At 39.3% G+C, this 220,090-nt stretch overlaps 2 protein-coding genes across 4 annotated transcripts; both read right to left on the reverse strand.

The window, feature by feature from the left end:
• Positions 1 to 2,970: 2,970 nt before the first annotated feature.
• vps33a (VPS33A core subunit of CORVET and HOPS complexes) lies at positions 2,971 to 28,727 on the reverse strand. 2 transcript variants are annotated; one of them, XM_060844001.1, is made up of 13 exons: positions 28,612 to 28,727; positions 24,452 to 24,517; positions 23,799 to 23,926; positions 22,727 to 22,916; positions 18,263 to 18,379; positions 17,654 to 17,828; positions 14,034 to 14,227; positions 11,942 to 12,068; positions 11,531 to 11,598; positions 10,463 to 10,600; positions 6,399 to 6,536; positions 5,160 to 5,328; positions 2,971 to 3,979 (listed from the first exon to the last, which is right to left on the reverse strand). In XM_060844001.1, the coding sequence occupies exons 1-13, from the start codon at positions 28,711 to 28,713 to the stop codon at positions 3,786 to 3,788; spliced, it is 1,806 nt and encodes a 601-aa protein (XP_060699984.1). In that variant the 5' UTR covers positions 28,714 to 28,727; the 3' UTR covers positions 2,971 to 3,785. The 2 variants fall into 2 exon arrangements, with proteins under 2 accessions (XP_060699984.1, XP_060699985.1); XM_060844002.1 differs by lacking the exons at positions 2,971 to 3,979; positions 5,160 to 5,328 and adding an exon at positions 6,861 to 6,950 and having other exon boundaries at positions 6,446 to 6,536.
• Positions 28,728 to 36,902: 8,175 nt separating this feature from the next.
• On the reverse strand, positions 36,903 to 203,392 carry clip1a (CAP-GLY domain containing linker protein 1a). Of its 2 annotated transcripts, XM_060843647.1 has the most exons (26): positions 203,303 to 203,392; positions 167,635 to 167,827; positions 162,830 to 163,386; positions 143,815 to 143,939; positions 138,899 to 139,115; positions 137,612 to 137,809; positions 137,243 to 137,346; positions 136,843 to 136,903; positions 124,677 to 124,781; positions 113,995 to 114,939; positions 111,783 to 111,899; positions 111,069 to 111,126; positions 104,111 to 104,194; positions 101,754 to 101,910; positions 101,267 to 101,432; positions 99,893 to 100,108; positions 95,979 to 98,264; positions 93,784 to 93,921; positions 85,479 to 85,585; positions 66,601 to 66,721; positions 54,458 to 54,510; positions 46,318 to 46,435; positions 44,717 to 44,876; positions 42,068 to 42,120; positions 38,440 to 38,567; positions 36,903 to 37,677 (listed from the first exon to the last, which is right to left on the reverse strand). In XM_060843647.1, exons 2-26 carry the CDS (start codon positions 167,729 to 167,731, stop codon positions 37,449 to 37,451), a joined length of 6,600 nt encoding a protein of 2,199 aa, XP_060699630.1. In that variant the 5' UTR covers positions 167,732 to 167,827; positions 203,303 to 203,392; the 3' UTR covers positions 36,903 to 37,448. The 2 variants fall into 2 exon arrangements, with proteins under 2 accessions (XP_060699630.1, XP_060699628.1); XM_060843645.1 differs by lacking the exons at positions 95,979 to 98,264; positions 124,677 to 124,781.
• Between the last annotated feature and the right edge of the window lie 16,698 nt (positions 203,393 to 220,090).

Here is a 220,090-nt window from a genome sequence, read left to right on the forward strand (position 1 = left end):
TCAGGCAGGACAGTGATAGGTGTTTGGTGCTGGCAACATTAGGGAACTGATAGAAATTGAGGCTGGCTTGGTGGAAGATGAGGACTAGGAAGAAAAATGAGAAAGGGTTAGGAGCAGAAATGCAGGCAGGGCTGCAGACAATGTCAACTACGGGGTTGGGGAGATCCTCAGCTGGTAGAAAAAGGACATCTTTGGAACACTGTTGTGGAAACTTTAGTATTCAACAAGCAGAGAAAGGGTACTGAGAAAAGCATTAGAACTATAAATGTGTCAAATCCCCCGGATCATAGTCTTCCTTTGTGTTGTAAACCTTTTCAGCTCACCAGGTCTGTGTCGGTCAAGAGCAATTAGCTGATGGACTTTTCCCTAGGGTAATTAAAAAAAAGGTGACTACTGACATATATACATTGGTTTTAATTTTCCAAAATTTCCTAAATTCTGGGGAGTCCAAGAAAATGAACTATAAGCCTATTAGCCTAACATAAGGAAAGTACGTGAATTTATCACAGTTATAATAAGGCACTTTCCCTGATTTGTTTTGAGATTTGCTAAGACAAACTGGTTTTGTGAAAGGGAAATAATATTGGACCAGTTTATTGGAGCTCTTAGAGCAAGTAACAAATGGAGATGAAGGGAAATTGGAAGATGTACTGTACTGAGATTTTCAGAAAGCATTTGACAAAGTGTCACATCAAAGATTACAAAGTAAAAGCTCATAGTGGAAATGGCAACGATTTAAGCAGAGAGGGAGGATCGGCTGGTTACTGGGAAGCAGCAGATATGCAAAAAAGGCCATTTTAAGGTTGGCAGGGCATGATGAGTAGTGTGCCATAAGGCCCAGTTTTGGGGCCTCAACAGTTTACAATTTTTATTAATGACTGGATACAAGAATGAAACAAAGATAGGTTGGAAAACAAATCATGAAGAGGATATAACCTACCTACCGCAGTTTGCAAAATGTTAAGTGAATGAATGCAATCTGCTCTGCTCCAACAAGACAGCCTTCTTCAATCTCCTCCAGAAGCTCACTTTCTTCCCATGCAAACACAGGAAAAGTATCACCACTTAGTTTTGCTTCCTTTCTATTTAGTTCCGAAACGCCAATACTTCTTCCAGATGAAGCAGCTTTAAATGTACTTCTTTCAATTTAGTACGCTGTGTCCAATTCTCACAATATGGTCTCCTCTCCTTTGGGAAGTCCAAAAGCACATAGGGCAACTTCATTACAGAATAATTCTGTTTAGTTCACCAGTGTAACCTATCATTTTAATTCTCCATCCTGGGCTCTCACTGATCTCAGTCCTTGGCCTGCTGCATTTTTCCAGTGAAGTTCAAAATAAACCTGAGAAACAGCACCTCTGAACTCAACACTGAGTTGTAAACCTTTAGACTGTAAACTCCCTCTGCTCTATTGTCATTTTCCCCCTAGCCCCTGTTTTCTTTCCCCCCACCCCACCTCCTTTCAGACAGCAGCATATCTTGCAGTTTGTTATTTTACTCCATTCCTTTTGGCCCAGGAAGGCTAAGTCTTGTCATTCATCACTTTTGCTGTCACATTATCCCAGGACTTCTATTATCCATGTTCTACTGCTCCTTGCTCAAAAGCTATTACATCTAACTTTTCCCAGTTCTCATTAAAGATCATTGGTTTTTTTTCCTCTCCATAGATGCTGTCTAACCAAAGTATTTCCAGCATTTGGTTTCAATTCAATTTCTGTCTCTCCACTCATAACCAGAGAATCACTGGTTATGGCTTCTTTCTCCCCTCCTGCGGTATTAGCACTTCAATCTCCCTCTATTTTTCAACTACCCCTCACAGATAACGTTCAAAAACACCAAGTTCTACATGTAGGTTGCTATCCACTGTAGCTCTACCTCACTGTCACTCATGGCAAGATATAATAATTTTTATTACGGTTGCAATATAAATCTAAAAAGGAAATTTGTTGTGAGAAGTGCACCCCAAATACACATTTTAAACTTGTAGGGCTAAACCAGAGTTTAGAAAAAAGGTCCAAACCAAAAAATAATTAGCAATAGTCTGTGAATGAGTGAAGCAAACTTCAATGAATAACAGAGACACTAAATAAGTGTTGTTCAATTTTCAGAGGTGGTGTACTTCAGAACTATTGAACTGTTAACTATTATTCAAAGAGAAACAGTACAAAAAAAAACTTATTTAAAAAGGTGACACATTACCAGGACCCAATTATTTACACATCCATAAGTGGTTCACAATGGGTGGGATCAAGTTCCCACAAAACTGGGAGTTTTTGTTTTAGATCCGAAGCAGTGATTTCTGGGGTTTGAAGCTGGATGTGGAAGCTCTTTGTCCCCTCTCTGTTACAGCTAAAAGCTGGGGTTCTTTTCCTGCTGCTAGAATTACATATGAGACAATGCATTTTACTGAATTTGTCTTTCTTAACAAAGTGTGTATATGGAATTTTACTATCTTGGAACAGTGAATTATAAGTAGTTAATATATTATTATTTTAAGTATTTCTATAATTACATATAAGCCATCTTATTTTTATTTTGTCTATTTTAACTGTAGTATAAAATTAAGTGAGTTTTGCTTAAAATAAAGCAAGTAGTTTAACCAACCAAATTGCATCTGGAACCACAACACGTTTTTAAAAAAGAGTTGGGGTCTGGGCTATCTTCTTAATATATTTTGAGGGGGCTTCATCTGATCTATCACACATACCAGCCCATAATGTAAGTTACTTCATTCATATTACTCAAAATATTATTGTTCAATCCTCCTTATTGAGGAACAGTATTTGAATGGGAGAAGTCACTGCATGTATTTTGCTGACTGTTCTCTGAACAAAGAAACATATTTCACATGGGATTTAAACTTCCCAAACAATTGTTTTTTTTCTGTCGTATAGACAAAATGTTCTGAATTGATTTACAGCAACATAAGAGTATAAAGCCCAATGATTGTATTTAAATAAAAATGGTACAGTTTTGACACATTTCACATATATAGAATATGGAATATTGATATGATACAATTTTTCCTGAAACTACGCAAACCATTCAATAAACAGACCAGCATATCCCAAGTAAAATTGAAAAGGCCAGAGTTTTCAGATTTAGTTTTGCCCTCACAGGATAACAAAGCTTTAATATTCTTTTAGATGTGGCAACAGAGATCAGAACAGGAGATTAATGAAATTTCAATCATGAACTTTACCAGTATAACAAAGCTTCAAAGCATAATATTTTGTAAGCAAGCACAAATAATGCACATTTGTTGACACTTCCTCTCTTGTTCTAAGTTCCTACACTGTTGCACTAAGCACTTGAGTTCTTCATAGGATATATTATGCACATTGACTTTGCATGTACTATAACCATACATTACATATGCTAGTGTTAAGAAATCACTTCAGATTTCAGAGTGCACCAAAATGCAGTTTTGTGCAAAGTCTGTATGCAAGTTAAATCCATTCAGTGGCACAAATGATCAAATTCTTCCAACATAGAAACTTGTTTTAGGCAGTTGTCATGTAACTTCTAAAATACAATGAATACCTAAGCGTTCTGGTTTCATGTACTACTCCAACTAAGGAATGAAAACATGGCTCAGAAGCGCCAATGCAGCTGAATATTGACCAATATCACATTTGAAGTTTGTTTCGTGCCCCATGCTGTGCTCAATTTAGTTTCTCAACTGAAACATGTTACAGCAGTGTCATATTTTCCAAACACACTTGGGGTCAATAAACATTTTCAAAATCCTCATCTTGACGAATACTGTCCATCACATTGTCTTTTCAGAATAGAGATGGCTCTAACTTGTCCATCATAGATTTAATCCAGCTTTTTCCATTTATCAGTTTTGTAGTCGCTATAATATATTCTGTACCTCCTTCTTCCATCTGAGATAAGAATCTAAGCGCAGCAATTTCAGCATAAGTGACACCTCCAAGAAAGAACACCAGAGTAACTCTGTTCTCTCCCTGTTGACCTAAAGATCAGGAGAGAAAAGACACAGATTAGAAGCTCAGCAGCTTTTTGAACAATATATATTTCATTCTTCATTAGTTTCTGATCCTAGTCCTCCAAGCAGATTTCAGATAATGACTTCCCACTTGCTTTTGCACCCACAAAAGGAATTATTCAAAATTAAAAGGAAAATGTACTTCCGAAGAACAAAACCACATGGTAGAACATACTATTTTTGAAATTCTTTCCTTTGTATACTTAGTGAATGTTTTCACAAGAAAGTAATGAGTTGCTGCAATAAATCTATTATTGTAGTTTATTTCTAGAACCATCGTTTGTGCACAGTGTTGGAAGATACAGTGAACAGAGAAAGGGACAACTGCATATTTTGACTGTTCTAGATAACTGTTTTAGTACTTTCACTTCCCTGAATTGGACTGGGTATTCCTGAAATGTGAAAGGAGAAGTGTTTGTGTATTTATGTTGCGATTATAGATTGGTATGATAAATCTATTTCTGAAACAGCCTTCTGGCAGCTGCAGCACCAGAAAATCTCATTATTTCTGTGGCACTATCGACCACTACACATAGCTTAATGTGAAATTTAAAAAAAAAACTTCTCAGCAGTGAAGTTTAAGCACACCCCAAAAATATTTGAATCATAATAGTAATAAACTATTTCAAAATTTCCTCCCCTTCTTCAATACCTTAGTTACCTCTAGACTTAACTATTCTGATGCATTCCTGCTGGCCTACTAGTTTCTCCTCTCTGTAAACTGGGAGGTCATTCAATGTTTTGCTAGCCACATCCTTACTCACACCGAGTCCTCTGCCCCCATCAAAACCTGTTTATCAATGTAATTTGGTAAAGCAACACATTAGTTTTGAAAGTCCTAAAACAGTTATCTAGAAAAGTCATAATATGCAGTTGTCCCTTGTTTACAAATTCTTCCACCCGATCTCTAATCTGCTTCAATCACCTGATTCTGTTAGATATCTTTAATGCTCCATTTTCAGCTTCCTGAGCATCACTTATTTTAGCTTTATGATTGATGGCTTATCTTCAGTTTTCAAAGCCCTGTCTTTTTGCTTAAACTTTGCCTGGGTGACTCAGTGATATACTTTGTTCGATAGTTCTTAATTGTCTTGGGGAACACTTGGGTTAGAGAAGTTATTGAAACAAGAACTTATTGCAAGCTTACGTTTTTTGTGCAATCCAGAAGGCAGTTGCTGTCTTTCTTCAAAATGAGGTCCTGGCAACATCTTTAAGACTTCTTCAATGCTCCTCCACCCAGGACGAGCTAGCAACTGTGTTAACCGCACACTTAGAGGGGCATAACCACTGTACACGTAAGATATATCATTGGGATTCTGGAATATTAAAATTTAAAATTACATCATACCTTTTAATGAGCATTTTAAGGAACTTTAAACTCAGGCATGAAAATATATTTGATTTTCTACTGCCAGACAATGTTCAAATGATGTAACTGTATTGTTACATTATATTAAATGATTTCAATTGAACATAACCATTATTGTTTGATCAAACACTTAGCCAACAAGGAAACTGGAAAACAAAAACACTTGTAAAAACTTGACTCTTCTTGGGTTATCAGTTGAAAACAATGTATTCCAATTGAAGAAGCCAGCTCAAGTCTATTAACCTTTGTTGCAATAATCAAAAGCAAAACTAAGATGAAGGAGCTGGCAATAAGAATAGATCCAACATATGTCAGAAACCTCAACTTCCAGTAAATATTTGCAGGCTTTATTGAATTTATTGAATATTATTGTCATATTGCTTAATATGACAATTAAGCAATAACCATCACTACTTCCAGAAACACCAGTTCTCAGACCATTACATAAACCAACCAGTCATTCACTGATACCACTACAGAACTTTATACCATGAAAGATACACAATCCTCTATTTCCATTCTGATGCATCTGATCAGCTTAAGCAATTCAAGAGAAGTCTGGAGTAAAAAGGTGGAGAGAAACCAACAATGGGAAGTAGTATTATAACTCACCAAGCATCTACTGCCTACAGGAAGTATGTTGCAAATGTACACCAATAATTCTGCTAGTACAGATGCATTTATTTGATAAAGACAGGCCTCTTTATTAAAAATGAAACAAAAAGATGTTGAAAGTTTCACATGATAGCGCAGCATGTCAGAATTTTACATGTTGATTTGTCTAATGAAGTAATCTCATTTCCATGCATATGATCTGGGGAGTTTCCTCTATAGACTCATTCAGATACTAAGAATGTTGTGAAAAATAAAAGGACATATCCTTCATCAATATTATAGCAGGAGTAATTTCAATTTATTCAAAACAAAAGCAGTATATTAATGTTAAAATTCTTATTTTCAAACCAATTTGAAGTTAACATTTGTTATTCACATCAAAGGAGGATTCAAACAACGAACCTGTTCATTGATGTCATCCATCCAAAGGCGCAGAGTTTTTCTTATGGTTGGATAATTATTCCTGGTGCTAGTCTGAGGTTTCAGTAAACCAGCCTTTTCTAGGTTATTCAGGGTTAAAATGTGCTCATAACCATATGTCTAAAATAGAAAACACAACACATTAGTAATGGAAAGAAACCAAGAGAAAATTAATGTCCTTTTGTTTGAATCAAAACTACAAACTCCCAAATGTTTATATCCCAAAACTCTCCTTGCTACATATCAATGATTTCTCTTGCAGTGTCTTGTGTCACTGTCAGGTTAGTGGAAAGTGATGCGCATTCAATGGTGGCATAAACAGTGCTGTCTGCTGGGGTACATGAAAATTTGACTACAGCCTATTATTAAAGAAATTCTGGCTGAAAGAATGCAGCAGCAGAATGACAGATAAATTAAATAGCGGTGCTTGGATCACTCACTGACCTGTGGTTATTTTCACTCTGTGTTATATTTTTCATTAACGTCTGCAGGAGAAACCATTGGGCCTAACACACAAATAAGACACACGGTGGCCTGGAATACAGGGACAGAGAAATCATGAACACTTTTAGAGACTCCAATCTTTGAAGATTGCCAGGAGGAAACAAAACCACAGAAATAATAAACTGCCAGAAATAACATTTATGACATCTGCATGAGCACAGCACTGATATGCATTGGTAAACCCCCTTAAGTGTACTGTAAGGGCTACAGATCAGAAAACCAGATTCAATGATTTCATCAACTGGCAAGTAACATTCAACAGTCACTGCTTTTTTTTTAAGTGTACTGGTATACACTGTTAAAAAGACAAACAAATCCAGCTAATGCTTTACAATTCAGTACTGCTTTGGCAATGTCAGGCTCAGGGTGCAGGGAGTGTGTCTTTTATCATCTTCAAAGGAATGTGGGCACCACCTACCTGACCAGCATTTATTGCCCATAAGTACCTTTGACACTTGGTGTCTTACATTACAATCAGACAGCTCCTTTAATACAAATTAAAAGTAAGCAGGATCCTAAAACTCCTTCCTCCACTTTAAAATTGTCACAATTCTTACTTTAATTCTCCTATACTATCTCTCTCTCTCTAATTCAAATTCTAGCTTTCCTCCCATTCTTATAGGAAACATTATGCTACACAGTGCGCCCACAACAGGATAAAGTCGCCATAGTTTCAGAGGACCATACTGCTGTCCTCTCATTGGAAACATATGATCAGTGGGGAGCTTAACCCGAGGTGAGTGCTGGTGAGGTTGAGAAGGCTGGATCTTCATGGTAACCTTAGCCAGTGCAGGAATTGAACCCGCACTATTGGTATCACGCAACACCACAAAGTTGACTAAGCGAACCAAATCCCCACCCCCCTATCCACAACTGACCAGCTAGTGGAGTTATTTAAAAGCAACTCTTATCCTTTGAGAAGAAAGGCAAGGAGTTTACTGAAGCATTATCAGTCTCTTATTATTAGAAATAAGATGACTGTATTGTAGCCTGGTTCATTCATCTAACATTGAACAAATCATTAAAAAAAGCAGAATTTAAAACTTCATTGCCAAAGAGGAGCCCCTTTGGAGTGCAGTTGTATACATTTTCTTAGTCAGATCCTCTTTGGATTTGTACATTTCATCATCATGGTGTGGGTGGGGAGAAGTGGGAGGAGGAAAAAAAGGAAGTGATAGTATACTATGTACTACATCCTCTTTAAATGTGATCTCGCTGTCCTTTGTTGCAGCTAGTGCTGCTCCTGTTACTCAGCAATGGCATATTAAGGTGAAGGTCAAGCCTAATCATGGAAACCCCAGAGGAAGGTCTTAAAGATTGTTTTTGGCCAGATCTTGGTGGAAGCAAGGTGTTTGTCAGCAGAAAATGAGTGGACCTTGAGAATCATTCCTATCACAGCTAATTTTGGCAACGTCACCAGGCAAGTCTCAGACTTGCTATGTTCATTTTAAGTGCAAAATCAGGAACAGTGCTGCTGAGTCATTGGCTGTCATTATCATATTTAAAGGAGAGCATGAAAGGCTGAAAAACATGGGTGAATTTGAGAAGGTAATTATCATCACTAAACCAGCCAGACAGACTGTACACAAAAACATATTTGTGCAAATTATGCATGGGAAATGTGAAGAAGGTGGTTGAGAAATGTAACTACATTCTTTCAAATTAAGATTATGTTTTTCTCTCTTGCTTTATGGAGTACTGCTGATATCCACCTGACTGGATGATTTTAGATCATTCAGCTTTTGACAACAAAATCCAAAAGTTGATACATTATAGTGAACACAAATAATATGGAATCAGTCATCATTTCAAAGAAAGGGGTGATATCTATGGCTGACTTAATTAGTTTGTGCAATGTTTCCACATCTAGAATAATTTGGAGCAACCCAAGGACTCAACTTCAGAAAATCAGATATTATCTACCGAAAATGCCAGAGTAGCCTCAGTTTCTTCACTGATACAATATATTTTAATTAAAATAATTTATAAAAGCACTAGTGAAAGAGAAAAAGAATTTTTAAAAAGTGTGGCACCCAACTGAGAAGTTATAACTCAAGCTCTTTCTTTTAGGGGAAAAAAGACCATTGATCAAAGGTATAGTTATAATGTTTAAAAGACTTTTATGCAAATATATGAATACAAACTATTTGGAGGGATATGCGCCAAGATAGTTGGGACTAGTTTAGTTTGGGATTATGGTCTGCATGGACAAGTTGGACCAACAGGTCTGTTTCCACACTGTATGACTCCATGTGGAGAGAATGCTTTGAAATTTGTATTCTTCCACAAATGGAACACCATAGGTAAAAGTCAGTTACTAATAAAACCAAGACAGCAAAAGAGACAAATGTCTTTGCCCAGGGACCCATTAGATGATGAGTAATTGGATTGATTGCTCTATTTCTCTGCATTTTTAGAAACAAAAATAATTCTAGATTTATCCCCTACTCCTTCTATAAACTAAGTGACAATCTACAATCCATCTGTAATTCCTATGGCATTAATCAACAACACAGAAATTTTTTAGCCTGCAAGATATCCTGTGGCTTTTTGATGCATAAATGTTTTGCAAAGAGTGTAGACTTCTCAGACCAAAAAAATTGCATAGACTGTATCTTCAAGGTAATGTAGTTAAGTCAAGTTGATTTTCATCCCCAATCTAACTGTGGTGACAGAAATAATTAATAGAGATTACTGAGCTGTTGAAGATGCTTATGTATCTTGAAATATCTGTCTTTATTCTGAAGGTCTCTGGATCAGAAACTTTTCATACATATTTGGTTTACTTGTTTCATTATTTAGTTTCACAGCACAGTGGAGAGACAGCATTTGTTGAAGACAAAGAACTGATGTAATAACATTGCAAGACTAATTAAAAGACTTATATAATTCCAGATGTGTTGTAATTTTGGTTACAGCAAATTGTTTTCCAGTTTAAGTGCTGTAATTGCAACTTTATGCTGAAGCAAAATAAATACATTTTACAGTACTTAAATTAAGCACAGCCTGAAAGTTTTGACTCATCAATATATGGTTTTGTTCCAACCAAGAGAATGATCAGAATAGCATGGTATCCTATTGATTGTCCCAATCTGAAACTCTCAATTTGTCCTGTAACACACCAAACCAACAGGTTAACAAATGAGTTTTCCAAGTTTTGGACCTTGGAAGCATGGGTCAACAAAATAAACTGCCTTGTTGTCGTGAACCTAAAAAGCTGTGAGTTTTCAAAGAATCCCATAATTTTAATGATCGAATACACTGGCGAATTTAGCAACTTACTAAGCATTGTAATTGTTACTGTACTAGCATCCATTTATGGCAAATCAAATTAAACTTATTTATAACTTGAGAACTTTTACTTTCAGTCCAACATGCAATTTTGATTTGCAAAACATTCGAGTTATCACATGTGCCTTAAATAAATTTAAAAATAAATTTTTAAAATTCAATTAGACTGTGAATAAAATCAAGTGGCTCTGAAATTTCAGCAGACTTTACCTAAACAAACTACAATTGTAAATTAATTACTTTTGTCCAACCTGCAAAATCTCTCTCTTGTAATAGTCTAGGACTTTCTGTTTCAGGCCATTATTACACACTGACTGCATACAAACAAGTCGCAGAATATTTATCAGAGGTTCTTTTTGAGCAATGGAATCTTCAATGTAACTGTTAACCTGTGGACAGAAAAGCAACACGTATGTGAGGCAGTTCCACTTATGTAAACTCAAGTCAACTCTGATTATCAGATTAGTTGATTGTCAGTTGGCTAGAAAGTAAAGAAATGTAATTAGTTTCACTTTTTCTAAACAAATACTCACTGAAGTCTCACAATTTAACAGCATTACAGTATCAGAGTCCATATGTATTTAAAAAAAATAAATACCTTGCTGGCTACCTACAAATCAAAAATGAAACAGTAAATTTTACCCACCCAACATATAACTCAAAAATAATTCAGATAAATCTCTGCAAGCTTTATTAATGTATTTAAATTAATTCAGTGCAAAAAATCTCAAAACGTCAAAAACCTTTACTGTGTTTTAAATAAAATAGAATGTCTTCTAGTAGATACTTGAACTAAAAGCATGAACGGTTAAGGACGTTTTCTTAATTCATTCCCAGGATGAGGGAATCCCAGGATCCCAATTAGGGATTTTTGCCAATCCCTAATTGCCCAAAGGTCACTTGAGTCAACCACATAGCTGTGGGTCTGGAGTCACATGTATGCCAGACAGGAAAGACCAGCATCCTTCCCAAAAAGACCATGAGTGGACCAGATGAGTTTTTCCAACAATCAACAATGATTTCATGGTCACCATTAGACTCTTAATTCCAGATCTTTATTGAGTTCAAATTCTGTCTGCCATGGTGGGATTTGAACCATAATGGGATTGGAACCTAGGTCCCCAGAACATTGCTTGGGTCACTGGATTAACAGTTCGACGATAATACCACTAGGCCATCACCTTCTCTTCATTATAATTAGGTATAGATTTAAATTTTAAAAATAAACGTAATGGCAACTGGCTAATGCAGCTATTTGATACAAATTTTAAAAAAGTGTAAATCATTTCAAAAACAACAAACTACGGTTTTGTTATTACCTTGTCAGTATCAATCCCAGACATAAATTCTTGTTCCACAGTCAGCTTGTCAAAGAATGTTTCTGATGCTGAACATAAACAATTACAGCAATTAAAAGACACCGACTTGCAGCTCTGCAGATTTATAATTTAGTTTATTTGTTTGATTTTTCAAAACTGTTATACTTAAGAATGAAATTGATAAGTTCAAGGATCTAAGGAAATCAGGGGAGAAAAGGGATTGTTTGGGAATAAGTGGTTGAAGTTGAAAACCAACCACGATCCCACTGAATGGCAAAACAGAACTGAGTGGCTGCAGAGCCTATTCCTGTTCCCATTTTTCATACTCTCAAACCATTGCTATCTAGAAGCAAAGCAGATGAGGAATTGGAATATTATATATTTATATAATCAAATATTTCAGAGCTTTACCTGTAATGTCTTTGATGAGTTCAGCAATAGATGTATGATTAGCTAGTGAGGTTCTTGCTGCTTGCATGTGTGGAAGCTGGGACACAAACTGTTTGATTTCACCTACAGTTTTTGCATTATGTCTTTCCTGCAAGAAATGATTCTGGTTTTAACAATTATGAACCAATTTTGAGACAACTATTTCAAATGAAAACACATATCTCTACTTATTCTAAATAGACTTCCTCTATTCCTGTATTTATCGTTTTCCTCAGACCACACCATTCCTTCCAAAAAAGCCACCTCTTCCTTGTGTGTGCCTCTATCACTAATGTAATAATCATTTAAGATCACCTATCTATCTTGGGTGACTTTGCCTGTCCAGGTTTACCACCTTAAAAGCAGGTATTAGATCAAAAGTTACTGTATTAGAAAATAATTGAGTTTCTGGATGACATTTGGCTCTGTCCCAGTAATGAAGGTATTGACAAAACTTTACCAATTAACAATAGCAACAATTTCTACAAGGCTTTGAACAGAAAATCTGTCCACAGCTCACAGATTTGTCCTGATTTCTGATTTGTAGCAGAGTCAAATCAGAGAGGTATTGGTAGCCTTCGTAATAGCTCCTGGCTGTATCTCATGATTCCTGATATTGTACAAACGAGGCATAATACTTCTAAATCTACTTAAGTGATCAATTGCAGACTAAAAATTATACCATGTTCTTGTTTTTAAAATCAATTGCAATATTAGCTCCTTTATGAATTTTAAGTCTTATGCATCTTGTGGACTGTTTTCACAATGGAAACACTGGTAGATTGAAGAGATTGGGCAAGTCTGAACATGGAGGTGTTAATGAACACTTAGAAAATGTGGAGGTGTAACTTCTGGTGTTAGAAATGTAATGATTTTTTTTCAGTTCCTGGTGCTACATTCAATATTCATTTAAAATCAGATATAATGGTACTTAATTGAAATATACATAAAATAGGAGTACATTCTTTCCATACACATGCACCAACAGTATGTAACCTATATAATTCATCGCCAATTAACAAACCAAAGTTCTTGAAAAGCTTGTGAATGAATCAATTTTTGTCCAGGTAAGTTTCAAAATTTTAACTATAAAAAAGGGTCAGCTGAATTGTCATATTCTTTTCCAGTTTTAGAGTCAGACTGCATGGAAACAGACTCTTCAGTCCAACCATTCCATGCCAATATGTTCCCAAATGGAACTAGTCCCACTTGCCTATGCTTGGCCCATATACCCTCCAAATATTTCTAATTCATGTACTTCTCCAAAATGTCTTTTAAAATGTGAAAAGGTAAAAATCACACAACACCAGGTTATAGTACAACAGGTTTACTTGGAAGTACAAAGCTGTTGGAGCACTTCTCCTTCATAGGTAGCTGTGAGACAGTGGTAGTTATACCTGGATCAACCATTCCCTCTGGCAGTCCATTCCACACATGAACTACTGTGTATTTCCCCTCATGTCCTTTTTAAATCTTTCTCCGCTCACCTTAAAAATATGCCCCTAGTTTTGAACTCTCCCACCTCAGGGAAAAGGCCTTTGTTCATCACCTTATCTATGTCCCTCATGAATTTTAAACCTCTATAAATATCACCCCTCAACATCCTGTGTTGCAGTGGAAAAAAGTCCCAGCCTATTTTTATAACTTCAACCCTCCATTTCAGCAACACCCTGGTAAATCTTTTTTGAATATTCTCCAGTTTAATGATATCCTTCCAACAAAAGGGCAACCAGAACTGTACCAGAAAAGACCTCATTGATTAGAAAAGATAAAAACACCATAGTCTTAACAGGCCTTAGGCTGCTCTCTTATCACAGAGAGGGTTGACCAGCCATGGTTTAATCGGAGGGTCACCGCTTGGGGAGAGGCTGAGAAGGAGTGTCCTTCGTGACAACTTCAGCTAGTGTGTGGATTTAACACACACACTGTCAGCATCACTCTACATCGCAAATCAGCTTTGTAGCCATCAAGCTAACTGTTTTGACCTGCAGAGATATATGTTTCACCTAAATGTTGTGAAACACAATCTATACCCCTGAATAGACAGTCAATGTCAGATTGAAGAAAGAATTACCTCAAATGCAGCAGATATGAACTTGGCCTTTTTGCTCAGAACTGAACCAACTGCATTGAAGTTTTTGTCCCTGATTTCTGCATAGAGTTCTTCAGCAGAGTTTAACTGTAGCTTCTTAGGTTCATTGGAAAGATCTCGGCCACTTTCATTTTGCTTCTTAGGTGCAAATTTCTCAGGAGGCAGCTTTACATGTGCTGGAAAACAGAATGATTACAAACACAAACCTAAATGGCATGAAAATGACACAGCTCTGTCAAGTGCAATTCCACCGCATTTCTAAAAGACAACTAAGTTGGGTTAAAGTAAGGATGGGAAGAGTGCAAAGCAAGGACTCTCAAACTACTCAAGAAGCAGTAGATAGGAAGGACTGCAGTAGGAGATGCTGAACCAGACTACTTGTGCCTCTTGTCAAATCGAATGATTGGATGAGCTTTCAACAATAACATCATTTCCATCTCCCAACATTTTCTGACACTGCTTTGATCAATATTCTATGCTGGGACATTGATCAATGCCTTTTCAAACTCTAATGATGACTATTCCAATACTTGCTTAACCAGCCTATTTTCCACTCTACATTAACTGGAGCTCAACTCTTCACTATGCATCTCCTACTTCGCACCAAGATCAATCACATATCATCTCACATGCTTGTTAATCCAATGTAAATACCAGTCTGGGACAATTTTAAAATTCTCATCCATGTTTGAGATGAATATAAGAACATTAAAAGTCTATGGCCTCACTCTTTACACTTTGCGTAGTCCCCTCCAATCCTATAAGCCTCCAAGATCTTTGCACTCCTCTACTTCTGGCATCTTGCACATGCCCATAATCACTTTGCCAACAGCAGATGTCCCTTCAGTTTCTAGGTCCTAAGATCTAGATTTCCCATTTTAAACTTCTCTACGAATTTCCTTAAAACCTTCTCTTCTGACCACCGCTTTAATCAATTGTCCTCATATGTGCTTATGTAGTCTGTTGTGAAATGTTTTACAACAGCAAAAATGTTATACAAAATGCAAGTTGCTGTTGTACATATCTATGAAGTTATATCCATTTTAACCAATAAATCTTTTTTAAAAAGCATTAATTATATTTTGATAAAACAGATTTACACATAATAATATTATATATAAAAAAAGGACCAGATCATGTCACATTGATTCAACCATTTCTGTTTTTAATAGGTTAGCTTTTGCATTTGAAAACCAAATCTAGATATTTTCCATCAGGCAAGACAAAGTGGGCAATAATTACATAACTGGATATTTTCATTTGAGCAGAATTTATCAGTGCTATCCTGCATTTCCATCCCTGAGATCATTCAAGGACATAGTTAAGGGTAAAAGTGTTGATGGGAGTTAATAATTTGTTTAATTGCTTGTCGAGAACAGGCTTTTGCCTCATTGACTAAACATGTCATCTTGCACCTAACACAGCAAACAAGCTACTGGAAAATGTGCCATCTTTGAACAGTCGTAGCTATTCACAATCAATAGTTGAATTTATTGCGCTTTACTGGAGACACGATGCACTTAAGTGATTATCTTCTTTAAATAGCTTACTTTCATCCATGGATCAGAATGGTCACAGAAACTCGAGAAGCTCCAAATCTCACTACTTTCTCTTCGGAGGTTTCTTAATTTGAATTATACACAGCACTTGGAGAGGCAAAGTATTCTACTGGAAGCATTTTTTAAAATGTATTTATTTCAGGAATAAATTAAAAGAACTAAGTGTGCTGGAGATCTGAAATAAAATCAAAATGCTGGAGAAACACATCTGCTCTGACAAAATCTGTGGAGAGTGTTTGAATGCATGGATTTCTGATTTCTTGAAGCCCAAAGCCTTACTGAGTATCAGTAATTGCCAAGGCTGATTGAGAGTGGTTGCGGTGGTGTTCAAAAGCTGATAAATCTTCAGGGCTGGATACGTGGAGTAAGGCAAGGGAGGAAGTAGTGGGGGTGCTTGTAAAAATTATCAATTCCTGGACCTTGACTGTGGTCATTCATTATGAGAGTTTAAACAGTGAGCATCAGCAGGCTATTCATTTACGGGAGGAAATATTGCAGTTGAAACTGATACTGTCATCCATACGCCACTTGCAATATTGCTCAACTCACTGGAATGAGCAGGAACCCTTGTTGATCTGGAGATGCGAAGGTTCGTTGTATCTTTGCTGCCACTAGATGTGACAAGCTAACTCAGTACCAATAACTGAATCTGGGACATTGCTGGTCTGTATGGTTCAGCAACACTATAGTGAATTTATCCCAGAATCAACAGGAGATCTTCAACCAGAATATCGACTTGCAAAATTCTAGAGGTTCAATGAAGTTTAATTAAATAGTGACAATGAAATTAAATAACTTGCACCCCTATGGCTAAAATTTGTTATGATCTCAGACCAGATTGCTAAATTTAAGTTATGACTTAGTGGGGACTAGTAATTTATTTTTAAATTCACAGATTCAGGGGACTTACGAAAGCCACAAAATTCCATGGTTTTGAAAAGAAATAAAAAATGTTGCTGTTAGAACAGTAGTACAATCTTTACACATGGATAACTTTCTTCTAACATCCAGAATTAGCATATGGTAACGACAGGGAACAGATTGAACACCCGATAGCACACATCAAATAACTAATACAATCAGAACGATCCCTACAGATTTCTTAGCAATTCCCTAAAATGGTCAATGATGTGGTTGGTCATCAACTCTCATGAAACTTCAAAAGCTCACAACTCTTCACTTTTGCCAGTATGGCTTTGAAATCTCTTCTCAAGGGCTGCTCTGTTACAGACTGCCTGCAACAGTTTCTATTCTGGTCATTCACCCTCCTTCAATTGGACACAAACGGTCACCACTATACATTCACAAACATAACTCCAGCTCTTCACGCTCAAGCTCCAATCTTGATCAGTGGCATACAGCAAATACTGTCTGTGGGCATTTTAGCAGCCCTCTCCTCAGCTGTAATGCTCATCGACTTCTTCCAACTCCCCCACTGCTTCTTCTGTACCACAGCCAGTGACCTTCCTACTTCTCAGCTCCTCAGGACTGGAGTCCTGACTTGGACACACAGCTACATACCAGTTTGTCAGATCCCTTCCTGAGTAACAGCGCAGAACCAGCCAACTATTCTAACTCCTCACAGAGTCTCCTCCACAAACAAGTGTAATTCAGTTTTCCCAGCAGCATTTCTCTTTTTCTATAACTGTATCTTTTGAACCACTCTTCAGTGATTCCCCCAAACTGTTTGAAGTGATGCATTGAAAACTTTGCAATAAGATCCTTCTCCAGTGTTAAGCAAAACTGAAAGGTGCCATCAAGCAACTCTTGGAATTTTATGCTCTATAAATTCCAATTACCAGTTATACATTTCCAAATTGCTCAGTACAAAAAGGATACAAACAGCGAATTTCAACACAATCTTCTGAAATTTAGTGTCTATGAAGGATACAAGATGCATGCAAGAATTCTTAAACACTTAAGAGTCCAAATACTTTACATTCTATTTTCTGTTAAATCTCTTGCAACACCTGAGGAATGAAATGTTTAATTGGCCGTGAACAATAAGTGGAGGAGCATTTGCAGTTTTATTTAAGAACTTACTATTTTGAATTTCATATATTTCATCAATAAGTCCTTCATAAGTCAGTTGTGTTGCCAGGGGCGTTAACAAGTCAACGTTTCGATCAAGTAACAAGAGTTTATCGAAGACAGGTAAAATCTGGTTCTGAGTCCCAGCAAATTCTCTCTTCATTCTTAGCATCATATTTGCTACAAGCTGTGGAGAAACAATCAGGGTTTCAAAACTTCAAATTACACCTTCATTCCTCAATAGACACCTCAACATACTGCCATCCATTTGTACCATATTTATCTCCAAAATGACAACAAAGAGAAATTTCAAAAGAGAGCCAATGGCAGCAGATTTCAAATCAGCAACAGTAATAGGTATGGAAAAAGGACTTGATTAAACACCAATTCCAAGAGATTGGGCAAGCTTCAAATAACAGACCACCTCCAGTTTAGGAAGGTTTGTGTGTGGTGGTTGGGGGGGGGGGGGATATTTTTGAAAGTAGATAAATCACTCATCTATGACAGGTGTTTGGTGCCATGATTGGATGACTTCATGCTTTTTTTGCTATCGTCCTGAAATTGTATTCTCAGCATTGAAGAACATAATTCATAAGCAATGTGGAGTAAGTTTGAACATACCCGTGCACATTCACCTTTCCCAAATATCTGTGGGATGGTTCCATACAAAGCTTGCAGAGTCATCAGTCCTTTGGCAACACTGAATAAGATGGTCTGGTCATTTTCTAGGTAACACTCCTATTTGCAAATACAACAAAACTTTATTTTTTTTGTAAAACAAGGCTCTTATTAATAAATCAGATCAGTTATTTGTTTATGAGCCCACCTGTTTCATTGGGCTCCTGGAAGTACTATAAACTTAGTTTTTAAATATTAAAATAAGTGGCCCTACAGTATTTGTAAATGTACCAATATACCAAACATGGTACAATAGTGTAGTATGCATTGCAAATGATCAAAATGCATATTATCAGATATCTAAGATGGTGTGAGAACATTAGGCTCGTAAGGAAAGCTAGGAATCCACCTATGGTAGATTTTGAACCAGAACACCATAACTGTCAACACAGCTCAAAAATAGATGTAGTACATATTCCTGTTTATTAATGGATCATAGCAGATCTTAGAATACCGTCAGAAGTAGTGGTCCAGGAGCAATACATACCAACTCTAGCTAGTGTCTAGTCTTATGGACTAGGCCAGACTGCTCAAAACATCCTTGAGCAGGCAACCCAAATCATAACTTTGCAATTTGTTTTGGTAAGTGCACAGTGAGAATTACCCGGAGTAAGTTCGCGAGGTTGACTACTAGGTTTTAAAACAGCAGTAATTTATTCACAAATTTACACAATGATACAAAGAACAGAATAAAGAACGCCTACAGAACTCAGTCTATCCAAACTAAACCTAATTATGCTGTTACAAATATACACAACAGTCCCAATATGCAAACCCCTTTAAACACAGTTTAAAAAAATGAAACGGATGCTTACAGGTTGAAGTTAGAAGTGCAGAAAGACAGAGAGCCTGTTCATACAGTCCACTGCTGAACTCCAACTAGTTCTGGACTGAACTGCTCAGCTAGAGAGCTGACCACCCCCCTTTCATTATACAGGTCACTTCTAAAACATGACCACTTGGTTTGAAGTCTCATATAAACAAAAAGGCCTCTCAATATCCTTTAAACTCTGTACCAAACTAGACTAATCGGAACAGAGAGTGGTTATGACCCCTATGAAAAAAAAACAAGGATACAATATCCTTGAGAAGAGGAACAGCTTTTATATAAAAAAAGAACCAGCTTTGTGACCCTAGATTTCTCCACTTTGCCCCCCACCTCACCCCAAAAAAAAGCCAAAATAATAGTATAGCTTTTCCCTTTCCACTTCCCCCTAAAGTAGTGGTGCCTTGTGCAAATAATCATGCAAGGACGATAGGTCTTCTGACGCAAAAGCAGAAGTTGCTGGAAAAGCTTAGCAGGTCTGGCAGCATCGATGACAAGAAATCAAAGTTAACATTTCAGATCCAATGATCCTTCTTCAGAACTTCTGACAACTCACCCCAACTATTTATTCATGGATTTGTGAACAGAGTCAGCAGGTTATTCAACCAGGTATGTTACCTTTAGTTTTAACAAAGGGATAATATTCTAGATATTAGAAATTCCATCGACTCTCAAGAGGCAACTTTAAAAAAGCACAGGAGTGGTAGAGTCCCTACCCATAAATCAGAAAGTCTGAGTTCAAATCCCACCTGCTCCTGTGACATGTAATAACATCTCTGAATAGCTTGATGAGAAAAAAATTGGACAAAAGGCAGCTAAACCTAATTGCAACTTTATCACACTTCAGCAAGAGTAGTTATTATAACAGCTGGCCCTCAGCACTGTTAAGAAGTGCTGGCAATAAAGCTCCAGTTAGTTACAAATTACAATCCAATCATCCAGTTGCTGTTTAAAAAAAACTGACAACTGAAGAAGAAAATACTACAAAGACACAATAAATTATAAAAATGGAAGCCTTGGATAGATTATGAGAGAATTCAAAGAACAAATTACAAAATTCATTGCTACAAGAGAAATCCAGTGCAAACTCTGAAAGCGAGAAGGATCTGCAATTTTCACCAGATCCTCAAATACTGATAGAAACAAAAATTTTGGATTTATAATTCTTATTGTACCACTAAGATACAGCGCTTTCAGAAAACAAGTACACCATTTGTAATCCTTCTATTTGAGATCTGCCAGAGAGCTTTCCCTACGAGCCTAATGTTCTCACACTGTCTCAGATATCTGATAGTGTGCATTTTGATCATTTGCAATGCATACTACACTATTGTACCATGTTTGGTATATTGTATGCCTTGATCTCAAATAGAAGTGAGTAATGTGACCATTCAGGTTCAGCAAACGCAAATTCTTCAGATTATATATATAGCTCTTTGAATTATTCTTCATAATTATTTGTTAAACTGAGTAGAAAGTTTCCATAGTTGTATATCTAAAGCAGCACGAACCAATATTTTCTTTTGGGGAACTGAAAACGCAAAATGGCTTCTGAGAAACCAGCTGTCCTGTTTTAAACAGAACTTCACAGCTAATGTGGCAATGATTAGTTTGATATCTGAATTTTTAAACTTTTTGATGTTTAAATATGCTTCAATGCTTTAAAAGTATACTGTTCTTTAAGAATGGTTTTATTTTTGTCTGACTGCTAGTTAAGAATGACAAATATACTGAATATCAATACTTTATTTGCCTGTAGTTTTGAAGTTTGTATTTCATGCAAATAACTTGGCAATCATGATTTGAATTCACATTTGAAACCAACATGGTTGAGTATGGTGTAAAAATTATGCTAATTTCCGTACTTTTTTGATATGAATTCAAAGAACATATATTTATCCCATTTTCTGATTATTCCTACAAAGTATTTATAGTCACTCAAAAAGTGGCAGCTTTACTGACAAGTTACAATTTGCATGTATTTCTCAAAGCTAGACACTTTCTCCCGTTAAGTTCAGAAAGGCATGGTACATGAGGAGAAGAATCAGTTAAGCAGGGAAGAGAGCTCAAAGTAATGAGCACCTAGCAAACAGTGTCAGCAGAATGCCATAAGTTAGTGCATGCATTCAGCATTTTATTGTTTCTTTAGAATTGTTAATGCAACCTAAACTAAACATTTAAATACTGGGGAATTGATAGCATGGCAGGGTACTGTCCTCTTGCCAGAAGCAGCTTTTGCTGGGAGAAACGGGGAAGATAGTTTGCAGAAATTTATTTCACAGAATTAAAAACGGAAATTGTTGGAGGAACAGGAGGTGTGGCAACATTTGTGGAAAGAAAACAAACTTTGCACTTTGGGTCCACTGACCCTTCTTCAGAACTGAATTTCTGTTTATGTTTCTGATTTCCAGCATTTGCAGTTGTATGTGTGTGTTTTTTTTAAAACAAAAATACTGTTCATTCTTTCCTTTCATTGTTCTATGTATTTCTAGTTACAGGATTCAACGAGGATCCAGAACTATTATTCAAGAGCAAAGCAATATCTCAAAGATGATCCCAGAGGCACTGAAAGTTTGATGAAGTATTTAAAAGTTTGAAACAGTTTAAAATTATTTAAAATCATAATATGCTCTTGCTCTGAGCTGAAGAATGACCTGAAGGGGACGTTTTTCAACTCAAAGTCATTCGAGGGCACAGCTTTACCGCAGAACATACCTTGCTGGTTGTCTCAACTGGGGGGAACCTTGTTGCAGCAAGAAGTTGAAATCACATTGCATTCAACAGACTATTTGTCAGAATACAGCCAGTGGCAAATAACCCGGTTTCAGCACTAACTGCAAAATCTGGATCTTTAGCTTCTGATTTGTACATAAGGTTCAAGTGCTAAATTTTATCCTGATGGGCATCACAACTGAACACATTAGCAATGACCACTGTACAGACTGCACATATTACTGCATGTAATAGGATGTTGCCAAGATTGGAGGATTTGAGCTATAGAGAGGGGCTTAACAGGCTGGGGCTATTTTCCCTGGAGCGTCAGAGGCTGAGGGGTGACCTTATAGAGGTTTACAAAATTGAGGGGCATGGATAGGGTAAATAGGCAAAGTCGTTTCCATGGGGTCGGAGAGTCCAGAACTAGAGGACATAGGTTTAGGGTGAGAGGGGAAAAATATAAAAGGGCAACCTTTTCACACAGAGGGTGGTACGTGTTTGGAATGAGCTGCCAGAGGAAGCGGTGGAAGCTGGTTCAATTGCAACATTTAAGAGGCATTTGGATGGCTATATGAATAGGAAGAGTTTGGAGGGATATGGGCCAGGTGTTAGCAGGTGGGACTAGATTGGGTTGGGATATCTGATCGGCATGGACGGGTTGGATCGTGCTGTACATCTCTATAACTCTATAATGCAATCAGAAGCCATTCAGAATACACTGTGGAAAATATAACTGGTTTATCCAGTCAAGTAAACAATATAAAAAGTCTAAATTGCAACAAGCTCACTTCGAGAGAGATAAGTTTATGCAATACTTAAAGCAAAATCTGAGAGACTGCAATGGAAATATGATGATAATCAATTACCCTAAATGCACTTTCAGCTTCCATGGACATTAGATCACTGTCAAATGGAATTAAATCCAGGCTGTACTCCTCTATATGGGTGAAGTGGACCAATAATCCTTGTTCTTTTAATCTCTGTTCACAAAGGAGACTTCGACGTGGCAGGAACAGAATATGGAAATCTCTGGGAGGACCATGATGTTTGTGCTCACTAAAATAAAAGAAATTAAGAATGAATGCATCCGGTAATAATTCACACCATACAGAGCCAAACTACACTGAATTTCAAGCCCCACTTCTACAATTCTGGTTTCATATTCTTATTTTCCTGTGGCAAGTGATTATGCTTTGCTAGTTATCTTAAAAAATGATTAATTAAACCTAGAGGTGTTTTACCCAGTCTCAAATCAAAATGGCTGGGGAAATACAGTATTTGTATCATTGGGTTTACAGAGTCAAACAATCTAATATTATCTCAAAACATATGTGCAAATATCTTTGAGAACAAAGCAAATGAGTTCAGCTCTTACTCGCTAGTTTTCATTCCTTATAATCATTGAGAGAGTGACTACCCTAAAACTTTGCATATTCAGTTAGAAATTAAGAGATGGTCATTCAGTTACAGCAGCATTAGTAACAACAATTTAATTATTTTTATATCAGTATTTAAACCAGACAGGGAGGTTATTTTTCCAATAATGGAAGAAGTTCATAGGCCAGCAGTTCCAACAACTGACTGAAGTATTCAATTTGATGAAGAACAGAAACATATTTTTTCTTTTAGATGCAGTATCTTTTTAACAGGTGCACAATTCATCGACTGAAAAGCAGCCAGGATGCATGCTGCCTGGTGTCTGTTGATATCTTTATGTAACCAAACACTTTGACTGAAATGACTGGCTTGTAGAGTTAATTGTTAACCCATCTGACAGGAAACAATCAAAACAGTTTAAACATGTGTCTGTGGCTACATAGAGATCAGACTACCAATCTGGAGCAGTGTATTCATTGTAACATCTTACATCAACTGACAGAAAAACAAAATGAAAAATTCTAAATTTAAAAAATCAGCTTAAAGGTGAAAATCACATACCAACGAATATTATCAGCAATAATGTCCATTAGTTCCAGTCTAGGCCTCACAAAGAAAATTATGTTTTTGACTTCAGCTGGAGGTATATGCCCTTCCTTCAGGGTAAACATTTTATCAACTTCATGTTCCTGAAAGATTGTTAAACATTACTATTACTGTAAGTATCATTATCCTCAAGATTGAAGAGAAAAAGCTACATAAATTAACTTAGGGAAACCAGGCTAATTCGTAAAAACCTGCAAATAAATTTGTTCAGAGATGGATATTATTCTTTAAAAATTCAAGATTTTTATTAAAGAGGAAATATTGCACACCCAAACAAACAGATTCTCGGAATTACTCAAACATTTAGTTGCACTGTTGTCTTCATAGCAAAACAACCTGCTGAAATTCTTGTTTCAAAATAAGTTCCTGCAATGCTGAATATTCCTAAATTGTCCATTTTACAGAAATGTTACCTATGTAAAAACTTACATTATAGAGTGAAGAGGGGTTAATTTCCAATCTCAACAGCTACCTCTATTATGAATATTCTTTTTTCGGGAAGATAAGTCAAGAAAAATGTAAAGAAATTTTATTTCTTAGAATAAAACATATCAATACTGGTCATTCAAATTGTCCAAAACTTAGCAAACAAACAAGCAGTCATTTACCTTTAATAGTGAATACTGTGCAATCAGTCCAAATGGTCCAGTAAGATACTCATCCCAAACTATTGCCTATGAGAAAAGCAGACAGCAAATCATGTGCCAGAAAGTTACAAAGTCCAGGAATCTCAACAGGGTGTTGTACCTGCACGTGGAGCATAGAGATCATCCGCGTCCAATAATATCCAGCTATCAGTAACTCAGGAAGTAGAGAAAACAGGCATTTAAAACTTAAACTTCATTTTTATTTTTAAAAGTGTAACTTTCACAATATGGACTCTGACAGCAAGATTGACATATATTGCCCATACACAGTGGTTTGAAAAATAAAACCAAGTGCCTTTCTCGATTATTTTGAAAGAACATTGAAAAGTTAACCATAATGGTGTGGTACTAGCCTGAGATATAGGCCAGATCAGGTTAAGACAGCAGGATTCTTTCCTTAAAAGGACATTGGTGAATTAGCCTCAGTTTAAAATTATGAAGTACCAAAAATATTTTTAACAGTACACCTCTCAAATCAGGAGAAAAATGTTGAGTTCTTGTACTTCTTTGCACAGTAGAGCATCTGATACAATTCAAAATACAAAGAACAGCTTTTCAGTCTAAGTAAAGACAGCAAAAAAAGGAAACTCTAAAGTTTACACATAATTTTCACAAAAACTATTTCTATCACTATTTCTAGTTAAAAGATGATTAGCATGAGGAAACAAGTGTATTTTCAGATTACTAGGAGAAAGTGAGGACTGCAGATGCTGGAAATCAGAGCTGAAAATGTGTTGCTGGAAAAGCGCAGCAGGTCAGGCAGCATCCAAGGAGCAGGAGAATCGACGTTTCGGGCATGATTCTGGAGAAGGGCTCATGCCCGAAACGTCGATTCTCCTGCTCCTTAGATGCTGCCTGACCTGCTGTGCTTTTCCAGCAACGCATTTTCAGATTACCACAAAATTCCATATTGTACCATGTTCCAATATACTTCATTATCAAGCTTTTTTTTGGAATCTTGCAGCAAGAAATATTATAATTTTTGTTTTTAAAAGTATTGCTAGACAATCCAACAAACAGAAAGGCAAAGACACATATTAAGGAGTTGGCATGTCATTCATTATTTTAGCTCCTTTATGTTCCGAACTATTTAAAAGCATTCTAACTTGCAGTTATAGAAAAATAATTACTGTCTGAGCAAATAGAGGCATCATATCATTTGTTGAAAGTAATATTAAATCAGACAGAAAGTATTATTACATTAGATTTTTAAGTACCAAAAAGGACAAAGTGAACATGGAGTTCTGATATTCAATAAAGATTGATTATGACAGGAAATAAACAAAATTTTAAGTATGTGTCACAATGGAAGAGAGAAATTTTGCAAGACTAAGTATTGAACCATGTTACTTTGCTCACATTTTTGAACTAAAAATGTAAGGAATCGTCAGGCTTAGAAAGCTTAAGTGTTATATTCAGCGAACCAGACAACACATTAGGTGAGTATTTTATTAAAATTTCACAAACATATCCATGATTTGGAGATGCCGGTGTTGGACTAGGGTGTACAGGCGATGAAGGAGCGATGCTCCAAAAGCTAGCGTGCTTCCAATTAAACCTGTTGGACTATAACCTGGTGTTGTGAGAGTTTTAACTTTGTACAAACATATCCAGCATCTTTATAGGTGTAAGGATATCAATTAAGGTAGAATCATTGACAAAAATTATTTCTACTCTGAAGTGATGTGAGCATGATTAATTGAATAACACAAGTGCTAGTAACATAAGTGGCACACTGGCTCAGAGGTTAGCACTGCGGCTCACAGCACCAGAGACCTCTATTCCAGCCTCGGGTAATTGTCTGTGTGGAGTTTGCACCTGGTAGTAAAAAGTGAGGTCTGCATATGCTGGAGATCAGAGCTGAAAATGTTAAATTAGATTAGACTTACAGTGTGGAAACAGGCCCTTCGGCCCAACAAGTCCACACCGACCCGCCGAAGCGAAACCCACCCAAACCCCTACATTACCCCTTACCTAACACTACGGGCAATTTAGCATGGCCAATTCACCTGACCCGCACATCTTTGGACTGTGGGAGGAAACCGGAGCACCCGGAGGAAACCCACGCAGACACGGGGAGAACGTGCAAACTCCACACAGTCAGTCGCCTGAGTCGGGAATTGAACCCGGGTCTTCAGGCGCTGTGAGGCAGCAGTGCTAACCACTGTGCCACCGTGCCGCCCACTCACCACCGTGCCGCCCAATGTGTTGCTGGTTAAAGTGCAGCAGGTCAGGCAGCATCCAAGGAACAGGAAATTCGACGTTTCGGGCAAAAGCCCTTCATCAGGAATGAGGAAAGTAGTGTCTGTGTCAGTTTCCTCCCACAATCCAAAGATGTGCAGGTTAGGTGAATTGGCCATGCTAAATTGCTCAAAGTGTTCAAGGACGTGTAGGCTAGGCGCATTAGTCATGGCAAATGTAGAGTAATAGGGGAGAAGGATGGGGCTGGGTGGGATACTCTTTGGCGGGTCGCCGTGGACTTGGGCTGAATGGCCTGTTTCCACACTGCAAGGATTCAATGATAAGTAATATTCTGTAATATTATAACACAATAATTACAGTGATAAATCAATCTACAATGGGAACTTTAGCATTGTAGAAATTGCATGGCACTTCACAGTAGTAAAAATCAAACACGAAGAGATGACTTTGCCAATTATTTCCATTCAATCCACAAACCTAACCAGAAGCTTCCAGTCATTTGCCATTTTAAGTCTTCCACTCTGACCTTTCAATTCTTGACCACCAACATTGTCCAATAAAGTTCACATGCTTGTCATCTTTTAATTAAACATTTTACAATTTTCCAAATTCAACATTAGAGTTCAATGAGTTCAAATCATAAGCACAATTCAATTTCTTTTTAAAGACAGCAGATGCTGCTATTGGTTTTGCTGTTGTCATTTACATCTATTACATCATATGGTATTTATTTACTTGTCCCATTAACACTCACTTTTGCTTTGCATCATTATTATCTGTCATTTAATCTGTCTTGCAAGTCAGTCTAACACAGATCTCCCCATGCTACTGATCTACTTTTAACATCCAAACTGGGGCAAAAACTTTACAAATTACTTTACAGTTTTTGTAGATTATATTTGTGGTTGAAGAAAGATCATGAATGCGATTGCTTAACACCACTACAAACTAATTTCCTTAAGATGAAACCACAAAAGGAGTGTTGGGACCCTGACAAATCAATAGCTCTTCATAAAAACAATTGAATCTTTAAAAATATTAGGAAAAATTAATAACACCACAAATAGTATTGCTCATCATGAACATCACATACCCATCATCCTAAAAGCTGAGCAATTGTTTAGTTCAGTATTCTCATAATAATGCAGACCATTAGCAGATTTCTGAGGATTAATTGGTACAGGACAACGTGCAATGCCCTGATGTCTCTGATGTTACATAGAAAGGTTCAGTGCCCCTCAGGTGATGGCAGAGTTTAAAACAGAAAGGTTCACCCTTCAATATGGAAGGGATCATCCAGGTCCTGAGGTTTTAAGGTTAATATGAAAGAGTCACACTTTGCTCTCACTCCCCTCCACTTGGGTTTTTGAGGTCAACACTGGAAATAGTCTCCTCTGCCTCTGGCCTTTAAGGGGTTGATGCGGAAAGGGTCATCTGCCTTCAAGACTCATAGAAACAAGGTCACCCTCCTGCAAACGTTTGGGGTTAAAACACCTTCTCTCCCCCTACGCTTTTAGGTAGCAATACTGGAACAAGTCCCCCTGCCACTGGGCAGTGTGGTTAATACGAGCAGGATCGAGATTTGAATATTGCAACAGGTCCACCTGCCCCAGAGATTTTAGGGGCCGAGGTGGGGGGGGGGGGGGAGGGGGGTAAGTATTCTCTCCCCCAAGGTTTGGGGGGATTAATTTCGGGAAGGGCCACCTTGCCCTACAGCAGTTAATACTGGGACGAGTGCTTCTGCCCCCCCGGGGGGTTGAGATGGACCTGGGGAGATACTCTCCTGCTGGAGGTTTAATTTGGAAAGGGTCGCCCTGTCCCCCGGAAGTGGAGGGTGGGTCAGGAGCACCGACTTTTCAGGACTCGGGCCGTTCTCACAACCACCCCGCCCTCTTAAATCCACCATCCCCGCCGCGGACCTTGCTGCCTTCACATTTATCCAGAAATTCGCGCAGCTCCTTGCGCGCCGCCTCCCGCAGGTTGTTGAGAACCACTCTGCCGTAACTGAGGTGCGCCGCCATCTTGAGCCGGGTCATGTGACGCGGCGTGCACCGCCCCACGTGACCTGAGCTGTCCATCATCAGTCCCTGGGAGTGAGGTCACGTCCATGGTTTGCTGCAGCTCTTATACTGGGGTCTCATTGCTTTTCATTCAGTTCACCAATAATTGAATAACGGTCTCTTGCTGTTTAACACACAGGGAATGCGCATAAAATATCAAATCAACAGCCTTGCTTTTTGCGGAAACACTATTTGAAATTGAGGACTAGTTCAGGTTCCAATCCAGAGTTATCTGAGTCACAAATGACCCCTTCCCAAAAGCAAGCACAATTCAGTAAGCCAAGAGAAGCTTAAAAGTAAATTGCTGTAAGCATCAGTACCACTATCACCAAACAAATCCAAGTTTTATGTTTTGATTATACACAATAACACAAACACACCGAAGTTCCCCTGTCCAGTGAAGACCCAGCAGATGGTAATTAGAGTCAAGGCAGTTACCTGCCTTGGATTTTCCTGCCTTCCTGACATTATCCTTCTCTTTCGAGTAGATAAGTGATATTCGTACAAGGCAGCAGTGAAAAAACAGTAAATTTAATAAGATAGCCCTAGGTTTTTCACAGGAGCACAAGACGAAATTTGATGCCATCAGAACTCAATCTGCAATTACACTTGGAGGGCTGAGTGGCAGAGCAGTGACAGCTTTCAGTTTACCTTTTTCTGACAAGTGTGCTATATGCTAAATGAAACTAGGTAGGTAAATAATTAAACAGCATTATTGTAAATCAGGAGGAGTGGGAATAATTCTCACCAAAACCCAGAAACAAACTTTAAATGTCTGTTGACCCAAGATCCACCTCTACACCCGAGTGAGACCAAGGCTTCTGTTGTCATTTTGCTGGGTCCACTCTCTCAGAAAGTTATAAGTCTTCCCAATTTTCATTTTCTGTTGATGCAGCACAGAAATGTAAACTTATGTTTAAATGAAAACTGTTACATTGCTTTAAAAGGGCAGCATGGTGGTTCAGTGCATTGCTGCCTCACGGCACTGGGAACCTGGGTTTGACTCCAGCCTCAGACGACTGTGTGTGGAGTTTGCACAATCTCCCTGTGTCTGCGTGGGTTTCTTCTAGGTGCTCTGGTTTCCTCCCACAATCCAAAGATGTGCAGGCCATGCTAAATTGCCCATAGTGTGTTAGTCGGGGGTAAATGTAGGAGAATGGGTCTGGGTGGATTACTCTTTGGAGGGTCGGTGTGGATTTGTTGGGCCAAACGGCCTGTTTCCATACTGTAAGGAATCTAATCAAAATTGGAAGAAACCTTCTGTAGTTGAAATGTATATAATGAGGTTAACATCAGAATCATACATGGTGTGATATAGTGCACATCAACGTCACATTAATAGATACACAATCTGGAAAGAGTAGATGGTGTAATCCCATATGAAGAGAATGGAAGATCTTGCTGAAAATAATAAGTTATTGTAGGCCACGAACCCAAGCAGCATACTTTTGGGAGACCAAACCTAGAATGCACAAGATGATATTAGATTTTATAAAAACAATTCTGTGAAAACAATTGTGGAAATATTTTGAAATCATTAATCTAAGGCCAGCTCCTTACAGTAATATTAGAAACGGGTGTGCATGTTCCTAAAAGCTGTAAGCATCTACCTTGGATATTTGTGATTCAGTGGTAGGATTCTTATAACTGGGTTCGCATTCTGTGGGTTCAGGTTGCACTCCAGAAACTTAAAACACAAAATGTAGACTGATATTTCAGTGCATTACTGAAGTCGTACTGCAAAATTGTAGTGGCATCCAGATACGTTAAACAAAGGGCACTAACTGCCTTCTCAAGTGGATGTAGAAGCTTTCAACATACTATTTGAAGAAAAGGAAGAGTATAACTCACCCATATCAAGATTGTCTGCTCGTTAGCTTTTGTTCTTTTTGATTTTTCTGTTCACAGATTGACAGCTACATCTCCTACAGTACAACTGTGACTGTGCTTCAAAAATATTGTTTTGTCTATCAAGCATCTTAAAGTGTCTTGAGTCCATGAAAGGCAGAATATAAAATGCCTTCAATCTATTGGTATTGGAAACCAAAACTGAGTGTTGATGAGAAGGCTATTGGTGGGTTGGCATTAGCTGATGACACCACTGATGACACTGTCCATCACTTTTGATTAGAAGTAAATGGATAAAGTAGTTGCTAGTCAGATTTGACCTTTGTTTGTAAAAAGAGCATGCCTAGACAACATTTCTGGATAAAGTCCGGTGACATAGCCATAATGAAGTGATTTGTCTGAAAGTTTTGGTATATGTCTTTTGGGCGGCACGGTGGCTGTGGTTAGAACGATACCTTGCAGCGCCAAGGACCCAGGTCGATTCCAGCCTTGGGTGACTGTCTGTGTGGAGTTTGCACATTCTCCCCGTGTCTGCGTGGGTTTCCTCCTGGTGCTCCGGTTTCCTCCCACAGTTCAAAGATGTGCAGGTTAGGTAAATTGGCTATGCTAAATTGCCCGTAGTGATAGGTGCATTAGTAGGGAGTAGGGAAATGGGTCTGGTGGGTTACTCTTCGGAGGGTCGGTGTGGACTTGTTGGGCTGAAGGGCCTGTTTCCCCACTGTAGGGAATCTAATCTATCTTTAGCACAAAAACCAAAGTGGACTCAACACTGAGTTGTCCAATTTCAAATAACCTCCCTTTTCAGCCCCTCCCCCTTTCTTCCAGCTACCAACTGGATTGTACCCTCTACCTGTGTTCACCTATTACTACCTCATCACTTAGCCCTTCTCTTTTATCTGATGTTTCCCTTACACCCGCCCCAGCTCTGAAGAAAGGTTACACCCAAAACATTGACTTCTCCACCTTCTGATGCTGCCTGGTTTGCTGCATTCTTACTGCCTCCTGCTTGAATACCAACATTGTGTCATATTCAGCGGCTTCATGGTATAATAGCACTCAAAATTTGTACTCAAATCTTCAATTGAAACAGAAAAAGAAATCAATCTCACTTAGTTGCACAGTGACTTCCTCTGCATCAGTGTCTAAAATTATTATGAGATAACCTAGCTTCCACGTAATGTTCTTGGATGAGAGGGATTGGAATCTTCCTGCTGGAAATCAAGTCTCACTATTCCTGGACTCATTACAAATATGAAAAAATTCAGTTAAACAATTCAAAGTCCCTAAATTACTCAACTGATGAACATAGGTTAAAAGAAAGCCTCACCTGGTTTATGTAACTAACAAAAGAAATCTTTATTATTAACAAATTGGCTTTAAACAATGGCAATTAGAAATAATGAATTTCTAACTTATAACATTTTAGTGTAAACTCTAGCCCTTTTACATTCGCCATCCCTTTCACAAACAAACATACATATAAAGACAGTAAACATGGATTTTAAGGCTGGGAAAAGAAAAATATCAGGGAAACACAGTTCAATAGCAGATGTCTAGATCACAGAAGTGGAGTTGTTTCTTCCAAATCCTTTTACATTTTTGCTGATAAAACACTTGCTTTCACACTGATGCCTTTTTCCATTTGCTGGCTGTATATCTATTCTTTCACTTTTTAATGGTGTTTTATTCCACCTTCAACAGAAGATTTGCATAGGGAGACAGCAAACTGTTACTGAAGATTTTCTAGTGCTTCCAGAACGAGAAAGAGAGATTTTTTTCACATCTCTTTGCAGGCCAGAGGGTTTTCTGCTGCTCTGTCCCCACATAAGCCATGGTCACCTCATTACCAACCAATCAAAACATTGTCAAGCAGTTGTTGCCCTGGTTCAGAACCCATCCAGTCTGTGGTGCCTGCTTTCTCCATTTCAGGGGAAGAGGGGGAAGCAATATTGTAAACAACTCAGTGTGCTCCAGTAAACATAATTTTTAAAACCACAGCCATTGCTTCACACAGTCTTTGTAGTTTAGAATAGTATTTTTAAAAGTGCAAAACTAGAGTAACTAAAAATGTGGTACTTACAAATGAAGATAGAATCACATGGGTTACTCCATCCTGTTGAAACCTACATTTATGTAGGTAGCAGTGTTCCATAAAGTTCCACACTATAGGAAGATTATTGACACTTTAAAGAATTCACTGTAGATTAGTGTTTACATAACCCCATTGGCAGGTTTGAATGCCACTCCAGGGCTTTATCCTGTTGCATCTAGTATGTTGGTTTGAAAAGTGTCACACTGGAAAGGCACAGCAGGTCAGGCAGCATCCAAGGAGCAGGAGAATTGACATTTTGGACATTGCTGATAAAGGGCTTAAGCCCAAAACATCGATTCCCCTGCTCTTCGGATGCTGCCTGATCTCCTGTGCTTTTCCAGTGCCACACTTTTAGACTTTGACCTCCAGCATCTGCAGCCTTTTTCCTTGCATCTAGTATTTTACCTACAGAAGGGTAAATTCATGTATGCAGGAAGCCAAATGACTCTAGCCTAGGGAAGATCACATGCAGATTCAGTGGGCCCATCGGATAACCACACCAAGGATATCTCCTAATTTCATCCTCCTGAATCTTGACTTGACTTTCCAAATCCATCCTCACTCCCTCACCCAGGGTAGGTTGACAGTCCCCTACAAAAGGCCTTCAACTCAATTTGGGGCTCCTCAGCATTGGTGAGTGGCTGACTTACCCATAGGACACAACATTGTCTTAACAGTAGCCTACTGCTACCATTGATTAAGTTCTGCTGAGCAAACTGCAGGGATAGAGTTTTGGTTGAAAGAATTAATGCTGCTTTCATCATTTAACTGCTGCATGTCAATTGTTTGGATCATGGGCATTCTCCCTCTCACTGACTTCAACCTGGGGTGTTATAGAATAAATGCAAGCTACTTAGAGTGAATGATTTTTCTAAAATAGGGTCCATAGGTATAAGGATAAGTGTAAGAGACTTAGAAGAAAAAAATAAATTTAGTCACAAAGCATTGAAACTAGGAATTTACTTAATATCTGGTGAAATGCCCATAGTCAAGATTAGATGTATCGCTGGATACAAAATAAAAATGAATGATGGGAACAAGATATTATGCCCAGATTATTTACTTGCGTGCTTGATTAAAAAAATCAACAAAATGACCTGTTTCCACATTATAACTTCTATGTTTGTGTCCTCAACACTTGAGATAGGGTTAAATTTGGAAGCTCCTCACTCAACTTGATTAGTAAGTGTTCCAAGGAGTCATTGTTTTTCTGGTTGACAATGAAGCTCTCATTTAGAAGTGTCTTCGTTACCTCCAGAGTTTTCTCCATAATGGTGATGAGCATGATCAAGAACTAAGTTGCTAGAGGAGGTGAAGCAATAGGGCAGATCAAGGAGATTTCCATGAATTTAACTAATCTGAAGATATCAATCTTCATGGTATCTAGAATGTTCATCACTCCCTGCATGCCCCAATACTGAACTCTGAGAACTGAATTGCCCATGAGATATAACATATACAGGGATATTAATGGCAGAGTAATGCCCACACTCTGTTGATTCATAATAAATGTCAAAGAAATGATTTATTTTCCTCTCAATCTGTCCACCGTCTTGCCCATTCATCTGTGTAACCTCCCCCTACAGCTCATAATCCTATTTGCATCTAATTATGGCCTCATACATTTTAAAAATGTGATTTACAGGATGAAGGTGTCACATACGAGGCCAACATTTATTGCCCATCCCTAATTGTCACCCAGAGGCCAGTTAAGACTAAACCACATTGCTGTGGGTCTGGAATAAATAGCAGACCAGGTAACAATGGCCGTTTCCTTCCTATTCACTATTGTCCTTTAGGGAAGGAAACAGCCATTGTTACCTGGACTGCTATTTATTCCAGACCCACAGCAATGTGGTTGAGTCTTAACTGTCAGGAAAAACCCAATTGGTTACCAAGGACATCAGTGAATGTCCTTGGAAACCAGTTAGGTTTTGCCTGATAGTCAACAATGATTCCATGATCATCATTAGACATTGTTCTCGCCCACTACCACCACCGCCCCCCCCCCCCCCCCCCCCCCCCCCCCCTCCCCGCCCCCCAGATTATTATTGAATTCATATTCCACAATCTGCCATTGTGGGACTTAAACCCAGTCCCCAAAGCATAACTGGGATTTTCGGAAGTAACAATCTGGTTATAATAATTATACCATCACCTCACCTTTTCTCACTTTCCTCACTGACAGCCATACAGTACAAGAACAGACCTTTCAGTCCAACTCGTCTGTGCCAAGTTTCCCAAACTAACCTAGCCCCATTTGCCTGCGTTTGGCCCATAGCCCTCAAAACCTTCCCTATTCACGTACATATCCATATCTTTTAAATATTGTAACTGTACCTGCAGCTACCACTTCTGGCAGTTTATTCCACATACAAACCAGCTATAGTGAAAAAAAATTGCTTGTCAGGTTCCTTTTAAATCTTCCTTCTCCCCAACGTAAAATTATGCCCTCCAGTTTTGAACTCCTCTATCCCAGGGAAAACACCTTTGCTTTACATCTGATTTATGCTCATTACTTTATAAACCTCTATAAAGTCACCCCCTCAACTTCCTACAGTCCACTGAAAAATGTCCCAGTCTATCCAGCCTCTCCTTATTAACTCCAGTCCCAGTATCATCCATATAAATTTTTTTTGCACCCTTTGCAATTTATTAATATCCTTCCTATAACATGGTGACCAGAATTGTACAGTACTCAGAAAATGGCCTCACCAAAGTCCTATATAGCCACAACATGTCCCAACTTTTATACTCAATGTTCTGACTAATGAAGGCAAGTATGCCAAACATTTCTTGACAAACTGTCTACCGGTGATGCCACTTTGAAGGAACTATGCAGCACAACCCTAGGTCTCTTTGTTCAATAACACTTCCCAGGGCCCTACCATTAAGTGTGTCAGATTTAGGCTGGTTTGCCTTACCAAAGTGCAGCACCTTGCGTTTGTATAAATTTAAACTACACCTGGTTCATTGGCTCAACTGATCAAGATCGCCTTTGTACTCTTTAGATAATCTTCACTGTCCATCACATCATCAATTTTGGTGTCAGCCACAAACTTACAAAGCTTTCTTGGTTCATCTGCCTAATGTCACTCAGTGTGATAAAGTTATAACACTCTTTTGAAGCACTTAGAGATGTTATATTTCTATAGCATCTTTAATGTAATTGTTACTTTAGTTGTTTATAAATATTAGCTGAAACAATTGCTTTGGATATTAACAAACAATTTTACTGGTCATTAGAGGAGATGTAAGAAATGGAATGTGCATTTTGATGGAAGATGTGAGATTTATACATTGATCACATTTTTAGAATTTGGATTTTAAATTAGTAGCATAATGGTTTTAATATTAAATCAATTTTTAAAAAAATTATGAGATCAGGTTTTCAAAATAATGATTTAAGTTAGTCTATGCAAATGTGTTTAAAAAGGCAGGAGAGAAAACATTTAAGCCATTAGTTTATCATAGTCAAGGATGGGCATGTGTTCTTTTTCTTAAAAACAAAGTTCTTGAATTCAGTTCAAAAAAGACCTGACCAAAGTCAGATGCAAGAATAGTTTCTCCCAGAAAAAGAAGTTTGATCATAACAGTTAAGGGAATAAGTTAATTCTGTGTAAGTGTTTTGGTTTGTGACCAGGGATATTTGGTTAGAAGTTTGCATTGCTTATTCAAAAGCTGAGAAAATCTAAGATCTCGGGTAAGTGTATCAAAGCAGAAATGTTGTGCAGTTTATCTGACCAGAACCAACCTGAAGCAGTTAAATACAACTGTAGATTTGATAGGGAAGGAACACTTCTCTGGATTTTGCTTAATGGTTTTGAGAAGTAGATAGGACTTCTTTTGAAATTGCACTATATGCAGCTAACTTTGTCTGCTCTATTTCATTTTTCTTTTGTGCAACAAACATTTATTACTAAAGCCAAATCTGCAGTCTGGTGTGCTTATGTTTCAGTGAAAGACTGTCACATTTTTAAAAAAATGAACTATCAAGTCAGAATTCATTCTGGGATGTGACTTGTCCAGAACAAACATCAGAGCAGCACTTAGAAGTCAATTACTAAAGAACATCTTATCCTGATACTGGTTTGGCTACATGAACATAAAGTTCTTAAAATGGTGAAGGAAACAATAATCAGACAATCTAAAACATTTCAGAATTAAAATGACAAGATGAATTAAACACGCCACATCATGTACAGATCAGTGAAGGCAACCAAAACAAAGATAATAATTTATTAAACTTGACACACTGTTTGATTAACACTGTCTTTACATATGCTTTCTCCCTGCAACAATTGTAATACTATACATTAATTTCAAAACCCAAAGTTAGAAATAAAGAAAAATATTCAACATATCCGTATGCTGATTTCTGAGTAAGTTACTGTTGGGACAAAATAAATCAAGATATGTACATGTTTATAAGCCTAATTTCCCACATATATTTTACATATAATATGTAAAATAATATAATTTCCACACTTTCTTTATACATAGACTAAAGTCTGACATTCAGAAGCAGATAGTTTAAAATGCTACAAGATTTTAATACATTGAATTTTAAACCAAATGTAATAATTGTTCTGTATAAGTTAATTTTTCAAGTTAGTTGATACTGAAACTGTAATAAATGTATATATATATGAACGTGCAGTAATGACAAGAGAAAAATGGTTAAGCAGAAAAGAGCATAAAAAACTGCAGAAAATTACACAAAAAATGCAGACCATGTCTGTACTCTGGTATTGCATTAGAAGGTTTCATCATCATTACAGTTGTTTGTCCAGTGCCCAAAAACTTCACAGATGTCACAATAGGGCCGCTCTTCATTTCTATTGCCATGATAAGTCGTATGTTGTGGAAATTCAGACATCTGTGCTTGTGTGGGACAATCCTCTGTATCATGGAGGTCAAAGCAATCGCAGATATCACAGAAGAGACGAGGTGGTGGTTTTTTCTTTGTTTGTGTCTCATTTAAGCTGTAAAAGCAGATTGCATGGCAATATCATTAGTGTTTAGTCTGAAAGCTACATTTTATGACCTTTCCTGAAGGTCACAACACTAAACAGTTGAAGAAAGTGTGAAAGGCTCTGATAGTCTTGTGTTTTAGAAGACTTGACACTTATTATATCTTTCTCTCTCAACTTTCTTGTGCTACATACAAACTGACAACTATCTGTTCAACAGGAGGGGATGCTAGGGATCGGCAGAAATTGTTTCCCCATGTGGTTGAGTCTAAGACCAGAGGGCATAACGACAGAGTAAGTGGTTACCCATGTAGAACAAGATAAGATTTTTCCCTTTCAGAAGACAGCGCACCAGTGGAATTCTTTACTGCAGAGGGTGATCAAAGCTCATGGGGATAAAGCAGCAAAATGGAGTTTAAGCTGATTAGTTCAGTAATGATTTTATTGTAAGATAGAGTCACCCCCTATCTTATGGTAATGGGTGAGGTAGCAAAATCCTGAAGGGGGTCTACTTATTTCTCTGCACAGTACCTCTCACAACAGTACAATTAAATCTACAAATTGAACTTTTGGGAAGCAAGCAACTTCTTTAAAGCATTACAGGTATTGGATAGTTTGAGAGTTGCACACCTGCACCCTAATTTCCCATCTCTTGAATCTTTCAGTGACAAATATCAAGGGCTCAAGATGTGAAGAATTCTCAGATTTCTCAGTACAGACTATGAATTTCATGTTGCATTCAGAAAATTCACTACGTTTATTATTTCAATTTACCTGCCAAAATTGTTTTCATCAGTAGCATCATTGCCATTAAGGGACGCTTCAGCAATTTGTGCTAGCTTCGCCTTCAGTTCTTCATTCTTCCTTTGTAAATCCACTATCACAGAGTTCAGGAAATCAATCTAGGATTCAAAATGATTAAAATACAATCAGTTATCTTCAACACTTCATCACTTTTGAAATCCTTAAAAGGGAGTGCACACTGATCTCAATGAAAATTGAATACAAATATTAGTTTTCGGAAATAAAAAGGCCCAGGCAAATTGAGAATATTCTGGACACTCACACAATATATTCTGAGCATGTTTGGTCTTTGTAAGTCAAGCCATAATAAGAGAGATTTCACACTCTTTTTGACTCACTAAATTCACAGGACACAACTGTTTTGCTGATTGTATAGAGTCAAAAACTGTAATGGATGAATAGAAAATTATCAATGTTGGTTTTTCCCTTAGTGTAACATTCTTGTAGATTGTCCTGGAGAATGCAACTTCAGCAAAATGTAGATTAATTCATGTTTAATATAGGACTTTGGGAAAGGCTCCATTTCTCCCACCCACCAAAAATGGAGGCATTAAAAGACAATTTACTTAGTCGAATTATTAATGATGTTTGTTTGTATTCTGCAATTTTTCAATATTGGTTGATTGACTTGTCACATTTCCCTATCATTTGTATTGGTGGTTTCTCTCAATTGGTTATTTGGGATTAGCTTTCATAGATTAGGAGAAGTTTTTTTTGGCTGTTTTCAAATTTTCTTGTTTTTGAATCACACTTTGTCATTATTTGATATTTTGCCTTGATTCAGCGTCAAGGGAAAGTGCATTCACGAAAATATAACAAATAGGAAATAAGTGCGAAATGTAATACTTTTACTATATTATGGGCACTTTTAACTAATAAAAGTATTTCAATTTTGAGCTCATACCAGTAATGGACAAATATCATCCGATATACATATTCAATATTTGATTCTTTTCCCCCTTCTTTCAACATTAACTCCAGCCTGACAATAATTACTGTTGATAAGATTCAGGTAACAGGGTGATCTTAGGTTTTTTTTTAACCAATGATACAAATGTAGAACAAACAGATAAGAAAAGAAAGGCAAGCAAAAACAAACCATTTGCTGTTTGGAGAGAAGCATCCGCAGTGTCAAGAGGGGAAGAAATGAAGAAACGAGTTAGTACATTACTTAACTAAAAGCTTTTGCAAAAATAGGAAATAAGCAGAATGAGCAGACACAGAATTGCAATTTATTGCTTTTCAGCATTTTTTTCATAAAAAAATTGAAAGACAATCTAATAAACCTGACAAGATAAAAATATTTTCAAATAAACTCTCTTCATTTACAGGTGATATTTTCCAAACAGCTGTCCAGGTAATGATCACAAACAGCAGAATAATCCAGATTTTGGAAAAGTGGCTTAACACTCCGTTAGTTTCCCTACTAGTTTTTCTGTGCAATAAAATGTTTTATAATTGTTCATGTCCAATTCCTAAACTTAAGCACAAAAATGAAAGAGGTTGACACGGCAGTGCAGTACTACACGATTAAAGATGCCACTTTCCAAATTATGTTAAACTGAGACCAGCCCTGTTGCCTATTTGCATGGATGTAAAATATCCCATGGCATTCCCTATCCCTGGTTATAATTGCTTTTAAAAAGTATCGGGAAAGGTACTTGCTGTATTGAAAACTGTTGGTATGTGCAAGTTTGTAAACGGCACCAAATTGATGGGATAATGGAGAGAGAAGGTACAGAGATCTTAATCAGAAGAGCAGATAGGAGTTTAATTTAGATGTATGTGAGGTGATGCATTTTGGTAAGGCAAACCAGGGCAGGACTTACAAAGTTAATGGTAGGGCCCTGGGGAGTATTTGTGAACAGGGTGACCTAGAGGGTGCAGGTTCATATTTCCTTGAAAGTAATGTCACATGCACACAGAGTGGTGAAGGCATATCTGCTTTCATTGGTCAGAGCATTGAGTACAGGAGTTGGGACGTCATGTTGCGGCTGCAAAAGACACTGGTGAGATCACTTTGGAATACTATGTACAATTCTGGTCTCCCTGCTGATAGGAAGGATACTGATAAACTAGAATGGGTACAGAAAAATTTACAAGAATGTTGCCAGATCTGAAAGGTTGGATTATAAGGAGAGGCTGAATAGACTGGATGTTCTTTTCTCCTTGGAGCATTGGAGGCTGAGGATTGACCTTATACAGGTTTATAAAATCATGTGGGGCATAAATACCTCATTCTTGCCGATCAAGTTCCCAAACTAAACTAATCGCATTTGCCTGCATTTGGCTCAGATCCTTCTAAATCTTTTCTATTCATGTACCTGTCCAAATATCTTGTAGGTGTTGTAACCTATACCTGCATCTACCACTTCCACTGGCAGCTCATTCTATATACAAACCACCCAGTGAAAAACTTGCCCCTCAGATCCCTTTTAAAGCTTTCTCCTCTCACCTTAAATGGCCTTCTTCCATACTGTAGAGATTCTATGATTCTAAGATCACCCTCATCCTGCTATAGTCCAGGATAGGAAAGGTCCCAGCTAGTCCAGTCTCTCCTTATAAGGTAAATCTGCCAGTAGTGCATGTGTTATGTATACATGTGCACGTGTGTAAGCAATGCTGAACTCTCTCTCCCTTTCCAAAGACTAATGGTCAAAAGAAACCTTAATGACGGAGACAGAACGGATTGTTTCAGACTCAGGATATTGGGGACTGCAGAACTGAAGGTCCGATTTATACGTGATTGCTTATTCTTGGATGGTTTTCGCCAGTCCAATGTCTGGTCTAATTAATTTCATAAAAATCTACATAGAATTGAATCCCAAGATCTTTTTCTCGAGGGTAGGGAGTCCAAATCTATAGGTTTAAGGTTAAATAGGATCTGAGGAGGCAACGTTTTCAAACAGAGGGTGGTGCATGTATAGAACGAGCTTCTAGAGGAAGTGGTAGAGGCAGATACAATTCCAACATTTAGAAAGGCACCTGGACGGGTACATGAATAGAAAATGTTTAGACGGATATAGACCAAATGCAAGCAAATGGGACATTAAATTTGGGCTAACTGATCTGCATGGATGAGTTGGACTGAAGGGTCTGTTTCCATGTTGTATGACTTGATGTTTTAATTTTGTTTTCAATCATTTTAAGAAGAGAACTTTGTCTGTTCTCAAGCAACCATCAACTTCTCCCACTCCTTGGATGAAAAATATGAGTAGCCATTACTACAGTAAACTCTTCTCAGATATAGAAGCACTTAAAACAGAAACTAGCCTTTGGAGAATTTCTTAATCTTTTATGTATATGCAAAAAAAGACTTTTGAGTCTGAAGTTTAAAGACTACATTTAGCCCTCAGTCAAATATTGCATACAGTTGAGCTGATTTAAAAATTTATAGAGAAATAATAAGTACAAATTATAACCCATCCTCTATTTGTTGTACTTAATTCAGCTTGTTCATTACAAATTTTCCATGATGCTTGGTTACAGTTTATCACCAGTGCTTCAATACACATCTGTCTCTTGTACATTTGAGTATTTTTCTTCATTTTGACAATATCAATTCAGTGTTGAGCAAATGATAAAATGACAAGTTTACCTGGCTCTCAGCTGAATCATTTCCTTCACTTTGTTTTTCAATGACTGGTTCACCTTGAAATAAATAACATAGCTTAAACCCTAATTATGCATTAAAGTACAAAGAGTTTACAAGCTCAGGAGAACATTACAAGAATACATCCTATGTACTTTTACGAAATATTGTGCCAACTTTTCATTTCTAAAACATTAGCTGAGATTTTGGAGTCAATTATCATGATTTGTATCTCATCACCAGATACCAGGTATTACTTCATACTTTTGTTGACTGACTGAACCGAAGGAGGTTACAGTACAATCGTAGAGCCAGTCAGGTCCATGAAATCTTTGCTAGTTTTCATACTACTCTATATGCTTGAGGAATTTTATGGTTACTCTTTTTTTATTCCATTCGGCATCAGCCACAGAGGAGAGGGCTTGTGGTGCTGTATCTTGTATCCCTGCCTCTGAACCAGGAGCTCTGGGGCCTGGTTCAGAGGCAGGGGGGAAAATTGGGGATGGGGAGTCAGTGGTAGCTCCGTCACACCACTTCGACATACAATGTCAGAAGGCTGTGGAATCACCCCTCCTTTAATGCTTTGAACTCACAGCTAGATGCACTTTGGTGATATACAAAGTGCCACATGGTCAGATCAGATCAGATGTTAAACCTTGTCTGTCCTCTCAAGTGAATGCAAATGATGCTCTCAAAATATTTAAAGGAGGGCAGGGACAATCTCATTGCACTGACAATCATTAGAACAAAACTCATTATGGTTTGTTGAAATTTGTGGGGTGCAGATTTTCTACTGTATTTTTCAACAGTCTAAGTGAGTACACGAGTTCTAGATGGGTGCTAAAATACTTGGAAAGGGCTGGAAGTCAATACAAGGTGTATTCTAAGTGATTTTTTTCTTTTCTTCACGCTTCTGAGAAATTGAGTGTCATGAGAGCTCAACTTCCATCAGTTTTCATATAAAGCATTTGCCTACATCTCATCTGATGTAGGTACAACTAAAGTGAGGAAAGCCACGATCTTTGGCACCTTGAACCCTTTTGTCATTCAATATATTTTACAATATGTGATGAGAAATTCAAACAAATCCAATGAATGAACAGTACACAGTTAAAATGCCTTGTGTTACTCACCTTCCATCTTGGGTATTAATGGGTGGTCTGAACAGCAGGTAAATTGCCGATCCAAAGCTGGCACGCCCTCAATTTGTACATGCTAATGACATAATCAGGCCCTGATATAACACCTCACAGGGCAGTGAGCTGCAAATCAAGCTCTTATACTTCCAGAGTTGTCACAAAAGTCAAAGACTTTAAAATATTGCCCAAGGTACCTGCTTTTCAGGCCCAAGTTCACAGAAAGCAAGGCCCAAATTTTCAGACTTAACAAGAATTACTATTCATTATAAGTTAAACTCTAGCTACAGGTTAATAGTTATATAACATCACCATATAACCTTATACATTAAAACTAATCCCCTTTTATATTTAAACCTAGACAGAAAAGAAATATGGATGGAGGGAAAAAGAACATTCAACAACTTTCAGTAGTCTGTGTGTCGATTCCTGCCCATCAGGCTTCCTCTCAATTCTCCTTATCCGTATGCTTCCACTAATTTAGAACAGCAGAGCTGGTTCCTTAATAAAATGTCACTGACTTATCAATTCAAAAGTCACAGCTTACATCAACAACTGAAGGGAAGATAAATTGGTTTGCTATGCATTTAAATGATGCATGCCATGAATGTCAGGTTATTTGCTTTTCAAAACACGCAGCAATGCATGCAAAACAATGGTTTTGCAACATTTCTTTCTCATTTCAGTCTACAATTTTATAAAGCATAAACACAAAAAGACACTGTCTTTACACTGACGATATTTTTCAATAGCCTGAGAGATAAAACTGCCACAGCTTTCTAACCAAGTTTAGGAACAGAGTGAAAATGATTATATAGTTGGAGGCTCTATGGATTCTCTAGATTTTCTTTGGAGGAGGGTGTCCAAGATGAAAGTGTTCCTCTCAGCTACAGAAGAAAAATGTAGGTCAGCCTGGCCACACAGTATCCACTGCTCCCACCCCAAATCACTCCAGAAGTTCTATTCCCATACTTGCCTAACTGAGGATTTTCTAGAGGCCAATTGTCACTTCCTGTGGTCAAAATTGTCAGTGTCTCATATCATGAGGGGATATGAACTAATGCTGTCTATTGGAAGCCTATTTGCAGTTAAAATCACAGCACTGCCAGCTTACCATCATGACACAAAAGCTGTGTGCGCGCGTGCGTCCGCACGCCTACAAATCACATGACCAAATGGATTGAGGGGGGTTTTGCATCTCTCATATCACGCAAATGATTTTTTTTTGTTTTACAAACTTTAAAGCTACAATGGGAAATCAGGGAATGAAAACCACTCAATGGTTCTGTAACAGTAACAGCAAAAATCTGGGTAAATATCAACTGGTACACAATTCATAGATAATAATTAGAATTGATTATTTCATAAGAATTTCTCTATGAAAATAAGTACCTTAATCTTACAGTGAAAAGTGGAACACGAAAGCAGTCTGTAAGCTGACAATCATCCAAAGTAGTACTGATTAATAGTAAATATATTAATTTGCTGTACTAATTCAAAAGTTTGTTGTTCTATTTACCTGAAGAGGATGAAACATTGTCAAGCTGCCTCTTGTTATCATTGATTTTCTTCTCCAAATTCTGCACCTTTTGTTCAAGTTTTGATTTATCAGATTCCAATGATTGGACTACTGACTGCAATTGTTTTGCCATGGCATTTTCATTTCGTAGCACTGTGATCTATACACCAAACAAAGTTAACCATCACTGATGGTGGTAGAAATTGCATGCGTTTTACAAGCTGACAAGTTATTTATTTTAAGCTTTAGAAAATATTTTACATTACAAGAAAGTAGAATGCACAAGGAATCGAGTGTGTGGTGCTGGAAAAGCACAAGAGGTCAGGCAGCATCTGAGGAGCAGGAGAATCGAAGTTTTGGGTATAAGCCCTTCCTCAGGAATGCCCTCATTACATAAGCCCTCATTCCTGAGGAAGGGCTTATGCCCGAAACATCGATTCTCCTGCTCCCCGGATGCTGCCTGAGCTGCTGTGCTTTTCCAGCACCACACATGTGACTCTGATCTCCAGCATCCACAGTCCTCACTTTTTTCTAATGTACATGGAATGCCTTTAATGAAGTAGGAGTGACTCAGAATTAATTAGATTGACTTCACCTTGAATTTATTAGATTGATAACACCTTACTCTTAAATATTCATACTGAACAAACAGTTCATGGCTGTCTTTTGTATTGACTCTTTCATTAAACAGTAAAAAGCTTTCTCAGATTTTGAACTGGGACAATATCAGTACATACCAATTTTCAACTGGGTTAGTGAGTCACAAAAATTAGTTATAAAGTATTCTTTGATGGAAGCATACATTGTTGGCAGATTCATTCAAGCTTTAACTACTTAGTCCATCATGTTATGAAAGGCACTATAGAAACATAATCCCTTTTGCAAAGAGATAAAATTAGTAACCTAAACTGCAAGTGTTGATGATGCATCATCACCAACTTGAAATCAGCTCCCTCACGTGGTGAGGATGAGGAGCTCTTACAAGCCACATATTGTAATAAAGCTTACTTCTAGGGCTGTCTTATTGTAAACAAGGTGATCCTACTTATTTTAGTGTGCTCCCATCAATGTTACAAATCAGAAAATGCAGGGTTTCAGTGTCTGTCTTCAACAGTGTCCTTTAAATACAGGTATAGAAATAAAAAGAGTAATTCTTTTAAAATAAAAGGGACTTTTTTCTCCAAAATGTCCACCACATCTATCCAAAATCCACTGAAGTTTCTTTTTGAACCAACTGAGGTGCGGAATAGATTTACAGTGCAAAGTTAGTGAATGGATTCTACTCACCTGCACAAAACCTAAAACTCATGCGAGGCTGAATAAACTTTACCACATTTATCATTGGTAAAGATAACAACACTCTTACTCAGTTACAGTAAATTAGCAAAATTAATTTGGCTTCCCACTATCAACCCAGGCAATCCATCCCCACCCTCCAAACACCAGCACCACCAATCCTGTTTAGTCCATGAGTGATGTCACTCAATGATCACCTTCATCATTAATTGTTAAGGCAAAAGACATTCAATGAATTTCAAAAATCTTTCACAGTACTATTTGTATTTCCAAATTTTTGTCATCTGTTTAGACAAATAACTTACCTCATTCCTGAGTTTCTCGAGTTCTTTGTCTCTATCTGTGATCAAGGCACTAGTAGTAGTGATGGATTTCTGCAAGGACTTTTTGTCTTCATCAAACTCTTTCTTTAATAAAGATTCTCTGCAGACAAATGAAATCTCTCAGAAAGCTATCAAATCAAGATGCTTCAAAAAGAATAAATTTTAGTTTCACATTCACTGGTATACAGCAGCATAGAGCTGTCCAAAATTAACCAAATTTGAGCTACTATCAAAATTCAATGTGCATTAAATACTCTTTAAAATACTTTTTGCACTTCTTTTGAGAAATAGAAAATCTGATACTTACATTTTCACTGATTCTTGTGTCAACATTGTGACATTTTAGAACTGCAGTAAGACACAAAAACTATTCCAAAGTAGATTGGGCCACACTGACACCAAATTGCACTTTCGGTCATCTGAACATGCATTGTTTTGCATACCAATGACTGTATCCATGTTACTAGTACAGTTTAACAACATTGTATATTTTACTGTTAAAATAATTTAACAGAAAAAAACACAAAATTCACTTAGAATTTACATCCATAAAAGGCACATGATGCCAAGCAACAGTTACATGCATAGCTTTACTACCATTACTAGTGCCATGCAAATATATATCTGTTGTGATTCCTGCTGAGATCTGCATGATTCCTCTCTGAAATTGGTACTGGCCTGAACTTTCAAACAGACTATAATTACAATGACACACATTTCAGCACAGATGAGGAAGCATTCACATCCAGCAGGCAAAGAGCAGGCTCATTAAGACACAAATAGCATGCTGAACGAAATGAAACCAATTCTTTGAGCGGAGAAGGCAATATAAATTGCTAAATTGATTTCCATGCTATCAGTCATAAACAGGAATGAGAAAACTAAGTGGAGAATCTGGGTTTTAAAGCAATAGAACTTAATATTCATAATGAGTTACCCTGGCCACCTGACAGCTATTTGAACTTATTGCCCAGTGCAAAAGTGTTCAAAATATCAGATAAACAGAACAAAATTAGCAACTGAAACATTAAATTTGGCCTGCCCCAATGTTTGCAATATTTTGTGTCAAAGTGAAGAAAACTGTTTCCAAAACACTTCAAAGATCACTCATTTCATTATGGCAAATATGTTTCAGAATTCATATATCACTTAAGTTTCAATTGTTTTCCTGCAATACCTTGGAATTCTGAACTCAGTATCTATCTAAATAATGCTTTTTAAAAAAATTCTTCCTACTAAAATAAGCCATTTCACATTTTTTCATATAGAATCTCTACAGTGTGGAAAGAGGCCATTTGGCCGATTAAATCTGCACTGAGCCTCCAAACAGCAACCCACCCATATCCCCATCCCATCAACCTATCCCTGTAAATCCACATTTACCTTCACTGATGCACCTAGCTTGCACCATACTGGCCACTAAAAGGCAATTTAGCATTGGCAATTCAATTTTTGGACTGTGGGAGGAAACCCAAACTGACATGAGGAAAATGTGCGAACTCCAGAGTCACCCAAGGATGGAATCAAATCCAGGTCCCTGGCGATGTGAGGCAGTAATACTAACCACTGAACTCACTGTGCCACATCTTGCACTATCTGCCATATTTTTACCCACTTCCTCAACCCGACTATATTTCCTCTGCAACCTCCTTATGCCTTTCTCAACATATTTTCCTACTGTTACAAAGTTGAAAGCATGTGTAGTCACTTTAAGATAGAAAATGCTTTTCTGAACTTAAAGTACAGCCACAGCTGCCAGCTAAAGTCAGGCTGTTCCAAATGTAACAACTGGCTGTAAAATGGATACCTGTGTTTTGGTTGTTGTTTTGACAACAATTTGAATTTAAACAATGCCCAGGATACCAGAAGCCAATGGAATTTGAATTTTATTGTTTTGATACCTGGAAACCAATCAAATTATAAGAATTTAATATGTCAAGGAGCATATATAACCCAGTAATTTGAAAATTAGAGGGAGAGCAACTGCCATCAAACAGCGAGCAACCGCCGTAGAGCCAGACAGCCAACTGCCCATTGAACATCTTGCTCTTAAAGAAATTAGAAACCACTCTCTATCAAAAGGTACCTCTTTCATACAAACCATACTCGCAGTAAAAAGGAAAAAAAAATGACCCGGGGAGATCAGAGGGAAGATTGAAGACAGTGGAGAAGACAGGTGGTCTTGAGATTAAGTTAATGTTATGGTCATAAGTGTGTTATTGGATTAGCACATTTTTATAGAGTTGGAGTAAAATAGTAAGTAGTGAATAGCTTTTGTTTAATGTTTACTATTAGGAGTTAGGAAAATAAATTGTTTTTTTAAAACAGTGGAATTTAGGAGTTCTGTCACTCATTTTAACAGATTATGGGTGTTTGGCTTCATTATCAGAGGAGTTAGAAGTCCATGTTGTACCAGTTTGGTGCCGGGATTTGGGGTACCACAAGGATCGGTGCTGGATCCACTACTTTTCATCATTTATATAAATGATCTACATGTGAGCTTAAGAGGTATAGTGAGTAAGTTTGCTGATGACACCAAAATTGGAGGTGAAGTGGACAGCGAAGAAGGTTACCTCAGATTACAACGGCATCTTAATCAGATGGGCCAATGGGCTTAGGAGTGGCAGATGGAGTTTAATTTAGATAATTGTGAGGTGCTGAATTTTGGGAAAGCAAATCTTAGCAGGACTTATACACTTAATGGTAAGGTCTTGGAGAGTGTGGCTGAACAAAGAGACCTTGGAGTGCAGGTTCATAGCTCCTTGAAAGTGGAGTCGCAGGTAGATAGGATAGTGAAGGTGGCGTTTGGTATGCTTTCCTTTATTGGTCAAAGTATTGAGTACAGGAGTTGGGAGGTTATATTGCAGCTGTACAGGACATTGGTTAGGCCATTGTTAGAATACTGCGTGCAATTCTGGTCTCCTTCCTATCGCAAAGATGTTGTGAAACTTGAAAAGGTTCAGAAAAGATTTACAAGGATTGCCAGAATTGGAGGATTTAAGCTATAGAGAGAGGTTGAATAGGCTGGGGCTGTTTTCCCTGGAGCGTCGGAAGCTGAGGCGTGATCCTACAGATGTTTTTAAAATCATGAGGAGCATGGATAGGAAAAATAGACAAACTCTTTGGTCGGCATGACGAATTGGATCAAAGGGCCTGTTTCCGTGCTGTACATTTCTATGACTCTACAACATAAGACCATAAGACATAGGAGTGGAAGGAAGGCCATTCGGCCCATCGAGTCCACTCCGCCATTTAATCATGGCTGATGGACATTTCAACTCCACTTACCCGCATTCGCCCCGTAGCCCTTAATTCCTTGTCACATCAAGAATTTATCAATCTCTGCCTTGAAGACATTTAGCGTCCCGGCCTCCACAGCAATGAATTCCACAGACCCACCACTCTCTGGCAGAAGAAATGTCTCCGCATTTCTGTTCTGAATTGACCCCCTCTAATTTGAAGGCTGAGCGCACGGGTCCCAGTCTCCTCGCCAAACGGAAACAATTGCTTAGCGTCCACCCTTTCCAAGCCATGTATTATCTTGTAAGTTTCTATTAGATCTCCCCTTAACCTTCTAAACTCCAATGAGTACAATCCCAGGATCCTCAGCTGTTCCTCGTATGTTAGACCTATCATTCCAGGGATCATTCGTATGAATCTCCGCTGGACATGCTCCAGTGCCAGTATGTCCTTCCTGAGGTGTGGAGCCCAAAACTGAACACAGTACTCCAAATGGGGCCTAACCAGAGCTTATAAAGTCTCAGAAGCACATCGCTGCTTTTATATTCCAACCCTCTTGAGATAAATATGAAGAAGATGAAGGGAGAAAGTACTGATGTATACAAATATTGCCACATTTTGATGAGAAGGATGTCGAAGCCATCGTTATTTCATTTTACAAATTTGCTAGGCCGATGGAATGGTCAGAGAACTTGTGGATAATGCTAGTTCAGACTGTTAGGTACTACTAGTGAGGTATTTGTAGCGCTGTTAGATGAAAAATCAGGAGACTATGAAGATATAAAAAAGGCTATTTTGAATGCCTATTAATTGGTATGAGAAGCGTAAGCAACCAGGTTAGACTTATGTTGAGATTGAAAGAACTAATCATAGCAAATTTGATAGATGGGTGCAGGCCTTCAAAATAGGTAAGACATGTAAAGCTCTAAGATAGATTATTCTGCTGGAAGAGTTTAAAAACTCACTTCCAGAGAAATAAGAATTTGTGGAATAACAAAAAGTTCAAGAAGTGAGAACAGCACTCCGAAAGGTTTAATGCTCTCAAAGCTGCACAGGTCCAGAATGAAGCGGATTTGATGCTCAACAAAGACATCATCGAACTGAGTCAGAGTGAGTTGGAGTGACTATTGACCTCATGATTTTATAAACATCGATAAAGTCACCGCTCAATTTCATACTCCCCAGTGAAAAGAGTCCCAGCCGATCCAGCCGCTCTCTATAACTTAAACCCTCCAGTCCCACCAACTTCCTGGTAAATCTTTTCTGAACCCTCAATTTCATAATATCCTTCCAGAATTGTGCACTGTACTCCAAAAGTGGCCTCACCAACCTCCTGCATAACTTCAACATGACGTCCCAACTCCTACACTCAATAGTCTGCAGAATTTCATCAGGATGCACATGCATTCTATCGTAGGGAACAATGATCTCGCAGAGGGAAATATATTTTAGAAAAATCCTCAAATATTAAGTATTTCTAACAATTATACACTATATTAACTTAAATAGGTGGCCACCATAATGGCTTTGTAAATCTGATGATCAAATTAGAAAATTAGACTGGTGTATCTAACAGCTCTGATGAAGATCTTATGCTCAAAACATCGATTCTCTTGCTCCTTGGATGCTGCCTGACCAGCTGTGCTTTTCCAGCACCACACTCTTCGACCGGTGTATCTAACAATGCATTCTGAACCTAAAGCTCTCAATTATCTGGTTGGAAATTTGAAATTTAAAGACTAGATCCTGAAAATACCAGCATTATCTACAACTAATAGGAATCCAACAAGTATTCAAGTTAGTGAGACAAACTATTAACATTTCTCTAAAACAAATTTAGTAGTGCTTTTTGTTTTTTTAAATTTGTATCAAAGGTTCCTTGCATCACCCAGATTCTCCTCTTACTATGAAAGTAAGAAAAAAGTCTAGTCATGAAGCAAATACCTTGAAGTGTTATTGGGCAAGCTTTAAAAATGCAAGATAACAAGAAGCACAAGTTAGAAACATGGAGGAAAAATGCAAATTACAATCCAGGAAGTTACAGAATTCCGCATTAAATGGTTTATTTCGTTAAAAAGCTGCTTGAAATAATTCACACAGAAGCAAGACACAGTAAAGGAAGGTTGCAGCCAAAGTATGTACAAAAAATATATTTTGATTGGTTTTGGCTACTTATTGTAACGTGGATAGACTTTTTTCAGTCTTACCATCAAAGACAGACAGATTTAGCAAGGACAGCAAAATTAGGAAAAGGAGAGAGAAAGGAGTGAGATGAGGTTTTATAAGTAGTGCAAAGACACAATGACACTTTGCAAGCCACAGTGACTTGTTTGACAAGCTTGCGTTAGCACAGAAACACAAGTTAATGTTTATTGAAATAGATATCCATTTACAACATTTACAGCACAGGTTCACTCGACATTTGGAAAATCAGAGACGATCAGGTTTCTGCTTACAACATCTGCAAATTTAATGGCTTCCTGATTTTTATTCCTGAAATAATTTGAGAGCTACCAGGTTATTTTCCCATTAGATATAAGGTAGAATTTGCCATTTTAATCAGGCAATGCTAATAACATACATAGTCTTAGTTTTCTTAATGCATTTAAGTTTAGTTGGACTGAAAGAGGTCATATTTTAAAAAGTGATTTTAAAAAAATTTAGGAATGGAAAATACTTTGAGCTCTCAAAGGATTTACATAGATTTTCAACAGTGACCCAAATAACTGATGAAGCATTTTAGTGACCTCAAATTTAAACACAAAAAGACTAGAAAAAGTAATGACCTAATTTTAAAAACGATAGAATCTAGTATGCTGAATTGGAAGATACAGTTTTAACAGGCACATTGCTGCATGTGAAATGGAATTATGCTCATAACAATGCATTTTTCCATGTAAGAATGCTAAATGTTTCTCCTTCGGGACATGCATTCTAGACAAGATTGCACAAAATTAACAAGATCATTTTACTTTTCTATGCTATACATAACTTGCACACAATTCAATTCAGATCTAGTCTGGTTTGCCTGCATCCACAAATTCTGAGGACATTATACAGGACATCCATAGATGACATTCCTGCTATGTTCCTTTTTTCTACTCAACATGCTTAAACATGAAGCAGAAACAACAGCATTTCTTCTTTGGTAAGATGTAATGTTCTGGGCTTGACTGATCTCAACTAATCAAGATCTGGATCACAGCACAAGCTCAACTTATTCCTTATCATTTGAAACTTGATACATTTTCTTTAAACAAACAAATTTATACATTGAAATTAAGTGCAAAAAAGTTTTATGTATAAATGTCTCTTTTATCTTAAATAATTCTGTCACAGACAAATGACTACAGGTTATTAAATAATATTGACATAACTCTACTTTCATAGGCATTATTTTATTGTATTAACTGGAAAAAGTTTGAAAATTTCACTTTTTATTATAGTTTAATCCTGAATAATCTATTTACATACAGAAAATATGCAGCAAACCAGGTAGCATCTATGGAACAAGAAACATTTCTAACATTTCACAACACACTTTCATCACAATAACTCTTCATAGGTCACTAAACTATTTCTCTCAGCTTTGGATGCTGCCAGACCTGCTGCAATTTTTAGTCGTTCTTACTTCAGATTTCCTACATGTGGAGTAATTACCTCCGGTAACATTTTTTAGGTCTCTTCACCATTTTAGCAGTAAAGTTTGAATACTAAATAAGCTTACAAATGTCTTGCTGTAATGACTGGCACTTCAAAAATAAAACAAAGAATCTTATGAATATTACAATGCTAAAGTTACTTTTCTTTTGTTAAATCTGCTTCCTTTCTTTTACAGGAAGCCAGCCACAAAAATTTCCCAAACATTAAAATTTTCAACTTGGGGAGTTTAATGGCAATGTAGCAAAGGTAAATTGCTGAAGAGAAAAACTACTATTTCACAATCAGTAATTCTTAAGAGGCCAAGTATCAAAATGGTCTAAAGTACTACTGAATTGTACATTCTGGAAGTGGAAGTTGTGCATTCGATTTAAAATTGGGATCAATCTCTGCTTTCCAGCACATATAACTATTTTCACAGTGCTCCCACTTTTGGGCATCTCCAAGAAAATAGTCAGATTGTGACCATCATAAGAACAACTATTCCTACAGTAAAGTTTGTCTAAATATCTACAAGGAAAGAGTTATCAAATTTTGATTTTTGTTTTGGTGGTTGCTAATGAAACAGTAAAATTGTCCTTCGCCAAAGCCTGGAATGCATTAACTGAACAACTCCAGTCCATTACTCAGACCAGGAATTGGACAAGCAAAATTTATCCATGAAAATGGAAATTGTATCATTTAAAAGCAATGTTGAATTGACTAATAATATTTAACGTAAAAATAATATACTGTGACTGTGAAATACTGTGAAAATCTTTATTCTCCATTGAAAATTACAATGGTGAAATTATAGAATTATAGGAATCCCTGCAGTGTAAAAGCAGGCCATTCGGCCCATTGATGATTATGATTTAATTTTAATTATTGTAATTGATTAAGAATTTATAAATCAATTTGGAAAGTACCAGGAAAAATGGTTACACACAAAGTGTATGTGCTTGTCCATCAACATAGTATATTATGATGGGCCAACTTAATAGTGCCATTACTGCAAAGCAAGTGGCCATCAATTCCTGTTGGTTCTCTATACAGCAACCCAATCACTCCATATAATTATATTTTTCTCTAATTGATAGGCATTTATATTTAACAGATAAGTTACGTCTGCATTATTTAAAAGCTGATTTGGTTAAATACTGTGCTTAAGTATCCCCCTGACATACATGGATATTTTGACGTGTATACACAGGCATCATATGTCATAATGTGGAGGGCTTACCTTTTTTTCATTTCTAGCAGCTGATTATTGAGTGCAGATCGCTCCTCTTCGAGCTGAAAAGTATAAAGCAAAACCTTTTAGTTTGCAAAGTCTTTTAAGGACAGGCATCTACATTTATTGCCCAAATACTCAAACTCCAATGAGCTATATAAAAATATTATTCCCAAACCAGTATTGAAATATGGATGCCATTAATAGTATCCAATATCTACATCTTTATCATAAAAACCACAATAAATGATTCGTGAATATTTAATTGCTAGCTTAATGAGATGAATGTTACACTTCGTGGGAAGCAGCACAGGAGAAGGCACACCAATATTTGCTATTTATTTCTGCAAAATCTTTCCCAGCTTGTAAGGAAAATCATGCTTCAGAGACAAGGTCAACTGATGCTTTCAAAAGAGAATTGGATCATTACCAGAAAATTAAAGGTTTGCAACACTCAAAGTGTCTATGAGGGCCAGCATAGACGCTATGTGCAGAATGGCCTCCTGTATTGCTGCAAATGATTCTATGATTCTAATGCAGATTGAATAAATGAGAGAAAAATGAGGATAACTTTCATTAAGGAAGCCCCTTTAATACCTTGGAATGTTTCAAGTCACTGCACAAATGCATTTTCAAATAATGTGACACTGAGCTAACTATATACTTGGTCAAACAGTTAGATTTTAGAGAGCACCTTAAAATAGTAGGACAATGACCAAAGAACAATACAGCTTAGGAACAGGGCATTGGGCCCTCCAAGCCTTTGCTGACACATTTCCCCCTTCCATACTAAAACTGTGTAAACTTACAAGATCCATATCTGTCTATTCCCTTCCCATTCATGTATTCAGACAGGTGCTTCTTGAATGCTGGTATTGGGTCTGCTTCCACGACCTCCTCTGGCAGCACATTCCAGGCACTCGCCACCCTTTGTGCAGAAAAACCTACCTTGCATATCACTGTTAAACTCCCTCATCACTGGCACCTTGAACCCGTGTCCCAAGTAATTCAGCCCTCCACCATAGTGAAAAAAAAACCTCACACTTTCCACTCCATGCCCTTCACAAACTTATAAACTTCTGTCAGGTTGCCCCTCAACCTCTTGCATTTCAGTGAAAACAAACCCAGTCTATCCAACCTTTCTTCCTCGCTAAAATCCTCCATACCAGGCAACATTCTGGTAAAACTTCTGTGTACCCTATCCAAAGCATCCATATCCTTCTGGTAGAGGTGATTTTAGAGATTAGGGAGAGGCAGCTGCAAGTGTGGCTGCCAACAGCACGGTATAGTTTATAACAATCAGAGTTACACAAGAGGCCTGAATTAGAAGATTCCAGGTATCTTGGAGGGATGTAGGTCTGGAGGAGAAATTGGAAGAAAAGACGTCATGAAGGAATTCGATCATAAATATTGGATAATTAAAATTGAGACATTATTTAATTAGACATTAATTAGTTAATGTAGACCAATGAAAATTTATGGGTTAACAAGGTCTTGTGTGCAATGGACAATGACAGTAGAGATTTGGATGCCCTCAAATTCACAGAGGGTAGAAAATGGGAAGAAAGCCCATCCCATAATAGTCAGGTTTAGAACTAACTAACTGGAAGGCTTGGAAAAGGGTCTCAGCAAATTGTTAGGATCTATAATGTATTGTGTGGGAGTATAAATGAAGCAACTTCAACTATGGGTTTCAAAGGGGATATAAACAAGCAACTGAAGGAAAAAAAGGATTTCATGGAAAAAGCCAGGAATAAGACTAGCAGGTTTGCTTTTGCAGAGAAGCAGCAAATACATGTTAAGTGGAACAGCTCCTTCTATGTTATGAAATGATGCATTTGCTCAATAAAATATATGCATTTCCACAAGAGATTTAACATGCCCCTAATTCGAAGGATTAAACCTGTAGACATTAAGACTGCAAAGTGTAAAAAAAAATCTGATTTTTAAAAAATTATGAAACTCAATAATATTAATTTTGTTCAAATGGTTTTCCTTAGAAAATGAATGCAGTACACTTGGGTAGAAATTTGAAAGGCACCATTTTTCAAAAATACTTAGGACTTAATTTTATTTTTATTTCTTATTTCTTTCAGCCAGAGATAAAGAACATTGCATTTGTGTTGAAATGTTGGCTCTCCTAAAACATTTATAGCCAATTAAATATCTTTGATGTGCAGTCATTATTGCAATGTAATAAAATATGGGAAGCCAGGTTACACACAACAGTGAAATAAATGACAACATTCAGCTAGACGAAGGGACCTGACGAGGTACGTTTCACACACAGGCTGGTGTGTATATGCAATGCGTTGCCAGAGGAAGGGTACAACATTTAAAAGACATTTGGATGGAAAAGGTTTAGAGGGATATGGGCCAAACGCAAGCAAATGGGACGAGTTGAGTTTAAGAATCCTGGTTGGTATGTAAGAGTTGCATTAAAGGGTCTTTTCCACTCTAACTCTTCCTTACTTTCTTCAAATAGCGACACAGATCTTTTACATTCATCTGGTCAAGTTGAAAGACCTTGATTTTACATTGAACCTCCAGTGTAGCACTTCAACACAAATTATAAGGAATCCTTGATTACTTGCTCAAACATTTTAGAATGGGCTTTGGATACACAACATTTTGTCTGAGGTATGAAAGTGCTACCACTAAGCCAAGACACTCAGAGTCATAGAGAGGTACAGTACGGAAACAGACCCCTGCTAACCAAATACCCCTACCCAATCTAGTATCACCTGCCAGCACCCGGCCCATATCCCTGCAAACCCTTCCTATTCATATAACCATCCAGATGCCTTTTAAATGCTGCAGTCATTCTAGCCTCCACCATTTCCTCTGGCAGCTCATTCCATACACGTACCACCCTCTGCATGAAAAAGTTGCCCCTTAGGTCTCTTTTACATCTTTTCCCTCTTACCCTAAACCTATGCCCCCTCGTTCTGGACTTCCCCACCCCAGAGAAAAGACTTTGCCGACTTATCCTATCCATGCCCCTCATGATTTTATAAACCTCTATAAGGTCACCCCTCACCTCCAACACTGCAGGGAAAATAGCCCCAGCCTATTCAACCTCTCCCTATAGCTCAAATCCTCCAACCCTGGCAACATCCTTGTAAATCTTTTCTGAGCCCTTTCAAGTTTCACAACATCTTTCCGATAAGAAGGGAACCAGATTTGCACGCAATATTCCACAAGTGGCCTAACCAATGTCCTGTACAGCCACAACATGACCTCCCAATTCCTGTACTCAATACTTTGTCCAATAAAGGAAAGCATACCCAACGCCTTCTTCACTATCCTATCCACCTGCGATCCACTTTCAAGGAGCTATGAACTTGCACTGCAAGGTCTCTTTTGTTCAGCAACAGTATCCAAGACCTTATCATTACATGTACAAGTCCTGCTAATATTTGCTTTCCCAAAATACAGCACCTCACATTTATGTGAATTAAACACCACCTGCCACTCCTCAGCCCATGGGTCCATCTGATCAAGATCCCATTGTAATCTGAAGTAACCTTCTTCGCTGTCCACTACATCTCCAATTTTGGTGACATTAGCAAACTTACTAACTATACCTCTTACGCTCACATCCAAATCAGTTATATAACTGATGAAAAGTAGAGGACCCAGCACTGATCCTTGTGGCACTCCACTGGTCACAGACCTCCAGTCTGAAAAACAACCCGCCACCCTCTGTCTTCCACCTTTGAGCCAGTTCTGTATCCAAATGGCTAGTTCTCCCTGAAGTTCATGAGATCTAACCTTGCTAACCAGTCTCCCATGGGGAACCTTGTCGAATGCCTTACTGAAGTCCATATACATTATATCCACCGCTCGCCCTCATCAATCCTCTTTGTCACTTTCAAAAAACTCAATCAAGTTTGTGAGATATCATTTCCCACGCACAAAGCCATGTTGACTATCCCTAATCAGTCCTTGCCTTTCCAAATACATGGACGTCCTGTCCCCTCAGAATTCCCTCCAAAAACTTGCCCACCACCAATGTCAGGCCCACTGGCCTGTAGTTCCCTAGCTTGTCCTTACCATCCTTAAACAGTAGCACCATGTTAGCCAAGCTTCAGTCTTCCAGCACCTCATCTGTGACTATTGATGATACAAATATCTCAGTAAGGGGCCCAGCAATCACTTCCATAGCTTCCCACAAAGTTTTAGGGTACGCCTGATCAGATCCTGGGGATTTATCCACTTTTATGCGTTTCAAGACATCCTGCATTTCCTCCGCTGTACTATGGACATTTTTAAGATATCATCATCTATTTCCCTACATTCTATACCTTCCATGTCCTTTTCCATAGTAAACACGGAGGCAAAATACTTGTTTAGTATCTCCCCCATCTCCTGCTGTTCCACACAAAGGCCGCCTTGCTGATATTTGAGAGGCTTTATTTTCTCCCTAGTTACTGTTTTGTCCTTAATGTATTTGTAAAAACCCTTTGGATTTTCTTTAACTTGACTTGCCAAAGCTATCTCATGTCCCCTTTGTGTCCTCCTGATTTCCCTCTTATGTATACTCCTACTGCCTTGAAACACTCTTAAGGATTCATTTGATCGATCTTGTCTATACCTTACATATGCTTCCTTCTTTTTCTTAATCAAACCTTCAATTTCTTTAGTCATCCAGCATCCTACTAGCCTTTCCTTTCACTCTAACAGGAATATATTGTCTCTGGATTCTCATTGCCTTCAGAAATGAAACACTCATTTTTAATTTGTGCAGCTAATAATGTTAATAATCACCTGCTTTTCAATGATTTAAGGGCATTAATGGTTATTCTGTGTGTCATTGCAACCATTTACTGTGAAGGTTTACTGAAAGATAGATTCAGTTGTTCTGCTCCCCTAATTATAAAATTAATGGCACTGAAATGGACAGCGGGGAAATCTGCTATTAAGGCACAAACGTTCTCTCCCTCCACCACTGACAATACAGCTGGTGTGCACAACCTACAAAATTCAGAGCAGAAACTCTCAGACTACTTAAACAACAGCTTCCAAATCCAAGACCAGTACTATCCATAAGGATGAGGACTGCAGATTAATGGGAACATCAACTGCAAATTTCCCTCCCAACCTGGGAGAGCATCCCTCCACCCTCAAGCTGTTCGTTCATTGTCACTGAATCAAAAATCCTTCAACACCCTTACAGCATTGTAGGTACACCTAACCATATGGATTGCATATGGTTCAAACAGGTTGCTCACCACCACTTTCTCCTGGGCAATCAGGGATGGGCATGGCAGTAAATGCTGGCCCAATCCAATGATGCTCAAATTCCCTGGACAAATTAAAAATAGATAATGTACAACTCAACTATAATTGGCCTTATTTTGTTTTCCTGATGAGTCACTGTCAGTTAAATAGAAAAACTACCAAAGTATAAAAATACCAAGAAAACAGGGAGGATCTATTATTCTCATCTATTCATAATCTGCAATGTTTGCCTTAAATTCTGAGTAATTTTATATTTGCCCCTTCACCCCTTTCCATTTCTCCATTCAAGTGTTACCAACAATGGGTGCAATACATAGCACCCACTGGCTTTATTGCAGCACCATTGCTGTCTTTCAGCACAAGGCAATTTTTTTCCTACTAAACTTCATTTTTAAGTAACAAATTAATACTTTGTATGTAAAAAGAAGTTTAGAAATCCTATCACATCAGCAATATTCAAGAATCCCACTGAACGAGGAGTCATAATCTTGATATAGTGTATTGATTCATTTCTAAAACTTTTGCATTAGACTAACAATTGTGCAATATCCTACGTATAAATGGTAGTTTCGTGAATTCACTTACTATTAAGGACCAGAAGAAACAAAAATAGAAATCAAGTACTTTTATCAAACTGAATGCCTTTACTTATCAATTATTAACCAATTATTATGGATTAGATAGAACGTACAGAGAAGCCAACCTCACTGCAAGCATCCAATGCCTCCCTTTTGCTTTAACTTCCAGGTTTTTAATGACAATTAAATGATTAAAATGATGATTCAATACTGGTATGATACTGATGAGTTTTATAAATGTATTTAACAGGAAATAGAAATAAGTGTATATAAACATCAGTAGTCTGGGAAGATACTATAGATATGTCTATTTAGCTAAATTTTTCAGCTTTTTTGTTCAGTAAGTGACAATAACCTAACAACGTGAACAAACCATGTCATAGTAGCATGAAATCAAAACTTCTGAAACTATTTTCATTTTCTGGACTGTACAGACCATTGTTAAATAGGTAAGTGAAGCTGCAGAATCCCTCAAATTGCACTGCCTGAACAATTAGATAATTGGTGTAGGTGGCTCAGATGGAAGGAAGAATATTGGCCAAGAGTTTTTTTTAAAAATCAGACCATATTTAATTGAACAAATGAAACAGGATGAGTAGGCCACTTAGGCCCTCAAATCCATATGTAGTTCAATAAGACAATGCCTGATTTGGTTGTGTCCTTAATACCACAACCTGGTTGGTCAAATACAAACAGATGGCTGGAGAAATTCAGCAGGTCTGGCAGCATCTGTGTAGAGAGATAGAGATAATGTTTTTAGTCCAATATAGGAGTTCTGTTCTAAATCTGCTCACATTCTCCAGCATTCTGTGTCAGTTTCAGAATCTGAAGTCTTTGACTATATCATTTGCAGTCTCCTGGTGCACTTATTGCAAACTATTTTCCTATTTTTGTGTTATCAGTGAGTATGACCAACAAGATTCAATGAAATAACTCAATAAGGTTTCTTAGACAGTAACTTCTAAACCTGTAACCTCTACCATCTGATTGCAGTAGGTGCATGGAATCAATGCTACTTGCAAGTTTCCCTCCAAGCCGTGCACCATTCTAACATGTAATTACATCACTACTTTCATTGCCAATGGATCAAAATCCTTCCATACACCTGCATCATATGGAGTCCAGTGGTTCACCACTGGATCAAGTTCACCACCACTCTCTCCCTGGCAATTCAGGGGTGGACAATAAATCCAGATGAGCAGATCCAATGACATCCACATCCCATGAATGACTAAGAGAAAAACAGCAAATCTAGCAATCATATGCTTGACTCCTTTATCCAAGTTATTGATAGAGATTATAAGCAGTTGTGGCCTGAACATTGATTTCTGTTAAACATTACCCATTATGTCTTGCCAATCCAACATATTCTTTCTCGTGTCAGTACAATATTAGATCTATTGAATTAAAAGAACTTTCACGTTTCTAGGTTCAAGGTAACTGATATAGACGTGGAGTACTTTTCATTCAATATTCAGCCAATGTGTACAGAATGTCCTTACATAGGGATATTATAGACATAACAAAAATTTACATTGCATTAAAATGTATCTCTTCAGTGCTTTGCAAGTTTATTTTGTGCTGTCCTACTTTACACAAATGTATCTTGCATACCAGAGGTTTGTCTCTCTCGGCCAAGTTGTCTATGAAAAAGAAAATGTTACATATTTCCCAAATTACAACAGTAAAAGTAATTTGAAAGTACTTCAATGCTTGGAAATGGCTTTGAGATGTCCTGAGCTTACAAAATGCAAGTCTGCCATTAATTCATATAATGAACCTGATTTTACAAGGTATTTTGTTACAGGCTCACAGATGCCTTGGCTTCTGTTCAACTTAAACACTATTGACCTTGAAAGTTGATATTTGTTTGACAGCCAGAAGGAGACAAATCGGTTTACTGAAATTTAACTACTGTAAGATGCGTAAATGATGTTTATAAAACAGGAAACAATTTGATCAATGAAAATTCAGTAAATTAGAACACATTTTTAAAAATAGACTAGTATTTAACAAATGTAAAACCTGCGACAACTGTGAAAGGAATGCTATCCTATTGGAATGACTGAAGATTTCTCTTTGCACAATCATAACTGGAAAGAATCAAACCAGCTAGATCGCATAATGGGTCAAAATGCAAGCATTTCAACTTTCCAGAACCTTGACACTTTTGCCAATTATGTAAAAGTCTTCTTTCCTCACTTGCTACTCGGGTTTTAAACTAGCTCTTGGATAGCCTCGATTCAGTTCAGTGCAAACTTAGCTTGACAGTACAAAGCTACCTATAGTCAAAAATTAAGTGGAGCAGCAAAAGCCAGGACACAAGATGTTTGAGATAAAAGAATTACAAAACTATTCATACTTGGAAAATAGGGGAAGTCAAATAACTATGAACTGGTATAAATATGAAAAATTTACTGTCCAATATTCTTAGCTGAAAATATGTTGCTGGAAAAGCACAGCAGGTCAGGCAGCATCCAAGGAACAGGAGATTTGACGTTTCGGGCATAAGCCCTTCTTCAGTAATGAGGAAAGTGTGTCCAGCAGGCTAAGATAAAAGGTAGGGAGGAGGGATATCGGGGAGGGGCGTTGGAGATGTGATAGGTGGAAGGAGGTCAAGGTGAGGGTGATAGGCCGGAGTGGGGTGGGGACGGAGAGGTCAGGAAGAAGATTGCAGGTTAGGAAGGCGGTGCTGAGTTCGAGGGATTTGACTGAGACAAGGTGGGGAGAGGGGAAATGAGGAAACTGGAGAAATCTGAGTTCATCCCTTGTGGTTGGAGGGATCCTAGGTGGAAGATGAGGCGCTCTTCCTCCAACCGTCGTGTTGTTATGGTATGGCGATGGAGGAGTCCAAGGACCTGCATGTCCTTGGTGGAGTGGGAGGGGGAGTTAAAGTGTTGAGCCACGGTGTGGTTGGTTCAGGTGTCCCAGAGGTGTTCTCTGAAACGTTCCGCAAGTAGGCGGCCTGTCTCCCCAATATAGAGGAGGCCACATCGGGTGCAGTGGATGCAATAGATGATGTGTGTGGAGGTGCAGGTGAATTTGTAGCGGATATGGAAGGATCCCTTGGGGCCTTGGAGAGAAGTAAGGGAGGAGGTGTGGGCGCAAGTTTTGCATTTCTTGCGGTTGTAGGGGAAGGTGCCGGGAGTGGAGGTTGGGTTGGTGGGGGGTGTGGACCTGACGAGGGAGTCACGGAGGGAGTGGGGTCTTTTCGGAACGCTGATAGGGGAGGGGAGGGAAATATATCCCTGGTGGTGGGGTCCGTTTGGAGGTGGCGGAAATGACGGCAGATGACACGATGTATATGGAGGTTGGTAGGTGAGAATCAGTGGGGTCCTGTCCTGGTGGCGGTTGGAGGGGCGGGGCTCAAGGGCGGAGGAGCGGGAAGTGGAGGAGATCCGGTGGAGGGCATCGTCGATCACGTCTGGGGGGAAATTGCGGTCCTTGAAGGAGGAGGCCATCTGGGCTGTACAGTATTGGAACTGGTCCTCCTGGGAGCAGATGCGGCGGAGACGAAGGAAGTGGGAATATGGGATGGCGTTTTTACTGGGGGCAGGGTGGGAGGAGGTGTAGTCTAGGTATCTGTGGGAGTCACTCGGTTTATAGTAAATGTCTGTGTTGATTCGGTCGCCTGAGATAGAAATGGAAAGGTCTAGGAAGGGGAGGGAGGAGTCTGAGACGGTCCAGGTGAATTTAAGGTCGGGGTGGAAGGTGTTGGTAAAGTGGATGAACTGTTCAACCTCCTCGTGGGAGCACAAGGCAGCGCCGATACAGTCATCAATGTAGCAGAGGAAAAAGGTGGGGGGGTGGTGCCAATATAGTGCGGAACGCCGTCCTAACCTGCAATCTTCTTCCTGACCTCTCCGCACCCACCCCACTCCGGCCTATCACCCTCACCTTGACCTCCTTCCGCCTATCGCATCTCCAACGCCCCTCTCCCAAGTCCCTCCTCCCTATCTTTTATCTTAGCCTGCTGGACACACTTTCCTCATTCCTGAAGAAGGGCTTATGCCCGAAACATCGAATCTCCTGTTCCTTGGATGCTGCCTGACCTGCTGCGCTTTTCCATCAACACATTTTCAGCTCTGATCTCCAGCATCTGCAGACCTCAGATGTCTCCTTGTCCAATATTCTTAATAAAGTAACTTTTAAAAATTCACATGGCCACCTGTCTTTTCATCAGAACTGTTGATCCAGCATTTGAGGCTAGATAATGTAAACATTTTGTCACTTAACATAGATTTAGAACAAGGAACAAAATTACAGCACAGGAATGGTCCCTTCAGCCCTTCAAGCCAGCGCTGATCCAGATCCGCTTCTAAACCTGTTGCCTATTTCCTAAGGATTTGTATCCCTCTGCTCCCTGCCCATTCATGTATCTCTCGAGATACATCTTAAATGACACTAGCGTGGCTGCCTCTACCACCTCTGCTAGCAACACGTTCCAGGCACCAACCACCCTCCGTGTAAAGAACTTTCCATGCATATCTCCCTTAAACTTTTTCCCTCTCACTTTGAACTTGTGACTCCTAGTAATTGAGATCCCGACTCTGGGAAAAAGTATCTTGCTCTCCACCCTGTCTATTCTATACCTCTCATGACTTTGTAGACCTCAATCAGGTTCCCCTCTACCTCTGTCTTTCCAATGAAAATAATCCAAATCTACCCAACGTCTCTTGATAGTAGTGCCTTCCATACCAGGCAAAATCCTGGTGAATCTACTCTGCGCCCTCTCCAAAGCATCCATATCCTTTTGGTAATATGGCGACCAGAACTATACGCACTACCCCAAACGTGGCCGAACCAAAGTCTTATACAACTGTAACATGACTTGCCAAATTTGTACTCAATACCCTGTCCGATGAAGGAAAGCATGCCAAATGCCTTCTTGACCACTCTCCTGACCTGCATTGCCACCTTCAGGGTAACAATGGATCTGAACACCCAACTCTCTCTCTACATCAATTTTCTCCAGGGCTTTTTCATTTACCATATAGCTCGCTCTTGAATTGGATCTTCCAAAATGCATCACCTCGCATTTGCCTGGATTGAACGTCATCTGCCATTTCTCCGTCCAACTCTCCAATCTATCTATATCCTGCTGCATTCTCTGACAGTCCCCTTCACTAGTTGCCACTCCACCTATCTTAGTAGGATCTGCAACCCTGCTAATCAGATCACCTTACCTTCCTCCAGATCATTTATGTATATTTACTACTGTTTGCTACCTACAATGGCCTGGTTAAGTCCAAATATTTTAAGTACATTGCAATATTTCAGGACTTAAACTCGCATACTGAAGCTAAACACAGTATTTGGGATGCACAATTTTTTTGGGGCAAGTTTTTGAGTTGGAAAACACTTAAGATATTAGCTTAGCCTTACACACTATAAAGATTAGGTTAATTCAGTCCTCATCAGCATCCAATCTCAGTTATAAACTAATTTTATTTGAGAAAAATGAGTAATGAATGATTGTATAAAATATCGAGGAGACGTGTTAATACTATTTAAGATGAATTCTGATTATGTTGTAGTTTGTTACTTAATATTCAAGATAACTCACTTAGGTATGAACTGGAACCCTTTTAGAGAAAACATAAATAGTTCTACAGTATGCAAACAAATAATTCAATTACATAAGTAGTACAAAATTAAGTCATACAAAACAGAAATAAACTGCATTTTGGTGAATTCTGAAAATGTTAAGTTAGTGTTGACTGCAGGCTATTGCTTCCAAATGCCTACACAAGCTAACCATACCTCCACAAGTCAACATAAATAGACAAGGATTCCAGCAGTCAAAATTCAGCCTCAATTTATGGGAAAAAAACTAAGTAAATCACAAACAAATTTAATTCATCTGAGCAGTTAATATCACGAAGTTAGATTGTAAGCATATGCCTACCATACACCAAAACAAAACATTGAATTATGCAAATAGAGGGTTTTGAATGCGTGTTACCAGGGGTAACATACTACGTAGGGATCGTGATTATAGAGATTTCAATTCTAAGCTTTAAAACGATCAAAAGAAACACTATGTTCAAGATTTTTGCCATGAATCATTCATCAATGTAGCTAACAGACGATTAGATAATTAGCAAAAACATTTCTCTTTATTAAATATTAAATGGAAGCATGGCTTGTGGAATAAAATTATACCAAATAGGAAAGATTACTGGATAAATAAAGTGTTTAAAAATGATGTTAGATTATTCTGATAATGGAATTAACAAGTATTGATGTTATATAGCTTGAAATTTTAAAAGTGTCAGCATTGAATTGTTTTGGTGTGAAAAGATCCAAACATCTTTCCTCAGCACATACCTTCTGATGACTGCTGACTTCGTCCTTGCTTTTGTCCAGCTCGCTTGCAAGTTTGCCGTTTTCTTCATGTAGTGCTGCCAGCTGCTGGGATTTCTGGGCTGCTGCCAGCTTCAGCTCCTCTCTGCAAAGGCAAAGTGAGTGCACAGTTACTATAGTAACCACTGATGAGAGTCAAGTGAAGAAGCAGTGGGAGAGAATCAGTATATCTCTAAAATGTTTCTAGGTCACACATGCTAATCTGATGTGAAACGTGCAAAGCAATCTTTTACGACTACAAATATAAACCTTGCACTTCAAAAATAAACCATGAGCTTCTGAGCTGTAAAACTTCTGTCCAGGGAGCTATCACAAGATCTTAAACAATAACAGGAGGAGAAATATTTTTAGAATTATTTAGTGAGCTTTCCCAAATTCATTGCCACTAACAGACAAGTCCACGTATTACACTGCAACTGCAACTAAAATCAAAGCCTAAGTGTAATTAATTTCATTGTTGACAACAGTAAAATGCACACATTTATTATGCTTCACATCTATTTTAAAATTAATTGCTTTGAAAAGCAGTATTACTTCATTAGGTTCAGAGTTGCCTTCCATTCAATGACCAAATGCATAAAATCTATGTTTTAAAATGGACTAGCTCGTGACCTAATCAATTTTTTAAAAGATTTGAAGTGGTGCACTCAGATTCATACACTGAGATAACACGCTTTGACTCATAAGTCCTCGTGGTAAATTTCTAACATGAGACAGAGCTATTGGAAAAGTGAATAAAGTGTTTCTTGTAGAGGATGGTGGAAGAGAGCGCAAAAAGAAACAGAATAAGTAGGCACAGATCACCTCCCAATCAAATGAAAACTGCATTGGCAGAAATTGGAATCCTGTACACAGTAACGGTTAAAGTGCAAGTTGAAGATTACAGGGGAAAAAAGATCAGGTGGTGTGTCACATTTCTCATGCTGAAGTACACTGAAAACGGTACAGCATTAAAAGGAAAAACTCAGATTTGAAGTTGGAAATGAAACAAGCAACAGGTCTGGTAGTGTCTGTACAGAAAATCAAAACCCATTTCTCACAGATTGTCTTCATTAGGTTAGGAAAGAAAATCAATAAACCAAATACTGATGTTATTAATGTAGTAGCCTGCAACCTGTTCAACAGATATTGATGATACATTGGATTTATAAGAAGCGTCAGAAATGTGTTAACAAAAGAATATGCAAACAGCCAGAGTAAAGAGACAAAATGGTTTCATGCAAATGAAAACCCACGAAAAATACGGAAAAATAGATAGAAACAACAAGCCATACATTAAACACATTTGAAATCAAAGTAAAGTTTATACAGGCAACTCTATGGCAATGTCTTTGATTAAGCGTCTCAGATTCAAATAATACTAAGGAAGAAAGGGATGACTTTGAATGCTTTTGTATGGAAAACAGATTGAAACAATGTACAATTGTTCCATTTGCTATTAGATGCAAAGGTAGATATACCCTTCACGAACAAGGAAGTCAAGATGTATTGAATGTAGACCAACAGTCACAACAGCCATTATGCTTTTGAAGGGCAAAGCTGGCTAAAATGTCTACTCCAGCTCATTATTTGCATGTTTGTATGTAAAGGAAATGAAACAGAACTGGGAGAAACCAGGATAAATAAATCTAGTCCTTAGATAAGTGAGATGGAAAGAAGCCTAGTTTGGATAGTTGTGGGAGTTAATGAGTATCCATGGAAAATACATAACCAGAAATGGAAGAATGTAATTCCAAGAAGGACAAGGAAGAGATAGATGATATGAAGGCTCAAGGATCAGCGAAAAATCAGAAAAATGAATTATAAATGAAATTCCATTGAAGCAAAATATTTTGCTGTACTTTTCTAAAAAAGGTGAATTATTAAAAAGATGCAGAATTAACATCTTAGTTTTGAAAGAACTGAAATATCTAGTTGTTTAGTCACAAAATTGAGTTTATTTGCATTTTTGGTTTTTTCAATTGGATAGTTTTCAATGGGAAAATGATAAGGCCCAGGGATGCAATCGTGTGGGATATTGGATTTTATAAAACGTTTGGGAGAAACAGATGGTTTTGCAGGTTGCCACGGAGGCAGACATGATGTACCTCAGGGGAAGAGGAAAACACGCTAGCAGGTCAGTTTGCCTAAAATGCCAGCATGAAGTAGATTACAGCATAATCACAAGTTTTAGAGATTGCTATGGGATTGTGCGCAACAGAATCTCAAAACAAAGATACCATTTTGTGGAATAATGTGACTCAACAATTTTAAGTTTGCATACAATCAACTTAGATCGATAAGTCACAAATGCAGTGAAGGGCTCCAAAGTACTTCAGAGGTGCAAGAAAATAAATTATGCTGAGCCATAAGACATTATGGGATGGGACCAAAAGCTTATTGACAGAAATGGGGGGGGAGGGGGGGGGGTGGTTTAGGAAAGAGCTTAAAATGATAAAAGAGAATTTGAAAGTTTTTGAACTTGGTTGGTACAGGACCTTGAAGCTGATGTAATCTCAATTCACAAAATCCCATCAATGGAATAGCCTATGGGCAGGACTTGGATAACGTTAAGGCTGACAAGTAGAAAGCCACATCGAGCCAAGAAAAACTCATTCTCTGGTATTAAATGATACCATGAGCACAGAATTGCCATCAGCAACATCTGGGTTTCTTTAATTAACAGCAGCATCTCTACTGTATCACTATAGATTGCAATACTTCAAAATGAGACTGCATACTACCTTCTCAGGGCAATAAGGAAGGTTCAATGAATGCAGAATTATAAAAATCTTGAAAATAATTAAAAATAAATTGTTTCCTTTGTAGTAGCTGGCTTCTTGTAGTTTTACCTTTGGAGTCTTTGAAATTGGTAAAAAAAAAGTGTGACTACAATAGCATTATATAATCCATATAAATAAAGGCATTTAAGGGCTAGATGATCAGGGGACCATTGCATATCAATTATGAAACAGTCACCTGTTCACAGAGATCAATGAATAAGAGTAGATGAGATCTTTCAGTCATGTCACTTTGACAAACCAGTCAAAGCATTTAAATGTAAATTACCTAATCATAACACATCTAAGCAAAGTTAAAATATCAAATGATATGGGATCCATGATAAAAAGAGTTCCTCACTGATCATTTCAGGGACTCTCACATGTATACATGTCACACACAGATAGACAACAATAAGTTTCACATATGACATCAGCATCGCATTCAATTTGTGATGTTCTTTTCAGACAGCAGACATTTACACTGTGTTATGCTCAAATAAAGAGATCCAAAATATTTAAGCAAGCATTTTATCTAGGGCATTTGTTCTGTATCAGACTGTTGCTGCAACATTCAAAACAGAAAGTAAAACCCTATTGGTGATCAGTAATATAACAATGTAAAAACACCTCCACTATAAAATGTGTAAAAAGAACCATGTAATTTTACTGCAGATAGTGAATGACATTTTCAAACCGTCAAACAAAAAGAAAAACCACCTTGATGTACTCACTAGTTTTTAAATTTCAGACAGATTTTAGAGGCTTGTATCTCAAAATAAAAGAAAACAAAATGCCTATTAGACATTACATTGACAAACCTTCCAGAGTGTGTTGATCAATAAAATGTGAAAAAAAAAACAAGTAATCTCGACACCCCCACCAGACACCCACAGAGTGGAAATTGGACAGAGTGTACTTTATCAAGGAACTTTTATCAATTGATCTCACTTTTTTTTTGGTGATGGAAAAATACAACAAACTGGAAAAGTACAATATACTGGAGGTACAGCTTACACAAACCCTTTTTTTCCCTGGTGGCAATCTATATTAGAAAAGTCAATCTAACACCATGTAATTACAGCACTGGCAAATCATTGGGAAAAAATCTCAATTGCCTGACTTGGCTAAAGTTACATCTGAACAGCATATAAATGTACAACAGTAAAATTATTTTCCAAACATTAGACACAAAGAAATAGAAATATTTATTTAACAATTATTGGAAACCTTATATGCATATCAAGGAGGTTGGCAGCTACTTATGAAAAACCTGCAGTTTAAAATATTTGGAAAGTTATGGAAAGCTTTAATGCTATCAAATGCTGAAAACTTGTTGATGTCCGTAGGTTCAACCATTCCAGCAGAAGGCTTTCCATACTATAACCTTGAGTTCATCCAAAACTCTGTGCCCTTATCCTACTACACCACCACCAACTGATTTATGTCAAACCCAAATGCCTGCAATTTAACACAGTCTCCGGCATTCCAAAATGTCTTCTCGGCTCACCATCTACAGTTCATTGAAATTGTGTTCCTCTGACCAATTTGAATTCCACCCCACATTTTATATTTGTTGCATACAACATGACCTCAACAAGCTTGGCCCAAGCTCTTAAATTCTCAGCTGAAGTCTCTTTTTTTTCTCCTCAAAGAACACCTTAAAAATTTCTTTAAGCTTTCAATCATTTCCTTTTGTTCATCTACTTTTAAATATGTCTTTCTGAATCATGTTACTACACTAAATGCATTCGATAACATGAATAATTTAAATGCATATTAATAAACTTTTAATACAATTAAATGGCCCCAAGGTGCTTCACAAGAGCATTTAAAACAAAACATGCCCCACAGCTACATATGAAGCCAGATGACCCAAAACTTAGTCAAAATTGTTTGTAAGAAGTATGTTAAAGATGGGAAATTGACAGAGGTGTAGGGAAGAACTTCCATACTTTACAGCTGAGTCACTGAAAATGTGGGCACCAAAAATGAAGCAATTAAAATCAAAAGGAGCTCAAGAGCACAGAATTAGGTTAGCTATTTTTCCGAGACCTAGGGAGCAGATGCATAGCTCATTGAAAGTGGAGTCATAGATAGGATGGTGAAAAAGGCGTTTCGCAGGCTGGCCTTCATTGGCCAGTGCACTGAATATAAGAGTTGGGATATCATGCTGTACAGGACATTGGTTATACCACTTTTAGAATTGTCTATTCTGTTCTGGTCTCCCTGCTATAGGAAAGATGTTGTTAAACTTGAAAGGATTCAGACAAGATTTAGAAGGATGCTACCGAAACTGGAGGGTTTGAATAAAAAGGCTGAATAGGATGGGGCTTTTTTCCCTGGAGCATCGGAGGCTGAGGAGCGAACTTATAGAGATTTATGACATCATGAGGGGCATAGTTAAGGCGAATAGCCAAGATCTTTTCCCCGGGGTAGAGGAGTTCAAAACTACAGGGCAAAGGTTTAAGGTGAGGGGGGGAAAGCATTTAAAAGGGACCGAATGAGTAACCTTTTCACACAGAGGTGGTGTGTATATGGAACGAGGTGCCAGACATGGTGGCAGAGGTGGGTACAATAACATTTAAAAGGCATTTGGGGTGGGCACATGGACCAAATGCTGTCTTTCCTCCTTCTCTGATATTGCCAACTTCTACAAGGCAGCCTCCGAAATGTCCCCCTTCTTCGTCAACCAAGGATTCCCCAACACCATAATTGACAGGGCTCTCAGCCAGGTCCGACCCATCTCCGGATCTTCAGCCCGCACCACCTCCTCCCCTCTTACAGTAAGTGATAGGGTCCTCTGTGTCCTCATCTACCATCCAGAGGATCATTATCCACCATTTCTAGCACCTCCAGAGGATGGTACTGCCAGACCAATATTGCCCTGCCCTTCCCTGTCAGCCATCCACAAGGATCGTTCCCTCAAGGCCATCCTGATCCACTTCTTTCTCTCTCAACATCCACCCCAACCCCCACCACCACCACCACAGTCTCAAAGCATCTTTCCCTGCAACCAAAGAAAATGTAACACCTGACCATTTATTTCCTCCCTTCTCAGTATCCAAGGGCCCAAACACACCTGGACTTCACTCAATCTAGTCTATTGCATTCGCCACTCACAATGTGGTCTTCTCTACACTGGGAAATGAAGCTAGATTAGGTGATCACTTCACAGAACTGCCAGGAAGGGTAAGTTTTCCCACTTAAAAAAGGGACTTACCTTGGGAGTCGGGCCTCAGTTTTTAACAGCGCGGCGAGGAGTGAAGTGGGGGCTGCCGGAAAGGTAAGTGATTAATTTATATTTGGGCAGTGGCTAAACCAGAGATATTACATGTGTGGTATCTCCCTCACAGCCCCTTCCCCTAAGCCGAAGAGAAAGACTAAGTAAGGCTTTTATCTTTTGTTTATCTTTCTTTATCATATATTTAAGTGCATTGTTTGGATGGGTTGGACCAAAGGGTCTGTTTCCATGCTGTACATCTCTATGACTCAGTTCATATAAAGCTAAGCTTACAATGGCAGGGGACCTCAGACCCCCGTGGCATGTGCTTCTTGCTTGATGTGGGAGCTCAGGAACATGTCTGATGTTACTGACTTACACTTGCAAGAAGTGTGTCCAGTTGCAGCTCGTTTGACCCCATGACAAGTCTGGAGCTGCAGATGGACTCACTGTGGAGCACATTTAGTGAGATGGTCATACCACAGGTTAGAATTGCAGAGGGAGACAGTGAATGGGTGACCAAAAGACAGAAAAAGAGTAGGAAGGCAGTGCAGGGGTCCCCTGTGGTCATCACTCTCCAAAACAGGTATACCGTTTTGGATACTGTTGGGGGAGATGGCTCACCAGGGGACGGCAGCAGTTGCCAGGATCATGGCACTGTGGCGGGCACTGCTGTTCAGAAAGGTGGGAAAAAGACTCGTAGGGTCATAGTCATCGGAGATTCTATTGTGAGGGGAGTAGATAGATGGTTCTGTGGATGAAAACGGGACTCCTGGATGGCATGTTGCCTCCCAGGTGCTCGGGTCAGGGATGTCACCAATCGGCTGCAGAGCATTCTAAAAGGGGAGGGTGAACAGCCAGTTGTCTTGATGCATATAGGCACCAACAATATAAGTAGAAAGCGAGGTGAGGTCCTGAAAGAAGAATTCAGGGAGCTAGGAGAGAAGTTAAAGAGGAAGACCTCAAAAGGTAGTGATCTCGGGATGTCTACCAGTGCCACGTGCTAGCCAGCGTAGAAATGAAAAAATAGGCAGGATGAACACATGGTTTGAGAGATGATGTAGAAGGGAGGAGTTCAGATTTGTTGGACATTGGGACCGGTTCTGGGAAGGTGGGACCATTACAAAATGGATGGTCTACCTCTGAACCAGACTGGAACCAATGTCCTTCAGGGAGTTTTTCGCTACTGCTGTTGGGGAAGTTTTAAACTGATGTGGCAGGAGACTGGGAACCAGAAGAGAAAACAAGCAGGCACTGAGGTGGAGACTGAAGACTGTAAGAATTATGAAGATAGCATTAATAAAGGGATGAGTAGGCAGAGAGATGTGCGTAAAAAAATTGGTGGCCTGAAATGCATCTATTTTAATGCAAGGGGTATGGCATGTAAGGCAGATGAACTTAGAGCATGGATTGGTGCCTGGGAGTATGATGTTATTGCAATCACAGAGACTTGGTTGAAAGAAGGGCATGATGATTGGCAACTAAATGCTCCAGGATATAGACGCTTCGTACAGGACAGGGAAGGATGTAAGGGGGAGGGTGGGGGGTGGAGTTTCATTGCTGGTCAGGGACGAATCACGGTTCTGCTAAAGGAGGACACTATGGAGGTCCTGGGTAGTGAGGCATTATGGGTGGAGCTGAGAAAGAAGAACAAATAGGTAAACAGATTATGGAAAGATGTAGAGGCAATAAGGTAGTGGTGATGGGAGATTTTAATTTTCCCAACATTGACTGGGCTACACTTAGCTTCAGAGGCCTGGATGGAGTAGAATTTGTAAGAAATATCCAAGCGAGTGTACTAGAGCAGTATGTCAATAATCCGACGAAAGAAGGGGCTATATTGGACCTGGTACTGGGGAACGAGCCAGGATAGGTGGTAGAGGTTGCGGTGGGGTCTTTCTTTGGGAACAGTGACCACCATTCTGTAAGTTTTAGAATATTCGCGGATAAAGAAGAGTGTGATCCTAAGGGAAGAGTACTAAACAGGGTCAAGGCCAATTATATCAAAATTAGGCAGGAGCTCCGAAATGTGGATTGGACACTTGAGTGTCCACATTTGAGATGTGGGAGGCTTTCAAGAATTTGCATGTCCCGTTGAAGGCAAAGGATAGGAAGGGCTAGATTCATGTACCGTGGATGACAGGAGAAATTATACAACTAGACAAGAGGAAAAGGGAAGCGTACATGAGGTCGAGGCAGCTAAGAACAGAACGGGCTCTGGAGGAATATTGGAAGAATAGGACAAGTCTGAAACGAGGAATCAAGTGGGCTAAAAAGGGGTCATGAAATAGCTTTAGCGAGCAGAATTAAGGAGAATCCCAAAGCATTTTATTCTTATCTAAGAAGCAAGCGGGTAACTAAAGAAAGGATTGGTCCACTGAAGGATAACAAAGGAAGGCTGTATGTCGAACCTGAGAGAATGGGTGAGATTCTGCATCAGTGTTCACTGTGGAGAGGAACATGATGAATGCTGAGATTTGAGCTAAAAGTTTGATTAGTCTGGATCACATTGACCTAAGTAGGAAAGCTGTGTTGGCTCAAGGTTATTAAGGTAGACAAATCCCCAGTACGCTGAGGAAGGCGAGAGAGGAAATAGCTGGGGCCCAGACAGAGATCTTTGCGGCATCCTTAAATACAGGTGAGGTGCCGGAGGACTGGAGTGTTGCTCATGTTGTCCCCCTGTACAGGAAGGGTAGTAGGGATATATCGGATAACTACAGACCAGTGAGCCTGACGTCAGTGGTGGGAAAGTTGCTGGAGAAGATACTGAGGGATAGGATCTACTTATATTTAGAAAAGAATGGGCTTATCAGTGATAGGCAACATGATTTTGTGCGGGGGAGATCATGCCACACCAACTTAATAGAGTTCTTCGAGGAAGTGACCAAGTTGATAGATGAAAGAAGAGCTGTTAGACATGGACTTTAGTAAGGCGTTTGATAAGGTTCTCCATGGTAGACTAATGGAGAAAGTTAAGTCACATGGTGTGCAGGGTGTTCTAGCTAGATGGTTAAAGAACTGGTTGATTAACAGGAGACAGAGAGTAGTAGTTGAAGGGAGTTTCTCGAAACAGAGAAAGGTGACCAGTGGTGTTCCACAGGGGTCAGTGTTGGGGCCACTGTTGTTTGTAATATACATAAATGATCTGGAAGAGGACACTGTTGGTATGATCAGCAAGTCTGCAGAAGACACGAAGATTGGTGGAGTAGCAGAAAGCATAAAGCGACTGTTCGAGAATACATGAGAACATAGATAGACTGGAGAGTTGGGCGAAAAAGTGGCAGACAGTTTTCAAACCAGACAAATGTGAGGTGATGCATTTAGGCAAGTCTAATTCGAGAGTGAATTATACATTGAACGGAAGACCCTTGGGAAACGTCGATGGGCAGAGAAATCCAGGAGTGCAGGTCCATTGTACCCTGAAGGTTGCTGCACAGGTGGATAGAATGGTGAAGACGACCTTACCTTCATTGGATGGGGTATTGACTACAAAAGTTGGCAAGTCATGTTAAAATTGTACAAGACACTGGCTCGGCCACATTTAGAATACAGTGTACAGTTCTGGTCGCCACATTACCAAAAGGATGTGGATGCTTTGGAGAGGATGCAGAGAAGGTTTACAAGGATATTGCCTGGCATGGAAGGTGCTAGCTATGTAGAGAGGTTGAGTAGGTTAGGTTTATTTTCATTAGAAAAAAGGAGATTGAGGGGGGATGTGCTGAGGTTTACAAAATCATGAAGTCGAGGTGGACAGGCACAAGCTTTTTCTCAGGGTGAAGGATTTATTAACGAGAGGTCACATTTTCAAGGTGAGAGGTGGAAAGTTTAAGGGGGATACACGCGGCAAGTACTTCACACAGAGGGTGGTGGGCGTTTGGAACGCGTTGCCAGCAGAGGTGGTAGAGGCAGGCACCATAGATTCATTTAAGATTCCTCTGGACAGATGCATGAGTAGGTGGGGAGCAGAGGGATACAGATGCTTAGGCATTGACTGACTTGTTTAGATAGTACAGTTGGATCGTCTCAGGTTTGGAGGGCCAAAGGGCCTGTTCTAGGGCTGCAAATTTTCTTTGGTCTTTAGAATACCTACATTCTATCCACAAAAAAAGACCCTGAACGTCCCACTGCCTGCCACTTCAACGTGCTGTCTTGTTTTTTGATAAACACCGATCTCAGGCTTGCTGCAGTGCTCTGGTGAAGCTCAGCGCAAACTGGAAGAAGAGCACCTCATTTTTGCTTGAGAACTCTATAGCGCTCAGGACACACTAATCAAGTTCAACAATTTTAGGGCTTGAGCATCTTCCCCATACTTTCCCTCATCCCACAGACTGTTAGCTACTACGAGTCCCTATTAGCGGCTATCCACTCCTTTATCCACTCAACTGCTTTTCTCCCTCTTTGGGTTCCAGCTCCACCCATTGTTTCCACTTTACCCCCACCCCCAACCCTATGTTCTGCATAAAAACTTTTTCTTAGCGACCACTAGTAATGGAGGGGTGGTCACTGGACTCCAACCTCTAACTCTGCTCTCTTCACAGATGCTGCCAGAACTACTGAGTTTTTCCAGCAATTTCTGTTTTTGTTTCTGATTTCCAGCATGCTCAGTTCATTCATTTTTTTTTAATTCAAGACTACTTGAGATGATAAGACAAAGGAGCAGAAGTAGACCATTTGGCCCATCAAGTCCATTCTGTCATTCAATGAGACCATGACTGATCTGATCACCCTCATTCCACTTTTCGTTCTGATCCTCAAAACCCTGATTAAAAGTCTGCCAATCTCAGCCTTGAAGATATTTAATAACCTAGCATCTTTAGCCCTCTTTGGCAAAGAATTCCACAGATTCACAATCCTCAAAAAAGAATTCCTCATCTCTGTTCTAACTGGATGACCTCTTACTTTGATATTATGCCTCTTTGTCCTAGACTCTCCCACAAGTGGAAACAATCAATCAATCTGTATCCATCCTGTCAAGTCACTAATGTATCCTGTACATTTCAATAAGATTGCCTTCTCATTCTCCTAAAATCTACTAAGTACAGGGCTACTCTTATTAGAAATTCCTCCATATCCAAAATCAACCTAGTGAGCTTTCTCTGGGATTCAATGAGAGTCCATCTCTCCTTAGATAAGGGGACCAAAACTGTTCACAGTATTCTAGTTATGGTCTAACTACTGTCCTATACAGTTTTAGCAGTACATGCTCACTTTTCTAGTCCATTCTGAGAAAAAATAACCTTCTCAACTGTCTGAACCAATATGCTTACTTTGTGATTTATGTAGGACTTAGAAATCGCTCAGTGCTCAATTTTCTGCAGTCTTTCTCCATTTAATATTCAGTTTCTTTATTTTCCTTGCCTAAGCACATAACCTCACATTTTTCACATTATATTCCATCTGTCAAGGTTCTGACTACTCACTTAAACTGTGTCTCCCTCCACAGACTCATTTAGTCATCCTCAACAACTGTCCTCCCACTTATTTGTGCGACATATGCAAAGTTGGCTGCAGAACACTCATTTCCTTATTCAAATCGTCAATATATATTGCAAATAAATGAGGCCCCAATACTAATCCCTGTGGCACTCCCATAGATCTAGGTTGCCATTTTGAAAAATTATTATCCCAACTTTATCATCTTCTATCAGTTAACCCATCCTCTATCCACACTAATATTCTTTCTCCAACACTGTGGGGTCTCATCTAAAAGTAGTCTAAATACTTTTGGAAATCCAAATTATATTAATTGGTTTCCTCCTTTATCTATGCTGCTTGTTACTTCCTCAAAAGAATTTTGATAAATTTATCAGGAATGATTTGCCCTTCATGAAAATATGCTAACTCTGCTTGAATATATGATCAATTTCTAAATGTTATGCTATTACATTCTTGACAATTGACTCAATTTTCCCAATAATAGGTGTTAAGCTAACTGGAGTATATAGGTAAGAACAGTTAACTGTTGTCGTGTTTGCTTTCCGATTAAGGGTGTCACATTGACAATTTTCTAATCCTTCAGATTTTTGGAAATTACTTAATACGGGTGAATTCAAGACAATGTGGTAGGGGTGGAAATGGGTGGACTTAGCAATAATCTAAATGTCCAGTTGCAAGCTCATTATGGTCAAATATGAAGGCATTTGTGAACAGATTACATGAATCTCAAGCTTTTTCCAGGAGAGGAATGGAGTTAGTCGCTTGGGAATGAAGTTTGATGCAGAGATTGAAACAAAATTCAGCTTATATGCAATATCGTTCTACACGTTAAGCTCCAGATCTTGTATAAGTAATCTGATAATTTCAGAACAGTGAGTAAGCTGAGAGAGGTTGTCCTAAGATACAGTGATGTGAAGTCAGAAGTGAAAACAAATGCTATACTTTTGGATGCTTACTGAGGGGAAACATTTGATGAGAAACAGAACAGGGCCAAGGATATCCATGGGCTAATACAGAGGTAATACTGTGGGAAGAGGAAACCAGCCATTCTAAGTGACAGCTATCTAACTGTATTCAGCTTAAGAATGAAGCCATGTGACAGTAGCCCCACCCAGCTTAACAACAGGAGAGAGACATTGGAGAAAAATGGCATGATCAATCATGTTAAAGAATTCAGTCTGGTTCGGATTACAAAATACAGTTCTAATAATAGATAAATTAATCACTAAACTTCATGCAATTACATAAAGGAATCACAAGTCTTTATAAATTTACTTTCACAAACTTATGAAATACCATAACTGGTTTGATCAAAAGGAATTTGGTTGAATACCTGGTATATATTAACATGTAATTTCATCCAATAGTACGTTCTACTATAAGTAAAGAGAAAAAGCTTAATATAGTTTGAAAAATTGCTTATCTAATATAATCAGTCTAAAAGCATAAAGATAAACAATAAATAATTCTAGCCTTCTGCAGTATCTGCTGTTAAATCCATCCACCTGAAACAAGACTATATTGTAAACATGGAGGATTTTGTTTTAGTGTGTGAAAAATGTAATTCAGTGATGCAGACATTTAAAAAAAAAGACACTGCACCAACATATTGCACACAGATTTTGTCATAGAACAAAATAAGATGGAGCTTGAAAGTTAATGATTATAAATATTTAGTATTTGTAATAGATTAATACAATATCTTTTCACATTACTTAAACTGTAATAGCATGTTATAAATTACATTTAAATTTATAATTGAGAAACTGTAGTTGAGTTTATGTGTACACAATACACAAACTTTGATTTAAACTAACAACTGTTAATAAATTCAAAGGGGAATGTAAATACTCCTCCGATCACACTTCCCAATTCACTCAGTAACAATGCTTCATATTTAAAAAGCACAGAACAATTACATTTGTGAATGCAACTTGATGCCTAAAAAGTTAAGAAACTTTGGGCACAATATAATGAAATATTTCCAATGTGTGAAGTTAGTTAGCTGGTGATAATTTACATACGTGAAAGCTCATGTGCACACAAATTTTTGTGGTATTTCTATTTGAGAGGCTGCATTGGGTTTGATTTTAACTCTGTGCAAGTGGATGATATTGAATGAGTTAAAGTCTTGCCCTTTATGCCTGATGACTAAAATTACTTGCAAAACTCCGCATTGTAATAGCTGAAGTTCTACATTGGTGCTCATGGACACAAACGTGCGTGTACGTGCACATGCACATGTAGGTGCCAACATGCCCACTGCTCAAAGAAACTCAAGTGCTTGATGCAAAGTCATCATTCATGATGCATGGCTACAATCTGATAAAGCATTTTAAACTTATTCTGAAAAGCAGCAATTGTCCACTGATGGAGAGCGGACAAAACCATACCAGAATCACCCCACATCTGCAGCGTGGGGGAAAATTTTTTAAGAAGTGTCAGCTACAGTAATTGATATCCAACTGTAATCAAATTTCAGGAAATATCATGCTAAGGTACTTAGTGGATGGTTATAAAATATGTTCAGTACTCAATTCAAATTGACAAATCCAGTCTCTGATCTAAACACATAACATCTAAAACAAGGTTTATAAAATAAATTCAATATATTCGCCTGGGTTTCACAATTCATGACAGAGGAAGAATAACTCCTGGAAGGATGCATAATACCACTTCATGTTTTACTGTTGTTGATAATTTCTGTTCAAGGCATTTTACATTCATATGCACATCTGCTCATATGTTTTCTTTTCTCCTTTCCAGTATAAAAGCACTCTAAAATAGCATAAGTAAATAATTGAGAATTTACTGCATCTAGGACCCCAAAAGAAATCAGCCCACAAGAAGATTCCACTCTTTCAAATTACACTATCAGGCATCACTGTGCTGTCCCAGTATTAATATTTTATTTTCATTTATCCTCATACGCTTGGAAATACTCTGATCAAAAGGTCAAAACTACCATGAAAATCTTGGATTAAACCCTAGATGTAACGATAGCTTTTCACAGTATGATTTAACAGAGGTTGCATTCATAAGAATATATTCTACTCACTAAATGATCATCTTCAGCTGTGCAAAATACCAACACCATTCTGAAGTATGGTCTACCCATGACGATAATTTTTATTAACGTATCAGTGACCCAAGGCTAGAATTGAACGTGGGTTTCAATGGATCAAAATCGCTGCCAAAGCATTTTCTTGATTTAAATTGAATACACTTTTGTAAAACATATCTGTGGTTACATAATGTGAACAAATGAAGTAAAAACATGCAGATGTATCTGGATGTAGGTTTGCTTGCTGAGCTGGAATGTTCGGTTTCAACCGAGTTTAGCGAGCAACCTACATCCAGAACCTCAACTTGAGCTACAAATCTTCCCAAAACTTGCTAACATGCAGATGTATCTTGGACCATTATGATATAGTCTAGTTGAACATATAATTTCTTTTACACAATTAAAGTGCTTGCATCTTTTAATTATTTCTACACCAGCATTTAAAAAGACGAGTGTAATATTGGATTTGAGCAACTGCAACAATGAAATAAAGACTCTGATTATAACTTTATTTAAAATGTTCTACTGCATCATCTCTAGATGTATCTAATGCATAGCTCTGTTCTTCAAAAATTCAAGAAGGAAACACAAATAATCTTTAACAGGGCCCAGAAAGAATCATGTGTCTGCAAGAACGACAAGCGTATGTCGTGATTGTATTAATAAAGGAATCCCTCAGAACATGTTTATTTCTAGCATCGTTGTTTGTTCAGAGACCAGGGATATCCTTTTGAAAACAACTTAGTCTCTGCCCACCCCACCAGCTGCCTTTCTCTCAAGCTATGTCCAGAGGTCTCAGAGAGCAGTTCGAGCAGAAAACTGGAAACTCTCTTTGAAAATATCATTAGGCATACAAAGAAATACGGGAGTAAATAATTAACATTCACATCATTTAATTTCTGGAGGTATTTCAAAAACAAAAGGTAAGACAAAAATACTATTTGCCAATAAATATCTGACTGTATGAGTTTAACTGCCGATAGCAAGCTCAAACATAATTTTTCCCAAAAATAGCTCATGTAACTGTGAACTTTGAACATTTTTTAGACTGTAAATTCTAGCAATTCTCTAATAATTTTGTTATTAGAGGCTTGACAGTGCTGCAAAATTATGCAAAAAAGTTACCTTTACTGTTTTTGGTTAATAGAAAGATTTTGTTTTATAAATAGACTATTTTTAATTTCCACCACCTAATTCAGCCACTTTGGGGCAGCATAGTGGTTACTGTCTCTCACTGCCAGGGACCCTGATTCAATTCTGGCCTTGGGTGGCTGCCTGTGTGGTGTTTGCACATTCCCCTCAGTGGGTTTCCACTGAGTGCACTAGTTTCCTGCCCAAGTCCATAGGTGAATTGGCCATGCTAAATTGCCCGTAGTGTCCAGGAATGTGAAGGCTAAATGGCAAATGCAGAGTTATGGGGACAAAAGTGGGGGGGAAAGCAGGGTAGGATGCTCTTTGGAGGGTTGGTGCAGACTCAGTGGACTGAATGGCCTCTTTCTACACTGTAGGATTCTATGATTCGCTGTCAGGAACAAGTAACCCCAGATACAATATAGGCTGCAGAAAAACGTTCTTCTAATCTGTCAAATTAATGTATTTATATAGCACCTTTGAAATAAAAATGACAGAAATATTTGCCTACATACAATGCATTTTATGACTACCAGGCATTTCAAAATACTTTACAGCGAGTACTTCTTGATACACAGTCACTGTTGTCAGGTCTGGAAACACTGAGGCCAATTTATCATTAACAGACCCTTATGAACAGCCGAATTTTAAAGTTAATACTAGAATTTTAAACAAAAACAGAAATTGTTGGAGAATCTCAGATTATTTGGGAATGGTCCAAGTTCTGGAGGAGATTTATTGGATCTGAAATGTTTTTCTCCACAGATGATTCCAGATATGCTGAAGTTCTTCAGCAATTTCAGCTTACGTTTAAGATTTCCACCATCCGCAGTTCTTTGTTTAATGAGAATTTTAAAATTGTGCTGTCTCTCAAATAAGAGAAGAAAAGTAATCTATGAATGGGATTTAGTGCAAATTAGAAAATATGCAGGATGACTTCAAATTTGTAGAGGGGTAGAATGTAGGAGATTTTCCCGGAAAAATCAAGTCTTGAAGCAATAAAGGTTTCAGCAAATGAACTGAGACACAGCAGAGTGAAACAATGTTAGAAGTGGAATAAGTGGCCTCAGTCTACAACTTTTCCACCTCACATTAACTACTTTTAAGTAACTTGATATTCAGCTGCCTTAGCAATACGTGGTTTTACTAGCCTAAATCCAGTAGCAATGTCCAAAACCACTTTAAAAAGGACTTTTGTATGGAGACATAATTTTCATAATCATCTTAAACTAGGTTTAGACCCCAATTCCATTTGTGAAATTTCATCCACTGCTCAACTTTGGAGATGACACCTAAATTGGTGGTGCAGTGGGCAGTGAAGAAGATTACCTCAGATTACAACGGGATCTTGATCAGATGAGCCAATGGGCTAAGAAGTTGCAGTTGGAGATTGATATAGATAAATTTTGGAAAGGCAAATCAGGGCAAGACTTATACACTTAATGGAAAGGTCATGGGGATTGTTGCTGAACAAAGAGACCTTGGAGTGCAGGTTCATAGTTCCTTGAAAGTGGAGTCATAGGTAGACAGGATAGTGACGGCGGTGTTTGGTATGCTTGTCTTTATCCATCAGTGCATTGAGTATAGGAGTTGGGACATCATGCTACACCTGTACAGGACATTGGTGAGGCAAATTTTAGAACACTGCATTTAATTCTGGTGTCCCTGCTATAGAAAAGATGCTGTTAAACTTGAAAAGGTTCAGAAAAGATTTGTAAGGGTGTTACTGAGATCGGAGTGTTTGAGCTTTCAGGAGAGGCTGAATAGGCTAGGGTCATTTTCCCTGGAGCTTCGGAGGCTGAGGGGTAACCTTAGAGGTTTATAAAATAATGGAATAATGGAATGAATGAATATCGAAGATTTTTTTCTGTGGGGTCGGGTGAGTCCAAAACTACAGGGTATAGGTTTAAGATGAGAGGGATAAGATTTAAAATGGACTGCATGGGTAATCTACTCATGCAGAGGTGGAATGAGCTGCCAGAGGTGGCGGTGGAGGCTAGTAAAATGACAACATTTAAAAGGTAGCTGGATGGATACATGAATAGGAAGGGTTTAGAGGGATATGGGCCAAATTCTGGCAAATGGGACTAGATTAATTTAGGTGGTTTGGTTGGCATGGATGAATTGAATGGAAGGGTCTGTTTCTGTGCTGTACCTCTCTATGACTAAGAAATAAGACATGTTTATATTTCTCCCTTTCTCTAATTTTCCCCAGTCTGATCTCTAAACTCCTCCAATTTTATCATGTATTCATCTCTGATTTTAGTTGCTCCATGACTGGTAATCTATTATTTCTACTGCTGTGTCAGGAGGTCTGGGTTTAAGTTCTTCATGACGCAGAAGTATGTAATAACATTTCTGAACAGGTGCATAAAAACTTTCATCTTGTTTGCTGCCTAGTTGGTCAAACTCTGGAATTTCTTCCCTTAACATCTATGCTTCTTTGCATTCCTGTAACATATTCCTTAAGATCTGCCGCTTTGACCAAGCTTTCATCACCTCTTTCCATGTCTCATTCTATTGCTCAGTGTTGGAAATATTTTTAAATTGATACATGTCCTCATCAATTACTTTCCATTTTTGCTATTGGAAGGTGCTATGCAAGTGCAAAGTATTTAGGTTTCTGACATTAGTAATTTTCTTAGATAAAGTCTGATATAAAAGAAACATAAGGAATTACCCTTAACATATTTAAGGTCATTCAACTACTTTGATTTGCAAAATGAAACGTTGCTGGTGTAGAAAATACATAAACTCACTTTAAAAAATTCTTTCCAGGGGACAGAACTGATGAGAGGGCAAAGCAGATTTGTGGGAGAGGAGGAAGGGAAGTTAAGTCAGCTTCTGGCTGATCAATATTGCAACTTATTTCAATGCACATAAATGTACTGGTGATTTTCCAATAGTAACCTGGAAATGAAGGTACCACCCAAAAACCAAGCATCCTTCATGGAGGGAAAAAGATGTGAATTGAGAGTGTACCCCTCCTGGTGGCAATCAAAAATCACTGCGTTTTAATATGATTAACAGAAGCTTTCTATGAACTAGCATTTTAAATAAATCAATTCTAGTTCTCCAATATTGCATAGTGTGAAAATAGACAAGATAAAAGATTAGTGAAATCTTTGAAGTTTGTGTACTCAAGTTTCAGAAAAAGGCAACATTATTCCTTAAAGAATCTACTCATACTATATCAGGGTTATTCTGAATATTAAACACAGTTACTCACATTTCTTTGCAAAGGCTTCCTATTCTTTTATTTTCAGAGCTGAGCTGCTGTTTTGATTGGTTCAAATCTTCTTGGCATTTACTGTTTTGTTCCTTAAGAGCTTCCAGCTGACAAAAGGGAAAAAAAAGTCTTCTGTTTTTCACTTTCAAAAATGCTTCAGAATCTTATATAGCAGAATAAAAATAAGACACCTGAGTGTACTCTAATTTCAAAGGTATCTTTTGTTTCAATACATTAGCAAAAAGAAAATGGCTATTATAAAATGTGAATATATCATGCTGTGTCTCAAGCACTTCAGAAGGTTGCCTCTTTAAAAAAAAACAGAACTGCTCTTATCACCATGCATTCTATAAACATTAAAACTTGCCCATTACACATTCCATTACTGCTTTCTGATTTACTATCAAAACCACAGTTTTCCAATGTTCCTCCATCTCAGAATCAAATCACAGCTGCTGCCTACATTAGCAAACATTGCAAATCATTCAAATAGAAGAAACCCCCTAAAAAATTCTAAGGAACAGACAAGATTACATCTTAATTGATGTGAAAGCATTCACTGTACAACACAATACTGATTACCAGAATACACCATTATTGACCACTGGGAAATGTATAAAGAAAACCGAACATCACCTGTTCCTAAAAATCATACCTTCAGCTGCACTGAGAAATAACGAGAATAATTATCCTGTAAAGCTTTGATATCCATTACTGATCTTAAGAAATTTTCTTCTTTGAAAAATTACTCTGAACGTATGATCCAATTATGCACGTTAGATAATGAACACGAATGCTCAGTGCCATAATCTGTCATGAGCACCAGTGCTGAGTTGCATAACATAAGAATCTGATGTACTGCCTCCAACCAGCTGTCCTACTACTACAGGCTCCTGAATCTTTAGCTATAGCAGTACCAACAAATCAGCTCTTATGCAGAAGTGACATCATCTAAAGCTCTATGGTCACACAGTTTCTCATCTTTATTTTGAAACAACAAATTTCTGAAAATATTACAAAAAGAGTTAATTGAGAAATTATCAAATGATGTCTCTCACCAAATCTCTTACCCATTGCAAGAAAGGACAACAAACCCAGTCAATCTACCTTGCACAGCATTCTGCACACTAGGTAATATATCACTGATACCATACACTTCATTGTTAAAACACCAGAAAATCTGATGATTCTGTCAGTTTTGGCAGGTATGAAGCCATGAACTACTGAAACATAAGTAAATTACATTACTAATCTGTATTCAAGAACAATGCACAATTTAGATCTGAAAATCCCAGCAAGCCAGATTGCATAACATAAGCAAGCAAATATCTGGACAGATTCTAACAAGACATTACGTAATTAATAAAACATATTACCATTAAACATGTTAGTTTTCTCTCATTTACACTGTTTTAATCATTACTTAACATTAGTTCATTTTAACCAGTATTTTACTTAGCGATTTATTTTCATTATAATTGTAAATGACACACTATTCTAAGAACATCATAGATTATTCCAAAATATATATATTGGGTCTTGAAGTTTTCTTTATGAAATCAAGGCAAGAAAAAACATACAGGACGTGGAATTTACCAGCAGCATGTTCAACTTTGTTTCTGGGCTTACACATTGTAAGACAACTCATGAATTCTCTCAATCGCCTGTAGGTCACATGATAAAACTTGCTTTGTGAGACTTGTAAGTATCACAGATGGACAATTAGAGAGAAAAACACTCACTTTCACTCCAGGAGAACAGGAGTCAGCATACAAACACCAAGTATTTCAAGCTTTAGTATGTATTCAACTGCTTAATTATGGCATGTAACAGATTAAATTTTAAAGAAGGTTGTTAACTGTTTATAAACAGTTGAAATTTTGACTAATAGTGGCCCAGATTTTTAGATGGTAATCATGTTGAACATTCAGAGTCATACGGCAAGGAAACATAATCCCAAACTAAACTAGTCCCACCTTCCTGCTCCTGGCCCATTTCCCTCCAAACCTTTACTATTCATGAACTTATCCAAATGTCTTTTAAATGTTGTAACTGTGCCCACATCCACCACTTCCACAGGAAGGTCATTCCACACACAAGCCATCTTCTGTAAAAAAAAAAATTGGCCCTCATGTCTTTTTTAAATCTCTCTCCTCTCACCTTAAAATTGTGCCCCTAGTTTTGAAATCCCTCTTCCTAGGGAAAAGATCCCTAACATTAACCCTATCTATACCCCTCATAATTTTATAAACTTCTATAAAGTCACCTTGCAACCGGCTACGCTCCAATGAAAAAGGTTCCAGCCTTTCTTTATAATTCAAACCTGCCATACCTGGCAACATCCTGGTAAATCTCTTCTAAATCCTCTCCAACTTAATGATATACTCCCTGTAACTTGGTGACCAGAACTGGATACAGTCTTTCAGAAGATGACTCTCTAATGTCCTGTACAACCTGAACATGACTTCCCAACTCCAATACTCAAAAGGACTGAACAACGAAGGCAAGCATGCTAAATGCCTCGTTAACCACCCTGACTATGTGATGCAAACTTCAAAGAATTACGTACTTGAACCCCTAAGTCTTGGGTCTACGACATTACCCAATATCCTACCATTAATTATATAAGTCCTATCCCTGCTTGTTGTACCAAAATGCAATATCTTGCATTTATCCAGATTGAACTTGAAATGGTTCAGCATGGCAGGCTAATTCGTGAAGTGAGGTCACATGGGATTCAGGGTGAACTTGTCAACCGCATACATAATTGGCTTTATAGCAGGAGACAAAGTGGAGGTGGGAGTTGTTTCCTGACTGGAGGCGTGTCACCAACAGTCTTCCGCACAGCCTTCTTTTGTTTGTGATTTATATAAAATGATTGGAGGAGAATGTAGAAAGTGTGGTGAGTAAGTTTGTGGATGACATCAAAATCGATGGCATAGAAAACCTCCTTCACTGTTCACTAAGATTACAAATTACATTGATCAAATGAGTCAATGGGCATCATAACTATTCCTCTGAAACTAACATAATTTCTGGAGTCTGCAAGCTTATAGCTAACTGCAAAAGTCCAGAAACTGCTGTCAGGGATTCTACTCAACTTGACTGAAGTATCCCTTATTCCAATTATTTAGAATAACTGAATTGACAAGACGACTTTTCTTCTATTAACCTTGCAAACATTACATTCCCTTGAATAGGGTTTAATGCTTTTTTAAGCAGGATATCAAATTCATAATTATTGCTTTCTGGCCTGAAAGGCCAAGTTTAAATCCAAGCAATGTAAAATTTCTACATGATGACAGTCCTCAAACAGCCCAAATAACCAATGACTAAAAAAGATTTGTCCCAAAAAACCAGCTGCCAACAAAACAAATTCACTTCCTCACGTTAAACACAAATAGATATGTCTTAAAACTGCTGAATCAAAAACAATTTGCTCTGAACTGAAAATACTCTCATTACAACTGCACCATTCCACTTTTACCAACAGATCTTAAACAGAATGTTATACACACAGGGAGTGATGGAGAATATAGATGGATATATAACAGATTCCATTCTAAATTTTGTTCACATGGTCCCTTCCAAGGTAACAGAAATAGATTCACATCTTGTCAGTTGGTTGCCCATTCCACCCAGGTTTTCGGCATCACTCATGTTCAAAATCCAAACCCCAGTAGAGTCACTATTAAACCCTGTGTTTCGATGAAAAGAAAACTTGAAATATTCAAGCAGGACTATTTCTAGGGCTGACTTAGGAAGCCATAGTATAATTCAGGCAAAGAGTAGGAAAAAGAGAGAGACAGGAAATCAAGGAGCAACTGCTAGAGAGGTAACAAAAGACACAGCATCCCACCAAAGGAGAGCAGAGAGATCATGGTGGTAGCCTCAAGGACAAAAATACAACATCAAGTTTTACACTTATGTTGCAACACCCAAATTTACCTCACTACCATCCCTTTTGACCTGCTTCTGTGTTTTAAACTGCTTGTCTTATATTCCGTCCCAGAAAAGTCAAAATTTTCTCTAATTAAAGGCAGCGAAGACTAGAGCAAAACTCTACAACACACAATTCTATATAGAGTAATAGAGATGTACAGCAGGGAAACAGACCCTTCAGTCCAACTCGTCCATGCTGATCAGATACCCTGAATTAAGCTAGTCCCATTTGCCAGCATTTGGTTCACATCTCTCTAAACCCTCCCCATTCATATATTTATCCATATGCCTGTCATTGCACCAGGTGCCTCCACTTCCTCTCACAGCTCGTCCCCTATGTGCACTACCCTCTGTGTGGAAAAAGCTAACCCTTAGGACCTTTTTAAATCTGTGTCCTCTCACTCCGAACCTATGTCCTCTAGTTTTGGACTCCCCGCCCCCACTTAAGGAAAAAGACCTTCACTATTCACCCTATCCTTGCCCGTCATGATTTTATAAACCTCTATAACATAACTCCTCAGTCTCCAACACTCCAGGGAAAACAACCCCAGCCTGTTCAGCCTCTCCCTGCAGCTCAAAACCTCCAACCCGGCAATATCCTTGTAAACATTTTCTGAACCCTTTCCAACATCCTTCTAAAGCAGGGAGACCAATAGCCAACCGTAGACTTTAGTCCATCCCTAACTTCTTTTGCTTGACCATTCATGACATCTTCAGCTTTCTACAGACTATACACTGGAGTTCCACCCTTAAACCTTCTTGCCTCACATGTCAAGATAGTCCCCAAAACCTAAGTCTTCGACCAAGCTTTTGGCTGTCTAGGCAAATATTTTATCCTTAAGTTCTATGTCAACTTTCGTTAGATTATAACAAGGAACTGCAGATGCTAGAAATCTGAAATAGAAATAAACTGCTGGAGAAACTCAGTAGGTCTGGCAGCATCTGGAAGATAAAAACAGCTAATGTTCTGAGTCCAGTGACCCTTCATCAGAACTAAAAATTGCTGGGAAAGAATGCTATTATGTTGATGACAGGGTGGAGGAGCAAATCAAGTATTTGGAGACAGTGCCTAGAGACAGAAAGAGAAAAAAAGCAACAAGAACACAGATCACTGATGGCAGACTGGGAGAAAGAGACATAAATGCTGTGTTGGGTACTAACAAGAAGTGTAAATGGTTGAAAATGGGTTGTCTGCACTGCAGACAAAGCAGGAATTAGGAGTGTGAGGGAGAATGTTGGAGGGTGTTAATGTTCTGAAATATTAAACTCAAAGTTGAGTTCTGAAGGCTGTAAGGTACCTAAGCAAATGATGAGTCGTTGTTTCTCTAGCTTGTGTTAAGCCTCACTGGAGGACTGCAGCAAGCCTGAGACAGAAATATAGGCAAGGGAGCACAAGAGATAGATCAGATAAAGGCGAGAGCAGGGTGGAAATGGGAAGCAAAATTGATAAATTTTTCCTGTTCTAGATGAGGAGGGGGAGAAAACAGCAATGATGATGTCATCATCGTACTGGGAAAAGAGTTGTGGGGAGGGACCCAAGAAAGACTGGAACAAGGAATATTTCTCATAACCCACAAAGTGACGTGCAAAATTGGACTCGTACAGGCACCCATGGCGACAACTTTGATCTGAAGATCCCATGGCACATTCCCACGCAATTGCAGAAGTTGCAATATTCGCCTGTTCATCTCCCCTCTCCTCACAAAGGCCCTAAGAGACACCTTCCAGGCAAAGCAATAATGTACGTGCACTCCATTCAATCTAATTTACCGTATTTGCTGCTCACAACGTGGCCTCTTCTACTCTGGGGGAGCGAAATGCGTACCAGATGATTGCTTTGCTAAACACCTATATTCTGTAAAAATGAACCTGAGCTTTCCGTTGCCTGACACTTCAACACACCATTATGTTCCCACGGCAACATTTCTGTCTCAGGCTTGCTGCAATCTCGGTTTGTCTATCCCTTTTTTGCTCTCTCTCTCTCTAGGCACTACATGTACGCACTTTATTCTGTTCACACTCTTCCCTTCTTCTCATAACCCCCATACCCTGACATAGATGTCATCTTTCCCAGCTATTTTCAGTTCTGAGGAGGGGTCACTGGACTCAAAACATTTCCTCTGGTTGTCCTCTCTTCAGATGCTGCTAGACTGGCTAAATTTCTCCAGCACTTTGTGTTGTTTAGATTACTTTACTTAGTGCGGAAACAGACCCTTTGGCCCAACAAGTCCACACCGAACTGCTGAAGCACAACCCACCGACACCCATTCCCCTACATTTACACCTTCACCTAACACTACAGGCAGTTTAGCATGTCAAAGTCACCTAACCTGCACATTTTTGTTTGGACTGTGGGAGGAAACCGGCACCCACGCAGACACAGGGAGAATGTGCAAATTCCACACAGTCTGTTGCCTGAGGCGGGAATTGAACCTGGGTCTCTGGCGCTGTGAGGCAGCAGTGCTAACCACCGTGCTACCCCTGTTTGTTGGATTTCACTCCAGTGTAGCCCCTTTGCATCACTGGAGCAAAGCTGCTTATATGAATGCAAAATGTGGCTGCTGTGTACATGAAATTATCAAAAGAAGGTGGTGTTAGCAATTCTGGAAAATGTGAAAATAGATAAGTCCCCTAGGACAGATGGAATTTATCCTAGGATTCTCTGGGAAGACAGGGAGGAGATTGCAGAGCCTTTGGCTTTGATCTTTATATCATCGTCTACAGGAATAACGCCAGAAGACTGGAGGATAGCAAATGCTGTCCCCTTGCTCAAGAAAGGGAGCAGACAAACCCTGGTAATTATAGACCAGCGAGCCTTACTTCAGTTGTGGGTAGTGTTGGAAAGATTCTAAAAGATAGGATTTATAGTCAGCTAGACAGGAATAATTTGATTAGGGACAGTCAACATGGTTTTGTGAAGGTATGTCATGCCTCTCAAACCTTACTCAGTTCTTTGAGAAGGTGACCAAACGGGCGGATGTGGGTAAAGCGGTTGATGTAGTGTACATGAATTTGAGCAAAGTATTTGATAAGGTTCCCCACAGTAGGCTATTACAGAAAACACAGAAGCATGGGATTGAGGGTGATTTAGCGGTTCGGATCAGAAATTGGCTAGCTGAAAGAAGAGGGTGGCGGTTGATGGAAATATTCACCCTGGAGTCCAGTTACTAGTGGTGTACCACAAGGATCTGTTTTGGGTCCACTACTCTCTGCCATTTTTATAAATTACCTGGATGAGGGCGTAGATGGATGGGTTAGTAAGTTTGCAGATGACACTAAGGTTGATGGAGTTGTGGACAGTGCCAAAGGATGTTGCAGGTTACAGAGGGACATAGATCAGCTGCAGAGCTGGACTCAGAAGTGGCAAATGGAGTTTAATGTGGAAAAGTATGAGGTGGTTCACTGTGGAAGGAATAACAGGAATACAGAGTACTGGACAAAATGGTAAGATTCTTCGTAGTGTGGATGAGCAGAAATTTCAGTGTCTGTAAAGTTGTCACCCAGGTTGATAGGGTTGTTAAGGTGGATGGTGTGTTAGCTTTTATTGGTAGAGGGTTTGAGTTTCAGAGACATGAGGTCATGTTGCAGCTGTACAAAACTCTGGTGTGGCTTCACTTGGAGTACTGCGTATACTCTGGTTGCCGCGTTATAGGAAGGGCGTGGAAGCATTGGAAAGGGTGCAGAGGAGATTTACCAGGATGTTGCCTGATATGGAGGGAAGGTTTATGAGGAAAGGTTGAGGGACTTGAGGCTGTTTTCATTAAAGAGGAGGTGGTTAAGAGGTGACTTAACAGAGGCATACAAGATGATCAGAGGATTAAATAGGGTAGACAATGAGAGCCTTTTTCCTCAGTTGGTGATGGCTAGCAGGAGGGGATGTAGCTTTAAACTGAGAGGTGATAGAGGTCAGACAAATGTCTTTACTTGGAATAGTAGTATGGGTGTGGGATGCTCTGCCTACAACATTAGTAGACTAGCCAACTTTCATGGCATTGGACAAATATATGGATGATAATCGTTTAGTGTCTGTTAAATGGGCTTCAGATCGGTTTCACAGGTCAACGCAACATTGAGGACGAAGGGCCTGTACAGCTCTATATGTTCTATATAGCAAGCATTTTAAAAAGAATGAGTTGCCAAGCAAAGGTGAGAAGAAGGAAAAAACACAAACACTGCATCTTATACTCAGCAGACCCTCCTAAAGAAACACTAAGTACAGCAAACAGCTCCATTCCATTTTTAAGCTACCTTCGTATGTAACTTAACATCAATTGTTTGCAACCCTAAGTCAGTATTTCACTAAAGTTTTGTATACACTGTGCTTTTCAGCCTATGTGGAACAAACCTTTAGGCCAGTTTTTACCTCATTTTGAAGCTTCTGATTTTTCAGCGTGTATTCTTCTAATTCTATCAACATTTCCGCTTTCTGTTGATCCAGCATATTTTTTTCCTTCATCGCCTTATCTAATAAATGTCCAGTCTCTTCAACTTTTTTGGAAGCCTAAACATACAAGCATATCCTAATTTAAAATAATTGTTTAAAAATTCACTAAAACACGTGACGTGAAAATTCTAAAATTCATGTAAACCAATCAAGTCTTGCACATAATGGAAGTCTGATTTGAAAAAGCAGAAGCTTTGCGAAACATTAAGTATTTACTTTTAGAAACTTTAACCACTTTTTTGTCCTGACATTCCATAAAGTCAGGTGGAATGTCAATCACAATTCTACTAAATGCGCTTTTCAAAATTCTGCAGAAAATATTTGCAACAAATTTAAAAATTTCAATGTGTCAAACCCAGTTTGATGGCAAACATGCAATTAATTTAAGCTGTTAACAAGGAGAAAAGCATAGTTAAAATTTTTAGAACATCAGAAACTGCCAACAGGGACTAGATATTTGCTTTGAAATTAATTACATAATGATTTACCACATTACTTTGGCACCTCTGATTATTTATTTAGCTTGCATAAATTTAGCTTAAATAAATAAACTGGTATCCCTTCACTCATCACCTACCTTTCAAACAAACGGAACCCACACTAAACTATGCTTTCAATGGGTACTGGCATCTCTAGTGTTTTATCAAGTGACAATTTGCCATGACTTAACTGCACTCTTGAGCATTCACACAGATGTAGCACAGAAACCACAATCTTTGATCTTGCTCTAATCTCTCTCTCACAGGCATCTACTGTCTGATTAGTGAACAGGAGGGGAAACTCTGGGTAATAAGTGTTCTGTAACAACTACCATTTAACAACACGTAATTACAAAGCACCTCGGATATTGAAAACAATCCCGAGGTGTTTGTTTCACTGAGTAAAGGAATATCAAATTAGAACTTTGAAGAACAGTAGTTCTTTGAGAAGGAAACATTGAGACATTTCTTTAGCATTATGAAAATGTCGTCTTTCCTTTTGTTTCACTGATCCAGAGCACACTACTGGCCCCAATCTACAATCAGCAAACTCAAAGACCTATCACAATCAAACCTGGGAGTTTTCTGAACTGTGTGCTTGAGTTCATCTTTTGTATTTATTCACAAGATGACAGTGTTGCTGGTATAGCCAGCATTTACTATCACCCACAGAAAGCAACTGGAGAAGGTTGGTGATAAGATATCAACTTGCTTACAACTGAGTAGTTTGTTAAGCATTTTCATCAATTAAGACTCGAGCACATTATTGCAGCCTGGAGTCACAAAGCAAACCAGGCAAAATGGCAGATGACCTTGACACAGAGACATTAGTCAACTGAACGTGTCTGATTAAAATTTGGTGGTTGCAAGCTTATCATTAGTAATATGAACTTTTTTTTAAAAAAAAAGTTCTTTATATTTCTCAGATGCTATGGTGGGATTTGAATTCAAGCCTCCAATATACAAAAAATACACGTTTGGATTATGAGCCCAACAACATTCATATTGGATGCATAAGCTCAATAGCTTGACACACACACATTTCTACTTAATTGCATCAAATTGTCCTTGCTTTGGTTGAAATTAGCTGTTGGCAGTTAACACTGATTTCACTGTGGATACTTGAGAAGTTTTAAGATTAAAAAGAAGTGCATCCTGTGTAGAACAAAATTCTGCGAAGAAAATCAGGACTTTTTGTTAAAAAACAAGAAATCCTATTGTTGAGGATGGTCTGTTAAGGTTGAGAATAGTTATTTTGATAACTTAAACAGGACAAAAATTAACTTAGTTCAGTTAATGAACAAAAAAAAAGCTAATTATGTTTCATTTTCATGTATATTCAGGCTTAAAGCTTCATTTTATCCACAATCTTGAATAATTTTGTACATATTGCAAATTAATTCAGGAAGAGAGATTCTGGATTTAGAGTGAATATAAATCACCTGTGCAAATTACCCACACCATTTGTGGAGTGAGAAGCCACAAAAAATCATTTCCCAGAATTAAATGCAAGCTAAACATTTTACAAGTAATGTTAATGATGATCAAAAAGTACAAAATCAAACCTGTTAGTGCACTCATTAGTAAAGAAAAGTGCTCACAACTTTGACTTATCTGAATATTTATATTTGGTACCTCAATTTTCTCTGATAAAGTAATATTTTGATGAACCTGAAGATCTTTTAGTTTGGAAGCAAGATTTTCTTTATGTTCCAGCAATATTGCCTTTTCGCATAGCAGCTGTTGCAGTTTCGATACAGCTTCTTTGTGGTCCTGAGCAGAAACAGCAGCCTTTTCATGTACCTTACAGAGAGATTCAGCTAACTCATCTTTCATTCTAAGAAGCTCTTCTTTTTCTGCATGTAATTTTTGTATCGTAGCCAGTAAATTCTCTTTCTCCTCCTGCAGCTTTAACCTTTCCAAGTCAGATACCTCCTGGCTATTGCGGAATTCATCCAGAAGTCTTGAAAAATTACATTGTGAAGCCTCGATCTCTATTTTCTCTTTTGTTATTATATCAAGTTCTTTCTTCAGCTGCTCAACATCAGACATCAATCTATTTTTCTCAACTATTAGGTCTTCTTTCTCACAAGCAGATGTCTTTTGTTCAATATCACTGATCTCTTTTGCTTTTACTAGCATGTCTTGTTGTGAAAGTAGTTCAACATTTTTCGCTTTAAGGGCATCTATTTCTGTCTGCAATAGCTGAAAATTATTTTGAAGTTTTGAATGAGCCATAATGAGAGACTCTTTTTCCATTTTTGCTGCATTTCTGTTTTGTATTAGTTGGCTCTCAAATATTCTCATCTGTTCGCACAATTTATTGTATTTTTCCTCTAATTCCACCCTTTGGGCCATAAGATTTTCGTTTTCAGAACGCTGCTCCTGAAGCTCAGCTACCAGCGTCTGCTTCTCCTGCAACAAGCAAAATCTCTCTGAATCCACTATTTTTTTGCTGTTCTGAACCTCATCCAAAAGTGTCAACAAATTTGATTTTGAGACCTGGAGCTCTCCATTTTCTTTGTTTAATTTGTCAATTTCTTTCTTTAAGGACTCAATGTTACTGAGGAGCTGATCCCATTCCGTGGCTCTGGCTGTATTTTCAGAGATGAGCTGTTGTTGTTCTGATTTAATTTGGGCTATCTCGCCCAAGAGAGCTTCATTTTCTGACAATTGCACATTGTTTTTTGTTTCTAAGATTTCCTTCTCTCTTTGTAAAGATTCACAAAGAGTATCAAGATGTGTCTGTTTCAGCCGAAGTGAATCTCTCTCAGTTTTCACTGCATCATTTTCTTCACTGAGCTTTTTCTCAATGTTGGTTGCCTCTTCAAGGGATTTCTGCAGCTTTGCAATCAACTCATTTTTTTCTTTAGCAAGTTCATCCCTTTCCGCTGTCAGTTTTCTTTGAGATGTTGTCAGCACTTCCTTCTCTTGTAGTAGTTGGATACGTTCAGAGTCTGTTACCTCCCTGCTATTCTTAATCTCGTCCAAGAGTTTTGACAGGCTGGAGATTGAGGCCTTGTGCTCTGCACTTTCCTTCATATATTTTTCTACTTCTTCCTTTGAAAGATCATTATAATTCTGTAGCTGGTCCCTTTGATTAATTAAGGTTTGTTTTTCAAGAACAATCTCCTGTAAACTTAAACTGAGATTTCTGTTCTCATTCTCAAGAGTTTCCTTCTCAGATGCAAGTTCATTAAATGCTGATTGGAGCAGATCTTTCTCCTTAGCTAAAAATTCATTCTGAGCTTCAAGCTTTGAATATTTTAGTAAATCAGAGTCCTTTTCGATCATCAGGTCATCTCTTTCTTGTGTCAATTTCTCAAGAGCAATGGCTGTCTCTGTACATGATGTGCGGAGATTTTCTATAACTTTGTCTTTTTCTTTTGCAAACTCTTCTTTTTCTGTAATCGCTATCTTGTAGGCCAATAACAACTCTTCCTTTTCTTGAAGCAGCTGTGCTCGTTCACAATCTACTACTTTGCTGCTTATCTGAATTTCTGCCAATTGTTTACTTAGGTTAGACTGAGAGCCTTGGAGGGCTTCGTTTTCTTTTGTTAACTTATCAAGTAGATCCTGCAGATACTTTGTTTTTATGAGAAACTGTTCCTTTTCAACTTCTAAAGTTTCCTTTTCCACAAGAAATTGTTGCTGTTTACACTCAAAATCCTGCCTCTCTTTTAAAAATGCTTTTTTTTCCAAATGCAATTTCTCGTTCTTTGATTCTAACAATTGTTTGTCTTTCTGCAAGGAAAAATACTGCAACTTCAGTTCTGAAAGTTCAGAGAATAGGGACTCTTTCTCAGATTTCAATGCATCTCCTTGTTGGATCATCTTTTCTTTATCCCCCTTCAAAGCTCTCATATCCTCTGTTATTTGCTCATACTGAGACTTGGCTGATGCTAGCTCGAAGGTTAAAGACTTGAGAATTTAAGTGGGGAGAAAGGAAAATAAAACATAGTCAAGCAGACAAATGAAAACAGCATGAATTAAAGACAATACAGAAGTAAAACATGCTGCTCAAGCTTAAGATAAACAAAAAGGCCTTGGAATTTCTCAGCAGATTTATGAAGAAAAAATATGCACTGACCCAGATCATAGTGCTTAAAGGGGCCAGAGGGGCAACTCATCAAAGGGGCCAGAGTCCCCATCAACTCAGGTGTGAGGTCACTTGGACACAGAGGAAAAGCAGCTGCCTTACGGCTAGTGTCAGTGAGATTAAAGGATTGTGGAAAATAGATCCACAACAAGGACTCTGCTAAGAAGAAAAGGACTGTGTTAGGGTTAACACAACATACAGAGCTGATGAGGTTGGAACCCATGTTTTAAGAAAGAATGATTGTGAAAATTTAGAGGTCACGAATCATCTAAAGGAACCTTGTCACAGGGAAACCATTACATTATTCTTAAAAGATTGAATGAAGAGGACTCAATTTACTTATTGATCACAGGTTTCAAAAGCAATGCATTTTAAATGTAAATGGCTGATGTTATGTCCTTTCAAATGATCATTTTGCCAAACACAATGGCCATAGTGGTAACTATGCAAAAAAAAAGCATGAATTTATTCCTGATAAATCAACTGAGAAACTTGAAGGCCTCATTCTAGTCTCAACTAGCAATGATTTGCTGCAAGAACAGTGCAAACACAAAGGAGTATTATAAAACATGATGAATGGAAGACAAAAGCAAGAAATGAACCACAGGATAGAGATGAACAGAAACTAATGAGCTTTCATTATTTAAAAATTAAAATGGATTTAAGTAGCATATTAAACAAAGCCTGAAAACACTGCTATCTTAAGTAGCATCTGATACAGCCATGAAGTTAAATAAAATACCTATGTTGTTTCCTGGCACACAAAGCTTAGATTAGATAATACATAGATTTGGTTATGTGAAATCAATGAAAATTTGGCTAAATTCTTGAATAATTGACCGCCTGAACCTTTAGTCTAATCCTGAGAATTCACCTTGTTTATGTATCTCAATTGATGTGAATATTTAACTACGGTTCTCACGCTTAATTGCTGAAATTCAATTAAAGTAAATTATTTTAACATAACTGTTTAAGTCTAGACAGTGCTTTAGTGGTGCAACAAAGTAGTTCTGATGTAAAATCATGCAGGATTCAAAACAGTCCACTGCTTGAGAGTAACTTGTTATTGATTCAGAGGCCACATAATCATAAATGTAGAATATACAGTAGAAATTGTCTCAAAACTTCAAACAGAGAATTAATTTCCATTTAGTGTCATCATTTACCACACAAATAGAATATTCTTGGATTAAGAAACCACAAATATTCTAGAAATATGGTTGCAAATCAGAAAATACACAAGATTTTTAAAAAGTTATTTTAAAATAAAAGAGTATAGTAACTTCTTGGATGCAGCCAAACAGACATTAAGTCACAACTTATAGTTAATTTAAAATCACAAATCAACTTGGTAGTTATTTACAATCACACCGCAAAGTAAATAGTTAATGTACAGCTCTAAAAAATGTTCACAACTGAGACTAATGAAATCAAACATTTGCAGGAGTACCTGGACCTCTTCCACTTGCTGCTTCAACTCTACTATCAGTTTTTCACTTTCATTATTCTTCTCTTGAGAACTATTCAGTGCTTGTTTGGTTTTCTCTAGGTTCTGTTTGAGCTCCTTCACGAGAGTATCATTTTTTGCCTTTATTTCTGCAAGGTCTTTCTCATGAATAATTTGCAGCTCTTTATTGTGTGCACTATGTGTCTCCACCTGTGTTTGCTGTGGGATTCAACAAAATCAGAACAAACTTCAACTTTCATCCAATTAATAATACAGCAAAACAACAGTATAAGCTTCACCAAAAAATCTACGTATGTAATAAATTATGAATTTACACAAATATCTAGTTTTGATGTGGAAAAGTCAGTACAGAAGGAACTTAAGATGCCATTTTAGAATGTTCAGAAAATTTCAATGTAAAACTGAGAAATAAATTTGGCAATTTAAAAATAAAATAGAATATATTATAATAGTGCACATTTGAGATGAAATATAGAATAGCACAAAAATGTCATATTCCAATCAAATTAATCATGAATTCACAAGGCATTGAATCATCTTTTATTTACACGTGTCACAAAGTTGGTCCCTTTTTTCTCAAGGATACTGAGTCCTTGATTTTTTTTTCAGAGGGATCATAAAGCTCTTCCGGCTCCGAGGTGACTAGTTTGATCAGAGATGAAAAAGGATCTTGAAAGGCTTTTTGTTTATATGTAAAAGGATGAGACTTCTGGCCAAAGCAGTCATGTTTTAGAAGTGACCTGTATATTGAAAGGGGAGCAATCAGCTCTCTAGCTGAGCAGTTCAGTCAAGAACTAGTTAGGAGTTAAGCTCTGTGGAAACAGGCTGGTAAACTCTCTCTTTCTCTCTGCTCTTCTAACTTCAACCTGTAAGCATTTGTTCCATTTTTATTTTTTTTTTTAAAAGGGGTTTGGTTTATTGGTACTGTTGTGTACATCCTGAAATGCACAATTAAGTCTAGTTTGGAGAGACTGAGTTCTGTAGGGGTTCTTTATTGTGTTCCATTGTGTAATTTATGAATAAATTTCGGCTGTTTTAAAACCTAGTAGTCAACCTCGCTAGCTTACTCCAGGTAATTTTTACTGTATACTTACCAAAACAAATCACAAAGTTGTGGTTTGGGTTGTCTGCTTAACAATGTTTACATGATAAATCTGAACTGCATGCCTCTAAAAATTAATTATACAATTAAAACAATAAGCTAAATTTGAAATTTGTTAACTTGTATTAAGTAGATATTTAAAATGCTGCATGTACAAAGCTCTTTTTATAAGGCTGCATAATAATTTCTTTGTCATTAGAAGTTTAATCAAAGCCAGCATGAGGGGAAATAAATGACTGAACGGTTGTTCATACCAGGTCTGTTATTTTTTCCAGCATTGTTTTAAGCTCAAGCTGATGTTTCTGCTGCTCCTCCTGCTGAGACTGTTCTGATTTACATGTGAGCTGCTCCAAATTTTCCTGTAAACTAGCAATCTTATCATTGGATTGATGATACAGAGCTTGTAATTCCTCTTGTTTCCTAAAGAAAGAAAGCTATTACTTAATCTTTAAATATATAAAGAAAAACAAAAAAAAAACCACAAATAATATGAAATCATTAAATCATAGAACCCGTACAGTGTGGAAAGTGTATAGTTTGTCCACTGCAACTTGCATGCAAACAGGATTCATTGTACTGTCTTCCATTAGCCTACATTCTAACATCTGAAAGAAAACTTACTGATTGTTAACCAATTTCATTGAGACAAAAATCAGTTTTAGACTTGTCAAATAATAGGTAAACAATTTTTTCAATAACAAACATTTAACCACTGCACAAAAGCAATTTTTAACAAAGTACCTTTCTTTCTCTTTCAACTCTTCATTCATCTTTGTCAGCTGTGCAGAGTTATCTCCTGAAGACTTCATCATTTCAGAGATGGTATTCTCAAGTTTGGATTTATCTTGAACGAGCTGCTCTGCCTTTTCCTCTTCAACTTTCATTTTTCTTTCCAGAGCTGATAGAAGTAGAAGCCAACAACAAAATAGTATCAACAGCAAAAAATAAAGCAAAACATGAAAGTGCTGCAAAGAATGGCATAAAAATCTTTCAAACTTCAAAATATCTCAAAAAAGGCTAAACAAGCCAGGGAATAGACTGGTGAGCCTGACTTCAGTGGTGGGCAAGATGTTGAGAGAATCCTGAGGGACAGGATGTACATGTATTTGGAAAGGCAAGGACTGATTAGAGATAGTCAACATAGCTTTGTGTGTGGGAAATCATGTCTCACAAACTTGATTGAGTTTTTTGAAGAAGTAACAAAGAGGATTGATGAGGGCAAAGCAGTAGATGTGATCTAAATGGACTTCAGTAAGGCGTTCAACAAGGTTTCCCATGGGAGACTGATTAGCTAGGTTAGATCTCATGGAATACAGGGAGAACTAGCTCAAAGGTAGAAGACAGAGGGTGGTGGTGGAGGGCTGTTTTTCAGACTGGAGGCCTATGACCAGTGGAGTGCCACAAGGATCGGTGCTGGGCCCTCTATTTTCTATCATTTACATAAATTATTTGGATGTGAGCATAAGAGGTACAGTTAGTAAGTTTGCAGATGACACCAAAATTGGAGGTGTAGTGGACAGTGAAGAAGGTTACCTCAGATTACAACAGGATCTGGGCCAATGGGCTGAGAAGTGGCAGATGGAGTTTAATTCCGATAAATGCGAGGTGCTGCATTTTGGAAAAGCAAATATTAGCAGGACTTATACACTTAATGGTAAGGTCCTCAGGAGTTCAAAGTTTGTGCGAAGATTTGTAGCTCGGGTGCTTGTTGTAGTGGTTCTGTTCGCCGAGCTGGAAGTTTTTGTTGCAAACGTTTCGTCCCCTGGCTAGGAGACATCATCAGTGCTCTGGAGCATCCTGCGAAGCGCTTCTTTGATGTTTCTTCCGGTATTTCCACTATAAATACCGGAAGAAACATCAAAGAAGCGCTTCGCAGGAGGCTCCAGAGCACTGATGATGTCTCCTAGACAGGGGACGAAACGTCCTCAGGAGTGTTGCTGAACAAAGAGACCTTGGAGTGCAGGTTCATAGCTCCATGAACGTGGAGGCGCAGGTAGATAGGATAGTGAAGGTGGCGTTTGGTATGCTTTCCTTCATTGGTCAAAGTATTGAGTACAGGAGTTGAGAGGTCATGTTGCGGCTGTACAGGACATTGGTTAGGCCACTGTTGGAATATTGCGTGTAATTCTGGTCTCTTTCCTATCGAAAAGATATTGTGAAACTTGAAAGGGTTCAGAAAAGATTTACAAGGATGTTGCCAGGGTTGGAGGATTTGAGCTATTGGGAGAGGCTGCACAGGCTGGGGCTCCTAAAAAGACAACAATTGTGGAAATTGACCCTTTGAAAACAAAATTCTCCTCAAACATTTCCACTGCCTCCTCAACATTTGAAGTCAGTGACTGTTACCTCAGTCATCGGCTAAACTGCTCTGGTCTCAGTGACTGATTAGATTAAGAAACTGCCCAGCTCATTTAAAATCCTTCAATGCCCTATATTCTGTCTCACCTTGGTGGGATCCCCAATCATCTCTTTTTCCTTATTTTCAGTGATAACTGTAAGTCATTATGCTACGACCCTCTAATTCTTGGAATCACCTGATTTCAAAAGCATCTTAAACATGCCTCTTCTCCCTCCTTCCATTTCTATTCTCCCTCCTTTTCAGAGTTTATGTTTGCCTCTACCTGATAAAATACTTGAGTCTTCTATTCCCCACTCCCATTTGTCAAGATGAAATGAGACAAATGATTTCAATTTCCCATTAATATGAGGTTCCCCAATAGTACAACGTACAGCATGGTGGATTGTGCAGTGGTTTAACTTGAACTGATAGCAAGGCTGGGTGATTACCCCTACAATGAATTAACACATTCAGTCATTTAGGCACATGGACAAGGTTCAGAGTTGGGATGTTTGAATGAAGCACTCCAATAGCTGTAAATTGGATCTGGGGAAATGGAAACATAATTGAACTCTCAAAAGGTTCTGCCAATTAAAGCAGAGATGATAATGATTGATGGTGTAAATGGTTTCACGATCCTTGGAACATAGGTCGGTTTAATTAATGCCTTCCTTGATGGGCAAATTCTTTTTTTTACACTTTACACAAGAAAAAGAAAACTTATTTGAAAATCAGCTTTATGAATTCACAAAATGCTCACCAGCAAGCTGTGATTTTAGCTCTAACAATTCAGAAGATAGTGATGTGTTCTGTTCTTCTTTCACTTTCAATTCGACAAGCGTCTCTAAATTATGAAAATGGAACATTAAGAACATATTTCAGTTTACTTAAGACCATGGGATAAAATCATTAAAAATACTAGTAACTATTTATGCCCCAGGCATTTAGGAATGGCTATTAACCTTTCCAAGGTATTTAATTTTTTCAACCACATCAGGTTTCCAAACACTTTAATTGCTCATGCTGGAGGGTGGCTCTTTGGGTGCAAACACCTCCCTCAACTGGCCATCTTCATGTGTAAACCTACACAACTAAGATTGGCAGGATGGTCAATTGCAATGATTCCTCCCAGAATGAGTCAAACATTATATTAATGCCCACACATTACAAGCAGCAGCTACTGATTAATGATCAGCAACCGGAATCCAATCTATTTCCTACTCCCAAATAAAGAATCACAAACAAGTAACAAAGGCCCTAGAAACCAGCAAAAGCTGAAATGTCTAACATGCTGGCTTATCTACTACAGTCTACAATCCTTTCAAATCACTATCTAGTTTTCTTAAGAATTTATGTGCTGTATTTCAAAAATGATTTGTGGCGCAGAATTCTCATCCTCCCCTTTATAAAAGTGTTGGGGTACAGGGTAACGATGTAACATTTGGTTGAAACAGCTAGTGTAGCTGGGTTGCCATGAGACAAAAACAAATTCAGATTCATTTAAATTATGCCACAACAAACCAAACTCCAATCAAGTTTGAATTTAGTATTTTGATAATATTAAAACCAATGAAATGATCTGTTGTTTTGGGGTATAAATATTAGACCTTTTGAATAGTTCGCCAGAACAGCAAAGAGAACTGTCAAATGACCAAAAGATATAGGTTGCTATTAAGAGCCCTCTGAGAGGTACATGTCTGGAGAAGAAGGTTGCACAGAAGAAACATTGAAACCAATTTGGAGAGAGAATCTACAGAGGAAACTCAGCAAAGCTGACTGGTTTTGAAAAGTGATTATTTTTCTGTAAATTGCAATTGAGATTTTTAAAAAACATCGGACTAGGATTGTAAAGGGGGAGGTAAAAGGTAGGTTTGAGTGAAAGGAATTCGAATTAATTGTTAGTTAATATTCTCTGTTAGACTAAAAAAAAGTTGTTAATTTTTATTTTAAATAGGGACTTTTGGGATAGTTCTTTGCCTCTTGAATTTTAACAGATTAAGCACGGGGCAAACCTTATCTGTATTGCTGGTTTAAATTAGCAGAGGAGTTTACCCAGTGTCGTAACAATAGGGTTTTCAAATTATCATTGATTCTTTCTGCTCCATTTTATTAAAGCCACACAAACTTCAACAAACTTGATCACAATCCTTCAGAAACATGAACATCTCTACAAAGTAGACCTTCACCTTTTCAGCACATTTAAAAACATTAATTTTTCAAGTTTCTCTTTATAAATGCAACTATTCATTCCAGGTAACATCCTCTTGAACACAGCAGACCTTTTCTATTGTTTTTACATCTTTCCCACAACGGTGTCCAAAAGTGCAAACAATATCATAACATCAGCTGAAGCAAAATCAGAAATGTTCAACTTCGACTTTGATTCATATCTCGACATGAAGCAATTATTCTGTTTTCATTTTAGTGGCTTTAGATTCTTTTAAATAGGCTATCTGCTAATGATTTATGTAACTTAAGGCCAACTCTGGATCACTTCCTTATGTCACTTACTACCCAGACCAACCTTGTTACAACTGCATTTATTCTTGTAAAACAATGCTTTCCAAGTACAATTGCAACTGCATGTTCAAAATTCCAAATTTCATTCATCATATCATTTCACTCGGCACCAACCTGCTTAGTTATATTATTTCTCTCTCTAATGCCCTTGTCACTATGAAAACCAATGTCATATCCTGGTTATTATTCTTGGATGATCCTCATCTATGCTCCCGCAAATCAAAAGGAGAAAGACTGATATAACGGACAACCGGATTAGTCTTTCAGACCTAGCTGGACTACAAATACTATGAGATTACATTCTCTTCTGCCAAAATAGTTCAGCATGCAAATATCATTGCGGAAGGTGAAAGTAACCCCTAACTTTTTTTCTCCACTACAATCTTCTTAAACCTTTCAATCCAGACAAATGTGAGGTGATGCATTTAGGCAAGTTTAAGTCTAGAGCGAATTATACAATGAACGGAAGAGCCTTGGGCAGAGAGATCTGGGAGTGCAGGTCCACTGTACCCTGAAGGCTGCTGCACAGGTGGATAGAATGGTCAAGAAGACATATAGTATGCTTGCATTCATTGATGGGGTATTGACTACAAGAGCTGGCAAGTCATGTTAAAATTGTACAAGACATTGGTTCGGCCGCGTTTAGAATACTGTGTACAGTCTGGTCGCCATATTACCAAAAGGATGTGGATGCTTTGGAGAGGGTGCAGAGAAGGTTTATGAGGATATTGCCGGGTATGGAAGGTGCTAGCTATGAAGAGAGGTTGAATAGGTTAGGTTTATTTTCATTAGAAAAAAGGAGATTGAGGGGGGACCTGATTGAGGTTTACAAAATCATGAAAGGTATAGAGATAAGCTCAAAGTTTGTGTGAAGATTTGTAGCTCGGGTGCTTGTTGTAGTGGTTCTGTTCGCCGAGCTGGAAGTTTTTGTTGCAAACGTTTCGTCCCCTGGCTAGGAGACATCATCAGTGCTCTGGAGCATCCTGCGAAGCGCTTCTTTGATGTTCCTTCCGGCATTTATAGTGGTCTGTCCTTGCCGCTTCCGGGTGTCAGTTTCAGCTGTCCGCTGTAGTGATTGGTATATTGGGTCCAGGTCGATGTGTCTGTTGATGGAATTTGTGGATGAATGCCATGCCTCTAGGAATTCCCTGGCTGTTCTCTGTCTGGCTTGCCCTATGATAGTAGTGTTTTCCCAGTCGAATTCATGTTGCTTGTTGTCTGAGTGTGTGGCTACTAGGGATAGCTGGTCGTGTCGTTTCGTGGCTAGTTGGTGTTCATGTATGCGGATTGTTAGCTGTCTTCCTGTTTGTCTTATATAGTGTTTTGTGCAGTCCTTGCATGGTATTTTATAAACTACATTAGTTTTGCTCATGTTGGGTATTGGCTCCTTTGTTCTAGTAAGTTGTTGTCTGAGCGTGGCTGTTGGTTTGTGTGCCGTTATGAGTCCTAGGGGTCGCAGTAGTCTGGCTGTCAGTTCTGAAACTGACTCATAACGGCACACAAACCAACAGCCACGCTCAGACAACAACTTACTAGAACAAAGGAGCCAATACCCAACATGAGCAAAACTAATGCAGTTTATAAAATACCATGCAAGGACTGCACAAAACACTATATAGGACAAACAGGAAGACAGCTAACAATCCGCATACATGAACACCAACTAGCCATGAAACTAAACGACACGACCAGCTATCCCTAGTAGCCACACACTCAGTCAACAAGCAACATGAATTCGACTGGGAAAACACTACTATCATAGGGCAAGCCAGACAGAGAACAGCCAGGGAATTCCTAGAGGCATGGCATTCATCCACAAATTCCATCAACAGACACATCGACCTGGACCCAATATACCAATCACTACAGCGGACAGCTGAAACTGACACCCGGAAGCGGCAAGGACAGACCACTATAAATGCCGGAAGGAACATCAAAGAAGCGCTTCGCAGGAGGCTCCACAGCACTGATGATGTCTCCTAGCCAGGGGACGAAACGTTTGCAACAAAAACTTCCAGCTCGGCGAACAGAACCACTATAGAGATAAGCTTTTTCCCAGGGTGAAGGATTCAATAACGAGAGGTCATGCTTTCAAGGTGAGAGGTGGAAAGTTTAAGGGGATACACGTGGCAAGTACTTCACACAGAGAGTGGTGGGCATTTGGAACGTGTTGCCAGCAGAGGTGGTAGAGGCAGGCACGTTAGATTAATCTAAGATTCGTCTGGACAAATGCATGAGCAGGTGGGGAGCAGAGGGATACAGATGCTTAGGAATTGACTGACTTGTTTAGACAGTACATTTGGATCGGCTCAGGCTTGGAGGGCTGAAGGGCCTGTTCCTGGGCTGTAAATTTTCTTTGTTTTCTTTGTTTTTTTTTCCTCCACCTTCAGCTCCAACAATGTGCAGAAGCTCTTGGATTTCTTGGTCACTAAAAAAAAGTCTTCCAGTTAGCTGCTTCTGACACGCTCCTCCTAAGCCAGGCCTCTAAGATCACTCCCCCCCCCCCCACCCCAAAAGCAGCTTCACCCTAGCCCTAGTTTGCACTCTTGATAGATTTTCCTTCTTTCTAATCTCACACAATATCATGTGAAAACACATGAATTTCCACATGCATACTGTTAACATACAGCTCTACCTCATCACCACCACTCTTGGCACTTCCACTGTTTCTAAATTGTCTGACTGTTCATCAAATATAAAGCAATGATTGAGCAAAATTTTCAAACTACATATTGGGAAGTGTTACGACATGGGGTTTTACCCTATGCTAATTTAAACCTGACACAGAGACAAGTTCACCTCGCGCCATAATCCATTAAATTTTGAGGGGCAAAGAACTATTCCTGATTTCACTTAAGTTAAAATCAACAATTTTATTGTTTAATTCCAACAGAGAACACTAAAACCATAATTATTTAGTCCTTTCTCTTAAACCTATCTTTTACCTTCCACTCTACAATACTGATCTGATAAAACAACTCCGATTAAGATTTACAAAAAACTTAATCATGTTTCAAAACCAGTCAGCTTTGTTGATTCTCCTTTGGAGATTTTCCTGTTTTTCTGGGTTGTCTCTTCTTTGGTCTTCTGCTGCACAATTTTTCTTATGGATGAGTACATTTCAGAGAACTATTCAGGTAACTATCTGTTTTGTTGGTGCTCTTAGCAGTTCTCCCCTAATTGTTGAAAATGTCAAGTTTTATACCCCAAATGATTGATCATTTCATTGGTTTGATGTTATCAAAACACTAAATTCAAATATGATTGGATTTTGATCGGTCGAATTTGAATTTGTTTTGTACCATGGCAACACATCACCAGCTATTTGTGTCAACCAAATGTTACATTTTTTAAATGTTCAGCACACTGTGCTTTCAGTCAGTCCTGGCCAGCTTCCTCTCTCAAAAGGTATGCACCTACACCTTCATTACAAAAGACCCAAGCCATTGGTTTGGTCAGCATGACAAGCTTTACTCCCTTGCCAGCAACTCCATATTTCTCCCAGGTAACTGCCTGAGGCTGAAACAGACTTTGCAATCTTCATTACATATCTGACCTCAAGATGAGCTGCTGACCATGTAGCCATGCCACTGAGGCCACCTATTCCCACCTGTGACATGCCCAATTCTAACTGCCTCATTCTCAATGGTCCCTAAAGCTCTCAACTATGCGCTAACAATCATTAGACTTCATTATCTCAATGCACTCTTAGCTGGCTTCTTAAACTTTACCCTCCCAATGCTTTATAGAATCTTAATTGTTATAGTACAGATTGGCATTCAACCGATTGTCCAAATGAACAATTCAGTACAACTATTCTCTAGCTCCTCCCTACAGTTTCCTTTACAGATAATAATCCTATTTCCTTCTGAATGCCTCGACTCAACTTGCCTCCACCAATAGTGGTAGCACCTTCAGCAGCCAAAGCCCTACACTCAAACTCCCTCCTCTAGTCTTCATTCCTTTTTCTTATTTTAAGGCACTGCTTATAACTTAGCTCATTAAGCAAGATTTTTGGTCATCTGCCCTGACAACATGGTCTGATGCCTGAAATGTCGATTCTCCTGCTCCTTGAATGCTGCCTGACCTGCTGCGCTTTTCCAGCAACACATTTTTCAGCTCTGATCTCCAGCATCTGCAGTCCTCACTTTCTCCTAGTTGATTTTAACCGACTGCGAATCCTTTTGCAAAGATGCCTTCCTTGAAGAAGCTCTCTTCCTCCCTCTACAAGGATTTCAGTGAATCCCTCTCTCACTATACCCCACAGGTCATCTCCTCTGCCCTGAAACTCTTCAGCCACGTCCTCAAACAGACTCGCTACCAGTCATATCTCCTTCCTCAGCACCTGCCTACAGAATCGACTGACCTCGCCTGGACTCCGGACTACATTCAGACCAACAAAATTTGGACCCAACCAGGACAACCAGTACCTGCAACAAATCCAAAGCCTCCAGCAACAGACCTCCCTCCAGATGCTCCGCTCCACGCTTGCAGCCATGCGCTACTAACTACATTCCCTGCAGTCAGCCTTACCCTAGCAAAAAAAAAATTCCTGAAGAAGGGCTTTTGCCCGAAACGTCAATTCTCCAGCTCCTTGGATGCTGCCTGACCTGCTGTGCTTTTCTAGCAACATATTTTTCAGCTCCGATGTCAAATTTTATTTGGTAGTGCTTTGTGATGTGCCTTGTGAAGCTTTACTATGCTACAAGTGCGGTAAAAAGTTGTTGTTATGATACGTAAAGTCTTTCTATTCACCTTCCACAATGGTATCACACTTTGCACACATCCCTACCTTTTTCTTCCCAGAAGAAATTCATATTTTCCACCCCAAATTTCATTCACCATCTCTCTGACCATCCTGCTAGCATGCATTACCCTGAAGTCTTTTGTGATCTTCATTTCTATCAACTGCATCTTAAAATCTAATGACATGAGCAAATTTTGATTATTTATTATTAACTCTCAACATCTCATACAAAGTATCCAAATACAGACTTGTGTGGAAGTTGTCACATCTTTACAGCTGAGAGATGTTCATTCAACCCAACGAATCACTTTTGGTGCTCCAACTATCTCTTTATTCGTCTGACCACGTTATCTTTAATTCCTTGAACCATTATCTTTGCTGCAAACATCTTATGCCCTCAGTAAATTCAAGCAGGGAAACCCTTTATTGTACTTGAATACGTTTAACTGACCTTGCATAGTCTGCTGTAGTTTTTGCTGTGTCTCTGATGTGCTGTCAAGCTTTTCCTTCTGAAAGTAAGCACACTACTTTTAAAAGTTTCAAGTCATTTCATCCCAGGTTAAAAAATTAATCGTACTCCCTCAATGCTCAAGATTATCAAAGGATTTTCAACAAATAATATATAATAATCACATACAATAATATTAAATATAGGAATGTTGCAATAATCACATCAAACACGTTTTTAAGCACCAAAGAATATCAAGGAAGCATTTTTGTCACTTCTTTGCACAACATACGTTTGTTAGTAAACCTTTGTGCCACTTACCACAGCCGTTACATTTGAAGGGAAAGAAAAGAACAACGTATTATCGTAACAGGTTTTTATAACTTAGATAACTTCTATTCAGGAAATTTATAATTGCAAAAACGAAGTCTCAAACACTGTTAAAGACTAATGTAAAATAGCAACTACTAAAGTATTGGCATTAGCTTGTAGGCTTTCAGTAAACAAATGTAAACACTCAAGCATCATCACAAACAGTAACTAAACAAGTATTGAATGTTCTAATTATTTGATAAAAGACGAACAGTGGAAAGATTTCAGCTTATGAAAATCCATATTTCACAAGGCATCTATTTTTAAAAATACTATAAACAGTACTTTATTCCTATCTCAAACAGACTTTGCCACACAGAAGATGAAGTGCAATGAGCCACTTACCATGGATTGCAGTTGCTGTTCCAAAATTTGTTTATCCTGACTCACTATAGCCAGGTTTTTCTCCAAATTAATAACTGCCTGAGCTTGTTCCTCAAGCTGTTTGATCAAATCAGTAACCTAATAAAAGCATGCAAATTCATTGCAAAAAATAAAAAGCAAAACAGATGAATGTCCTGAAATAACAGAAATCAAGAATAAACTCAAAAGAGAGAAAAAACAAATTTAAAGCTACAATAGACAAAGCAATTCTTTAAAATTTTTAAACACAGTTCAACTTGATTTTTTCAAACATGATCAAAACAATACATGAACAAAAACACAGAAATACATATATTATTTAGAGTCGTAGAGATGTACAGCATGGAATTTGTTGTGATTGTAAATTTCTGTTTTTAAGCATCTACAGTATTAAAAGTAGATGGAGGCAGGTTGGTTAGCTCCTATATAACTATTTAAGCATGAGGTAGGTTGCTCAAAGAAATTAATGGCTGGGTAAATTTTCAAGACTGATTTCTCTGAAAGTTACGTTTAAATATTCCTCCTGTAAAACATTTGACTTTTCTTATTTTGAATATTGCAGCTTTAATTTAGCAAAATAAATTAATAGAAATGTAAAAATATTATCTTTGTTTTAATCAAAATTAACAATGCAGATAAATCAATAAGTAGCATGCAAATACATGGTATGAAACAACTTGGCACTGTAACAGTCAAAGTCTAATGCAGCATAATTATTCACTCAAATTGCAATAACCTGCATCTGAAAACACCTCATCCCTTCAAATTTAGGCTAACTCATATCTTGATGTTCTACTTTACTGAACAATTCTCTAGTAAGAATTGAATGCTGATCGTCAAATATTAACTAACATAAAAATTCACCTAAATGAGTTATTCTGTTCAGCTAACATAGATATGTCTCTCTGTGGTTTTGTTTATTCTGAAAACTGCAAAATGCACACTGAAACGAAGACAACTTTTAGTTTTAGTCTGTATAAGACAATGAAATCAATATTTAACATATTCCATAATGTAATGTTATATATCATTTAGATTATTTTTGAATAATAATTCAAAAGCAAAATATATGCAGATATTCAAACATTGCCATGGCTAAAGGTAAAGAAAAAAGTCTTCAAATGTACAATAGTGGTCATGCATTTCAAGTGTCCATATTACAGTAGTCATGGTTGACAATTTGGGAATAGATTACATTTACCACATGTATACATGTGCCAATACCTATAATAAACATTCAGCTATCAAAATGAGCTTTTAAAGAAAAAGAAATGCAGCTTCTAAATTAACTGTGATATCAATTATGTCATTACAGGGATACGAAGAACAAAGTTCAATGCTTAATTAAATCAAACATTAAGAGCAAGCCTATAACATCTAGGTGAAAAATACAGTACTTTACTACAGCAATGCATTTCCCATGCTAAAAGATCATATGAAAATTTCAATAATACTCCTTTATAAAAAGGATCAGTAGAAAGAACAGCCTACATCACAGCAAAAGACTTTGCAAACCATCAATGATACCATACCATTCTTACACTGTACAGATTCTGGAAAAACTGACTTCTGTTATGCAATAACATGCTAGATATGCTCAAAACTTACATTTCAATATCAAAAATATTTATTACACATGATAATCACAGGCTGTAGAAGCATGTGGACATGATATTAATCTTGAAAATATTTGCAAATTCATCACTTCATTTTCTTCCTATAGAAATTTCACAACTTAATATTCTTAAGAATATGGTACAGATTGATTTCATTACACTTTGCTAGCCAGATCCATTTGACAAAAATGTCTGGACCTCATAAAAAGCAAGAGGCAAAATCATTCAAAGAGGAAAAAAAAAATCTTAATTCTTTTAAAATCATGGATTGGACTTGCAAGAATTACAGGTCTTTTTTATGACCTAGAATCAGAAGTTCATAAATCAAACTGAAAATGGTCAGCAATGGTATTGAACTTATTTTTTATTTTTGATGATAATGGACATTAAAGTTTTTATTTGCAAGAGAACCTCTTAGATTTCACAAATATTAAACTGAAAAGAAGCTTACCACAGCTTCCTAGCACCCTGCTAATTAATTTTATGGTTGCTTTGTGATTGAATAATTAATGTGCTCATAATATGAAAAGGGATGAGAAATGGAAAAATAAAATAAATTGATGGAAAATAATACAAACCTTGCTACCTTCAGAAAGTTTTAAAGCTTCACTGCTTTTCCTTTGTAACTCAAAGACCATAAGCTTCTCTTCAAGCCTTTTGATTTCCTCTTTACCTTGAGACTCAGTTTCTTGCAGCAATTCATATCCTAACACTTTTTCTTCAGCCGTTTTCACTTTAGCTGTTAGGGCTTCTATGATTTGGGTCTGTTCATTACACTTATCCTGCAACACTTGCAGTTCCTTTACCTTCAGTTGCGTGTTTTGTAACTTTGCCAAGGTCTCTTCCATCTCTTCCAGGTGTTGATTTGTAGCAGATTCCAGTTGCGACTTAAGAATTTCTGTACCTTTCTCACTCTCTGTAGTAACTGCGAATAGTTGCGATTTTAGTTCTTCCATCTTTTTTAGGTAGTTAGACTTTTCAAAATCTTGTTTAATTTTAATATTCTCAAGTTCCATTTGATGCTCAGTTTTAAGCATTTCTAAGGTACTTCTCAGCTCTAGGAGCTCTGTAGTTTGGGCACCTGCTCCTTTACTGAAAGACAACTTGAGTTCTTCCATAGCTTGCTGATGAGATTCAATTGCAGACTCCAGCTTACATTTCCACAGATTAATAACCTCTGAATTTTCAATATTGGCTTGATCCAATTTAGACTTCAGGATTTCATTCTCCTTGGATATTTTTCCACTGTCAGTTTGCAATTGTTTAACAATCTTTTGGTGGGCTGTTTCTGAAGTTTCAAATTTTTCTTTGAGTGCATCAAGTTCATTTTTATGCTCTGTACTCATTGTTGTTAGCTTATCTCGCATACTGTTGAGTTCTTCCAAGAGAGGAGAGGTACTGTCCACAGTACCTGAGCCTTCAATGCTCATTAGTCTATGTCGAAGTTCTGCAACTTCTTTTGTGCGTGACACAAGATCCTTTTCCAACTCCATAATCCTTGACTTCTCAGACACTGTGGCTACCTGTGCATTTCCCCCAAGAAAGCGTAAATAACAATGTGAAATACATTTAATACGTTTTCATATTTATTCAGAATATACTTAAGTCTTGTAACTGTGATACATTTGTGTATCTAATATATACTGTAAGACTTTCAAAATCTTGACTAACAATTTAAAAGTTCAAATACATCAGTTGCATATTTAGTCATACCAAGAACAGTGCATTTTGTTTTGACATAGAACAGCCATTAATAATTATGACATTCTTCCAGTGGCTGCGAGGGAATCATGTAAGATGATGCTCAGATTTACAAACCTGCAAAGTACCAGACTGAATTATTTGCCTGTGATCCTAGGTAATGGGAATGGTGAAGGCACATCAATTCAACACCTAAATTGGAGTGAGGTGACACACTGGTACTTAATCCTCATTTCTGTGCAGTGAAGTGTGAGACAGGATGATGTGAATTTGCTGAAATTTTCTTTAACCTTGACACTCAATATCAAGACAACACAAGAATAATGGACATCTAGCAAGGGGGACCAGAGGACATACAATGCTTGTGGAATTGTACTTTAGGTGTATCACTAGCTCCAAGAAAACAGAACAGTTAAAAAAGGAAAACAGTTTTTTTTTAAAAACCTCCTCTGCATTTTTTGTATCATTCCTATACTACAGTATATGGAAAATAGTGCAACAAATAGTAAACAAAAGCCACAGGTACATGTGGTTAAAAAAAATTCAAATTAACGTAATAGCTGCATTGTTTTCTGTATTAGTTGATCTTAATAGAAACAATGAGTAAGAAAAGAACTGGCCTGGTATCTATAGGCTGGTACAGTTCATTTAAACTAATCACCTCAAGTTACTGCTTGGAACTCCAGCTAGGAAAAATGTGGATGCCTGATGACTTGTGGGAGGTGGGCGGGGGGGAATAAATAAAAATCAGGTTTGGCTGTGTTGATTTCTGTGACTTAACAGTTTGACATCACTATCCAGGTGTGTAGATGGTGTTCGTGGTCATTTGGACAAAGGGAATGGTTACCCTAACGGCAGTTACTGCCTTCTGAAAAGATGGGGAGCATAAAAGAAATAAATTTCCACATAGTGTCTTTTGCCACTATTAATATAATATGCTCACTATAAGCAAATGTTCAAAGTCATCAAAGATGGATCATAGTAGTTTCAGGTAGAAAACAGAAACTCCTGAATACAGTGTAAATAAATTGATATATTTGTTGTGTTCATGACAATACTAAACAGAGTCAACCACAATCTTTTTAATGTCAATATTGCTGTAAACACAGAAAAATAAAAGCTATCTGGTCATTTTTAAAGAGTGACTGGATCAGAAACATTAACTCTGATTTCTCTCGGCAGGTGCTGCCAGACCTGCTGAGACTTTCCAGCAATTTGCTTTTGTTTCACATTTCCAGAATCCACAATTTTTTCATTTTTATTTTAAAAGCTACTTGGTACTTTCCCACTAGGTAGGAATATTTCTCAAGGTAATGTAGACTTCTCACTTAACTTCCATCAAGATAAACTCCTTAATGCTCTGCATTATAATCCCAATCTTACTTCAAATCAGATATTCACTCAGTTTTTAATGTATTAATTGACATGAAATTAATCGTTTTGTATCACGAACTATTTAAGTGCAGGAATGCTACAAATTTAGGCAAGAATTCTTATTCTCCTACTCTTCATTCTATGTTCTTAGTTCACAAATTCTGATTCCATTTACATTATTTATTCTTTTCAGCATTTCAAATATTTGAATGATTTGTCATACACATTTTACTTGGCTCATGAATGTTAAAGATTTTGGAATCTGAAGTCCTAAAACAATATCATTGCTATTTTCTGAATATTCTACAAATGGTCAGTGTTGACTATCATAGAGTTTAAGCATTATATCCTATGGATGAGTCCTGAATTCGAAGATCACTTCCTTTAATTTGTATATCCATAATCATTCAAAAGAAAGTGGTACATCAGTCACATTACAAATCATTATATCAAACATTGTGCATACACAAATTAGGAGTTTCCATTTTGACCTGAATTTATGGCAATTATACCGTTTCAATAACATTTGGGATCTTAGAGTTTGTTTTGAAAACGCAAGCTCATTGGTAGTGAATGCTATCAAAAAAATTAGTAAAACATTATTACATTTTCTACTTGCCATGTACTGCCAAAATACTTATGCAGTACTATTTACAATGCTTTTCATTACTACAATGAACAACAGTATATATTCTGTCATTCTCAAGTTTGAGCTCAAAGCTAATTGTAGGACTTAGAAGCAACCTTTAACCATTGGACCTTTATCAAAACGTTCACACAAATTAAATCAAAACAACATTTGAGAACCGGATCAATTCTCAGCCAGTATGCAGCACTTCAACAACTATTTTTTTTGCTAAAAGACTAACTGCAGATGGGTATAACTTGGTTCTTCAATATTTCTGGCGAAAAAATGGATAACTCTAACAGAACTGCTCTTTTGTTGAACCAACATGAGCTCTATTCAAAATGCAGAACTGTGGCTTGTGGGTTCGCAGCCATGTGCATCTGTTAAAACAAAGCAACCAAATAGATATTCCCATGTCAGAAAGAAAAAAATGTATACCGGAAAAACAACCACTATGCTAGAAACTCCTCGGACTAGTTCAAAGCAATAACAACTTGTACTTAAGATAATGAAGCATCCCAAAGGTCTTCAAGGAGTACAATCAGATAAACACTGATGATGTCCCAGGAGATGTTAGGACATCTGACTAATGGTTAAAGAGGTAGGTCCTTTCATAAGCATCTTAATGTAAAAGGTTCCTGGAGAAAGATTCGGTGCCTTTTATATTTACAGTTGAAGACACAATGACTAATGGAGAGGAAGGTAAAAATCTTTTTATTTGTTCTTGGGATGTGGACTTCAATGATGAAACCAGTATTTAATGACGATCTTTAATTTTTTTTGCAGGTGGTGGTGGTCAGCCACATCTTTGAACCACTGTAGTCTATTCTAAATGCTTCCAATGCTGTTAGGTAAGGTGCTCCAAAACTTTGGTCCAATAATGGAAGAGGAATAGTGATTTACTTTCTCTGTCCTTCTAAGCAATACAGGTTGCGGGTTTAGGAGTTGCTGTTGAAAGCAGCTTATCAAGTTATTGCAGTGCTTTTTGTAAATACTACAGCCTTTGCACACAAATCACGAGGGAGGAAGCTCTTTTGTGAAGCAGATGAAGATCGGTGGCTGAGGACACTGTCCACAAGAACTCCCTTGTTGATATCATGAGAATGAAATATGGGGCTCCTCAATGCCACACTCCATCAACTGCTGCTTTAATGTCAAAAGCAGTCATACTTATATCTCTGAAATTCAATTGTCTTGTCTATGTTATACTAAGATTGCAATATGAGCAGGAGTTGTGCGTTTCTGGCAAAGCCCAATCTGAGTATCACTGTGTAAGTAATTGGTGAGTAAATGATGCTATAGTACAGTCAACAACTTTCATAATTTTGCTAACATTCAAAGTAGTCTGGTGAGACAGTGGGAGGCTAAAATGGATTTTCTCTCCTTTTCGTTGACATAAACTTGAGCAATTTTGCATTTGTCAGGTATAAGTCCAGGGATAGCTATTAGACAAGCTCAGAGGCCAGAGACTATCACTGCCCATAGTCTATGCCGCATCCACTGCACTGAGTGTTTAGTTAATATCACATGGAGTGAATTGAATAGAATGAACTGAAATTTAACTTTTGTGCTGGAGATCTTAGGAGGCCAAATGGATTATCTACTCAGTACTTCTGGATGAAAATGGTTTTGAATTATTCAGCCACATGTTTTGTATTTGTGTGCTAGGCTCTGTGAGCATTAAAGATGGGCATATCCGTGGAGTCTTCTCCCCCTCTTCTTTCATTGTTTACCACCATTCATACCAGATGCAGCACAAATACAGTTTAGACCTAATTCACTTGTTTTGGGATTGCTTACCTCAGTCTATAGCATGCTACTTCCGTTATATTTGTTTATGGAATCTAGGTATTGCTTGGTGAATTAGCATTTATTGCTCATGCCTACTTTCTCCAGAGAAGTTGGTAAGTCTTCATCTGCTTTAGTTAGTGTCTACAGGCACCCACTGTGCTGTTAGGCAGAGAATTGTTGTTTTTGACTGAGCAACAGAGAAGGAACAGCATGAAGTTCCAAGTCAGAATGGTGCTTGGCTTAGAGGAAACTTGCAGATGGTGATATTCCCATGCTTCTGTTTCCCTTGTCCTTCTTTAGGAAGAGACTGTCAAAGGAGCCTTGACAATTTACTGTAGTGTACCTCGTTGACGTGACATATTGCTGTCATTGTGCATTGGTAGTGAAGGAAGTTGAAAGTGCACATTGTGAAGGACGGAGCGTGGCAATGAGGGAGTGAGAGGGAGTGAGGGAGGGAGGGAGGGAGCGTGACTGCAAGTGGTTGCCAATCAAGCAGACTGCTTTAGCCTAGACCATGCAGCCAGGAACCAGTGTTCATTCTGGAATTGTACCCATCTAGGTAATTGAGGGAGAGTATTCCATTTCACTCCTGACTTGTATCTTGTGACTGGCATTGGGGAGATAGGAAGTGAATTACCTGTAGAATTCCAGGACTCAGACCAGTTTTTGTAGACAGTATGCATATGCTTAGTCTAGCCCAGTTTCTCGTCAGTTCAATTGATGATAGTGAGAGATTCAACAACAGTAATGTCATTGAACATCAAGGGTCAATGGTTATAAATTCTCTCTTGTTGGAAATGGTCACTATCTGGCAACTGGGTAATAAGCGGCAAACAGCATTTGCACACACAGGGCAAAAACAAAATCCAAGCACTGCTGCATTTGGACACAGACTGCTTCAGCATCTGAGGAGTCTCAAATGGTACTCAGCATCCTGCAATAATCAGTGTACATACTGAAGATGGCTGTACCGAGGGCCCTACCTTAAAGAACTCCTGCACTGATATCCTCAAATGGAGATGATTATCTTCCACCAACCACAACAAACTTCCATTGAACTTGGTCTGACTGTGAACAAGAGATTTCCCCTCAAATCCCATCAACCCAGGCAACAAGGAATTCAGGCACATAATTCTTTGTAATTTTCACCATACGTAGACATGGTGGTTCAGGCAGCATTTAGCACGTTTGTCTTCATTGCTGAGACCTTTGAGTACAGGAGTTTGGATACCATGCTGTAGTTGTACAGGACAATGATGGGACCTCTTTTGGAGTGTGCAATTCTGCTTGCTCTGTTATAGGAAGGATATTATTAAATTGGAGAGGGTTCAGAAAAGATTTACCAGGATGTTGATGGGAATGGAGAGTTTGAGTCACAAACATAGGCTGGGACTTTTTTTCACTGGAGTGTAGGTGGTTTAGGGGTGACCCTATGGAGGTTTAGAAAATCATGAAGTGAATAGCAAGAGTCTTTTTCCTAAGGTGAGGGAATTCAAAATTGGGAGCATATTTTTTCAGATGAAAGGAGAAATTTTTGAAAAGGTCAGGAGGAACAACTTTTTAATATATATAGTGTGGTTTTTGCATGGAATGAACTGCCAGTGGTAGTGGTAGTTGCATATACAGTTACAATATTAAAAGAAATTTGGATAAGTACATGAATAGGGCCAAATGCAGACCAATGGAACTAATTTAGTTTGGGAACATGGTCGGCGTGGACTAACTGGACCGACGGGCATGTTGCCATGTTATATGACTCTAGCTTTGCTAGGCATTCTTACTGACATGCAATGAAATACTGCTCTGATGTCAAGGGCAGTCACTCTATCCTCAACTCTGAAGTGCATCTCTTTGTCCATGTTTGGACACAGGCCATAATGAAGTTAAGAGATGAATGGCCCTGGTAGTGTCCAAACCAAATGTCAGGGAGCAGTTGCTCCCTTGTGAGTGCTGCTTGATAGCAGTGTTGATGACCTTTTCCATCACTTTTCTGATGATTGAGAGTAGACTGTCAGGTTTGCAATTAGCAGGGCTGGTTTTGTGCTGATTTTGATGTACAGGACATACCTGGGGAATTTTCCACAAGGTGGATCGATCCAATATTGTACATGTACTGGAACAAATTGGCTAGGGGCATGGTTACTTCTGAAGCACATCTTTAGTATTATTGCCAGAATGTTGTCAAAATCCATAACCTTTGCAGTGCTTTCAAATCATGTACAGAGTCAGAGCAGGTCTCCAGCACAGTAAAATGCCTTTCAGCCAACAGAATCTGAACCAGTCAAAAACAAGCACCCAGCTATGCTAGCCCACTTTGCAGCATTTGGCCCAGAGACTTGCATGCTTTGGCATCATGCAAACACACAACTTAATATTTAAATGGTAAGAGGATTTCTGCCTCTGCCACCCTTACAATCAATGAGCTCCTGATTCCCATCATCTTCTGGAAGAAAACATTTCCTCATAGCCGCTGTAAACCTCCTGCCCATTATCTTAAATCTATGGTCAGTAATCTCTCCACAAAGTGAAAAAGTTCTTCCTTCTGTCGCTCAATTTTATTCATCTTCCTGAGCTTCCTCTACTCCAAAGAAAACAACCTAGTCCATCCAATCTCTCCATAACCAAAACTCTCCAGCCCAGACAACATCCTCCTAAATCTCCTCTGCACCCTCTCCAGTGCATTCACATTCCTTCTATAATATAGATTCCAGAGGAGCACACAATGTTCTAGCTGTGGCCTACCCAACATTTTTTTTTTAAACAGTTCCAGCATAGCCCCTCTGCTCTTAAACTTCACATCTCAGTTAATAAATGCAAGTATCCCATATGCCTTCCTAACTATTTTGTCCATCCATCCTACTACCTTGAGGGGTTCTTGATAATATGGAGGAAACTAAATTGGTTGAATATTGGAATTTTAAGTGCCGGGGATCTCAGAAGGAGGCCAAGATAGTTGGCACTTCTGACTGAAGTTGGATGCACCTTCTTCAACCTGTTTAAGCATTTAAGTCCTGTGTTGTAGTTTCACCCAATTGGCAACCCAGTTTCCTGTACTGCTCCTAACATGTAGTTGCACACTTCTCATTGATGTGGTCCCCTACTTTGGTGCTAATGGTAGAGGACATGGCAAAAAAAAATAAGGTTGCAGATTATGTTTGAATGCAATTTTGCTGTTAATGATAACTCACAATAACTGATGGAGATCCAGTTTTGACTTAATGGAGATGTTTAGAATCTCTCATTTGGGACAGTGATAGGGTTTACGGAGTGTGAAGAGAGGATGATGCACGAGTTACTTCTACCCAACACTGTCACAGGCTGGTGCATCTGAAATAGGTAAACCGAAGAAGACAGGACCAAGTATATTTGCCCATTGTATTGGTTCTCTCGCTACCTACTGGAGAACCATAGTATCAGCTTCGATCCTCAGAACACAGTAAGTTAAATCAGTAGTGGTTATCAATGCAGTTGATGGTGGACAGATGTTCATTAACCAGAAAACAATCTTCCAAGTAGAGGAAAACTGAGTCTTCAGTTGTCACAGCCCAAGAGGGAGTAATCAGCAGGAATTTCCTTGCCCATATTTGATGGACTGCCATAAGATTTCATTGGGTCCACATTCAAAAAGGACAACCTCCACAGTCATCCTTCCCTGACTATGCCACATCATCTGCTGGGAGAAAGAAAGGATTGCAGATGCTGGAGATCAGAGTTGAAGAGTGTGATGCTGGAAAAGCACAGCTGGTCAAGCAACATTCAGGAGCAACAGAATTGACATTTCGGGCATAAACCCTTAATCAAGAAGGCTTTATGCCCAAAATGCCGATTCACCTGCTCCTCACATTATCTGCTGGGTTTGTCCTTCATTTGGGATAGAACATAACCAGAGATGGTGATGAGAGTCGAGGGCATCAAGTAAGAAGCACAATTCTCTGAGTAAACCCATGTTCAGTTGATGTATTAGTCCATGGTACAGCTCTCAATTTTGGCACTAATTCCACAGATGTGCGTGAGAAGGACTTTGCAGAATTGTGTGGACTAGGTGTGCCTTTGTAGTGTCCAAACCTGATGCCTAACTGGTGGTAGGCAATCCATTATGTTTTATTATTACTGTACTGTGTTGGAATGGGAGCATTAGGCTATATCAGAGGGCACTTTGGTGTCAACCATATTTCTTGTAGTCTGAAGGCTTAACTAGTAAAAGTGGGAGATACCCACCTCTCAAAGTCATTAGTAACCAAGATGGGATTTTACGACAGTGAATAGTTTCATGATCAAGTTTAGTCACTTTGCATTCCAAATTTATTTAACTTACTGCATTTAAATTTCTGATCTAGGAAATGAAATTTGAACTCATTATCTTCAAGTTTTGAAGGACGATGGACTAGGACTGAGGCAATGAAAGGATTTGAAGACAATGAAATGTTCTATTCAAGACATTGACCTATGGTTGCTTGCAGTCCACCAATGAGCAAAAGAGTGATGGCTAAATTGGTACAAGTGAGGAGGCATAGCAGCGTTTAAGATGGGATGGTGAAGAGAACACTAAATTTGGCAGAAGGTAGAGGTGAAGATTTCAGTGGTAGATGGACTGAGGCAAGGCAAAGATGAGCAACAGTATAGAAGTGGAAATAGATGGCCTTGGCAATGGCTAGAGAATGGGATTGGGACCTAGGTCTGGTCGAGAACGACTCCAAGATTGAAAAAAATTATGGATCTCCCTGAGACAATGTTCAGGAAAGGAATTATATTATTGGAGAGGAAACAGAGTTTGTGACGGGAATTTGCAGTATGATTGAAATTAGGACTCCCACTATACTCTGTTACAGCTCTTTCATGAGTTGGTGAGGCCACTGATCACAGGTAGGAAATAAAGGAGGAATAAAGGTGTTTGTTTAAAATGCTCAAGCGTAACAATACATCTCTAGGTCAATCTGGTCTGAAAATAAGAGCAACCATGCTTCTCTGCTTGTTAATTCAAAATAGCATGTTCACTCCACAATTCCTCATCTGTTGTAACTGGATCATACTTTTAGTGAAATAGGTTCTGAAGAAAACTTGAGCAATTTTTTCTGATAATGAAGATGGTACTTTGAAACATTTGGAGCGTGTGAAGTGATATTTATGTGCACAAAGTATTTACCAGTGTAGCTTTGTTCAAAAAGTGGTCTGTCTTCTAATTTAATCAAAAAAAAATTACTGTGCACAACTAACCATGCAGATGACCTATTCTCACAGCACACTGGTATGAGAATGTACTGCTTGTGGCAGAATGTGGGCTGATACTGGGACTCCAGAAAAACAATGCCTATTTTTGAAGTAGATCTTCAGGAAAATGCTCTGCTTAGGCTATTTTTGAGCAAGTGAGGACAAACTGAAAGTTATGTTAGTGTCAACATCTCTCATACGCTCTCAGCAATGGGTTAAACAAAACCATTAGAAGCAGCAAAGGAGCATACGGTATTTACTCACTCATTTAAGGCAGGGTGCGCGGATTAAGACATGAAAATATATATCAGAAACACATTTCTTTAATAAAAAATTGTTTGATTATTCAACACTTTGGGATCTGATATTGCCAAAATTTAATTCTAAAGTGTACCTAACACTACTAAAACAGGAAAAAAAACTTCATACATTGGTAGATGTTTGCATTGGTAGGGGGTCAAGCATTACAAAAATAAAGTTACTCACACTGACTTATAACCAGTTTTGGATACATGCCATAAACTGAATGGAGTTCATCAAAACAGTGAAATCCATTACCCTAGTGTCTTCTAACTCCCTCTGGAGTTTTTCAGCTTTGGTCTTTTCAAAGAGCAGGCTCTGTTCAAGCTCCTTAATGCGGGCATGCTCCAGTTTGGTCTGCGTCTGTTAGTAAAAAGGGAGAGGAAGAGAACACACCAGTGCCACCATCACATGCCAGCACGACAGGAGGGAGCCACATGCAGGTTTATCCACCAGCACCTTCTGCCTTTTATAACAGTTAGGAAAGCAAAAGGTAAATTGGACACAGAAATAGGATGGAAGGAAAGAGAAATGTTTAATGAAAAATTGTACCAAAATGGTACAGAGGAAAACATAGATGGGGAATTAAAAAAATACAGCTTTCAAAAGGCAGATTCAAGTTTCATGCAGACAGTGTATAGTTTTAAATATCATCATAGTTCAAATCAGAACAGTTAATACTTAAAGTTTAATACTGTAAACCCCTTTGTGTGTTTGAAATATTAGTTTAACTGAATTAAAATCAAATTTGAAATTATATTGAAGGTAAAACATTAAGAACAGAAAACAGCAAACGCATTTTGCTTTTTTTAAAAATATCAATTAATCTTTTTGTATGTCATTGGGTTATATGATAATTAAAAGTACATTTCTCACAACATTTTTTGTTTGTAGAACGGTTTTCAATGCACCTGCATTTGGATTTGTTCATTTGTGCACACAATTTCAAAAAAAAATTAAGAACTAGTCACATGCCTCCTTATGAGATCTATACAAACTGTATCAGTGCCTTTCAAAAAACAAGTAATGGGAATTAATTGGTATGATCATGTCCAGAATATCTTTAAGAGCCTCAATTGATAGATTTTCTTTACAAGCTCAGATTTCACATACAGATCATTGCCCAAAGGCACTCTCCAGAGATCAAATGACAAAGATACAAAGCTTTTGTTTTAATTTCAACTTACTTTGGACACATTCCTCATGCAGTACAGTGATTATTTCATTATTATTTAATAGGTCATGAGAACATAAGATACAGAAGCACCAGGCCAGTCAGCTGGCCAGGGTTGAACCTACTCACTATTTGCCAAGATAACAACTGTTCTGATTATGACCTTAACTCCATTTTCCTATCTATTATCCATAATGCTAAATTCCCTTTTAAGTTTTAAAAAAAAACCTGTCCAACTCAGCCATGGATATATTCAATGGCCTAGTCTCCACTATTTTCTATGGAAAAGAATTTCAAAAACTATCAACTCAGATGAAATTCCAATCTTTAATTTAAATGAGACACCCCTTACTTTGAAACTCAGCACCTTCACGAGATTCTGCCAAATGAGAAAACATTCTCTCAGCATCTCCCCTATCAAGTCCCTCAGAATGCTTACAATGTTTCAATAAGATCAATTCATGATTCACGCACAAGAACAATCCAGCCTCTGCACCACTGCATTTTATGGTCTTGGACTATATAAATATTCTACTTCTCTATTCTTCCTGAGAAAGTGGACAAGCTCATACTTCCCTACATTATACTGCATCGGTCAAATTATTGCCTAACACATTACTTATCTACATTCGTAGATAAGTAGCCTCGTCACAACTTGCTTTCCTACTTTGTCTCAACAGCAAATATGACTACAGTACAGTCAGTCCTTTTATCCAAGTCATTAACTTAGATTGTAATTAGTTGAGGCTCCAATACAGATATCTGTGGCAACCCTCCAATTTAGTTTTCCACCATGAAAAAGAACCATCTTGCTCAATTTTTTCTTGTTAGATAGCCTATCATGAAGCCATGCTAATATCATCATGGCACGTTCAGAATAATTTGCTGAGATCCTGAGACAATTCCAAAATAATTCAAACTCCTAATCCATTAATAATCTTAATTTTGCAAAATTTCAGCTGTTTCAAAATAGCCAGTTTCTCTCACTGGCAAAACAGAAAATCTATTGTAAGAATGCCAGTTATAAGTCAAAATTCCACAGTGATAACTTCAGACTAGTAACACGTCTAAACTTGTCATGTGAATGTGTCAAGCAATCAGAGCAATGGCCCAAATGTGTGGAATCATGAAGACTGAATGAGTCATCATGAGACATTAAGACCTCTCTGTGAAAAGGCATGCAAGACCTTAAACTATGGTTGAATCTGTGGGAAAAAGTGAAGTTGATACACCAAGCGGAAAACAATAGCACAAAAAGTGCACACTGTGATGGAGTGGAAGATTCCCATATTAAACTTGCACACCATTTTGAAACACTAAGTATGCCAGAACAGTTGACCGGCAGAAATTTACTCCAGCAAGAGAGAGACATAGGACAGCTGCCTTTCACAACACTAAAGAAGCTCTCCCAAGACAATGCAAGCAGGGAACGCTCTCATCTGTCTAGGCCTGCTGGAAAAGGAGTACCCTGGATAAAGAACCTGGGCCAAAATGGAGTTCATCTGTTGTGACAATCTACTGAACTGTTTCAAGTCAACATATAGTCTTTCACTCAGAAAGCAATGAGGTACGATTATGGTAGCATTGGCAAACGATTAGCTCCAAAATGGTCTCGCCCACAAACTGAATAAGCGTGCACCAAGAGATCTTTAATATGGATGAAATCAAACTGTTTAGATATCAAAGAGTGATTGTCATTTACAGTAAAATGTGTAATGGTGAAAAACAAAGCAATGATCAAGTCAGTGTTATGGCCTGAATCGCTGTCAGTTCTTGCGATTAGAAACTCAGAAAGTCATGCTGCTTCACAAACGTCAAGACATGACTCATGCATTACGAGGCTAACAAGAATGCACGAACAACCTGCAGCATTTTTGAGGCAGGGATCAAGAAAGTGGACAATAAGTGTCAATGAAGGAAAAGAAAGTTCATCATTACAGATGATGACATCTCTGGCCTCAGGAGCATTAAGTTGACATTCATGTCTCCCAACATTGCAGCCAGGCTCCACTCAATCAGACAGTGATGAGATATCTGAAAACCCACTACCACTGGGCCAGGGAAGGCTCTCCACAGAATTTATGACTATTAGTCATAAACTTCAAGTATTTACCCATGTCTGGCCAATAACCAAACCTGAATATGATGATTTTTAATCATAATATTGCAGAGTAAGAGAACATTTACATCAATTAATTGACTTCTAAAGATTGCCTTATACAGGAACTTATTGCAATACACTACACAGAAGATCATTTGCTGATGACCTCGATTTCTAAGCTTAGCTAAAAATGTCCTCAATTTCACAAGATAAAGAACAGTGTGAAACTTCCCAATTTCACTATCGCAATATTTCAACAAAACCATCATAATTACTGGAATAAATAAAAGCCCAGAAGATGTCCTTTTCAATGAAACTAGTAATTTCCTCAAGAGAGTATTCATGGAGGTATATCATCTCACCAATTATACTTGCTCACAGTAAGCAGCTGTAGGATTCAGGCCCACGATGCAAACAAAGCAGCTCTGGTTAAGAAAAGTGGTACCTCCTCGCAAATTCACAATATTGGACAATTGCGGAGTAGTAAATCAGGTACCAGGAAAGCTAAACCATCAAACAATAATCAGATTACAGGGCAGCTCATACCAACCATGTACTTGAAATCTTATGGGAGGCATGGAGCAGTTCGAAAATTTTTCCATGAATTGAGGAATCAAAACTCATGTTTCTGTACAAATCTCAAAAATGAAGGAGAAATATGCGAATACATAACTTTTTACTCAGCACCTACAAAGCATGAGTAAATATCTAGGTATTGTTTTTAAAATGAAATCATTTGTTCTCAACGAGATGCTTAAGTGGTAGATAGATTTTACGTAACAGATGGGCAAACAATAATGCTAACAATCCTGTTTTTGATTAGGGGTTTACAGCATAATCACTCAACACAAATATGGCTTTTCATTCTCTGTAGCTGTGAAAGCAACATGCATATCAGTAAGTCAATGCTGTGAAATCAGTCAGTACAGTTAGTTCTGCAATTGGTTCCAAAATAGTATTTTAAATTGCTCTGATTAGAAACTATTTTAAACATTGGATGTCTTCACAAAGGCTACCAATATACAACTCTCTAAACTAATTTAAAACTCTCAGGAGAAAGTATTTATCACAACTTTATAGTTTAAAAACTAACATATAAATTCAACATAATACTGTACAAAAGTCCATAAAAGGTAGCCACTGTGTGGCACTACCGTCAAAACTATCAATTTGGTGTTACACTACTTACCATGCCATCAAATCCATTGTGATTCATCTCCCTTTCAAATGTATTTACAATTTTTTTAAAAAATCATTATTTTTCTTGTCATTTTGTCTTGTAATAATTCAATCATTTACGGAATATAGACCTGGAACCTTTTTCCAGCATTTCACTTGGTTTGTATTAGGCATAGATAAATTTTGATAGTGAGTCTCAACCAGCAACTTGACTGTGAAAGGCAACCAAGCTATGGAGTGTCCAGTCGGTTTTTGATTTTTTTTTTGAAAAACATGGTTACTGGATGGAGACCAGTAGTAGATACTGGTCGGTTCTCCCCTTCCAAAAGGGAAATCGCACATTAACTGAAATCAGTTAACTGTGCAGTCCTGGGCTTTAATCAGGAGATTTCCTGAATGGAATGGCTCAGCTACTTACTGTGCAAAGGTCATTGAGTCATGGGGAAGACAAAGAATTTTTAAAAATAATATACAACAGAGTAATGTAAGAATCACTTATTACACTTGATTAAATGCTTAAGCCAATGATTTACCAGCGTTCATAGAGATCAACATCCTATTAATTGTGCTCATACACAAGTTGTCGGCTATAACTATTTCTAGTTTACTTCTGGTCAGTATTTTTAGACAGCAATATCACTTTCTACATTGATGCTCTAAAAATAAGCTTCATACTTCCACAGATCAAAAACAATCATTTTTATATTACAATGCAGTTAGCCAATCCTGGTTTTGAAGACATCCAAAGTTTTCTGTAAAACTGGCAGGATTTGGTCCAAAGAGATTCTTTAACTTGCTTCTACCATAATTAGCTTGTCCAGTTCTGTCTCTTATCCTAATTCCATTATATTTAATTATTTTGTGTATAAAATTCATGAAAATTAATCAACAAATGATCAGATTACTTGTATTCACTACAATTTGTATTTAAGCACATTACAATGTCAAATATGTTCAAAGTTTATTTTTAGTGGTTTAAAAGATTATTCTTACTAATGTGCTAACAACTTACTGAATTTTTCTTGAAGATAAACATTGAGATTTTATCCTTCTGACACAGCCATTTCCTTGGTATGCTATTCAAAACTGGCATTTAAATAAATGCCATTAATTTAAATTAATTGAAAATTAATATTTAAATCATACGGAAAAATCTCATATGCAATTCCACATCAATAAGCAAATGAGGACCAATGACATTTTTTGAAATGCATTCATGCCATATTCTTGAAACATGATGCTTTGTTTCTATTTGAAGTTAATTTTTTAAACATTATTGCAAAAACAGTCCATTTATTTAGAATGCTTATCTCATTGCAGAGCCATGAAAAGGATGTAGGTTAAAATTTCAAGTATAACAAGCTTTATCTTCAAATTTAGAAACTAATTAAAAGATAACTTCGTAGCTGTATTTAAATTGCACTATATTTTTAATCATAGGTTTTATTATACATTTAATTCCATTTTACTTCTCTATGATATTTCATAGAAGCCATCTTTTCCACAAATCCAACATTGTAATTCCAGGATACTGCAATCCTACAGTTACCTATGACCTGAGCTAATGGTCATACACTCTTAATAAATAGGAAAATACTTTGTAGTATTGATGTAAAGACTTCTTTATGAAGTTTAATGCTCAAATACAGACAGAATGCATTCACAATTCACAAAATCTTAGTCCAAACTTTCGCATCATTTCCTTTATGGTATTGATTTTCTACTTCTTTAAATTAGCCCTTAAAATTGCCTGGAGGGGAGAATCGAACATGGTGGCAGTCTGAGCAGATCTGCTTTGCTGAGCTCTGCACCCCAGCCCAGTAGTAGTGATATTTTTACAGCCCCACCTTACTTTTTTTTTGGAGAAAACCGATATTAGCCAGTTGTGAAACCGTTTAAATCCATTTGTGGTGGAGCCTCGAGTGTCTGAGCAAGACAGGCCGGGAGTATTTTGTTTGGCTGATTGATTGCTTGGGTGGCTGGAAACAAGCAGTAATCCACGAGTGCAGGTTGTTAAAGCATTTCTCGATTATCCAGCAATGCATACCATAATGCTGGTTAGCCATGAGCTGCCTGTTTTTGAACATCTCTCGACTATCCGGCAATGCATGCCATAATGCCGTTTAACTGATAACTGAACACTGGGTTGCCTAGTGCCATTTTTGCAGAGCCTGGAGATCTTGTTCGGGTTGTCCGGGATTCGGATAGTTGATGTTCAGATAGTCAAGGGTCTACTGTAAATTCTTTTTGAGCAAGGATGATGAAAGGAAAGCATGCAGCCAAGCTCCAACAGATGGGACACTCACCAAAGATATTGGGTTGGCCCGCGAAGGCGACTGTGGACGCAGCTGCAGCTCCCTTGGCTGCTGGGAAAGAGGTACCTGCGTAGTAGAACATTGCTGAAGAACTTGATGCAATCCGAGGGATGACCGAGGAATTGATGGAGGACAATCGTACTCGGCTGGAGCCGATTTCAGTCATGCTACAGAAGTATGAGGAGTTGGAAAAGCTCGAGAAGTGAATTGAAGAGGTCGAGTAACGGACTGCGGCAGAGACCAAGGTCAAGTGGTCAGCACTGCGGATCCATGCCTTAACTCAACAAGTCAATGATCTGGAAAATCGAGGCAGAAGGAAAAATATCGTGGTCGTTGGGCTGTCTGAGGGAGTAGAAGGTGGGCAGCTAGCAAGTATATTTTAAAGACTGGCTGCCACAGTTTCTTGGCTAGGATGCCGAGGTGGACTGGGTGATGGGTGACAGAGCTCACTGGGTTGCAGTGCACAGATCTAGTCTGGATTGGCACTCATGCCCAGTCCTGGTTATGTTTTTAAAGTTACAGGGACAAGCAGAATGTCCTGGAAACTTCTAGAAGAGTGGAGAAAGATCCACAGGCCTTGATTTATCAGGGAACTAAGATAATGTTTTTCCAGAACTTTTCTGTGGCGGTGATCCGTAAAAGGAAATAGTTTGAAGAGGTCAAGAGAAAATTAAGGGACCTTGGTATTCAATATTCGAAGAGACACCAGCGGAGCTTTGTATTACTCACAAGGAGACTCCTTGGAACAAGTGAAAAATTTCTTAGACACTTTAAAATAATCCCGATGGAATTACAGACATGAACACTAATGTTTGTGTTTTTTTTCTCGATGTTTCTTGGAATGTTAACTTTTGCTTAAAGCTGCTGCTGTTGGTGTGTCTTTTTGTATCCGATTAGGATTGGTGTTGATATGCATTTGGGGGTGGGCAGAGTGCTCATTATTTTATTTGTTTCCTTCTATTACTTGGGGCTGGGGTGTGGCTCGAGCTGGATCGGGAAATGGAGATGCGTGGGGGGAGGTCTAGTGCCCTCTACGGGCAGGGGGTAGAGTTCCCCATTAAGTGCCTTTTTGTAGTTAGTTTAATTTTTTGGGTTTTTTTGCCAATAGACCCCATAAAGTCTTCTTTTGTATATGCTCAGCTTACTGAATTCTCCTCTCGGCAGGTCAAAGGTGGTTATAAATGAACGCGGCTAGCAGTGTTCTTAAATGGTGCACCTGGAATGTTAGAAGGACCCATTCGCCAGTTCAAAGGAAAAAGATATTGTCGAGCCTCAAAAAGGAGAGAGCAGATGTTGCCCTGCTGCAGGAGACTCACCTTAATGACAAGGAACATTTGAAGTTACAACAGGGTGGGTTTGATCGGTGTTTTTCTTGACCTTTAACTCTAAGAGCAGGGGGTTGGCCATACTCGTCCGGAAGAATCTTCCATTTAATTTAGTAGATTGTGTTAAAGATGAATAGTTGGTTTGTTATCCTTAAGGGCCATATTATTGGCAAGGAATATGGTATTTTGAAAGTCTAATTTCCTCCGGCCCAACCCCTTAAATTTGTGACTGATGCACTAAGCTGAAGGCTTTTGCATCGCAGCATATTATGAGTGCGGGGGGGAACTTAATTGCCTTATGGATCCTGTGCTGGATAGAATGCCCAAGGCCCACCCAAAGCTCTCTCCACAGACTAAACAGTTGGATGATCTATGTGTCGAACTGGGGTCTGTAGACGTTTGGAGATGTCTCCACCATACGGGCAGGGACTTTACATTGTTTTCCAATCCTCATAAGTGCCACACGAGGACGGATTTTTTTCTTAACTCTTGCGGCTCGTCTAGATTCAGTGGTATCTTGTTCAATTGGGAATATTGTTGATCATGCAACAGTTTATTTAGTGGTTGAGATTAAGGGTAATGCAATGAGCTCACAGTACTGACGAATGGATCCCTTCATCCTCAAGGACAGAAAGTTCATAAGAGTGCTTTTCTCAGGAATTTGAAGCTCTTTTGGCCACCAACTCAGGTACAGCTAGCAATCCGTCCATTCTTTGGGAGACTGCTAAGGCCTATGCTAGAGGGATAGTTATCTCATACTTGATAATCAGAAGCGACAGAAGGGAGAGCAGCAACGTCTGCTCGAGGCACGATTGAAGGTAGCTGAGATGGCATATGACAGTGGACCGTAGTGACTAAACTGCAGCGGATGACAGCCCATCGATCTGCCATAAACTCCATGTTTAGGCATACAGCCAGGAAGGAACTTTCCTTCGCAAAGCAAAGGTTGTTGGCGCATGGTGACAGTCCGGATAAATATTTGGCACAGCTGGTTAAGAAGAAGAAAGCCTCTCAATTTATTGTTTCTATTAGGAAAGGAAATGGGACTCTTCCTTGTAATGCTAACAAGATCAATACTGTGTTTTGGAGGTTCTGTTCTGAATTGTATCAGTCTGAATATTGTGAGGATAGACGGAATAAAATAGAGTCTTTTTTTTTAGGAACTTGGATCTACAGGGGGTGTCTGCTGATCAGGCATCTCTCCTTAGTGCTCTGTTAACAGCACAAGAGACACAGGAGGTAGTGATGCAACTTCAGAGTGGAAAAGCGCCCGGCCCTGTGACTTTTATATAGAATTTGTAAACATACTGTCAGGACTGATGCTAGACATATATAACTATTCATATAGTCATGATTGCCTCCTGCCATCCTTCAGAGAGTCTAATGTCACTCTTTCCCTCAAGAAAGGGAAGGCCCTGGAGGACTGTGCTTCCTATAGACCTATCTTGCTCTTGAATTTTGATTATAAAATTTTGTTGAAGACTTTGGCATTGAGGTCAGAATGGATGTTGTCCTCTATTGTTGAAGAAGATCAGGCGTGCTTTATAAAGGGTCGCAGATCCTCTAATAATGTCAGGAGGTTGCTTAACATGACTCAAATGTGCCAGCAGCGATTGGTTCAAGGATTGGTGGTCTCTTTTGATGCGGAGAAGGCACTTGATTAGGTGGAATGGCCATATCTTTTTTATATCCTGGAGTGGTTTGACTTGGGTGAAGTGTTTACTATATGGGCAAGGGTCCTTTACTGTGATCCTCTATCAGCGGTTCTCATGAATGGAATCAGGTCTGATCATTTTAACATTGGTAAGGGTATTCAGAAGGCTGTCCCCTTTCACACTGGTGATTGAGCTGTAGGCGGAGACCATTCATGGGGACTCTAATATAGCTGCCCCAAAGGTGGGGTTGAAGGTGCATAAGGTTACACTATATGCGGATAATGTTCTTATTTTTCTCTCAAACCTGACAGTCTCGGTGCCCTTTTCAGTACAGTGTATTAATTCATTTAGTTTGGAAGAGCACAGCAGTTCAGGCAGCATCCACAGAGCAGTAAAATCAAAAAGAAGGTGCTTCAGGATCAGAGCACTCTTTCAGTGAGTACTCTGTAGCAATTGTTGCAGAGAGAGAGAGAGAAAGTGAGAGAGAAAGAAAGTGAGAGAGAGAGAAAGAAAGTGAGAGAGAGAGAGAGAAAGAAAGTGAGAGAGAGAGAGAGAAAGAAAGTGAGAGAGAGAGAGAGAAAGAAAGTGAGAGAGAGAGAGAGAAAGAAAGTGAGAGAGAGAGAGAAAGAAAGTGAGAGAGAGAGAGAAAGAAAGTGAGAGAGAGAAAGAAAGTGAGAGAGAGAGAGAAAGAAAGTGAGAGAGAGAGAAAGAAAGAAAGTGAGAGAGAGAGAAAGAAAGAAAGTGAGAGAGAGAGAAAGAAAGAAAGTGAGAGAGAGAGAGAAAGAAAGTGAGAGAGAGAGAAAGAAAGTGAGAGAGAGAGAGAGAAAGTGAGAGAGAGAGAGAGAAAGAAAGTGAGAGAGAGAGAGAGAAAGAAAGTGAGAGAGAGAGAGAGAAAGAAAGTGAGAGAGAGAGAAAGAAAGTGAGAGAGAGAGAGAGAAAGAAAGTGAGAGAGAGAGAGAGAAAGAAAGTGAGAGAGAGAGAGAGAAAGAAAGTGAGAGAGAGAGAGAGAGAAAGAAAGTGAGAGAGAGAGAGAGAGAAAGAAAGTGAGAGAGAGAGAGAGAGAAAGAAAGTGAGAAAGAGAGAGAGATCGGAGTTGTGATCACTTCAAACATGCAAGGACATTTGTGATAACGTGAAGAGGATTTTGATTTTTTGAAGGACCCATGCTATGCAGTTAAAGATTGTTCAAGGGCTCACCCGGCCCCAGATCATCTTGCAAAATTTAAGCAGACAGCATCTTCGACATGCCCCAAATGTAAAATAAATACGGGTACCCTCACTCATTGTTTGTGGTTCTGCCACAGGCTGTGTGCATTGGACCGCTGTGGCAGGAGTAATAGAAAGGGTATTGAGGGCCGAAGTCTCTTTGCTCCTGGGTATGTCAAATTTACCTCACTTAGATGTACGTGGGAAAAAGCTTGTTAACATTCTCACTTTGTGCGAAGAACAACATTATGATGCGTTGGATGTCTGAGTGGAACACATTCCTTTAGACGTCCTTACAAATATGGTGAACAACAGACAACTTTTACAAGACCTGGTAGCCCTTTTGAATTACTTGGAAGCAAATCTGTCTGCCATTTTGATTAGAGCTTTTGTCTAGCCATGTGGGTTTGGTCTGATAAACCTAAGGCCATGAGAGGAAGAATTTCAAATAGATGCGGGTTTAAAAATTGATGCTCTCGAAGATTGAGAGCTATGGTCTTATTGCACTGAGTGGTGTTATTTATTTATTTATTGAGTTATAATAAGTGTAGTTTTAATTCTTTTGTAGAGTAGTATAGTAGTTGGTTTATTGTTGTTTTTGATGTTGTGACGCTATATTTTCATGTTTCTGTAACTTCCTAATTTTGTAAAGAAGTAGTTTTCAATTAAAATATTTTTTTTAAATGCCTGCAAGTCAGGACTGGCCATTTGAGCCATTAATCTTTGACTTTCAACAGACCATAAACAAATTATGTAATTATAGGCTGTATCCACTTGGTCTTCTGAGAAAAAGAAATTTTACCAAGCACCTTAAAAGTCCATGATCTATTGGATAGCTTTAAACAGTTGGGAATAATTTACATTTGAAAAGAAAATGTTCCTGTACCATTATGATTAAACCGTATGTCTATAAAGAGAACAAGAACGTCGCCTTTTTTTTTAAAAAAGGGACCAAATTATTTCTGATTCATTGAACCAAAGGCTGCCAGTTTTATAAATTCAGCTCAGATTTCCAAATGTTTGAGTACCCAAGTAGAGCAAAGAAATTATGAAGCAGCAATGGAACTTGTTAAACACGGAGAATAAACTTTTTTTCTTCAAGAAATAATTGCATCACCAAGTTAAATCATTTGAAACATTTTGGTGACAGTATCAGATTATAACCTGTTGATCAATAATTTTCTGCCATCACCACAGCCACCAAGCCACAAGCATCATGGCAAATAACTCCAATGATTCAACAGCAATTAATCTGAAACATTTTGTTACATAAACCCCAATTAGCTCTTAACCAGTCATCAGCTACTAATAGAAACTGTTCACACCTCTCACCTTTTAATAAAAGTATTGGCAACATGCTTTTTGGATACTTGAACACTGGCAGCTAAAGTTTATAAAACAGGAAATTCACATAGTTTCTGAATCACCACCATGTCAGGTTCAGATTCTTTGCAAAACAGTTTGTTTACCTCCAAATCACCCTTGGTAATGGACTCTTCCTCTACACGGAATTGAAGGTCTTCCACTTTCCTGTTGATAAAGAAGAGAGATAATTCCTGGAAGAGCCAACCGACACTATTAAGGAGAAAGAATAACACATTCTTAAGCTGTCAATATTCAGTACCAGGAAGGTATGGAGAAGGTTACAATCAGAAGACAAATCTTTTCAGTTCACATTAAGAAAAATTAGAAATTTGTTAGAATATAGTGTTTGGAGTTTTAAGATTAATTAAGCTGAGTCATATCAAATGAAGCTTGCACATAGAGTCACCATTGCCATTTTTCAAAATACCTGTAGTATCAATTTATAATATGCTCAAACAGAAGTCACAGACTCATAATACATTTGAACTTCATCTTAATAACTACCTTTTTTCTTCCTCTAGCTGGTTCAGCAGCTCCACCTTCTCTCTATCAGCAGCCTCAACCAGCGCTCGTAACTGGTCCATTTTTGTCTCCATCTCCAATACATGCTGCATGAAATGAAATAAATTTCAACATTGTAGGCAAATGCAATGTGAGAAGTTCATTAAAATGTTTTCAAAGGAATCCAATGAAAGTGGAAAAAGAAGAGGGCAGGGAGAGTGTGCGCCCTGTGGACCCCCAGCTTACCCATGCTGGGTCCTTCAATCAAGCACTTTGTAGATTGAATTCTTATTGTGCATTTCATGTCAATTTTTTATTAATCATTCTACAACTGTAAAGTCAATAAAGGTCACTCCCTTATTAAGTTCTTACCTGCTCATGACCTGTTCGAAGTAATGTCAGCTCCTGTTCAACTTCTCCCACATGGCTAGTTGCTTTAGCAACCTCTGCTCTTTCCAGATCTCGTTCAGCCAGAAGCTGCTCAATATGTTGCTGCTTTTCTTTTAAAGCTTCTTGTAATGCAGTGGTACCTGAAATTTTTCTTGCATAGCGGGAGGATGTTTCTGTTAGCTGCATAAAAAGATAACATGTCAGTCACTACAATTACTTGTGTATACTTTTGCAGATTCCTTTTTCACTGGATAATTCATTTAATCCCCTCTGTTATTCGTCTCAGTGTCTTGCAACCTGACACCCAATGATGCAGCTAAGATTAATGTGTGAAACAAAACCACAAAATAATGCAAATACTGTGATTTGGTAGATTTTATTTAAGAATGTAACGAGGAAAATTTAGACAGAAAATTAGCAATATTTACATCTTCTCTGAATGCTTGGAAAAATGCATAACAATTTGGTTAAGTGAAGAGCAGTAGAGTTCAAAGATGATAACTTTGGTGCCATTTAATAACCAAGATAAAATAATTGTTATTTGATTGAAATAAGACCAAAGCTCTTGCTGATATTCATACCGACATTTTGAAGAAATCCAACGGGGAAAATACAACCACCTTAACAATATTAACGCCCATTAAATATTGAAAATGTTACTTAATTGCACAATGTCAAGGATAATGTACCTGCAGATGGCACTATGAGCATAAAGTTACATTAACTAATATTTCATGATAGGGTCAGTCAAAGGAAAAAACATTAATCACCGAAGAAACAAAACCAAGAAACTATTATAAATCCAAGTCAATTTAAGTGGCAAGTCACAGAGACAAGTGTGACCAGCCATGGCCTAATCGCTGACTGAATAGCAGAACAAATTGAATACATTTTCATACTTCAGAATATAAAACAAACAACATAAATTTCTAGCACCAAATGTAAAAGCTAAAACCGGATTCACACAGTTGAAAATAGCAGGAATTCCCATTAATTTTAGAAAACAGCACAAAATGGTAAAGAAATCAGAACATGATTATAAACTGGCTGTTCCCTAATATCCTCTCCGCCACCCTCAAACCAACTTAAAATTGGCATTGGCAACCAAATCCTGCCATCTTCCCAAATGACTCTTGCTCCACTTCAGCAAAAGCACCATTACTCTCAATTTTCTTTTAGGAATACAATTTAAGATTTAGCATTAAATCCCCATTTCACAACTTGACAAGGTTAGTTCAAAAAGGATTTGAGATTAACGTAATTTCTTACCAATCCTGAACGACTAGGTCTACCACTGATAGATGATGCTATGGAGCTCAGAGAGCTTATGGATGATGCACTAGGACTGCGCTTCAGATTTGATGGGGTGGCTACCATTTTTCGCACAGTTGTCTTGGCTTTAGCTGGTGTTGTTGACGGAAATCCAATTTTGGTAACCTTGTGAACTGGTGCAAACAGGCCATACTTCGTTTGGCATTGAAAATATCTGACAAAAGATTTTTAAAAAATGCTTTTTAAACCTTTACTTTTAAATTAGTGCAATTAACTTTTTAAATTGCTAGATTCAAAAGTAGCCCATATACAGAGGAACCTCGAATGAGATGGGCAGGCACTATTTCATATGGATAATTGATTATTCAGTTAATTGATTCAATGCCTCTCCTCTGGTGCTCAGAGTTTTCTGAAGTTTACTTTTTCTTCGATCTGCCTGCCTTGCTCCCTTTCTCTGACTCAGGGTTTGTTTCTGAGCAGACACACACTTGAGTGGAAGGGACCTGTAGCATTGCTGTAGCCTCACCCCACACTCCAATCAGTTCAATGTGATTGACACAGCAAGCACTTGCTAAGTCCACTCCCTGTTCAGGAGACAAGGCAGCAGCACACAGTGCGCGAGCCCCCATGCCCCCATGTGCCTCCCCACAACCCCATCAAACCCTGCTCTGCCGCCCCCATCCACCCCCGACCCCAACACGGTCCAAACACGTCCCCCGCCCACACCCTCGCAGCCCTTCGCCCCACCTTTTTTGGTGGGGTGGGGGGTGAGTCTCAAAATAGCACACATTGTGCTATTACTTTTTACTGTAATATTTTGACAAGTTCCATCTTTACCCTGCACAGAAAGCGGGGGATTTAGGGTACACCTCTGTGTAGAACTCCAGGGAAAGCATGGGGAGAGGGAGGGCAGGCGGTCAGTCATTTGGAGATGGTGCCGGGCTCCTGTCGATGCCCAGGACTGTTTCCAGCAGCATTTCAGTAAGTTGAGCTCATTTTTAATCAGTGTAAACAAAAGAGGCGAACAGTATTGGAAACACCCTTATGATGCAATGTTTCGAGCAGAACCTTGAGATCTTCTTTGGATAATCCGAAATTCGAATAATTGATATTCGGATAATCTAGGTTCTTCTGCAAAGAGGAAAGTCATGCACCAAACTTCAATATTCTGACAACAGTTCTAAACCACATGAGTAATAATGTAACAGAGGAACAACTGGCGCTGAACCTGGATGCTCCATTGGTGATACCATCACCACCAATTTGGTCACTGCTCACTGGGACAGTGTGCTAGAAATGAAGCCCCATTATGCCCAGAGTTGCGACAAAGGTGAAAATGTAATTAAACTGACAAATGTCCCAGATTGCATCTGACTGACTGCTACCCAGAATAAACGCAAACCACATAGGCTTTCTTCAGTATGTAACTAGTACATGATTGCATCATCTAATAAGGAGTTTTTGAGAATGAAAGAGCTCTTAAAAACTAAAAGAAAATCCTGAGAAAACATATCTTCACCTGGAATACACCAGCCTGATGAAAAAAACAGCATGCAGTACATACTCAAGATTAGGAATTATTCTGGAAATTAATATTAAGTAAGCAGGTACTTTAATTTGAATTATCACAACCGAACTCACGATTTTCTAAGTTACAAATCACACACCACCAGGTTATAGTCCAATAGGTTTAACTGGAAGCACACTAGCTTTTGGAGCACCACTCCTTCATCAGGTGGTTGTGGAGTGCACAATTGTAAGACAGAATTTATAGCAAACGTTTACAATGTGATGTAACTGAAATTATACATTGAAAAATACCTTGATTGTTTGTTCAGTCTCTCATCTATTGGAATGACCATGATAGTTTCACTTCTTTCACATGTAAATCTCAAATTTTTTTTTAAGAGTTACATTCTCAGGTTAACTGTAACAAATGGTTCTGGATGAGTGGTGCTGGAAGAGCACAGCAGTTCAGGCAGCATCCAAAGTGTCGCAAAATCGACATTTCGGGCAAAAGCCCTTCATCAAGAATAAAGGCAGTGAGCCTGAAGCATGGAGAGATAAGCTAGAGGAGGGGGTGGAAAGTAGCATAGAGTTCAATGGGTGAGTGGGGGAGGGGATGAAGGTGATAGGTCAGGGAGGAGAGGGTGGAGTGGATAAGTGGAAAAGGAGTTAGGTAAATAGGACAAGTCCGGACAAATCATGGGGACAGTGTTGAGCTGGAAGTTTGGAACTAGGGTGAGGTGGGGGAAGGGGAAATGAGAAAACTGTTGAAGTCCACATTGATGCCCTGGGGATGTTGAGATGTTAAAGGTGTTAGTCCCCTGTGTTCCCTGTCTGTGCCATAATGTTTAGACTGATTCTAATCTAAAAAGTGAGTTAACAGAGTCTTACACGGAATAATGCAGTTTTTCAGCAAAGTACAATGTAACTCTGCAATTCACCCCACAACCATGTGTGTGCGCGTGCGCGTCTGGGGTGCGAGCGAGATAGAGCGAGAGCGAGTTAGAGAGCGCGAAAGAGCGTGAGCGCGAGGGAGAGGAGCGCGCGAGAGAGCGAAGAGCGCGCGAGAGAGCAAGCATGAGAGAGCGCGAGCGCGCGTGTGTGTATGTGTACAAAGTTGTCTAAGTCTGTGAGAGGGTGCATGTGTGTGTGTGGGAGTGTGTATGATTGGGGGAGTGTGTAAGTGTCTGGGGTGGGGGGGGGGGGGGAGGCATGAGTGTCTGAGAGAAAGAGTATACGTGTGTGTGTGTGTGTGTGTGTGTGTGTGTGTGTGTATATAAAGTGTCTAAGTCTATGAGAGGGTGCATACAAGAGTGCGCGTGTCATCCTGTCATCCATTGCCGTAGCCTTTGCGCGGTTTCAGCAATGTACCATGCCTCAGGGCATCCTTGCCTGTAGCGTATGAGATAGACAACTTTGACTGAGTCGCATAAGTACCTGCCATGTACATGGTGGGAGGTGCCCCCATGCGTAATGGTGGTATCTGTGTCCACACTCTGAAACGTTTTGCAGCACCTACCGTGACATTGTTGTATGGACTTGTCCTGAAAGCTGAGCAGTTTTCTACAAACAATGATCTGTTTGAGGTTTGGCGGTTGTTTAAAGGTGAGCAGTGGAAGTGTAGAGAAGGTCTTGGTGAGGCTGAGCACCTTGCCAAGACCTTCCCCACACCTCCACTGCGCGCCTCTAAACAACCGCCAAACCTCAAACAGATCATTATTCGTAGCAAACTGCCCAGCTTTCAGGACAAAGTTTGTGGCAGGTACTCATGTGACTCAGCCAACGTTGTCTATCTCATACGCTGCAGGCAAGGATGCCCTGAGGCATGGTACATTGCTGAAACTGCGCAAAGGCTAGGGCAATGGATGATAGGAGTGTCCCCTCCCATTTGGAGAACACTTCAGCGGTCCAGGACATTCGACCTCGGACCTTCGGGTGACCATCCTCCAAGGTGGACTTCGGGACAGGTAGCAGTGAAAAGTGGCCGAGCAGAGGCTGATAGCTCAGTTCAGTAGCCACAGGGAGGGCCTCAACCAGGACCTTGGGCTCATGTCACACTACAGGTGACCACCATTGCACTATACACACACACACAGACACAGACACTCTTGCGTGCACATGCGCACACCACACACACGCAGTTCAATACACAGACACGCACATACATTCCCGCACTCTCACATGCACCCTCTCACTGGTGTTGGACTGGGGTGGACAAAGTTACAAATCTCACAATGCCAGATTGTCTCACAGTGACAATCTCACTGACTTAGACACTTTACACTCACACACACATATACATTCTCTCTCACAGACACCCACAACCCCCCATTCTCTGGATCAGTGGTGCTGGAAGAGCACAGCAATTCAGGCAGCATCCAACGAGCAGCGAAATCGACGTTTTGGGCAAAAGCCCTTCATCAGGAATAAAGGCAGAGCGACTGAAGCGTGGAGAGATAAGCTTGGGTAGGTTGGGGGTGGGGAGAGAGTAGCATAGAGTACGATGGGTGAGTGGGGGAGGAGATGAAGGTGATAGGTCAGGGAGGAAAGGGTGGAGTGGATAGATGGAAAAGGAGCTAGGCAGGTCGGACAAGTCCGGACAAGTCACGGGGACAGTGGTGAGCTGGAAGTTTGAAACTAGGATGAGGTGGGGGAAGGGGAAATGTGGAAACTGTTGAAGTGCACATTACCCCAGACACACACACCCACACTCTCACAGACTTAGACCACTTTACACTCACTCACAAACCCCCACCCCAGACATGCACACATACACATATGTTTGTGGGGTGAATTGCAGAGTTACATTGTACTTTGCTCAAAAACTGCATTATTCCATGTAAGACTCTGTTAACTCACTTTTTAGATTAGAATCAGTCTAAACATTGTGGTACAGACAGGGAACACAGGGGACTAACACCTTCAACATCTCAATATCTTATCTGCGTTGACACCAATTGTTACAGTTAACCCGAGAATGTAACTTTTTTAAAAAGTTTTGAGATTTACATATGAAAGAAGTGAAACTATCATGGTCATTCTAACAGACGAGAGACTGAACAAACAAACAATCAAGGTATTTTTCAATATATAGTTTCAGTTACATCACATTGTAAACTTTTGCTATAAATTCTGTGTCTTACAATTGTGCACTCCACAACCACCTGATGAAGGAGCGGTGTTCCAAAAGCTAGTGCTTCCAATTAAACCTATTGGACTATAATCTGGCATTGTGAGATTTGTAACTTTGTCCACCCCAGTTCAACACCAGCATCTCCAAATCGTGAGTTTCTAGTTTGCCAAATAATCATCTCTCAGGTTCAGAAATTAGTGAAAGTCTTCAAATGGCTCAAAGGAACTGACATGTGTTCAAAGGATCCGACTATAAACAATCATTCTGAACAAACCTGGTTCCAGCCACAGCTCCGTCATTCTTTCCAAGTGGTTCATCCAGTTCCACTCCACACCACTCCCCTTTAGCAAAGTCAGTCTCTCCCAAGAAGCGCACTACTCCTGCTTTTGTACCTCCAACCTACAGAAGGACATATAAAGCTGCATTACAAGTCAAGAATTAATGTTTTTAAATCTTAAATTAGAAATGAAAACAAACCTCAAAGTAATCACAGGATGAATACAAGGCTAAGTAAACACACCTGCAACTTCTCTACCGTTAACTACTAAAATCAAGAATATATTTCAACTTTAGCTTCCTTCACGCATTGAATTCAGTCTCATGACTAGCAGTGTAAAATGAGCCATTTAGAAACGATACTTATATGATTTACATGAAGATTCTTCTCCAATAAACCAAGTCAGAGTATCCCAACAGACTACAGTGCACACCAACACTGGAAATGCTTATAAAGTCTTTTACCAATGACCAGCAGAATAAAGCCAGTCCAAACTTTGGTGAAACATAACTTAAGTCATACCATCTATAGATCAGCAATATGGAAACAATATCTCATGACAATCAGTCATACCATTAAAATTTAAAATCTGATAATACTGTATTGAATGGTGGCTGCTACTTGGTAAGCCCTATCAAAAAAACTTTTATTTGTTGTTAAAGATCAACAGATTCAAAACTGTACAGAACATGTACCTAACCAATCCACAATTCTTAAACACCACTGAGAAATTGCAGTTTAGACTTGATTGAAGTCATTTTTAAAAAACTCACTCTTGGCATACGGGAGTCTTTGGCTGACTAGCATTTATTGCCCATTCCTAGTTGCCCTTCAGAAGGTAGTGGTAAGCTGCCTTCTTAAACTGCTGCATCCATATGCTGTAGGGTGATCCACAATGCCATTAGGAAGGGAATTTCCAGACTTTGACCCAGCAATACTGAAGGAATGGCAATACATTTCCAAGACAAGGTTGTCAGTGGTTTAGAGGGGAACTTGTAGGTTGTGGTGTTCCCATATATCTGCTGACTGCACCCTTCGAGATAAGAATGGTTGTAGCTTTGAAAGGTGTGACCATAGAATCTTTGGTGAATTTCTGCATTACATCTTGTAGATAGTTCACACTGCTCCGACTGAGTGTCAGTGGTGGAGGGAGTCTGTGCTTGTAAATGTGGTGCCAATCAAATGGGCTGTTTTGTTCTTCATGGTGTCAAACTTCATTAGTGTTTTTGGAGTTGCACAAATTAAGGCAAGTGGGGAGTATTCCATCACAGTCCTGACTTGTGCCTTATAGATGGTGATCAGGTTTTAGGGAGTCAGGAGGTGAGCTCCATGCGGCAGTATTGCTAGCCTCTGACCTGATTTGTAGCCACTGTATTTATATGGAGAGTCCAGTTAAGGTTTTGGTCAAAAGTGATCTCCAGGACGTTGATAATGGGTAATTAAGTAATGGAAATACCACTGAGTATCAAGGAGCTATGATTTAATTGTCTCTTATTGGAGATGGTCAGTGACAGGCATTTACGTGGCATAAATGTTACTTGTCACTTGTCAACTCAGGTCTGGATCTTGTTGCATTTGAACATGGATTATTTCAGTATCTGAGGCATCATGAACAGTGCTGAATATTATGCAATCATCAGCAAACATCCACTTCTGACCTTACAATGTAGGAAAGGGCATTGACAAAGCAACTGGAGGTGGTTGGGCTGTGGTCACTACCCTAAGGAACTCTTGCAGAGGTGTCCTGCAGCTGAGATGATGGACCTCCCAACAACAATAATCATCTTATGTGCCAGACATGACTCCAACCAGCAGAGTTTGCCTCCTAATTCCCAATGATTTCAGTTTTGCTTGTGTTCCTTGATGCCTCACTCTGTTAAATGTTAAAGGTGTCACACTCATCTCTTAGTTTAGAAGCTGCAGGTATTCTCAAATTAGATCAGACATGTAGTATTTTGTCAATTACCACATTCTTAAAAGCTGAAGAAAACTTGCACTGCAGTTTTTGAAAGGGCTCTGGACTCATTCAACCCTGAACTGAACGCGTTGCCAGTGGGACTAAAACATTTGCACATTTTAGATCCTTTCAAATTACCTTCACAAATCAATTCAGGAGCTGCTTTTTCTCTCCAAAAGAAACCACTAAAAATATTGCACTAGGGAGCATGCAATACTTTCTATGATTGAACAGAATTATTTTTAAAACAAATTATTGTTCCATATTCAGAAAGTATTTTGAAACTTTGAAGATCCACTCATATCCTGTTTGTGTTTGTGTCAACCCAAAGATGTTGAACATGAAAAATGGATGGCATACAGTCTGAAACCTTTAAATTCAAATTTTGCTTAGCTGGAATGTGTTGTCTGAAGCATCCTGTGATATTTAGCCAGTTGTTTGTGCTTTCCTTACATTTAGGGCACAATCACATATGTCCCTTGAAGGAATTGAACAAATTTAAAACTGTTAGCAAATGCTAACAGCTACCTAATGAAGGAGCAGCGCTCCGAAAGCTAGTGCTTCCAAATAAACCGGTGTTGTGTGATTTTTAATTTTGTACACCCCAGTCCAACACCGGCAGCTCCAAATCATGGTTAGCAAATGCAGTATTGACAATTAAAGACTGAATTGCTCACAAATTTCAACCTCCAGATAGCCCAACTGGTTTTCTAATAAATATACTTAATATAAATAAATATAAACCTTGGGGAATCTCAAATTTAACTGATGGTCTGGGAGAAGTTCAGCGATTCAGTATGTCAAGAAACAGATGTTCTAGAATTGGCTGATGTCTGAGAAGGGGAAGGCAGAGCGCAAGAGGAGGGGAGGGAAGTGAATCATTACAGTCGTTAATTACATATACTAGCTCATAATAAGCATCCTCGTGTGCACATTGAGAGAGAACAGATTAGGATTTGGCAATGATAGCTCTGTCAAGGTAGATGACTTATTCCTAACACTTGAACAACAGTAACCGCTGAGTTAATACATCAAAAGAGAACCACATCCCAGAATGAGGCCAACTACAGAAGAGGATCGCAGAGTCTAGTTTTTAATGAAATCTAACAGATATACTAACCTAATCTTTTGCAAAGTGAAGAGCAACAGACTAAAGTGCTTTTTTTGCCATTATTAAAAAGCTACTTTCTATCAAAGCAGATAAAACCCTCCAGAACAAACACAATTGCATGGATGAGTACAAAGGAATGAGCCAAAGAACAGAACAGATGGTGGAAAGAAAAAAAGTTTGGGTAAATGTGATAAAGTACAGGTCGATGAAATTTTTAAGGTTACAATGTCAAGCCAACAAAAGAATATAGAGGCTTTGAACAAAAAAAAACGATGAAAGGATAAAAAAAAGTTTCATAGGATTGCAAAAGACTATATACCATGCATGCACAAAGGCAAGAACAGGAATTCAAAGAGCAAACTCAAGGAAATCATTGCCTGTGCCATAAAATATTGGCAACTAAACACTGAAATGGTAATTAGCAACAATAAGTAAAATAGGAACTCATCAGCATGTGTGCAAACCATCCTGAGGAATTATGCAGTGAGAGATTTGGGAAATTGGCCATGGCTCAGGACTGAATTCCATTCAGCGATCTATGAAGCAAAGCATGCGTGGTATACAGAAATAAAATGGAAAAAATGACTTTTGAAGTCCTCCAGATTACATGCCTACTCTCCTTTATGGAAAGATGACTGAAATGAATTATTTTTGGATAGCCAAAACCCATTAAACAACATCCATGCAAGAACCATCAACATCAGAAAGTGTGGAGGAAATCATTGGAAGAAAAATAAAGTCACAAAGCTATGACAAAAAGCAAAAATGAGAATGCTTGTGTATACAGAGTTCATGAAGCCATCAATACACAGGTTACAAACATCACACTTTGTTCAAATTAACAGCAATATGTCACTAATTGAGCTCTCACTATGTATACACAAAATTTGCATGGAGACAGTGGCTAATAACTTTCCCTCCAATAATAAAGTGCACACCATTGTGTAAATAATTCAGCAATTAGTGGCAAGGAATTGTCAAATTGCCAACAAATTGCTTGTTAGGCTTGCGAAAAAAAAAGCAAATCTCTCTATAACCTAATTAACAACGAACTGCATTGCAAAAAGTGAGTAAGGAGCTTTTTCACGACTTGATTTAGGTCCCTAGAACACCAATCATCCAGTTTGGGCCATAAGGAACGAAGAATGAGGCTTAGTTTGACTTGTCCTTTTGTTTGGCAAGTTGCTCTTCAAACCACACACTATACTAACTTGGACCAGAATCCTGGGATTCCCGGGATTCCCTTTATAACACTGGATATCCCTATATCCCAAAGACTGCAGAAGTTCAATAAGGCAGCTTGCCACTGCTTTCTCCAAGGCAATTAGGAATAAGCATTAAATGCTGGCCAACCCACTGAAAACCACATTCCGTGAACAAATACACATAAATGCACAAGTGAAACTGAGGACTCTCATTCCTACAGGCCGCAACTGAATCTTAGACCATTTCAAAATTTAAAGTTTTATATTTTAAAAGATTTTTCTTACTTTTCTGCTCCTTAGCTTTCCTTCTAATGCAGTCCTCCCGAAATAATTTTGATTTTATTCATCCTTTTTCCTTTTGTGATTCCTAAATTCTTCTGTCCTTCAATCTCATTAGTTGAGGAGAAAATGTTCGTCCCACCATACACCAAGGTTCTAGAGCTTATTGTGCTCTTAACACAAGTACTTCCAACAATGTACAATTAAAAGATTTGACAGTTTAACAGAATTGAGAACTGGAGGGTGAGGAGAGAAATCTGACTAATACGAAGCACACTCCAGCAAATTCTGGACTATTAATATATCTTAATTGACTTTTACTGGCATATCAACTCTTCAAGAAGTGATTATTCCCACTTTCTGTCACCATGTTATAATGTCTTGAATTATACCTACCTTTTAACAAATCAGGCTGTCAATACAGTGGATCCTGGCTTTAATGACCTAAACACAAACAGAATACTTTTGGACACAATGGCGATCTCTTTACTATACCATCTGTACCATACCCAGATCACCCACAGAATTATTCAGCACAAGATCCTTAATCTTTGCCCATACATCTGGATGGCTAAGCAAGCACATCAAATTCAGAGCTATCTTCAGATCAAAATAAAGCTGCAGAATAGGAATGGGAGTAGGTCACTCATCTAGAGTCTGTTCCTGACAGTCAGTGAAATCATAGCATCCCAATTCCATCCACCTGTCTTGGGTCCAAATCTCTCAAATGAGAGCAAATAGAACTATCAATCACAAATTCAAAATTATGGATTGAGCTGGTATCCAATGTTTTTTGTGGCAAAGATTTCTACATTACTAAGCCATTTGAATGAAATTGACTCATCTCTCGCCTGAATGATAGACTTTGATTTTAAGGAATATTGCCTCTCTTGTCTTAAGATAAAGGTAGTTTTGAAATAATGCATGTTCCAAAAGCGCACTTTGACTATAATGTCACTGAAGAACTAGGGAACAGTATCTTTAGAGGATACTTACCTCTGTTGGCAATAGCACAATTCCAGCAGAGATCAGTTCGTATGTTTCATTCTGCGCATTCGCCAATGTTTGCGCTGTTCGTGCATGTGTCGTCCGCACATGCATGATGTTGATACTGGTTTTCATGCCATTCTGTGCCTGCGTGGAAGTCTATGCGCCATTCTGCACACATACGATATCAGCACCAAAGACTCTGTGCCATTCCGCACATGTGCGATGTGTGCTTCTGTTTTCATGTCGTTCTGCACATGCATCGAACACAACTGCCAACAAAGCAGCTTTTCTGAGAGAGGTACTGTAGAGAGAGCAGCTTTCTTATATTTTTTAAATGTACTGTGTTAAATTTACTTTTGTTTTGTTAATAAATAGGATTTCAAACTTCATTCAGGCTGTGTTATACTTTGCGTTAGATTTTTGAGTGAGTTTGAGTGATATTTTTTGCTGGTCTGATCCAAGATGGAGGACAGGAAAAATTTCTGGCTGTAACAGCTGCTCCTTTTTTTTTTGAGGTATTTTAGGGGTGGAGGAGATTTCTTCAAATTCCAGGAGCAGTAATTACTGTTTTAAATGCTGTTGCATTGTTTTGGAACTTTGGAGGAAAAAGTCAAAACAACAGCCGTCTTAAAAGTGACAAGAACAGACATAGCAAGCACATGGTGAGGTTAGTGCGGCGGGGGGGGGGGGGGAAAGAGAGAGAGAAAGAAAGAGAGAGAAAGAAAGAAACTAGCACCAAAGTGAACCTACACAGTACTGCATTTGCTGTTTGAATTCATGTATCGCTGGACGTAAGAGTGCGTGTGGGAAATTTAACAAACTGCGAAATTCACAAGTGATCTTGGAGGAAGTGTTTGGGCGAAGTTCACAGCACAGAATCAGATAAGCGAATTGTTTTAAGTGGCCTACAGAATGTCAGCAGGAGTGAGTTATTTCTTGATTATGTATTTTTGGAGATATGTCTCTTGATTAAACTTAAAATATATGCTGTAACTATTAATCTAACCTGAGGCAGTGTTTTGTAGAGGAATAAGATGGCATTATTTTCTGGGTCTGCAGATTGTGAAGGAGCAAAAATGACCTTTAGTAGCGTGATATATATTTCTTGTCAGATGTGGGAGTTTAAAGAGAGTTTAGGGTTACTGCAGATTATATCTGCAATAAATGCAGTTGGTTGCAAATCTTATCAGATCGTACGGATCGGTTGGAGAGACCGTTAGAATCAATGAGGAATTTGCAACAGCAACAGTATGTGACGGATGGCAGTTACCGGTGGGGGGGGAGAAAGAGAGTCTTGGATACAGTCACATAGATGAGTTATCTCCAAGAAAGGTATGAGAGGTAGGCACCGAGTGCAGGTATGTTCTGTGGCTATACCCATTTCAAACAAGTATGCTGTTTTGGTAATGGATTCTCAGAGGAACGTAGCACAAACAGCCAAGTTTCTGGTATTGAGACTAGCTCTAATGCAACGAGGGGTACGTTGGATTCCAAGAGATCAATTGTGTTAGGGGATTCTCTAGTCCGAGGTACAGACAGATGTTTCTGTGGCCAACAGCGAAAAATCAGAATGGTGTGTTGCTTCCCTGGTGCCAGGATCAAGGATGTCTCAGAGAATATGCAGAATGTTCTCAAAGGGGAGAGGGGCCAGCAAGAGGTAATTGTCCACATGGAACCAACGACACTGGGAGGGAAAAGGTTGAGATTCTGAAGGGTGATTAGAGAGAGTTAGGCAAGAATTTAAAAAGGAGGTCCTCAAGGGTAGTAATATCTGGATTACTCCAGATGCTATGAGCTAGTGAGGGCAGGATAGGAGGATAGAGCAGACGAATGCATGGCTGAGAGAAATTGGTGTATTGGAGAAGGATTCACATTTTTGGATCATTGGAATCTCTTCTGGGGTAGAAGTGACCTGTACAAGAAGGACGTTTTGCACCTAAATTGGAAGGGGACTAATATACTGGAGGAAGATTTGCTAGAGCTGCTCAGGAGGATTTAAACAAGTAAGGTGAGAAGGGCGCGATGGGACCCAGGGAGATAGTGAGGAAAGAAATCAATCTGAGACTGGTACAGTTGAGAACAGAAGAGCATCAAACAGTCAGGGCAGGCAGGGACAAGGTAGATCTAATAAATTAAACTGCAGTTATTTCAATGCAAGGGACCTAACAGGGAAGGCAGATGAACTCAGGGCATGGTTAGGAACATGGGACTGGGATATCATAGCAATTACAGAAACATGGCTCAGGGATAGGCAGGACTGGCAGCTTAATGTTCCAGGATTCAAATGCTACAGGAAGGATAGAAAGGGAGACAAAAAGAGTGGAAATGGCATTTTGATAAAGGGATAGCATTACAGCTGTAATGAGGGAGGATATTCCTGGAAATACATCCAGGGAAGTTATTTGGGTGGAGCTGAGAGAAAAAAAGGGATAATCACCTTATTGGGATTGTATTATAGTCAGAGGGAAATTGAGAAGCTAACTTATAAGGAGATCTCAGCTATCTGTCAGAATAATAGGGTAGTTATGGTAGGGGATTTTAAGTTTCCAAACATAGTCTAGGACTGCCATAGTGTTAAGGGTTTAGATGGAGAGGAATTTGTTAAGTGTGTACAAGAAAATTTTCTGATCCAGTATATGGATGCACCAACTACAGAAGGTGCAAAACTTGACCTACTCTTGGGAAATAAGGCAGGGCAGGTGACTGAGGTGTCAATGGGGGAGCACTTTGGGGCCAGCGACCATAATTCCATTAGATTTGAAATAGTGATTTCTGTTAAAGACTGGTAGGTATACGGAATGCTGGATGACTAAAGAAATTGAGGGTTTCGTTAAGAAGAAGAACATTGAGTGAATCCTTAGAAGAGTATAAAAGCAGTAGGAGTATACTTAGGAGGAAGATCAGGAGGGCAAAATGGGGACATGAGATAGCTTTGGCAAACAGAATTAAGGAGAATCCAAAGGGTTTTCACAAATACATTAAAAACAAAAGAGTAACTAGGGAGAGAATAGGGCCCCACAAAGATCAGCAAGGCAGCCTTTGTGTGGAGCCACAGAAAATGGGGGAGATACTAAATGAATATTTTGCATCAGTATTTACTGTGGAAAAGAATATGGAAGGTATAGACTGTAGGGAAATAGTTGGTGACACTTTACAAGATGTCCATATTACAGAGGAGGAAGTGCTGGATGTCTTGAAACGCATAAAGGTGGATAAATCCCCAGGACCTGATCAGGTGTACCCGAGAACTCTGTGGGAAGCTGGTGAAGTGATTGCTGGGCCCAGTGCTGAGATATTTGTATCAATAGTCACAGGTGAGGTGCCGGAAGACTGAAGGTTGGCTAACATGGTGCCACTGTTTGAGAAGTGTGGTAAGGACAAGCCAGGGAACTGTAGACCAGTGAGCCTGACATTGGTGGTGTGCAAGTTGTTGGAGGGAATCTTGAGAGACAGGATGTACGTATATTTGGAAAGGCAAGGACCAATTAGGGATAGTCAACATGGCTTTGTGTGTGGGAAATCATGTCTCACAAACTTGATTGAGTTTTTTGAAGAAGTAACAAAGAGGATTGATGAGGGCAGAGCAGTAGATATGTTCTATATGGAATTCAGGAAGACATTTGACAAGGTTCCCCCATGAGAAACTGGTTAGCAAGGTTAGATCGCATAGAATACAGGGAGAAAGAGCCATTTGGATACAGAACTGACTCAAAGGTAGAAGACAGAGGGTGATGGTGAAGGGTTGTTTTTCAGACTGGAGGCCTATGACCAGTGGAGTGCCACAAGGATCAGTGCTAGGCCCACTACTTTTCGTCATTTACATAAATGATTTGGATGCGAGCATAAGAGGAACAGTTAGTAAGTTTGCTGATGACACCAAAAATTGGAGGTGTAGTGAACAGCAAAGAGGTTTACCTCAGATTACAACAGGATCTTGATCAGATGGGCCAATGGGCTCGGAAGTGGCAGATGGAGTTTAATTCAGATAAATGCGAGGTGCTACATTTTGGGAAAGCAAATCTTAGCATGACTTATACACTTAATGGCAAGGTCCTAGGGAGTGTTGCTGAACAAAGAGACCGTGGAGTGCAGGTTCATAGCTCCTTGAAAGTGGAGTGGCAGGTCAATAGGATTGTGAAGGTGGCATTTGGTATGCTCTCTTTGATTGGTCAGAGTATTGAGTACAGGAGTTGGGAGGTCATATTATGGCTGTACAGGACATCAGTTAGGCCACTGTTAGAATATTGCGTGCAATTCTGGTCTCCTTATCAAAAAGATGTTGCGAAACTTGAAAGGATTCAGAAAAGATTTACAAGGATGGTGCCAGGGTTGGAGGATTTGAACTATAGGGTGAGGCTGAACAGGCTGGGGCTGTTTTCCCTGGAGTGTCAGAGGCTGAGAAGTGAGCTGATAGAGGTTTATAAAATCATGAGGAGCATGGATAGGATAAATAGACAAAGTCTTTTCTCTGGGATGGGGGAGTCCAGAACTAGAGGGCATAGGTTTAGGGTGAGAGGAGAAAGATACAAGAGAGACATAAGGGGCAACTTTTTCACGCACAGGGTGGTACATGTATGGAATGAGCTGCCAGAGGAAGTGGAGGAGGCTGGTACAATTCAACATTTACAAGGCTTTTGGATGGGTATATGAACAGGAAGGGTTTGGAGGGATATGAGCCGGGTGCTGGCAGAAGGGACTAGATTGGGTTGGGATATCTGGTCAGCATGGACGGGTTGGACTGAAGGATCTGTTTCCATGCTGTACATCTCTGACTCTATGGTCTGCCCCAACGCCATTTTGTCTGGTCTGTCAATAACCCCTTGTGGGAGAAAATCTGCTACTCTGTCCACCCACAGCATGGCCACAAACAGCAAAAGGAACCATGTCTGCCTAAGCCACAACAGAAACTACCCAGAGTGCCTCAGTTAGCCTGTTTGGTCAAGGCTAAGACACTGGGCAGCAAACAGGGGATGGCTCAAGCCACTTCCAGACTGTGGAATAGACTTCCCAAGACAGCCTGACAAGAGACTACCTAGCCCTCAATAAGCACAACCGCTCCCGAAGCCCTCAGGGCAGCCTCACTCCTCTCACAAACTGGGACTCCACAAAGGGTGCTCAGAATGAAAGGCACCAAGGTACCTTGCTTGTGGACTAACCTCAATAGAAATCTATTGATACCAGGAGGTTTGGAAACTCCTGACTCAATCATGAACTGATTGCTGCTCCCATTGATTGTGTTTTACTGTTGACTGTACTGTAATTCACACCACATTACCTAACCCTGATAAAAACTGCCTGGGCCCACTGCTCAAGGAAGAGAACCCTTCGTCTACCTGGACAGACTGTCAGTTCTGTGTCAGCCTAGTCAATTTATCTTCCAGTGCTTTCGCTTGTTTTAAAACATTTGTCAATTTCATCCAATCCATAATCGCGTTCAATTGGCTGATTTCTCCCGACACCTCTTTTCTCCCCTTCGGCTCCATTACTTCTATTAAGTGATTTTCTATTCAGCGAGGTTTCGCTGGAACTCATCTATGGCATTATAGAAGAACTACCTTATTTCCCACCAATACAAACTTTCCTTGTCCACCTGCTAATTCCTTTTAAAATCCTAAAAACTTTTGACACCCCTTAACCTTCTATATTCTTTGGAATGCAAGCCTGGCTTATGTAATCTCTTTTCATAATATACTGTAAATCCTACAACTCTGGTAATATTCTGGTGAGTCTGTGCCTCATTTCTTCCAAGGTACTAGCACCCAAAACCCTTTTTTAAATTAAGTTCAACCTCTACTTTCCATAACTAGATCCCAAACTCTCTTTGGGCATCCACTGTTGCTGTCTGTTCACCATTAATGTACTTTGGCCGATCCTACCTTATTTTAAAAATAGATGACCTCACATTTAACTCTATTAAATTCCCCCTACCCACTCATATATGTTCCCAACACCAATGTATACTTCTAGTTTCAGGAATAATCAACCTTCTCCCATTCATTCTCAAAACTTCGATTACAAATTTCATTAAAAACATAGTTAACAGTTGTAATTCCAGCACTGATCAATGTAGGACAACTAATCAACTACAAACTCACTACTGCTACTCACTGCCTTCTTCAACCAACTTCCCAGCTTGGTTAATAATTTTCCTTAACTGGTCATATTTCAGATGGTTACGGTCTTATAAAATAACAAACATTACCCTGCAACCTATTAAACTAATCTTAGGAGTCAAGAAAACTAGACATATGACATAGCAATTCTAGGAGATGGAAGTTATCACAGCTGTGATGATATTGTTTCAACACTCAAAGTAGCCACAATAAAAGAAAGGCAACAAAATGTAAATCACCCAAAAACAGAAATGTTAACACTTTGAGAACGTATTTCATACCTTGCCAAAATGGTTCATTACAGCCTCTTCTCTTAGCCATATAAATATTTTGATTGCAATATCACTAATTCCGTCAGCCGCATTCAAATAACTTTGATTTTAAAAGATATAAGGCAGGTCATAAATCAACTTTCGATGTATTTAGTCACTCTGCAACATTCGAAATATACATGATCAACTCACCTGGCTAGTCATGTCATATTAATATAATTTCTCTATAAATGTCAATTTATATACACCAAAGTACTGGACAAATTCACTTCTCTGAATACAAGCAGTATTAGAATATTTTGCAACATACAGTTAAGATGATTTTGATGACCAGTAGTCCATTTCTTCTCAACCTTAGGAGTGCTTGGCCCAAAAGGAAGCTATTTGGCTCATCATACCTGTTCTGGCTCTCCAAATGAGTATTATGAATTAGTGACATTCTCCTGAATTTGCCCTATCACCTTGCACATTATTTCCATTTAATTAAAGAACCTAATGCCCTCCTGAATTACTCAATTGAATCTGTCTCTGCCAAATTCGCAGACAGAGTGAATTCCATGCACAAATCACTGCGCGAAAACACACTTAAGAGTTTAAATACCTTACAAAATCTATCAAATTACTTTCCTGAAATAGGAACACAGAGTATGCTATTCCATCCATCAGGCCTGCCCTACCATTCAACATGGTCATGACTGAACGAACACCGAAACGTCCATTACTTACCCCATCCCCATAACCCTGTACAGCATTGGTAATCAGAAATCTACGAATTTCTGCCCAAAACTTTCTCAACAACTGAGCTTCCACAGCCCTCTGAGCAAAATAATTTCTCCTCATCTGAGCTATGTATCATTCCCCTTTCCTTAAACAAGGAAAATATCTGCATTTACCCTGTCCAATCCTTCAAGTATTTCATAAGTTTCAAAGAGACCATTTCTCATTCTTTGAAACTCTAGATAATTCATACCCAGTCTGTGCAATCCCTCTTCATCGGACAGTCCCACCATGTTGGCAACACATCTGATGGAGCTTTGATGCATTCCCTCTATGGCAATATCATCTTTCCTGAGACAAGGAGACCAAAACTGCACACAGTACTTCAAGTGCAGTCTGACCAAGCTCTTACATAACTGAAGCAAAACTTGACCACTCCTGCACTCAAATGCTCTTATAACAAAGAGCAACATTGCAATCGCCTTCCCAACAGCTTGCTGTACCTGTGGGTTGGCCTTCAGTGACTTACGGAGAAGATACCAAGAACCCTTTATACATCTTAAATGGTAAAATATTAAAAGTGTAGAAATCCTCTCCATGTTTCTCTGACCAAAGTGGATAACCTGATATTTTTCCACTTTATATTCATTTGCTATATTTGCACTCAAAGTCTGTCCAAATTCTCCTGAAACTCACATTTCTATTAAATTTTGTATTACCACATATTTGGAAATCCTACATTTCAGCCCCATCTCTAAATCATTGCTACAATACTGCCAACAGCTGGAACCCATGTGTGGATTCTTCCAGTACCTAATTGGTCACATACTACCAACATGAGAAAGACTCAACTATTCCTATTTTCTGCTTTGTCTGTTAGCCAGTTATCCATGCCAGTACATTACCCGTTATCAATGTGCCAGAACCTTCCTAATCAGCCTCCAGTGGGAGACTTAGCAAAAACCTTCTGAAAATCCAAGGACACCAGGTTCATTGGGTCTCATTTATTAATTTTGTTACTAACATCTTATAAAAACTCCAACAAATTTGTCAAACAATTTTTCATTTACAAACTCATGCTATACCCAATCAGATCACTACCCCATCTTTTGTAACATCTTTGAGCATTTTCCCCACTACTGATGCAAGGCTTGTTGGTCTGCAAATTCCTGGCTTTCACTATCGCTCCCAACTTAAATAGCAGGGTGACATTTGCAAACTTCCAATCTGCAGGAATTGTTCTAGAATCCGCAGATGCATCAACTACCTCTACACCCATCTCCTTCAACATCCTGAGATGGAGATTATCAGGTCATAGAGTCATAGAGATGTACAGCACAGAAACAGACCCTTTGGTCCAACCTGTCCATGCTAACTAGTTATCCCAACCCAATTTAATCCCACCTGCCAACACCCAGCCCATATCCCTTCCTATTCATATACCTATACAAATGCCTCTTAAATGTTGCAATTGTACCAGTCTCTATCACTTCTCCTGACAACTCATTCCATACGTGTACCACCCTGTGCGTTAAAAAGTTGCCCCTTAGGTCTCTTTTATATCTTTCCCCTCTCACCCTAAACCTGTGCCCTCTATACTCCCCCACCCCAGGGAAAAGACTTTGTCTATTTATCCTATCCATGCCACTCAATTTTGTAAACCTCTATAAAGGTCACCCCTCAGCCTCTGACACTCCAGGGAAAACAGCCCCAGCTTGTTCAGCCTCTCCCTGTAGCTCAAATCTTCCAACCATGACAACATCTTGGTAAATCTTTTCTGAACCATTTCAAGTTCCACAACATCTTTTCGATAGGAAGGAGACCAGAACTGCACACAATATTCCAACAGTGGCCTAACCAATGTCCTGTACAGCCGCAACATGACCTCTCAACTCCTGTACTCAATACTCTGACCAATAAAGGAAAGCATACCAAACGCCTTCTTCAATATCCTACCTACCTGTGACTCCACTCTCAGGCAGCTATGAACCTGCACTCCAAGGTCTCTTTGTTCAGCAGCAGTCCCTAGGACCTTAACATTAAGTGTATAAGTCCTGCTAAGATTTGCTTTCTCAAAATGCAGCATCTCACACATCTGAATTAAACTCCATCTGCCACTTCTCAGCCCATGGTCCCTTCTGATCAAGATCCCTTTGTAATCTGAAGTAATCTTCTTGACCGTCCACTACACCTCCAATTTTGGTGTCATCTGCAAACTTACTAACTGTACCTCTGATGCTCAAATCCAAATCATTATGTCAATGAAGAAGAATAGTGGACCCAGCACCAATCCTAGCGGCACTCCACTGGCCACAGGCCTCCAGTCTGAAAAACAACCCTCCACCATCACCCTCTGTCTTCTACATTTGAGCCAGTTCCGTATCCAAATGGCTCATTCTCCCCATATTCTGAGAGATCTATCCTTGCTAACCCGTCTCCAATGGAGAACCTTGTTGAACGTCTTACTGAAGTCCATACAGATCACATCTACTGCTCTGTCCTCATCATTCCTCTTTGTTACTTCTTCAGAAAACTCAAACAAGTTTGTGAGACATGATCTCCCACACACAAAACCACATCAACTAGCCTAATCAGTCCTTGCCTTTCCAAATACATGTACATCCTGTCCCTCAGGATTCTCTCCAACAACTTGCCCACCACTGATGTCAGGCTCACTGTTCTATAGTTCCCTGGCTTGTCCTTACCACCTTTCTTAAACAGTGGCACCATGTTAGCTAGTCCTGAGGTTTATTAACTTTCAACCCATGCATTTCTCCTGTACAACTTTCTTACTAACACTAATTTCCTTCAGGATCTGGATGTACGTTTGTTCGCTGATCTGTAAGGTTCATTTTCAGATGTCACTATACTAGGTAACATCTTCAGCAAGCCTCCGGACGAAGCACTGATGTTTCCTGCTTTCTATTTATATGTTTGTGCTTCCTTGGGTTGGTGATGCTCCTGTACCTTTTCTCAGGGGATGGTAAATTGGGTGCAAGTCAATGTGTTTCTTTATATAGTTCCAGTTGGAATGCCATGCTTCTCGGAATTCTCATGTGTGTATCTGTTTGGCTTGTCTTATGATGGATGTGTTGCCCCAGTCGAAGTGGTGTCCTTCCTTATCTCTATGTAAGGATACTAGCCACCAGGATACATGAACATCAACCAGCCACAAAAACGACATGACCGTTTCTCACTAGTATCCTTACATACAGATAAGGAAGAACACCACTTCGACAGGGACAACACATCCATCCTAGGACAAGCCAAGGATTCCTCAAAGCATGGCATTCCAACCGGAACTCTATCAATGAACACATTAACTTGGACCCCGTTTACCACCGCCTGGGAAAAAGATATCGCCATAGGAAAAGATATCGCCAATGCAAAGCAACACAAACATATAAATAGAAAGCAGGAAACGTCAGCAGCACTTCGTCCAGAGGCTCACTGAAGATGTTAGGTAGTATGGTGACGAAACATTTGAAAATGAACCTTCCAGCTCAGCGAGCAAACCTACATCCAGAACTTCAACCTGAGCTAAAGATCTTCTCAAAACTCACTTTCCTTCAGGTGTCATTCTCCCAGCCTCTGTGATCTCTACCTTTGGGAGATTGCATACATCTTCTGAAAAGACTTATTTTTTATTTAAGTCGTGTTTACTGCTATTTATAGGGATTCTTTACAACATATTGATGCGTAATTCAAAATTCCTTTGGGTTGGCCATTTAACATTTCTTACTGAGAAAGTGTATAAGTATGAGCAGGTAGGGAAGGAGTTAAGTTTTGAGTTTTGTGAAAGAAAAGGTTCAGCTGAGCATGACTCAGATCAGATGAGAACTTGCAGTTAACAATGGGGTGCTGGAGGCAAGGGTAATGGGTTAATAAGGTGGAAAAGCATTCATTATGTACAGCCAAATAACAGTATTAGAAACATTCAGAATGTAAGGTCAGTTAATAAGGGGGAAGTATCCATTATGTGAAGCCAGTGAACAAGATTAAGAACATTCATTGTATGACAGCAGAAGGCTTCATGTCTACTATTAACACTCACTGATTGTAACAGTCAGTTAATTAATATGTATGTTGTCTTATCTGGCTGCTTCTCCCTGTAAAATGACTATATAATTCATTAAGAAACTGCTATTCCAGATAAAACCTAGAACTCACATCTATGCACATGGGCGATTGCTCTCTCTCCTTCCAGGGCCTGGAATAAAGATGAAGGAGGTAAAATGAAACTGTGTCTCTGACTGCTTTGCTTTTACTGAAGGGGGTAAACAGGATGACACTACCATAACAAAGCTCTATTAAGTGCTGATAATACACATAATATCATAAGTCATTAGTTAGAACATCAGGATGGCAACATCTATTTTGGTACCCAATCAGTAACACTCAGCACTCTCAACAGCTTAGTGGGTAAACATATTGCATATTTGCAAATACTAAATCGCACAAGAGATATATGCTCAGTTTCTGGTCTTTACTGAACATAGTCATAAACTTCTCAGTGTCTCTTAATGAATAAGAAAAACAAAATCAGCCAACATCACCACTGTTGTTGCTACCCAATAATCCATGTTAGACAGCAAGTGCAAGATCAGATAAAAATTAAATATGATGTCATATAATACATGTCATCTAAACACTAAACTTCAAGCTTGATTAAGTCTTTTATAGCTTGCCAAATCTACAAAATATAGTTTGATGTTCTAGTGCCACATTAGCTGCTAGGATACAGGCAATTTTTCATTTCTATGTAGTAGTTTGAGATATTAAGACAACTTTTGCCAACAAAAATAAAACACCAGAAAACTTGAGACAGAGGAAGGATGGGGAGAGTACATCAACATTAATCTGTTTCCTCAATGTCATAAAAGATAGCAACATCATACAGCCTTTTCCCTGGATTATGAAATACATAACTATCAATTACGGTTTCAATGTTTGTTTGAAAGAAACATTTCTTCACAACCCCTTTAGGAGAGCTACAGACAAACTAAGGCTACATATAGCAACATAATAAACTGCTCCACATAAATGACCTAACAGTAATAGCTGGTTCACCAAGGCTGACTCATCGAGATACTATTGGCATTCAGCAGACCTTTCCAAAGCAGTTGCCAAAGCACCCAATATGGATTCTTGCGCACAAATAAATTTCATCCGAGAACACACTGCTATCAGTCATGGATACCGGATTGCTATAATGTGGATCTAAAAAGTTGTCTGGTCAATACAAAGTTTTCACCATATTTTCAGGTTGTGGAAACAAAAAAAGTTTTCATTTTTAAATTGTTAGGTCACATTATAAATGAAGCAATATTTAATACACTAATGCATAGTTTGTTGAAACTGAACAGTTATTGCTGTTATCAAGAGAAGTTACCTGTTAAGTAAGTTAAAACATTGCATTATCTCCTTTCTGACTGCTTGGTTACACTACTGGCATTAAAAGTGAAAAAAGCAACTAGAAAAGACAGAAAAAAAGTACTTGAAAGAATGGACAGACCTGCCGCAGATTAAATATAACAGATGTGATTTGATACATTTAAATCACATTTTGCATGGTTACAAACTAGGAGACCATTTAACTCACTGTGTCTGAGCTGATACGCATTAAAAAAAATTCGGCTAGTCTTATTGCCATGCCTTTCCTAGGAGCCATGCAAATTACACAAAGTTGTGTTCAACTTTCCTTGCTCAATATTCACTTGGACTGCTACCGTTGCAAACACATTTTACAAATGCAGTATTGAACAACTGTTAAAATTAGAACATTAAAATTACATGGCTGTATTTCTATAAGATAAACAAAGGTCTTGTACAAAGACTATAAAGTGTTAATGATATATATATATATTCAATAAGAAATTCAGCTTAGTCATAAAGAGAACATTGGGGTTAGACTTAGACTCATTGGCAGATGCCTTCAACAGTATGGCAACAGCAGGATAGGGCCTGAGCATGCCTAGTACATTGAGAGAAGTATCCAAGAGTACTGAGATGAAGCTTTCACAAATACTGGGGCTATCATAAGAACTAGATTACATCAAATGTTCTGGGACCGGGAAGAAAACTGAAGGCTATGGGACCATTGAGGTTAGCCTTGATGACCAAAGAGCATTGAGATTATGGTTAGAAATTTCTGAACAGCAAGAGAATTCCATGATTTGGTAGTGGGACAGGGCCTGAGGATCCAGAAGACCAGGGACTAGCTTTCAAAGTATTGAAGGACGAGGGCAAGGTTTACCCTCCCCACAATTTAATTTACTCATTCTGCCTCATCTCTGTCTTTAATGCACAAAATTCCTGTATCTAACCACTGGATCTCACAGTACAATTTAAAAAGTTAACAAACCTACCAGAACCCGGTCTCCAATCTTCAATTCACGTTCTCCCTTCTTGACTGAACCAGCTTCTGAAAGGTTTGATACAGATTCACTTGCTGTTTTTAAGAGATTGGTCATGGCTGAAGGGGCTGCAGACTCCGGAGTTGCAACTGATTTACCTAATCCTGCTTTTTGTGCAGTTGTTGTTGATGAAGCAGTTGCAACACTGGCTGACGTGGATGTTGGTGAAGTGGCTCTAGAAACAGATGTTGCATGAGTCTGTGAACCATTGGCTTCACCATCAGTCAGTGGGCTTCGAGATAGTTTTGAAGGTCTTGTAAATATTCCACGTAATGGCTCACACTGGAAATATCGAACGCCAGCAACTGAACCATCATTTTTACCAATTGGTTCATCCAAAACAATTCCTGCCCACTGGCCTGGAGCAAACTGACTCTCACCAAGAAACTGAATGAATCCAGGTTTGCTACCATTTACCCAGATGCGCTCTCCAATTCTAAAGTCATCCACAAATTCTTCTTGTGTCTCTGCATTGGATGTACTTGATTTCTCGCCTGGTGATGTTTTTGCTGTAGCAGTAATAGATATTGATTAAAAAGATATTAAATATTTGAAAACATAACTTCAATATATATTATATACTTCAAACATAATTCACTGGCTGTAAAGTTCTTTAGGACTCGTTACAAACACTGGACATGTTAAGATGCTATGTTTAAACTGTTTTAAGGTGTAAAAAAAAAATGTAGTTTAGAGGGGGGTGGTAATGGCTTCTGACAGAATCTGCCTGGATTCAAACTTGTGTGACTTGTTTAAGTCAAATTGAAATTTATTGAAAGTCAGATGCAAATCCTAGCACCAGAACACAAAGAATAGACATTCATACTGTCAAACCCTTAGAGTGAGACAGACAGATTTAGAGGAAGACAACCCACACAGAAGATATTGAGATGCCAAACAGATTTTAGATTAACTACCAAGTACAATGGTAGTGAGAATGGATTCCTGGTTTGTAGAAAGGTGGCTTGTGAAGAGCTAAAGATCACAAAATCTCTGAAGGTACGTTATTACTGGAAGTCCATTCTAAAGGCAGGACCAAGAGACAAATTGTTTAAAAACACCCTCGAAGATGCACAATGGTGGGCCAGGAAGAAGAGATTCTGTTAAAGTAGGGAGATAGTTGGAACTTTAACCAGAAAACTATATTTCTGCCGACAGTATAGTGTAAACTTGATGCCATGCCTTCAGCTGACTAATTCTGTAGGTTAGTCTATCAGTTGCCGACTAAGCAATGTTTAGTCAGTTTACTTGAAACAGTTTAAGTCTTAAAACATGAACTCTTGTGTGCAATCATCTGATTGGACACAAGAACATACCTCAAAAAATTATTGGGTCTAAATGGATTGTAACAACAGATTTGAGACATGAAATGAAATGCAAGTGTTGAAAAATATTCAAAATGTGAGCTGATACTAAGTGTGGTTTGCAATGCTAATTTCTATGACTGAAGTATTTGCTCACGTGTAACAGATCAAAAATAATCCTTGGTGATCAGAGATTTTCATGTGCAGATGCAACTAGTATTTACTACCAAGTTTGTCTTAATTGCTAAATTTTACCATTCTCTTGACAGCCCATTTATATACTACAGTTCCAAATCAAGATGGTGTGTAACTTGGGGTCGTACAGATGTACAGCATGAAATCAGACCCTTGGGTCCAAATCATCCATGCTGACCAGTTATCCTAAATTAATTTGCCCACTACACCTCCAATTTTGGTGTCATCTACAAAGTTACTAACCATAAGTCCTATATTCATATCCAAATCATTTATATAAATGACAAAAAACAGTGGACCCTGCACCGATCCTTGCGGCACACTGCTGGTCACAGGCCTCCAGTCTGAAAAGTAACTCCTCATCACTATCCTCTGTCTCCTACCTTCGAACCAATTCTGTATCCAAATGGCTTGCTTTCATTGTATTCCATCAGATCTAACTTCGCTAACCAGTCTATCGTGAAGAACCTTAAGCAAACATTTATATTGCAACTTTTCAGATCCAAATATTTCAAAATGTTTCGTATATTACAACGAATGTGCAACACTTGTTATGCAATATTTAACACCAATACTCATATAGATTGGAGCTAAATGTCAGGGCTAAATTGCCTTTTTATCAGTGTCCCTCGTTTAGGCAATAATGTTGGCTCTAACCCTTGAGGTATTCCCTATTCTTTGATTAGACTTATGGATCTATAATATAAACCTGAATCAGCAGACAAAATTTCAGTTTAAATCTCAGCCAAAGGAAGTACAACATACCCACAGGCAACTAAAAAGCATAAAGTTATGTTACAAGCGGGTCTTATAGTATGAATCGAAATGTCTCTTAGGGAGCGAGATGGCTTATGGGTGAGAGGAGCCTTTGGTGAGGCTGAAGCTCCTGGTGAAAGGGGGTACTGAAATAGAGAGCAAAGTTCCTGGTGGGGAGTTGACAAAAAGTGTGATATTGCGTGGGCTATAGGAGTAAAAACACTAGACATCGCTGACCTTGATTCATTTTCTTATCCTGGAGAGGATTAATTATTGCATCCTGGTATTACAATTGAGATCTGCTTACTTAACGCAAACCAAAGACTTAATCTGGTACTCTTGTGTTCTCTATGACTCAGTTCTACATTTGACAACTCTATATCATTATTCAGTGACCCCTTGGAAGCTCTGGATTTTTACATTTGCAAAGTTATTATTTTGCAGTAATCACTAAATCTTAATTGTTTTCCTATCCCTTTGCCATCTTTAGTCAGAATAAGTATTCCCAGCTTCAAAATCAAATATCAAGACATAATTGACATGAAAAATGGCATAGGAAACACACAAAGGAAAATGGGGAAGTGATGCTGCTAGCAGAACCAAATTTGGAAAGTTTTTCCTTCCTCATAACATTTTTCAAAAATGTTACCTTCGCCTTTATTTCAAGTTTTATATTTTTGTTCATAATGACCTTAGCTGCTGAAAAGGCATGCAACTATCAGGAAAAGATAAATTGAAGAATAAGACAAAAGGAAAGGAGATCGAGCTTGTTATAAAACTGAAAGAACTGCAGATGTATACATCAGAAAAAAGATAGAAACTGCTGGAAAAGCTCAGCAGGTCTGGTAGCATCAGTGGACAGAAATCAGAATTTGTGTTTCAGATCAAGTGACCCTTCCTCAGAACTGACAGTAGCTAGGAAACGTCAGTTTATATACAGAAGATAGGGAAGCGGGTGAGGAGTAAATGATTAGATTAGATTACTTACAGTGTGGGGATACGGTCTGATTTTTGTCCACAGATGCTGCCAGACCTGCTGAGCTTTTCCGGCATTTTCTATTTTTGTTTCAAGGTTATTATCAAGGAGAAGAGCACAAAGGCAGAAGACAGAAGTCATTTTGATCTCTTGTACAGAAACATTTTAAGATTTAATGAACAGCGGCCAGCACAAAACAGCAAAGCATTATTTGAAGATAATAATGCTTTATGCAAACATACTGAAACAGCTTACACACATGACCAGAATTTCATAAGCATTATTGAAATTTTAATTTGAAAACATGGTAAGTTTTTAAAGAGGTCCACGTTCAATCTTAAAGATACAATGTTATCGTTAAGTAATCTGTTGTCCAATCTTTCCCACCGCCAATCATTTTTTAAAATTCAATGAGGGCATTGCTGGTGAGGCCAGATTTTATTGCCCATCCTAAAGGGTGGTAAAAAGTCAACCATATTGCCATGGATCTGGAGTCACACACAGCCAGACCCAAGTATGGGTAAGGCAGTTTCCTTCCCTAAAGTACATTAGTGAACCTGATGGGTTTTTCCAACAATCAATGTTGATTTTTGGAACATCAGTCATTATTTGATTCTTCACCGCCAGATTTTTATTGAATTCAAATTCCAACATCTGCCATGGCAGCACTCAAACCCGGGTCCCCAGAGTATTTCCTGGGTTCCTGAATTAATAGTCCAGTGATAATTCCACTAGGCCACTGCTTCCCCCTCAGGTTTTCCCTCACCAAATGTGGTTACATTCAGTGTTTTATCACTGCAGGTCAAAGCTGTTCATTTTCCTTTGTGTTCTGAAAAATGTATATTATGTTTTTCTTTTAACTGAAGTATTCTTTGCCCTTTCTCATCATTCACAAAAGAGAGATTGCATTTGAAGTTAATTTTCAAATTCAAAAATGTTATTTGTGACAGCACAACACCAAGCTACAGAGAGTAACAGTGACATTAAGAGTCTCTCTTTATTAGACGAGTGCCAGTGTTAGAACAACAATTAAAATATGTAAACATATTTTATGAATACACTAAATAGAAAATATTTAATTTGTTCCACCATAGTTTTAGAAAAAACAATATTTTGATAACTCATGGAATAAATTGGATAGTCTTCTGTACTTCATTGTGTGCAATAAGCCCATAAACTAATCAATGCATGCAATCCTACAGCAATAAAAAGGGTTGAACTACCCTTTTTGAAATTTTGATTCATCAAGCTATGAAAGTGTTAATATCAAAATTATATCATACTTCACATTTTTGTATTATAGCACACAATATAAATCAAAAGCATAAAATCAAACAAACCTTCTAAAGATGGTAGTAAGGACTGTGCATTGAATTTCATTACCTGTCTCTGACTCAGAAATTTATTGAGGCATTGCTCCAAGATTTAAGATGAAGCACAATCATGCACAAAGAAATTTAAAATGGTAATCTTTGCCTGCATTTACAATGTACATAAAGTCTAGACAGAAGATTCTAATGACTTACTTGATGGTTGTGAAGGAGCAGCTTGCTTCACTGCAGTACTCCCTGGTTTGGCAATCTTGCTAGGAGCTTTCAGCCCACTAGGTTTTAGCAGACTCATCCTTCCTCTTCGGTTCCTTCAGCCTTTGTCTCAAATAGTTTTTGCTAAACATCAAATCATCTGCACTGCTTTTAAATTCTGTGTATCATTTAAAACCTGAAAGAAATAATATTGTGGATTGAATAATGCATTTTACCTCCCATGAAAGACACATTTGAATTAATTGTTGCAGGAAGCAGTACATAAAACAGCTTCCTCCTGACAAAGCACAATGCTCTCTTCCACATGCCTGAGCTCCTGTGAATGACTCTTCAATGAGGTCCTCCCCTATTATCCTGAGCTTGCATCCCGTCTTTTTTCTGAAGAGACTGAAACACTTGAAAGATGACCATTAATTTTTCCTCAGTGCTGGATTTATTATTAACAAATTCCAATCTCTGAATTTTTTATTGCTATTACTCACTAATTCAGCAAAACAGCTTTAAATATCATAATTTGTATCAGTATGCAATTTATGAATGGATTATTTTAAAAACTAATTAAACCATTCTGTGAATGCAGTCTTTGTCTGTACTGAGCACATGACCCATATCTTGTATTCCCAGTTATACATGACATTGCCATAACCAGACTGACATTTTATCCTATAACACAGAAAGCAGTTACTAGCAATTACACATTTTTAAAACAAAGACTGCAACATATGATTAAACCACGGAGATCATGTATTATTGATGACCACACTCCACAGCAGCCTGTGATTAATGCCGTCTGAAACAGAAAACACTCTTGGTGTGACTTGTTCAAAGAATCAACATATCTTTTGTTCAAGGTTCCTTGCAACACAACGTTCATATGAAATACAGTATCACTTGCAAAATGAAATTAAAATATTCACAAAACATTAATTATCTGAACACATGAGGGAGCTAATAACATTTAGATAGATATAAATTCAGTACACCCCTACAGTGCTTTCAAAATCACTGCATCCACAATCTGAAAAGAAATGCTTAGATTTCAGTTACTAGACACTCACATCACAACCGACACAAGACAGGCAAGCTAAATAGTCAATTTGTCATCAAGCTTCCATCCAAAAACGTCACTTCAATAACATATGCAACTAACATGGATATATCACTTTCTGCTCTTGTTCTTCATCCAACTATCCTATCGAATTTGGAACTTTGGCTCAACTATAAACCTTGGGAGTGAATTAGAGAGAAGACCGTCCTCACAAACAAGTTGATCTTCTGCTCTCCTTCAACTATCCCAATTTAATTGAGTGCCTATAGTCCTTCGTTCTGCACACCCATAACTCATGTAAAGAAACACTGCTCATCCTTTCATAATTATTTTAGCATCCTATAATATCTGCTGTACTCAAAATTTGTTTGCACAAAATCTAAGATCTGAACAGTGAAAACAATAAAATCTTCAGAACTCCATTTCTCTGTATAGAATACTTTGTATAGTTAAACAATGAACTCCAACATGCAGCATATAAATTTAATCTCCAATGCAAACTTCCACCAACCAGTCTGGATTGGTTTGGATGCCATAATTTTACTAAATGTTTTGGAAATCGCAGTCAAGAATGGTTTAGCAATCTGAAGCAAAACAGATGAATTAAACTGATGCTTATGGGCCCCTTACTAAGATATTTGTATCATTGATAGCCACAGGTGAGGTGGCAGAAGTCTAGAGGTTGGCTAATGTGGCGCCACTATTTAAGGAGGTGAACAAAACAGGGAACTATAGACCAGTGAGCCTGACAGCAGTGGTGGGTAAGTTGTTGGGAGGGAACCTTGAGAGACAGCATTTACATGTATCTGGATAGGCAAGGACTGATTAGGGATAGTAAACATGGCTTTGAGGTGGGAAATATAATGTCTCACTTACTTCATTCAGTTTTTTGAGGAAGTAACAAAGGGAATTGACGAGGGCAGAGTGGCGGACATGATCTATATGGAATTCAGTCAGGCATTCGACAACTTTCCTCACTGTAGATTGGTTAGCAAGGTTAGAGCATATGGAATACAGGGAGAACTAGCTCGTTGGATACAGAACTGGCTTGAACGTAGAAGCCAGAGGGTGGTGGTGGAGAGTTGCTTTTCAGGCTGGAGGCCTGTGACCAGTGGTATGCCACAAGGATCGGTGCTGGGTCCACTGTCTTTTTGTCATTTCTATAAATAATTTGGATGTGAACATAGGAGACATAATTAATAAGTTTGCAGATGACACCAAGATTGCAGGTATAGTGGACAGCGAAGTAGGTTACCTCAGAGAACAACACTATCTTGATCAGATGGTCAACGAGCTGGAGTGGCAAATGGAGTTTAATTTAGATAAATGTGAGGTGTTTATTGAACAAAGATCTTGGAGTGCAGGTTCATAGTTCCTTGGAAGGGGAGTCCCAAGTGGACAGGATAGCGAAGGTGGCAAAGTGCAGCTGGTTCTGATATAACACGATAGTTCTGTTCCCATGTGATCTCGCATTATAAGAAAACCATACATTCTTGTTCTCGTGCAATCTTGCATTGTAAGAAAATCTGGTGTACTTTCATTTATTGGTCAATGCATTGAGTATAGGAGTCGCGAAATTATGCTGCAGCTGTAACAAGACATTGCTTAGGCCACTTTTGGAAAATTATGCACAATTCTGGGTCTCCCTCCTATCCAGAAGTCGTTGTGAAACTTTAAAGAGTTCAGAAAAAATTTACAAGGATGTTGCCAGGGTTGGATGGTTTGAGCTATGGCGAGAGGCTGAATAAGCAGAGGCTGTTTTTCCTGGAGCATTGGAGGCTGAGGAGTGACCTGATAGAAGTTTATACAATCATGAGGGGCATGGATAGGATAAATAGACAACATCTTTCCCCTAGGGTGGGGGAATCCAAACCTAGAGGGCAAATATTTAAGATGAGACTGGAAAGATTTGAATGGGACTCAAGCGACAACGTTTTCATGTAGAGGGTGGTACGTGTATGGAATGAGCTGCCACAGGTAGTAGAGGAGGCGAGTATGATTACAACATTTCAAAGGCATCTGGATGGGTATATGAAGAGGAAGGGTTTAGAGGGAGATGGCTAAATGCCAGCAAATGGGACTAGATTTATTTACGATATCTGTAGGTATGGACACGTTGGACCGAAGGGTCTGTTTCTGTGTTGTACACCTCTATGTCTTGATGGCTCTATGTAAGAGATAGTAAGTTTTAAAGGATGCTAAAGACTGGCTGTGTTACCCAAGAAACATTCAAAGATAATTACATTTAAAGTGCAATTGCTGAAAAGTCATACCATTCTGGCAATCAGGTTGCTTGGGTACAGGGTAAATATAACATGATGATAAACAGGCCTTTCAGCTCTCTTATTCATTGAGAAGTAGGTGTTGGTGCAAATAGCAACAAATAGCTCATTATCTGATTGCAGAGTATATTTCAGAAAGGAGAGGGGGAAATCCATGAAATTATAGATCTGTTTGTCTAACATTTACTGTGAAAAGTTATTGAAATCTCTCATTAAAGGAGTGACGGAGTTGTACAGCAATTTGACCTACCCTTTACAAACCCCAAGGGGAACAATGTTTTTTTTTAAAAAAGCAAATATAGGTAGTCATGTCTCGTTTTGTTGAGCAACTTTGGAAACAAATTAGTTTCCCTAGGCACGTCTCTGTTTGAAAATAGCTACGTACTTTGGAACACTAAGAATTCTTTTGGCGCATAGTCTTAGGAGATGAATGCCAGAACTAAGATTAACAGTTCTTAATATCAAGGCAGCATTTGAAGAAATGTGATAACAAAAGAGGGAGCAATGGCAGGGGGTCAAAGGTTAACCTGCCCATGGTTACAGTCCCATCTGACACGGACAAATGAACGTAATGTAAGAGACAATCTTTACAACTTCATATTAAGCTCAAGAAGGCTCCTCCAGAACAACCAACCTCAGCTCCATTTCTAAGATTTCACTATCATTGGAAGACCACAATAAGACTGTGCATTGACATCTACTAAAAAGGGACATGGAGCAAACAACTCATTTAGATGGAGTGTATGCAGTTAGTATACCTTTGCTGATGGTTGTGAATCTATATTAATAGTAAAAGAGGGAGAAGGATACAGTGGAGTGAAAAGGAACAAGCAGGGTAAACTGCTCACTGAAGCAATAGCTGTAACAGAGACACTAAATGAACACAGTCAGTTCTGTTGTAACCCATGTTTCTTCAACACAAATTGGCTTTAACTCGACTGAAGAATTTGTAGAATGTGAACTTTCCTTACCTGTATAGGCTATAAAGCCATTCTGGCCCCATTAGTTTAAGTGGCACAGTTATTGTGCGATTTTCTTATGATGAGAGATCGCACGAGAACAGAGCTACTGCATTATATCAGAACCAGCTGCAGTTATCTTCTAATTTCGTTTAAAAAAAAGCAGTGACAGTGGCCCAGTTGAAAATGTGGGTGTTGAGCAACGAAGCACTATAGTCATAGATAAAGAAGAGATGCTCCAGGCAGAGAAGTTGTCAGGCCTGGACGCATCCAAGATTGCTGAGAAAGATAAAAGAGCAAATCGTAGAGCCGTTGACAGAAATTTTCCAGGCCTCTCTTAACAAAGGGTTAGTCCTGTGGCACTGCAGGAATACAAATATGATGCAGTTGCTTCAGGGATACAGGATAATCCAGGAGACTATAGGGACATGTAGGGCCACAATGTCGGGATTCTATTGTACAAACTGTTAGCTTCATGTCAATAATAGGGCAACTGATAGAGACCATAATAGTCGATAAGATAAATGCACATTTTGAGAAAAATAAGTTAATACTAGACAGTCAACATGGTTTTGTGAAAGGCAAGTCATGCCCAACAAACTTAATTAAATTTGTTGATGAGGTGACACAGGCAGTGGATGAGGATAGTGCTATGGATGTTGTATATTTGGATTTTCAGAAAACATTTAAAATGTGCCACATGGCAAGTTGGTTATCAAATTAGTAATGTTTGGGATTGATGGGTCCTTTGCAGCATGGATTAGAGATAGACCTAAAAGGTAGGAAACAGTGGGTTGATATGGAGAAGCATTTCTCAGACTGGAGATGAGTTGAAAGTAGCATTCCTGAGAAATTGGAGTTGGGACCCTTGCTTTTTCTGAGTTACATAAGCGATTTAGAGATGGGTGTTGAGGGCATAAATATCTAAATTCGCAAATGATAATAAGTGAGGGAGGATTGTGAGGATGATGCTTAACGACTTTAGAGAGACATTGACAAATTGGCCAAACAGGCAGTCACCTCGAACATGAATTTCAACGTAGAGAAACAAGAGGTAATGCAGTTTGAAAGAAGCAGCACAAAAAGATAATATAAACTAAATGGTACAACTCTGAGGGGACTCAAGGAGCAGAGAAACCTTGGGATTCAAATGCATAATTCTTGAAAGATGGCCTGGGAAGTAGAAACAGTTGTTAAGAAGCCTCATAGACTCCTTGGGCCTATAAAATAGGCAGAGTGTAAAGCAAGTTGGGAGTGATCCTACACCACTACAAATCATTGGTCAAACCACATTTGGAGTACTATTCAGTTCTGGGCATCTTACTTAAGGAAGGTTGTTATCGCCCGAGACAAAGTACAATGGTTATTTAGTAGAATGATACCAGGAATGAAGGATTTCCGTCACAAAGGAAGATTAGAGAAATTGGACTTATCCCCCTTGCAGCAGAGAAGGTTAAGAGGTAACCTTACAGATGTGTTTGAAATTATGAACAATTTTGACAGGATTAAAGGAGGATATTCTGTTCCCACTAGTTGTCACATCAATAATTAGGGGTTGCAAGTTAGTCAGCATGAGAGCTAAGAGATGAGGATGAAACTTCTTTACTCAGTTGCTAGAATTTGGAGTGCAAGCCTGGAGAATGGTGGAGACAGATTCGATAGGAGGTATCAAGAGTGAGCTGAATATATATTTGAAAGTTTGTAATTAGAGGGCTACGAAGATAGGATGGAGAATATGACGAGCTGGTTGGTTCTTTCTGGACAAAGTACAGACACGATGGGCTGAATGGCTGACTCCTGCACGTTAAATTCAATGATTCTATGGTTAATTAAGACATGAAACTGCCAATTATTGGTTTGTCACTTTTGGCATTGGTAACTATTGCCAAGCTACAGCAGCCATTTGACAGGACGTGAATATCTTGCAGCTCACAGGAAGCATCACCAATTCCTTCTTTCAACAGATACGGATCCCAGGTAGAAAGTTCAGGACCTTCATGTCACGCTTGCAAGTGTCAACATGCAGCCTTGAACATTCCATTGGATTTTGCAACAGAGTTTTCATGTGAGCAGTAAGGTCAGCATCCTCTTGATCAGAACACTGTGTTTTTGTCTCCATTTTCAATCTTGTTAAATTGTAGAAGTTGTAGTCTGACCTTGTATGCAAGTGGACTACTTCAACATCTGCATCAAGCCTGACCTGCAAGAGTCATTTACTTGTCATTTCCCCATCTGCTCCCCAGGACCATGCAAATTCAAATTTTCTCTTAGGATAATGACAATCCAACTCTCTTGACAACAAATCCATCTGTTCTATTATATTCTCAGGTCATCCACTCCAGATGCTAATCAGTTAGAAGAAAATGTTTATTTTCTCATTATCGCTGTTGCTTCACCTGCCAACATTAAATTGGTATCCTCAGATTATTGACCCTTTCACCGATGAGAAGTTTTACATTATCTGGTCTGTTCAGATGCCTCAATTTTGCAGACTTCTCTTGAATCACCTCTCAACCATCTCTTTGGTAAGTAGAACAGCCTTTAATTTTGCATCAATGATAGCATGACCAAGCAGGTCTCAAGTCAGGCTTGAGGATCCTGGGATTGTATTCATTGGAGTTTAGAAGATTAAAGGGAGATTTAATAGAAATTTACAAGATAATACATGGCTTGGAAAGGGTGGATGCTAAGAAACTGTTTCCGTTAGGCGAGGAGACTAGGACCCGTGGACACAGCCTTAGAGTTAGAGGGGTTCAATTCAGAACAGAAATGCAGAGACATTTCTTCAGCCAGAGAGCGGTGGGCCTGTGGAATTCATTGCCACAGAGTGCCGTGGAGGCCAGGACGCTAAACGTCTTCAAGGCAGAGATTGATAAATTCTTGATGTCACAAGGAATTAAGGGCTACGGGGAGAATGCGGGTAAGTGGAGTTGAAATGCCCATCAGCCATGATTGAATGGCGGAATGGACTCGATGGGCCGAATGGCCTTCCTTCCACTCCTATGTCTTATTAGTCTTATGGTCTTGTTGTGATTCAAAATTTTACCCAATGACTCTTCATTATGTCTATTCACCAAAAATTGCTCAATTTTCAGCTCCATTTGCAACTTGTCTGATCATCAGACATACAGAATTACCTAGGTGAAAGTGAGGACTGCAGATGCTAGACATTAGAATCGAGAGTGCGATGCTAGAAAAGCACAGCAGGTTGCCCGAAATGTCAATTCTCCTGCTCCTCGGATGCTGACCTGCTGTGCTCTTCTAGCACCACACTCTCAACACATAATTACCTGTCAAGCTGTTATGCTTAGATTGCCAAGTGGAAAGCAATGCAAACACTATATGAAATCCATGTAATGAACGTTCCAAAAATGGAAAAATCCAATCTTGAAAATGAACTAATTGGCTAAAAGCTGAATTTTGCCAGCAGCAGAACAAAACGGATGTAAGAGCAAGTCAGATGTAAAACACTGACAATGGCTCACCCCCTGAATTCTCAAAGCCTCTCCAATGCATATTATGCTCATTGTTGTTTGCGATGAATGCCTATTAGTAATCTCAATAGGTATAACTGCAACAACACAAACTCTACACCATTCAAACGCAAAGCATTTTACTTGATTGATCAATACCCCACATCTATTACGTATATCTTTTAAAACTGGCAAATAGTGATGGTAATATGCCCAATGTACCATAGCAACCGACCAAACATGAACAGGACCACCTAGCTTCTTTGTTCTATTAACAAAGAAGACATAGGCAACGACATCACACAAAACATCAGCAAGTCATATACCTTCCAAATTTGGGGATTTTCCTTCAATATCCAAAAATGTGCAGGTTAGTGAATTGGCCGTGTTAAATTGCCCGTAGTGTTAGGTGAAGGGGTAAATGTAGGGGAACGGGTCTGGGTGGGTTGCTCTTCGGAGGGTCGGTGTAGACTTGTTGGGCTGAATGGCCTGCTTCCACACTGAAGTAACCTAATCTAAATCGGTACACAAAATCTTGGCATTCCCTTTTGAGATGCTGCTGCTATAAAGCACATTAGATCATTCCACTGAACTTTCAATTCAAAGTTGTTGTCACTAACACCATTCTGGAAGTACCATCTTACATGAGCATTTCAACTCAAAAAACAGCTCACCATTGCTTTCTCACAGCAACTAACGGTGTGCAATACATTTTAAAAGCATCATCGAGACCGCAACTACAAACTTTCAAAATGTTGGCAGTACATTGATTCTAAACAGGATTGAGAAAAAACAGTTCTCTCTGGCTGTATTTAAAAATAAATCCTTACAATTTTACTAGGAAGAATCTCCAAACTTCATCAGGGAAAAAAAATCTATGACACAGCAATTTCAGATCTTTTCACCAAACATGCCAAACGACAACTGCTGTGGAAACCTAGAACATTTAACATTAATACAAAGTGCAAAATGCCTTTGGTAGTTTTCAAATTTCATAAGTTCTAGTCACAAAATACAATCGCAATAATCCCATTTCAATTCAAAATTTGACAAAGTAATGAGAGAAATAGCATCTTGCAGCTTGCAAAGGATCCTAGGAATTGTTGAGACAGCATCTTATACATCAGTCTCCTGTTTCTTAATCACACTTCTAAAATTACACGTGCCTGTAAACTTGGAGGAGGAAGTACGTATTCAGCAAAATTTTGTTTATGATGTGCTCCCAGTAAAATTATGATGTGCTCCCAGTCTGTTCTTTGACAAATCTTAAAGAAAATGCTCAGCTCTTCGCCAACACTATTCTTGTAAAATAATCACACTAAAATTATGATCTTGCTATATTTTTGGAAGTTAGCCAAAATGCAACCCCAACACCTGCTACTATCATTTGTTCTTACACTACCTTCAACCAAATATCAGAAAATATTTCCTTAAGGCACTGCACCATTGTACTAAGAACTGATGTCCGCGGTGACTGTTTTTTTTTGTATATAATGAGAAAAGACTGAAATGGAAATTACAGGCCAAAATATTAAAACAGTGTCACAAAGTCTCAGTAATGTTTAGATGACAACCAAAGTTCACCAAACAACGTATTTAATGAAAGCACACACCCAAAGGCTGTGGTTGCTGCCACTGTCAATGGAATGTGCACACACCTTTAAAATTGCATATGGGAGGGACACTTTTAACATTCTTATTTCAAAAGTCAAAAATTGCTTTGGATTGGAAAATGTAAAAAGAAACTCCATTGTTAAACGACGAGGGAAGGCGGGGATAAACACAAAACTTCAGGCCTGTCAATTTGATATTCATTCTGGAATAGCAGAATGTACAATCAAGGATGCAATGAATGAGTATGAGACACTGATTATTTGAGTCTGCATGAGGTAATTAAACAGTGAGTCAGCATCAACTTGTGAAGGGTAGGCCACAAAAGGGTGTTGTCTTCAAAAACCTTAATAAGTCAGGTGTCTTAAAAATAAGGGGATAAAACAGATTCTTTCCCTTTTTGAAATATATTCTCTTGAATATTGATGTCACATATCAAAGTTCTTTATAGTTGAAGTATGGGCATGGTAAAGTGCTTGGAGAAAGTAAGGACTGCAGATGCTGGAGATCAGAGCTGAAAAATGTGTTGCTGGAAAAGCGCAGCAGGTCAGGTAGCATCCAAGGAGCAGGAGAATCAATGTTTCAGGCATAAGTCCTTCTTCAGGAATGAGGAAGGTGTGCCAAGCAGGCTAAGATAAAAGGTAGGGAGGAGGGACTTGGGGGAGGGGGAAATGCAATAGGTGGAAGGAGGTTAAGTCGAGGGAGATAGGCTGGAGAGGGGATGGGGGCGGAGAGGTCGGGAAGATGATTGCAGGGCAAGAAGGCGGGGCTGAGTCCGAGGGTTGGGACTGATATAAGGTGGGGGAGGGGAAATGAAGAAGCTGGAGAAATCTGCATTCATCCCTTGTGGTTGTAGGGTTCCTAGGCAGAAGATGAGGCACTCTTCCTCCAGGCATCGTGTTGCCATGGTCTGGCGATGGAGGCGGCCAAGGACCTGCATGTCCTTGGTGGAGTGGGAGGGGGAGTTAAAGTGTAGCCATGGAGTAGCCATGGGCACCCGCATGGGCCCAAGTTATGCTTGCCTCTTGTGGAACAGTCCATCTTCTGCAGCTACACTGGCACCACCCCCACCTTTTCTCTCAGCTACATCGATGACTGTATTGGCACTACCTCATGCTCCCACGAGGAAGTTGAACAGTTCATCCACTTTACTAACACCTTCCACCCTGACCTCAAATTTACCTGGACTGTCTCAGACTCCTCCCTCCCCTTCCTAGACCTCTCATTTCTATCCTGGGCGACCGACTCAACACGGATATTTACTATAAACTGACTGACACCCACAGGCACCTAGATTACACCTCCTCCCACCCTGCGCCCTGTAAAAACGCCATCCCATATCCCCAATTCCTTCGCCTTCACTGCATCTGCTCCCAGGAGGGTCAATTCCAATACCGAACCACCTAGATGGCCTCCTTCCTCAAAGACTGCAATTTCCTCTCAGACGTGGTTGACGATGCTCTCCACTGCATTTCCTCTACTTCCCGCTCCTCTGCCCTTGAACCTCGCCCCTCCAAAAGCCACCAGGACAGAACCCCACTGGTCCTCACCTACCATCCCACCAACCTCCAGATACATCGTATTATCCTTCGTCATTTCCGCCACCTCCAAACAGACCCCACCACCAAGGATATGTTTCCCTCCCCTCCCCTATCAGTGTTCCGGAAAGACCACTCCCTCCACGACTCCCTTGTCAGGTCCACACCCCCCACCAACCCAACTTCCACTTCCGGCACCTTCCCCTGCAACCACAAGAAATGCAAAACTTGTGGCCACACCTCCCCCCTCACTTCCCTCCAAGGCCCCAAGGGATCCTTCCATATCCGTCACAAATTCACCTGCACCTCCACACACATCATTTGCTGTATCTGCGGCACCCAATGTGGCCTCCTCTATATTGGGGAGACAGGCTGCCTACTTGCTGAACGTTTCAGAGAACACCTCTGGGACACCTGCACCAACCAACCCAACAGCCCCGTGGCTGAACACTTTCACTCCCCCTCCCACTCCGCCAAGGTCATGCAGATCCTTGGCCGCCTCCATCGCCAGACCATGACAACACGACGCCTGGAGGAAGAGCTCACCTTCCACTTAGGAACCCTCCAACCACAAGGGAGGAATGCAGATTTCTCCAGCTTCCTCATTTCCCCTCCCCCACCTTATATCAGTCCCAACCCTCGGACTCAGCACCGCCTTCTTAACTTGCAGTCTTCTTCCCGGCCTCTCTGCCCCCACCCCCTCTCCGGCCTATACCCTCACCTTAACCTCATTCCCAATGCCCCTCCCGCAAGTCCATCCTCCCTACCTTTTATCTTAGCCTGCTTGGCACACCTTCCTCATTCCTGAAGAAGGGCTTATGCCCGAAATGTCAATTCCCCTGCTCCTTGGATGCTGCCTGACCATGGTAAACTGCTCCAAAAGAAAATATTTTCTGCGTGTACCTTTACATAACACCTACTAACAATAGTATCAAAAGTTGTTACAACTCCCATAACAACCATTTTACCGTCTCTCTAGACTACCAGTTTGGTAAAAACAATGACTGCAGATGCTGGAAACCAGATTCTGGATCAGTGGTGCTGGAAGAGCACAGCAGTTCAGGCAGCATCCAACGAGCAGCGAAATCGACGTTTTGGGCAAAAGCCCTTCATCAGGAATAAATCAGCCCTTCACCAGTTTGGTGTTCAGCTAGTAATAATTTCTCCCAGATTTGCAATAACTAGGTTGGAGCAAACAAACTAATTTGATAAAAAAATTTTGCTGGAGTTCTTTGCACAAGAAACACACTATTCACTATTTTGAGTATGATTCAAAACCATTTCCCAGAGTTGAACCTACACTGTTTCAACTCACTATATCCCCAGCATGTAAAAAAATCACTGCAGAACTCAAAACACAGCTTCTACAAACAACGTAGAAAACCAAGTCTTGCACTATATGTGATACAAGTCAGAACAGACCTACTCAAGGTACACTGACGTAAACTATTCATATGTTAACAAAAGGTCTTTCTGAATCATGTTGCTGGAGTTCAAAGCACAACATGGTTTGGTACACTCACTGAGATGTAAACAGAGACAACATTAAATATCACATCCCATTGTAAAAGGAGTCTATTATGGACTTACCTCAGCTCACACATTAGGGATATTTAGACAAAACCATTCAAATAGTTTTCTACTGGAGATGGATGAACTACTTGCTGCGTGTAAGAGCATTTTAAAGGAAGGCAAGAATCCCTTATTGCATGGTCCATATCATCCTATAAGTCTGCTAAATGTTGACTTTAAATTATTGTCAAAGCGACTGATCCAACATTTGGAAACCGTCCTTCCATTTATCATATCCTTGAATCAAACTGGATTTATTTACAATAGACACTCCTTTTTTAATCTTTGGCAGATATTTAATGTTGTTTACAATTCTTCCCCATCCACACTCCCTGAGGCATGTTTCAATGCTGAAAAAGCCTTTGATAGAGTGGAATGGAATTTTTCTTATACTTAGGAGAAAAATTTATTTCTTGGATCAAACTACCCTATACATCACTGCAGGCCTCTGTTAGGACCAATAACATGAATTCTGACTATTTCTACTTTTATTGTTCCACTAGACAAGGCTGCCCTTTGAGTTCACTGATGTTTGCATTGTAATTGAACCTCTGTCTACTGCTCTATGGACTCATCCTGATTTCTCTGGCATCACTAGAAATGGTGTGGTGTTGAAGGTTGCCCTCTATGCAGATGATCTTTTGCTATTTGTCTCGAACTTATCTCTCTCTCCATTCCCACCACACTTTCAGTTTTAGAACTTTTCAGTAAGATTTCTGGGTATAAATTGAATTTTAACAGAAGTGAGATATTTGCTATCAAATAAGCCTGCCAGGGAATACCCACTAAACAATTTATCATTTAAAATTGCCAACTCTGGTTTTGTTTATTTTGGTGAACACGTCGCAGACACACTAGGCAATTTGTACACGGAAAACTTTGAACCATTACTGATACAAATTAAATCAGACTTCAAACAATGGTCTCTCCTGAATTTATCTGTAGCTGCTAGAATTAATTCCATTAATATGAATATTTTTCCACAATTTTCTTATTTATTTCAATGCATACCAATTTTACTCCCTTTTTTCTTTTACTGTACAAGTAGATCATCTCATTCTTGAATTTATTTGGAATTTAAAAACTGCTAGGTTTATGAAATCAGTTGTTACAGAGGCCTAAGATACTAGGTGAAATGGCATGCCGAGTATTTCGATCTATTATTGGGCAGCAAACATCAGAACTTTGAACTATTGGCTGCAATATGAGAACCTCCAAGCTCTCCCAATTTGGTTGACTACCGAGGGAAATTCCACCCATCTGGTAAAAACTAAGGCTTTATTGCATTCACCTCTCCTTTCTTCAACAGTGGGCGGCAAATCATATTTCTCCTCCATCTTTAGTGGGTGGTGCCTTTTCTGGTTGGGCTAAGTTAGGAATAAAAACTGTGAAAGGTTTATATGCTGATGGTGTTTTTTGCATCTTTTCTACAACTAGTTGATAGGTTTTCACTTCCGAAAAGCCTTTTTTTTTAAGATACCTCCAAGTTCTCAGTTTTGCTCATAGTTGATTTGAGGTTTTCCCCGCTTTTCCTAATGATTCTGAATTTAATATCTTTCGAGAAACACTTTCTACATTAAAGAGGGCTATTTCAGCTATTGATTCAAACATTCATAAAGTATGCTCAGATTCTTTTGATTCTATTAAAGCTATTTGGAAGAGGTCATTCCAGATGATGTGTGGGATGAGATTTTACAAAAAGTGCACTGATCTTCTATCTGTGCAAAATATTGTTTATTCAATGTAAGATTCTACACTGCACCCATTACACCAAAGCCCAACTTGCAAAAATATTTGAGGTAGTGTCTCGGTCCTGTGATTGGTGTCAACAAATCCGAGCAAATTATTTGCACATGTTCTGGCTTTGCCCTCCTTTAAGCAAATATTGGACTGATATCTTTGACACCTTATCAAAGGTATCCGAAAATCTTACTCCTAATCCTATTACGGTTTTGCTTGGGGTGTCACCCTGTTTACCTAATCTTCCTTCCTCTAAAAAAAACTATGATAGCATTTGCTCCTCTATTGGCTAGAAGATTGATGTTGTTAAAATGGAAGTCCCTAATTCCGCCTACTCATACACACTGGGTTAGAAATGTGCTATACTTTCTTAAATTAGAAAAGATTAGACTATTCTTATTTGGCTCCTCTAACAAATTTACAAAAATCTAAACCCTTTACTTTCATATTTTCAGGGTGTTGTCTTTTTACCTGTTCCAGACGGAGGTATCTTTTGTTGTGGCAATTTTTTCTTTTTTTCCTTTTCTTTTGCTAATGCAGTTATCTTACTGCTGGTCTAATTTATTATGGTTTTGTGCTTTGTATATGTTCATATTTATTAGGGCTATTTGTCATTTGTTTCTTTTGTGGGGGGGAATATGCCTTGGGATGGGTGATTGGGGTTGTGTATACCAGTTGTTTATTGCTTGTGAAAATTAAGAAAAAGCTTCAGCATTGCTCTGGAGAAAAATATTCTGTCTTCTGTCACAATCAAAATGTGGAACTACATTTCCTAGTGCAAAATCTCATCCCTGGTACCATCCTCTTAGAACATCTCATTTCATCCCTCTCCTCTTTTTGAAGAAAGTGTCCTCTTCCTCCTTTGCATATACATATCAGATAAAATCTCTTTCATCCATTTCTGCAGAACAATAACCTTAGCAATACCCATAACCTTGCTATCTCATATGGCCACTCTACTCAAGTGGATTTGATCACAGATTACATGATCTTCAACCCAATTCTTATATGTCTCTCACAACTTTTGATTGCCCTTCCACCTCTACTGTTGTTTACTTCAAATCACTTTTCAAAATAAATTTACAATGCAGGTAGTGCTCCTTTAATGCCACAGTTGCATTCCAGCAAAACTTCACGTTAATAGAAATATTTGGGCTTGAGAAAAGTGGGGTTGGGGCGGACTAGTAAATTTTTTTGTTTACTCACGATTGCCTAAAAATCACCCAAAGGTCTAACGCAAAGTTTAGCACAGCCTGAACAAAGGTTGAAATCATATTTATTAACAAAAGTAAATTTAACACAGTACATTTTAAAAATTGTATGAAAGTTGCTCCGTACAGAATCTCTCACAGAAAGCTGCTCTATTGACAGCGCAATACAACACAAAGACAGGCACTAACATTGCACGGGCATAGAATTGCATGAAAACCAGCACTGATGTCACTCATGTGCAGAATGGCGTGGACACCAACACATGCAAAACAGCACGCAGATTTCATTGCGGACATCGGCAAACGCACAGAACAAATTGCGCAAACTGATCCCCGCCAGAATCACAAAGAAGCAAGTGTTGTCAAAAATACCGTTCCCTGATTCCTCAGTGACATGCACTGCCGAAACACACGCTACCCCAGAACTACATGTAGTATGTTCAAGTTGCCACCAAAAAAACTGAGAATGCTGGAAATCAGAAACTAAAACAGAAATTGCTGGGAAATCCAGCCTTTGGCCTTCAATTTGCTACAATACTTCTACAACTTTCAACCTGCTCTATCAGCTCTTCATCTTCAACTTTGATGTCTTTTTGCCAGTAGAACCTTGAATCTCTCCCAAAATACTGTTCTTCATGGAAAGCCATATCTTTGCTCTGCAAATCCAAATTGTGCAAACCTAAGCTCATCTCATATACAACTGGCTTTGACATGCATCATCAGAGCAGCTCAACAAATCAAGCCTTCTTCTCCTCTATTAAAACCACTATGTTAGGATAATACACCTGCTTTTCTATATATCAGTTGCTCCTCCATCCCAATACATTAAAGTCATCCACAGACATCTTTGACTACAAGGTTAAGATCATGCATTTTGCTATCTCTGCTGCTTCCTCCCAGCTTTATCTTGATCAACACTTCAAACCATCTTCTCTCCCACCTAGCCCAGAATCCACATTTAAGTCTAGCTTCCAACTAATTCCTCAAAGCCCTCAAGAAGTTTATCTTGCCCATGTAACTTGCCATTTGCTCCCTTCATCCTCGATCTTCTAAATTAACGAATTTCCACTCAACAACAGGTGACATTGTAAGTCATTTAGATACAATCCCTTAATTTCAAACCCACTGGCTCCTCTCAATCATGCTCAATGCCTCCAACTGTGCAAACTACTACGCTATGTTCAATCACTTGCCTGGCCTCCGAAATCTATGCTCACTTTCTTCTTAAATCCATACACCAGCCTCTCCAAATAATTTTCCTACCTTACCTAAGGACTGAAAGTCCAAAATCAAAGTTACAAGTCACACCCTGTTTTCATTGAAAATGTTCTTCTCAAACTATAGTTTTTGACACAGCTGGCCCTCCATTTCTTTCCGATGGTTCCATATTTATTGATACAACTGTAGTTGGTACATTGCTAGGAATTGTCTATGTCACTGACCCTATGCAGTTACCTTGGAATCCTTCATGAATCCGCTTTCATCTTTAAGTTATTCTGTGGTGTCATGACCCAAAACATGAAGTCAGCTTCTACATATAACTAACATCTGGGTTTATCTCATAACCACCCCTATGCTATCAATTCAACCATCTGACAGTCTTGAATCAATTGCCATTTCCTTCAGTAAATGAATGTAAACGCAAAAGCCATCAAAATCAACAACTTCTTACACAAATGCCGTACTCTTGCCATCAATTTCATCCCCCTCTGCAGCCATTATCTTGAATTGAATCAGACCACTCACAATCCTATTTGCAACCAGGCGGAGTTCCTAACCCCATTCCCCCTAAAACAGTTATTTCACCTACTTGTACTTCTATTACACTGTCTACTTACAGCCTTGATTCAACACTTAGTTACTGACACCTTTTTTTATTTGCCTCTGCACCTCCAGGCTCAACAATTTCATCTGGCTGGCCCCCTATTCTCCACAATCTGCAAATTTTAGTTAATCTAAAACTCTACTCCTGTAGGCTATTGCACATTAAATCCTTGATCACTCATTATTCTTGTTCTTGTTTTTGCTGACATACATCAACTCCCAATTTCCCAAATATCTTTTCCATTTAAATCCATTCAAGACCTTGTCCCTATCTTATACAAGGGAAATAATAGTTCTCAACCCATTTTTTAAAAATAAGTAATGTTATCTTGGTTTTAGGAGGTATTTTTATCTTTACTGATGAATACATTAAAAAATTGGCAGTAGTTTGATCTGTATCAGAACAATAATCTGTGATGAATTAAGATTAAGCTATACTTGAGGAAGATTAATGTCGATAATACACAGGAGCACAGATGCATAAGTAAATTTTCCATGACCCTCAAAAAATATTTGATTTAAATCAAAATTTCTTCTTTACAGCAATACTGGCATTCCCAAATGTTATACTTGCCACTACATAATCATTTTGAAATTACTCCGATTTAATCCACAGAAAAGAAAAATCTGCCTACAATCAGTTTTCATTTTTTAAAAAAATGCTATTGCAATTTCAAAATCAAAATACATCAAATATTTGTCTCAGACCAAAATTAGCAGAATAGACAACCACTTCCAAGATACAGTGAACAATTTTCAAATCTTGTGCTTGTTCTGTTCTCTCCATAGTTCAGTGAGTTGGGTTGTTGCAATGACATTTGTGCTGAGCACAGATATAAAGATATTAATAACATTAAACAAGATTGCACAATTTTAAAGACAAGGAAGCAAACCTGCATACACGCTGCCTCCTTTAAGTCATAATTCTTCAGAAGTGAAATTTAACTGCAGAAAGGAGAAGTTGCTCGAATACACAGATCAAGGATGTCTCAGAGAGGGTGCAGAATGTTCTCATGGGGGAGAGGAAGTCATTGTCCACATTGGAACCAATGACATAGGAAGGGAAAAGGTTGAGATTCTGAAGGGAGATTACAGAGAGTTAGGCAGAAATTTTAAAAGGAGGTCCTCAAGGGTAGTAATATCTGGATTACTCCTAACGTTATGAGCTAGTGAGGACAGGAATAGGAGGATAGAGCAGATGAATTCATGGCTGAGGAGTTGGTGTATGGGAGAAGGATTCACATTTTTGGATCATTGGAATCTCTTTTGGGGTAGAAGTGACCTGACAAGAAGGACGGATTGCACCTAAATTGGAAGGGGACTAATATAGTGGCAGGGAAATTTGCTAGAACTGCTTGGGAGGATTTAAACTAGTACGGTGGGGGGGGGGGACCCAAGGAGATAGTGAGGAAAGAGATCAATCTGAGACTGTTACGGTGGAGAACAGAAGAGCATCAAACAGTCAGGGCAGGCAGCGGGTAGGACTAATAAATTAAACTGCATTTATTTCAATGCAAGAGGCCTAACAGGGAAGGCAGATGAACTCAAGGCATGGTTAGGAACATGGGATTGGGATATCATAGCAATTACAGAAACGTGGCTCAGGGATGGGCAGGACTGGCAGCTTAATGTTCCAGGATACTAATGCTACAGGAAGGATAGAAAGGGAGGCAAGAGAGGAAGGGGAGTGGCATTTTTGGTAAGGGATATCATTACAGCTGTGCTGAGGGAGAATATTCCCGGAAATACATCCAGGGAAGTTATTTGGGTGGAATTGAGAAATAAAAAAAGGGACGATCACCTTATTGTGATTGTATTATAGATCCCCCAATACTCAGAGGGAAATTGAGAAACAAACTTGTCATGAGATCTTAGTTATCTGTAAGAATAAGGGGGTAGTTATGGTAGGGGATTTTAACTTTCCAAACATCGACTGGGACTGCCATAGTGTTAAAGGTTTAGATGGAGAGGAATTTGTTAAGTGTGTACAAGACAATTTTCTGATTCAGGATGTGGATGTGCCTACTAGAGAAGGTGCAAAACTTGACCTACTCTTGGGAAATAAGGCAGGGCAGGTGACTGAGGTGTCAATGGGGAAGCACTTTGGGGCCAATGACCGTAATTCTATTCGTCTTAAAATAGTGATGCGAAAGGACAGGCCAGATCTAAAAGTTGAAGTTCTAAATTGGAGAAAGGCCAATTTTGATGGTATTAGGCAAGAACTTTCGAAAGCTGATTGGAGGCGGATGTTCGCAGGTAAAGGGATGGCTGGAAAATGGGAAGCCTTCAGAAATGAGATAACAAGAATCCAGAGGAAGTATATTGCTGTCAGGGTGAAAGGGAAGGCTGGTAGGTATAGGGAATGCTGGACGACGAAAGAAATTGAGGGTTTCGTTAAGAAAAAGAAGGAAGCATGTGTCAGGTATAGACAGGATAATCGAATGAATCCTTAGAAGAGTATTAAGGAAGTAGGAGTATACTTGAGGGAAATCAGAAGGACAAAACGGGGACATGAAATAGCTTTGGCAAGTAGAATTAAGGAGAATCCAAAGGGTTTTTACAAATATATTAAGGACAAAAGGATAACTAGGGAGAGAATAGGGCCCCTCAAAGATCAGCAAGGCGGCCTTTGTGTGGAGCCACAGAAAATGGGGGGAGATACTAAATGAATATTTTGCATCAGTAGTTACTGTGGAAAAGGATATGGAAGATGCAGACTGTAGGGAAATAGATGGTGACATCTTGCAAAATGCCCAGATTACAGAGGAGGAAGTGCTGGATGTCTGAAACGGTGAAAGGTGGATAAATCCCCAGGACCTGATCAGGTGTACCCGAGAGCTCTGTGGGAAGCTAGAGAAGTGATTGCTGGGCCTCTTGCTGAGATATTTGTATCATCGATAGTCACAGGTGAGGTGCCGGAAGACTGGAGGTTGGCTAACGTGGTGTCACTGTTTAAGGGTAGTAAAGACAAGCCAGGGAACTATAGACCGGTGAGCCTGATGTCAGTGGTGGGCAAGCTGTTGGAGGGAATCCTGAGGGACAGGATGTACATGTATTTTGAAAGGCAAGGACTAATTAGGAATAGTCAACATGGCTTTGTGCGTGGGAAATCATGTCTCACAAACTTGATTGAGTTTTTTGAAGTAACAAAGATGATTGATGAGGGCATAGCAGTAGATGTGATCTATATGGACTTCAGTAAGACGTTCAACAAGGTTCCCCATGGGAGACTGATTAGCAAGGTTAGGTCTCATGGAATACAGGAAGAACTAGCCATTTGGATACAGAAGGTAGAAGACAGAGGGTAGTGGTGGAGGGTTGTTTTTCAAACTGGAGGCCTGTGACCAGTGGAGTGCCACGAGGATCGGTGCTGGGTCCTCTACTTCTTGTCATTTACATAAATGATTTGGATGCGAGCATAAGATGTACAGTTAGTAAGTTTGCAGGTGACACCAAAATTGGAGATGTAGTGGACAGCAGAGGGTTACCTCAGATTACAACAGGATTTGGACCAGATGGGTCAATGGGCTGAGAAGTGGCAGATGGAGTTCAATTGAGTAAATGTGAGGTGCTGCATTTTGGGAAAACAAATCTTAGCAGGACTTATACACTTAATGGTAAGTCCCTAGGGAGTGTTGCTGAACAAAGAGACCTTGGAGTGCAGGTTCATAGCTCCTTGAAAGTGGACTCGCAGGTGGATAGGATAGTGAAGGCAGCATTTGGTACGCTTTCAATTATTGGTCAGAGTGTTGAGTATAGGAGTTGGGAGGTCATGTTGTGGCTGTACAGGACATTGGTTAGGCCACTGTTGGAATATTGCATGCAATTCTTGTCTCCTTCCTATCGGAAGGATGTTGTGAAACTTGAAAGAGTTCAGCAAAGATTTACAAAGATGTTGCCAGGGTTGGAGGATTTGAGCTATTGGGTGAGGCTGAACACGCTGGGGCTGCTTTCCCTGGAGCGTCGGAGGCTGAGGGGTGACCTTATAGAGATTTACAAAATCATGAGGGGCATGGATATGATAAATAGACAAAGTCTTTTCCCTGGAGTCGGGGAGGCCAGAACTAGAGGGCATAGGTTTAGGGTGAGAGGGGAAAGATATTAAAGAGACCTCAGGGGCAACTTTTTCACGCAGAGGGTGGTACAGGTATGGAATGAGCTGCCAGAGGATGTGGTGGAGGCTGGTACAATTGCAACATTTAAGAGGCATTTGGATGGGTATATGAATAGGAAGGGTTTGGAGGGATATGGGCCCGGTGCTGGCAGGTGGGACTAGATTGGGTTGGGATATCTGGTCGGCATAGACAGGTTGGACAGAAAGGTCTGTTTCCATGCTGTACATCTCTATGACTTGATTTTTCAAAACAAAGCATTTCTGCACGTTCACAAAACAAAAAAAATTGAGCTATTCAACATAACAAATCTATATTCCACAACAATTAATTACATCAAATACACACTTGATGCTTACTTTGCTACACCTAATATACAGCCAAAATTCAGTAAGTACAGCAAACTGACACATTAAACAGTGGTGTTGTTAGATTAGAGCAGTGCTGGAAAAGCACAGCAGGTTAGGCAGCATCTGAGGAGCAGGAAAATCAACATTTCGGGCAAAAGCCCTTCATCAGAAATGAGGCAGGGAGCCTCCCGGATGGAGACACAAATGGGAGGGGAGAGAAGGTAGCTAACAGCGCTTCTCAGCTGTAACAGCTGGTTTGGGCATGATATTTTAAACAATTTTTCAGATCTTTTTGTGTCAGATAGCAAATGAAGAACATAAATACATTTATGATTAATTGATTTCCTAGATATATCACTGATACATAAGTTGTAAAGTGCAATTTTAACTAATTGTTTAAAACATTTAGAATCATACAGTCCTACAAATAGACAGCACTGAAACAGACCCTTCACCCCAACTTGTCCATGCTTCTTTCTTTCAAGTACTTACCAAACCTTTCATGAGAAGTTTTATCTCTAGGGTTATACAGCAAAGTATCAAATTGTTTCATATTTGAATAAATCAATATTTCAACAATGGTACAAGAAAAGTTGGATTGCTTTTGCAATGTTTTAAGCTAAGTATGAAGAAAATGGATGTGTGGCATTCTCAAGATTCAAAGTGGGTGCCCCACCCAGGAAAAGAATAATTGACTGAAGCAAACTTCATGTCAGCCAGAGTAACATTTGCAACATTGGATCACATCTGAAAGAAAGCACTCCACTCTACTTCAGAGAAATCACAGTTAGGGTCAATTAAATTGATAATATTGGGAAAACCTAAGTGCTTACTAGTCAAGATAGTGTAGTACTGAAGTCTTCTAATCAACAGACAAATATTAACATTTTAATTACAGATGGTTATCCACTCCTTTATCTGTTCAACTGTTCTTCTCTCTCTTTGGGCTCCATTCCCACCTCTCACTTACTCCTTACCCTCAACCCCACCCTATCTTCTGCCTATGAATCAATATTTTTCTAGCTACCATCAGTTCTGAGAGAGGGTTACTTGACCCGAAACATTAACGCTGATGTTGCTCCACAGATGCTGCCAGCTCTGCTGAGCTTTTCCAGAAGTTTCTATTTTTGTTTCTGATTTACAGCATCTGCAGTTCTTTCAGTTTTTATTGAAATTACAAGGCTGCCTAAAAAATGCTTAAATGTAGTTTCATGGCAACTTTTACTTATGTTGATTTTCTAAATTCAATACTTAGTGGGAAAGGGAGAAAAGCTTCACTTGCTGGCTTTCAAAAGTAAATTCCTCAAAAGTTTTAATACTCTATCGACAATTAACATACCTCCTGTCAATGAAGACAGTTCAAAGTTAATTTTTATATTGATTTGGTTTCCCTGGTTGAGAGACATCGGCTTGTGAGAATAGTTTTGTCTGGGGTGCTGCGTCACAGGTGGAATTTTGAAACCCTAAATATCTTTTTCAAACCAGTGTGATCACCACTAATGAATTAAACATAATCAATCAAAGCTGTGAAAGCTAACGCTCGTCAACTCTATATTTTAAATACTTTATAACACAAAGTATGGGCGGATTGGATTCCTGATTTGAATTCAAAATGCACCAGCCTTGTGCTCATCTCTGCGATCCAAACAAAATCAAAAGAAAATAATTTTCTTAGATGAGATCAGGATCAGATTTGGACAGTTTGTATATTTGATTATAATCTATGTTGAAAAAAGCTGAATCACTCCGCAATAATGAATGCTCTCAGAGCTGGTTAAAACTACACAACAGAAGAGTCTTTTTCACTCATTTTTAAGTTTTTAAAAATAAGATAGATTCCTTCTGTTTCAATGAAAACATTGGAAAAATATTAAGCACCAAAAATTCTTCACACATCTTCTGAGAATAACTTATCATCAGTACGATTCATGAGAGTCACTGATGCAACATTTACTGATATAACATTTGAATTAAACTTCAACAGGACTTGTATGAGTGAGTTTAGAGAGGATTTGCAGCTCAGGTTGAGGTTCTGGATGTAGGTTTGCTCGCTGAGCTGGAAGGTTCATTTTCAGATGTTTCGTCACTATACTAGGTAACATTAATGAGCCTCTGGATGAAGCATTGATGGCATGGCCTGCTTTCTGTGTTTAGGTTTTCTTGGGTTGGCGATGTCATTTACTGTGGTGATGTCATTTCCTGTTCTTTTTCTCATGGGGTGGTAAATGGGATCCAAGTTAATGTGTGTGTTGATAAGATTTCAACCAGAACGCTATCTTCTAGGAGCATGGCACTGCAACCGGGATTCTATCAACAAATACATTGACTTGGATCCCATTTACCACCCCCTGAGAAAAAGAACAGGAAATTACATCACCAACCCAAGAATACCTAAACACAAATAGAAAGTGGGCCATGCCACCAATGTTTCACCTCGAGACTCACTGATGATATTACCCAATATGGTGATGAAACGTCTGAAAATGAACCTTCCTGCTCAGTGAGAAAACCTACATCCAGGGCTTGTATTTTTACGATATTACAAATTGAAATCAATTAACTCAACACGAGACATTATCTGCATGGCTCAACAAAACATCAAGAATATTCCAAGTTTGATCTGCTTTACACTGACTTAACACATCATACTGGGTTGACTGTGGGAACATTGAGCTGCAGTGTACTAATTGAGGAAGAGAACAGAATTCAGCCCACATTTCCACTCCTAATACCTACAGAAAATGGTTGCCATTACACTCGGCTGCAATTGCCAGGTGGTAGAATTAGCCATCAAAATAACAGAGGTTCATACCTCACAAACAGCCACTTCGGTGTGATACTGCAGAATCACATCAAAGCATGATTTATTGCTAGCACAGAAAAGGAAAACTTGAGGCATTATACAACATGCAGTTTAGGGAATTCTAAATTGTTTGCACACAATGCATTCCCATCAAGAGGTTTTCATGTTCCAACAATTTTTCAAAGTAAACAAAATTTATATTAAGTTGATAAAATACATAAACTGAATCTAAACTCAGCTTTGCCAACTAATAAACCAGTCATAATGAATAGTGGACAGATGGGCAGTGATGGCGATATTCAGCAAATGTGGTCCCACTAGAACAGAACTGATCTGAGTGATAACTTCAGTAACCATCGGAAGTTACGCAACCAGAAAGAAGAAATTTCCATTTGGATGGTAGCGAACAAAATACACAAATACAACACTAAATGCAAAACAGAATATATAAATACAGAAATGGAGATGAAAAATTAGCAAAAGAAATGCACATCATCATACCATCAGGATCGCCCAAGGTATTCCACAGGTAGTTACTTTCCAAGCGGACTTGACTAGTACGTACACAAATGTAGCAGTAAGCTAACACACAAATAACTAAGAAAAAAAAGCAGTACTTTTCTTTGGTGTTGCTGGACACAGAACATTAGCCAGGGTTTCACAAATACTCCATGTTTACGGTTGGAATTTTGCCAAAGGACTTTATGATCAGTTTACAGATTCTGGCTTAACAAATCAACCAAAGGTCAGCATGTCAAACAATGCAACATTGAAGTGTTAGGCTAGATTATTTCCAAAATCCTGGGGTGGGACCTAAAATGACAATGTGTAAAACTGCCCAATTATACCCCATGAACAAAATATTGAACAAACCCAATCCTGGAAATTACGCATCCTCTGTCCACTCTAGATCAAAGTGGTGAAGTGTGCCCTGATATCAAGCAGCAGTTTTCAACAATAATCTGCTTAGTTCTGGTTCTGCCAAGACTCTAGGCTTCATTATAGGTATTTTTAAATCACCCTGCTCTGACACTCATGGGAATGGAACAAAAACATCTGGCTCAATGGTAGGGACACTACCAATGTACCACGAGATCCTCTCCAGTCCTATAGCCTTAGAGCAAACATGAAAGTAAATGCCAGAGAAAAGGAGAGTGTGACAGTTCTTGATATCAAGACAGTAATTCACCAAAACTGGCATCAAGCAGCCTAGCAACATTGAAACCAATGGCAATTAGGAGAAAACATTCCACAATTGGAGTCATACCTGGTTAAATAAAATGATTGTGTCTGTCAGAGACTAAATTGTAGGATATCACTCAGGCACTCCTCAGGGTAGTGTACTAGGTTAATTAATCTTAAGCTGTGGGCTGACCAGCGCTGAATTCCTCATTGTCAACATCTTTGGGGTTTTATTATTGACTACACATTTAACCAGAATAGCCACCCTAATATTGTGGCTACAAGAGCATGTGTCAGGAGCTGGGAATTCTGGGGTAAGTAACTCACTTCCTATCCTGGATCCCCAGAGCCTGTCCACTATTTACAGAATACAAGTCAGGAGTGTGATAGTATATCCCCATTTGCCTTGAGTGTGGTTCTATCATCAAGAAGCTTGTCGCCATCCAGGGTCAAATTAACAATGATGCAGAGCTGCAGCAGTATATACCATTGACAGGATACGCTGCTGCAACTCAAACTTCCCTCATCTGCAAATGCCAACCTGTACCATCTAGAAGGACAAGGACAGCAGACACATGAAACAGAATCAAGAACAAACAGCCCTCCTAAGCATACAAACTATCCTGATTTGCAACATCACCATTCATTCACGGTCACTGTATCAAAAACTTCAATTCTCACCCTAACAGCACCTACTCACATGGACCACAACAATTCAAAGAGGCAACTCAATATCACCTTTTCATATAAAATGAAATGAACACCCATAGATATTGGAGATCTGAAACAAAAATTGCTGGAGAAACTCAATCCACCTGGCAGCATCTGTGGAAAAAGAAACCGGGTTAACATTTCAAGTCCAGTGATCTTCCTTCACCACCTTCTCAGAGATTTTTACAGCAGGGCAACAAATACTGTTGTTGAATGCTTTTAGCCTGTCTCAAATGAAAGTGCAATCACCTCAAACAACCAATAAGTCTAACAGAGTTAGCAGTTTTAGTTTATGCAGGCTCTCTATGGAAACACAACGTTCACAGATATGCATTCAGATATATGGACTGTCATAAAGTTCAAAGGTTCAGTGTACTAAATAGGAGTTCCTCAATCAAAGGTTCCTTTTACTCAATTCAAAAGAAAATCAGTAAACTAATGTAATTTTTTTCTAACCTTCTCAAAATTATGTTGTCTTGTCTTCTATTGTCATCACTATTAAATAGAAAATGGTGCATAACAAATCCACTCTGAGTGTGGACCGTTATTCTCCTGCTGCATTGTTGCTTGAAGCTTGATTACTGATAGTAAAGTTAAAAACAAAAATTCATTCACAATGCAACATATTTTTTGGAAGACAATCTGCACTTCTCATTCTAATTTAAGTTTTAAATTGTTTCATGCTTCACTGTTAATGGAAGTGGCCTGCAGAACATGGTAAATTTTACATCAAACAAAGGCCTGTGATTTTAAAATTATAGATCATTTGATGAGTATGCCCAACTCCAATACAATGTAAATAATACTTTTCACTTATAACAGAATCTTTCTATTTCTTGATCTTTACAACGTACCGAGGGTAGTGTACACTTGTCACAAGTAATATACCAAATATGTTCTCCATGTCAAATATCCTACATTTTCTTCAAAATTGAAAAGTAGAGAATGCCACAGAAACACTCAACTTAGGTAATTATTCAAATTTTTATTTTCAAAATAAATAATAGCAAAATTTTAAATAGTTTGTAAAATCCTATGTATATTTTCATAACACAGAAGCAAAACAGCATGCAAACATCCACATAAAACACAGCATTTTTAATGTCACTTGTTGTTTAATTCCTATACGTTTTTTGTACAAAATGTAATTTGCTACTCAGACTGTCTTCTCAACCTATACAGTTTTCCTTGCCTTCTGTTAGAATCAGAAATGTACACCACATAAAGAGGCCATTCAGACAGCTATACTTTGTGCTAGATCTTTCAAGTAGACTAGATCCCCTACAGTAGGAGAATAGGCCCTTCAGCCCAACAAGTCCACACCGACCCTCCGAAGAGTTACCCACCCAGACCCATTCCACTACACTACATTTAACCCTGACTAAGGCACCTAACACTATGGGCAATTTCACACGGCCAATTCACCTGACCAACACATCTTTAGACTGTGGGAGGAAACCCACACAGGCACAGGGAGAACATGCAAACTCTACACAGACTGTCGCCCAATGCGGGAATTGAACCTGGGTCACTGGTGCTGTGAGGCAGCAGTGCTAACCATTGAGCCACCATGCCACCCCAGTAGAGTTGTGGTTATTTGCACACCCTCAGCTTTTGTCCACAACTCTATTTTTCTCATCCTCAAATAATCCCATTAATTAGTGTTGAACAGAATAACAGCTAATATTAGAGCCATAATCATAAAGCTGTACAGCGTGGAAACAGACCCTTCAGTCCAACTTGTCCATCAGATATCCTAAATAAATCTTGTCCTATTTGCTCGCATTTGACCCATATCCCTCCAATCATATACCCATCCAGATGCCTTTTAAATGTTGTCATTATACCAGTCTCCACTACTTCCTCTGGCAGCTTATTCCATACACACACCGCTTCCTTCGGTAAAAGTTGTTCTTCAGGTCCCTTTTAAATCTTTCCCCTCTCACCTTGAAACTATGCCCTCTCGGTTTGGACTCCCTACCCTAGGGAAAAGACCTTGGCTATTCACCCTATCTCAGCCCCTCATGATTTTATAAACCTCTATAAAAGGTCACCCCTCAGCATCTGATGCTCCAAGGGAAACAGCCCCAGCCTATTCAGCCTCTCCCTGTAGCTCCAACTCTGGCAACATCCTTGTAAATCTTTTCTGAACCCTTTCAAGTTTCCTATAGCAGGGAGGCCATAACTGAATGCAGTATTCCAAAAGTGGCCTACCTAATGCGCTATACACCTGCAGCATTACCTCCGAACTCCTATACTAAATGCGCTGACCAATAAAGGGAAGAATACCATACGCCTTCTTCATGATCCTGTCGACCCAAGACACTATTTCCATGGAACTATTAACCTGCACTCCAAGATCTCTTTGTTCGGCAATACACCCTCCCACCCCGGACCTTACCATTAAGTGTATAAGTCCTACCCTAATTTGCCTTACCAAAATGCAGCACCTCACATTTAAATAAATTAAACTCCATCTGATCAAGGTCCCATTGTACTGAGGTAACCTTCTTGGTTGTCCACTACAGCACAAATTTCATATCATCTACAAACTTACTAATCATACCTCTTATATTCAAATCCAAAATCACTTACATAAAATGACAAAAAGACGTGGACCCAGCACCGATCCTTGTAGCACACCATTGGTCAGAGGCCTCCAGCCTGAAAAGCAATCCTCCATCACCATCCGCGGTCTTCTACCTTCAAGCCAGTTCTCTATCCAAATTTCAGGTAGAACATTCCAGATTCCAACAAATCAAAAAAAACCTCAATTCCAATTTCAACCTGTTTTCTTATGATCTTATTTCAATGATTTTTGGCTATTGATCTGCTCATCAAGGGAATAGCTTTTTTCTATCTATTCTTTCAGAACCTCCATTAGAAGTCAGCTCTTAAACTTTTTCATTTTAAGGATTGCAATCTTAGCACTTCTAATCTTTCTTCATAACACAAGTGTCTAATCTCTAATTATATTCTGGTAAATCCCCTGTGCACCTTTTCCAAAGGTTTTACATCTTTCCCAAAGCTTGACACCCAGAAATGTTCACAAAATATTCTAATTATGGCCTATATTACGAGCAAGTCTACGTCTCCAACCGTAAACCCAAGTAAACCATATACTCTCATATCCATCTTGCTTACCCTGATTTAAGCATTTAAATATATAGACAAAAGTTCACCTACAATTTTCAAAATTCCATTCTTTATAGTATATTTTCTTATTAAACCTCACCAAATGCATTACTTTGCCAAGCATTATATGATTTGCAAACTTGTATTGCATCCTACATCCAAGCCATCCATCAAAACTGTGAACCGAAAACTGATCGAGAACACCAGTGTAAACCATAATTCGCTATCACCTTCTTCTGTCATAAATGCAGATATATATATAGCCATACAGCCACTGCTTTCTTAATTCCATGAACTTCCATGTTAATATACTTTATGTATCAGATGTAAGGGATGATTTTAAAAGTCCATAAACATCACTGACCCAACAGCCTTGAGCAACTTTGTTACCTCAAATAACTTGAAATCAAGTTATTCACACAAATTATGTTTTTGGAAAATCATTCTGGTTCTCTTTAATTATTGGTTTCTCAAATGCAAGTTTGTTTTCTTATTGACATTCATTTTCAAAATTACTCATGAGTGCAGTTAAGCTGACAGACCTGTACTTTTCATGTCACTTTCTTGAACAGTGGGAAAACATTAAGAGCTTCTACCTAATAGGGTTTGAAGGTTAGTGACTGATGTCCATACTGTTTTTATTTTTGCTTCTTTTGGCAACTAAGTTTCCCTCCCCCATATTTTATTCTCCCACAAATTTATACTATTTTTCTCTTAATATGTCTTGCAATTCTTGATCCACGAGCAATATGAAGCTCAGTGGCCTGTAGTTCTGTTTCCCTCTTTTAAAAAGATTGGGGTCAGCTGCTATAGAAAATTTGGGCAGCTTAGAATGCTTCTGTCAAGATAGTGCCAAGCATGACTAATTTCAGCAGCTTCTCTTTTAATATTTTTGAGGGAAGTTAACTTGGGTATGGTGTCTTGCCTTTTTTGTTTAAAACTTTCTGCATCCATCAATGGTCTCAATTTTTCTTCCTGCCATTACCACCATTGCCCCACCCAAAATAGTATATTGTGATAAAAATGTGTCAGATACCTGTATAATATTATTCATAATTTTGATCTTAAAATAGAGCCAATTGAATTTTGGTTAGTTTTATGAACAATCTTTTTCAAAGAAAGGCTCAAAATGTCAATCGAAACAGTGACTAAATACATAATTTCCAAGAAGGCATGTAACTTCAGACAAGTGCCTGACAGGATACAAGTAGTGTTCATGTTGGGACAATTATAATGCTGAATTTACATACAGACCAAAGACCATTTGTTTAGTTTTTGATTTCAGGTATGGAAAATCATTAGTTCAGTTCAGGGGAACCAGTCATCCTAACAGAAAGGAGTTTTAAGAAGTTTAGTGTCTAACAGTTGAGAGTGTGTACAGATGCATTCCAGACATTGCCTCTTTTTGGTTCAAAGGCCATCTGAACTGAAAAAGGTTCGTGCTGCAAACCTGGTTAGAAGTCATAAAACAGTCTCAGCAATCCAAGGGAAAGGAAATTGGAAGTCACATAAATAAGAAATTAAAAGGGTGAGATAGGAGTGATCTTTCTCTGGAATTGATTATCTGCAAAACAGTGTCAGGAAAGAGGTTGAAATTATGTTGTGCTCTGTGGGTTAAATTCTAAGCTTCTTAGACTTATACTTCTGTTTGTTTTGTTTAATTTTGTGTTCTACTTGTGTACATGTGTTTCAGGAATGAACTACCATGGTAACGAACTGCAAAAATTAATCACATGATCTATCAAGTCAGGTTTCATTCTGGAATCTGACTTGCCCGGTGTCATTTCCAGCTGAGATCAAAACAACAGTATGATGTTTTCATTCCGATGGTGTCCTTTCCAGATTTCCCAACGTGTCCCCAGTACTTTGAAATTAACCTCAACACCACATCTATTATCCATTACGAATTTTTTGATCAGTCTGTACACAATTAAATGGATCTGTTCGCTGAGCTGGGAGTTTTTGTTGCAAACGTTTTGTCTCTTTCTAGGTGACATCCTCAATGCTTGGGAGCCTCCTGTGAAGCGCTTCACAGGAGGGTCCCAAGCATTGAGAATGTCACCTAGAAAGGGGATGAAACTTTTGCAACAAAAACTCCCAGTTCGGCGAACACAACCACAACAACAAGCACCCAAGCTACAAATCTTCTCCCAAACTTTGAACAATTAAATGGACTTTGGGACATCCAAAGTTGCAAAAAAAAAATGCTATATATGTGAGCTTTTGTCCTTTAAAATAGTGACTTGATGCTGCACATATGCATAGCTTACTTCTTTCCATTTAATTGACTCATCCTTATCTGCCGTGTCTCCAGCTTGTAAACTGACCAGAGCAAATAATTCCAATGCATTAATAATGGAAATCTTGTCTGGTTTTGATGCCACATCACAGACTATAGTGTTTCTCATTCCACAGATGCTATTTGACCTCAGCATTTGCTGTTTACAAAATGTTATTCAAGTAGATATTAATTCCAAACCTATACCAATGCCATCTTGCCAGGTTATGAACAAAAACATCATAAATTGAAGAGCTGTTTCCACCAGTCCAGCTCAAAGGCACCATTCAACTGCTTTAATATACACATACACACCCACTAATTTAGGCATTCCGTGAGAATAAACCGGTTTGTCATTGACACCACAATAATCTGTCTCCGCTTATTTTTATACTTTAGAATTACACAAAATGACATAGAACTTACAAAATATATTTTTCTGAATTGTAGTTTTACTTTATAATGCTGATAACTATTATGATGAATAATAAGACTAGTATTATATAGCTCCTTCAAATTGACAAAATGTCCAAAGACATTTCACAGGAGCTGAACAAAACAATATTTGGCTCTGATTTGCTTCAGGGTATTTGAACAGATGCCCAAATGATTAGTCAAAGAGATGGATTTTAAGGGATTCTTAAGGGGGAAATCAGGAAGGGAAAGAGGAAACATGAGGTCACCTTGGCAGGTAAGGTTAAGGACAAACCAAAGAGATTCTACAAACAGCAAAACAGCAACTTGGTAAGAATAGGGCCCCTCGAAGATCAACAAGGTCATCGATGTGTTGAACTTCAGGTGTCGAGAGAGATACTAAATGAATATTTCACATCAGTTTTTACTGTGGAGAAGGAAGTGAAGGCTAGAGAACTTAGGGAAATAAATATTTCAAAAACAGTTAATATTGTAGAAGAGGAAGTGCTGGAGGTCTGAGAAAGCAGAAAGGTGGTCAAATCTGTAGGTGATCAAGGTTATTGCATTTAAAAGGTTTCTGGACGGGTATATGAATGGAAAGGATTTGGAGGGATGTGGGCCAAGTGCCGGCAAATGGGACTAAATAGGTTAGGATATCTGGTCGACACGGACGAGTTGTACCAAAGGATCTGTTTCTGTGCCGTACATCTGTATGACTCTAAGTGCATCCCAGGACGTGCAGGAAGTTGGCGAAGAAATTGTGGGGTCCCTAAAAGAAACATTTGTATCATCTATAACCACAGATGAGGTGGCAGAGGACAGGAGGGTGGCTAATGTTAAGCCTTTACTTAAGGCTGTAAGCAGTAGTCTCGGAACTACAGACCTGAGCCTGACATCAGTGGAGGGGATTCTGAAAGATGGGATTTATGTGCACTTGGAGAGGCAAGGACTGATTAGGGATAGTCAGCATGTTTTTGTGTGTGGGAAATCACATCTCACAAACTGGATTGAGTTTTCAGAGGAACTAACCAAAAAAAAGTCATGACGCCAGAGCAGGAGGCATTGTTTATACAGACTTTAGTAAAGCCTTTGACAAGGTTCCACATGTAAGACTAAATAGCAAAGTTAGATCACATGGGATTCTGATTAAGTGTGGCAAATGGATACAAAAATTGGCTTGACCATAGGAGACAGGTGTTCGTGGTGGAGGATTGTTTTTTGATTGAGGCCTGTGACCAGTGGTGTTCCACAGGGACCAATAATGGGTCCACTTTTGTTTGCCATTTGTATAAACAATTTACATGAGAATGTAGGAGGCATGGTTAGTAAATTTGCAGATGTGACCAAAATTGATGGTTTAATGGATGGGCATGGTTATCTCAAATTACGGAGATCTCGATCAATTGGGTCAATGGGTTGAGGAGTGACAGATGGAGTTTAATTTGGATAAACTTGAAGTACTGCATTTTGGCAAAAACAAACGAGGGCAGGACTTATGAAATTAATGGTAGGGCCAGAGATAGGTTGTAGAACAGAGAAGCCTAAGGGTTCAGGTACATAAGCAGTTTGTGTCACAGGTAGACAGGGGGGTTAAAGAAGGTGTTTAGCATGCTTGCCTTCATTGCTCAGGCCTTGGAGGGTAAGAGTGAAGAAGTCATGTTGAGATTACATAGGACATCAGTGAGGCTTCTTCGGCAGTTTGGTCACCCTGTGGTAGGAAGGATGTTACTAAATCGGAGGGGGTCCAAAAAAGATTTACCAGGATGTTGCTGAAAATAGAGTTTCAGTTATAAAAATCAGTTGGATAGGCTGGGACTATTTTCAGGCAAAAGTGAGGACTTCAGATGCTGAAGATTAGAGTCGAGAGTGTGGTGCTGGAAAAGCACAGTAGGTCATGCAGCATCTGAGCAGAAAAATCGGCATTTTGGGCAAAAGCCCTTTTTCACTGGAGCAAAGGAGGGTGAGAGGTAAAGTTACAGAAGTTTATAAAATCGAGAGGCATAGGTAAGGTGAATAGCAAAGATCTTTTCTTGAGGGGAAGTTCAAAACTAATGGGTATTCTTTTACGGTTAGAGGAGAAAGTTTTGAGGAGGACATGAGGGACAACTTTATTTTTACACAATCATTCATGTGTGGAATGAGCTGCCAGAGGAAATGGTAGATGCAGGTGCAGTTACAACATTTAAAAGACATTTGGATAAGTATATGAATAGGAAAGGTTTGGAGGGATATGGGCCAAATGCAGGCAGGTGTGACTACTTTAGTTTGGGAACATGGTTAGCATAGACTAGTTGGACTGAGGGTCTGTTTTTATGTTGTATGTCTGAGAGTATCTTGAAGGAGAAAAACAAGGAACTGAGTCAGAGAGGTTTAGAGAAGAAATTCCACAGTTTAGGGCAAAGGCAGTTGAAGACATGGTCACATAGTAGAAGGATTAAGAACAATAATGTTAAAGAGGTTAGAATTAGAGAAGCACAGATGTTTTGAAGGGCTGCTGGGCTGGATGAAATAGAGATAGAGCAGGAAGAGGTCATAGAGGGATTTAAAAGTAATATAATTGCATGCAACAGGTGACCCAGCATCAATTCTCACCTGCACTAGAAGTGTGATAACACCTCAGAACAGATTGATTTCAAAATATCTATGCAAGATACAAATGATTCAATATCTCAGAACATGGACTTTGTTCTGAAGAATCAACTAGTCAGTAATAAGGAGGTTTCTTTTAAAAAAAATGAGGTAACCGAAACCACAAAGAAAAAAAATTAGGCATGGAAACAATTGGACAAGTAGGAGAGAGTCAGCTGGTCAAAGCCAACTCAGGATATCACATGGACCGTTTGTTTGTTGGAACTTAATCCACTATCATTACAGGATACGACCTTAAAATAAACTGGATTTCAATAACTTAAGTAAGGCATACTTATTTAGAAGTGTCAGCAACAAAGGTTGTTATGCAATTCCATCTTTCATTTTATGGTTATGGCTTTATGACACAATTTACAATCGTTGTGCAACAGTTATAAATTCAGCGGACACTTGAAAAGTAACAGGCGATGCTGACAGAAATCAAACCGAAATGTGAGAGTTGTTATCTGACAAGAACAGTAAATGCATTCTTTAAAAATACAATTCAAATAGCCCAATATCCACGGAGGGAAGGGTGGCTGCACCTAGCGCTAAGGGACTGGGGTTCCCGGTGCCTTCACTGGGTGAAAGGCAGTCAATGCTCTGCCTGGTGCCGACAATCCTCAGCTTTCAGCCGCGCTCTCTCTCTCTCCCCCCAAGGCCCGGGCCACAGAGCCCAGGCCCAGCCACATTCACCATCCCAGAGACTCCGCCCGCCACAGCCGGCCCAGCCCCCAGCGAGGACCACTCGTCAAAAGCTCCTGGTCTTAAAAACTCACCCCGAGTTGGAGAAACTTTATCCCCAGGCCCAAGACAGAACAGGCCTCACCAAGCTCCGGCTCCAGCAGCGCCGAGCAAGTGAAGCGGCCCCGCCAACTGACGTCAGGTGACACCGCCCACAGAGAGCAAGGCACCACCGCGTGAGAGTCAGCACTGCACACACTGTCACCACTGGATACAGAGAGTCAGCACTACACACACTGTCACCACTGGATACAGAGATTGTCAGCACTGTCACCACTGGATATACAGACTGTCAGCACTACACACACTGTCACCACTGGATACAGAGAGTCAGCACTACACACACTGTCACCACTGGATACAGAGAGTGTCAGCACTACACACACTGTCACCACTGGATACAGAGAGTCAGCACTACATACACTGTCACCACTGGATACAGAGATTGTCAGCACTGTCACCACTGGATATACAGACTGTCAGCACTACACACACTGTCACCACTGGATACAGAGAGTGTCAGCACTACACACACTGTCACCACTGGATACAGAGAGTCAGCACTACACACACTGTCACCACTGGATATACAGACTGTCAGCACTACACACACTGTCACCACTGGATACAGAGAGTGTCAGCACTACACACACTGTCACCACTGGATACAGAGAGTCACCACTGCACACACTGTCACCACTGGATACAGAGAGTGTCAGCACTACACACACACACAGTCACCACTGGATACAGAGAGTGTCAGCACTACACACACTGTCACCACTGGATACAGAGTCAGGACTACACACTGTCACCACTGGATATACAGACTGTCAGCACTACACACACTGTCACCACTGGATACAGAGAGTGTCAGCACTACACACACTGTCACCACTGGATACAGAGAGTAAGCACTGTTACCACTGGATACAGAGAGTGTCAGCACTACACACACTACCGCCACTGGATACAGAGAGTGTCAGCACTGTCACCACTGGATACAGAGAGTGTCAGCAGTACACACACTGTCACCACTGGATACAGAGAGTGTCAGCACTACACACACACACACACACACACACTCTGTCACCACTGGATACAGAGAGTGTCAGCACTACACACACACTGTCACCACTGGATACAGAGAGTGTCAGCACTGTCACCACTGGATACAGAGAGTGTCAGCACTACACACACTGTCACCACTGGATACAGAGAGTAAGCACTGTCACCACTGGATACAGAGAGTGTCAGCACTGTCACCACTGGATACAGAGAGTGTCAGCAGTACACACACCGTCACCACTGGATACAGAGAGTGTCAGCACTACACACACACACACACACACACACTCTGTCACCACTGGATACAGAGAGTGTCAGCACTACACACACACTGTCACCACTGGATACAGAGAGTGTCAGCACTGTCACCACTGGATACAGAGAGTGTCAGCACTACACACACTGTCACCACTGGATACAGAGAGTGTCAGCACTGTCACCACTGGATACAGAGAGTCAACACTGCACACACTGTGACCACTAGATATAGAGTGTCAGCATTACATACACTGTCACCACTGGATACAGAGAGTGTCAGCACTGTCACCACTGGATACAGAGATTCAGCACTACACACACTGTCACCACTGGATACAGAAAGTGTCAGCACTGCACACACTGTCACCACTGGATACAGAGAATGTCAGCACTGCACACCCTCTCACCACTGGATACAGAAGAGTGTCAACACTGTCACCCTGGATCCAGAGGGTGGCAGCACTACACACAGTCACCACTGGATACAGAGAGTCATGACTACACACACTGTCGCCACTGGATACAGAGAGTGTCAGCACTGCACACACTGTCATCACTGGATACAGAGAGTGTCAGCACTGTCACCACTGGAAACAGAGATAGTCAGCACTACACACACAGTCACCCCTGGATACAGAGAGTCAGGACTACACACACAGTCACCACTGGATACAGAGAGTCAGCACTACACACACTGTCACCACAGGATACAGAGAGTCAGCACTGTCACCACTGGATACAGAGTGTCAGCACTGCACACACTGTCACCACTGGATACAGAGAGTCAGCACTGTCACCACTGGATAGAGAGAGTGTCAGCACTACACACACTGTCGCCACTGGATGCAGAGAGTCAGCACTGTCACAACTGGATACAAAGAGTCATCACTGCAAACACTGTCACCACTGGATATAGAGAGTCAGCACTGTCACCACTGGATACAGAGTGTCAGCACTGCACACACTGTCACCACTGGATACAGAGAGTCGGCACTGTCACCACTGGATAGAGAGAGTGTCAGCACTACACACACTGTCGCCACTGGATGCAGAGAGTCAGCACTGTCACAACTGGATACAAAGAGTCATCACTGCAAACACTGTCACCACTGGATATAGAGAGTCAGCACTGTCACTACTGGATACAGAGTGTCAGCACTGCACACACTGTCACCACTGGATACAGAGAGTCGGCACTGTCACCACTGGATAGAGAGAGTGTCAGCACTACACACACTGTCGCCACTGGATGCAGAGAGTCAGCACTGTCACAACTGGATACAAAGAGTCATCACTGCAAACACTGTCACCACTGGATATAGAGAGTCAGCACTGTCACTACTGGATACAGAGTGTCAGCATTACACACACTGTCACCACAGGATACAGAGAGTCAGGACTGTTACCACTAGATACAGAGAGTGTCAGCACTGCACACACTGTCACCACTGGATACAGAGAGTCAGCACTGTCACCACTGGATACAGAGAGTGTCAGCACTACACACTCTGTCACCACCAGATACATAATCAGCACTGTCACCACTGGATACAGGGAGTGTCAGCACTACACACACTATCACCAATGGATACAGAGAGTCAGCACTACACACACTGTCTCCACTGATACAGAGTCAGCACTACACACACTGTCACCACTGGATAGAGAGTCATCACTACACACACTGTCTCCACTGATACAGAGAGTCAGCACTGTCACCACAGGATACAGAGAGTCAGCACTACACACACTGTCACCACAGGATACAGAGAGTCAGCACTGTCACCACTGGATATAGAGAATCAGCACTGCACACACTGTCACCATCGGATACAGAGAGTCAGCACTGCACGCACTGTCACCACTGGGTATAGAGAGTCATCATTGCAAACACTGTCACCACTGGATGTAGAGTGTCAGCACTGCACACAATGTCACCACTTGGTATAGAGAGTCAACACGGCACACACTGAGATAGAGAGTCAGCATTGCACTTAATGTCACCACTGGATACAGAGATTCAGCACTGCGCACACTCTCACCACAGGATACAGAGAGTCAGCACTGTCACCACTGGATATAGAGAGTCAGCACTGCACACACACTGAGATAGAGAATAAGCACTGCACACACTGTCGCCACTGGGGATAGACAGTCAGCATTGCACACACTGTCACCACTGGAGATATAGTCACCCTTGCACAGACTGGAAATAGAGATTCAGCACTGCACACACTGTCACCACTGCTTATAGAGAGTCAGCACTACACATACTGTCACTACTGGAGATAAAGAGTCAGCACTGCAAACACTGTCACCACTGGATACAGCAAGTCAGCACTGCACACACTGTCACCACTGGATATAGAGAGTCAGCACTGCACACACTGTCACCACTGGATACAGAGAGTGTCAGCACTACACACACACAGTCACCACTGGATACAGAGAGTGTCAGCACTACACACACTGTCACCACTGGATACAGAAAGTGTCAGCACTGCACACACTGTCACCACTGGATACAGAGAATGTCAGCACTGCACACCCTCTCACCACTGGATACAGAGAGTGTCAGCACTACACACACTGTCACCACTGGATACAGAGAGTCAGCACTACACACACTGTCACCACTGGATACAGAGAGTGTCAGCACTACACACACTGTCACCACTGGATACAGAGAGTCAGCACTACACACACTGTCACCACTGGATATACAGACTGTCAGCACTACACACACTGTCACCACTGGATACAGAGAGTGTCAGCACTACACACACTGTCACCACTGGATACAGAGAGTCACCACTGCACACACTGTCACCACTGGATACAGAGAGTGTCAGCACTACACACACACAGTCACCACTGGATACAGAGAGTGTCAGCACTACACACACTGTCACCACTGGATACAGAGTCAGGACTACACACTGTCACCACTGGATATACAGACTGTCAGCACTACACACACTGTCACCACTGGATACAGAGAGTGTCAGCACTACACACACTGTCACCACTGGATACAGAGAGTAAGCACTGTTACCACTGGATACAGAGAGTGTCAGCACTACACACACTACCGCCACTGGATACAGAGAGTGTCAGCACTGTCACCACTGGATACAGAGAGTGTCAGCAGTACACACACTGTCACCACTGGATACAGAGAGTGTCAGCACTACACACACACACACACACACACTCTGTCACCACTGGATACAGAGAGTGTCAGCACTACACACACACTGTCACCACTGGATACAGAGAGTGTCAGCACTGTCACCACTGGATACAGAGAGTGTCAGCACTACACACACTGTCACCACTGGATACAGAGAGTAAGCACTGTCACCACTGGATACAGAGAGTGTCAGCACTGTCACCACTGGATACAGAGAGTGTCAGCAGTACACACACCGTCACCACTGGATACAGAGAGTGTCAGCACTACACACACACACACACACACACACACTCTGTCACCACTGGATACAGAGAGTGTCAGCACTACACACACACTGTCACCACTGGATACAGAGAGTGTCAGCACTGTCACCACTGGATACAGAGAGTGTCAGCACTACACACACTGTCACCACTGGATACAGAGAGTGTCAGCACTGTCACCACTGGATACAGAGAGTCAACACTGCACACACTGTGACCACTAGATATAGAGTGTCAGCATTACATACACTGTCACCACTGGATACAGAGAGTGTCAGCACTGTCACCACTGGATACAGAGATTCAGCACTACACACACTGTCACCACTGGATACAGAAAGTGTCAGCACTGCACACACTGTCACCACTGGATACAGAGAATGTCAGCACTGCACACCCTCTCACCACTGGATACAGAAGAGTGTCAACACTGTCACCCTGGATCCAGAGGGTGGCAGCACTACACACAGTCACCACTGGATACAGAGAGTCATGACTACACACACTGTCGCCACTGGATACAGAGAGTGTCAGCACTGCACACACTGTCATCACTGGATACAGAGAGTGTCAGCACTGTCACCACTGGAAACAGAGATAGTCAGCACTACACACACAGTCACCCCTGGATACAGAGAGTCAGGACTACACACACAGTCACCACTGGATACAGAGAGTCAGCACTACACACACTGTCACCACAGGATACAGAGAGTCAGCACTGTCACCACTGGATACAGAGTGTCAGCACTGCACACACTGTCACCACTGGATACAGAGAGTCAGCACTGTCACCACTGGATAGAGAGAGTGTCAGCACTACACACACTGTCGCCACTGGATGCAGAGAGTCAGCACTGTCACAACTGGATACAAAGAGTCATCACTGCAAACACTGTCACCACTGGATATAGAGAGTCAGCACTGTCACCACTGGATACAGAGTGTCAGCACTGCACACACTGTCACCACTGGATACAGAGAGTCGGCACTGTCACCACTGGATAGAGAGAGTGTCAGCACTACACACACTGTCGCCACTGGATGCAGAGAGTCAGCACTGTCACAACTGGATACAAAGAGTCATCACTGCAAACACTGTCACCACTGGATATAGAGAGTCAGCACTGTCACTACTGGATACAGAGTGTCAGCACTGCACACACTGTCACCACTGGATACAGAGAGTCGGCACTGTCACCACTGGATAGAGAGAGTGTCAGCACTACACACACTGTCGCCACTGGATGCAGAGAGTCAGCACTGTCACAACTGGATACAAAGAGTCATCACTGCAAACACTGTCACCACTGGATATAGAGAGTCAGCACTGTCACTACTGGATACAGAGTGTCAGCATTACACACACTGTCACCACAGGATACAGAGAGTCAGGACTGTTACCACTAGATACAGAGAGTGTCAGCACTGCACACACTGTCACCACTGGATACAGAGAGTCAGCACTGTCACCACTGGATACAGAGAGTGTCAGCACTACACACTCTGTCACCACCAGATACATAATCAGCACTGTCACCACTGGATACAGGGAGTGTCAGCACTACACACACTATCACCAATGGATACAGAGAGTCAGCACTACACACACTGTCTCCACTGATACAGAGTCAGCACTACACACACTGTCACCACTGGATAGAGAGTCATCACTACACACACTGTCTCCACTGATACAGAGAGTCAGCACTGTCACCACAGGATACAGAGAGTCAGCACTACACACACTGTCACCACAGGATACAGAGAGTCAGCACTGTCACCACTGGATATAGAGAATCAGCACTGCACACACTGTCACCATCGGATACAGAGAGTCAGCACTGCACGCACTGTCACCACTGGGTATAGAGAGTCATCATTGCAAACACTGTCACCACTGGATGTAGAGTGTCAGCACTGCACACAATGTCACCACTTGGTATAGAGAGTCAACACGGCACACACTGAGATAGAGAGTCAGCATTGCACTTAATGTCACCACTGGATACAGAGATTCAGCACTGCGCACACTCTCACCACAGGATACAGAGAGTCAGCACTGTCACCACTGGATATAGAGAGTCAGCACTGCACACACACTGAGATAGAGAATAAGCACTGCACACACTGTCGCCACTGGGGATAGACAGTCAGCATTGCACACACTGTCACCACTGGAGATATAGTCACCCTTGCACAGACTGGAAATAGAGATTCAGCACTGCACACACTGTCACCACTGCTTATAGAGAGTCAGCACTACACATACTGTCACTACTGGAGATAAAGAGTCAGCACTGCAAACACTGTCACCACTGGATACAGCAAGTCAGCACTGCACACACTGTCACCACTGGATATAGAGAGTCAGCACTGCACACACTGTCACCACTCGATACAGAGAGTCAGCACTGCACACACTGTCACCAGCGGATATGGAGAGTCATCATTGCAAACACTGTCACCACTGGATATGGAGAGTCAGCACTGCACACATTGTCACCACTGGATATAGAGAGTCAGCACTGCACAACTCACCACTGGATATAGAGAGTCAGCACTGGATATACTGTCACCACTGGCTATCTAGAGAGAATCAGCACTGGATATAGAGAGTCAGCACTGGATATAATGTCATAACTGGATATAAAGAGTCAGTACTGGATATAGAGTCAGCATTGGACATACTGTCACCACTGGATATAAAGAGTCAGCACTGGATATATTGTCACCGCTGGGTATATAGAGAGTCAGAACTGGATATACTGTTAACACTGGATATGTCACCACTGGATACAGAATTGGCACTGGATATACTGTATAATGTCACCACTGGATATAGACTCAGCACTGGATATATTGCCACCATTGGATATAGACAGTATCAGTACTGGAATTACTATTACCAGTGGATATAGAGAGAATCAGCACTTAATGTACTGTTACCATATGATATAGGGAGAGTCGGCACTGGATATACTGTCACAGCTGGATATAGAGCAATACAGCACTGGATATACCGTCACAAATGGATATGGAGAGAATCAGCACTGAATATTGAGAGTCAGCACAAGATATACTGTAACCATTGAATATAGAAAATATCAGCAATGGATATGGAGAGGGCCAGTGCTAGATATATTGTCAGCACTGGATTTACTATTACCACTGGATATAGAGGGAATCAGCACTTGATGTACTGTCACCATAGGATATAGGGAGAATCAGCACAGGATATAGAGCGAGCACTAGATATACTGTTACCACTGAATATACTGTCACAACTGGATACAGAGAGATGCAGCACTGGATATACCGTCACAAATGGGTATGGAGAGAATCAGCACTGAATATAGCGAGTCAGCAGAGGATATATAGACACCACTACATGTAGAAAGAGTCAGCACTGGATGTAGAGTCAGTACTGGATATACTGTCACCACAGGATAAAGAGAGAATCAGCACTGAATATACAGAGTCAGCACAGAATGTAGAGAGAACCACCGCTGGATATATAGACACCACCATATACAGAAAAGGTCAGCACTGAATATTCCATCAGCACAGGACATAGAGGAAGTCAGTACTGGATATACTGGCACCACAGGATATAGCGAGAGTCAGTATTGGGTATACTGTCATAATAGTTGAGTGTGTTGCTGGAAAAGCACAGCAGGTCAGGCAGTATCCATGGGGCAGGAAAATCGACATTTCAGACTGGAGCCCTTCATCAGGAATGAGGCTGGGACCCTTGCAGGTGGAGAGATAAATGGGAGGGGGTGGGGCTGGGGAGAAGGTAGCTGAGACTGGAATAGGTGGATAGAGGTGGGGGTAAAGGTGATAGGTCAGAGATAAGGGTGGAGTGGATTGTTGGGAAGAAGATTGACAGGGGAACCTCCGCCCTCAAACCCCAACCCTCCAACCGCAACAAGGTCAGATCCTTCTCGGGTCCTCACCTTCCACCCCCACCAACCTCCGCATAAATCGCATCATCCATCAATACTTCTGCCACCTACAAATGGACCCCATCACCAGGGATATATATCCCTCCTTACCCCTATCTGTTTTCTGCAAAGACTGTTCTCTCCGTGACTACCTAGTTAGGTCTACACCCTCTAAGAAGTCACCCTCCCCTCTTGGCACCTTCCTCTGCCACCACAGGAATTGCAAAACCTGCACCCACACTACTCCGCTCACCTCCATTCAAGGCCCCAAAGCAACCTTCCACATCCATCAAGGTTTCACCTGTACTTTCTTATGTCATTTATTGTATCCGTTGCTCCCGAAGAAGTCTCCTCTACATTGGGGAGACTGGACGCCTTGTCGCAGTGTGCTTTAGGGAATATCTCCAGGACACCCACACCAATCAACCCCACTACCACGTGGCTGAACATTTCAACTCTGCCGAGGACATGCAGGTGCTGGGCCTCTTTCACCACCACTCCCTTACCACCTGACGTCTGGAGGAAGAATGCTTATCTTCTGCCTCGGGACCCTTTAATCCCAGGGCATCAATGTGGACTTCACCAGTTTCCTCAGTTCCCCTACCCCCACCTTACCCCAGTTCCAACCTTCCAGCTCAGCACCACCCTCATGACCTGTCCCACTTGTCAATCTTTTTCCCACCTATCCGCTCCACCTTATCTCTGACCTATCACCTTCACCCCCACCTCCATTCACCTATTGCACTCTCAGCTACTTTCTCCCAGGCTCAACCCCCTCCCATTTATCTCTCCACCCCTGAGGCTCCCAGCCTCATTCCTGATGAAGGGCTCCAGCTCACAACGTCAATTTTTCCTGCTCCTTAGATGCTGCCTGACCTGCTGTGCTTTTTCAGAAACACACTCTCAACTCTGATCTCCAGCATCTGCAGACCTCGCTGTTTCCTATACTGTCACAACAGAATGTCAGTTCTGTGCATAATAATCTCACCACAAGATGTAGAGAGTCAGCACAAAGTATAGAGAGAGTTAGCACTGGGTATAATGTATCCCACAGGATATGGAGTCACTGCTGGGTATAGTGTCACCACAGGATTATAGAGATAGTTTTCATTATCGCCTCAGGCACAGAGAGAGTAGGCGCTGGGAATGATGTCAGCACTGGGTATAGTGTCAGCTCTGGGTAGAGAGATCAGCACTGGGTATTGTGTCACCACTCAATGTACAGAACATCAGTACAGGGTACACTTTCCCCTTTATAATCTAGACCCTGTATACAGAGAGATCATACTGGATATAGTGTGAGATAGGCAGACTCTGCACTTGATATAATGTCACCATTGGGTATAGGGAGAGTGAGAGGTTGCTTAATTCAGTTGGACGGATGGCTGTTTTGCAATGTAGAATTAAGTTAGCAATATGATGTTAGTTTCTGCACCAGCTCAGGTTCCCATAAACTACTCTCCTCCTTAACAATGCCTGGGCATGGTGATCCTTAGACAAAACCACCACCAGTCTTCACTGTCTCTGATGAGTGAATAGCCCTGTGATCTGTGAAGGCTATGAAGACTTTACCTTTCAAGGGAAAATCACCATTACGTACATGGAGAGTCAGCACTGGATGTAGGGAGGGAGTAACTTTTGGATACATTGTCCCCTCTGGCTATTGCGAATGTCAACAGTGGATATTGTGTCACCTCTGGATATAGGGAGAGTCAGCATTAGATGTAGTGCTGCCACTGGGAATAGATGGTGTCAGCAATGGATATAGAGAGTATTGGCAGGGTGTGTTAGAAATAAGTGAAGAAGTGTCAGCACAGAATAGAGGGAGAGTCAGCAATAGGTCTAACAAGTGTCAGCACCTGATATAGGAATTTCCAGAGTTAAGTCTAGAGAGTATTCATAGTGAGTCCAATGACTGTCAGTACTGGATATAGCAAGTGTCAGAATCAAATACATTGAGTGTCCATGCTGGATACAGGGAACGTTACTGCAAGATATAAGGAATATCAGCACTAAGTGCACTGCCTGGATGCAGGTTTGCCAGCTCTCTGTCCAGGGAATGCCTGTGCTGGGTCAGGGATGATCATTGCTAGGCCCAGTGAGTGTTAACATTGGACAGAGGGAGTGTGGGCATTGGATGCCGCGAGTGTCAAAACAGGGTCAGCACTGTGTCCAGAGAATGTTGGCACTGAATATAGGGACTATCAGCAGTGTAACAGAGAATGTTGACACACAAGAAGTGTCAACACTAGCACTAACAGCAGAGAATGGGAGAAAGTGAGGACTGCAGATGCTGGAGGTTGGAGTCGTAAAGTGTGGTGTTGGAAAACTACAGCAAGTCAGACAGCATCTGAAGAGAGTTGATGTTTCGAGCTTAAGCCCTTCATCAGAAATATATGTGTGTGTGTGGTGGGGTGGGGGGGGGGGGGGGGGGGGGGGGGGGCGGCGGATGGTGGAAGGAAAGGTAGCTTGGAAGGTGATAGGTAGATGCAGGTAGGGGATGATGGTGATGGGTCAGAGTGGAGGCTGAAGCAGATAGGTGGGAAGGAAGATGGACAGGTGGGACAGTTCAAGAAGATGGCGCCAAGATGGGGTTGAATATGGGATGAGGTTGAGTAGATGAGGAAACTGGTGAAATCAATGTTAATGTTGTGTGGTCGGAGGGTCCCAAGGCGGAAGCTGAGGCGTTCTTCCTCCAGGCATTAGGTAGCTAGAATTTGGTGGTGGAGGCAGCCCAGGACTTGCACGTCATTGGAAGTGTGAGTGACCGACCAACAGCATTAAGTAATGGAACTGTGGACACTGGGTATAGGGAGCATCACGATTGGACGCAGGAAGTACCAACACTGGAAATCAGAAGGGTCAACACTGACTAATAGTGCAATGAAGTGTAGAGCATTAGATGCAGGGCCAGGGAATGTGAGCACTAAATAAATGGTGTTAGAAATTTCTATGTGAACACTGGATAAATGGAGTGTAGTTCAGTAGGTAAAACCAACATGGGAACTGGATAGGTGGTGTAATTTCACTGGGCAAAGGATCTCTGGGTAGAGAAACCATGGGTACTGGGTGAAGAAAGAGTGGGCACTGGTTAAATGGTGTGGACACTGGAAAATAGGTTGATTCTGGATTAAGGTAGTATGTACCTTGTATGGGCATTGGAATTCAGCAGTTAGATTTGGTAAAGGGAGTGTACACTAAGTAAGTTATGTACAGCACTAGACAACAATCACTACCAGGTATGCGAGCATGGGCACAGGGATTGAGTGTTTGATAAATTTTATTGTCAGTGGGTATCATTGGAGTTTAGAAAAATGAGGGGATCCCTTAGAAATCTATAAAATTTTAAACAAGACTAGACAGGCAAACATGGGAAGGATGTTCCAATGACTGGGGGGGGCCAGAACTGGGGTCACAGGGGTAGGCCATTTCGGACCAAGAGGAGGATAAATTTCTTTATCAGAGAGAAGTGAGCCTGTGGAATTCTCCATCACCGAAAATGTTTGAGACCAAAAACACTGAATGGCTTCAAGGAGGAATTAGATGTAGTTGTTAGGGATAAAATGATCAAAGGGTATGGGGAGAAAGAAGAGCCCAATGGCCAAATCTTGCTCCTATTTTCTATGTTTTTGTAGAGGGGTCATGGGCTCCAGCCTCTTGGAATTGGATAGAGTGGCGCTGGCTAGAGGTTGTGTGGGCAGTGTGTAAATGAACAATTGTGTATCAAGGAGAGTTTGGGTGTTGGTGAGGGACTACAGAGCTCAGAATCAGGAGCAAGAGCAAATCAGAAGGGGGAAAAGATTACCCACTTTGTGGTTAAGGGAAATAGGAATATGAAGCTGGAACCACTGTATTAGCAGAAGAGGATGTAGGCACTAAGCGAATCAAGTTCAGGACATGGGAACTGGATGAAGAAGAAATGTTAACAAACAAAACAGAAATTGTCAGTGAACTCAGCTATCAGCCTCTGTTCAGCAATTGTACGTTGATGCATGTCCCAAAGTCTGCCTTAGAGCCTCCAAAGATCTGAGGCTGAATGTCCTTGACCACCAAAGTGTTTCCCCACTGGTAGGGAACATCTCTGTCTGGCAATTGTTGTGCAGTGTCCATTCATCTGTTGTAGCATCTGCTTGGTTTCACCAATATACCATGCCTTGAAGCATCCTTGTTGCAGCGAATGAGATAGACAGTATTGGTCCAGTCACATGAGTACCTGCTGTGGTAGTGGGTGGTGTCCTCACCTGTAATGGTGTGATCCATGTCTATGCTTTGACCATGTCAATAAATATTAATAAATCAAAACTGGCACCTCCATTCTAACTGATTAAAGACTTAATAGCCATCTAATTTTGTCCTATACATTTGCATGAATTGTGTGATCCTTTGAGCCTTATAAATTCTGTGTCCGATGTATTCTGGCTTGCTCGCATCCCGAGGAAGTGTGCGGTTTCAAATAAACGTTTTGGACTATATCCCAGTGTCCTGCGATTCTTGACTTTATAATGACTGTCTTTCAAAAAATTGCTACTCTACTTCTCCCATTATTTGTGATTAAGTATTAACAAGTCTTTCCACGTGATGATACAGACGGGCACTGCAAAATATCTTTTAAAAATTGGGCGGGCAGACCAAAGATTGAGAAACTATTTTCACCGGAAGTGTGTGTTATTGGCAGTTCCAATTTCCAGTCTGAAGCAAACATACGGCTTGCTGGAGAAACAGCATGACCGGCAGCACCTGCAGCAAGACAGTTAACATTTCGAATCTGTTACTACAATCTCAGTGTTTGTTTCAGATTGCAGTCAGCCCCAGCATGTTGTTTTCATTCCAGCAATTTCCACTCGTTTTCTGATCTTCATCTGAATATAGCTAACGTCACCACAGTCTAACAACAATAAGTCAGTGGATGAGGCATGTTGGCTCTGGCCACAGTGGTCAAGCTAGAGAGTTATGGTGGATGGGAAAAATACATTGCAATCCGAGCCTTTTAATTTTTCCGCTTTGGATGACTATAAAATGTAACAGTTTTAAATATCTCCTCGAACGAAGTGTCATTTTTACCCATTGTTCACATCACTACACAGATTACGTTACTTTTTATTGACGTTCAGAAAGAAACACAGATGTTTGACCTTGACTGTATGTAAAAATCAGATATTATAATTTTCTCGTGCAGCAACACAAGAACAATCCTACGTCACCGCTTGGTAAATGAAAGTAGCAGTGTTACAGGTCCTGCATCTTTTCCTATCTTGCCACTACAGAAAATGAGAAACAGAAATCTAGAAGTCTTCTGATAAATGAATACACTAGTTAATAAAATATTAATTTTATACCTAATCGATGTTCTCCATCTATATCAAAAATTAGTGATTTAAATGAATGGCGATGTGAACGATAATTTGCTACCATGACAATTTAGCCTTGGATTGCCTTGACCCTAGTACAACTATAATTGACCCAAATCTCCACTATTAATTAAATGGCTCTCTCAAACCCAGTATGAACAGAACAAAAGCAGCCCAAACTCTCAAATGGAGAATCCACCGGACGTGCTTGTTCAATAGTTTTGGTGTGATCAGATTTCTGGCGGGAAATAAGCTGGTGCTTATTCACAATTTTTTGACGGCTTTAATCATCTCACTGTCCTTTGCTTTCTGACTTTCCTTTTTTTAGTGGCAGAACTATAAATCACAATTCATACCACTCCCATTCTGAAAATATTTTGTTCAGGACAGTTAATCGTTTACACACCACGTTGAAAACAAAATTTACATAATGAAATAAAAAACATATGGTTTAGGCACCAGCGCTTCCTCTGGACCTCAATTATTTAAACTAATTTTTAATGTTTTATGCATTATTTAAGTGAGAATGGTGGACTTATCGTGAAATTCAGAAAATAGTGCAATGCATTCCAACCGTAGGCAGTTTTTAGTCTCTTACACAGCATTCATTATTCCTCAAGATATCTTCATCCTGAAACTTTTTTCAAAAATATACTTTATTCATAAGAATTATAAAAGTACTTGCATTAACCAAATTTAACGTTACTTTAAGTGCAAGATCATTGTTTTAATTATAACAAGGTATTTCACTAAAGTGTGTATAAGTCTGTTACATAAACATTTATATTTATGCCATTCCTTGGCACATACGGAAGGGTTTTATACCGTTTCCAACTTCTCAGGAGGGCCTTCATTAAGACCATTCCACATTGAGTTTTTGCCACAGCTCTATCAAATTTAAGTCCATCCCTTATTCCATTGACTTGGAATGTACGTACTTATCAAAACAGATCTTTGCACTAGAAGATTACCAAATTTTGAGCTAATCCACAGAACACATTGCACCAAGCTGATGGTCCTCCAGCAGCAGTTGATACTTACATCAGATATACAGACCTAGGTATACAGTTATTCCAGGTGAACCTTGGCAAAAGAAAAAAAAAGCATGTCTCCTTCTGGACAGTTCTGAAGGGGTGGATTACCGAAGGAGATAGACAGCAGTCGCTTCCTTACTGCCTTAAACATACTCAAGGTCTCTGCTTCCACTAATTTGTTTAAGCAAGGATCTACCTACCTCTGCCTTAGAAATATTGAAGGAATTTGCCTCCACAAAGTGTTCTAAAGACTTTCAACCCCAGAGAACAAAAAAAATCTCAATTTGTTTTCATTTGGCAGCCTCTTCTTTATAAAGTGATTCCTAGTTCTAGATTCTCCCATGAGAAATATCCTTCCCACCCCATCAAGATTTCAGGTTCTTCTGTTACAATTAAAGTCATTTACTCTTCTAAACTCCAACAGATACAAGTCTAGTTTGTCTAAACTTTCCTCAGAAGACAAGCACCTACTTAAAAGTATTAGAATAGTAAACCTTCTCTAAACCACCTCTACTACATCTGCATAGTTTCTCAGACAAGATGAATAATAAAAGGTCATCATTGGACTTTTAATTTAAATTCCACCATTTCCCATGGTGGGATTTGAACCAAGGTCATTACCTGGGTTTCTGGATTATTAGTCAAGTGATAATACCAATAAGCCACCTACCCAACACAGATTTAATTGAAAAGGTTTTTAATTCCTGCCATAGACTGAAATTGCACTCTTGCAGTTTGTGTACAACTGTTGGAATCAAAATGCAGATTCCTTTCCCATACTACACTGAAAATACATGAATGATATCTTGTCAAAGGCCTGCTCTTAGCTCAAGCTGATAAGGTAGATGCCACTTCCCAGTAAGCATGTGGACAAATATATTAAAAAGGAAAAAGCTACCAGACTTCTGCTGGGCAAAGTGTAGGTTTAATCCAGAGCTGACATAACCCGATTGGCGAGGTCCATGGATAAAACCTTGCAGTCTGCAAGCAAGCAATTAATCCGGTTGCCATTTTCTCGTTTCTTCTATTGAGCCCTTGCTGATGATAGTGCCTTTCCTCATAAATTCTGTAAACAAGATGTGATATCAAGTTCATATCAAAGCCTTATTTACAGCTTGAAAGTGCTTTGTACACTCAAACCTCCCTGCACAATAAGGTGCTCCATGGTATTAATAAACTTGCACTAAAAATAGCTTTTGCATAGATATGTACTGATGCAAGAAATAACAACTTATCAGTTAGTTTTAAATGGCTGCTTTTCATCATGTGATTGTCATTATTATCTCCATAACATGGAGATGCATTTAGAAGCCGCTCATTTATTGTTGTTAAAGGTGAACATTTTTATCACAGAGGTTAACTTGTCCATTAACAAAGTAAAGTAAAAAAAGGACAGAGTTCACTTAAGGATTGTAATTATCCCACAATACTTCTACATTAATTGCAGACAAAAGTCCTCACTTTAGCATCAACGATGCTAAAAGTTTAATAGAAAGATATTGCACATACGTAATCCAATAAGAGGACACTTAAAATTGTAAGTAAGTAAAAATATGGCCATGAAATAAGGAACATACACTTTCAGAATGCAGGCTTTTCATTGGCTCAATAAATTAAATATAGGTGGATCATAACTACTTTTAAAACATATTACAAAATCATGTCAAATTGTAACCAGTTACTGTGAAATAGCCCATCATTAAAAAAAA

Source organism: Hemiscyllium ocellatum, chromosome 24 (genome assembly GCF_020745735.1).
Source record: "Hemiscyllium ocellatum isolate sHemOce1 chromosome 24, sHemOce1.pat.X.cur, whole genome shotgun sequence".
Taxonomy (NCBI): Eukaryota; Metazoa; Chordata; class Chondrichthyes; order Orectolobiformes; family Hemiscylliidae; genus Hemiscyllium; species Hemiscyllium ocellatum.

Excerpts from the sequence above, each read along its gene's own strand:
- vps33a (XM_060844001.1), bottom strand. The coding sequence starts at position 28,713 with ATGGCGGCGCACCTCAGTTACGGCAGAGTGGTTCTCAACAACCTGCGG. Across the intron at positions 22,917-23,798 it reads ATTGCTGATAATATTCGTTG|TGAGCACAAACATCATGGTC; the intron begins GTATGTGATTTT and ends CTTTTATTTTAG. Across the intron at positions 14,228-17,653 it reads AATATATGAAATTCAAAATA|CACATGTAAAGCTGCCTCCT; the intron begins GTAAGTTCTTAA and ends TCTGTTTTCCAG.
- clip1a (XM_060843647.1), bottom strand. The coding sequence starts at position 167,731 with ATGAGTCTGCTAAAACCTAGTGGGCTGAAAGCTCCTAGCAAGATTGCC. Across the intron at positions 163,387-167,634 it reads TGCTCCTTCACAACCATCAA|CAAAAACATCACCAGGCGAG; the intron begins GTAAGTCATTAG and ends TTACTGCTACAG. Across the intron at positions 44,877-46,317 it reads TCGAGAAACTCAGGAATGAG|ATCACAGTGCTACGAAATGA; the intron begins GTAAGTTATTTG and ends TTTGGTGTATAG.